Raw genomic sequence first — 253,445 nt, forward strand, 5'->3', positions numbered from 1 at the left:
GGAATCACTCAACCAGTTTATTGGGCAAAATAAGGACAGCAAACACAAGTAAAATGTAAAAAAAAAAACTTATTTTGTGTTAGATGTTTTTTTAATCCAGATCATAAAGTGCCAAATGGAAGCATCCCGTGTGGCTGACATGCTTGTAAAACGAGGGAATCCGCTGGTTTTTATCTTATATGGATGGAAAAAAATGGTTCATTAAGAGGTCAATGGGAAAACATGGCTTTCTTTCATTTCCTCCTGATCCTCTCTGAGGCGTCCAGAGCAGTCAGGGCGGTCTGCGACTCACTCTCAAACAACCGCACTGACTTTTTACTTGCGGCGCCCAGCCCCGTTTAGCATTTATAGGCACTAAATAACCATTTAGTCAAAGGTTGTCACCCTGAGCTGCTGTTTCACTTAGGTACAGGCCTTTTCCACAATTAAAGCCTCCGCTGAGACGCATTTTCCACTAAACAGCCACACAGTGACTAACTGTGCGAGTGGCCCTCATTTATAAGGTTCAACTGAAACATTAATAAACACTAATATCAGCTTACTGTTTATTAGGGAAGTTTTAAAATCCATCATTACCAAAACACAAGCGATGCTCTACATGCTTTTCCCTTCTCTCAGAGACGGATTCTGGGCCAAAAGCTGCAGCCGGTCAGAGTTGTGTCTGTTCTGTTTGGAACGGCGCTGCCAGGCTGGCAAACAGCAGTGAATATTATCATGTACCTGCTATGGAAACCGGCCCGGCGTCCCCGTGCCAGCCTCCAGTCTCTGTCTGTTTACCTCCTCTTGTTTTTCTCCTTCCAGCTCTGCTTTTCTCTTCTCTTTTTCCTTTTTTTTTTTTTTGTGTCGGTGAGGGCGTAGGAGTGAGAGGAGAGAGTGAGCTAATGCCCAGGTTTGATTAAATGGTGGAAAAGGGGGCTGATAGTATGAGGAGGGAGGAGAGAGGGAGGTGTACAGAGGGAGTCAGTGGGCTGAAGGATGAAGTGGGTGTGTGTGTGTGTGGGGGGGGGGGGGGGGCAGAAAGATGAGTATAAAAGCTTTGCCGTAAAGTATTAGGAAATATTCCCTGGTGAGGAAATACTGAGAGATATTACCAAAACTTCCATCTAACTTTCACGGTGAGTACGCTCTGAAAACGCACGTCAGGTGGGAAAAAAGTTCCAACCTTGCAGATTTAAGTGCAAGATCTCTGAAGTCGGTTAAAGTTTTTAATGCATGCTTTTTAGTAATAACCAGCAGCGTGTAATGTTGAGTGAACAGTCGGCCTATGGTACTTTGTACAGCGTTTTACTGTAAAAAGAACTCAGATTGACTCTGTGCAGCCAGAATCAAGCCAGAGGCTTTTTTTTTTTCTGGTGAGGTGGGCACATTCCGCCTTGCAGGGGAAGAAGCAGTGAACCCACCAGGACCCCTATTAAGATTCAGACAGGCATAAAACTCTGTAGACACTGTTGTCAGCACCTGATGTACACACACACACACACACACACACACGCACACACACGCACACACACATCCTTGTCGGTTGTTGGGAGTTGCTTTTTGAACTTTGGCCCTCAGGCTTTCTCTTTCTGAGCATACTGCAAGTCTAAGAGACTGACTGAAGCCAAAATATGCCCGAGGGGGGGGATGCTGCAAGGACTGTGTGCGCGTGTGCGTGTGCGTGTGCGAGTGTGTGTGTGTGTGTGTGTGTGTGTGTGTGTGTGTGTGTGTGTGTGTGTGTGTGTGTGTGTGTGTGTGTGTGTGTGTGTGTGTGTGTGTCTATGTGCAATGAAAGCAGCTATTGATGGTGAAAAAGAGAGCTGCTTAGACAAAATCTGGTCCAAAGCCCACAAACAGAGGATGGGGATGAAAGCTTTTAAAGCAAACTCGATATCTGAGTGTGTGTGTGTGTGCGCGTGTGCGCGTGAGTGTGAGTGACTGTCCAACGCAGACCTCTGGCTGAACACCTTACCTCCACTTGTGTTTACATGGAACCGTCGCACGTGCAAGAAGAACATGTCGTTACTGCAGCTCGGAGAGTGTGTAGCTGGCCGTCAGACGGCTCCTCTCAGCCACAGCTATGTCCTTCCCCACAAACCGAGGTCTGAACGGGGGAGACGAAGATCTGCCAAGCACGCCAAAGAGACTGAATCTTCAGTTCTGCTGTGACAAATATACCCTGGGTTTGTTTGTTCCATACATAGTTGGTGCTGCCGGCCGGCCAGCGTGCGCAGATGCATATGGTAAAGCATATATTGGAGGTTTATAGGACTGCTAGTAGCCTTTCATGCACAAACCGCAGGCTCACATATAGAAACGTCGCCGCTTTCAACCTCCTATCCCAGCGCTTGTGTTTACCCTGCCATTCAACGCCTGAGCCAATTCCTTCTTTTCCATTTTCTCTTCTTTTTTCACAGTTTTTTTTTTTTCGTATTTTCACAGTCTAACTCTTACTCCGGCGCTGACATGACTCACTGAAACAGCTCTCTCCTCTCTTCCAGCAGACAGGCAGATAAACAAGCCGCAGGATGAGGAGCCTCCTCAGGTGTCTGGCACTCTGTGCCGCCGTATCGCTCTGCGTCTGCTACGGTATAGATCCTCCTCACACGTCCTCGCTGCCGCTGCCATTATCTATTCATAACCTGTAATACAGCAGCATCAGAAGCCGTGATTCATCATTTATGATTAACCCCGTCCCATGTTTTTCCCGTAGAGTCTCATGAAAGCGCAGAATCCGTTGAAGGTGATTAAATGTTGTCTCTCGTTTCTGGGAAAACATGCATGCATTCCTAACAGCTGCACCGTAAAAACATGCTTTTAATCCTCATGTTTTGTTTTTTTTTTTTTGTTATTTTTGTTTGTTTTACCCCTCACTAACATCCCCCCCCTTCCCGGTTCATCATCTCCCCCCTGCGTCAGACCGCGTGCGATCGACATTTCGTTTCTAGTAAAAGTTTTGTGGTTGCAGATTTGTTTGTGCCTCCAAATCGAGCCAACTCCTTCATCACGCCGCAGCAGAGAGTCAACGTGTACAACCCGCCCAGAGGGTCCGGCCTCAGCTCCTACCACCTGGCGAGGTAACACACACACACACACACACGCACACACACACACAGTTTATGTCACACACGTGCAGATTACACAGCAGATCATTAGAACGAGGCCTAATTAAGACCGTTAAGCATCTACACATGCCGCTACGCCGACATGAATAATTCAGTCTGTGAGATTAGAAGAAGCCTGCGGGGAATGTGTTTGTGTTTACGACCCCCTCCTCCCTCCCCGTGCCCCTCTGTTCCCCCCCCCTCCCCCCGTCCAGGACAATAAAGTCCCCCGCCGAGCGGCGCGCAGAGACCTGCGAGGACTACTCCCCCTGCCGCTTCTACGCCTACCGCCACGGCTACCAGCAGGCCTACCAGAGATACTTCGGAGCCCGGAACCAGCCGACTCTGGCCCGTCGATATTAACGCCTCCAAGTCCAAAGCTAAAATCTCCCAGGAGCCCGTTTGCATCCCCATGTTGGGCCCAGTTCTTGTGTAATCTCAGGAGGACTTCTATCTGCTATCGTCACACCTTTCCAGATCATTCTAAGCTTTGAATGAAGCGTTTGGCCGCTTCTCCACTAACCGTCTCCTCTCCTCTCGCTGCTGTCAGTGATTATCTCCACTGCTTTGAGAAATAATAAAACAGAGGAAAACTCACATTACTGGCTTTGGTCTTAATCCTGTTATTTGCTCCGTGGGTTTGTGCAAACATTTGCATGATGATGCTTTTTGAGTTATTTTTTTTGGGGGGGGGGAGGGGGGAAACTGCTCAGAGTGAAATCTTGCGCACAGCCATGTGTATTTTAAAGGCAGTAAAAATAATGACTTTGTGTTTGTTGTTGCAGCGCAGGAAGGATTCATCAAGCCGCGGGATAAATCCACGTTTGTGAAAAGATTGACAGTTCTGCTGCAGCGATGGGGGAGTTTTATGTATTTTAATGCCTTTCAAATATACAGTTGGTGGTATTTTCACCCGTTAATGTACATTTTATCTGATGTATTCTCATATTGTCATATTGCCTTCATTTTTATTAGTGTGTGTTTGAAAATGGCTTCTGTAATATCCTCATATTTTGACACGAGCGTGTTGCTTCATGCCGTTTTGTTTATTATCTCACTCCTTTGTTGAATTATTAATGTGAATAGCTCTCATGCTTCTTTCAAAACAGCGGTGTAGCGGCGAGCACTTTGTTTCAGACTGAAAATATTCCCAGTTTGAATCCGGCTGAGGTGGAAAGAATTCCTATTTGAATGTTTGTCATGTGTGTTCATGTGTTTTCTGACTTTACAGTACCAGTCGATGTAAAATTGTAAAAAATAATCTCAGCTAATAGAAAGTATCAAAACGCACATCTCAGTTCCAAACATGGTGTTGTTGCCGTTCATCATCAGGTTTCAGTCTTCAACACGGTGATCTGGAGCTCCAGCATGTGAGCAAAGCCACAACCGAAGCATTGATATTCCAGCATCGATCCAAAAACAGACATAAGTGGTATCGATCAGCCGTCACTGAGCAGCAGAACATTTCTCACTCATCCAGCTGCAGCAGCAGAAACAGAGTCCGATGAACCGTCCTGAGTGTTTCAGCCCATTAATAATCAGTTTTATTGGTTTGAGGGATTTAATTATCAGCGTTTATGTTTCGTGTGAGTTACACACATCTAATAAAAGCCTCTTCGTTTAATGAATGCAACAGCGTTTAGCTGTAGTTAGAACTATTGTTGCCTTGCAGAACCCGACAAGATGATCTGATTGATTTTAAACCTCCATCAACTTTATTCCCTCTTACCTTGAAAACCATTAATACATGACCTGTTTTGTTTAATTGCATTTTGAAATGTTTTGAGTGCAGTCTTTACTTTTCTCTGTTTTCTTGCTGTGCATTATTTGTCTATGACATTGTGTACTTTGCAGCAATAGTTCTCAAAAGCTATGTTTTTGGAGTGTGGCTCCATCAGAGAGCAAAGCATTAAACTCTTATTTTAGGGAACCAGCTTGTGTCTGTGTCGTTTTGGAGAAAGCTACCAGCAGCGTTTCTTTTCCAGAGGAACAGACGAGCAGCAGGGTTGCTGAATTAGATTAACTCTGATATGTTACTTTGCTGGATTTGGCAACTTGTTCGACAAAATGAAACAAGTTTCTGTGTTTCAGTATAATTCAATGCAGATTTAAACCTGACTTTAATGTCACCAGTGTGCTGAAAAGGGAAAGGGAAAAAAAAGGTTAACCAGGACACTGAGCATTGCTGATTTAGATTGTGTTTTTTAAATTGTTCTTTTTAAGCAGGCAGTTCCTCCACCCGTCGTCTGCTCCTCTTCATCCACCTGAGAGCTGCTGCAGGCTGGAGTGTTGCTGAGGTCTGGACCGACCATCAGGGTAAACAAACAAACACACTCAAGCTCACACCTATGAGGGTTTTCGAGTCACCATTTAGCCTCAAATCCATGTTTTTTTGGGCTGTGGAGGGAAACCAGAGTTCCTGGAGAAAACCAGGCTCAAACAAAGAGAGAACATGCAAACTCCAGCCCTGCAGGTTTACTGGAGACGTCAGCAAAAACACAACAAAGCCTTCAAACTAATCATTTTTTAAGCTGAAGATCAGCCTGTAACACACCACAGCCTGCCTGCAGATCAGAAGAAGTTGTTCTTTCCCCCTAGAGAGCCGCCGAAACGCCACAGATCGAAAAAGAAGCTTCTTACTGCCCGATTGTTGTTCCTCTGCTGCCACAACTGAACTTATCCTGAGGTTGAATTCTTGAAGTCTGCGACTGAAACCAGACGGGAAGCACCGGCAGTGACCCGGTCAGTCGGAATACACCCTGTACACCAAACATGAGGTCTGTGGGCCAAAGCTGGTCCACAAGAGGCTCTAATCTGGACAACAAACCGTCAAGCAAATGTTGAGATTGGAATACTTTTCATGTATTCTCTTTACCAAAGTAAAAACAACACAAAAAGACTTTAAAGTCTAGATTTAAAGGTCATAATTGCACTGTTGTACCAGTTCAGTCCATTCAGGATGAAACAGCACAGTATCTGACCTCTCAACTATGCGTTAGACCCTGCCGTCAGGACAAAGTTAAACCTGTGCACCGAGCTGAAAACTGCACAAAAGTTTTCATTTAATCATTTAAAACAAATAAGAAAACATCTCATACGTTTTCCATGACATATGTAGTTAAATATGCTGTTTGTAAAACCTGGGATTTTATTATAAGTGACTAACAATGAGACTATTTTCAGTTGTTAGAAATATTAAGCACTCGTTCCTCATCCCTCCATCCGCTTGTGGTAAAAACAACTTTTCCCTTTCTCAAGTTTCCTCCCACAAACTCTTCAAACAAACATCCCGTTGTTTCTAAATGTTGCTTTCTTTATGTCGGAAATGGCTGCGGCCTGCAATAAAACACACACACACACTCATATACACACACACAAAAAAAGCCATCGTATTAAAATTATGTCACATAATGTGGTACGGTGTTATTTTTTCCCTTTACAGTCTCTGCTGCACTGAATGACCTACATGTGAAGAAATGTGGGCGAGCAGGAGAACTCTGACATCTCCAGGCTGCCAGCTGCCATTACTGCCTCGGCGTTTCATTAGACCCAAAAACACACTGCAGAGGCAGAAAACTAACAGGCGCTAACGCTAACTGCCTCTTTATAGTCTCTCCTCTGAAGGTTCAGTCAGTTTTATCGGGGCGAGCTGAGCGAGAGGCCGCAGGAGTCCAAGAAAGTATCGGACGTGTGTGAGAAACTGGTGGGAGTCCGAGCTGATCTATGTCCTTGAAAGACATTTCCAGTTGGCTCACACACTCGTCTTCTCCTCACCTATGCTTGAAAACAAACACACACCTTTTGGACTCCCTATTCTCAGTGTGTGTGTCCAAAATGCTGCAATTCAATACAGCAACGTCCCATTGGAGTGATTTTTTTCTTTTTTTTTTAGATTGATGTACATTAAGAATCTGACGCATTTCACACTAAACAATACAATCAACAAGCAGCGTCACAACCTTTTATTGATTAGCGACCTTTCACATTTCTTCCTGTAACCTCAAAACCGATTCATTAAAGTAGTTTCGGACTTTGTGATTGTTGCAACTCCTGCAGGATTTTTGTCAGAATTCTGAAGAAACTTGCTTAAAAGTTTAATGATGTGCAAAGTGCATGAAACATAGTTATGGTTTGTGCATTTTCAAACATGCACTCATCCATTTATCCAGTCACACACACACACACACACACACACACACACACACAGTCAAACTGTTTTTCAACCTGAAAATGGAAAATAAACATGCATGCACAGGGAAAACACAAACTATCCCTGACACCACTTGTATATTTCAGCTACTTTCCTTATTTTTGCAAATGATAGATTATATTGGAAGACACAGGAACTCAGAGCTCAGTGGTTTACACCATAAAATATAATCATGTAAATCAATCTTTTTCAACACTTATTGCTATTTAGCCCTTCAATATGCTCACAAAGCAAAAATGAAAGGAAATGTGTTCCTTAAACACAGTTTAACTTTTTTTTAATATATTTAAACTAAACCATTTTAAATAAACTGCAGTTCTTTACACCCAATACTTAAATAAGACTCGGACTATTCGGACATTTTCAGATATATGCAATATAAAATGGCCATACATATGATCACTTTTCCCCTGAGTTAGAAATCCACTGAAGTGCACGTTTATTACAAGATGAAGATTTTAAACACGTAGACGAGAGTTCAGTCCAGCAGAACAATACAGCTCAGCGTGTTTGTAATGAAATAAACAATAAGTGTGTGAAGACGTTTAAAACCACACTGCACCAAAAAATACTCCAGAAGAAGAGCAGTTGCTGGAGTTTGCAGTCATTCTGCTGCAGCGTCCCAGGTGAGAGTGATGGATCGAATATGTGTGTGTGTGTGTGTGTGTGTGTGTTTCTGTAAACTGGGGATGTGCGTCTGCTCATGTAAACCCACACAAATGAGCATAATTCTTTTTCCTCTTTCTTACATGATTTGTGCAGAGGTGTGTGTCTGTGCAGCTGTGTGGGTGTGTGATACATGACTCCCCAGCCAATCCCCTGCCCACGCCTCGCCGCGGGCCACGTCTATAAACCCACTGCCTGCTGATGGATGTGTGGCTAAAAGGAAGAAGGTCAGAGGAAAAGACTGACAGAGTCAAAAGTCACTGCCTGATATCTGCTGAAGCCATGAAGACGCTGGTCATCCTGTTCCTCTGCACCCTGGCAGTCGTCTGTGTGAGCTCAGGTACGATCAATACACCCTCAACACACACACACACACACACACACACAGTGCAACTTTTTAAATGTAACATGAGTTGTGATTCAGTCCCTCTGCCTCAGCTGAATCTTTGTGTGTGTGTGTGTGTGTGTGTGTGTGTGTGTGTGTGTGTGTGTGTGTGTGTGTGTGTGTGTGTGTGTGTGTGTGTGTGTGTGTGTTTGACAGATGCTGCGACCGGACCTCAGCCTGCCAGTGAGGACGCAGGTTTGAACGCCATTCAGTCATATCAGTTATTACATTAACCCTTTATTGTCCGACTGACCAGATGAGCTGCTTTCTAGATCTGACCTTTTTAAGTTAAAGACAACTACAAAACTCATCACCTTTTTTTTTTCACTAGTGATGATTAGAACATAATTTAGAGACATTCAGGGAGAATTTTATCTCATTTAAAGACTTTTTAAGCGGAGTGTTGTGAAGTATTTTGCCATTTTGGTCAGATGAAAATGAAAATGAAATGTTGTGGGGGGGGAGTTTCAAATGTGTTTTAACTTTAGTGCTCAACAAATCCTTTAACAACATCAACAGCTTAACAAAAAATGTCCTTTGGACTGATGTTGAAATATTTGCTAATTTCAAGATTTCATTTCAATGACCTTTCGGGTTCCTTAAAATAAAACAAAACAAAGCAAAATGTAACAAATAAACAATATTGAATTATATCGATATTTTTTATATTAGGAAAAATAAAGGAGCTGTGTTTGTATATGTCACATTTTATTAGCATAAAAACAAAGTATTTGTACTTCATTACTGAGCTTAATTTGAATTTCCAGGTTCCCTGGACTTAACTTCTGATTTTTTGTTTACTTTTGACACTTATTTTTACATTTAAACAAAAATATGTTAGCTTTCACCTCCTTGTAATCTTCAAAGTAAAAAAGTTATCATTAATATCTCAGTGCTGAAACTTTCTGATTCTTCATCAAATTCCTTCCAATTGAAATTCTTTGCATTGAATTCTTGGTGAGTTTTTTTTTTTTTTTTTTATCCATTTCAGAAAACGTTCAGAAGGTTATTTACAAAATAATTTCATTCCCAACTCAAAACTCTGATCCCAGTTGGATCCTCCGATGGTTTTTAACTGATGGTGCATTTTCACTGCATCATGATTTGTTTTGATGAGATAAAGGATTAAACCCTCAGCCTTGAGACTGAATGATCCTGAGCCGCAGCTGATTGATCTGCTGTTCACTTATAACATGTCGAAAATGTACCAACATAAATCAAGTTGAAAATTATTTACGCTTGAATATATTCCTTTAATTAACTTAGATTAAAGTGTGGTAGATGAATGAAATGTTTTTAATTCTACTGAAATAGAATCCATTTGGCAACTTCTGCATTTTGGCAGCGAGCCCAATCAAAGAAGAACATGATGAACGTTTCCAAAAAGCCTTGGAAGTTATAATCAGGCTAAAGCTGAAATTTAAATATGAGCTTAAATTGAAGGGCTGAAGATAAAAGAGTAAAAGTTACAGTTGAGGAGTAATGACGGGTTAACTGAACACTGGACGTCCGCCTGCTGCAGGCCGCAGCGCCGATCACACATCCAGCAAGATGTGGTCAGATCTTACTCTGAGACTTTGAGTGTACGAGGAGTTATATTTTCATTATTGATAAATAAGTTTTACTGTTACTGACTGGTTTTTGACTTGTTTGACAGTGTTATATAAATGTGATATTAATAAAGTATCTTTTCAAAGCAACATTGTACTTTTATCCTCACAGTTGTTGTCGGTGTTGCATTTTTAATGAAGCATGAAAAACAGCCGCTGCAGTAAAAATGAAGGTTTTGAAGGTCCACAAATAGTGAAGTTGCCGATATAAAAGTAAATAGCTAATTTAATAATAAGAGCTTCAGCCTTGTTTCAGAGACAGTTGCATCAGTCCTGCAGCTTTACTGTGAGCTTCCTCTGAACATTTAATGCATAAATAACTGAATGGTATCATTAATATTCACTCCTTTCATGAATAAAATTCAGCCCGGTGTGTAGAATCCACATGAACTTGAACATATTACTCACATATACAGGTAGAAAAAAAATGAACACATTAATATCATTATCATTAATGCTATTCTCACATGAATATTCCAGATGTTCAACCATCGGAGAGGGAAATGATCAGAAGTGTGTTTAAAGCTCGGTCTCCTGAAACTGTGTTAAATGTGTGCAGAGATGTTTGTGGAGCGGCAGCAGGCGTCCACGGTGGTGAGGCAGAGGAGAGCAGCAGGACAGCTGTCTCTGGTGCAGCTGGAGAGGTGAGCCCTTCATCCTCCTCCTCCTCCTCACTGACTATTGATCACCCAACATGCTGTTTGGCTCGGACACCGGGCCGTGAATGACGTTTGGCTCCGTCTCCTCTCAGCCTCAGGGAGGTGTGTGAGGCCAACCTGGGCTGTGAGGACATGATGGACACTCACGGCATCATCGCCGCCTACACCGCCTACTACGGGCCCATCCCCTACTAGAGGCCCGGCCGCCGCCCGCTCACTGCTTTCCTTCCGCTCAGCAGGACTTCTGAGAGGGTCTCAGATGTCTGACGATATTTGGCATGTCTTCTTTTCTTTCCTGCAAAAAGCTGCTGTAGGGTAGTCTGACGAAATGAAATAAAGAGAAATAAACTCTTCAGTGTTTGATTTTCTTTGAATGTTTTCTCTCTAATGGACCTGAAGAAAAAAAAAAAAAAGCTTAAAATCCAATATCAAATCTTTTATATTTATACAAAGTGTGGTACATTAAAAAACAGTTACAACAACCTCAGCAGCACATTCTCATCGATACTTTATACGCTGAGAGGGTAAAGTTCTTAAAACAGGTCAGCCACATAAAACGAAGCATTAATATTTTATGGGTGAATAAAACCATGTTTTAAAAAAAAAGGATTCAGGTTGAACAGGCAGCCAGCGAGCGCCACATCCGATCAGAGGACCGGCTGCTGTTTTATGAACCATCATCAGACCTCTGAAGGTTCATGAATGATCACCTCAGTGTCCTCAAGTGGCAGGAGCGGCTGTATGCTGCTGTCCATTATTTCAGCATCAAACATTCAAACAAAAACTCTCAGTTAGAAAAGTGTCATGAGAGGATTCAGCTGATTCATCCTTTATGATATGAAACTATAACGACTGTTTTTATGTGATGAGATTCATCCCCATATAAACGTTTCTGTTGAAATGAAGATTTTCATCTCCTGGAACAGTGAAACTTCCACTGGAACAATTTGGTCACTTTTATTCATATCAAGTCAAATTGAGAGTTTTTCCAAGATGCAAGAGACCTGGTTGCAGTGGAACTAAAGCTGCAGTGGCAGCTTGTGACCACTAGATGTCCTCGTCAGCAGGATGTTGATGCAGGAGGGCTTCAGTCTCCTCACTCAACATCTGGATCTTCTCACATCCAGGTGTGTTGACGCAGGGAAACCTCAACTGACTTGGATTTGTTTTAATTTACAGATTTGTAGCAAAACACTGGAATGGAATTGCCCCTTCAGTTATTTCAACGAGTTTCAAGCATTTTCTCATTTTTAATGTGTGATAATTAAGGCTTCCTGTTCAGGAATTCGAACAAACATTAGATATTTTGAAGCATCCAGATATTTCAAGATTTTGAGAGTAATTTTCTCTGTTAAAACGTGAATTATTCAGCTTTTTTTTTTAGTTGCTTCTGTATGTTCTGTGTTTCAATGAACTTTTTGAGCTGTGACGTCCTGAATTTGAACATCAGGTACTCTCCAGAAAGTGTTCGGTTTAAAATATTTTTCCTCATTGAGGCTGCATTATCAGTACACTGTATCATTCTTGAAATCAGTGCAGACAGTAGAGTCTATTCTTTGCACATGTCCACAGAAGCAGCTCTATAAAAACTGAAGACTAAATTCCTTCAGACTTCCCTGTTTGGCTCGACGTCAAACTGAAACACTTGAGAGATGTTGTCTAGTTTGTCAAGTCTGCCAGGAAATCTCAGTGACCCGGTAGCAGACATTTTATTTTAATTTGCATCAGTAAACTTAAAATGAGAGACGACAAAACACTTGTCTGTGCCGATCAGAGTTTAGATACGGTGGAGTGCGATGCATGCTCTCTTCAGTCTATATAAACACACTTTGGATGGTTTTCCATGATTGTTTTCACCTGTTCTATCTAAGATGAAATACAAATAAACAATGTATAATTTTTGAAGACGTTTTGAGTAGATATGAAGTAGCATCAGGTTATAGTTTTATTTAAGACTCTGGATAAGATGAGCATCGGGGAGTTTAGGGATTCTCTCTTTGGACTCTGGTTTCCTCCTCAACACAAATACACACATTTCAGGTTCATCGGTAACACTGAAATTGCTTTTGTGTGTGTGCTTGCACACGTCCATGTGTGTGTGTGCATGTGTGTCTTCAGCATCTTTCTGGAAATAATGAACATTTATTTGCATTTGACCTAATTCGTATCGAATTTTAACAGATCTTCTTTTTCAGCATTTTTGGAGACAGTTTTAACATTTTATCTGTTTTCACTGGTTTTGCTCTTTTAAAGCACTTTTACATGTTGTTTTTTTTTTTCAGTTAGTAACCTGGGGTCATTCCAGGTGTTTTTTGGGGTTTTTTTTAAAGCCATTTTATCTTTTTCTCCTCATCTCTTCTGGTTTCTGGAAAACTTCCCTGGTATGTACATTTAAAAAAACAAACAAACAAACAAAAAAAAAAAACAAGTTGAATGTCATTCCATTTTCAGTCACTTTTACTTCCACCCTGGGTGGGGTTTAGATAATTACCTAGGTATTTTTTATAGACATTTGGTGAACAATAGAGGGTGAGTAACTCTGTTTTTTGTTACCTCTAACAACAGCAATAAATAACTAACTTCCCATTACCCGACAGTGGGTATGAGGGTGTGTGTGTGACTGCGTGACTGTGGCAGCCTGGGATCGGCTCCAGCCGGTCCTCCACTCTGCTGTTTTAAGAAGATGGACGGCCTGGTGGATTTCTCCTGTCACTCATGTGTGATTTGTGGACCCTTGAAACTGACTTTCATTTGTCAAGAACAGTCAATGATTGCAAATTCTACAAGATTTCATGTTTTGACCCACAGGAAACAATCTTTACAAACGGAATAAAACAAAATGTACTTTTTCTATTGTTATTGTAAGTGAGAACGGCACTGCTCTGTGACAACAGGAAGACTTGTTGAAGTTGTCAAGCTTGGCAGACATCGCTCCGCCTTTTTGTTTTGTTACACATGGTTGAACATACTTCTGGATATGGAAATCCCCACAGAGGTGAGCCTTTAAAAGCTGCAGCCAGAGAAGAGCAGCAGCCTCCAGACCTGCAGATCTCCTCCAGATCTCCTACAGATCTCCTCCAGATCTCCTCCAGGCTGCAAGCTGACAGGATGAACCGGATGACCTTTGACCACGAGAACCAGAAGCGCATCCAGGCCGTGGAGAGCTCGTTTGGCCCGGCGGGGCAGACGCTGCTGAAGTCGGGGCGCATTCTGATGGGAGAGGGTCGTCTGATCAAGCAGTGTCGCAGGAAGAAGAAAGCAAAGGCTTTCTTCCTCTTTAACGACATTCTGGTTTACGGCAGCATCCTCCTGAACGGACGCTGGCACAACGAGCAGAGAATCATCCCTTTAGGTGAGATACTCAGGTATTTTATGTATCCTCATGTATTCTTAGGGTATTTCTGCTACGGTAACTGGTGCTTTACTGATCGTTTTTTACTCTTTGTGGTAGTTCATTTATACTTTTTCTCTGTTATGGAACTATATTGATACTTTTTGACTCTTTATGATACTTTATTGGTACATTTTCATTACTACTGAAGCTTTATTGTCAGCAGTTAATGGCAGGCACGCGCAGAGACATATAATTACAGTTACACTATATAATTAGTAAACTAAACATGGGATTGAAAGAGAACATGGAGCAGATTACATGCAAGTATAGGAGTGAACACCACACACAGGAATGTGTATGTCGAATACCAATAAAGTAAATTACTGTGAATGCATGTATTTCAATAATTCATGAAAAGAATGTCCTGAATTAACTCTGCAGAGTTTCACTGAAGGTTGTTTCTAAAATCTACATCTGAATGTTGATTTGAGTTTCAAATCACACAAATTTGATCCAAATACATGAAGAGGAGGGATAATATGAACTTGTCTTTGGCATATTTATTTGAATAAACCATGCAAATGTGTTATCTAATGATGCTGCAATACATACGTCAGTGTAAAGAGTTTCTTAAATTATCTTATATTATTATTGTATAACATAATCCAGATTGCACGTGTTAATGCCTTCTAAAATTTCAGTGTCACTCATAATTACTGTTGATCTTTAACACGTTCTCCAATATAATGACTACAGTTACATTTGATGTAGATGTGACCAACAAAACATCCTCTCAGCTTTTTCTTTATGGATTTTAATTAAGTTTGAATGCTCAATGTTGTTCTGATGTAATGCTGGTTTTTCTCATTAATGCATCATTTCAAATGGTTTATTGCACTGTGGGCCATATTTTACAAAGAAAAAAAACAAAGGCCTGTTTTGTACAAGAAGTTGTTACAAAACTTATAACAGAATACAGAGATCATTAAACATTGCGGCATTATTACATAACGAGGTGAATATTTATCGCATGTTAAATAATGTAACATGCTTCATGCCTCTTCTCTGCAGGCGTTGTTCATGTTTTTGTTTCCATTAACGTCAGTCTCAACACCAGGGTGTGTTTTCTGTCTTTCAGAGGACATCCAGCTGCAGGACATGGAGGAAAACGAGGAGCTGAAGCATCAGTTCCTGATCCGTACTCCGCAGAAGTCCTTCTTCGTGTCGGCGCAGTCGTGTGAGGAGAAGCAGGCCTGGATGAGTCACATCAGGCAGTGCCAGGCCGCCCTGCAGAAGGCCGGCAGGACCAGGGCCTCCTCCTCCTTCGCCAACTCCTGGATCCCCGACCAGGCGGCCTTCAAGTGCATGCGCTGCTTCAGCAACTTTAGCGCCACCAGGCGCCGACACCACTGCAGAAAGTGCGGCTTCCTGGTCTGCAACCGCTGCTCCAAGCATCGTGCGGTGATCTCCCACATCCACCCCACCAAGATGCAGAGGATCTGCAGCCTGTGCCACGGCAAGCTCAAAGACGAAGGCGCGATTCGGCAGAGGGGCGGCAGCACGGGCAAGAACAGCACCGACGAGGAGGAGGAGGAGGACCTGGCGGAGTCCAGTGAAGAAGAGGAGCAAGACTTGATCCAGATCCACATTCCCAGTAACTGGCTGGACCTGCGTCACGGCACCTGGGGCCGGATGAGCAGAACGGAAGTACAACAGTAAAAACACAAATTCACTGCATGAAGTGAATTAATGTCTAGAGATACAAGCTCAGCCGTTTACAGGGCTTTCATTCAAATACAACACCAGAGGGCAAAGGCCAAGTTTCAATAACAGTTTCTTGTGGATTTATAAATGAAGAAAAATTGAGATCTCTTTCCAGAAAATGCCTAACAAAGCAGGAGCAGAGGAAGAAGTAGCAGGATGTGTCATTTAAAACACCATTTCCACTGTCAGATGAAGAAAATATGATTAAAAACACTCTCTTGCTCTCTGCCCAAAGACTAATCCAGCTGGTTTCATTTGTTAGTTCATTAAAAGCACTCAGTTTTAAATAAAAGATTTGCACTAACTGTTTTCAGTTTTACATTTTGATACATTATTTAAAATTCCAAAAAATACTTTTGTAAAATAAATATCTTTTTTTTCCACAGCTTGAACTCTGAATGACAGATAATATTTCATCCATTAGCCCCATCTGTATTATCTAAAATATTTCAATATGTCAAAGTTGGCTTAAAACACCTTAATGCACCTTTTGATCCTGATCAAATATATTCTAAATAATATATATATATATATATATATATATATATATATATATATATATATATATATATATATATATATATATATATATATATATATATATATATATATATATATATATATATATATATATGTATATTGGACACCACGTTGATTCTCACTGGATTTCATTAAAAGATTTATGCAATGTGCAGAAAAAACAGGCTTAGTGGAGATTGAAGGATAAAATGTCCACCTCATTACTCAACATAGCTAATGTACTCATCTATCATCCGATTTCCATCAATGTAAAGTTACTAAAATATGATGGTTTTCCCAGTAAAGGGTTAAATAAAGTAATTGCATTCAAGCATGTTTGGTGCTTTCATTTATGTTTTAGCTTCATTGACTCGTAAACTGCTGGGAGTGTTTTATGGAACTGTTTAATGATGTTGGAATGGTTTCAGTGTGACAACTGTGACTGGTTCTGATCGTCTGCACTGCGAATACACACGCTAGTTAACCGATGCGGAAGTTAGAGGCCAAACAATGCACCTGAATACACACTGACTTAGTTTCACCTAACAAGAGCAGCCAAGGAGACGTCAGCATTTGACATTTATGACAGAGAACGTTCGGGTTCTAGAGGTGCCAGTAACACGATTGGGATTACCGGTATATCAGGGTCAGTTCAGAATTCAGTATTTGTTAACAGCTTTCATTCACAACTTGTTGATCTAATGGTCCTTTTTACACTTGAATAGAAAATGCAGCAAACCCAACGAGAGCCCTACAAGAGCGGCACACAATGTCAGTGGCGTATAATGGTGACTTCTGAAAGATAAAAGTGCATTTAAAATCTTTCTCGATCAGTTCAAACCTAAAGCAGATTCACTAGAATATGTTCCAATGTAGCCTGAACCAGTTCAAACTAATAAGCTGTCACAAAAAGTGGAGAGTTCATGTTCATTGTCATTATTTTAGCCTTGTCTGTCATTAAATATTGATGTTAAAATGTCTCATACTGACACTGATTAGAGCTTTAACAGCTTCATCCCATCTAAAGCCTTTCTGCACTATCGCTCTATCATATTTTGAGAACTTACAGTAAGTCAGTGTTTTGATTATTCTGTGAGATTTGAACATTCTTGTGATAAGACTTTATGAGAAATGGCTTGACTCGTGTTTCTTGTTTATGACAGCAGTGATGTGGATCCTTTTGTTATGAGCTGACTGTAAGCGACAAGGAGAATCTGGTGCTTTTCGGTCTGCGGTACTCTCTGCTATCTGCGTAATCCACTGTATGCCACGTTAGGTAACAAAAATCTGTCTGCTCTGCTGTGGTATCAATCAAACTATCAAAACAAGGAGCCATTTCTCTGAATGTGGAGTCAAACTGGTTTTTCCCGTTTACACACGCAAGGAGGAAGGTTATCTTCTTACATCAGCACTCACAGTGATGCATAATGCTGAGATCCTTGTCCATTTGATCCATCCAATTTTGTAATGAATTTGAAATTGTGATTTCTATGAACAGAATAATAAAGCCAGTTTATTACGCTTCTCTCTCTGCCTTTATATATAAGCTTAATACAACAAACAGCACTAACAGCGCATAATGATGAAGTTGGTGGATGCACATGAAGAAACAAAAATGTATGCAAATCCTTTCTTATTTGGGTTTATCACAGAAAGGATCCATGTTTTGTCTTTTCTTTTCACCACTTTTTACCATTGCAGATATTGAGCATGAGACAAACTTTAGAAAACAACATTTACTGCGACATCTGTTGGTAGAAAAATATAATACATGAAATGTTAGTGACTGGTGTGTTTTCAGGGGCGGATCCAAAGATCTGTGTGTGCACAGAATACAAAGAGATGGTTCCACCCTAACAAGCTAAAAAGATAGGCTTTCACTAAAGGTTTTCTTGAGTACTTTATCTACTGAGAAGAGATAAACATTTTAACTCTTATCAGGAAAGGTCCCCAACTTGTCGGAGAAGGAGACTCCTTTGTAATACTGATGTATCAGATCAGGCCTGTGAGTTGGGCGACTGAGTCTCTTATTAAAAACTATTTTTGTTACTGTTGTTGAATGGTCTTTTACTGGACAATGATTTTCAATCTGAATGTTGACCAGCCTCAATACTTATTTGATTTTAAAGCATCATTCTTATTTTGCTGTTTTGACATTATTTCATGTATCTAATTTGTACACGCCTTTAAACCGTCATAAACAATTCAGTAATAAACATATTATAAGACTTCCTCACTGGGGTTATTATTATTCTATTCTATTTTATTCTATTCTTTTCTATTCTATCATGTCAGAGAAAACATACATTCTAAAAATAGAAGTAAAAGACGCTGAGTCGGCAAAGTGTGAAAAATAAAGTAAGTAAAATTAAACATCACATTATGGTTTATCTACATAATATTCATTTTAAACTACGTTCACGTGAAGTTTCTTCTCATTGGTCACTTGTTGATGACGTCAGCTTCGTCATTCGTTTCTGACTCGCGGCAGTAAACATGGCGGCCGGCTAACTGTGAGCTTCGTGTGCGCTCAGTCCTGAAGGGTATAAATCTTTTTATTGGGGTCTAAAGTGGGACACTTTACCTCTCCGCTCGCACCCGGGAGTGCTCGTACAGAGCACCGCTGACCGCTCAGTTTTCCTCGGTAAAAGGTAAAGATGTCTTTTTGCATCTCGTGCTAACGCGGGCCTAGCTACTGGAGCATGCTAACAGCATGCTAATGCTAATCGAGACTTCATTCAGACCATCCCAAACAGGATTCAAGTTTTTATTCAGCTATTCTGAACATGTAGGGAGCTCATTCTCGCTCTGCCTGACTTAATAGGAGTTCGACATCCTGTACACTCTAACCTCGTTTGCTATTATTGACTAACTTTGACAATAAATGCTTCGAATTCAACGGTACAGAACATGTTGTTTATCTCAGTATAATCAAATATTTTGTGAACATGCAACGAACTGGTCCGATTATTGTTCAGTGGTACGTGTTCAATTCGACCCGATCCAATACAACTATTAAAGCTGAGTGACTCCTCATGAAGCTTTCTGCAGAGGAACTTTTGTCTTAATGTTTCAGTGTTATGACATGGAATGTGATGCAGGTCTTAATCAAAGCGCTGTTCCAGATGTCATTGAGAACAGTCATATCAAGAACATGATGTTTTGTATTAATGTGATGCTGTGAGTGGTAAAGCAAGTGAAATTCACTTCGAGAACGTCATTCAGATACAAAGCCATTCACAACGCTTCACAATGGCAAATTAATTTAATTTACACAGCGCTTTTCCACTACTTGTAACAGTCCTCAAAATAATGTATACTGTTTATCACATTCACAAAGCACTGGAGGCAGCTGCCATGCATGGCACCCCAAACTGATCCATCCTGTAGGAGTAGTTTGGGATTCAGTGCCTTGCTCAATGACACTTCAGCATGTGGAGATGGGGAATTCAGCCTGCACCCTTCTGTTTAAGAGGTGACCACTCAAACAACTCTTTTTTGTTAAGACTTTGAATCACTGAGGATCTCAGGGTCCTGGATGTATCATATTCTATGAGTAAAGCTGAGATATATTTAAGCCCAGTACCATTCAAAGCTTTATAGACCAGATCCCAAATATTAAAGTGGATCCTTTGGCACATAGGAGGTCAGTGCCGAGTGGAGCTCTGCTGTACTGTGCTCCACCCAGTTTGTGTTGGAGATGGATCTGGATGAGCTGCAGCAATCTAACTCCTTTTATACCGAAACATTTAAACTCACCATGAAAATAATGAAGAAAATAAATCCATTAACAACTTTTTTCTAGTAGTGAAACGTGGAAAAAACATTTACAAATCATCACTCCTGCAATAACTGTTTTGATCAGCACAAAGCAGGCTGCACTGTTTAAATCTGTTGTTGTGTGAATGTGTTTGTAAGTGCGCTTTTATTTTGTAATGAAGTTGTAACAAAGACAAATTTTTGTTTTTACTGAAAGACAAAGTTTCTATTCTCATTGAAGCAGTATGATGGATCACAACAATAATTCTATTATGAAAAGAACAAGATACATCAAGGTTCAGTGTAACATCTTTTTGAGTCCCACAGTCTGAGAAATGAAAGAGAAATGCTGACAAATCAAAACCTGTCAGTCTGTCTAACAATAAGCTGTCAAATATGGTTCTGTTGTTTAAGGTTTTATTTTTAACAAAAAAATGTGCACAACAACTTCATGTGGGTTTTGATCGCTTCTGTAATTTGGCAGGGTGAAGGAGACACACTGCAAAAATGGGGCGACGTTCGACCTCTTCCACCAAGAGTGGGAAGTTTATGAATCCCACCGACCAGGCCAGTAAGTACCAACCTCAAAAACAGCTGCTTGACACCCCGGAGTATTACAAACCACTTGTTAAATTTAAGAACCATAACGAGTGTTTTCTTTTTTTTTTTTTTTTTTTTTTTTACCTTCCAGGGAAGGAGGCCCGGAAAAGGGAGTTGAAAAAGGTACATAATGTAGAATGAATCATTTGAAATACATTGCTGATGGTGATGGTTTTCTGTTGCTAATATTTTATTCTTTATTATAGAACAAGAAGCAGCGAATGATGGTGAGAGCAGCGGTGCTGAAGATGAAGGACCCCAGGCAGATCATCAGAGACATGGAGAAGCTGGATGAGATGGGTGAGGAGGCAGAACCCAGTCATCATGTGTCCAGGTTTGAAATGTCATCATTTCCAAATTATAACATGCTATTTATTTCCTGAACAGAATTTAATCCAGTTCAGCAGCCTTTGCTAAATGAGAAAGTGCTGCGGGACAAGAGGAAGAAGCTGCGTGAGACTTTTGAACGTATCGTCCGTCTGTATGAGAGAGAGAATCCTGAAACCTACAAGGAGCTTCGCAAGCTGGAACTGGACTATGAGACCAAGCGAGGGCAGCTGGCTCTTTATTTCGACTCAGTCAAGGTCGGTTTCTTTGTTGTTTGGTTCCAAATACAAAAATTTCAATTCAGGGAGGTTTTTTTTTTTTTTTTTTTTAATTGTCAGGTTTGCAATTTGCATTGATCATAAAGAGCTCTGTTCCTCCTGAATGATCATTAGTGAAGCTTTCTGGGCTGGAATTTGGTTACTGTTTATGAATGTCTCAGGGTGAACTTTGGTACAAATATAAAGGATTTTGAGCCACAAAGAAATTAAACCTAAAACCGATCAACAAACTGAGATCTGTCCTCTTTTCAGAATGCAGAGTCAGTGGAAGTTGACAGCATCCCTTTGCCCGATATGCCTCACGCTCCATCAAACATCCACATCCAAGACATCCCTTTGCCCGGTGCTCAGCCTCCTTCCATCCTGAAGAAAAGCTCGGCTTTTGGGTAGGTTTGAGTTCATGTGTGGCAAACATTTAACGCTGCTACGTGTTGCTTTGACTCTCAGCTTATCCTGGTTGTGTCTGTTAGTAAAGGACCTCTGTCAGCGTCCTCCGGGCCGGTGTTGGCCTCATTACCCAGCGTCCCACGCTTGCCGCCAGGGAAGAAGCCCCCCGGACCCCCTCCTGGGCCTCCCCCCCCACAGGTCCTGGCGCTGTATGGCATTCCATCTCGACGAGCTTATGGCACAGAAGCAGGTATCGGCAACAGCCAGACAGCGACTGCATTCTTTCAGAAAGTGCTTTACACAAATCATCCTTGCTTTTCACGTCACCGCCTCTTCTCACGTTTTCCTCTCGTCCACAGAGCCTTCCATTCCCGGCTTAGAGAAGGACTTCGGCGGGGATCTGGGGCGAGATCGGGACAGCGGCAGCGAGAGCGACAGGGATCGGGATGACGGGGACGAGGACGACAGCGACTCTGAGGAGGACAGCGAGGAGGAGCGAGACGACGGCTTAGATGTCGACAAGAGGATGCGAGCGGACAGGCGTGACGACGAGCGGGAGAGAGAGGAGGAGCGAGACAGGAGCGACAGACATGCTGGTGAGTCATTCAGAAGAGCTCCAGGGTGTTTGGACAGACGCAGCAGACTTGAAGTTACTGCAACACTTTGACAAACTTGTGTTTCAGTGAGCTATCGTCCTGCAGTGTAACAGCTCAGTTTGTTTTGTGTTGGCATTTTGCTGCAGCCCCAAGGGTTATTGATCAAACTCTAAATGCCACTCAGGCTTTGTACTTTCTCAGTTGTATTACCAATATATTTTCATTGCATTCATTTCTCTTCTCCTCAGGTCGCAGTGTACGCTTTGCAGATATCCCCCCTGAAGGGCCACGTGACGGAAAAAGAAAGAAGAAGAGGTTGGTGAAGAAGACCAAAGCGATCACCCCTCTGCAGGCCATGATGTTACGGATGGCAGGTACGAAAATATAAAGAATGTCGCTGCTGCATTTCTGGAAGGAACACACCGTTTTCCTCTTTATTTTCTCAGATGTTTTCATTGATTGTTTGTTTATTGTCTCCTCAGGTCAGTCTGTTCCTGAAGAGGAAGAGGAGGAAGTAGAGGAGGAGTACACGGACGAATCCGACAACTCTGACGTGGAGGACAGAGGACCGCCGGGGGAGAGCCAGCCCCACCTCATGGCCAGCCAGCGTCTGCCCCCGCCTGCCGGGCCTGTGGGGCAGCAAGGACCGCCACATATGCAAGGTCCACCGATGAGCGGGCCTCCACCGCTGGGCCCGCCTCCTGCTCCTCCCATGAGGCCTCCTGGTCCTCCCTCTGGCCCCCCTCCAGGTCCCCCACCAGGTCGGTAACCACATTTATGAACCAGAATATCATCATCCTGGCTCTTCTGATCATGTAAACATTAAATTTTCTCTCGTCTTCAGGAGCGCCTCCTTTCTTGAGACCTCCTGGGATGCCGGGAGGAATGAGGGGTCCGATGCCTCGGCTGCTGCCTCCTGGCCCCCCTCCGGGCCGCCCGCCTGGCCCCCCGCCGGGCCCCCCTCCCGGCCTTCCACCGGGCCCTCCACCGCGTGGCCCCCCTCCCAGACTCCCACCTCCAGCACCGCCAGGTAACCGGTCACACATCTGGATGCTCTGTGTGTTTTTACGCCACGGGTCACCAGCGTGCCTCACAATAAGCTGTATTTATCCAGAAATCAGCAAAACCTCGTCTCATCACCGCTGTCTGACTCTCTGCAGGTATCCCGCCTCCCCCCCCGAGAGCAGGAGGCCCGGCACGCCCGCTCGCCCCGCCTCTCTCCCTCTTCCCCCCGCCGCTCAACTCCAACGTTCTCAGCGCACCCCCCAGCATCGTCCAGAGGCAGAAAGGCCCCGGGTCCGGCCAGGACGGCTCCCAGAGCAGCATGCCGCCGCCCGCCATGCCCATGCGGCCGGGCGTCATGCAGATCCCCCCTCCCCCGGGGACCGCCGCCGCCTCTGCCGGTGTCAATCCCGGCAGCAACCCCCATCACGCCGCCACCATCGAGAAACGCGCCAACATCACGTCCCTGGCAGGTCCCGGCGGCGCGGGCGCCGGCTCTGGCGGCGCCACCATCTCCGCCAAACCTCAGATTATCAATCCCAAGGCGGAGGTCACCCGCTTCGTGCCCACGGCACTGAGGGTACGGAGGGACAAGACCGGGTCGATGCCCGGCGCCGCTCCGGGGCCCATGGAGAAGCCGGGGGGAGGCGTCGGAGGACGGAGGGGAGATGACGGGAGCGGAGGAGGCCAGTGGCAGAAACAGCAGGCGGCAGCGGCTCCGATGGGCTTGGCGAACGCCGCTCAGATGGGAGCTGTGAACCAGCCCAACATGAAGACGAAAGACCAGATGTATGAAGCCTTCATGAGGGAGATGGAAGGACTTCTCTGAGACTCAACATGACGTCCGCCGTGCTCCTGAACATCTACATGCTTTCTGTGCAGAGTGCTCATTACTCAGCTCCATCAGATTCCAGTAAAAGCTGCTGCACCCTCCACAGCCTCGGCCGTCATTTATTGAGATGAAGATACTGGGTTTCATCTGATTACTCTAATTGAAAACATTTCACTGTTTTGTTTTTTTTATAATACCTTGGAATAGTTTTTCCTTCTGCCAGCTGTGAGTCATCTGACCATATGGAGTCTTTTGTATGATTGTAGTACTGTTTATTTTAATGGTGATCTGTTTAACATCAGAACAAAAGGTGGCAAATGTTTGTCAGCCGCCTTTGAAAGTCATGTGTGAAGCTGTTTGACCTGCAGTTAAATAAATACTTCAAACATGGTTTCTCTCATATCATTGGAGGAAACAATGTAATCTTCCTTTTGTGGTGGGTCACATTTCAATACATTTTACTAAGAGAAAATCTTTTGGGGTTGGCAGTTGTCAGTAAAGTGTGTCCCAGCACTGAATTTGTGAACGAAAAAGTCTTCATTGAGGAGTTTTTCTGTTTAGAAAGTCTATGCAGTAATTCTGGCCAACTTTGACCAAATGAAGACGGTTGCTGAGCGGAAAAAACTTTGATGAAAACTAAATTGACCAGGATTAGATTTTACATTGAAAATTTTAAAGTGTGCAATGTTAAAAATTATATCCAAGTTTAGACCAACCCATCTAGATGTATACACACTTCCAACTCAGCTAAACCATCTTAAACCAAAAATCTGTAAGTTGACATTCTTGAAGTCAGAATTGTTAAAACATTTTCAAATATTGTTTTCATTTAAACTATGAATAGTATATATGTAAAGCGCTTTTTGGTGATTTTTACATCTCACAAATCACCCAAAGGCGTCTGGGAATGCGGTTGAATGTTGAGATTATGAGACGCGCTCTGTTATAAACTACATGTCCCACAATGCATTGTGGATTCAGTCATGCGCATGCGCAATCGGGATTTCACTACACGCCGAAAGCATGGCGGACAGTGAGGAAAACGTGATGTCAAACACAGAAGAAGCTGTCGAAGAATCCAGTAGTGACAACGAGAACAGCACCGTGGATGATCTCAGTGATGCTGAGCCAGAAAAAACTTTCAAGGATTTGGTAAGTTTGTCCCAGAGAACGAGACAGAAAAGACGCGAAGCGCCAAAGCTGCTGTGGTTAGCTCAGCTAGGCTAATGGCTAATGTAAACAGTCGAGTTTAAAGAGCGTCTCATCTCTTTTGAAAGATTTAGTTAAGTTGATGTTTTTTTGTTCATATATTGAAGTTTCTCCCTGTGTTCCTCCCACAGGGTGTTACTGAGGTGCTCTGTGAGGCCTGCGATCAGCTGGGATGGAAAAGTCCAACAAAAATCCAGATAGAAGCCATTCCTGTGGCTCTGCAGGGTGGGAATTTAATACCAACTTTTCTTTATAAAGATTAACTCGGTGTCACTTTTCCTCCACTAGATTGTGGGAAACTGTATATGTTGTCTTGTGTATGTGTCTTCTATTAACTGCAATGGCAAGTATATGTGTGGAACAACCCTGTAGTTTTGTCTCCTCAGCAGTGTCCTCCTCTTTGATCCCCAGGAAAGGACGTCATCGGCCTGGCTGAGACCGGCTCTGGAAAGACCGGAGCCTTCGCCCTTCCCATCCTTCAGTCCCTGCTGGCTTCACCTCAGAGGCTTCATACGCTGGTCCTCACCCCCACCAGAGAGCTGGCCTTTCAGATCTCTGAGCAGTTTGAGGCTCTGGGCTCCAGCATCGGGGTGAAGTGCGGTATGTGTCCAGGAAACTCTGCCCTATTTGATTAAAAACGATACGCTTATTGCTTCTTCCTAACAGAACGTCTTCTTCATGTTTCAGCTGTCGTGGTGGGTGGGATCGACATGATGTCTCAGTCCTTGGTGTTGGCTAAGAAACCTCACATTGTTATTGGTAAGACTTTAAATGAAACTACAAGCTGTGACACCACTGTGGGAAACAAGTCTGTTTACGCTGCATCTCTGCTTTTCCAGCCACGCCAGGGCGACTCATAGACCACATGGAGAACACCAAAGGCTTCTCTCTGCGAGCGCTGAAGTTTCTGGTCATGGATGAAGCCGACAGGATCCTCAACATGGACTTTGAGACTGAAGTGAGTGCTCAAAGCAACACATTCACCTCATTTAAGCCTTTACTGGTCATCCGTTTTTAGTTCCAGTGCCCTGTGGAGGGTTAAGAAGAGTTTTCCCAGAATGAGAAGTAGTAGAAGCTTCTGCAAGTTTTCTTCTGAACCGTTCAGACCTCTGCTATCAGGAACTGCCCCACATTTAAAACCATGAAAACCTTTGTTTCACCAGGTGGATAAAATCCTGAAAGTGATTCCCAGAGAAAGACGCACCTTCTTATTCTCTGCCACCATGACCAAAAAGGTAAAAACATTCATTGACTGTTTTTTCATGTCTTATCCTGCAGATTCATCAAAAAACTGTATTGTGATGATGGGAGGAAGGAAAAAAATCATGCTAACATCTGTTGTTTTGTCTGCAGGTGCAGAAACTGCAGCGAGCCGCTCTGAAGGACCCGGTGAAGTGCGCCGTCTCTACGAAATACTCCACTGTAGAAAAGCTGCAGCAGTACTACATCTTCATTCCAGCCAAGTACAAGGTAGATCTCACACCTGCGACTTACATGCAGTGAATTCATGAGTGAAAGTGAGACGATTTAACACATTCTTTCAGTGTTTCTTCTTTTACTTCCTCTCTCAGTGTAAAATTGCATAATTTAGCAAGGGAACTCTGTGAATCTAGTCAACTAGGAGTCTAAACGGTGTGTTTTTCTGTGCCGCGGTAGGATTGCTATTTGGTGTCCATTCTGAACGAGCTCGCCGGCAACTCCTTCATCATCTTCTGCAGCACGTGTAACAACGCCCAGCGGGTGGCGCTGCTGCTGAGGAACCTCGGCATCACTGCCATCCCTCTGCACGGGCAGATGAGTCAGGTAGAGAAGTTAACCCTTCCACAGTTCTGCCTGAAATTCTGATCTCTGTAGAATCAGCCTGATCAATACAGACCCTCGCCTCATGCTCCTCTGTGTCAGAATAAACGTCTCGGAGCTCTAAACAAGTTCAAGTCCAAGTCTCGCTCGGTGCTGCTGGCGACCGACGTGGCATCCAGAGGACTCGACATCCCCCATGTCGACTGCGTCATCAACTACGACATCCCAACCCACTCCAAGGTACGGCCGCCACCGTGCCGCGCTTCCCTGGCGTTCCTGTGGCTGAGTGACGTGAACGGCTTCTCTCCTCTCCTCGCAGGATTACATCCACCGAGTCGGACGGACAGCCCGAGCAGGACGATCCGGGAAATCCATCACGTTTGTCACTCAGTAAGAACAGAATGTTTACTTCTCTCAATAACAACCTGTTAAGATGTCTCATAATGAGATTACTGTTGGATTTTTACTCTTCTTCCTGTGAACTAAAGTCAGTTTTGTCTCATTTCTTTGAGCAAACTGTAGATTTGACACAATGCTTCCACAGTCTCTATTATTTTATTCGTATTTGTCAAGGAGTTCAGCCATCACTCTGTAATCGATAAGTTGGGATATGTTGAACTCCTCTACTCTGTTCCTGATGTGTGACCACCGACACAAGTTGACTGCATCCAGCACACGTCTGTTTTATCCAAGGTACGACGTGGAGCTTTTCCAGCGAATCGAAACCCTGATCGGGAAGAAGCTCCCTGCCTTTCCCACCCAGGAGGAGGAGGTGATGATGCTGGTGGAGCGAGTGAGCGAAGCGCAGCGGTTCGCCCGGATGGTCAGTGCACTTTTATACAAAATCCAACACTTAGCTTTTCTTACATTGCTTTAAAAACAACATTAAAGAATTAATTTTAAGCCTCTAATCGTCACATTGAATTAGAAATGTATTAGTTGCCATTCAGCATTAGAAAAAAGGGAAAAAAATCAAAAGATGTTTCTCTTTTCTTTAGGAAATGAAGGAACAAGGTGAGAAAAGGAAACGACCCAAGAGAGGAGATGGAGACGACGACGACACAGAGCAAGCGAGTGGAGTGAGGAAGAAAGTGAAGGGAGGCTTTGGAGGAGGAGGAAGAGGAGGAGGCGGAGGGGGGAAGAAGAGAGGCGGTGCAGCCTGGAGGGGGGGACGCTGAGACGATTAACACCGGTCGATTGTACATAAATAGAAATGATGTAAAACTTGATCATGTCAGCATGTTTCTTCCCGTTTAGACTAAAACCAAACAGCTATTTAATGAGGAAACATGTTTCTGTGAAAAGACTTTTTCCATTTTGTAATAAAACTGCCGGAGACATCATTTCCACTGCTGCTGTTCCTGTTTTCAGACACAAGAGGGCGCCATCAGGTAAACAGCAGGTGGTTGCGCTGTTAACAGAAAATATTTTTAATGTTTCAGAAAATAACTAATTATTGTTTTATTCATTTAATATATATAAAAATGGAGAGATTACACAGCATTATATTTTTTGTAGCTTGAAAGTAAAACATAAATCAATAATTGGAGCAAAAACTTTAAAAGCGTGACTGTCGTCCCACATTACATATTAAATAATTTAACAATGGTCTACACCTTGTTCCAAGTTCTCCAATCATTTATTAAACCTAACTCCTGTAAATGTATCAGTAAATTCTGTTTGTTATGCAAACTTTAAAATTCAGTTTTTTGATTTTAAAGAACTATTTAGTCGTTTTCTTTAATGATATAAAACTGCTTGAGGCTTCAAATCTAATCTGATACTTATGGAACAAAATCTACATCAAGCAAGGATTTAAACTTTTACCATTTGCTTGGTGGCATCGTTTCGTGTTCAAAGAATTTTCACTATTTCACTGTTTCGCACCAGTTTTATACAGCAGCTTCACAGCCAACATTTGAACCTATTTGGAGTAAAAATTGGTTTCCTTTCATTCACACAGAGACAACTGTCCTGGAGATATTGAGAGATTTGGAATGGGCCATTTTCACAGCTCCACTACTTCCTGAAATTAACTGTGCACATTCATTTCCTGTCTTGCATTATTGGCCAAAATGATTAATCCAGGTGTGTCTTGTTGCAGCGGTCTAAACCAGACACACCTGGATTAATCAGTTTGGCCAATAATGCAAGACAGGAAATGAATGTGCACAGTTAATTTCAGGAAGTAGTGAAGCTGTGAAAATACCCCATTACGGGAAAAGTTGAGCACATCTTCCTTCACCTTGCACTTACATGTAGTTCCCAGATGGTGTCGCTGTGTATCCACTTACTTTGAGACAGGCCTGGCTGAGCAGCGTTCAGTGAGGCTGTGGAAATTAAAGTTCTTTTTACTTTTTTATGACAAACTGAACTGTGATTTTGGTCAATTTCACAATTTCCCATAGGTTTTAATCAACTTAAGAGACATTTGATGAGCGGTGCACTGCAGAACTCTCTCCTCACAAGAAGAAAACCAGAGTCCAGGTTTGGAGGCTTTTTTAATTTAACAAGGGTTTTCATGTTCTTACTTTGCATGCTTGATTATCTCCAATAGTCCACAAATAGAGAAGAGAGTAGAGAGTTACTTAATTATCCCCAAACTGGGAAATTCTGGAAAAGATAAATAAGACTGATAAAGGATGAAGGCTGGTTTACTGGTTTAAGATTTCTGTCAGCAAAAATGAAAGAGTTAAAGTTTAGGAGTTCATATTATTTTTGGTTCTTATAGAAGTCAGTGAAGATGAGATATTAACGAGCAACAGTGACGGTTTTTGATGCATGGAAATACTTTGTATAATTAATTTATTTTTATGTATTTTTCCAGAAGATACTGTAGGGGAGGGAGAGAAAGTCTGCAAAGTGAGAGAGCCAGGATGTGTCTGGGCTGCTGCTGGTGGGTGTGCGCTCCGCCTCGGTCTGTGTGGGATAGATTTAAAGAGGCGCGTGCAAATAAATAAATAAGGCGCGCTGATATCTTGACAAATGCGTCAGGAGGGAGAGAGAGAGAGGGAGAGGAGCCGCACCGGGCAGCTCTGCGCCGTGGGAGGCGCTGCGCTCGCTCGGGTCCGCGCGGGTGAGGAGGGGCTGCGCCGTGCGCGCCGTGCGCACCGCATACCCGAGCACAGACACATGCCCGCATCCCAATTGTGTGCAGCAGCTCGTTGCGTACAGGGGGAGACCGGAGCGCTCAGACCAGGACCCGACACGGCTGCTGCTCGCGCTGCTTCCCTCTCGACACCAGGTGAGTTGATCATTCATCTGCTGCCGCCGCGGCGCGCGGAGCCCCGCTGGAGGCGGGTTCTGTCTGCAGGGATCAGGCAGGATGGAGGGCGCACTGTAAACTTTATTCAGTCATTACTGAGGCGGTGAGGTCAAGCCGGGCTTTTCGTGTAGGTTTTCTCTCACATACATGTTAATGAGCCAACCCCGTCCGGACAAAGCCGCTTTCTCCCGTTATTCGTTGTCGGTTTATTCTCACAACAACCAGACTTCCAGCCTGTAATGCGGCTGCTCTCCGGTTAACCTACTTTACACTGGCCGGGGAGGCTGCGCAGGTTTATTTGTGAGCACAGCTGCGTTGTCTAAAGTGTAACACGGGCTGGTTACTGAGTGAAAATGTGTGTTCATTCTGCGTTTTGGAAGAAGCGGAGCTCCAGTTTCGTCCGCGGTGTGCGCACTATGCGCATTCTGTCCACGCGCGGCCATTCACTCAGGAATAAGTCATGCAGACTATTTGAAGTCCCCCTAAACTTCTTTCATGATGCTGTCATGCTCTGAACAAGTGGTGACACAGCGTTTGTTCGAGCTGCTGTGATCCGGGTGGTTTATCTCCATTAATTCCTTCTGTCACACAACATGTTTATAATCTGAAATGTTAAAGATGACTGATCTAGATATGATATGATCACGATAATGGTAGCAGTGACTTATGATCATTGGGTAATGTGTGAAAAGAGAATATTAGGTTATTTTCTTTTTCCATATAACTCATCTGATAACTGTTTATGGCTCACCAGACCAGTCCAGAAAGTCAGTTTTAGGGGACAGAAAACGGCATATTTCTTGGGTGGGGGATGTACAATCTGGCTTTACAAGGAAAGCTGGTGTTCAGGCACAAGTGTTGACTTTCCTACAGTCATCAGCTTGCTGTTTTCATGTAGTTTGAAGTCATATTTGCCTAATTTGGAATGAGAATGAGTGAAATCTGCCTAAAATGTGTCAAACTGTAAGTTGTGCAAAGGTTGGTTTTTGAGTTCCATTACTGAATTTTTGGCAGAAGTAGACACATCTTCTCCGTGCTGTCGGTCGTGTTCACATCATGTCCATGCACGGCCATTCATTCGGTAATAAGTCATGCTCACTGTCAGCCCGAACAGCTCAGTCCAGTGCTGTCATGCTCTGAACCAGTGGTGACACACGGTATTCCCTCCTCACTGTGTCATATGTTACCGTGTTAGAGCTGCTCTGATCCAGGTGGATTATCTCCATTCTTTCCTTCACGACATGTTCAGAATCCAATCAGAACGTTATTTGTGATGATTCGACTCATCTGACGGTAGACTGTGACTCAGCCAGTTCATCAAGGCATCTTGTTAAAGCCATTGTCCTTTTTTTTATGTATGCATCACTTGTTAATCTAATGACTGGTGAATATTCGCTTCTGGATCCTCTCCAGATGTTGTTTTCAAGGTCTTTTTATTTTCCTGTTTACTGTCCACGAACCATTAAAAAGACTCTTTCTACTCCCTGATCTTTGGTTACCCAGGTATCTCCTGCGGTAAACTTGTTTCCTGTCAAGAGTTTCAGAGTGAAAATGATGGTCAACAGTTGACACATTGTTAATTCCCTCAAAAATTCCCTGTTATGTCAGTAAATATTCATCTTTTGAAGTCTACAGGTCGTAAAGCAGCCACTAATCCCTGCTCTGTTCTGTGTTGCAGGTGGCCGCGTTGCTCTGGTAAATACCCAGTAAGATGTCTCATCGGAGTGGGCAGGAGGACCCGGAGCGGTACCTGTTCGTGGACCGGGCCGTGGTCTACAACCCGGCCACGCAGGCCGACTGGACGGCCAAGAAGCTGGTGTGGGTCCCCTCCGAGCGCCACGGCTTCGAGGCGGCCAGCATCCGGGAGGAGCGCGGCGAGGAGGTGCTGGTGGAGCTGGCGGAGAACGGCAAGAAGGTGGTGATCAACAAGGACGACATCCAGAAGATGAACCCGCCCAAATTCAGCAAGGTGGAGGACATGGCGGAGCTCACCTGCCTGAACGAGGCGTCTGTGCTGCACAACCTGAAGGACCGCTACTACTCCGGACTCATATACGTGAGTGAAATCCCCTCACTGGAGGCACAGATGGAGCTTTAACTTTCCAGGCATACTGACTGACAGCTTCCCTCCACCTATAGGTCTAATTATTGCGCTGGTCTGTGAGAGAGAGAGAGAGATCTCATATCAGGCTTTGTTTGAAGAACGATCCGGCGCTGAATGTTTTGCTTTTCCAAATGACTCCTGACCGCAGACACACTCACACATCGCTGCACACTGCATGACTGACAGCTCTCTGTAGGCCTTTAACCACTGCCAGATCTCCGGTTCCTCCTCTCCGGACCTCCTCCATAAACACTGCTGCTTTCACTTTGTTTGTCCTGCTGCTGTCCCTCGGCTGATCACGGAGATTGTGTGACCACCGTCCGGGTCAGACTCAACACATCTGACACAAATGTGAGGAGTTAGGGGATTTCTTTGTCACCTTTTTTGTCAAGAAATAGATTTTGATCAATTGCATTTTGGACTGTGTTCATATTTTTAACCAAAAAAGAGAAAACTCTACTAGTAGTTCATTTAACGTTCAAACCTAAGATGTAAACAAAGCACATGCTGCTCAGTTGTTTTTTTTATATCCGCCATATTGGGCATTGCATGTGGGATTATTTTAGAGGTAAAAAAACTCACCAACAGCTAATAAAATGCATCAAGGCGTCAAAACAGCTGCAGGAATTCCTGCATGCTGCCACAAATTACAACAAGCTGCAAGGATCCGAACACAGAACACGTTTGGTCCATTTAGTTCAGTTTTTGTACCACCCATCTCGCCTCACTTCTGCAGAGAAAACCCCACCGGAGCAAAGGTGACAATGGAGGGGAAACCACTTTGGGAGACTCTTTCTGCTATGATAGAAGAAATACAGACAGCAGCAAACAACCTGGTATCAAACATGGAGAACTCAAACTTCCACTCATGAACTCCACTGAGGTGTGAACTCTGCATGGAGAGGAACTGCTTCAGTCAATGATTTCTATTCAATCTTATTTTAAGTATTCAAGTAAAAGCATAAAGAACTTTTCCTCAACACTGCTCAAAGCATGAGCCACGTATTAGCTGCATTTAATTGCAGTAATCCAGCGGTGTCAAACATAAGGCACGTGGGCCAAAACTTGCCCATGAGAGGCTTCATTCTGGCCCGCCAAAGCAAATTGTGAAAATTTCAAAGTGTATTCAAATTAATGCAGTGCAATAAGTCTTTTGCGATACCTAAATTTCACACATTGATATTCGGATAGTAATACATTCGCAGTGTTTTGTGCAGCTCTATTTCCTGGTATCGCTGCAGTGCCTCGGTCTCCACCGTCCTCGTGTGATTTAGCTGCTCAGTCGTGTTCTTCGGCGTGATCTTGACCCATTTAGTGGCATATTTTCCAGGAATAGAATATGGGTTACTTATCACTGGAGAGACTCCGGTTCAGGGACTCTACAGGATAAACTGTAGCAAGACGCGGTGAAACATCACCACAGACTCTCCTGATGGACTCAGTCAGTGAAATGCTGCATGCGAAGACGATATTATAATTTGTCGCTGCTAAAACTAAAGAAAACATCGCAGAAATTTGCCATCTGGTTTGAATTTCCCTGCCGCTACAGCAGCTCATGACCATGTTTCTCTTCACTTTAATACCGGTCCGTCACAGTTTTCTGCGTTTTCCTGGTTTGCAGCGTGTTGATTGTCTCTCTGGCCACGAAAAATTCCCAACATGTGCCTGACTGCACCGGTTTTCTGTCTGGAAGAGCGTTTTCCCCACTGAGCTCTCCTAAGAAGAAGAAACACCCTCTGCGTTCTGAACTTTTTCCAGATTATTTGACTTACCCCCCAGAGCTCTGATACATCCACTGCAGACATAATACATGGTCTCCCGCCGGCTGTGCTGCGAGTTCAGGTTATTGGGACGACCTCTTTATCTGAGTTCCGTTTCGATGGCAGCAGTTTCACATTAGTGTGGAAGAGCCGAGGCCAAGTCTTTGAAAACCCTCAGAATCCTTTCATTGTTTTGTCCTCACTGGACATGTGGATGTACTCTGCAGATCACTCCCTCACTTTCACAATCGGTGTTCTATCTGACTTTTTGTCTTTGAGTCTTGTTTCACAGATTCGATTCGGTTTTTCAGCCAAGTTCAGTCTGGTCCAAGAACATGACGCATTATTTTTAGATTTATGGGTAAAAGACCCCATGTGTTTGTAATTTGGCCACCTTTTTGTTAAAATAATATCAACAAGTATCGACAATGTTTTATTGTCAGTGTTCTTCAGAAACCAGCTGAGATCATACATTCAGTACCTTTTTTTAACTCCTGCAGACAAATTTAGACCTTTTGTCCAGAAGTTAATCTCAATATAAATAATTCGTAACCTTTCTAATAAGTTGTCATCACGCTTTGTTCCGACTGTCTGTCCTCTCTTCAGTGCGATCCCACACCTGTCAGAGCTCTAAGCCCCTGCTCTCGGTGTCTCTCCCTGTCCGACCCCGGCTCGCCGTGTGGCCCGTCGCCCATCTGATGGCTTCACCGGTGTGAAATCGGCTCCGGCTCGTTTATTGTAGCGGCTTTCTATCTGTAAGGTGGTGATTCACAGGCCGTGGCCACAAGGCAGCGGCGTGCTCGCAGGGCTACAAGCGGGTCTTTGTGTTGTTTGATAAGCCTCAGCTGTCAGAAAGCCTCAGCATTCCTCCGTGGCGAAGAAACCGTCCGTCTGTCTGTCTCCCGCCGCCCACTTCAGCTCCGTCTGTCCCTGTCTTCACCGGCTCGGCTCTCGTTCCCACACTGATCCTCCTGCAGATACATGACAAACACTTCCCCTTTTTTTTTTTTTTGGCTTCATCCAAAAACTCACATTTTGCATACGCTTTAATGATAGTTGTACCTGATCTCACACAACTTTGGTCACTGTTGGTGGTGGAAAAGTGGCGATTAGCTAGAATCTGCTCAGCAAAAGTACAAAAATGTGACAGCAGAGTGCAAATTGTGCAGGCAGCCGAGCCTCGTTCTCACTGTGAGAAGCATTAATGCATCGTTTTTGAAGAGTTCAAACCGACATACAAAACTGCAGAACTCAAGCAATCATTATTCAAGGTGTCCAGCAGCCCACATAAGAAGTCATGAAAATTCATGATGACATCAAAAGAAACTGTGCAAAAAGCCAGAATTATGAAAGAAAAAGGAGAAAGGCACAGATAGATAAATAACAGTTCTTCCTTAAATTTGAAAGAAAAAACCCTTTTACCTCAGTTTTTACATCTGAATATAATGTAAATGCCAAAATCACTGACTAGGAAGTAAAAGGAAGAAAAAGTTTGTCTCTTTGTCCGTCCATGTTGTCGGTTTCATATCTTCTCAGTTCAAGATAAGTTTATTTTAGGAAGTATTATCAAGCATATTCCTCCTGCTGAATGATGCAACTTAAAGTAAACCTAATGAATGAATCTGTCAGCAGACGGAAGACTCGGTGTCACTACAGAAACACAGCTGAAGGCTGAAGGACGACTCAAGCAAGACTATTAAAAGTATTGTAAGAAAAGTACTAGATAGTTATTTACAGTAATTAGTGAAGTAACTTCACATACTTTTAACACTGGTTAACCACTGGTCTCGACTCATTTTGTTTCCAGATGCAGAAAGAGAGAAGAGTTACATTGAGTTTCATTACATTCCATTAATTCTAACAGTGAAGTGTGTTGAGCTGTGCTGAAACTGTTTGAATTTCTCTCATAAACGACATCGATCATGTAGTGTCTTCACTTCAAACTGCGTTGGCTGAAGCTGCCTGTTTTTTAAACACCATCTGAAGGTATTTTGTTAGTTTTGTCGCACTGTCAGGGGAACGGTCAAAGTCTGACGTACGCCACACAAATCAATGGATCGGAGGCGGCCTCTGCACCCAGAATGCCCTCTTCCCCTCTCCTGGCTCTGGACGGGGGTCTGGTCTGTCAGCACAGGCGCTGCCGGGCTGATCAGAGGCGGCAGATGGGTTCGCCTGTTGTGTCTGCTGTTGCCGGTGTGTTGCTCAGCTGTTACTAGGCCACGGCTTCCCCTCCCCTGGATCTGATTTCACTGTGGAAATATCGCCTTCTCTTTCCTGGACGGGGCCGGGCACGGCCGCTTGGCAGGCGGCGGCTGGCCGGTTGTACGCTCGGCTCCGAGCTGGCAACAGACCGGCAGTAAAAGTTCTTTATGCTGCGCGGATCCTGCAGGAGGTTTCCCTGTAGCCGGTGGAGGGGAAGCAGCGCCGCGGCAAGCATGGGAATCAGTCTTTGTTCCGATCTGACTTGGAGAGTTTAGAATCTGGAGAAAGTTGAGTTATTTGGACATTTCATTATGAGGCTGATTAAAACAATCAGATATTTTTTTGCAAAAATGCTGAGGGCTCAGCGTTGTGTTGTTTCTGTTACTCTTAAGAAATTTTATTCTTTGAAGTTTTTACCATCGTCATGATGGTTTGTCGGGCCGGATTGGAGCCTCTTGAAGGCCTGTTTTGAACCCCCGGGCCTTATGTGTGACACCTTTGTTAATAGATCAGCTTCCACATGTGTTTGATATCCCAAACGTTATGCAGACTCGAGACTCTGTGGTCACAGGTGGTGGAGACAATCCAGTATCTATTTATTAGTGTTTCTTCAATCGAAACAGGGAAAAATCCACCCACTTCCAGGAATAACATGCAAACTTCATAAAGGAAATCAAACTGAGGAGAGCTCCGAGTGCTCAACCACTACACCACACTGCACCGTGACACAGCAGAATCCAAACTGCCCTTGAAGCCTTGTGGGGGTGTTGAGCTTCCCGATCTCTCTTTCTCAGCTGCATGCTGCAGGATCGGACCCCAAAACTACGAGACTGACTCCATTTATAGCAGCTGCAGCTCAAAGATATGTGGGAATTAATATTTCATTAGCGGAGCGCTCCGGCTTCAGCAGGCCGGCTCTTCCTCCAGGTAGAGACCATTTAGAGAGCGGCTGCGAACACAGTTCAGTGTTTGTTCCACCTCAGCCTGCAGGGACCTCCGTCAGCTGGATCATCACTCTCTCTCTCTCTCTCTCTCTCTCTCTCTCTCTCTCTCTCTCTCTCTCTGTCTCTGTCTCTCTCTCTCTCTCTCTCTCTCTCTCTCTCTCTCTCTCTCTCTCTCTCTCTCTCTCTCTCTCTCTCTCTCTCTGTCCTTCCTTCAGCACCTTCCCTCCTCTCCCTGCTTTTGTCTGTATCAGCAGTGCAGCGTCAGTTGCTGGTTACATAACGGCTCCGCTCGGCCCCCGGCCGGCTCTCCGGGCTCCTCCGTCACCCTGCGCTTGCTGAGTCACTCTGTCGGTCTTCATGTAGTTTTTAATCACGGAGCAGAAGTTTGATGCTTTGATACGTGAGATCAGTGGAGCACGAAGCCTATTTGATTATTTATTAGTGCTGTATTTTAATTGTAGAGTCAAAGTGGTTTGCACTCTGGCCTCACATCAACAGTACCTGAGTTTGAGTTCAGGCTTTATATGAGAGATTTGCATGTTCTTGCTGTGCCTATGTGGGATTTTCAGATCATAGTGGCCATATGCAGATCCTGTTGTCCTGTCTGACCTATAAATTCCCAAATCTTCTTTTTTTGTTCAAAGTCACAGAGGATCTTATATTCACACCTTGTTCTTTGTCCTCATGAAAACCATCATTCCGCACCTTTTATTACCGCCATGTTCTGACTCTGGTACATTCTGTCTAATATATGAGAGTCAGCAGACGTTAAGGTCGACTGCACATTTGCTGGTCATCCGCCAGGCGGTAACTCTGGTCTGAACTTGTGTAAGATGACCCAACAAGCAAACATGCCTGTAACTTTGACCTTGTGGCCAGCGGGGAGCCGAGCACCTCACGTCCCTGCCGGAGGCCGCCGGTCTTCCCCTGGACAGGTTGCCAGTCCATCACAGGACACACACACAGTCACATTCACAGCTATGGACAGCTTGGGGTCAGCAGTTCACCTCACATGCATGAACTGGAGAACCTGGAGGAAACGTGCATGGGGAGAACATGCAAACTCCACACTGAAGGAAATATGAACTCATGACATATTTGCTGTGAAATGATGGGGCTAACCACTGCTCCACCGTGTCGGCCTCTTCCAGTAATCTTGAATGTAATCCGATAATAATCTTCATTATTGAGACTGTCAACAAACATAAAAGAAGCCAAAACAAATTTTATTCTTCTTCTACTGTTACTATATTATTGCCTTTATTTACGTTATTGACTGTGATGTATTTAGAATGGTTCAAATTATTACATTATTGTTTTTTTTTAGTTTATATTACTAATGTGGTTGAATTGTGTAATGTGGTACATAGCAGTATTTCAATAGCAATAACTTATTTTACTTTCCTCAATTAACTGAGTATTAATCGCCTTGACTGTATTTTATTTTAATTTATTGCAAAGAAAAATGTTTCGCTTGATGTATCTGATAACCTTTGAGGGGGAAGAACTGACAGTATTTTGTCACGTGATAGTGTGTGTGATTGTATGTGCTGTACGGCGGTATTGATGTGTATTGTGTGCAGGTATTGTTGTAAACACGCTCATGTTGCTGCAGATCCGCTTTGCGTTGTGTCGGTATGCGTGGAATGCCACAGAGGTACACCGAGGTGTGCTGTTTTGCCCCACGAACATGCCGGTTGTGAGGGTCGCGCTTTCGCAGCTCGCTGTCCGTGTCGTCTATAGGGGGGAAAAGCAGAGCCCCTATATAGCATCTGCAGAACGAGAGCGAGCCTTCGCCCCGTCAGGGCCTCTCGCCGCCACTGTCTGCCTTCCTCTGCCTGCCGGACTCGGCCTCCCAGCATAGCTGAGACGCCTTCATACCACACACACTCCCAGAGGAGGGATCCCGGCTCTAATTGCATAGCCAAACGCAACACTGCGAGTCAGAGAGCGGGGCTAAAAGTTTACAGCATGTGCTATTTACTACTGCGTGAGTCTTTATATTCTTCATAAACTCTTTATTTAATGTTGCACTTGTGCTGTTTTAGAACTGAAGGCTCTCATAAGGACTCTTGAGGTCTTTTGTTGCTCCAGCAGAGCTGGTGTCTGTTCAGTGTTTCCTATAGTCACCATCCTCTGCAATCTGTCTGACAGTCCCAGCAGTCTGCTCTGTGTCTGTCACGGCGTTGTGTGCCCACTACGGTAATGTTCGCTCCAAAAAGTGAGTAATGACGTGTGCCGCCGCACTGATGCAGCGCAGGCCGGGTGATTTATTGAGCTGGAAATGTGCGCGTTGCTTCTAATCTCAAAGAGATTTGATGATCGACATGCAAACGGTGGAAACGGTGCTTTATGACAAAAAGCATTGAACATAAATAATGGCTAAAAAATGTTTCTCTCTGTGCCTTTGGTTCCAGACGTACTCGGGCCTCTTCTGTGTGGTCATCAACCCCTACAAGAACCTGCCCATCTACTCAGAGAACATCATCGAGATGTACAGAGGGAAGAAGAGGCACGAGATGCCGCCGCACATTTACGCCATCTCCGAGTCGGCGTACCGCTGCATGCTTCAAGGTACGACACACACCGAATGTCCTCACGCACACGACGACCTGAACTTGAGGCTGGTTGGTGTTGTTCTTGTTAAATGAGCGTATATTTGTGTTTTTTTGGTCTGGCCTGGTTATTAAGTTTAGCTCGCTTGCAGCCAGCGTGGGGTCCGGCCGCATAGCGCAGCAGATTAGTGTGTGAGGACAGTGTGCAAAGTGTGTGAAAGGTCGCAAGGTCAGACCGGATGTGACTTCGCTGATTATGTCTGAAGGGGCGGTTGAAGTAGCAGATTAACCATCAGGGCAGTTTTCCAACATCGTGTAGTTAATTGTTAATTGCGCAGCAGCATGAGGCCAATGTTTAACACTTTCAGTTACAGAGTTTTCAGTTACAGAATTGTTTCTTCTTTTTTTTTCAATACTTCTGTCTGTGAGCTGTTAATCTACATCCTTCCCATAACTGAGACAAAGGTCCTTTCATCAGTTTGTTGTTGTTTAACTCATGCTGCATCAGCACAGAGAAAGAGACACATTTTGGGAAAACAGCCTCTTTTCTGCATTACAGATAAGAGTAATGCAGATCTCTGAGCCTCTAATAGCTCATAAAGAAGGTAAAATAGGGAATGAGGCAGGCTGAGGGAGGGAGAACAGGTTCCATCATCATCACTCTTCAGGTTGTCATTAACTGGACTCCAATCCTCTGGATTTGTTTTCATCCTGAACATTCGCTGCATAGTTTGTCGATGCCTCAGTGCCGCAGCTGTCGAACACTAAAACCTGCCGCATTTCGGGAGGAGATGAAGTCAGATGAAATTAATGTGCACTGATGAAGACGTAGTATCAAGCCTGAATTAGAGAGGAGTTGTATGACTTGTCTCTTTCTGGTCGATATAATCGTGATTAGAAAAAGAGAGGAGCTCTCTCTTCTGACAGGTCGACTGTGCAGCCTTCCATCGAACACCATTCCTCATTCTGACCCCAGAAGTGGATCTGAATGACCTCAGATCCTGGACCTTCTCCATCAGGGAGTTTTGGATTATGTTAGCATGGATCTTTGTCATAAAATTGGGAGTGTGGCGGTCTGTAACACTCCTGTCTTCCAGAGGGAGAGCAGCCAGTGAAGGTGGTTCAGGAATCTGATCAGGAAACACCTTGTTTTTCTGTTATTGACGGTGTTAATCCAACAGGACTAGATGGATGGATGCATGGATGGATGAATGGCAGAACGATGCCAGCCTTTAGATGCTGATTGTTTTTAAATCCTTTTATGTTCAGTGGAATGACTGTTGTGATAAGCAGGACCTTTATCGGAGTGTTTCGCTGTTTGAACAGCTTTCTCCGGCCCGCTGTGCACCTTCACTGTGGAACAGCAGCATCACTTCCTGCTTTTGATGTGACTCTTTAAACAGTTTGTCACTGTTGGTTTCATCTGGTGGCTGCAGTTTTGGGTCTTTACATGGTGTCATGATGTTTTCTGATCTGGAGCTCGGGAATGAACTCGGTCACAGAATATTAGCTTCTCTCAAGTCTTTTTCACAACTTTTTGTTTGCATCTCTTTGCTCCCTGGCGTGACGCTGCACAGCAGTGGTCGGAACTGTTGCCACCCGACATGAATGACGTTGCTGACGAATGACGTCACGCAAAACTCGCCGGATTGTATAACGAATCTTTCACCTCTTTCATCTGCACTTCAGACACAAAACAAAGACACACAAACATCATTATTGTGCGAGTTGTTTGTCTGGATGTTGGACGCTTCCCCCTCGCTGTATCTCTCGGACCCCCCTTCCTCAGCCGGCCCAACAAAGCGGGGACAGTGAATCGAGGTCACGGCAATCCCCGCTACTCATACCACGCTGTGCTAAATTCTACGAGCTGAGTCATGGCCAAGTCGTCACAGTCGCCTGAGCGTCCCGTCGGCCCTGTGAGCAGGGGTACCTCACCATGGATACCTCTGTGTGCATCTGTGTATGCAACCAAAATATCCATCCAGTAGAAGAAACGGCGGAGAGAAGCTTCAGTGGCTGACTCGACCTTAGCCTGTTTCATGCAGCCACTGTACAGCTTCAGGTTGTTCCTTTCTTTGCCTCTGCAAACTATTTGGAGTCTCCTACTGTTTTGTAATTGGTTTCTTTCTTCTTTCAGTGAGTAGAACAGCTTGCATCTCTAATTTCCACTTTTCTTTTTACTAGTTTGTGGAGTCTTTTTTTTTTCTTTCCTTTTTTCTTCCTGCATTTATTTCAACCAGAATGTTCTGGCTTGAAAAACACTAAAGAGGAAAATTCCCCACATCCCCGAAAGCATTTCGGTTGCCTTTCACTTTACATGGAAACTACAAACCACAGCTCTGCTGGACGCTCTGCGGCAGCTCTGTTTGCGCTTTGATCAGGAAACACAGGACGACAAGTGTGAGGAATGCCCATTTTCTCATCACTCCTTCACGTCTGGAGGCAGCCGGGCCTGGCTGCTACGGCCTGGCGTCGCTTTCTCTTCGTTACCGCTACCTCTCAAAGTTGTCAAACTGACAAAAGTGGTATTGCGTTGCATCGGCAGATATGAATAAACTTCCATAAATTGAGGCATTTCTTGAATGCTGAGGAGGAATGGTTGATATTTGATGGACTGTTCCAGTTGCCCATTACTCTGAATGTGCCTCAGACACAGGTGTGAATTCACACAGATATTCAAAGCTGATGAAGCTGCAGCTCTGGATGCAGAATTTAGGAAACTCAGTTGAGTACATGATGAAAAAAAGATTTCTTAAAACAGAAGCAAGTGGAATCTCAACATCCTTCCATCCATCTTCTTGGCGCTTGATCCAATCCAGGGTTGTGTTACAGTTTCAAGATAATGAATTGGATGTTTTTGGATTTTAGGAGCAAACACATGGAGAAAACTCACACATGCTTTCAAAACATGCAAACTCCACTCAGAAAACCTTGGCCTGGGTTTGAAGAACCCTCCTTCTTGTGTGTAGCACAGCTCTCAACCTATGACCTGTGTGTTTAAACCACACCCGGACTCTTTATTTAAACATGAATTTTTAGTCCTCATACTAGACATTTCAGGTCTGATGGGGACATTTGAAACACACCTGACGCTCAGATTCTTCAAACAAGACTCAGACCCCATTTACACGGCCCTCCGTAGTGTTTTGTGTGTCCGTTGACGTGACAACGCTGCTTGGAGCCGCTGAAAATGCAACTTTTAACTCAAGTGGGGCTCTAAAAACACATGGATTCCTCAAGCAGTGCCTTCAGTATTTCAAACAGAGCCAAACCCATTGCACTTGCCTTGACTTCTTCAGACTCTTTAAACTCTACCTCCACTATTTTAAATACACATGGGCTTTTTAAATTCTTTAAACTCAACCAAAGGTTTAAAACAGAGCCTAATAACCAGTGAATTTCTCAGAAGCTTTGAGAGGAACAGCAGCACTGTCGGTTCTACCAAACAGTCAAACAGCGAACATCCACGCACGTGCTCCCTCTCTCCACAGACCGCACGGTAATGCAAAAACGACCGGAAAAAGCCCTTCCACTGCGATTTATTTAGTGTCCTCAGATGTGGGATTTCCATGCCATGGTCAAGGCCGCCACTTTAAGTCTGAAACACGTGTGATGGGGTGGATTTGATGGCAGAGTCGTGCAGCTCCTTACATTCTGAGCAGCACAGATGAGACTGTAGACACAGCGCAGACTGAACAAAGAGAAAGTTAAACCACTGTCTGTTGCTGCTGTATTTATTCTTCTCAGAGGAGCGTCAATAGCAGAATTTACTGACAGCGATTCCCCCGGAGATGTAATTTTGAGTCTTGCGGCTTTTTGGAAAATGTGTGACGAGTCAATAGAAAGGCTCAAGGGTGGCACAGTTGACTTTTATTGTTTGCTTTTATGAATAGATTTGCCATCAATATAGTTTTAGTTTTCTAAGAAATTACAAAAACCCTCAATGAGTCGCCTGATGAAAACATCATGCTTCAGAAACGACAGGAATTTGCTGAATTTTACCCCGCCGTTATTGAACTAGGAACCGTATGGGCCTGATTTAGTAAAATCTTGCATGTCCAGTGATTCACTAAGAGTAGAAGTCAAAGCTGCAGGAGCCTCCTTTTCAAACGTGTTGAAAACAGATGTGATCACAAACAGTGAAAGAGGCTCCAATCCAGTTTATGTTGAGATTGTAGTTATTTTTGGTTCTAATTTTGAAAAAAACAGACTTTTTGAAAATGTATGCTCAACACAGAAACAGACAAACAATTTAAAGTAAATATTTAAAGGTTATTATGGGGTGTTTTACTGATACAGCCCCCTTAAGAAGATCATTCATACAATAAAACAGTCATGATAGAAGAGAAAGCATCGTGGAACAGTTGGTAATTTTGGTAGATATCCTTTCACCTCTGTACATAAAGATTCAGATGACTGTATTGTCTTCACAGTTAGTTAGTTATGCATGGTATTGTTTGCTTATTTGGCTTTAGCTTACACAGTTAATGTGTATATTGTCCCTGTTCTGTGCTATAGGGCTCTCAGTTTGCAGTTCAAGGTGTCCGTGACTTGGTTTTTGAAGTAATTTTGATTTCTGAGGCTAAATTCTTCTTAATGCGGTCAGCAGATGTTAAATTGTGCCAAGGTCATCTGCTATCAGGCTGCTTAATGCAGAGTAGTCTTTGTTTATTTAGCAAAACGCTGCATTGCTGTCGGTCTTACCATTCCTTATATCTTGCTCGTATTATCATTTTTCCATACTTTTTTGGAAATTCTTACAAAAATGTTTTGCCAGAGATTTGTGTAGAAACAAGGAGGCTACAGATGAATCCTTTAAGGCCGTCTGAACTGATGTGAACTCTGAAACCAGGTCCCACTTGATACAACGGCAGATATGAGAGGAGGTCTGCTCTGTGTTTAACTTGGGCCTTACATCATGAGTTACAGCTACTCCTTGATATGAAATATTTGTCCTGCAGTGCAGGCGAGGGAATGGATGAGGTAACACAAGCTGAAAAATGGAAAAAAGTCTTGGACCGCAGAGCTGCAGAGAGAGAAGGATTTAATACTGGGCAGCACATGGATATATTTGAGATTCAGATGTGAGGTGTCGGAAAGGAAAGACTGAAAAACAGAATGAGGGTGAAGCGGGTGGGGGGGGGGGATGGGGGGGGGGGGGGGGGGGGGCAGAAAGGACAGAGTTTATGGGGGAAGCAGAGCAGAGGGTACAGGGGAGAGGCAGAGGGGGTGGCCGGCATTGTGGCTCACAATGGGGGCTTTGTGCAGCGTGGAGGGGGCTGGGACCCGGGCGCTGTGTGTGTGGGTGCAGCCAGGGAGGCCTGGAGCCGCTCGGCTCCTCTCTGGGAAATGAGGCCACTTGTTGGGGCAGAGAGGGCCGGAGAAGAGGGCTGGTGGAGGGCACACCCAGCGCCTGAGTGACAGCACAGGTGTGTGTGTGTGTGTGTGTGTGTGTGTGTGTGAGTGTGTGTGTGTCAGGGACTTTTTCCTTGTCTTCTAAAGTACCGTCGGTTCACATTGAAGATATATATTTCAGACAAATGGTGCAGCCTGTTTAAACTGTATGACTGTAGCACACACACACACCCACACACACACACATACACATGATGCATGTTTAATGACAGGCAGCTGTGGAGTTCATACGGGATAAAATCATCCCTGTGTTTAGGGGCCATACATCACTTCTGATACATATTTACGGTCCTCCTCACATATGCACACGTTTTCCTCGACACATCCTGAAAACCAGGGCTGCGATCAGGAGGACTGTTCTGGATCATCTGTCGCACACTCCAGCACAGTTTTAATTTTGGCTTTTTCAACTTGTTGTTCTGCACATTTTCAGAAATTACAGCTACATGGATTTCAGATGTTTGGCAGAAACCACAAAATAAACTGTCTGAATTAAAACTAATTACCTAAATTACATAAATAAAGAATGTGGTTTATGTAGTAGTATTATAATTGCACTTCTAAATAGCACGTCTTTGTTGTGTTTTTTGTCATGAAAAGCGTGCATGGGGGAGTGTCAGAGGAAGTTTGCACACCTGCTTATCCTTCTGCACTCTCAAACACAATGGCTAACTTCTCTGTGTACAGATCTCCTCTTAAATGAACGTTCTGGCAAACAGCCTAATCGATGTACTGCTGTGATCACTTCTTTATGAGACAAAATAGTTTGATTTTGAGAAGAGTCACTTTGATGGAGAACTGAGGATGAGCAGTAACTCTGCAGTCAGTGAAGTGGACACGGCTTCAGGGAAGGTTTGTTTGACTGGTCCTCCGTTAACACGACAACATGTAAAGTGAGAATGCATCGTTTTTATGTTTTTGTTTCAGAAATGTTTCACATTTACAAAGCAAATTTTTGAAAATTCTGTTTGTTTACAGAGAAACGGCAGAAACTGGAAAATATGTAGTTAGCATGTAGGGCCAGTATTGGATGGTGTACACACACATGCATGCAGAAAACAATACGCTGTAAACATTAACCATGGCAAATAGACAGACATTTGTATGGACAAACATACAAAAAGCACCACTGATGATCGAGATGACGATCTTTTTGCTCTATCCACTGCGAATCATGACGTATTTACATGCAAATCAAGATTGACTTTAAATTCTGTCCTGACGGGACGCTGTTTTGGATTTGTAGCTGCAACCTTTTCATCACAACCTTGTTTTTCTGCCTTTGAGGTTGTGCGTTATGTGTTTCCTGTTGAGTTTTAACACGTGTGCAGTCCAGAGTTGACGCTCTCAGCTGCTGTCAGCCTCCGCCCTGACCTTCCGTCGTAGGTGTGTGTCTGAGCCGAGTTGCATTGGGGTTGATTTAGTGGAGTCACCGTCTTGTAAGGCCCTCGTTCTTGGAGAGTGTTGTCATGAGAGACGCATAGCGTTGATGCCAGAGGCTCAGCGGATTGGGTTACCTGGTCGATGCCGTCACTGAACCCCTCAGCGACATCCGCAGACCTGCGAGCAGTCGTGAGACGGCCGTTTGCTTCAGTAAATCGCTCAGTTTAATGAGCTGATGAGTCCACCTGCTCTTTATTCACCAATAAAGTTAACATATGAATAGAAACGTGGCCCATATTAAAGAGAGAGAGACAGACTTTATCAAATTTGAGACAGTTTTTGGGTGTTTTTACACTTCTAACATTAATTATGTTGAATCAGGCTTGGAGCCCGCAGTCATTTATTTCCATGAGCTGTGGGAAATATCAGGCATCTGAATGTTTACTGTCATTTTCTCATGATTTTGTTTCTTTTTTACAATGTGGCTGAAATGTGTACTCTCTCTCTCTCTCTCTCTCTCTCTCTCTCTCTCTCTCTCTCTCTCTCTCTCTCTCTCTCTCTCTCTCTCTCTCTCTCTCTCTCTCTCTCTCTCTCTCTCTCTCTCTCTCTCTCAGTACCTGCTCCACAAGGAGAAAACTAAAACTCATGACGGACACTCGTCAGACCTTTCTCTGGCTGAAAACTCAAAGTTTCCCACTGAGTGTGAAACACCTGCGGAGCACATGCCCCAAGTGCCACATGTTCAGCTTTGTCTTGTTTTGTTTAGAAGACATCTAAAAATAAATGTTTCACTGAAATATTCAAGACAGACTTTCTTTTGAACTTGTCGAGGGATTTTTTTCTTTATTTTTGTGTCTGAAATCAGAAGACTTCCAGTGTTTTAATCCGGTTTTAACCTTGTTCCATTAAGTGTTTCGTTCACCTTCATCGTTGCTGCTGCAGTGACCTGGCTTGACTCGTGTTGGTCAGATACGGTTAACACTCCCAGCACCCTTTATCCCTTGAGCCTTTTCAGATTCAGTGTGCTGTTCCATATTCTCCGTCCAGTCCAACCCGCTCTCAGTGTCTCATTGATACAGTTTCCCCTCCCTGTGCTCGGACCCGCCCTGCTCCCCCTTGTGTGTCAGGAATTCCTTTGGGGCTGCAGAGCTTAGCGGCGTGATACGAGAGGTGCAAGTACCACCGCCGCACACGAAAACGGCCTTGTCCCGCTGGATTATGGCGGGCCTAGCCATCACAAAGAACCACTGTGGGCCAAACAAGCCGCCCGACGGCTGCCATCTGCGATCGATTATGTTGCCAAATACTTTCCGCCATATCTCCCGCAACTGCTTTCTCTTCCCTTTCATTGGCGCGAAGGCAACACCCAACAGCACTGGGCTAATTTTACCCTCTCTGCAGGCACACCATTATAAAGCGCTCACGCTCTTTTAGCATAAACAAAACTGTGTGTGTGTGTGTGTGTGTGTGTGTGTGTGTGTGTGCAACCTGTAGTTTCAGCGGCGGCTCAGTGCATCTGCTGTCTGGTGCAATCGCAGCGCTCCACAGAAGTGTGTTAAACCTATTAGTGACCTCTGAGCAGCAGCAGTGATAATGTGGATTGTATTTCCACGGGACCATGTGCAGGTAATTGTTTTCAGGAGAGTTGCATGGAGTTGATAAAGTATGACGGGAGCAAGAAATCAGGGAATAGTCGGTGAGGCGTCACAGCGGTTGTTTGAATTGGGCTGACAGAGGGAAGGACCTTCTACTTTCCACCACTTTATTCAAGGGTTTGTGGAGCTGAATGAATATACTATAGGCAAATATTGAATAAAGAAGACTTGTTACGCTCCCTGTGGTATTTCAACAGGTGGTCTGGCGATGAGTAAGCAAAAAACCCAGTTGGATTCTGAGTTTGGGAATTTTCGATGCAGTGTTCTCCGAGTTTGTCCAGCTACCAGCTCTATTCACCATAAAGAAATAAATTGAAGGTTCTCTCCCCTTCCCTGACTGTTTTCTAACATGAGTGAAGTATTTTGGACCTGCACCACTGTATGAAGCAGCTTTTTGTGGGTCAGAAGTGTCAAACATCAGTCCCGTGGGCCAAAAGCAGCCCGCAAGAGGCTCCAATCCGGTCCGCGAAACCATCAAGCAAATTGTAAGAATTTTAAAGAAAACATGCATTTTATAAATTAGATTTCTGTAGAGTAGCAAAAACAACAAAACACTGAGACTCGAGCTGAGAAATCAGTGACGCTGCCATGAAAAATCTCTACATTGTTGCTGTGAGCTAGCGTTAGCCTCAGATCATCTTGTCGACGCGGCTTTGTGAAAAACATACATTCCACTGTATTTTACACCAGAAGGTTTCATTAAAATTGGATTTTGTATTTACAGTGAGATAGATTAAGAAACAATTGAAGAAAGCTAAAAAACAAGTTCCGGGATCTTTGTGTGGTATCTGTGAGCGAGGAGAGCAGTGTTTTTGTGTGTTTACCCTGTGATGGACTTTTGGCCCTTTGACCATAATCAGCTGGGATTATCTTCATCTTTTTATGGCCCAAAATGTGATGAAATCTATCGAGAAAATTGATGAGTTTGTTAGGTACGTGAGATTTACTTTACATTTTACAAAGTTTTTACAAAAATCTGAACTTTTTTTCTAATATATAATGTCACTTCATGGCATTGGACATAAAAACAGATTAGAACCTGTAATTTGCACAGGAGCGATCAGAGTAACAGAAAAGAGAAAACTCTCCCAGAGGAAACTGCGCTTCAGTGGTTGGATAATTTTAAGAGCAGTGATGGTCTTGTTTTGTTCCAGGCCGATGATGATGATGTGAGTTGTGACGGAGCGTATCAGAGGCAGGGAATAAAACCCCACCCTCCCTCACCACTGTGGGAAATGAGAGCCTGTGTGTGTGGGTTTCTGCTATTTTGACACTGTTGCTGCTTTTCCTGGAATAATCAGTGTGTTCAATGAGCCAGTGTCATATTCTGTGTGTTTTTTGCTCCGGGACTCTTGTAATGCTCTCCTCCTCCTCCTCTACAGCCTACATGATCTACAAGTGGAGTATTCAGTCCGCAGTTTGTTGGTTTTTAACAGCCTCACTCCCACTGAGGACAGATGTTCCAGTCCCGTTTCAACATTGATTTCCAGCATGTTGCCTCATGGCTGCTCTGTTTCAGGATGGCTGCTTCGTGTCTTCAGACCCAGAGACATGAACGACAGTAATTTCAGTGGGATGCACAGATTGCATTTCAAAGTCTTCTAATTAGCTGCAGGATGCTCACCGCACCGATCCAGCACATGTGGGACCTTGTCCTCCACGCGCCTCTCGCTCTGTTTCTCGTTCTGTCCCTCTTTTCCCCCTCGCAGGCTTTTCTCATTTCACCCCTGCATCAGAAGCATCTGAAAAATGCGCTTTGTGGGACATGAGAAGGGAACGACTCCAAGAGTCTGTCTGAGGGCTCTCAGCAGAGAACAGATCAGACAAGTTGATGTAGCTGACTGGATGAAAGCTTCCACACGGTTCAGTTTAACGTTCTTAGATGTGATTGTTCTTTATTCACTCAGGGTCACAGCCGGTGAAGATGTAAGCCCGAGGTCCAAGTCTTGAATTGTCCTCCATGTTTGGGAAGCATTTCATTGAGTAAAGTCTTCATATTGACTGTGGGGTTCCTGGTTAGAATCTTAGTTGCAGTAAGAACTTACTTCCAACATAAAAACCATCAAATCTATGGTTGAAGTTGGTTTGGAAGGCGATGATCTTATGTCAGCTCTGTGATTTCTCACTGCTCTATAGGAATTTGACTGATATGTTCACAATGCCAGCAGCAGGAAGCTCGAGGTGTAAATGGTGAAGCTTCCTCAGAGCTGTTGTTTGTGTTTGTCTGATCTTTCCCCACACACACACACGCACTCTATCCCAGGTGGTCTCTCACACACTGCTGTCATTTCCGAGAGGGCGGAGAGATTCCATGGCCCATCGCGACCGTCTATTTCTGTCCGTGATCTCAGCTGCCAACTGTCGCCGCTGTCCGGCAACTGAATCAGCCGTACGGAAACGTCGGCGGGGTTTTCTTGTGAAAGCATGTCAGTGGGTGACGCGTGACATTTAGCTCCTATTTTGGTGTCTCAGTCTCTCTTCTTTGCATCGCTACTCGGACGCGCCACGCCGAGCTTCTCCTCTCTGGTATCTGCCGCTTCCTTTCTTCTCTCCGCCCTCCTCCCACCACACCCTGTCTGACTTCACTCTTTCCTTTTGGCTCGTCCTCCGCCCGAGAGGAGCGATCGAGCCGAACGATGGAGACGCTGATAACTCACCCACCACCTGCTTTTTTGTCGTTTCCTTTCATTATCGCCTCTGTTGCTCATGCCAGCCTGCTGAAAACAACACCTACTCCACACCCAGGAGGCCCCGGCGCTGGAAGCGAGGGAAACCAGGGTGCAATCAAATTCCAGCTCGCACAGACACAGGCTGGTACACACAAAGGGCCGGGCCGGCTCTGTGGGGCTCCTGAATGCCAAACTGGCAGCTGGTTCAACAGCATTACGGTGACTAACGCAGTCGACCTGTTTAGTCTTTCAATGGCCTGGAAAGAAATAAAAATAAGGTTGTTTTGTGCTTCGACTTTCTTCTTCAGCATCCAAACCCACCCTCTTCAATAATATCTTTATTTTAGTGAGTGATGTGACGTGACGCTTCAATCACAACCGGAGTTTTACAACATCCAGGTTTGTTTGTTTTATTAAGGAGGATGTAGCAGATCACTCTTCCCACTCAGCTGTTTAATTTGCGTCTTATCACACGAGGCCAGAAGTCCTGGGAGTGACAGTTAAACACAGCAGGTATCCACGAAGCTCGACACTTCCCAGACCGCGCCGGGCCGAGTGCTTGAGACTTCCACTGTCTGGGAATGTGAATGAGCACACACACACACACACTCACACTCAGGGCTTTGTTCCTCTGGGTTTTAAGTAGCTCTGGACTCTGTCTTGGCCTCTCAGTAATCAGGCGGCCTTTTTTATTTTCTCTTTAATTTATGTTCCCTGTTATCAAAAGCATCATATTCTCCTGTGAACAGTGCATTGAAAAAAAGAAAAGGTGTGTATTTGCGGGCAGTGGGTTTAGGAGAGCGCGGCTCTCCGGCTATCAGACAGGATTTCTCATGTGTGTGAAGTGGTTACCATGGCGCGAGAAATTTCACTGCCTTCAGCCGCGTTTTACGACTCCTTTTATGAAGCAGACTGCCAGAGTTTGAGCTACAATGTGGAAAAATGTGTCACATCCAGTTGTGAAACCCTTTAAAGGATTTACATTAGACTTTTGAGCCAACTTTGATTCAAGCCTGGTTCTCTGCAGCATATATACTGTTTCAAAAAGTTGTATATTCCTCTGTTTGATTAGAATATTGCTCTGGTTTCGTGCAGGCTGTGAATGTAGCGAGACTTTGTGCACAATCAGAGTTTGGCTTGAGATGCACTGATCTGCAGGCTCCATGCCCTGGAACATCGGCGATAAATGGACATAATCATGATCCTTGTGCTCGGACTGTTTTTGTGCACTCCGCTCTGGTTTCAGGTTGGGATGTGGAGAATGTTTTTGGTGGCTGCGGTTTGCAGCCTGGAGTTTAGATGAGAAATTATGCTCCCTTTTTGGATGATGACTCACGACTGGCAACTCATTTTGATTCATTGATTCAATTAGTTTTTTTTTTTTTCTTGTTGTTTCACATTAACAGATTACTCATAATTCTCATCCATTTTCATATTCATAATGTTGCTTAAGACTGTAAACTTTGAGTAAAGTGGATGTAAATACTGAAAAGAGAACTATAATCTGGGAAAATCAGAGACGTGTTGAAGACTGTATGAGGTTAAATCGGGTTGAAATTGGGGGTTATAATTAATGATTTGGTCTTTAGTGGAGATGGGAGGGGAGTAGCGCTGGAATCTCAAGAATGAGGGTTTGTTTAATCCTCATGGGGGATAAATTATTAGCAGCAAAGGGAACCCTGCTGTACAGGATATAATCAGCTCTCAGAGCGGGAGACTTAGCAGCTCAGTGTGTGGATTTAGGTCGATCTATCAGCTAAAATGGGTCGAATCATCACCTGTGACGAAATGTCGTTGTCTTGTTTTGTGTGTGAGACCTAAAGGTCGAGATCTGATTTGAATGAATGTAGCACCTCCTTCTCGATGTGCTCTTATAAACACAAATACAGGCAAAAGGCACACAAACAAAGCTTCCTTATATAACAAACACACAGCAGAGCTGCACGAAATGAGATCAACATGTGATGATGTTGAGTATTATTTTAATGATATAACAACACAATTTCTGAGAATTAATCATATTATTTGTTTTATATTGGATTTGCCGAGCACAACCCAGTTTATTGCTCTTCAGTCAGTCTTTTGTGATATGTGTACAGCACTTGTTATATGACAAAATTAGATCTGAGAGAATAAGAGGAGTTTATAGGTTTTGTAGAAAATGGACCATCGAAGTCAGCGACACTGATCTGAACATTGTTCAGGTCCTTTCATGCTACTCCGCCGTCGGTCAGACAGTGTTCACTTCTCTGGAGTCACCAGAGTGTAAAATCTCCCTCGAGATGCATGTTTCCTTGTTTGTGTGAAACAAATTGATTGAGTGAAATGAACAAACGTCTCTAATGAACTCCCATCGTCGGCCGTTCTGATTTTATTTGACATCGTGAATGAGGTTCACGAGCACCTCAGGAAACCAGTGCCGCTGCGTATTTAGATCAGCCGAGAATAACGTCTGCTTTCCAAACTGAAATGGAGCTAAAGTGAAACATTTCACCGTCCAGTGAACTGCGCTCCGTCACTGCAGTGACACTGATTGGTCCGAAAGCTGCGTTTTCCCCCCCGTCTTTGCCGTCCTCTGGATGTGTGTTTACCTCGGTACCCAAACCTGATGAATGAATGGTGTAACTTATTTCCATCGCACATTAACATTCCCTAAATGATTGGCGGCGAGTCGTTACAGAGGAAATAACCAAAATCAGCTAAAATCCCCGATGACGAGGTGACCAAATTAAAAACATCTGCTGTGGAGGAAAGCTGGTTTTGTCTCCAGTCGGGGTTCCTCTCCCTCAGCGGTGTGAGTAATCTGGCTTTGCACCGTTCATGGTGGGGAGGAAGTAAATGAGAGCAACCGGGGGAAAGGGGGAAACACAAAGGGGGGGTGAAGATTTAGTGAGGCCGTAATGAGCTACTGGAAGGGAAGAGCACGGCATGTTTGAGAGGTCCGCCTACGCCCGGGCAGCACGGCATCCTGGTAAATGTGCTCCGGCAGTCAGTTGTCGTGGTGATGCTGGAGGCCCAAGGTGTCTGCACGGAGCAGATGGACGAGATGGACGCTCGCCGTGACCAACCAGCAGAGGTCACGTCGAGAGCGACATTGAGTGGAAAACAGTCAGTCCTATTATCATCGGTTAAAAGGTTTTCACATTTCAGCGCTGTTACATAATCCAAAACTTAAAAATAGATTTAGCAGATGAATAAAAAAATGTTGGTTTTCCTTTGTGTTGCACTAAATTATCAGATATTTTTGTGTTTGGTTGTGATTCTTCTCTGGATCAAATCGTCTTAGCTGTTTCTAGTTTGGAGACATCATCAAGTAAACTCATTTTAAACAGAAATCATCACAATTGGCCTCATTATGTCATTCTTAATGATGATTCCTGCTGCAAAAATACAGTAACGTTCTTTTCTTCGCTTGTGATCGTTTTCTTTTTTTTTAATTCCGTTGCAGCCAAGCATACAACATATGACTCCACTTTCGGCTTTATTTGTGGAGTCTGGTGAAAAACATCTGAAAGCCGGTGGACTGCTCTGTTTCTCTTCAGACGGACGTTGGCCGCTTGCTTCAGAGCAAACTATTTCTGCAACCTTCCGCATGTTTTTGCTAAATTACAGTTGTAATATAGTTTTGGCGCTAAAGCTGGTCAGAGATCCCAGCATCGCTGATCGGCTCTGCAACACAAAACAATTCCACTTAGATGTCACTTTTATTTCTTTGTTGTTATTCTCACAGTTCATTGGACCCTAATTTAGGCATCTAATCAAAACATTTAAAAAAAACTTTATTGACATGAGAAGCAGAGAACCAGAGAAGCGCAAACATATTTTGGGACATAGGAGTCTTTTCTGCAACACTCTGTTATTACCGGTCAAGTCAACATTATTCCAAACGAGTGGCAGCTGCTGCCTGCAGGCTAAAACAAAGTTCCTATGTACCTGAGTGGATTTATTTTCCTTTCAGGATTCACTTAGAAGTCACATGTTGTTTATTAAGATTCCAGCCCAACACTGAAATTACTCCTGGTCTCTTGGGCTGGCCTCGGTTGTTGTGTGATTTTTAAATGGAAGCAAAATATGTGTGTTTGTAGCAGGTTTTGATCGTCCGGTCGTTTGCTGAGTGCAATCAGCTGCTAATTTCAGAAGCATGAAGTCATGCCGGCGAAGCGCGCCCCGGCCCGATCGCCTACATCTGATTGGTTGTCTGGAGGGTTACGCAGCGTTGCGTGCCTCTTGTCCGCTGGGTCGTGCGTTCATGGGAAAAATCCGACATCAGGTACATATGAGAAGCATCAGGTCCGCGTGGAGCTGGCTGTAAAACACAAGACAGAGAGCGTAATCAGGCTCGGACCCAAATTCTAAAGGCTGACTCATTATCGGGGCAGATGGCTCCAGTCAGAGCAGCTTGTTCATGGCGTGGTGCACGTCCAACACCAGCGCTCGTGCACTTCTTCCATTTCTGTATTTTGCGCATTAATGTGAATGAAACAGAGACAAGAGTCTTCAGCTCTGTTCAACAGTATGACCGGGATTTCATTTAGAGCTCCATCCTCACCTGGAAGCACTCAGAGACTCCTTGAACTGCTTCTGCAGAATATGACGACATCTTAACCTCCAGCAGGCGTCTGATGTCCTCTAAGCTAAGCGGGCGCCGTCTACTGTGACGTGGAACCGAATCCTTAGTCTTGAGCTCATGAGGAGCAGGAAATACTCAGTGAGGATTTACAATAAAGCCTCAAGAAAGAACTGCAGTAAATCGAATGAATCAATCAGTCGAAGCAGGATTAACTGACTATAAACTCTATTCATTCAATGGGAATAAATGCTAAATTAATGCAGCCAGAAATGAGGATGAATGGGCTTCAAAGAGAGACCATGCAAAGACAGGAATGTGTCTCTTGTTTTTGATTATTTCGTCATTATCTTTTTAAATTGACAGTTGCACTGCAGCTGGCACTTTAAGTTTCTCTGTAAACCAAACAATGACAATAAATGTTTAATTCTATTCTATGTAACTGTGAATTTTTATTACTATATCTATCTATCTAGCTATTTATCTATACTAACCGAATTAATTAACATGAGCCACTGAGTTCTGGATGTAAAATATAGTTGAAAATGACAAATATAGACGCTAATATAATAAGATAAAACCATGTATGAAGGAAACTGTCTATAAATGTGAATTAGTGAGTGAAAAGTGCCTAAAGTGCGCTGTATGATTACATAATAACTGAATTTACTTTAATACAGAAAGTATGAAAACCAATAGCCCAGATGAGACGCCAGTCGCAGACCCCAGCAGTGTTTTAAGTGACGACAGAAGCGATCAAAGTCGTCATCGCTCATCCGACCGCCCACTGTGATTCCTGGTATTTTCAGACTGGAGCTCATCAAACTTGCAGGAATGTGGAAAAAAAAAAAAAAATCCTCGGGGAGGTCTTTTATGAAACCCAAAATACAGCTGAGGAAGTTTACATCTTCACATCAAAGAGCCTGTCAGCACACACAGGTGTGTGTGGACAGACATAGGAAGCAGTGTGTACTGTGTTTTCAACCTCTGCACATGAGCGCATGCCTTTGCAATTTCAGTTTGACAGCAAACGGCTCCGACAAGCCGTGGTTTTTATCAGAAGCTTCCTCTCCCGTGGACCCATACGACGAAGTGGTTTTGCAACATTTCAGAAAATATTTGTGCAGTGATGAAATCTCAAGTTCAAAACCAGGTTGGAGACTTTTGCTCCGACCTGGTTTTGAACCAGGAGTAGTTTGAAGAGTAGTTTTGAGAAGCAGTTTTGAGTTTCTGCCGGACGATAAACGTGTCACCTCCCTGCCGGCGCTGGCCTTTGTAGCTCCTGCAGGAAGACCCTCAGAGTTCAGAGGTCAGAACACTTCACTGGGCATTGCTAATCCTGTCATCTGGACTCTGGTCTGAATTCCTCCGCGATGAAAGCTGGAGGAGCTTGGGTTACTGGTCTTGGTGTGGCTTTATGGCCGCCGCTCAGCATGGTTTCTCAGGGTAGTCTGGACGCTGCAGGCTGAGGAATGGCTGTTAAAACGCTCCTGACGCTCCCGGTTCATGGAGCGTTGGTGTCTTGGAGCAAAGTGTTGACATGTTGATGCAAAAGGACTGGATCGGCTCAGTTTCAACCAAATGATGATCGTTCCAAGAAAATGTCTTAGAATTAGGAAAATGCTCAGAAAGGACAGAAACAGCAGGCTGATGCTTGAATCTCTTAGAGCTGTGAGATGGTTTCACAGCAAACTGATCTGAAAGTGTTTCATATCAACTTAGCTGCAGTCTTGTTTTTTAATTGTTTTCTATCAGTACACCTCAGAAGGTTGAAGCCCAGATCATTTTATCCGTCACTAATATTTCATTCATTCTCTAACAGTGGCATCACCATCACACATTTTAAATGAGCTTCAGCCCTTGTTTCCTTTGTGCCAGGCAGCTTTAACTTGTCTCCATAGACAGTATATTGTGGAAACATCCCTGAGTCATGTTTATTCCTAAAGCAGAGCCTGAAGATTAACAGCATCCTGTGTTCAACACTATATATCACTTTAAATCACATAAAATGCTCTGAACTAGTTCCACTGTTTTAGCACTTTTTTTTGTGGATATTATTGAACTTCTGCAATACCTATTGATTCCACTGCTTTAGAAGCTCCTTATATATCCAGTCATGTTGCTAACTTGTAGCTACAGGACCTAACTATTTGCACAAAGCTTTTCCATGTATTTGATGTTGTTACTGTTTATCTTTCCAGTCTTTTTCATGTCAGTGTCTCTTTGGAGTGAAGTGAACTTATTGAATTGATTATAATAATATCCTATCCTTGAAGACAGTTGGTCTTTCTTTCAGTGTGTTGTGTGAAACTGTTTAACCTCTATAACATGTTGGTAATCTGTAAAATCTGATTTGACTGAAAGATTGAATAATGCTGACTTCTTTTTTCTTTTTTTTGTCTTTTTCTCTTTGTCCAGATCGTGAGGACCAATCAATCCTTTGCACGTGAGTACTGCAACTCTTCTACTTTTACCCCTGTCGTCTCATCTCGCCTCTCCCTAACTCAGAGGTCACATCTCTGTTAAACTCGGACTGATAGTTAATCTCCTTTCCGGTGATGAAGCTTCTCAATGGACTGGAAAATGAAACTCTCAACACCAGGATTATATTCTTTCACTTTAATGTGATTTCTGTTCTTGCCCTTGAAGTGTTCATATCAGCTGCTGTGAATGTCCGCTGGAAGGATCCTAAGTTTTGGTTGTTTTTTCCTCTATAAGTTAACCCCCTTTCTGCGTGTTTCTCTCCTCCTGACTGGGTTTGCCAGCTCCCGTTATGCTACTGGGTTTTATTTAAAGACTACTTTTGAAAAGCTTCTTGCCAACTCGACCCAACAGCCAGGGAAGTTATGAGCGTGGTTTGGTGGTTTGCCTTCATCCCGTATGGCAGAGAGTAATTAACTCTCCCTCTCTGGTGGCTTCTTGGGTTTTGATAATTCCAGTGATGAGATGAGAGTCGTTACATAATCACGAACCAGTCATGAAAACACCTCCCTCTACTGGTCACCGCTGTCGAGACGCTTGACTTGGCTTCATGCTAACACTTTTAGCTTTAAAAAAAAAAAAAAAAAAAAAACATATGGACAAAAACCATTTTATACTGCAAACCTGCATATAAGTGTACAGACCTGTCTCTCTTTAAGTACTTCAGAAAAACATTTTTTCATCTTTTCTAAAGTCTTGAAAATTACCGAGTACAACTCGCCATAGCAGAGATCACTGATTGTTTTGTGTTTTTTTAATGGTATTGCAGAGTTTTTTGGATTTCATTTTTCATAGGAAAAAAATTGTAATTTCATGCAACAAATTAGTAATTTAAGGCCATGAAATAGTAATTTAAAGGCAAAATATAGTCATTTATGGCTGTGAAAAGATCATTTGAAAGGACAAAATAGTAATTTAAGGCCAAAGAATATTAATTTGAGGCCATAAAATAGTGATTTATGGCCATGAAATGGTCATTTGAAGCCACGAAATAGTAATTTATGGCCGTAAACTAGTAATTTAACCCCCAAAAAATATTGATTTGGCACTGTGAAATAGTTACTTGAATGCACAGAACAGTAATTTATGGCCATGAAATGGTCATTTGAAGTCACAGATTACTAACTTTTGACCAAAAAAATTTATTATTTGTGACCACGAAATAGCAATTTGAGGACACAAAGTAGCCATTTTTTTAGGCATGAAATGGTAACGCGCTGCTACAAAATAATAATTTGAGGCCATTGAACATTAATTTGTGGCCACAATTTCAAGTTTCATTTCAGATATCATGTCTAGGGCTCCTCAGTTTTATGGTTTATCTATTAATGCAATAAAAATAATTGAGCAGGGACAGGTGTATTTAGGCTGGAGGGGCGGCGCTCTGCCCGTCCCATCATAACACACCCAGCAGCATGGAGCAAGGAGTGGCCCAGAGGCCCGAGAGACCCTGAAGAATCTCTCACTTAAGAGCTGGAAATACCGTTTGACCCTCGCACACACAATAATTACAAGAGAGTGAGAGTCTGGGAGGAGATGCCGGACGGGCAGCGAGTTCTCGGACGGAGTGCACACGGTCCAGTTACAACACATGTTTGCATTTTATCTGGATGAGTAAATAAGTGAGAGAAAGTTAATGAAGGGTTTCAGTGAGACTCGATGCTTCTGTCAAACCCTGGAGACCAATTGGGATGTGCACCTAATCTGACCTATTTTTCCTGACGCTGGTACGCGGCGCTGGAGGTCTCGCCCATCAGGCAGCGGCTGAAACATGCGGGGGGGGGCGGCTAATGGCCAGCTAGACTAAAGCCACTGGTATGTCGTCAGAGGTCGTGTCGCCGGCCGGGTTTGGCTGCCGGCGCTGGATTTCTGGAGTGTGGGAGCTGTGGAGGGCCCTGCCTGAACACAGCTATCATTAGAGACGTCTGGAAACTTCCCCGCGCCGCAGCGTTCTGTTCTCCACTCCAGACAAACACATAGATTTAGATTCAAATGAAACAACACATAGCCTCATGGTCGTTCACTTTGTCGTTCTGCTCCCGTGTCCTTCTTTTCATTCATTTGTTTTGGTTTTGACTGTGAGTTTAGTTTTTAGTTCTCCCTCAGAGCTGAAACCTTGCCATTTATAAAACAAACCTATTTTCCATCTTTTTCTCTTTTTGAAATACCTAATTCATCATTTTAGTTAGAAAAGGGAGGAGAGTTACAATTTGATTTCTTATAAAACAAAGAAAGGCGATGAAGTAAATCTGGGATTAAAACAAGGCAGAAATAAAGTAGAAACAGTTTCATACAATCTATCTTTGAGTGCTTATAATCATGTTAGAGTTTAATTTTTTCAGAGATAAATTTCCGAAAACAAAATTTTGGAGCTGTGGAGTCATGCAAAACCTGCACGTAGCACAGTTACATAATCAAACCCGTTCTTCCAGATCTGATACTATTTCTTTCCTAAACCATTAGAGAGCGCATCAGTGTTTCCATGTTGAATATTTCCAGAATTACGCTGGACCCTTCTGGTTGAGCCAGGTCTTCGATTCTTTGCTTTTCGGTTTCTGCCAAAGCAGCTTTCAGCAACTCATCAATTTCAGGATCCCCAACTTCGGAAACAATTGGATTTTAAAAACGACATCTGGAGAGTTTTCCAGTTTATGGGTAAAATTCAGAATATATGGAAACGACTTGCATTTCCTCCAACACACCATGCTGTGTTTCTTTTTCTGTCTCTTCTCGTACCTCAAAAATAAGTTTCCCTTCATAAAATTAGCTGGGCACAGCGATACCTACTGTACTGGTGTCGCCCCAGCGGGTCAATATTGACATATAATGTAACTGAGTTGTTCAAACTTCTGATTTTATTTCCTGATTCTGATCTATGAATCAAGTCGAACTCTTTTCTTTTTCTTTTTTTTTTTCTTTCATTCTCTGTTTGTTTTCAGAGGTGAATCGGGCGCTGGCAAGACGGAGAACACCAAGAAGGTCATCCAGTACCTGGCCCACGTCGCCTCCTCGCACAAAGGACGCAAAGACCACAACATTCCTGTGAGAGCCCCTCTGCCCACATCTGTCCCGCTCCGCTCTCTCCGGCCTCCTTCTAGTATTACTTCATCCCTCGTTTCCTCTAAATTTCATCCCATTTATGCCGCCTTTTGCTCACTGTGGAAGAAAAGCCAAGCAGCCTTAATGCATCATGTAGCTTAGATTTTAAAGGCCTGCCAGAAAAACCGAAGAGCGTGAGAGGAGTGATACCACCTCATACCTGTGCGTTAGAGAAATCCTACAGCCGGCGGCAAGCAGGTTTAGTTTAACACACAGGGTGTAAACTGTTCACCGTATTTATAATATTGTTTCCCAAATTTTTTTCAACGGTGAAATTTGATGATCATAAAGCCGTATCCTAATCATCCTGACTGGTCACTGCTAACGCTTCGTGCCTCCCGACGCCATTCTGCGGCGGACTGGCGTTCTGTTTTCCTGTTGTGTGACGTGACGCAAACGCCTCAAGGTTATAACACTTGCATTTGTTTATCCATAACAAACAGCCCGAATCTCCCAAAGCATTCAAGTTCCAGGCAAGTGTGTCTCCCGCTTACTCCCGAAAATCAAATGAGAAGTTGTGTGGCGTGCTGCGTTGTGTTGTTTGTGTGCGTTTGCATGAGCCTCCTCTCTAAACCTCTGTTGACAGACTAATCTAAGCTTCTTTCTGCATGAGGTATTTGTTTGTGCTGGCTCAGTCTTCTCACATGATTATTTGAAACCCAGTGAATCTGCCATTAAAGCCGCCCGGCTCCTGATAATAAAACGCTCCGTCTAATCGGTCGGCTCCGGTTTGTTTGTTTGGGAATTGAGGCGTTTCATAAGACGTGCATGTCAGTCAAGTACCTCCAAATGATTAGTAAGTCTGTGCAGCCTCGCTGTGTTGGTTAATTTGATATAAATTTCAATTTGCACTACAGAATTCAAGGGAAATGAGACCAAAGCCGCACCAAACATCTCTCCTCTTATTTTAAGTTTGACATTTAATTGAGATTAACATTTAATCTGATGGCACAGGAGGTGAGATCTGTGGCATTTCTGCATGTTTTCTATCAGTAATGTCCTCCAAATGCATGTGATTGATGACCGTCATGGCCTCACTCAGACGTCGAAGATATTAACTCAGAATATTTTGTCCGAATACGATTCGGCGTCTGTAGATGGGAAAACTCAATTTGCCCTAATTCCATCTTCTGTTTCTCTTCCACAAAACCTGATATTTTCTGGCTCACGTCGCCCCCGCTTCATTCATCCAGAAGCTATTTTTCTTTCCCTGTTAAACCAGTACCTGATGTCTCCCTTTGCTCCGTAAATCTAATAACTATAGAAGCAGAGGGAATCTTACATGAGCTCCGTGACCTGCAGCTCCGAGGCCGAGCGAATTGCCCGTTTAATATGCCGCGTGTTTCAGCGTCTGTTTAGTGAGGAGCTGGAACCCGGCGGCGCCCAGCGAGCGGCGTCCGCCGCGACCTCCTCCGGGCTGCTCTTACCTCCGTGCTACATTACAGCTGCTTCTGAGCGCCGGCCAGAGGAATGTAGAGGCTGAAGGAGGGCAGAGATGCAGAGCAGGGGGGGGGGGGGGGGTTAGGGGGGAAGAGATCCTATATTTTAATATTCACCACTTAACTAACAGGTCTAGAACCCCCCCATTTCAGCGCAGAGGCTGGAAAAACTCATGAATTAATTCTGGTTTTTACCTTAAAACACATTTTATTAAGTGTTGCATGGATGGAGCATGTCACTTTCTGCCTGATTTTCCAGAGGAATGTAAAGCCACAGATTGAGGAGATATATTGCAGGGGGGGGGGGGGGGGGGGGGGGGGCTGAAGGGGGGGGGGGGGGGGGGCTGAAGGGGGTGAAAAGGGGGCAGAAGGAGAGGTAAAGCAGACCAGAGAGGACCAGACTTACACAATTCCTCACAATGAGGAAGCGGTATGGGAATGCCATTTATGCAGGAATGCTCTACATTATACAAACTGTGAAAACTAGCAGAAAGGCATTACACAGGAGTGAGAACCGTGTCCGTCAGCGGACCAGGGGTCGCTGGGGACCTTCAGCATTTCAGTTTCAACACATTTAGACTGACAGAGCCGGAGGCATAAAGCTCTACTGTTCTCTATATGGATTTCTCTGGAAAAAAACAAAAGTGCATAAAATCATCTTTCCATATGTGGCCCATATGTGCGGTCGGAGAGATAAAGCCTTGTTTTCAGTAGGATGGTTCGGGGAGCTCCTGCCTCGGGCCTCATGTCCTTCATGTTTGCCGTTTGTTGTGCTGGTTGTGTTGAGTTGTTGCTACCATGTTGGGGCCAAGACACACTTGAAAGATCGCCACAGAGGGATCCTCACTTTTTCCCTTTGTTTTCACACTTTGCTGCAAGAGTTGAGATCTTGGATCCAAACTTTTCCAAGTTTTCTATATATTTGTCATGGCTGCAGTTTTTTTTTTTTTTTTTTTTTTTTTTTTTTAATTTGCTTTAACAATGATTAGCGCTATTGCTTTCTCTTAATACGAGACTGAAATGTATATCTTGGGTAAAAAGGTGAGTTGTGGTTTGTGCAATCTGGCAAAGCCCCCACAGACAGACAGGCTATTCAGCTTTGATAGTCACTGCTCTCTCTGCACACTCACCCAGACAGATTTACCCAGGACACCCACAGCTCCGTAAAAACTATTCCAACAATTTAATGCTTGGTACCTTTTTTTTTTTTAACCTGTTTGTTTCTGTGTTTTTGTCTTTATGCCTTCAATTTTGGGACATAAATGACCGTTTCTTTAATTTGTTTTTAAGTCTCAGCTTACCATTATCATCATTATATTATGATACACTGCAGCTTATTTTTAAGGTTTTATTTTGAGTTTAAACATTATGACTAAATTTCTTAAGCAGAAAATACAAAAGTTTTTTTTTTTCTTTTTTCGGGTTGTTGTTTTTTTCCTAATTGCAGTTTTTCCAGTGTGACTCACTACACCATCTAGTGGCAGGCCATGGTTCTACCGTCACAATGTCTTTGCTGTACAATGCACAAATGTTTTTTTTTTTCATTAAAGTCCATAATTCTTTTTTTAAATTTTTTCTCAAAACAGAAAATTTATAGTTTATATTAAAAAAAAAATATTACCAGAAATCATTCACAATTTATTGAAACTGGATAAGTAATGGCTTTGTTTTTGTTTTTGTTTTTAAAAATAGGAGTGACTCCCCACACCATCTAGTGGCAAAAAGTGGTATCACATAAGCAGATCCAAATGGGGCGAGTTCATCAGTCAGCTCTTTTTCAGTGTCGTTGATTTACAGTACAGAGGAAGTAATGCCATTACTGTTGTTTATTTTTTGGTAATTTTTGTATTTTTTAAACAGAAAATAATATTTTATTAGATATTAATTATTTTACTGTAAGTCTTTCACAGGGACAAACAGGAGAAATGTGACCTGGTGGTCTTTATTTATTTCATCCAAAAGTATATTGAGATTCAGGAGGTGTGTGTCAGCCTTACATGTCTGTACCAGTAGAGAGTTCCCTCAGTTAATTCCTCTCATGCCCCCCTCAGCTGCAGCGAACCCACAGCCACCTCCGGGCAGCTCCTGCTTTGCAGCGAGGGTTATTTTTGCACCGCCGTTGCCCTGGATAGCAGAGATTGTGTCATGCGTTGGGGGAATTGAGGGTTTCAGGGAGCCGCGGGGAATGTCCCAACCCAGGTTTTTAGATTTGGTATACCATGGTGGTGGAGTTCTTTCTGGGATGCATGGGGTGGATCGTCCCCACCAGACGACTGTGCGGGCAGGACGAAGCGTCTCGCTCGCTGTCGGACATGCTTCAGAACATGTTCGGCGTTGTGCCCTTGCGGTTTCACGAGTTCAGTCCAACTGTTTGGTTGTCTTGGCCCCTTAAAGTTGTCGAGTTCCAGTGACAGAAATCACATTGAGCTGCAGCCGAGTGAAGGTAAAGCCAACAGAGCCACGATGAATCGCCGACTGTCTCTGAAACAGGTGTCGCATGTTGACTCTCCAGCTTGTGTGTCTTCAGGCCAACGGGGAAAAATGTGATCTGTAATCTATATAATACTAAAGATATTTAGGTGTGTGCCAGCCTCTTTACCTCTCTGTCTTCTTCGCAGGGTGAGTTGGAACGGCAGCTCCTGCAGGCGAACCCCATCCTTGAATCTTTTGGCAACGCCAAGACGGTGAAGAATGACAATTCGTCTCGCTTTGTGAGTCCAGCGTTTAAAAAATGATCCTCCTGATTTAAACATGTGTGCTGAAAGCATCCAGAGGGGAAAAACCGAGTACGTCAGCTCCACATTGATCACGAGCGGAGTTTGAAATGTTCACTTGAGAAAAACCACATCAGTCAGTAACAGCTGCAAAGCTGCATGAAAAGCTACAAAGCATGTCTGTTTCTGTATCACAATATCTCTATCATACTATCTCGCTCTGACAACATGGCTTTGATATTAATGCCAGTTTTTATGGCAGCGCCACAGACATCTGACTCAGGTCTCAGTGTTTGCTACTTTTGAGAAAACTGGGTTGAAAATTCAGTGCTGTCTTTGCAGTTTTTGACACTTTGCTTGGCGACTTTGCTTGCAGGATTGGAGCCTCTTCACGGCCGGTTTTGGCCCACGGGCCTTATGTTTAACACGCTTAGTTTTATTGAACATATAAAACCCATATCAATATTAATAAACCACTATATGAAGATCAATAATTAAAAAAAACTTTCATTAAACTACTATATGTAAGTAGAATCATTAAACAAATGAAGAATTCAACAAATTCGAAAACAAATTCAGGAAAACCTTCAATCCACGGACGTACAGATCTTTATTTTCCTTTTCTCATTTGGAAGCTACACTATAAGTTTCAGCTGTGCTCTTAAAATTGTGGTTTTTGGGTAATCCAGTAAGTAAAGCATTACAAACATTCAAATTGCCTAAAAACAGAAGCATTAATCCGTTCTTTCTTGCTAGATCAGAAAAAAATTTGTGACATGTTTCTCAAAATGCAGTTTCTATGATGTTATATGATTTTAAACTTAAATTTCACATTATGTTGTGATTGAAGACACTGATTTAGATCTTTTTTTGATAATATCTTGCCAATTTCTGCTTTTGCCTTGTGGTTTTAGTGAAATTTCTTTGTTTTTTTCAGATCACTGCTACTCAGTTCTTCTTTGTTCTTTATAATTATCTACTTGTTTCCATCTTATGGTTTAACTCTTTCCAAATTATAAAAACCTTTTTGGCCAGTTTCAACAATGTGTCTTTAGAATATTCAGTTAGATTTTAGATATATTAAATTCTTATGTCTTCTCTTTTCATTTTAATGGTTGCCATCAGATTGTAATGAGCTGCAGCGGTTCTCCGGCTCGCTCAACATTTTTTCGTGCCTCGGTAAACCATGTGGGCGAGCCGAGCCGCACGGAGCCCGCGTGAATCACCGGCCGAATACCAGCGGACACAGATGGACACACGCTGACACCCTCACACACTCATCCAGTGTCGGGAAACCACGCACATGCCTGAGATTCTTTCTGACCTGTGAACCTGCCATCTCCTTATATGGGCGTTTTCCCTCCACCGTGTTTCTGTCGTCTGCGAAAATCCAAAAGGTGGCATTTCAGACGCAGCTGCAAACACGCGCAAAGAACGACGCCACGACCCCCGACCCCGGGCTGTTTAATTCACCTCTGACGCTCAGTGACGTGTTTGTTTCCTGCAGGGAAAGTTCATCAGAATCAACTTTGACGTCACGGGATACATCGTCGGGGCGAACATCGAAACCTGTATCCTTACTGAGTGGAGGGGCTGAATGAAGGTTCAGAAACCCGACTGAGAGAGGAGGAATACAGCATATCAACGTCTGCAGAATGAATATCCTAAATTAGCTTTAAATACAGTCATTGAAGTGGAGTGGTTAGCACTTGTCTCACAAAATGAGATTATCCCTGGAATTTCTTCCACAATCAATTAAAAAATATGTATTTTAGGTTAATCAGTGGATTTTAATTGCCCATAGGTGTGTGTGTGTGTGTGTTTGCTGTGTGATGGACTGGTGACCATTTCAGGGTGAATCCCACTTTAACCTGCGGTCCGCTGTGATCGTCTCCAGTGCCTCAATATTCCACTTTCATATTTACAGTATGTGTCTGATGGAACTGAATGATTTATGATGAGAATGGTTATGCACTGGAAAAAAAATAGGTCTTTTTTTTTTGACAAATGGCTATTATTATAGCATTATTATAGCATTTTCTCTTCATTTAGACTTGCATCCAGTTGCAAGTAAATGTTTTTCACTGTGGAATTTCAAAGTGCTACATTATAAGATGTTTTTCTGTTTTACATTTTTAAGATTTAAAAAACATCTATATGTATCAAGCCATCTCTTTTATAGCCCCAACGTCAAAGAAACTGATGGGACAAGCTTCAACATTCACACAATGCATGCAGAGTGCGTTATTTTACATGAACTATGGAGTCCATCCACGGTGGTTGGTTGGCAGAATTGTTTGAAATCGACTGATTTGACATGCGGCAATGCCAGTATTGAGTTTAGAGAGCAGCGGGAGACCACAGGCGGGCTTCACCGCAGGAATGTCTTTCCCTCTGAAAGACATTAAGAAAGTTTTCATTGTTTTTGCTCTTTTTTTTTTTGTCTGGCTTATTATTTCTTGTGTGGAACAAAACTGTTTGGAATTTATTTGTTAGACGTTTTTTTGTGAAGTGTTGCCTTAAAACAGTACTTTCTCCAATTTATGTTAAAAGTTGATGTTTGGACTGTTTCAGAATGTTTTCCCATACACATGCAACTTTTTTTTAATTTGTCTTTTTTAACTCTTTATTCGCCCTGTGGCTTGGTTTCCATGTCAGTCCTTAACCTTTGCTGTCAGACCTTCTGGAGAAGTCGAGGGCCATTCGACAGGCCAAAGACGAGCGGACCTTTCACATCTTCTACCGCCTGCTGGCGGGAGCGGGGGAGCACCTTCGAAGTGAGTAGAAGAAATCTGGGGGGAAAAAGGAAATATTGTGCAGTTTCAAGTAGAAAAATCTAAAATGTAGATAAAATTATTAAAAGTGGAATCAGAATCTATAACTCTTGTCTGTTTCTGCAGCGGATCTGCTGCTCGAAGGCTTCAACAACTACCGTTTCCTGTCCAACGGTAACATTCCCATCCCGGGCCAGCAGGACAAGGACAACTTCCAGGAGACGATGGAGGCCATGCACATCATGAGCTTCAACCACGACGAGATCGTCTGTGAGCAGCACCTCCAGATGTGCCCGCCAAAACAGAGAACACTCTCCGATTCCCCGCTTTACGTAACCTGAGTTCTTCCTGTCTGCTTTTATCGCTCCTCGCTCCTTCAGGCATGCTGAAGGTCGTGTCTGCCGTGCTGCAGTTCGGCAACATCGTCTTCAAAAAGGAGAGGAACACGGATCAGGCCTCCATGCCGGAGAACACAGGTAAACGCTCCCGACTGAGGCCACGAATAAACAACTTCACAAAGGAATTCACTTTTTAGCTGCATCGATATTTCCCGGGTTGCGTTCATGTCCTTCAGATTTGTGTAAATTCCCGCTCCTCTCTTGTTCCAGCGGCGCAGAAGCTCTGCCACCTGCTGGGAATGAACGTGATGGAGTTCACTCGAGCCATCCTCACCCCGAGGATCAAAGTGGGCCGAGACTACGTGCAGAAGGCGCAGACCAAAGAGCAGGTAGACCCACGCCGCCCGCCTCCCAGCGTCAGGCAGACTGTGTTTATTCACTGACGTGTTTCCGTCTTTTACGATGTGTTTACAGCCTGTTGGCAGCAGTTCGGATCAGTCATAATCTTTATATGTTATGTTTATGCCGCTGCTTCTGGATGATGGATGCTCCTACTTGTTCACACTGAAACAGCAGCGCCAGGTTCCAGCTGAGTCTGTGTTATTAACGGCGTCTGTCACGCCGCCGCTTGGTTTCTCCTCAGGCTGACTTTGCTGTGGAAGCTCTGGCCAAAGCCACTTATGAGCGTCTGTTCCGCTGGCTGGTCCACCGCATCAACAAGGCCCTGGACCGGACCAAACGGCAGGGGGCGTCCTTCATCGGCATCCTGGACATCGCTGGCTTTGAAATCTTTGAGGTACTTTTCTTTCTGCTCGTTCTTCTGTCGATCAGTTGCTATTAAGGATTTCCGCTGACCTCTCCTCCTCCTCTCCGCCCGTCCAGCTGAACTCTTTCGAGCAGCTCTGCATCAACTACACCAACGAGAAGCTGCAGCAGCTCTTCAACCACACCATGTTCATCCTGGAGCAGGAGGAGTACCAGAGGGAGGGCATCGAGTGGAGCTTCATCGACTTCGGCCTGGACCTGCAGCCCTGCATCGACCTCATCGAGCGGCCGGTCGGCGCTCGCCGCCTCTTCCTCTCGCTGCCGCCGTGAGCGCTCTGTGTGTATTCACCGAAGCGTGTCCTTCTCAGAACAACCCCCCGGGCATTCTGGCCCTGCTGGACGAGGAGTGCTGGTTCCCCAAGGCCACCGACAAGACGTTCGTGGACAAGGTGCTGCAGGAGCAGGGCACGCACGCCAAGTTCCAGAAGCCGCGTCAGCTGAAGGACAAGGCCGACTTCTGCATCATCCACTACGCCGGGCGGGTGCGTACATGAGTCTGCTCGCAGCGTTTCGTCTTCACAGCGACAGATCCTTCGTGTTCTGTGTTTTTCTGGCCCGTGCTCCTCAGAGGCGCTCGCCGACTCCGCCCCCCCCCCGGTTGGCTCTTTAACCAGGTCACTGCGTGAAAACAACAGGCCGGTTGTGGGACTGCTGCTGCAGCAGGAAACTCACATCTGGTTCAGATTGGCTGCGAGACGCAGTCTTTGATTCGAGGTGGTTACATAACGGAGGTTCTCAACTCTCACCTTTGGTCCGCCATCTGCGCGGCGAAAACGAGACGCCGCCGGGGCAAGGCGCTCGTCAGACGTGACGTGAAAAGCGATATCGCCACCGGCGTGAGGGCTTTGTGATGTTTTACCTGCCGTGTTTGTGAAAACCGTCCTTCAGCGTCCGTCTAAACACAGATCCTGAATGTGATGTTTCAACAAACATGTGGAAACGTCTCATTCAGGCAGGTAGTTATAGCATCCGGAGCGCCGTATCAGATCCAGGATTTAATCTGAACCTTCCTGGATAAACGCTGCACGACAGAGTGACGCTGCAAAGGGGGGAACAAAGAGCAAACATGGTCAGTTTGCTTTTCCAGGATTCTGATTGAAGCCGTCTGCAGATTCTTCCTCTCAGGTTGCTGAACGCGTTGACGACTTATTCCATCTGAAGAACAGTCTGACTGTAACTCCGTCTCTATTGTTGTGCGACCATTTCGACTCATTAGCCGAACTTTTCCCTGCACGGTTGGAGATCGCACATTCAGCACATCTGGCGCCGCCTGTGAGCTAAAACAAGCTGGCCGTGGTATATTACTGCCCGATGGAGCTGTCACTTAAGATGTACTGCACGGCCTGGAACAGACAGGAAGCAACAGACCGGAGGCTCTGAATCACAGAGGGAAAGCCGAGCCGCTCAGGGTGTATTTTCAGAGCTGCTTTTCTTTTATACACCGTTACGTTCAGGTATGAGGAAGGACAAAAGACTGTGTGGAGTAAAGTTTGCTTGAGTGAAATGTTGATTTGCCTCATCAGAGGCGTTTTTACCCTGAATGGCTGTTTTCTCGAGGTAAACCTACTGAGCCTCTGTGTCTCTTCAGGTGGACTATAAGGCCGACGAATGGCTCATGAAGAACATGGACCCTCTAAATGACAACGTGGCCACGCTGCTGCACCAGTCCACCGACAAGTTTGTGGCCGAGCTTTGGAAAGATGGTGAGCGACAGGGCGTTTTTAAGGCCTCGTGAGGTTTCAGGGGACAGACGCGCTGCGACTTCTCATGCAAATCGATGTGAACAATAGAAAGACTTGGTTTTCAATTTAAAATTCTAAGAACTGAGCGGGGTGGTCGTGGTCCTGGAGGGCTGCACATTTCAGCGTCTTCTTGCTGAAAAACATCTGAGTTTAATGCATGTGTATTTAGAAAAGCCTGATGACAAACCGCTCTTTATAAACAGGGACACCGGAGCAGGACTGTGGTTCTGTAGGAGCAGTGAGGAATGGAGGACACACCACAAAGTGTAGCAGAACTCAGAATCTCTTCTCTATTGGATGAACTTGCTTCTCTCGGCGTGTTTTATGAGCGAACATGTGAAGTGAAGATAAACCCGAACACTCCTACAGACTACAAGACAGATTTATTGCTGAATTATCAAAGTTGGCTTGATTGCTCATTTTGTGGTAGCCCCAGATCTTTGATTGAATTTTATTTGACTGAAATAGTTAAATAAAAACAGATATGACCATATAAGGTTCTGGACTAATGTCACGCCTCACTAATGAGAATTTATTCTAACGCCCCACTTTTTCTTGGTAACCTGCAATTTTTTAAACCTGATAGACTCTTTTAACACTGCTGTGAGGGTGTGTGTGTGTGTGTGTGTGTGCGAGTGTGTGTTTGTGTGTTTGCACGCCTCCACTCACTCTGCTGTCTTCTCTCTGTGTGTGTGTGTCTCTGCCGCCGAAGACATTCAGACGTTTCAGAGAGCCTCTTTCTATGACAATGTGTCTGGGCTCCATGAAGCTCCAGGTGAATCTTAGTCAGACGCCTCCGGACCCCCCCCACACCCCCCTCCTCCCTCATCCTCGGCTCCGGGGGGGCTCGTAGGTTCGCTTGTCCTGTCATGGCTGCACGGTGCATCCGTTAGAAGCTCCTGGCTGGCTTTGCATGGCTCATGTTTGGCAGTCTGACTATTCTGATAGCCGTTTCCTGAACGTGAAGCCAGAAAAGGCCTCTCTTAAAATTACGATATGTTTGTCTGAAAATTGGTTTTGATAGAGTTAATATAGTTTATTTATTAGACCATAAAGAAAAATCCACATGATCCCTTAAATACAGTGATTATCGACCGCTAACTTCACTTCAGAATATCAGAGTTACTGCGTAATCATTTCTGCAAACAGTACACGTCATATAAACTACCAGCGACTGGAAATAAATCTCAGTGTCCAAACTCCTTCCAAGGCTGATATTTTAATCCAGGTTCCCGATTTCTTTGTGCTGACATTTATATCTCCTAAAAGAGTGGAACATCTGAGGCACGACATGCCAGACATCTGATCCGACTTGGCACCGTTCATCATCTTTATTAAAAATTGAACAACGGTTCTCCAGATGTAGGAACTTTTTTCTCCAGGAACGAGTCTCGTTTTGTGTTACGTACATCAACAACAAGCTGAATTAATGTTTTAGTTTCTTTTTTATATGAAACATCAAGGCTTGTTACTGTGGTTCATAAACTTTACTGCCAAGACGTCATGAGAATAAAGCAATGTTATTAGATTTTTGCTACTTCGCTTGTTATTTCAATTAATGTCGCAATACATTTTGATTTTTTTTCTCTAAACCTTGACATTGATGATAAAGTCTTTGATCATGTGAAGAATTAAAGGACCTTTTAAGCGTTTTTCTCTCTATGAATGATTCCTCCTTTTTTTGAATAACATTATAATGCCCCTGTTTTGTCAGTGAAGCCAGAAAATCAAAATGTACTACTACATTATGTGAACCTAAAACAGGATTCACTTCTGTTTATGCTTTTGGGTTGACTATATAAACTCAGAACTCACAATGAAAAAAAAAAGGGATTTTTGTTCAATGTTACTGGAAAGAAATCACCATGCTGTTTTATAAAATGTCTCTGTAACAAAATTTCTTCAGTACGATCATGTGAAGTAGCCTTATAAATTAGCAATTCTAACTGTTTTAGAGTATAAATATCAGCTTCATCTTCACATTTTAGCATGAAAAGTTTGGTCGCCTGTCATAATAGCATGCAAGAAGACTTTTTTGGTGCATTACAAAAGCATTTACTAAGTTATGTTGAGGATATTTCTTCCTACAAACACCAACACTATAAATGTAGGACAGTTATAATCAAACATTTTATCATTACTGGCTTGAAATATCCTTTAAAATCTTATAGAAATATATGAGGAGGGTTTTTGTCACCTGTAAAATCAAAGGCGCTGATTGTTCATTCACAGCTGGAGGTCTCTGCTCTCTGTCCTCGTGTTTTATCACAAAAAGCAGAAAAGAGCAAATCCCGCTCAGCTGGACTCATGTCGACCTTCATTGGCAGCATCCACGTGCATCAACATCAGTGTTTAATTCATAGACAATTTAAAAAACAGCTGTTTTTTTCTCTTTTCTAGATTCATTCATCCTCAAAACGTTTTCTCGTCCTCTGATGCTGCTGTAAACTGATGCCGATGCTCTTGGTTTCTCATCGCAGTCGACCGGATCGTCGGCCTGGATCAGGTTGCAGGGATGAATGAGACGGCTTTCGGCGCCGCGTACAAGACCAAGAAGGGCATGTTCCGCACGGTGGGGCAGCTGTACAAGGAGCAGCTGTCCAAACTGATGGCCACGCTGAGGAACACCAACCCCAACTTCGTCCGCTGCATCATCCCCAACCATGAGAAACGGGTGAGTGCAAGCTGCAGCCATGCAGTACCACTTTTCACCACAAGGTGGTACAGTTCAACAACACAGTACAGTGAGAGATGCTGCAGTAAACAGACAACAGGAAGTTTCAAACTAACAAGCACCCAGTGGACTAAAGCAGCTTCGCTTTAATCTGATGAACTCATGTCAAAGTACGAGCTGTTCAGGTTTGTTTCATTCGTCTTCGTCCTCCTCAGGCCGGGAAACTGGACCCTCACCTGGTTCTGGACCAGCTGAGGTGTAATGGGGTTCTGGAGGGGATCCGGATCTGCAGACAGGGCTTCCCCAACCGCATCGTCTTCCAGGAGTTCAGACAGAGGTACCGTACCGCATTACTCATCGTGTGTCTTAATGTTTTCACCTTCAATGATTTTGATAAACAATATATAATGTACTTCTCATGACTACACTGTTTATCAGCTTATTGATTATGACTTTGAGGCGTTGACCAATTATCTTCACTTTTTTTGTTGCTGAAAGATCAATAATGAATCTTCTTTTTGTGATTTTTTTAGGAAATGTATTTTGACACTCCCACCACTGTCTCTCTGTTTGATCATGAGAGAGTCAGAAAGTAATTCCTCATCTTCTCTGTGTGTTCAGATATGAGATCCTCACTCCCAACGCCATTCCAAAGGGCTTCATGGACGGCAAGCAGGCCTGTGAGAGGATGGTGAGGATCATACAACCATCTTTAGCTCGACTTACCAATGAAATCTCAGATGAGAATTGGTAAAAATCTCATTATAAACACCATTACAATCAGAGTGATTTTTGTATTTCAAGTGCATTTCTTTTGTTTTTTTCAAGAGGTTAGAGCAGACAGAGCATATGAAAACAGGTCAGTGGAGAGTTTGAAGAGTCTCAAGTTAGGAAAAAGAATAAAAGCTTATTTTACTGTAGAATTAAAACTTTAAATTTATTTTAAAATGAGTTTTAAATCTCTTACTGGTATTAAAACAACTTAATAATTTCTGTTTTTTTTACATTAACATATGTATAATAATACATATAGAAGTTTAAGACTGCACAAGATTTAAAAAATGCATAAAACGTCATGAAAAATAACATTTTACAGAGTTTGTGTTTCATATTTTTACTAAAATCATTGATAATAATAACTTAGTGTAGTAACTTCAAACATAATTTAACAAAATTACACAAATAACAAAAGTGCAATAAAAACATTTAAAAAGAAATAGAATACAGGAATAATTAGCACATAATTTGAGAATAAACTCCTAAATTTACTGTCCCGGGAAGCTGCACTGTAACGTCAGCTGAGTTGTTCTCTGCAGCCTTATATGCACGTTTGAATTTCTAATTGCCATCATGTGACTGACGTGTTTGTTTGCGCTGCAGATTCAGGCCCTGGAGCTGGATGGAAACCTCTTCCGGATCGGTCAGAGTAAGATCTTCTTCCGGGCCGGAGTCCTGGCCCACCTGGAGGAGGAGCGAGACCTGAAGATCACGGACATCATCATTTACTTCCAGGCCGTCTGCCGAGGATATCTGGCTCGCAAGTGAGGCTTCGCTCTGATCGTTGCAGCTCACGTTTGAGCCTTTTCTGCACATTTTTGATAAACTTCTTATTCTTTGTGATGCTTCAGGGCCTTCGCTAAGAAGCAGCAGCAGCTCAGCGCTCTGAAGGTTCTCCAGAGAAACTGCGCCGCCTACCTGAAGCTGCGTCACTGGCAGTGGTGGAGACTTTTCACCAAGGTGTGTAGAAGCACGTTCCCAGATGCTGGATGTTGTGTTTTGTATCTGAAGAGCTGGATCCGCTCACCCGGTGTGTGTTTGTGCCCTGCAGGTGAAGCCCCTGCTGCAGGTGACCCGGCAGGAGGAGGAGATGCAGGCGAAAGACGAGGAGCTGGTCAAAGTGAAGGAGAAGCAGATGAAGGTGGAAGGAGAGCTGGTGGAGATGGAGAGGAAGCATCAGCAGGTCGGTTCTTCTCATCGGCTTCCACAGGAAGAAACAGCGTCCGTGAAGTGAACCATCATCATCATCATCATCATCGCTTGTGTGCAGCTAACGGAGGAGAAGAACATCCTGGCGGAGCAGCTGCAGGCGGAGACGGAGCTGTTCGCCGAGGCTGAGGAGATGCGAGCTCGCCTGGCCTCCAAGAAGCAGGAGCTGGAGGAGATCCTGCACGACCTGGAGTCCCGGCTGGAGGAGGAGGAGGAGAGGACCCAGGGCCTGCAGAACGAGAAGAAGAAGATGCAGTCTCACATCCAGGTTCGTCCCATCAGCAAAACGAAGCAAAGCGGACGAACAAAACAGACGATCACAGTATAAATAGGAGGGTTTCTGAATGTGCGCTTTCTGTCTGTAGGATCTTGAAGAGCAGCTGGATGAGGAGGAAGCTGCAAGGCAGAAGCTGCAGCTGGAAAAAGTCACGGCAGAAGCCAAAATGAAGAAGTATGAGGAGGACATTCTGCTGCTGGAGGACCAGAACTCTAAGTTTCTCAAGGTGAGAGAACGAGGGGCTTTGCAGAGTCACTGTAGAATGTTTGTGAAACACGCTCCTGACACCTGGATGGATGGATGGACGGATGGATGGATGCAGTCAGCGGTAGTATAAGAATCGTGTTGCTGTCTCATCTGTAGGAAAAGAAGCTGACGGAGGACAGAATCAATGAAGTGACCTCGACGCTCGCTGAGGAGGAAGAAAAGGCCAAAAACCTTGGAAAACTGAAGAACAAGCAGGAGATGATGCTGGCCGATCTGGAAGGTAGAAACTGGCAGATATTTGTAGCAGTATTCAGTTCAAAATGTCTTTTCTGACACATCCCTGTCCTTTCCTCCCTCTGCTCAGAGAGACTGAAGAAAGAGGAAAAGACCCGGCAGGAGCTGGAGAAAGCCAAGCGGAAGCTGGACGGAGAGATCTCCGACTTCCAGGAGCAGATCGCCGAGCTGCAGTCGCAGACGGAAGAGTTCAAAGTTCAGCTGGGCAAGAAGGAAGAGGAGCAGCAGATGATGCAGACCAGGTGGGAGACGGCGGCGACACGATGGGTTACATAACGGAGTGGGCCAATAGGGGGCGTCGCTGAGGTGCTGCTTCCTCATCTGACTCATTCATCAGGTTATATCATATTATATTTACAGCATCAATTTCATAAGTGGCATTTTATCATACTCTCTAAACAAAGTGTGAAGCGGCGATGTGGTTTTGCTGTTATCGTCTGATTTATCTGCTGACTCTCATGGCAGAGGAATGTGTGTTCACACTGAGTCACGGTTTGTACACATGTTATCAGGCTGGTATTAATGAGCATTTGTTAGTGTGAAGTCACGATGCAGGATTCAGATCCTTGAAGAAGACTGCATTAGGACACCTCTGAGTCGACCTCTGCTGCCCCCTGCTGCAAGCATCATGTCACTGCTTCAAATTCAGCTCTGTCTCTTTGATATCTTTTTGGATTTTTAATATATTTACTCTTTTGTGCTCATTTTTTCCCCTTTTATGTGGTTTGGAAAAACCTTAAGCTTCTTTAGATAGTTTTGTTTTCCAGCTTCTGTGGTCACTCATGTATTTTCTTCAGTAAATACTAAATTTTGGGTTTTTTGGGTTTATCAGGTTGTTGTTGTTGGTTTTTTTTGACTATGTGTGGAAGAAGGCCTTGGTCTTGAAAAATAAGAGAAAGATGCTGTGACTTGGGAGGTACAGAATAAATTAGTAGTTATAAAATGAGATTTGCTGTTATGTTTCCCAGGGGTGAAGAAGAGGTGAGCCACAAGAACAACGCTCTGAAGCAGGTTCGGGAGCTGCAGGCGCAGCTGGGCGAGCTGCAGGAGGACCTGGAGTCCGAGAAGCAGGCCAGGAACAAGGCCGAGAAACTCAAGAGGGACTTGAGTGAAGAGCTGGAGGCCCTCAAGACTGAACTGGAGGACACGCTGGACACGACTGCAGCCCAGCAGGAGCTCAGGTAATGACCTTTACAGTCTTCTTCACCTGATGAGGGCGTTTCCTCTGACCCCGTCTGCTCCGTTTAGGACCAAGCGTGAACAGGAGGTTGCCGAACTGAAGAAAGCCATCGAGGAGGAGACTAAAAACCACGAGGCTCAGATCCAGGAGATGCGACAGAGACACAGCACCGCTCTGGAGGAGCTGTCTGAGCAGCTGGAACAAGCCAAGAGAGTAATTCACACAGTCAGCTACCTCAGATCGGTTATCAGATCAACCGACGACACGTTAACGTGATGAGTGTTTCCTCCTGACTGCGTTCAGTTCAAGGCCAACCTGGAGAAGACCAAGCAGAGCCAGGAGAGCGCCAACAAAGAGCTGGCCACCGAGGTGAAGAGTCTGCAGCAGGCGAAGACCGAGTCCGAGCACAAGAGGAAGAAGCTGGAGGCCCAGCTGCAGGAGTTCATGGCCAGAGTCACGGAGGGAGAGCGGGCGAAGGGGGAGCTGGCCGAGCGCACGCACAAGCTGCAGGTGGGCCTCGGAGACAGGTGGACTGAGCACACTGCGTGGCGGCTATCGCCAGGCGGTGGATGTGACTATCAGTGGAAAAGCATTAACTATTTACCAACTTGGTTTTCCTTCTTCATTCAGGCGGAGATGGACAGCGTGTCGACCCTGCTGGAAGACACAGAGAGGAAGGGCATCAAGATGGCCAAAGACATTGCTGGATTAGAGAGTCAGCTGCAGGACTCGCAGGTGCCGTGCAACTTTTCTTTATTTATCATCGAGACAAATCCAATAATCCTCTGGGAATCTTTCTTTTTAATGACGCATCCTATCATTTCCATGTAGGAGCTGCTCCAGGAGGAAACCCGTCAGAAGCTGAACCTCAGCAGTCGCATTCGTCAGCTGGAGGAGGAGAAAAACGCCCTGCAGGAGCAGCAGGAGGAGGAGGAGGAGGCGCGCAAGAATCTGGAAAAGCAGCTGTTGACCCTCCAGGCTCAGGTAAAACTCCAAAACCAGAAAAAGACGGTCAAGTCATAGTGTTTTGTTTGACTTTATTCTGATTGTGTGTGTGTGTGTGTGCAGCTGTCAGAGAGCAAGAAGAAGCTTGAAGATGATGTGGGAACCATCGACGGCCTGGAGGAAGCCAAGAAGAAGCTGCAGAAGGACCTGGAGCTATCAAGCCAGCGCCTGGAGGAGAAAACCATCGCCTTTGAGAAGATGGAGAAAACGAAAACACGCCTGCAGCAGGAGCTGGATGACCTGACGGTGGACCTGGATCACCAGAGGCAGATCGTGTCCAACCTGGAGAAGAAGCAGAAGAAGTTTGACCAGGTGAAACTCACATGGAGGACGTTTCTCTGCAGTATGTGTTGCAGATTTGCGATCTCAGCTCACAAAATATGATTGTAATTTGTCTTCACCTCCACAGATGCTGGCCGAGGAGAAGAGCGTCTCGTCTCGTTACGCCGAGGAACGGGACCGAGCCGAGGCCGAGGCCAGAGAGAAGGAGACCAAAGCTCTGTCCATGGCCCGAGCTCTGGACGAGGCTCTGGAGGCCAAAGAGGAGCTGGAGAGGGTCAACAAGCAGCTCCGGGCGGAGATGGAGGATCTCATGAGCTCCAAGGACGACGTGGGCAAGAACGTGAGTGTCACCAAGCTTCTGAGAAGCCCCGAGTGTCTCCTTCCCCCTTCTGACTGACGAGAGTCCCTCAGGTCCACGAGCTGGAGAAGTCCAAGCGCACCCTGGAGCAGCAGCTGGAGGAGATGAAGACTCAGCTGGAGGAGCTGGAGGACGAGCTGCAGGCCACCGAGGACGCCAAGCTGCGTCTGGAGGTCAACATGCAGGCCATGAAGGCGCAGTACGAGAGAGACCTGCAGGGCCGCGACGACCAGAATGACGAGAAGAAGAGAGCGCTGGTCAAACAGGTGAGGACTCGTCCTCAGGCAGGTCCGGTGATTCCCACCTGTTTGTTGAACTCCGATCCGTCCTCCAGGTGCGGGAGATGGAGGCAGAGCTGGAGGACGAGAGGAAGCAGAGAGGTCTGGCTGTTGCCGCCAAGAAGAAGCTGGAGATGGATTTGAAGGACATCGAGGGTCACATAGAAGGAGCCAACAAGGCTCGAGACGAAGCCATCAAACAGCTGCGCAAACTACAGGTAAATCCGATCCTGGTCCTGAGAGGCGAGCGAGTCGTGCTGCACACTGGGCTCTCCACTAACGCCTCACTGACGCCTCCTTCAGGCGCAGATGAAGGACTACCAGAGGGAACTGGAAGACGCACGGGCGTCCAGGGACGACATCTTCGCCATATCGAAGGAGAATGAGAAGAAACTCAAGAGCCTGGAGGCTGAAATTGTGCAGCTCCATGAGGTCCAGACTGTGACTTTCACACATTCTCCAGTGTTGAGGGTATTTCTTCATATGGAGGTTTATGGTATGTTGCTCTGTTGCTCTGCAGGACCTGGCAGCGTCGGAGAGGGGTCGGCGCCACGCAGAGCAGGAACGAGATGAGCTGCAGGATGAAATCTCAAACAGCACCTCCGGAAAGTAAGTTTACTGACAACCAACGAACAGGAAAGTTTCTGTCAACTCAAGAAGTGACCAAATGTGGCTGACTTTAGCAGTTCTAATCATTTTACTGATCTTAACAGTGAGTGTAATCTCGGTTTCAGGTCCGCCCTGATGGATGAGAAGCGGCGGCTGGAGGCTCGAATCGCTCAGCTGGAGGAGGAGCTGGAGGAGGAGCAGGGCAACATGGAGCTGCTCAACGACCGCTTCAGAAAGACGACGATGCAGGTGTGCAGTCTGAGTTCGCCGGTCTCGTCTCTTCTTTAGATTAAATCTCATCCTGAGCGCCCCCCCACAGGTGGACACCCTGACCACGGAGCTGAGCGCAGAGCGCAGCACGGGACAGAAGAGCGAGAACGCCCGGCAGCAGCTGGAGCGCCAGAACAAGGAGCTGCGGGCCAAACTGGGCGAGCTGGAGGGCTCGGTGAAGAGCCGCTTCAAGGCCTCCATCACGGCCCTGGAGGCCAAGATCGCACAGCTGGAGGAGCAGCTGGAGCAGGAGGCAAAGTGAGGGTCTCCGACGCTCTGAAGCCGACCGGGGCCGCCGTGGCGGGACGCTTTAACAAACTCCACCTGTGTTTCCCTGAAGGGAGCGAGCGGCGGCCAACAAGATCGTGAGAAGGACCGAGAAGAAGCTAAAGGAAGTGTGCATGCAGGTGGAGGACGAGCGTCGCCATGCCGACCAGTTTAAAGAGCAGGTGGAGTTTAAACCCTTTGAAATACGATGTACTCTTATGAAACTTCACGGTTGTATTCAAAGCTGTCTATATTGTACATTCATGTGACGAACATCAACTGTTCCTTCAACTGTGTGTGAAGGTGGAGAAAGCAAACTCCCGGATGAAGCAGCTGAAGCGTCAGCTGGAGGAGGCGGAGGAGGAGGCCACCAGGGCCAACGCCTCGCGCAGGAAGCTGCAGCGAGAGCTGGACGACGCCACCGAGGCCAGCGAGGGTCTGAGCCGGGAGGTCCACACACTCAAGAACCGCCTCAGGTGACCGCCAACGCAGACACTTTCACAGTTCTCTGTAAAACACGGGGTTCCATTAGATCGATTAGTAGACAAGTTACAAAGGTGTGACGGTCGCCCTCCCTCCCTCCCTCCCTCCCTCCCTCCCTCGCCGTCCCGCAGGCGTGGCGGTCCCATCAGCTTCTCCTCCAGCCGCTCGGGCAGACGCCAGCTGCAGGTGGAGGGCACCTCCCTGGACCTCCTCTCCGACGACGAGCTGGAGAACAAGATCACCGACAACAACGCCAACGAGACGCCGGCGCCGCCGACGGAGTGAGAGGCTCCCGGTCCTGCATGACCCCCCGACCCTCCGCCCGGAGACAGACACCAGCAGCCGGAGCCCCCCTCGCTCCCCGCCCCGCCCCGCCCCGCCCCGATCACGGTTGTAAGAAGCACGGTGACTCGTCTGCCTTACCCGTCTGCGTCCAGCTGCAGTACAGATCCTCCTTTAATCCCTGCAGACGGTAGAAATAAGTGCCCCCGTTTCCTCGTTCTGCTGGACCACCGTTTGCCGCCGCCACTTCCGTTCTGCAATACCGAGAAACCACAAAACGACCTTCGGACTCTATTTTCCCAGCGATTCACAGTAACAACGTTCGTCCATCCTCTGAATCAGTTTACTTATATTAGTTGAACTGTAACTGAGTAGTGTTTTTTTTTTCCTCAGTCCTCTGCTAGGATTGTTTTTTTTTTTTTTTGCTTTGCAGATGAGTATAGAGATGTGACTGTAAGCTGCCTTGTTGCCTCAGTGCTACGAAACGTTGCTCTAATGTTTGACAGCAGGTCGGTATCGACTTGTAATTATTCAGTGTGTTGCACAAAAAAACAAAGAAAAAACAAAAAAAACCCATCGATCACACCAATTTTTTCCTTTTGCTTTCTTCTTCTTCTTCTTCTGTGCCTTTCTCTGCTCACTAAATCCCATGTATGCCACATATACTGTTCATATATTGAACTATGTGTATTTTCATGAAGGTATTTTCATAAAAAAAGAATCATAAATCTACATATGTAATGAAAGTAAGTGGAGCCCTGATTTTTGTTCGCTTCTTTTTTGAAATGTGTTTCTTCCCGCCGCTCTTACGTTGCAGCAACGATTAACAGTGTGGGATTTAGGGCGCGGGTGCTATTTCTTATTGATAGCTTTTATACTTTTTGAGTTCATATTTAAAAACACTCCTGTATTTATTATATTTCAGCTGTTATGTTCAGCACAATGTCAACCTGCATTTCAAAGCACTCAGAGTTACAGTGTTCAGCCATTCAGCCGTACCAACGCTCACTATCATCACAGGCCAGTTATTTGGAGAAATGAAGTGAATTAAAGTCTATGGAGCCCAGTTTAAAGGTTTCATTCATATTCGGTGGAGTAATGATTCCGACTCTCCCGGCATTGCAGCATTTGGATTTTTTGGCAAAAACATTGTAATGATACAATGTGAAGAAATGTAACGGCTGTTCAGGAAATGAGCCCGAGCTGTACTCCCATGTCTACAATTCAAGGAAAATGTATCTTTTCTTTTTAGAAAAATTCCCACTGAATATCACGTGCATTTGCTCAGTGTACAAACAAAACTGTCTTCAGAAAAAAGCACATATACAATAAATATTTTCTGTATAAACAATAATTTTGTTAAATTGTCAGAAATGACTTATTCACAATAACTTTGAGTCTTGAGAGAAACTTAATAGTTTTTCCACTTAGTGACAAAAGTTCAAACTGTAACTTGAAAGTACTGAATATAATCACATATTGATAATGGTATAATGTATTGAATGTTTTAAAAGCCTAAAAATTTATTTAAAAACGAACCGTGACGACTTTCGACATTAAAATACGGGAAATATATCACACAATAAGGAAAAATTCAAAACTGAGGTGATAGTGATGGAAAATTGGACGACTGGAGCAGCAGATGTGAAAACAGGGAAAGGGCAGGAAAATGGATTTGTGTAGCAGTGGTGATGTGTTTGTACTTTGTAGCTGTTTTCCTCCTGATGAAGGCCTGGAGCTGTCATGCGGTCCGTCAGAGGGGAGATAAAGTGTCGAGTTGTGGAAACAAAGTCTGTAATCCTTCATCATGTGACTCATAGTAATAATCACTCCATAAAGAGGGGAGACGTCTCCCGCCGAGCGGCAGAGACGCAGAGCAGCTCGGACCTTCACTGACCTCCACACCGTCCGGTAAGTTAAGTGCGCTGCCCGGCCTCTGATTGGCGTTTTTTTTTTTTTTTTTTTTGTTTCCCTTTCATCATCAGGCTTTAACTTCGTTTTACTCATTATGTTGGAACGCAACAATACATGTGCCATCACGCACACATACAGTGAGCGTGAAAAAAGGCCGGAGGTCGTGGATCAGTCTGAGTCATTCAGAATAATCTGCCTGTTTTGATGGATAAAACAAAAACAGTAGAGACGGGTAATTGTAGGGTTTCAGCAAATTGCCACACACAGTTCTGACCACCGCTCATTCACTGCCATCAAATATTCACATGCAAATGAGCTGCTGAGTCACAGATGTCCTATAAGTACAGACACAGACCCTCCGGTTCTCCTCGCAGGGCCCCGACAGAGGTGATCCTGCTCGGCGGGGACGCGGAGGAGCGCGCGGCGGACGTTTCTGAGTGGAGCGTGAAAGAGAAAAGAAGAAGTAAAAGAAATCTCGTATGATGTCCGTTGTGGGCGCGCAGCCGTTCATCAAGCCGATGCAGCCCTCGCCGTCAGTTTCCCCCGGGATCCAGAGGAGACACACGCTCCCGGCCAGCGAGGTGCGGCCGCTCAACACGCAGGATGCCATCAGCGTCTTCGAGATCGAGCGCGAGGGTGAGTGAAGCGAGCCGCCGCGTGCGCGTCTCAAACTATTTATGGCACACGCAGATTAATATAAATACATTTTTTTGGAAGAACGTGTAATACTTGACAAATAAATGAAGAAATCACAGCTTAAGGGCGCATCAGGTGTGTGCGTAAAAGTGGAGCCAAACTGTGATTACGCACTTGCCAAACGGTCCCTCAGTAAGTGACTGCGCCTTGTTTTGTTTTTCTTTTTCCTCAGCGTTCATCTCGGTGTCGGGTGAGTGCCCCCTCCACCTGGACGAGGTGCGCCACTTCCTCACGCTGTGTCCGGAGCTCTCCATGGGCTGGTTTGAGGAAGGCCGCCTGGTGGCTTTCATCATCGGCTCCCTGTGGGACCAGGACAGGCTGACCACGGTAAGACGCCCCGCAATTCAATCACCGAAGCAGCAATCATGTCTGACTTGTGCGCGTGTGACCGTCTGTAAAACCACTGTGCTCCAGGATGCCCTGACGCTCCACAAGCCGCGCGGCTCCACGGTGCACATCCACGTGCTGGCCGTGCACCGCACCTTCCGGCAGCAGGGCAAAGGTCCCATCATCATGTGGCGCTACCTGCAGTACCTGCGCTGCCTGCCCAACGTGCGCAGGGCGGTGCTGATGTGCGAGGACTTCCTGGTCCCGTTCTACAGGAAGTCCGGCTTCAAGGTGCTGGGCCGCTGCGCCATCACCGTGGGCAGCCTCACCTTCACCGAGATGTGGTACCCGATCAGCGGCCACGCGTACATGCGCCGCAACAGCGAGGCCATCCGCTTCCCGCAGCATCCGCTCACCCTGCCGCTGGCCAAGACGGACGAGCCGGTCGATGTATGACTTTTCCCCCTCCGAGCGGCTCTGAATCCCAGTGAAACTGTAAGAGACTCCTGCGGAGTCTGCAGGGGTTTTCCAGCTTTTTGAAAGTTTCCTTGGATCTGCTGGACTTACTTTCAAAAATCTCTGTTCAAAAAAATGTTGATCACAATACTATTTAAAAAAAAAAAAGTAATATTAATAGAATGAAAAACTTAGGTGATGCAATAAATTGTCCCACATGTATTTTTTGACATTTAGTCATATCAAATCACCGACAAACAAAAAAATGACAGTTACACAGTTGTCTTTTTTATTTCTCTATTTTGACGTGTATTCAAATAAATTATTATTTATACTCTTAATTCACGCAGGAATCATACTTTCCAATCCATACATTGAATGGTATGAACTTATGTTTGTTAAATAACGTTGATCAGTTTAAATATAGTTACCTGATAGTTCAAGTAATTTCACTGTAAAGTTGGTTTAATCTCTGAGCTGCAGGTGAGCTTCCTTCATTCCTTTTTTATTTACAATTACCTCAAGTGTTTTACATTTATATTTTCCTTTTTTAATAGGTGTTTAGGATTTACAAAGGCAAAACACACAAAGCCACAAAATCACATCACTTACACTCACTACATTTTTTTCTACTCCTGGTGATCACAGCTGCCAGCATTTTACCATGAAGGAAACTTTAAACAGGAAAACATTTTATGTTCCTTTGGACAATAAAATAAGAACGTCTGATTCTGTGATGTGTTTCTGTGTATTTATGTGAGACAAAGTCGCATCTTGAGCTTTAATTTTGAGGTGAAACATGCTGCGCTCGAGGGAAGCGCTTGTGGTAAACACTGGCTGCACACTAAGCTTCCTCCTGCTTAGAACCAACAACCACACACTGACGTCAGTGAGCAGGACTTAGCTCCTCAGTAACAGCTCCTTCAGCTCTATTAGGGGGCTTTAGCACTTGTAATGGGGGGGATTTGGAGAAGGATCCACTCATCAGATCCTCACAATAGCCTGGAACAGTAGTCTGCAGGTTTTGGCCCACTTTCTAATGTGATGGTTTCATTGTGTTCATTTTGTGCCTGTTACAAAATCACTATTTCAATTAACAAAAAATGTATATTGGTTTTTAAAAAAAAAAAAAAGTTTTAATCCAATCCACTCAAATTCCGACTATGATTAGAGAAATTGGTTCTAGAGTGTATTATCTAAGTATTTACTGTTTGCTGCAGTGTGTGAGGTGTTTACTGGAGACACTGGGAGGCATTAGTCTCTGCAGTGGAGCTTTAATCCATGACACAGTCACTGTCTAATCCATTAACGTGCCAGGGTGAGCGTCTCCAGCTCCGACACTCAAGGACAAACTTGGCACCTCACCTCAAAACTGACCCAGAACAGCCGGCAGCCCCGGCAGCCACAGGAATCTGACAGGCTTACCGTCAATTTTAGCTGAATCAAATCAGTGTCCTACATCACTCATGGATGTAAAAAGCACATAGAAAACATTTTTCACATGGAATTTTTCACATTCACCCTGACAAACTTTCACTCTGCAGATTGAAATCTGCTTCCAGCGCTGTCGGTTTGTGGATCATGAAGCCAGATGGCGTCTCTGCACAGCTGGCTTTGGGCGAAATCTGAGTTGAACTGGAGTTTCTTCCTCCTGGCGAAACATTCAGACCAATGATGGAAAAGTAAAGAGGAAACTTTAATATTTGATGTGGTGAAAAGTGTTTAAGTGATCAATGTGTTTGTGTGGGACACTTGCTTTAAATAAATGAAACTTTAATATTTTTGATAAATTCAATTCAGTGTTATTCATGTAACGAATAATACAGCTCTGTGATCTCCAGGCACTTTAACAGAGGAAAACCTGACTGAGTGATTGCTCTATAAAGACATCCAGCATCCAATGATAGTGACAGACAGTCCATCTCAACAGAAAACATTGTCATAAATATATAGAATCACAAACATTTGTCCATGTTAATAAAGTCCAACTATTCTCAATGTTATTTTTTGAAGTTTAAGATCTCTCAAATGCATGTCAGGTTGGCGAAAGCGCTTTTAATGACTGTCTCAATCATCAGAGCTTCTGTAGAAATCAGCATTTTGGTCCTCTAAATAGAAGAAAATGTAGTTATTGTTTATCTTCTGAATGTCTTGATCCCCTTGGACAAATAAGAACTCTGCATTTAACCCTCTTTTTTCACGCTAACTACTCGGGCTGGGATCAGTGGGCTGCTTTGTATTACTGGGACCTGGAACCGTTTTTTCCACTTGGATGTGAGCCTGTCAGGTTACTAGTTCACTAAGCTCCTGTTTACTGGAGGAAGAGGAATGTTTCACTAACGGTGAACTTACCCAGTTTTTCTGACTGTGAAATGAAGGATGTTAAACTACTGTCTACTGTAAAAAGAAAAGACACAATCAGCTCTAGATGTATTACCGTGAGATCTGCTGATTTATCGCAGTCGTTTCATTGTTGCTCCTGCTTCTTGTCCTAATTAAGGTTTTTCGATCACATCCTGATGATAGAGCATCTTCCACCAGAAGACTCAACTATAATTTATAGTATACAGTTCAGTTATTGTATCACAGCCAACATTACATTAACACTGTTATGTGTATCTTACAAGAACAGAAGATGATTTAAAGAAAGTTGTGTATCTGCATTAACTACAGAATTATTTCGACTGCATTTTAATTATTAATTTTCACTAACCTGCATTGTTTGATCATTTTTATTCAGTGTCACCATTTCAAAGAGGACTAATATTTAATCAAAAACAATGAATGACACTGTGACGTATATTTCTCTGTGACTATATTTCACTGAAAAGCAACAACAATTTTAGCACGGGGTTTGCTGAACATGAGCATTTAGTCGATACGGTTTGGGCTTGATTGCAGGGCAGCGACCGAGGCTGCATCGACATCCGTCATTCAGAGAAACAAATGTGCAGATGTTCACTGTCACGGTTTGAAGCATTAACGACGCAGTCTGGTATTACAGGGAAATAATGAAACCAGGAGCTGCCAATTATCGCTCACATCACCCACGCCATCAGGTAGCCATTAGTCCTTCTATATAAATATATTTTTATGCAAAGCAGTCATAATCTGAGTTATTCAGCAGCCTTTCATCAAAAAGCTGGAACCTGACTCAACTTGGAAGATCACACACTCGTCAGATTCTGGCAATATCAGGGACTTTCTTCACAGCACCACGTTAAGCAAGATGACCCCGCCATCAGGGAACATCCTTCAACTCTCCCCTCTGGACGCGGTGTGGGGCCACCTCGGACTCCAGACAGGCTCACGCGCCGTAATCCCACAAAGTCCTTTCAGACGCCGGGTAATCTGGCAGGCAGACATCCCAACGCAGAGGCGGCCTTCTCCCACATCAGCGAGGTCGAAACCAGTCTTTTCTCTGCCAACGTCACATTTGAGCCATTTTGGCTTCGAGAGCATCACTTTCCACTCATTCGCTGTTTCACATGCGTCGTTGCGTCACTCTGTGTTTGCGTTGTCTGCACGTCTCTGAAGTCTTTATTGTTCAGTCGATAAGACACATGCCTTATCGTTACCCATATATAGAGTTTGACCTTGTTAACCTCAACACACATGTGAGTCACATTTAATCTCTCCTCTTAATCCATCATTTCCAAGCATATGACTCACCAGAGGTTTACAAGCTGTGTATACCAAGCACATGTCATTGTTTTCTAGGCAAGAAAACTGTTCACCGTTAAAGTAATCATCACTTTGTAAAATATGTTTTTCAGTCCAGCCCACTCCATATGAAATTAGGCTGTATGTGGCCCCTCAACTAAAATACGTTAGACAGTCCCAGTCTAGAGGTCTGCATATGATCATGATTTTATCAGGGTATAAATTATGACCAGGAAGGAACCAAACACCAGCTCCAGAGAGACACTACCACCTCCCAGCGTTGGACTTGGTCGGCTTCTGAGAACTTCAGCGAGACTGCAGCAGAAGTAAAAATCAGGTGACCCATTCCCCAGCATGATTTTCCCTTTTTTTTTTAATTTTTAAATCATTACTACTAAGCTGAAACTATGATTTTTAAAAACATTAATATGTAAAAGAAGGTAATGTTATTAACCTCTATTGAAATACAAATCAAAGCTAGAAAATAAGTGTACGTACAAAAAAAAACACAGTTCCATATTATAAGTCCAGAAAGACAAATGAGCTTAGTTTACAAACGGCGTACATATTTCGAATGACAGCAAACAAAAATTTGACAGTGAAGCATACTGAGTTTATTAAGCACCTTTATTAAAGATTTTTTTTCAGAACGTTAAAAACAAGAAAGAAAACTGCCATATAATAAAATTCCCCTCATCTTTGCCACAGACCAAATATTGTACCCAAACAAATCCAAACCAAGATGTACAGTTTCACCACATAATACACTGTTTTCCCCCAAAGTTTTTATTATGCTTTCATTTTTTTTCTTAGTGTGTCGGGTTATCCTATGCCCTCCAGCAGAAGTGGCTGTGCCGTTCGACTCATGACATATCTTGCTCCTAGTACTGGTAAGGGGAGTTGAATCGGTAGTTTGAGTAGGATGGGGAGCTTGCCAAATCGGTGGATTCAGCAGGAAGTAAGAGGAGCCCTGTGCTTGGGTCGGTCGTGCACCGATCCATTGCCTCTTTGTAAGAAATCTTCTCTTTAGTGATGGGGTCAACAAAATCTTTGGGGTAGGTGGACTCATCCTCCAGCTCTTTCGCCGTTGTGCTGTCAATCATTTTGGATGCGAGAGCCTCTTTAATGGAGAGGCGACCCGCTTTGGAGGGGTCAACCAACCCACCCGTCAGGTACTGAGCCTCCATGTACCTCTTGGCATTTTCTTCAGGGAGATATCCCTTCCTTGCCGCTTCGCCCACCGCAAGACGGTCCTTGGTCACAGGATCCTCAACTCCAGTAAAGGCTTTCTGGGCGTTCAAAAGTTTATACGTGTGAGCTGAGTCAATGAGTCCCTGTTGTGCCGCCTTGTGGACAGAGACTTTGTCCTTTTTGTTGAGGTCAACGATCCCACCCGAGGCCGCTTGCGCCTCGAGCAGTTTCAGAGCTGTGTCGGGGTCGATGAGCTTGCGGGTGAGCGCGCTCCTCACGGACATGCGGCTCTGAGTGGTCGTGTCAAAGACGCCCGAGATGGGGAAAGACTCATCGACAGATGAGCCGCTGAGGTTGTTCAAACTGCCGCTGTGCTGATTGTTCAGGCTGGGATAGGAGGACCGCAGAGGGGGGGGCATAGAGTTCAAGGGAGAGGTGGGAAAGAATTTGCTGGGAGACGTCGGGGTCATTGGAGAGTGTCTGGTAGGAGATCTTGGGATGACTGGTGGAATGTAAGGCTTATTTACCTCTCCTGCTACCAGGAGGGCAAACTCAGAAATTGACATATTTCCCTGCTTGTAGCGCGTAAATTCGCTTTGCGTCAAGCGGCCGGCCTTCAGAGCATCCTTTACAGAAAACTGTTTCCCACTTTTTCGATCTTGTAAAATTGTTGTGTCTCCGTCTGGGCCAGCTGAAGTGATCTCCTCCCAATCACACTCCAGCTCTGACAGCTTAATGTACTGGTCTCGTTCAATCAGTCCCTGTACGTAGGCCTCGTACGGAGACATGGGTTTTCCAGTATCAGGATCTAAGATGGTGATCCTTGTGGACAGATTGGTCTCTCTGGTGTGAGTTTCCGAATGCTCCTCTTTCTTATAGGAGCTGCGTAACTCAATGAGGACCTTCTCCCGCTGGTGTAGCTTCTCTTTCTCTCTCAGGATCTCCTGTTCGAGCCGCTGAATATCTGAGGATATCTTGAGACTTCTCTGTCGAGATATCTCGGTCCTCTCGCTCACTAACCTGGTCTGCTGCTGGAACGTCATTGTGATGCTCTGCCGTTGAGTCTCCAGCATCCTGAGCTTCTTGAGCAGGTCCTCCTTCTCCTGTTGTAAAGCGTCCCTGTTTGAGATGAGAGTCAACTCCTCCTTTGACGTTACGGACTTGGACGTCATCAGGTGAGTAATTTTGATGTTGATGTTTTGAATGCTGTCTTCCAGGTCACGTCTGAAATTCCTCTCCTGTGCAACGAGCTCCCTGAGATGCTCCCTCTCAGCTTCCACTGCCGGATCTTTCTCCACACGGACAACTTCTCTGTAGACGACCTTCTCTGTTGACTTTTCCTTCCGCAGAATCTCTAACTGGAGCTTGATGTTGCGAATTTCTCTTTCTAGCTGATTGATGTTGCTGCGTTCTGTCTCAAAGTTCTTCCGCAGGCCATCCGTGGCTACGTCCAGCTCAGGGTCCCGCTCCACTTTCAGGACCTCTTCAATGACTATTTTTTCCTCCACGGGTGTCGGAGCGGTCTCCAGTTCCAGAATGCGGGCCTTTATCTGCCGTAGCTCTGACTCCACTTGGATCTTCTTCTGGCGCTCGTTCATCAGAGCGAGGTTACTCTCCATTTCCTGATTCAGGCCTCTGAGCTGTCTCACCTCCAATTCAAGTTTTCTGCGCGTTTTCATCTCATCATCCAGGGTCCTGTTTAACTTCTCGTGCTCCAGGATCTGTTTGGGGTCCTTCTGGAGACGAACCACCTCCTGCGTAACGATTTTCTCTTCTGGCTTCTGCCTTTCAAGAGTGATAAATTGGTTCTGTAGGTCAAAGAGACACTCTTCCAAAGTGCGGCGATTCTGAATCTCCTCCCTGTAATTCCTTCGAAGTCTGTCAGCTTCTTTCTCAAGAAGAGGATCATTCTCATATTTGATGAACTCTTTATTAACGAGCCGAGTCTCCACTTTGGATTTTTCTGCTTTCAAGTCATCTCTTTCTTTCCTTAGATGGATCAGAAGCTCATACGTGGTGTCATAGTTGAGTTGCAAACGTGAGATTTGGTTATTCAGCCTTTGTAATTCCCTGATGACCTCTGGGCTCTTCTCTTCTTTGACAACCTCTTGGGTCACCTCCTTGTACTCTGTTTTTGGCTTCTGAGCGCGCAGCGCGGTCAGATTTGACATGACCGTGTTGATTTCTGTCTCAATGTCGGCGCGACTTCGGCTGCAGTCCTTCAGGTCTTTCTTGAGACGCACCAGTTCAACCTCTGTTGCCGGGTCGATTCTATAGATCTCGTTGATGACCTCCTTCATGTCCACTTTTTGCTTAATTTTCTCCACTTCGCTGTACCGCAGTTGAAGTGTGGTGAGATCTTTCACCAAGGTGGCGTTCTCATCCTTCTCCTCTTCCAAGGCAACACGCAGCTTCTTCACCTCCTCGAGAATCTCTGGATCTTGCTGCACTTGCTTCACGACCTTGGAGACAATCTTGGGCTGGATGGTGGGAATAATCCTCTCTAAAGTGTTGATCTCTTTCCTTGTGCTGAAAATGCTGTCGTTCAGCGACTTGCACTGCGAGCCCACATCCTCGATGTCTGCTTTGAAAGTGATGACGGCTTTGAGCATCTCGGGATCTTTCTCGACGGTCACCACCTCCTTCTTGACGACCTTCTCCCGGATCTTTGGTTTCTGCTGGCTCAGAACGGTGTACTCATTTTTCACGTGGATAGTTTCAGTATTTCTTGTCTGGAAGTCCGTCTTGAGCCTCCTGATCTCTTCTCTCATCTTAGCTGCCTCTTTGTCGAGCTGCGGGTCTCTCTCGTATTCAGTGAACACTTTGGTTATGAGTTTCGGTTCGACTCTTTTCAGCTCTAATTCCAGTTTGATGATCTTCTCATTGACAATTTCTGTCTCTGATTGGATTCTTGATCTACTCAGCTCTTCGTCATGGATCCGACTTTTCAGAGACTTTAATTCCATCTCCAATTTGGGGTCACGGTAATATTCCACCACCTCCTTCTCCTCCAGTCTCTCCACTCCTTTCCTGGCCTTCAGAGACATGTACCTCTTATGGTATGTTTCCAGATCTCTCTCAGCGTGTATGCGCCTGGCAACCTCCTCATCTAATTCCCTTTTCAGGCTACCAGCTTCCTTCAAGTCATTCTGCTGACTCTGCAACTGCAGCTGCTGTGTGACGACGATCTGAGTCGCTCTGTCTTCATTCTGGAACGAGACAAGGAACGAAAAAGAACAGGAAGTTCAGCAGGTCCAAGATATAACCGACAGTTATAATTCCGAGTCTGTCTTAGGTCCAGTTTGCGCAACGTTTTCAGGTGAAAATGCAAACCCTTTGTTGCAACTTCTTGAAAACTCTCTGACTTAGTGGTCACGTAAACGAGGGAAAACACAAGGATCTGGAATGAAACTGTTACTTAAGCATCGTACCCGGCCCATCATGTGCTTTGCCGTCCCAAGTTGTCTCAGCAGCTGATCGTTCTCTGCCGACACCTCCGAGTAAAGGTTCAGAAGATCTTTCTCCTGAAGAAAAAAAAAACAAAACAACAACACATTTTTGGTGTAAAAATGAAAAAAATGGTGAAAAAATACCTGCTGAGATATAAATGTAAGCCCTTACCTTTCTCTGCACTGCCGTGGCCAGAGGTACAGCTTGACGTTTCAGTGACAGCAGCTCCCCATAACTGTCATCTTCATCATCGTCATTGTCATCTCTCAGGGTGCCACGATAAGCGTTGGACTTGGTTTCATATTCCTTTAGAGGACACACAAGAAACGCTGAACGACAACATCCGATCCACTGCGAGCAGAGCGCTGCATGCAGACAGCCAACGGTAGATAAATGATTTCTTTCTCTAAACTCACATTCAGGACATTTTGCAGATCGCGGGAAAGATCCTTGAATCTCTTGACATCGTCTGACTTCGCCTTGATGTCCTCCACCACTCTCTACTCGAAAAATGGGAAAAAAAGCAAAGGTGAAGCTCATCTCTTCACCATACACTTAAAAAACACTTGATTGACTGAGATTCCTTTAACAACCTGAGAATTTCAACTTGTCAGACAAGTGATGTTAGAATGACATTACTAAAGAATAAAGCGCTAAAGAAGATCGATGAATGGAATAAAACGAGTATTAATCAGCTCAATGTGATGTGATGACTGCATGAATGTCATTTTTAAGATTCTGTGGATCAGAAAAGAGCAAATTCTGGACCCAAAGCACACGATTCAATTAGAATACCAACAATGTTGTTATTGAAAAGTTCACATAGAGGAGAAAACACTTCCACCCACCCTCTGAGAGTTCTCCTTGGTCGCTATCTGGGCCACACCGTCGGTGGGTTTGATCTTATTATTTGGCAGATTGACCAGGAAAAACTCCAGCGACTGTCGAGCGTTGTTGAAATCTTGATTTTTGTTGGTAGCTTGTTTGATGAGATCAGACCTAAAAGCAACATTTATATATAATGACCGCAGCTTGAGAGTCTGAGAACAGTTCTGTGTGTGTGTGTTATTTATCCCACTCACCTCTCCTGAATCTGCTGGTTGACGTTGGCGTACCGGTTGTTGAGGTTCTTCACCTCTCTCTCCTGCCGCTGGATGTCGGGGCAGTACTCGTTGAAGCTCTTCTCCAGGGAGCGGCACACCTGCTGCGTCAGGTTCAAGTCTTTGCCCAGTTTAGTCAGATCCTCTTTCCTCGACGCAACGTTCTTACGCAAATCCTGTTCAACCAGAGGAAGATTTAAAACGTAGATCAGATGTGGTCGCTCCGTCATGCTGCGTCATGCCTTCAGACGTTTCATTGGCGGAGAGAATCGCAGCACCTGCAGCGCCCGGCTGCGACTCTGGAGGGAGTTGGACTGGTCGAGAATGGTGCGGTCGTTTGCCAGCTGCTCCTCGAACCCCGAGACGATCCCGTCCACGGACTTCATCTGCCTCTCCAGATACATGGCGGTCGTCGCTCTAATGAAAGAAACAGAGAATTCATTATCAGTCATTGTTAAACTTCTGGTTTTATTGCTAATTTCTGCTAGATTTCCATCGTTTGTGTTTATTGTTGGCTTTAAATATCTTTCTAATTCCATTTTTGTTGTTTGTTTTATTGCTTGTGCTTTAACATAACTTTTACAATTTTCTTACCTTTTAGTTATAATTGATATTTTTCTAACCTTTTACTTTGGAAAAACTAGATCTTATTTCTTAAAATTATATAAAGCACTTTGGATGCACTGTTTTACGAGTTGCACTGTGACAGAGACTTGTGAGTAAATTGTGAATTCAGCTCAGATTGTTACTGTGAATAAATCTAAAAATCCTATTGATACCTAAAATACATTTAGACATTGATTGGTAATTTCAAAAACATTTTTTTCTTAAGTTTGACTTCAAAAAAGTGTTAAGACAATTTTTTCATGAAAATTGGCAAAAAAAAAAAAAAAGTTTCTTCATTTTACTTTAAAAAAGTGGTAAGGCGATAGTGAGACCATTTTTAATGAAAATTGTCAAAAAAAATTGTTAATTTTGACTTTAAAAAGTGGTAAGGCTATATTAAGATAATTTTTTAGTAAAAACAACAACAACGACAAAAAAGTTTCTTAGTTTTGACTTTAAAAAAGTGGTAAGGCTGTAGTAAAGACCATTTTTTATGAAAATTGTCAAAAAAATTCTTAATTTTGACTTAAAAAAGTGGTAAGTATGTAAGTATATAAAGACAATGTTTTATTGAAAAAAAAACAAAAAATGTTTTTTTCTTAATTTTGACTTTAAAAATTGGTAAGGCTATAGTAAAACCATTTTTCATGAAAAGTGGCAAAATATTTTTTTCTTAATTTCCAAAAGTGTGCTTGGGGACCGTCCATGAGTGTAAATTGAAGGAAGGAGATGAGAGTCGAACCAGTGATCTCACATACCCACGACCACTACTCTACCATGTAAGCCACAGGCACGACACTGTTTCACTGCAAAAGTGTTATAAGACCATCAATCAGTGAAAACTGAAAAAAAAAAATCATAATTTTGACTTTAAAAAATAAGTAAGGATTACTATTGCAGCGACACATCATCAGTAGGGTAAAACTAACCTGTCTCACGACGGTCTAATCCCAGCTCACGTTCCCTATTAGTGGGTGAACAATCCAACGCTTGGTGAATTCTGCTTCACAATGATAGGAAGAGCCGACGTCGAAGGATCAAAAAGTGGCGTCACTATGAACGCTTGGCTGCCACATGGTCGACCATTTATCAATTTTACATTCCAGAGTTTTAGCTGAAGACATCCGGGGCCTTTTTTAATTCATGCTTCGACAGGTTTATATTGCTTCAATGCTTTCTTTAATGCACTGAGACTTTCGATGTCTCTTTTCATTTTCCATTTGCTCATGAAACACTACTTTATTTGAGTATCAACAACGGAATCATGCCTCTTCTCTGTATTTACTTTTTCTTCCCACCTCAGGGTTTTGTTTTTCTCTCACCCTGCTTGGCGGTGGTTTTTTTAAACATTTTATCACACTTTTGTCTTTATTCATGTTCTGTGTGTTGTGGTAGTAACTGCATGTGCCATATAAATGTTACAAATTGGATTTAAATTGACTGTAATTACAAGATGTGAACCAAATAGCTAATAAAAGTGTCTCTCTAAACGAAAAAATAAAGATATTGAAAAAGTTTTTGAACATGAGTATTATTTCAAAACTTACACAACCTATTTCTTTAAATACTTTTCCACTTAAGAAGGATAATCATTAGGTATTAAGAGGAGGCTTTAATGAGCTGCTGCTAAGAAGAATTTACGAGGTCAGGGAGCTTGACGTTTGATTTGTAGGTAATGAAATCTAATGGGATTATCTTTAACTTAAAGTAAACAAGTGAAGCACAGCGCTGAATGAGCGGATGGAAGGAAAACACGACGTAGAAATCAAGACACGGTCGTCGGCGTGCAGGAGCCTAAGATCTTCCTACTTCTTGTTGTACAGGTCCAGGAGTCCGTTGAGGTCGTTGATCTTGTTGTCGGCGGCGTTGAGTTTAACGGGCAGGGTGGCAGTGGTGGGTCCCAACGGCTTCTTGGCCAGGATGGGCTCCATCTCTCGCTGGATGGCCGCCTTCTCGGACTCCAGCTTCCTCACGGCCAGAACAGATTTCTGTGGAACACACATTTGGAAATTTAGAAATCAAAAGCTAACCGTGCTCTTCATGACAAGCCCGACTGGGTTAGTGTTCACCTCGTGTTCCTGCAGACGCTCCTCCAGATCCTGTGTGGGGTTGCGGTTGGGAAGCGGAGTCCTCAGACGATTCTGGATCTCCATTTCTAACCTTTCCAGAGCTTTGTTGATCCTGTCGATTTCTCCGATGAGCTGCACGGCTTTTGGATCTTCGGGAGCACTTTGAACAGGAGCTGAGGCGGAGAAAATAGTCACACACTAATCAATATTACTGAGGAAATCTGTTCTTTTTTATTCAGAATCTTTCTCCTTTCTTTCAAACATCCACAAAAGATGAATTGGAAAAAGGCAGAAATGAATATAACATTGACATAAAGTTGAACTCTGTGATCAAACCACCACTGAACTTTAATCCTACCGTCTAATTTCACTTTCAAACTTTGTTCTACTGCAGTAAAACAATGCTAAAATCAATATCTCATTATTACAGTTTAGTAAAGATAATTCTGCTCTACAGCTGTTTTTCTACACCAAGACTAACAAAATAAACTGAGAAAACAGAGCGCACTCCCTTTCAATATTTGCCAAGGGAATAATGATAGAGCCTGAGCAGAATAAACATCATTAGAAAAACACCTTAGATCAGACGTGGACCAGATGTGATGATGGGAAGGTTTTCTTTGAATGTAGCTGTTGTTGAGAATGATTAAATTTAATGAAGCTTATATTAAGGTTAAAAAAATCAAATTATCTTTCATCTGATCTTTCCAAACATTCAGGCGTCTCTACAGGACCCTTAAAGTGAAAACACGTCGTGTGAGAAACGTTTTCAAAACGATGTGTGTTTACATGGAAACTACCAAGTCCCAGGAGAATATGGACTGGGAGTCACGACACTGAAGGCAGAAGAACTACTTGGTACAGCCGTCGTGTGCGTTTCAGAAAAGTTGCGTTTTGGGCCATCTACATGGATCCAGAGCATTTTCCCGTGTTTCCAACTGGAACATTCTGAAAAAGTCCAACCTTGGGAGTCATTTTCAGTGGCTCCGAACACTGTTGTTATGTAAACCTGCACCCAAAACTCTACGAAAATTTTCCATTTTCACTTGAAAATATTGTCGATTAAACAGAACCTCATAAAGCAGCGCTAAACACAAAGCTAACATGTGAACAACCTGATGTCTGGTGTCCTTGAGGGGCGAGAATCAAACCGATGATCTCTGGAGGACAACAACGGCGTTGAATAAAAAAATGCAAAGTAATGAGGAAAGGTTCAGTCACCTGTCCTCTGAGGACGAACCACGTCCGGCGAGCGGCTCTTCAGGGAGGACATCAGTGTGGCTCTGCCCCTCTTTAAATCCGTCAGCTCTTTTTCCAGACTGAAAACACACACACACACAGACACACATACAATGCACAGTGGTTAAATTACGGATATGCCACTGCTTTTCAAGACAAAAAAAAAAAAAAAAAAAAACAGTGGAGAAGTTGCACTTCCTACCCGTTGACCTTCTCCAGGGCCTCGGCATCAGGCGCTGGGATCATGAAACAGGCCCCAGGGAGGGTCTTGGTCTCCCCACCCCGGCTCTGCAGCTCCCAGTTCAGGTTGTTGGAGTTGGATTTGAGGTTCAGCGTCTCTCCGCGGCGCAACACGTCCTGAAACAGACGGACGGATGGGAGGGAGAGGTTAACACAGCGGGTTAAAAAAAAGAAAAGAGAGACTCGCTCTGGTGACTGAATGAAGCTGTCGGGAGCCTACATCCTCGTCTGTCCAGTCGCAGAGAGCCACCACGGGCGTGGGCTTGGTGGGTTTGACTCTGCGGGATTTCAGCGGCACGACCTTGTTGCTGAGGTCCCGGAGGGCCTCCAGCCGCTGCTCGCTCCTCTTCACAGCCGGCTCGTCTCCCTGAAGGAGACAGGAGTGTCGGTGAGAGGACGACCAAACAGGAACAACACCTTCCAGCTTCAGACCTTTCTTTAACTGGAGTCAGTTAATGCAGAACTGATCTCACTTAAAAGTTTATTAAATCTGCAAAGTGAAGTGCAGCTTGACATCGGAAGGCTCGCTGATAACAGAAAATGTTTGTATTTTATAATGTATAAGCTACGTTAAAGGATCCCCATCAACAACAAAAGAGTCACTCTGGGTTTCAGACAGTAAACTTGCTTTTTGGAGACCACTGCTGCAAAATTATCTAAGTAAACACTGAAAGTAAACTCAAAAGCTGGGGAACAACTTGAATATCTTAACTAAAACTCATCAAATTAGACCTACAGGATTTCACAAACCGCTCTAAAAGCATTTTTGTCTCAGTTTTTTAATGTTTGAATGTCAGACACGGGAGTTTGTTTTCAGTTTCATCTTGATCACCTTGAATATTGAAATTAGACGCTCGTAAAGAGTCATGTGCTGTTCCTAGAAAAGTTGAGTGCAACGCAGGGCTGTTTTTTCAGAGACTGGGTAGTGTCTCTGTTGGTTCTTCTCCTCTGAGCACACATGTGAGCCGTCATATCAGCTCTTGTTTGCTCATTTTTTGCGGCTCTAAATCACCTCTTCGATCATGACAGAGCGACACACTGACAAACCCTGCAGGAGGTTGTGCAAATATAATCACTCAGAAGGGAGATTTCAACTGACGTTTATACATAGAACCAACACGTGTGCCGAGGACAGAAAGCAGAGTCGTACCTCCAGCGCTAACAGGACCTCCGGATTGCTCTTGTTGGTCAGAGCTCTTGGATCCATGGTGGAGCGGAGTCTTTCCATGGACTCCGACAGCTGCTCTGCTTCCAGCTGGAACTGCAATGAACGGGCGCGCGTTTCTCAGCGAGTCCGTAGTGATTTAGCCGTAAAGAGACGTGACCGCAGCGTTTACCTTCTTGTAGTTGTCGATGTTCTCCAGATGAACCTCCTGTGCCAGACACAGGTTGAGGAACTCCTGCCACTCGGCCTGAACTATGTCTCTGTGCGCCTGAAAAAAAACCCAAAATCAAGTCCAGCTCAGTAAAAATCAGCTTTGAATTTAATGTTAGAATAATCATTAACAGCTCCTTTACTACCTTTATCGTCGGAGCGCCGGGATGTTTTTCTTGCAAGAGCTGATCCCCTTCGTCGTGCAACTTGTTCACCTCTTTCTCGTGTGCTATAAGTCCATTGGTTTTAAATTTCTGAAGACAAACAACAAACGAAGATTGCAAAAAGAAAATAAGTGGGTGTCTTTCCTCTCACAGTGCTTCTTGGGGACGTGACGGGGCGTCACCTCGTACTCCATGCGCACTCCCGGGGGGTCGACCATGCGATCACTCCAGTCTCTCTGGAGGATCCTCTCCTGCTGGCCGGACAGATAGGCCAGCTCCTTACTGCAGCTCTGCATGTACTCGTACAGAGAGGCCAGCTGGTTCCGCCTGCGGTGGGACAGGTCCTGCACAAAAACACAAGATCCTCTCTGAATAAACTAACAACGGCTGGCTGGTTTTTCAGGGATTTTTTTATAATAATTAGACAGTTAATCTCTAAACACTCAACACTTACAGTGAGCTCGGCGTACTTCTTCTTGAGGGTGTCATACTGCTCCTGAAACGACGGCAGATGTAGGTTAGGGACGTGTCCTGCCTGGTGCGGTGTGTGTGTGTGTGTGTGTGTGTGTGTGTGTGTGTGTGTGTGTGTGTGTGTGTGTGTGTGTGTGTGGCGTTGAGAGCGCTCACCTGCGAGCCGGAGGTGCTGGGCTGCAGCTGCTTGCTGTACGCCTCGATCTCCTGGTGCAGGATGTTATGAGCCGCGATCTGCTTCTCCACGTCAGCCAGCGTCGGGCCGAACTCGGCTTTCTTCAGCTGCTTCTACAAAACGCCACGGGGCAGGAAAACGGTTCAGTCCGCGGCTAGTTTACGCTTTACGGCCGCAGAATGAGGTCCAGCCTGTTGGACCGATGAGGGTCAACTGACCAGTTTTTCATCGAACAGCGGGCCCCAGCCGATCTTCGACTTCAGGTCCAGTTCCTGCGGGGGGGCGTACAGCTCCCTGTAGGTACTGCAGTCCTTCGCCCAGCGATCGTGGAGATTCTTCACACTGCAGAGAGAAAAAGGGTTCCACTTCAGGAAAAGCTGGGCGGCGGCCAGTGAAAGGGAATGCGGTAATGGCCGGCAGGTCCTTAATGGCATGTTACGTTTCAAGTTTCAGGCTTCGGGCTTCAAGCGTGTCAGTTTGACATGAGTGTGTTTTCATTTGTGACAGACTCACTCTCGCTCTATCTCTTTGGCCTGGGGGTGCTGCAGCTTCTTGGCCTTGTCGACGTCCATGAACAGCTGTTTGAGCAGATCCTCGGCCTGCGCCAGGATGGTTGCGTTCTCCTTCTGATGGACCAGTGCCTGTTTCTTCAGGGTTCTCTCTGTGTCCTGCAGGGCCAAGAAACATCTTTCTTTTTCATTCTCACCAGTCATCTTTTGCAGTTACAGAATATTCCTTAAAAGATTCATTTTATTGCATCTCAATCAAAGAATGCACAGTTTATTATTGAGGGTGTTATGAACAAAAAAAAAAAAATGCGTAAAGTTCTGAAACAATCTTAATTTTTGTGCTTCCAACATTGGGTGCAGGTTGACTTCTCACCGCTTTCAGCAGCTGCTCTGTTCGCAGGATGTTCTTCTCCACTTGATCTGCATTTGACTGCATGCGAGCGATCACCAGAGAGAGGTCTTTGGCCTGAGTCCTGCACAGAAACACACAGAGATGAGTGAAAGTCCTCCACAGCTCCGTGCAGGATCCCCGAGTCGTGACACGCTTTTTCTCAGGATTTGCGGGCGAGTAATTACACATTGTGGTGACTGTGGTTAGGTAACATGTTTACTTGCATGATCTATAATCTCTAATATCACTTAAAGGGTCCGCGGTTTCCAAAGGAACTTCATGACCCCTGAAGGGTCCCGCTTTTAGCAGGAGATGGAGGAACTCGTAATCTTCTCCAAGTTTAAGCCTTACAGTCGTAATGCTATTAAAGTACCAGCACTGAAATGCATTTAAAGTCTCAAAAAAGCAGATTCAGGAGCAGAAATGTATTGTATTTCAAGAATTTCTGTGTTCACTGATGATCTTTGAGAAATATTAGGAAGTAATTTCACGGTTTCTCCACTGATAAGTCAGCTATTCAAAGAGCGACACGCCCGGGTGAGGACCGAGGGGCCGTGTTTCGGGGGGGAGGGGGGGGGGGAGAGGAGTGTCTCCAGCCCCCCTTTCTTCTTTGTCTGCTAGCAGTAGTCAGGAATGTCGCCGGAGTGTTTGTTACACCGACATTCCTGCAGAGAATTAAATCTGCGCTGCACCTTCCAGCTCTCGTCTGATGAATGGTGGCATCGGCGACACATGAGTGATGGCAGCAGGGTCGGACGCCGCGGCTCGTAGTGGGACCGACTCTGATCTGCATTCTTAACATTGCTCTTTAAACGCAATTAGGCCTTGTGAGGAAATGTAATCCAAATATTCTAAACTATTCATGTGTGATGAGTTTTTTTTAAGTCACTTTGCAAGTAAAGTAATGAGAAGTTATGAAAAGATGTGATGCAGCAGGTTGGTAAAACTGTTAAAGATGTTCTTATATCTGAGCATCTGAGATGGCAAAAATACAAACACTCAGGTATCTGATAGATGCAGAAATGATTCAGTACTTGAGAATACATTTTTTTTTAAATCAAGTAAAGTACAAAAATACAAGAAAATGTGTTATGTTTCAAACATTTTTCTCACACGTCTCTTGGAAATCTCTTCTGTTAAGAAGGTCATTTGGTTCAAAGCCAGAAATATCATGATCCTCACAGTCGCCATGCTGTTTCTGCCATCTTTCACACCATTATCGAGCATCTATATTGTGCAATCTGTCTTGATACCGGAAAAAATTTTAAGTAGTAAACAGAAGAGATATTTGCTGAAACATTCAAGATATAAAATCAGAATGTTAGAGAATAACTTAAGTATTGTTGTAGTTTTTATAATGCAACAATAGTAAAACGTACAGGGAATAGACTGATATTGAGTAAAACAATAAGAGTTGAAGGAGGTTATTCTCCTGAACTGAAAGCTGTTATGTGCAGTTTTTACAGATCTTATCTCAAGTTGTTCACATTTTGTTCAGTAGTTCAGGAAACACTTTTCTCAACATTTGTTGGTGTTTTTCTTAACTAGAAAAGCATATTTTTAACCACATTTTCAAGCTTTGGTCTTTGTGGATTTCAAATTCTTTTGTTTGCAGTACTTTCAGTTGTAAGTGAGTATTTGCACAATATGGGAGCAGCACGTTTGCATAAATAAATATAGAGTGAATTCCTGCAGAAGCCATTTATGACTTCATTTCCTTTCAAAACTCTCTGCAGCTCGCGTCAGAATCCGCCTGAACTTGGTATTACTCAGGCGTGACGGCGTGAGGCGGGGGGCCCCTGCCCTGCCGCTCCCTCCTGCCTCCCTGCCTCCCGTCACTCGCTCCGGTTGAGTGCGGCGGCTCTCGAAGGCGCACCCTGCCGAGCGGGGCCGCTCATGCCTCTTATCCAGAGGGCGTCCCCCACCCCTGGGTGACAGGTCACACCAAGAGGGACACGGCGAACAGATAAACACCTGCTGACTCACTGGCAAAAGAGTTTTAAACTGATGTTGCACAATTTTACAGAGTCCACAGTTTAATGGCCATGTGGAGGCGACGGGGGTGGACTCACTCCGCTCTCACACACCCACCGGTTCTACTACATAGCGCTGACAATAACCTACTCTGTCTGGCATTGACCTATTAGCTTAATGAGTCAGAACACTGGCCTATAGACTGGCACCACAAGTGGATTTAACAGGTCTGTAAACTGCAGATGATACACCCAGTGATCAAACACGGGAATAAAAGTAATGCGGTGAGTTAAGTGAGGTGGGTGAGGTGAGAAGAGGAGCACCGAACATGTGAAGCTGCTGCCAAAGCCGAGAGATCAGAGCAAACAGAGTTAATGTGTCAAGTTAAAAGAGGTTTTCATTCATTTCCCCTCATGTGACCGACACACACTTCAGATTGATCCCAGTGAAGGGAAGAGGACGGACACGTCCATGTTCTGTCACTCTGCTGCATTTCTATTCTCATAAGATGTAAATAGAGTCGTAGATGCAGCCAGAGAGGCGGGACAGCCCACCGGCGTGAGAGACAATAGAAACACCAGAAGGCTGAAAGCTGACACACACTCTCTACTCACTTGCTCATGTTGACATACTCCTTCTTCTGCGACATCTTGGGGCACCGTAGAGAGCCGTCTGCGCTCTCAGATCCTGTCTCCTCTCTCTCTCTCCTTCTCCTCTGCTCTCAGCTCCCTTCAGGTGTCTCGCCGTGTCTCGGCTCGGTTAAAGGAGCGTCCACCTGTCTCAGCTCCTCCCAGCCTGACAGGTGTGTCGTCACTGAGCGCAGCGGAGGATCAGACCGGGCAGACCTGTTCCACGCACCTGCGGCTTCACGGCCCTCCTTCTCACTTCCATGTTTTTATTTCACTCATTTTCACGTCTGCCCACTCAGAAATGTGAGTCCGTGACCTGTGAGAGGGAAACAGATGAAATAAACCCTCAGATCTCCTTTTTCAAAGTCCAGAATCAGTCCAGCTTTTCTCCTCCAGACACCATGAAGCTCTTTGTACGTGATCAAGCTGCGGTTCAGTTATCAGCTCTGTGCAGGGCTTCATGTGACGGGACATTATCGAGCACCGGCAGTTTCTACAACATTAATTGTGAAGGAATGCAGAATGACAAGTTGTCGGCTGGCTGGATATACGGTTCATCGTTACTGCTCCCTGCCATTGTTCATTCAGACTCGACCGAACATCTGATCTAGATTTTATGTGGTGAACATTTTTTCACCAAGAGATAATAAATAAAGACACACAGTTATAACACCAGCCCGCTTTGTGGTGTAATGGAAGAAACAAACACTGGAATTATCAGCGATAGTGTAATAAGACTGTAGGAAACACTTTATCTGTTCTCGATCTGTCGCTGTGTGCTGTAACAAACTTCACCCACCCAGAGTGGCGAGGTGGTGATTATGGCGGCTTATCAGCCGGTATCAGACACACACCCTGCAAAATTACCTCCAAGAGTCAAGGTCTCATGGCAGGAATGCAAACTTCACCTTGCTGTCAAATGAAATAGAAGAGCGGGAACAAAGATAGAGTGTGTGTGTGTGTGTGTGTGTGTGTGTGTGTGTGTGTGTGTGTGTTAGAGAGGTAAGTATGCAGAGTAAGAGCAGTCTGTTGGAGCTGGAAGCTGAACAATGTGCCGTCTTTACGCCTGGCTGGGGAGGAATGGGTCCAGCATGCTGCTCCGTCTCATGCTTGCAGTGGGTGTGTCGCACACACACCCAGAGCAGTTACTCCTCAAAACCAGCGCCCACATACCTGCAGGGCAGAGGGAGGAGGGATTGAGGACAAGGAACAAAAAGAGGTGAAATCGCACAGAGAGCACAAAGCACGGGGTCTCTGCAGCAAAGCCGCAGGAGCATTTCCACCGTGCAAGAAAAGTTAAAACGGTGATGGGAACGGATTGATTTGGAATCACAAACCTGCAGGGAGTTCCTGCTGCAGCCTTCGTGCAAGTGTTGGCTTGTTTCGCTGATTCCTGCTTTTTGCCTCACAGATTTCATTGCATAAGTTTTTGACCTGAAAAAAAAACTGATTTGGTAACAGTGCAAAATGAATTTTACAGCGATTTATGTTCAGAGGGAAGAGATCAATACGATGGGCGGGACTAAGCTATAAAACCGGGTTTGCCCATTTGGGAGGAACAAATTGCACCGATGAAATATAACAAAATAATGTTTTATTGCATGAGCTCAACATGTTTATAAAAGCATATAAAAAGAGTCTCTGTATTCAAAGGACAAAGTCAAAAACTCTGCATGAGCTCTATGTGCAGATCCTCAGGCAGCTCTGCATCATAAACAGATTAATGTGCAGTAAAAGTTGCTGCTGCAGCTCAGTAACACTACTGCCTGCTCACAGCTCATCGCTGCAATCTAAAACGAAACCAGAGACAGACAAGATACCAGCCTCTTCGTCCAGACTGGACTCATTTACGGTGGACAGGTGCCAAACAGGATCATGTCATGCGATCAGATTAAAAGATGGAGACTGAACTCTCGGAGGTGCATTTCAGCACATGGTGTTTTTTTGAAGCCTGAATCGACCCAAAAGCAGGAAAGTCAGTTCAGAAATCAAAACAAGCTCTCAATTTCAAATACAGAAGCATATCTCAGCTTCAGCTAACTGTTTTTAAGATATTCCCACGGTTTTAACTTTTCAGACGGGGGTTGCACAACATTGTGCAAAACCTGACAGATGCATGCAGCTGCTGCCTGCAGGCCAAAGTCATTAAACCACATTAGAAGAAACTAAACTGAGAGTTAAAGGAGCACAAGCTGCATTTTTAAGAAATACCACATGTGAAAATTTCTGAAGATGGGACAGTGCTGCAGCGGTTAGTAATAAAAGAACAAAAAGAAAAAAATAGCTTTCTGTGAACAGTTTGCATGTTCTCCCTGAGCCTGCCGGGTTCTCTCCAGGTCCATGTCGTTTTGGAAACCCTCAGGTGGTCGTGTGAGCCCACCTGTTTGAACTCCTCATTCATAATCTGAGCATCTCTGCTTCACCACTTAAACAAGCTCAACATGTTTTTTTTGGTTTTTTTTGTTAAAGTTTCTGTCAGCGACAGGGTGCGGCTGTCACCTATCAGAAACAGAAAAAAAAAAAGTCTGACTCATAAAAACTCTTCGAAGTATTTACACAAAACGCGTTCCTGGCATACTTGCGAGGCCTCGACTCTGTAAATATGTAGAAAGCAATTTATCGCAGCCGCACCCAGAGAGACGACGAGGAGCACAGCTGTAATCTGGAATCACTGGAGGCTCCGGCCGGCGCCGAGCCTCAGATTTTATACATGAGTGAGGTGGGGCCGCAGCGACACGTGGGACGAGGGACTACAATCAGCAGGCCCGCTGACCTTTGAACCGGAGGAGCAGAGTGAAGGGCGGAGGTGGGGGGGTCACCATCTTGAACATTGACCCCGCTTCAGGATGAGCAAAACAAAACAACTTGTGATCAGGATTCTGAAAATTGATCATTTTTTCAAGCAGAAAAAAAATAAAGTGTTGCTTCTTTAAATAAAAGTCAATATTGTTTTCAATAATATAGTTTTTGTGATTTTGTTTTCTTTTCCCCTCTTTTCACACTTTCGATGCAGGGGGGTCCGACACATTTTAGTTCAAGGGCCACACAGCTTCCAGTCCTGAACCCTAAAAAGGCGCCATAATAACCTGTAAATTTAAACTAACAGTGAGGAAAATCTATATTTTCATAAAACCAAAGCACAACACTCCCAACATAAAGACAACTTCAATGACACCTTCTGAAGCAAAACAGTGAAATATTGTGAAAAACCTCTCCTATGGCTGTTGCATTATTCATGTTTTTGCACACTGGACCTGACAGCATGCCTTTGAGCAACGAGGTATCTGTATTTTAAGTCGATGTCGCAGCGCTGTGTTTTGTCTACTTACTTTTAATAAATTTGCTGAATACAAACAAAAGCTTTGTTTAAATTTTCACAGTTTGCTTGATGGATTGTCGGGCCAGATTGCAGCCTCTTGTGGGCCTGTTGTGGCCCGCAGGCCTTATGTTTTGTTGAATACCCCTGTAGTTCGTATACGACCCTTGTGGTGTAAAGTGGTATTAAAACCTTCCGTGGTAAAGCCTCTGATGTGTGTCTGTAGCAGGAGGAGTCTCAGAACTAAATCAGGTCAACTGGGCTTCATCATGTCATAAAACACGTTCTGTGTCTTGTCCAACCAACTTCATCAGTTTGCACTTTGTTCTTTATATTGCATTAAGTTCTCCTATTATCAGGGTGGCTGTGACTCATGTTAATGTGTTAACTAGTTATGTGAGGCTGTGATGTTATGATTGGTTAAATCTCCTGTTCCTTTGTGAATTGATACAAACAAAAACTGAAGATGCTTTAAGTGTCATGGATACATTTCAGATTTAGATATTTAGCTAAAAGACAGACTAGACGGAAGAGGCCCTGCACCAGATTCTAGTCAGATTTGAGATCTGACAGACTAGAGGCTGTATATCTTGACAACTTCAGAAATTACCTAGCGACACCAACACAAGCACCCGGTTGATGGTTAACAAGGACTTTATAGTCTAGTGGAGGGTTGGGTTCTCCAGGAGGGACCTGCTGTGTCATAACCCGGTGTTTCAGTCATTTCCTCAGGAAAAAAACTAACCCAACAGGTTGAGAACTGCATTTCCACTGCGTACCAGCAGGTGTGAGCACTGCTTACCAGGTTTTTTTTTTTTAACCAACTCAAATTCATAAGTGTAGTATTGTTTAAGAAATGCACACACACAAAACGGCTTTAAGTAAATCAGTGACTGATCATAAAGGTAAATCCTCAGTTTATGGTCTGCATTAAGGACCGAGGTACCAGGGTTTAACTCTAAACGCAGACAGGGAGAACAAGTTCTCAATCCCAGCCGGCTCCTGGACTGAATCAACACTGGATAAGGAAGTGAGTGATTTTTATTTCTGCTCCAGAAAGCCTTTGCACATACTTCACATAACCACCTCCACTTGAGTGACAGAGTGCAAATCATTTGTGAACTGCGCCACCTGCTGGACAGTAAAGGGAATCCAACCAAGTCAACAAACCACAGAATTCAGTCGTTTTCGGGGGTTTTATTTGAAAGATCATGCAGTGCACATCCAATGTAGGAGCTTAACATCACTTTCAAGGATACACATGAAAAACGATACGTTTGTAATTACCCTAGTACAAAACTTAACATTACTGAGGAATGTAACAAATTAAATAGTAATAGGAAAACAAGTGTGCAACGGCACTATTGCTGCACTGCAGATCTTAAAAGGCTGAATAGAGGTTCAAGTTGTTGCAACCCTGTTGTGTAAATACAAAAAAAAAAAAAAGACTCTGGATTAGGTATAGAACTTAAAAATACCCAAAAAAAAAGCAATAAATTACTTCTTTTCAAGTGTAAGGTCTATCTACTGAGGGAACTGAGGGGGCATCGTGTACGGCACCAGCGGAGGAGGGTGCTGCTGTGGAGCCTGTGCTTGGGGGAATTGGAAAGGGGGGTGACCTGTGCCGTTCTGCGCACCGGCAGGCTTACCAGGGAGAAACTGTTGGGGCTGGAAGTTGGTCTGGCCAGGGAACGCTCCCACTTGGTTGGCCCCAAAGTTTGACTGTCCATTGGTGTTGAAGCTCGCTCCGCTGAAGCCGTTGGTGCTGCCGCTGCCGAAGCCTCCGTTCTGCGAATTTGTGCCAAACGTCTTGTTTGGTCCATTGTCAAAACCTCTGCCGTTACCCCGGTCCCTGAAACCGCCAAAATCGCGCCTTCCAGAAAACCTATCCCGGTCTCTGTAATCACCACCTCTGCCTCCCCTTGAACGACCTGCAGAAAGGAAAGACAACACTGAGAACAGCAGCAGACGCACTCAAATCTGAAGTGGTGTGAGAAAATCAATGGCCATCCCATCCAGGTGTCAAAATAGACAGCAGCAGAGAGAGAGTGGCTGCAGTTGACTGCACAGTTTCTGTATCTCACCAATTGGATTTACCTCCTCTGTCTTCAGCCATCTGGAGGAGCTTGGGGTTGATGGCCTGGTTGGCCTCACGCAGCACAGAGACGAGGTCGCTGGCTTGCCTCATGTTGTTGGGGGTGAAGAAGGTATAGGCTGTGCCTGTCTTTTGGCTACGAGCTGTTCGGCCAATGCGGTGGATATAGTCCTCAGAGTTGTTGGGGTAGTCAAAGTTGATGACAAATTTCACGTCTTCAACATCTGTAAAGATTACGTTGCAGTGTGGCAAAAAGAAAGGGAAGCACACGAGGATGTGCGCCAGCGCCACGGCAGCAACCAGATCAAAAACAAAAAGAGCAAGTTAGTACAGTGATGAGGTGGGACGGCAGGTTAAATCCACAAAGCTGTAACACACTAACAGTTAGCAGTCCACAGGGGAGACTACGGTGGGAAAAGACATGATGCACACTCCAACTGATCCAGTGTGGGGGGAGGGGGAAAAAAAATAAAAAAAAACTCCTCTGCACAGAGCCGCTGCCAAACCACCCTCGGCGAATGGATGTGCAGTCTTACCATTCTTGGGAGTATGCACTGATTTGTCCATTCCCATTGCAGACCCCACATACAAGTGACACTGAAGGTGTCTAGGCTCCAACAACACTGACTCAACATCTCTTTGTCCTTTATGCTCATGAGATGCTGGCTATTAAGCTCCCACTTGTGTCTCTTTCCAAGAAATTGTTGCTCTGAACTCATTACAGAGTTCTCTACAGTGCACCCCTTCCCAGTATTTTCCAGACTCAGTGTTCACTTGATAACGTCTCTCGTTGGCAGGTCTCGACATGACTTTGAAACGCAGGCGAGGGAGGAGTGTAGGCTTGGATTTTGTCCCAGTGTGTCCAACTAGCATGTCCCACTGTCACCAAACGCGCCAGTAGCCATGTCTTTACAGAGGTGAAGGTAAGATCGATCTGACAGACTGCTCTCCAGACAGAAGTTTAGAAAACTGCAAAACTTAAAGACGCCACCCATGCTTTACTCAAGTCTTTGCAACAGTGACTCAAATGACTTGCAATGCGCTGCCCAAACATACATGCAAGACAATAGGAGACAGTGTAGCTGGGCTTTGAGCAGGGGACACTTAGAGTCTGGGTGTGAAGCAGTCCAAACCATTGTCACAGAACAGGCGAGCGTATGGGGGAGGGACTGTAGCCAGCCCTCAAGATGTGCCCCCTGTTTTGGTTCTCTTTTAGGCAGGCCAGCACGTTATGCTGCACTTGGGCCTGGTCACCTCTGTACATCTGCATGACTGGGAGACCCGTGCCTCGCCAGTCTGGACACCTCCAAGAATCCTCCTTCCCCCTCTGGATACCTGGGCTTGTCATGCCAAGGCCCTGCCATACAGACTGCTCCTTCAGGTCAAGGGGAGAAACTCAGAAAGAAGCAGAAGAGTTAAAGAAAGCAAATACACTTTCTTTTGAAATATATTTAAGTAGAGAGAAAATTCAAGGAGGATACTGACCTAGACCTCGGGAGGCAACATCTGTAGCAATAAGAATGGGAGCTTTTCCATATTTGAACTCTGGAGAAATAAAAGAGACAAAAATTAAATCCTGAAAAGGTCAATCATGATACAGCTCATATTCAACAGATTCAGCCTTACCATTGAGAACCCAGTCTCTCTCCTGCTGGCTTTTATCCCCATGGATGCCCATAGCAGGCCACCTATTAAAAGATGACGTGTTAATTCATGTGTGACAAAAGCTGTTAAGTTAGCCGAAGGAGGGGGTCTTGTTGAGAATACTCACCCATCCCTCCTCATCCTCCGGGTCAGGTCATCACATCGCCTCTTTGTCTCCACAAAGATGATGGTCTTGTTCTCCTTCTCACTCATGATTTCCTCAAGCAGACGAATGAGCCTACAAGAGACCACCCAATTACTTGAAGTTGTAGCCAAGTTGCTGTAAAATCTCAATCTGATCACTTTACCTACACACTGACAATTCATTGCATTTACTCACTTGTTCTCCTTCTCCCCATCATTGCAAACGTCCACAATCTGCAGGATGTTGTGGTTGGCACTCAGCTGCAGAGCTCCAATATTGATCTGCACATACTCCTTCAGGAAGTCCTCTGCCAGCTGACGAACCTCTTTCGGCCAGGTAGCACTCCACATCAGAGTTTGACGGTCAGGCTATGGAGAAAAAAAAAAAAGCAACAAGTGTTGACTGTAGACACTGTCTTTTTGGAGCATCAAGTACAGCCCATATTTTTAAAATGACTATGAACTTACTCTGATCTGGTCAACAATTTTCCTGATTTGAGGTTCAAATCCCATGTCCAGCATTCTGTCAGCCTCATCCAGCACAAGGTACGTGCAACGGCGAAGGTTGGTCTTTCCCGCCTCGAGGAAGTCAATCAGTCTGCCAGGGGTGGCAATGCAGATCTCCACACCTTCATCGAAAACAAACCATTAGTACTCAAATCCTCACATTTCTTTAAATAAAAACAAACCAACATGACAGTACCTCTTTCCAGGTCACGAATCTGGGGTCCCTTCGGTGCACCTCCATAGATGCAAGTGGACTTCAGACGAGAAGCTCTGCCATATTCAGCAGCCACCTGCTGCACCTGCTGAGCCAGCTCACGAGTTGGGGCGAGTACCAGACACTGTCAGGAGAAAATTACAGGCGTGAGATGCACAGAAAACAAGTTCCCCTACCATCATGATTCATGTCTGAAAGAATCAGAATCAGAATCAGTTTATTGTCATTGCACAAAGTGCAACGAAATTTCAAGCAGCATCCGTGTATATATAATTTAAAAGAACAACCAACAATAGTGCAAATTTAAAAGGAAAACATAAATAGAAAAAAAAAAAAAAAAAAAAAAAAGCCCAAACATTGGAGTTTTGCATTGCTACAGTTAAGTGGTCAGGGTCAAATCATGTCCACTTACAATTGGACCGTCTCCACGCTCCAGGAAAGGCTGGTGATTGATGTGAACGATTGCAGGCAGCAGATACTGTGGAGCAGGACTTCCATTAATATACACTATATGTTACCATTTCATTTTATTTTTCATTATATTAAATGTTACTTACAGAGAGAGTTTTACCAGAACCAGTCTGCGCAATTCCCACCATATCTTGGCCACTCAGCGCCAGAGGCCAGCCTTGGGCCTGGATGGGAGTCGGATCAGTCCAGTTTTGTTTGTTGATGACATCCATCACGTAAGCTAAAAGGATGATTTTTATTTCTGCTCCAGAAAGCCTTTGCACATACTTCACATAACCACCTCCACTTGAGTGACAGAGTGCAAATCATTTGTGAACTGCGCCACCTGCTGGACAGTAAAGGGAATCCAACCAAGTCAACAAACCACAGAATTCAGTCGTTTTCGGGGGTTTTATTTGAAAGATCATGCAGTGCACATCCAATGTAGGAGCTTAACATCACTTTCAAGGATACACATGAAAAACGATACGTTTGTAATTACCCTAGTACAAAACTTAACATTACTGAGGAATGTAACAAATTAAATAGTAATAGGAAAACAAGTGTGCAACGGCACTATTGCTGCACTGCAGATCTTAAAAGGCTGAATAGAGGTTCAAGTTGTTGCAACCCTGTTGTGTAAATACAAAAAAAAAAAAAAGACTCTGGATTAGGTATAGAACTTAAAAATACCCAAAAAAAAAGCAATAAATTACTTCTTTTCAAGTGTAAGGTCTATCTACTGAGGGAACTGAGGGGGCATCGTGTACGGCACCAGCGGAGGAGGGTGCTGCTGTGGAGCCTGTGCTTGGGGGAATTGGAAAGGGGGGTGACCTGTGCCGTTCTGCGCACCGGCAGGCTTACCAGGGAGAAACTGTTGGGGCTGGAAGTTGGTCTGGCCAGGGAACGCTCCCACTTGGTTGGCCCCAAAGTTTGACTGTCCATTGGTGTTGAAGCTCGCTCCGCTGAAGCCGTTGGTGCTGCCGCTGCCGAAGCCTCCGTTCTGCGAATTTGTGCCAAACGTCTTGTTTGGTCCATTGTCAAAACCTCTGCCGTTACCCCGGTCCCTGAAACCGCCAAAATCGCGCCTTCCAGAAAACCTATCCCGGTCTCTGTAATCACCACCTCTGCCTCCCCTTGAACGACCTGCAGAAAGGAAAGACAACACTGAGAACAGCAGCAGACGCACTCAAATCTGAAGTGGTGTGAGAAAATCAATGGCCATCCCATCCAGGTGTCAAAATAGACAGCAGCAGAGAGAGAGTGGCTGCAGTTGACTGCACAGTTTCTGTATCTCACCAATTGGATTTACCTCCTCTGTCTTCAGCCATCTGGAGGAGCTTGGGGTTGATGGCCTGGTTGGCCTCACGCAGCACAGAGACGAGGTCGCTGGCTTGCCTCATGTTGTTGGGGGTGAAGAAGGTATAGGCTGTGCCTGTCTTTTGGCTACGAGCTGTTCGGCCAATGCGGTGGATATAGTCCTCAGAGTTGTTGGGGTAGTCAAAGTTGATGACAAATTTCACGTCTTCAACATCTGTAAAGATTACGTTGCAGTGTGGCAAAAAGAAAGGGAAGCACACGAGGATGTGCGCCAGCGCCACGGCAGCAACCAGATCAAAAACAAAAAGAGCAAGTTAGTACAGTGATGAGGTGGGACGGCAGGTTAAATCCACAAAGCTGTAACACACTAACAGTTAGCAGTCCACAGGGGAGACTACGGTGGGAAAAGACATGATGCACACTCCAACTGATCCAGTGTGGGGGGAGGGGGAAAAAAAATAAAAAAAAAACTCCTCTGCACAGAGCCGCTGCCAAACCACCCTCGGCGAATGGATGTGCAGTCTTACCATTCTTGGGAGTATGCACTGATTTGTCCATTCCCATTGCAGACCCCACATACAAGTGACACTGAAGGTGTCTAGGCTCCAACAACACTGACTCAACATCTCTTTGTCCTTTATGCTCATGAGATGCTGGCTATTAAGCTCCCACTTGTGTCTCTTTCCAAGAAATTGTTGCTCTGAACTCATTACAGAGTTCTCTACAGTGCACCCCTTCCCAGTATTTTCCAGACTCAGTGTTCACTTGATAACGTCTCTCGTTGGCAGGTCTCGACATGACTTTGAAACGCAGGCGAGGGAGGAGTGTAGGCTTGGATTTTGTCCCAGTGTGTCCAACTAGCATGTCCCACTGTCACCAAACGCGCCAGTAGCCATGTCTTTACAGAGGTGAAGGTAAGATCGATCTGACAGACTGCTCTCCAGACAGAAGTTTAGAAAACTGCAAAACTTAAAGACGCCACCCATGCTTTACTCAAGTCTTTGCAACAGTGACTCAAATGACTTGCAATGCGCTGCCCAAACATACATGCAAGACAATAGGAGACAGTGTAGCTGGGCTTTGAGCAGGGGACACTTAGAGTCTGGGTGTGAAGCAGTCCAAACCATTGTCACAGAACAGGCGAGCGTATGGGGGAGGGACTGTAGCCAGCCCTCAAGATGTGCCCCCTGTTTTGGTTCTCTTTTAGGCAGGCCAGCACGTTATGCTGCACTTGGGCCTGGTCACCTCTGTACATCTGCATGACTGGGAGACCCGTGCCTCGCCAGTCTGGACACCTCCAAGAATCCTCCTTCCCCCTCTGGATACCTGGGCTTGTCATGCCAAGGCCCTGCCATACAGACTGCTCCTTCAGGTCAAGGGGAGAAACTCAGAAAGAAGCAGAAGAGTTAAAGAAAGCAAATACACTTTCTTTTGAAATATATTTAAGTAGAGAGAAAATTCAAGGAGGATACTGACCTAGACCTCGGGAGGCAACATCTGTAGCAATAAGAATGGGAGCTTTTCCATATTTGAACTCTGGAGAAATAAAAGAGACAAAAATTAAATCCTGAAAAGGTCAATCATGATACAGCTCATATTCAACAGATTCAGCCTTACCATTGAGAACCCAGTCTCTCTCCTGCTGGCTTTTATCCCCATGGATGCCCATAGCAGGCCACCTATTAAAAGATGACGTGTTAATTCATGTGTGACAAAAGCTGTTAAGTTAGCCGAAGGAGGGGGTCTTGTTGAGAATACTCACCCATCCCTCCTCATCCTCCGGGTCAGGTCATCACATCGCCTCTTTGTCTCCACAAAGATGATGGTCTTGTTCTCCTTCTCACTCATGATTTCCTCAAGCAGACGAATGAGCCTACAAGAGACCACCCAATTACTTGAAGTTGTAGCCAAGTTGCTGTAAAATCTCAATCTGATCACTTTACCTACACACTGACAATTCATTGCATTTACTCACTTGTTCTCCTTCTCCCCATCATTGCAAACGTCCACAATCTGCAGGATGTTGTGGTTGGCACTCAGCTGCAGAGCTCCAATATTGATCTGCACATACTCCTTCAGGAAGTCCTCTGCCAGCTGACGAACCTCTTTCGGCCAGGTAGCACTCCACATCAGAGTTTGACGGTCAGGCTATGGAGAAAAAAAAAAAAGCAACAAGTGTTGACTGTAGACACTGTCTTTTTGGAGCATCAAGTACAGCCCATATTTTTAAAATGACTATGAACTTACTCTGATCTGGTCAACAATTTTCCTGATTTGAGGTTCAAATCCCATGTCCAGCATTCTGTCAGCCTCATCCAGCACAAGGTACGTGCAACGGCGAAGGTTGGTCTTTCCCGCCTCGAGGAAGTCAATCAGTCTGCCAGGGGTGGCAATGCAGATCTCCACACCTTCATCGAAAACAAACCATTAGTACTCAAATCCTCACATTTCTTTAAATAAAAACAAACCAACATGACAGTACCTCTTTCCAGGTCACGAATCTGGGGTCCCTTCGGTGCACCTCCATAGATGCAAGTGGACTTCAGACGAGAAGCTCTGCCATATTCAGCAGCCACCTGCTGCACCTGCTGAGCCAGCTCACGAGTTGGGGCGAGTACCAGACACTGTCAGGAGAAAATTACAGGCGTGAGATGCACAGAAAACAAGTTCCCCTACCATCATGATTCATGTCTGAAAGAATCAGAATCAGAATCAGTTTATTGTCATTGCACAAAGTGCAACGAAATTTCAAGCAGCATCCGTGTATATATAATTTAAAAGAACAACCAACAATAGTGCAAATTTAAAAGGAAAACATAAATAGAAAAAAAAAAAAAAAAAAAAAAAAAGCCCAAACATTGGAGTTTTGCATTGCTACAGTTAAGTGGTCAGGGTCAAATCATGTCCACTTACAATTGGACCGTCTCCACGCTCCAGGAAAGGCTGGTGATTGATGTGAACGATTGCAGGCAGCAGATACTGTGGAGCAGGACTTCCATTAATATACACTATATGTTACCATTTCATTTTATTTTTCATTATATTAAATGTTACTTACAGAGAGAGTTTTACCAGAACCAGTCTGCGCAATTCCCACCATATCTTGGCCACTCAGCGCCAGAGGCCAGCCTTGGGCCTGGATGGGAGTCGGATCAGTCCAGTTTTGTTTGTTGATGACATCCATCACGTAAGCTAAAAGGAAAGTAAACAATTAGATCAGATTTACAAAACTTCTCCATGGACCCTTCTATGAGAAACTGACTAAAACTTACAGGGGAAGCTGGCTTCATGAAACTTCATGATCGGATTTGGGCATTCTCTCCCCTTCACTGTGATGGTTTTGGCCCTTCTGTATTGTTCAACTTCTTGCTGTAAAGACAATGAGACAAAAAAAGTTAGAGATGGCAACAGTTGCATAACTGCAACACGTGCTGAACAGGCGCATGTCCATGAGTGTTGCGTAATCACTTCAACATACCGGATTCCTGTGGGCCACGTCGGGATGCTGCTGATAAAAGTTCTTCTCGAACTTGGGGAGCTCGTCCAGGTTCCAGTGCTTCTTACGGAGCCGCTCACCGGGATTACCGAACTTCCCTCCACCTCCGCCGCGGTTTCCTCCAAACCGGGGAGGGCCGCCGCCATAGCTGCGAGGAATAAAAGTAAATTTATTAAAGGCATCGGTTGAGACAGGCGACGGGTAAAACGGCTGAAAAGAGGCCCGTCTTCACCGCGTCATGTCGTGAAATAAAAACTGTCATATACTTTCCAACCAGTAGAGGAACAATGGAAAATACAGCCGGCATTTTGTATCCGCATCGCGATGCCACATGGCGAGAAGCCGACTAGCAGCTGAGGTAGCATCACCACATCCCGGACATAACCGACCAAGAAATATGGCGGCATGATGCTAGTAGTGGCAATAGTCGTTCTTAAAACCGTTAAAATCAATTGGGGAGTGAAGTTTACAGGGCGGATAATAGTTTCCGGTAGCGGCGTGCTAACCAGCCTGAAGCTAACAGGCCGGGCAAGGCCGCAAGCCGCAGACAACAGGCTCCGTCACCCGGCCAGGGCCTCGTGCTCTCAAACACCGGGTACCTCGACATAAAACACTCCCATGTGTTCTCAGTTGCGCTAAAGGTACATACAAGCCTACAATGAAGACATTAATGATAGTAACCGGTCAAACGAGTTTTCTTTTTTTCGGCTTGAAATCGTGTCGGCCATTTCAACAGATCACACGACGGGGGAAAAATGTATCCAGGAAGCGATACTCACCCTCTATCTCTGTCTCTATCGCGGCCGCGGTCTCTGTCGGAATATCCAGGCATGTTGTAAACAAGCGGTATAAATAAAATAAATACAAGGAAGTTTGACGGCCGACTGAAAAATTCCGACCGGCAGTTGACGCTGAAATGCCGGTAAAGTGGAAATGAGGCCCGGTATTTATACCAAGAGGAGTGCCCCCTCCTTTTCTGCCATATCCCTCCGCCTCTGAGAGTTTGCGCTTCAGCGACTCGACAAAATGAATTAAAGAGAAAACCAACTTCTTAGAAAAAGAACTCACGAAAATATATTCAATGTCACCAAATGATCCAACACGAAACAGCACGTTCTGTCAGGGAGAGTTTTAACCTTTGTCAGCGTACTTTATAATCGAGGCGGATGTTGGTGGAAGGATATGTACGAGACAGAAACTGGTGGTGCGGTTCGGCATTTCTGAAAAGGCATTACCGTCAGTGACGTCATCCGACCAAACCTAAAAGAAAAGACGAGAGTTCGTCCCTGTTGTTTAATTTCTGGTGAAAAACGAGATTATTTTTCATTTCAAGTTTGTAAATATAAAAGTTTATAACTACTTGCAGCTCCATCAGGCACATGAACTCTATTAATCCAGCCACCGTCAGTCTGCTCAACAACTGTACATTAAGTAGATGTGTCGGGATGAATGATAAGTTCTCTACTGTACCGCTGGCTGTACCAGAAAGTTTTTCTTGTCAAAGAACTTCAAAACAACGCTTTTCTTGAAACTCTTGAGATGATGTGGCGACATTTTCCCACTGTCATTATTTCACTCAAAGTAGGAACAGCGTTAATCTAATCATTGTCATATCTAAATGACTTCCAAAGTGTTTATTGACACCCCCCCCCCCCATTAAAAAAAAACGTTTAATTGTTTCGTTGGAAGTTGGATTTGTTAACACCAAGAAGCTTTTCTGTCTCTGCATTATAAGTAAAAATGTGACTCAGAGCTGTTTCTAGGTTGTTTCTCGCTGTTCCAGGTGCATCCTGTCAGACTGATAATCTTTCTTCTGCTTTTCACAGTCATGTTGAACATATGTACAAAGCTTTTTTGAAGACGAGAGTCGTTGGAGTGACATTTTGAAACAAAGGAAAACGCTTCAGAAACTTCAGATCTAGTGAATTTAGTAAAAAGGTGAAAATTAAAGAAATCTTTAGAAGTTATAACAAGATTATACAAAACAAAGAATGACGACAACAATGAAAAAGCTGCTGAAAAAACCCAGGAATATCTTTAACAGCGTAACAAAGGTCAAGACCTTTGAACCTCTTTCTGTGATAGGAAGGGCACGAGGTGTAAGCACTTCGCAAATCCATGATGGGTTAACAACAGTTAATAGATACAGACTGCAATAACAGAAAACCAAACCTTTTACTGAAGTTACACTGTGAAAGAGATTTGATTTAATATTAACATTTAATATACAATTTATTAAAACTAAGCGTAAATAAGGTTAAACTATTTCAAATATCTGTCCAAATCAAACTGGATGAAGGTTTTCAGGTTGAAGATGTCAAAGCAATCAGTTCACTTCATGCAGAGCAAAAGAGGCCAAAACAAAAACTGAACAGTTTATATATAAACAATAGAAAAACAAGGAGCCTGGACAAACGGACTCGGCAAGGGGATGAAACAGAATGGAATAAGATTATGTTTCACATGACAGCAGGAAAAATTATGCAAAGACATGTAATAGTTTTCAACCAGTTCATTGCTTATGCAGAAGGTTTAAAGGCTGATTGAACAGCAGAAGAAAAGTGAGTTCAGTTGAATATGCTTCTCTGCTCCAGTTGAAGGCTTCAGCCACCTCACTGCATGCAAATAGATCTTTATCAGATTCCTGCAGAGTTGGTGGACGACCCATTGGAGTTGTCGATCCACTGTCTGCTGTGGTTATCGGCCTTTGAGACACATTCATGAGGTTCAGGCTTGTTTTAGCATGGAGACACTGCTTTTCAAGTGAAAATGGCAAATTCACTGCATTTTGACTGCATACACAACAACCCGAGCCACTGACACCCACCAGGTGGAACTTTATGAAAAAACCTGGGAAAATGCATTTTTCTAAATCGCATGTGAACCATGGCTAAAGTCAATAGCTCTTTTGCAAATACGCTGGCAAGTAGATGGAAAATAACAACAATGGCATCCTCCACTTGGTAGTTTTGTAAATGAATCGCCTGTAATAGCAGTCCAATTTCATTGCTTGTCCATGTTCTCAAACGTTTTTGAAATGTTTCCGTGTAAACACAAAGTTTTTTTGTGAAATAAAAACACAAAACCAAAGCGTTTTCAACCTTTAACGCGTAAACAAGGCCTGAAAAATGTGCTGTGGCCTTTGAGGATCAGGGTTCAAACCTCTGGGGTAAGATATGTTTGATCAGAGAGACGCTGATCAATATGCACGGCCCTGCTTGAGGAAACTCAGGAAGGTCATCCAACGTGAAACTAATCAAATCCACAGTAATGACTTCCCGTGACGACCCCGGACAAAGGCTATTATCACGTAATATTTTGCAGCATTATGATGCCTTTGTCTCGCTCTGAAACAACAAAAGATGTGCTTCACACCTCTCTTTCCTCAACAGCCCCCTGGTTATTTCCTGTTTTTCCGCTGACCCCCTTTGAGCCATCTGCCAGGCGTCTTAATCCAGAGGAGCATCAGTGGATTCACGGCGGGGGTTCGGAGACACGCTCCATTCACATGGAAATACAGGACTGAGATTTTTCTTCTCAGAGGAACAAAACAGCCTCTGATAAAGTACCCCGGTGTTAAAAACTGCTTTATTGGAGAAACTTCTGATTTCACAGTACGAGTTATCAGTGCATAAGAACAAAATTACATTATTATTATTACTAATCCTCATATATACTCGTATTCTGCATTTCTATCACACTGTCCATCCTGGATCAGTCCTACTGCTTTGATGAACCCAGTGCTTTAGAAAAAAAATGGGACTTGCCTAACTTACATCAGTAACAAACAGCTGAGGAGCAGACGTCAGCAGTCGATTGGGATTTGTGTAAATTAAAGTTGAAAATGGAATCTGTACATCACAATGAGAGTTACATAAACTCTCTATCGAATTTACCTTACCTTATGCGAACAATTTCCACAATATTTTCTCATGTTAAAAATAATTAAAAGACAGAATATATGCTATTATGCTGACTTAATGAAGATGAACTCAGAAACAGACACACTGAACTTCTGTTACATAACAAGGCCACAGAATCTCCCAAAAAAGGTTGAGGCTCATGGTATACATGCATAATTTTTTGCAATAAGATGGTTAAGTTTTAAATCTTATTTGTAGCCAACACTTCCGTTTGGTTTCAAAAAGCCAACAAAACGCCTCATTTATTTTTTTCTATTTAGATTGTTGAGATCAAATTAAATTGTTATTTTCCTACAGGATAGGTAATTTTTTTAATGTCATCTTTTACACATCTTTCACTTTCCAGTGGAAAGGTCAGTCAAAGTCAAGCATTTATCGGACTAAATTTGTTCTGAACATTTTAAGACAAATTGAGCAGCAAAAGCTAAATAGTGACAGAATATTGTTATTAAAACATTTTATTAGAGAGGATATAATTTCCACAATTAGATTATTTTGAACCGAACTCACTTGTTCCTTGTTAGAACGATAAAATATCCCAGCTCCATGAATGCACCATAATACTAAAGTGTGAGGAAGTTTCAGATGCATTCAAATGCACTTCGAACTTTTCAGATAGTTCTTCTTATTGTGTGTATTAGGGGAAAAAAGACAGGACATTTCTGTGTACAAGGCCTTACATTGTTAGACAAAGGCAAGTTTAATTAGAACTAATTACACACAAAAATAAAATACTCTTACAAAATGATAGTGTTAACATACATCAAATTGCATCAGTCAGCTATGAGAGATATAGTCCTGCTAGTGGATCATGCTATAAAAAAAAACAAAACAGAACAAAACAAAGAAAAAATAAGAAAAGCGGCATCTCTCGACTTGTTGAGAGTTGAGTGGGAGGCAGCGAACGGGGCGTTTCTGAGCGCTGTAGTGAAGGAGCAGACAGCAGGGCCTTCAGCTTGTGCACTGGACTGGTTAAAGGTGGGTGAAAGTCGGGGCGGTCGCCGCAAATACACCCGGCGGCCTCGCTTCTGTGTGAGTGTGCAATTCCTCTTTTCTCAGTTCAAGAAAAAAAAAAAAGGTCTTTTTCTTCTTAAGTTAAAGATAAATTACAAGTTTGTTTGATCCACATATATGAACAATATCTTATTACTGTACAAAGCACCATCTGAGGACACTTTTCACTTTGCATACGTGAAACAAACTTTTTTTTTAATAGATATATATATATATATATATATAAGTGTATGCAAACGTTAAGAACAGTCCACGGTCGTAGAGATTGCTAGACAGGCAGCATCTTTAAAAAAACAAACAAAAATAAAACCCCAACAAACATTCATTTTTAACTTGTAGAAAACAATCCCCCCTTTCTCAAAGTAAAAATGGATAGTGAAGATCAGGAGCTTGTCTCATTCAGAAACCTGCTACAGGTGTGTGTGTGTGTGTGTGTGTGTGTGTGTGTGTGTGTGTGTGTGTGTGTGTGTGTGTGTGTGTGTGTGTGTGTGTGTGTGTGTGTGTGTGTGTGTGTGTGAACAGTCTGCTGTGATCACCAAGGTTAAAAACACCTTTTTAACCCCTCGACATTTTTATCAGGACGAAATGATGTGAACCTTTTTTTTTCCCTTCAATCAAATGGACAGACATCGAAATCTTGGTATGACATCTCCTGAGAAGGTGGTGTGGAAACACTTGGTGGCCACAGACGCGTGAGAGCATGAGCGCTTTAAAGGTTTAAAGGTACAGTGTGAGAGGTTTTCGTCATGCCACTCCTGTGCAGCGGGTGGCAGTGTTGAGTCGCTCTGAGCTGTCTGGATGTCCTCAGTCAGGCTTTGAGAGTTTTGTGAGTGACACGGTTGGACATGGACGGTTCTTTGTTTCCTTCCGGTGTAACAAAGACAAAACATAATTGAACACAAGGGGGAATTTAGCAATGCAACATCAAATTCACATCAATTAGCATTTAATGGGCACTTTCAATGGAGTTCCTGACAGGACATCTGAAATAAAATGTTAAATTGTAGCCACAAATTAATATCTTGTTGCCAAAATTATTTTTACACAGACGAAAATGACTATTTCCTGGCCTAAAATTATAAATTCGTAGCCATAAATAGTTGTTTTTGGCCTAAAGTTACTGTTTTGTTGCCTCAAATTACTATTTCGTAGCCACAATGAAAAGTTTTATTTCAGTTGTCACGTGTGGGGTTTTGTACTTTTAAACTACAGGTGGAAATCAGAGTAAGAGATGCATGCACAGGGAGAACATGCTCAGGTTAAGCCTCTCTTTGAGTGGGATGACGTGACCCTGTGACCCGAGATAGAAAACAAAAGCATACCGAATTTTAAACAAAACTTTTAAATAAAAAACTGTTGATGGTAAAAATGAGATGTAATTACATTCGCTACAATCAATACCGTAAACAACCACCAGGGGGGGGTGTGAGCTGATTCATGGAGCCAGACTGAGATCATGAAGACGAAAAAGTGACTCACTGCTCCACCTCCAGGCCAAACGTGGTAATGCACAACGGGACAAGACAGGGCTAGCTGGTTAGCTGCAGCACATTACAGACGTTAAAGAGAAGAGAACAGGAAGCTGGATCGTCCCGTTCTCTTCAGTATTTTGGGTTATTTTTGAAGCAATACAGTGAGCGAAGTTTCCAATACAAGACAAACATTCTTAGCACCACATGGCTGGAAGGTAGTGAAGGTTTTTTTTGTTTGTTTTTTTTTAACATATTGGCTGCACAGATAACGGTGGACAGTAGACACCGTTAAGCATTAACAATGGGCTTCATGTCAGTTCCATCAATATCGCCCGGCTACAAATGACTGTTAGAAAAAAAAAAAACACACCAGAGGAAGGGAAACATCACGCCATCATGATGCAGCTTCAGTCTCAGTCACAATTTAAAGGGTACGCTCAACATTTTGCAGAGATTAATTCATTCATAAATGAATATGGCACTCAGAGGGTTTTTCTGGGTTTAAGTTAGTTCTGCCCTTAAGACAAACCTCGAACATCCACAGCGAGAGGCGACGTCGAGAAATTAACCACAGCACTCTTCAGTGAGCTGAATTCTGTTTCCACGAATGGTCTCCTATAATTTAAACAATTTACATTTATAAGATTTCGCTTTTCTGGAAAAAAAAAATATGGAAAAGGAGGGCATTCAGAAATATAACAGCAATAAATTATATATATTATATAGAATTTTATTGTTTCTTTAAGTTTCCCAGTTATATAAAAATAACACATTTCAAACTATTCATTCATTTTTTTTTTTTTAAACACAGCTTGCTGTTAAAACGTGTCAAACGGGGGTTTCTGGGAAGGCAGCGACTTGGGAGTGCTGCGCTCTTTGGAGAAGGTTTGTAAACAGTCGGTCAAATTAAGTCTGGAGCGCGGCGGTGGCTTCTCGTCCCAGCGTCTCGTCCTTGGCGTCGGTCACACACACTCCGCTGACCGATAATAACCCTGTAAGTTCTGCTAATGTGGCTGTTTGCTTCAGAGCGGACTGTTCTCTGCTTGGTAAGACGGAGCGTTGCTACATGGAATATCTTTTCTTCTTTATTTGTTTTTTAAAATGGTAAAATGAACTTGGAAAAAAAACAAAAAAAAAAAACAAGGAAGAGCCGGCAAGTTTTTGCAGGTTCAACAAGTTAGTAAATAGTCTGAGTTATTAGCAGCTGAAGAGATCCTTTTCAAAGATTAAAAAAAAAAAAAAAAAAAAAGATTAAGGAGGGCTGGGCGGGGCTACAAAAACAAAACACACCCCCTTTAGAGTTACTCGACTTTCTCAGGTCTTCTTCGCCCGCCCTCCCTTCGCAGTCCCCGGGATGCGTGGGGGTCCGCGGGTGAAGCAAGCACCCCTCACCCTCCCCCCTCCCCGTCTGAGTGGACAGGGCTCATCGGGGGACGGACCCGGCTGCCTCCGGCGTGCCGGACGGCGGCGGCGGCGGCTCACTCGACGGCGAAGCCGCACGTCTCCTCGATGGCGGTGAGCAGCTTGTCGTACAGCTTGTCGTAGTGCTCGTAGGGGGGAATGTCGATCCTGTTGAAACTGGGAAGAGAGAGGGAATCGCACCGTCAGCTCAGGGTTTAAAAAAACAAGGCCGTGGGCGTCAGGCCGGACGGGCTCCTCACCAGGTGTGGGCTTTGGGCAGGTTGTTGGTGCTGGCGTCGATCTGGTGGATGGTAAAGAGTCGGGGACCAGCAGCGCCTGTGGTACAAACAAACGCTTTGTAAGAGATCTCGCTTTTCTTCTGCTTTTACACGCTCTCCACTACAGCGCACTTAAAAAATTTAAGTTAGCTATACTGAATAAACACACAAACAGCAAACTGCAGCTCAGTCGCTTCACTCGCAGTCTGAAAAAAAGCTACCGAGGAACATCCGAGCGCCTCCTCCCAAACATTAACAAAACAAAAAACACACCTGTCTGCAGCGGTGAGCAGCAGTTCGCCTGCATTATGTCATCTGTTATTCAACACAAAAGAATCAGTATTTGGATTTCGGCGTTATGAGTTGACGCTCGTCCTCCTGACTGGAGAGACGTGTTTAGTCTGATTTTCTGTCTATTTTTTCTTTCTTGTTACATAAGGTGCGGAGGGGGAGCCGTTTGCTGGCGGATCAGGGAGCCGGGCGCTCCGTCCCTGGAGGGCCGTTTGCCAGGACGGACCTGATGAACCGCGGCGCAGGCTCAAGGTTCACAAACCCGGAGACACAGAGAGAGTGAGTTGACGGAGCCTGTCAACGTTTCACTCCAGGACCTGTAACTGATTCCACTCAGTCAGTTCAGCTCGTCCCTACCTTGAAGGGCCTTGAAGCCTTGGAGGGGAACTCTGGACGACCCGGTGACGAACTGCAGCAGGCGCGCCCGCCGCTCCTCGTCGAAGGACTCCACGGCCTTCCAGAACCACTTGACGATGTTGCTGTCGGGCGTGCAGTGCTTGAGCCGCGTGTTGGACTTCCAGTCGTTGATGTCGATCTTCCCGAGGCCGCACACGATCAGCTGCGCACAGAGAGAGACGGGGTTTCGAGAGGCCGCGGGTGGCGAGCGGGCGAAACGGAGGCTCCTCCCCCTGACGTACCTCCAGCTCCTTCTCGTCGAACGCCTTCAGCAGGTGCTGCGGGATGACTTCGTTGAAGCCCTTCTGCAGAGCCAGGAACTGAGCCTCGATGCCTCGCAGGAAGCGCCAGTTGACGTACAGCCTGACGTACTCCTTCTTGGTGTCCTGGGTGACGGGGATGCTCTTGCCGTTGGGCTTGAGCTCGTGCTGGATGATCTCCCCGTAGGCGTTGTGTTCGACACAGAAGGTGTGGTCCAGCACACCGGTGATGTCGTTGTCCCTGGACGGCCAGAAAACAACACTCAGGAATCAGAAACAGGCTTCAACTGAGCTCAAAACAAAGAAAGAAAAACATACAAGTACAGAAAGAAACTAAATCATTCATAATTGTAACTCTCAAAAATAGATTTGCAAAGCATCCTTTAAAAAAAAACAAAAATGAGTTCCACATTTTTAAATGAATGGTTTTTCAGAATGAGAGTCACATATGGAGACAACTGACAGAAACTGACGCATAAAGTATTTTTGGTAATAAGCTGCATACCAATAATGATAAGTGATTACGAGACTGATTTTATGGTTAAAATATATTGGAAAAAATATCTGAGACAGTAAAAGGATGAATTCAATGACAGTTTATTTCTGTTATTAATTTAAATAAAAATGAAATACATAAAACATCTGTAGATTCTGGTTTTGATCAGGATCAATATCAACAGTTTGTTTTGTAATCAAGAAATAACTAATTATAGTTTCTTCAGCTACACGAGACCCTTGAAGACAGTTTATATGCAGCATCCAAGAGCAGATTCCCACTTTCGTCTTTTTGTCTGTAAAATCTGACATATTTCTGGTTAACTGCAATATCTTATAAAACTGATGCAGACTCTGCTTTTTAAATCATTAATGTATTGTTGTTACCCCTAGGGGGCGCCGTCCAACAAGTAAGGAAAAGGGTTTCAGCAGCACATTTCTGTTATATTTAGCTTCACCTGCTGTTGGTCACATATTAACAGTAAACGTGAACAGAGTGACCCGGAGCACTTAACGTTTACGTACAGGATCCAGACCAGGCTGTTGTGCAGGTCGGGGTCGACCGACTCCATGTCGTCCAGGGTGATGGGTTTACCCAGCAGCTGCTTGTAGAAGGGCAGCGTGAAGCCCCCGTCGATGTAGTGGCCGTGGAACACCGCCATGCCCATGATACGCCCCACGAAGTGAAAGTAAGACAAGTGCTCCTGCGGGGCGAGACGAGACCGACTCAAAATCTCTCTGGCATCAGACCGGAGACATTTTAAAAAGTCCCTTTTTGAAAGATATAATTTTCAGCTGAAATCACAGTGTGTGTGTGTGTGTGTGTACTGGCCTTTAGAAAAATGTTAAAGCACATGCTTCAAATGTGCCACTTACGGGATTGACTGCGGAGTCGGGGTTGATCTGCAGCGTGTAGATGTCGTCGCGGGAGTACTGGAACAGGCCGTAGTACGGGTTCAGCATCTCGTGTGACAGCAGGTAGAGCCACTCCCTGCTCACACACACACACACACACACACAGACACACACACAGACACACACACAGACACACACACAGACACACACACAGACACACACACACACACACACACACACACACACACACACACACACACACACACACACACACACACACACACACAGCAGTTACATCCTCCATCGTCACGTCTCCGGGTCAGGAGGAGTCTGTCAGAGGACCGACGGCACTTCCTCACCTGGCCACTCCTCCGTAGTCGAGCCCTTCCTCTCCTCTGAACTTCACCATGAGCCTCTTCCACAGGTCTTTGGGCCTCATCTTCATCACCTGTCGGTACGACTCCTGCGATACAAAAAGGAACAAGTGTTTGTCTGGTGTCTACTGGAAACCACAGGAAGTTGCTGTTTGTGTATTTTTGCAAAGAGTTGTCATATGTCATTTGCTTAAATATGTTTTGCTTCTAAATTTACTCGAAGAGAGCAGTTATGCGTTAAAGCTGAATCGGTCGACGCCTCTCCTCCTCAATCAGCGCTCATTCCACGTGCGCGAGGCTCACGGAGTCGGGGAGAGGTTCATTTAAAGTGGATTAGGGGCAGTTATAATAAACACAGCCATAAGACTATGATAACACGGCCTCTTCCAGCAGCCAGGGCCCACCGTGCCCTCCGGTCTGAGGCGCTCCGGAGGAGACGGCGGCGTCTTATCTGCCCCGGGAAGCCCACATGGAGACGGCCCTGACAGGCCAGCAGCTAGCACTTGCCTATTCAGGCATAATTTAATGCTTCAGCTGGTCTGGAAGGGAGCTATGCAGTTATGTCTCGCTCAACCTCAAGACGTCCTCTGCTGCACCCCCCCCCCCCCCCCCCCCCCCCCACCACCCCTCCACCGCCCTCCTCTTTCCATCCTCCCGCCCTCCGCTCTCACATTGAGATCAGCCAACAAAAATGTCTTCGTTCAGATTAACAGACGCGGCTGTTCCAGCACATTCCACCGCATATTTTATGAGGGTCACGCAGTTTGTTGCAGGTGTTGTTGTTCTGGTGAAGGCCCCCGGTGCACCTCCTGGATGCAGAGGTGGGGGTAGAAGAAAGAAAGAAAGAAAAAAAAAAGAAAAACAAACAACAACAATCTTCCCCCGCTGTGAAAATGTACTTGAGAAAACCGCTCATCTCAAACATGCAGCCTGCTTCAGATTTCCCGCAGATCGTCTTCACGCAGCCCGGCTGCGGCGGCCAGCGGCCTTTATGGGAGCGCACGTGAGGAACGAGGGAGGAAAATACCTTTTCAAGAATGTTTAAAATAACTTGGTTGGGTCTATAAATAACTTGTGCAATAACAAGTACACAATAATTTAATGCTGAGCCGGCTGCTTCGCGCGCAGGGTGTAAAATGCACGGCTGTTACTTGGAAATTGTGCCTCAACACTGAATTTTTGTTGTTTATTGCCCACAGTGCCAGAAGTCAACGCGCTGGCTGGAGTTTGGTGGTGGGGGTGTGTGGTTGTGCAAACAGAGCGCGCATTAGATTATTTTGAAGTTTTACGAACATTTTCTAATGCATTTTAAGTGGTTTCACACGTGCTCTGGCTGTGAGAGCAAACTTTCCTCCCCGGGGTTAAATTATGTACCAGCTTCTGCATATCGTTAATGCAGCCAGCCAGACCCCCGCCGCCGCCTTCTGAGCTGCAGTTGACATGAGGACATGACTGAGCTTGTTCTTTTCCAGTCTCACCTCGAAGATCTCCTCGCGGGACACCTCGATGCGGCAGTGGCCCGCCTGAGGCTGCTGCTGGGACAGCTCCTGGCGGAGGATCTTCAGCTTCTGGACCAGGTCCCTCTTGTACTTGGGCACGGTGAGGCACTCCGCTTCCTCTGGGAGCTGACCGGGGGACACCAGAGCCTGCTGGGCCTGATCCTTCAGCTGGTTCTGACGACTGAGGCGCAAAAAAAAAAAAAAAAAAAAAAAAGAAACAGCAGGGGGGGAAGACGAAAGGCAAAAAATGTTTAGTCTCAGGAGGAAGAAGGAAAAAAAAACAACAACGCATTTTACAAACAAGATTTCATGTGAGGGGAAAAGAAAGTAAGCAAGCACCGGTACTGAAATAACAAGAGAAAAGCCAAAAAGCTGAAAACACAGCTCTGTGAGAGGCTTTCTGTTTTTTTTCTTCTTTTTTCCTTTTTCTCCGTCCCATGCTGAGCGCCGAGAACGAGGAGTAAACACACTGAGGTCATCTGGGAAGCACATCAAGTCAAACAGCTGCCTCGGCCTCTCCGAGATCGGACAGACGGACGGACAGACAGAGGTGGAGGTAAGAGATCTTCCTCCCTCCCTGCTCTTCTCCTCCTGGCAGAAACCTGCGCGTCTCACAGACAGACATGGATCGACCAGAACAGTGTTTTTTTTTTTTACAGACGCCCTGCTGTTTCCGACTCGTCGTGCACACTGGAGGTGAACCGGGCCGCCACAATCTGCACTGCGACTGCCGTCTTCGCAGTGATTGGGGCAAACTGCGTATAAACCGCCTCCAGACGGCTGAGGCGGTGAAAGCGAGAGTGAGATCTGTTCACTGTTTAACTCCTAACCACTGTGGTTATTGATTTCTGTGCACGCTGGAGCGTGTGCGCGTTGACAAGTGTCCCGTTCAAGGTTGGTAAGTAGAAGCATTGTGTTGAAGAGATAAGAGTTGGAGGTAAACATGCTGGAGTAAAAAGCCTAAAGTGGTATGCCATATCTGGTTTCAATGAATAAATCTGAGGAGGAAATGTCCTTTCTAGATCAATTCGACATTTTGTCTTAGTCCTACTTTAGGAAGTAGCGACACATTAAACGGAGGAACAGAAACAGAGCACGGGCTCTGATTTTGCAGATAAAACTTCGAATACATGAAGAAGGACGTGAATCAGCCGACATTCAAAAAGAGATCTGTGCCGAGTCTGTCATGATGTTTGCAGCCTCAGCTCTAAAAGCAAACAGGAAATAGTAACTAGATACCAAATAGGAATTTAAGAGTTAATGAAGTTGGTGAAATATTAAATATACACTCAGGACTATTACATTTTCTGAATCCTTCATGCATTGCAGATGTTTCTTCACTGATGCCTTCAGGATTACAGCCAGCGATTACAAACAATAAAGTCAATATGAAGTATTTTTAAGTTGAATATTTTACTTTAAAAGCACATTTTGCTTCACATCATCATGAAAAACTTATGATCCTCAGGATACTTCAAAATATTGAGAGAGTAGGGTGAGGTTATCGCGGGGGTGGCAGGCCCGCGTGCCCATGAGCAGGGTCATAAACACTACACACTAAGGACAGAGTAGTGAAAGAACACACAGACACACCAGTGTGTGTGTGTGTGTGTGTGTGTGTGTGTGTGTGTGTGTGTGTGTGTGTGTGTGTGTGTGTAAGCAGCCTGGATTTGTAGGATGTGAAACTCAAAGTGATGCCAAGGTTAAAATAATCATTTTCACGCCGACTTTTATCAGGTAATTACTTCAAACCACTGACTTGCTTTTTTTTTTTTTTTTTTTAAACACAGGGTGGAGAAACCAGAACTGTCCGCCAGCTCGCTTTTATCTCTCCTTGAATACAGTTGTCAGGAGTTCATTTAGTGGCAGACTGCTACTTTAAAGTCTATACACATTCCCCCTCACCGCAATGACAACTTCTCCTTAGAGCGGCCGGGTTGAGTTTCGGGTGTCTGCCCAGCAGAGTACACATCGGCTTTTCCATCGCTTCCTGCTGTCCCAGAAAGCCGCGGGGCCCCACAGGACACTCGAGACCTCCTCATGAATCCCTTTATTTCCTGCAGACTAGACTCGGAGGGAGAGGGGAGGCAGGAAGGGCGCTCGGCTGCTGACGGCACCCAAACACGGCGAGACGCCTCGCCGGGTGGGAGGGAGGGAGGGGGGGGCATCTCCTCCTGCGCTCTCGCCTATAAATCAAGCGCTCCCGGCTCGTCTCCCCGGCCCCCGCGGCTCTCTGTTCCCCTTCCAGCTGCTCGCTGATGAGCGCGATACCCGAGGACGCCCGGAGCGGAGACGAGGTATCACAATGTTTTCGCTACGCGACAAATCACAAGAGTCTGGGAAACGGAGGTTCGCTTCTCACACAGATGGGGCAGTTCTGCAGCCAGGTCTTTAAAACAGACAGGGATTGGGTTACCTATTGGACAGTGACCTTGACCAATCAGGGCTGGGGGGGGGGGGGGGGGGGTTGCTTGGATTCAGCTGAAGATTGCAACATCACAGGGGGGGATTTAATGGAAACCATGCTCTGGATGCTCAGGCAGTGTCTTTAGCAAATAAAAAAAGGGGCAATAAAGCAGAAGTTTGACGGACATATATATACACGCATCAAACATTTTTGCGAGATGACGGCACACAAGGGGTGAAAATTTCTGAAATCCCTGACCTGATATAAGGCAGATGTCTTGATGGAAATTCACAACGACTTGATACGTTTTCCAGGCTTTTGTCGCAGGCCCTGAAAGTCCCTTCGCTGTTGGACAGAAACCGAACTGAAACAGTCATCGATCAACTATTACGTTGTGAATGTAAACAGAACACACGGATCCGGGCCCGGGTCGAATCCGTCATGTTTTTTGGACCAGGTCTCTGTATCCTCACTTCATCTTGGGCTCTGAGTGAACCTGAAGAAACGGTTCCATTAAAAAACTGTTCCTGAAGTCCCAACGCGACAATCGCCAAGTAAAATTTGACTCAATTTATATGACGCGCAAACCCTGTTCAAGCAGATATGAAGCAAGCGCCTACATATTTCTGCTGAGTTTAGAGTTGAAAAACGCAGGACAAATTAGAAGGTATTTGACATGCTTTACAGGAGGGGGGGGGGGGGAAAGCAATTTGATGTGAAAAACACTCCCAAACTAATTTTTTGGCACAGATTGAGCGGTGAAAACAGGCCTTGCCTTTATGATGAGGTCTTTCAGGAGAACCCAAAATACAATTATAGCTGCAGAAAGGGCTTTTTTTTTTCTCCCTCTGTGTGAAATTGGTCCCCACTAATTGTTCATCCATAATTCATACGCAATCAAAACTGGATGATTGTGACACATCTGGCCACAATCACGAAAAAAAATTCCTGTATGAAAAGCAAATGCGGCAGCCAAAGCTGGCTTTTAAAAAGACGTTTCGGTGGGGTGGGTGGGGGGCACAGGTTTAGAAAAAATACAGCGAAACAAATTCAAAACTGCCAACACGGTCTTTGATCAATCAGAAGAGGGGGAAAAAAAATGAAACTGGATCTCGGCGTCGATGCCTTTCGTCTCTGGAATGAGGTCAGGTGGAGGCGCCCGCACGGCTTCTCCATCGCCGCGGAGCGAGGAGGGCCGGTGGGTGATTCTGCGGGCATCGCTGCTCAGTGTGCGTTGGAGCAGCTGCGCGGGGTGAAGAGATCCCGAGCGTGCGCGCACGGCTCATTCAGCGACCCGGGTATAGAATTTATGCTCTGTTTCCTGAACGTAAGACGCTCAGACGCCGCGGCCTCGGTTTCCACTCTGCTATCTGATGTCTGGCCAAAGACAGCATTGTGACGGATCGTGTGCTAAAGTGCCTTCGTGATCAAAACCCGCGCAGGCCTGAAGAATTTGAGTGTGTGTGTGTGTGTGTGTGGAAAGGAAGGCTGCGGGGGAGGGCGCTGGGTGCAGACGGCTGTGTGTTGAACCTCCACAGGTGGCGAACACACCTTGGCACAGGATCCCGGTGTAAAACACCGACTGAGGGGGGAGGAGGCAGAGAAACTACAAATGTTGTCTGGGAGCTGGTGTGTGTTCCTGTCTGTGTGCAGCCAGGACTGCTGGCAAAGTGAAAAGAACGGGAATCAATACGTGAAGCCAGGCAATCAGACATGTGAAGACATGCAGCTGGATAAAGGGTCATTTAAGTCTGCATTGTCCTTTTCTGACTGACTGGGAATAAATGGCTTGTGATGGGATTAATTGAAAATAAATAAATCATGTTTGAAATGTAATAAAATCTTATTTGATTTAATAACTTAGCTAAATGCTTTCTTACACAACCAAACCTTTACTTAGGTTTAACTATCAATCAGCATTATTTTCATTTGATAATCTTTATGCACAGCATCATGCCTGTCCAGGTCTTCATTCAGCATTTAATTTAATCTTAAAAAATATGATAAATATGTAACCTGTGGAGTTTAAAACTAATGAATTAATTGAATTAAGACATGTTTAGAAGTGTAAAAGGTAGGATGATTAGCCTGGATAGATCTTAACGGTCAAGATCAATACAAATGGCATCTTCTGACCACTGATAAAGATACATTAACCCTTTATCAGGAACGTGATTAACTTGAGCATTTCTTTATGTTTTCGTCTAAACTGGTTAATTGATAGAAATGCTGGAAAATACTTTAGGTAATTACTAAAAGGGGTTTAGTTTTCTATAATTTCCTATAACAATATTGACAACATAGTATTTGTTCATTCTCTTCAAGAAACTGTCAGAATTAGAGGCAGTGTGATGGTACTGTAAACATTTCCTTTTCTTAGAATCAAACACGTTTTCATATCATTGCCTTGTAAAGATGAAGAAAGGTGAGCACTGCTGGCACAGAGCCTGAACCTCACCTGACGTTCTGACTCTCGACGCCTCCTCGGGAACCATTGGGACTCGGACTGCAAACAGAAAGGAAACTCAATCATCCACTGCTGTTTTCGGGGGACTGGAGCTCTACTGAAGTGCTGCGTTTCGTGGTGGTGTTGCTCACTTTAGGACTAGATGCAGGTTTGCAGAGAGGCGGGGGTCTGTGAACTGCGTGGTTCGGTTGTTGTGGTCGACGAAGTACACCCTCCCGGTGGCGGTGTTCCGGATCTCCCATCCCGGAGGCAGAGGACCCAGCTCCTCACAGTTGACGTTACTCAGATCCCTGAGGACAGAACGGAACTTCAGTGCGCGAGACTTTCAGAAAAACAAAGTGTGACAGGGTCAAAACAGGCACACCGAAGGTATGAAACATACCGAAGCGTTGACTAACTGGGCTCCAGCGGACAGGCGAGATTCCGAGATGTCTGAGAAATCACTTCTATTCTATTTTTCTCCTTCCTCCCATCTTAAATTATTTACTGCTGCCCTGTAACCCCTTTCAGCTGGACTCCACGGAGACCGCAGAGGCTCAGAAATTACAGCGGGCTCTCTGCGCCGGCGCTGGAGGGTCAAAGCCAGACGGGCTCGGCGGAGCCTCGCAGGCACCCGGAGCTTGGCGGGGAAGCCATCTGCTATTGCTGGATGCTGCGTCGAGGGAGCGCTCGCCGAAGGTGTGGCGCGTCCAACATCCTGCTATCTGCAGCAGTAAAAATGTCATCCCTCGCTCATGTAGTGATAGAATGGAAGAGAGAGGCGATCAGGTTTTATTGCAGGAGTTTTTTTTTTGTGTGTGTGTGCATATATGGTGCATTCTTTGGGAATACGGTAATGAACAGGACACACACGCCTGAGTGAGCGGAGCCCAACAGACTGAGACCGGCGAGCTGCTGCCCATGTGGCTCAAAGCGAGCGTCGGGCGTCACGTCGGACTCGTAATCAGCTGCAGATTTACAGCAAACAACCAGCGGATGGGGAGTGAAACCGCCACGACTGGAGCGACGGGTGGCGTCGGTCATGTCAGGAAATAAGGCAGGAAGCGAACATTTTGATATTTTGATGGTGAAAGTATCGACCAAAAGCCGTGTGAGGAAGGAAAAGCTGCGTCCATGTGAGGAGTGAGGGTTATGTGGTCCGATTCTGCAGAGGAGCGACTGGAACTGAAATTGCTGAAGAAGGTAATTCTGTTTCTGAGAAAAGTGCAATGAATTTCAAAACTTCACCTGTCAGAACTGCCTTGGCAGCAAAAGGAGAACCTGCAATATATATAACACTCAGTCATAATGTTACGGCTGATCCGTGCGAACAAAATCCACTTGAGGGAGAAGTGTGATTGTACCTTGACCTTTGACCCGCTGAGAAGTCACAACAACTTGGAGTCATAACTAATGGACACAGATTTACTAAAGGAAGTGAAACAAGGCCCAATTCGCCGCTAATGACATTCACACAAATGAAGCTGAAATGTTTAAAACACAGCTGCAGGTGAAGCTTTTGGTGAGAATCTCAGTTTTCCTTTTGGCGCCGGTGCGTTGGAGCGGCCCCGAGTGAGACGTCCACGTTCGGCGCAGCTCTCGCAACTCATGTTGGGTTTTGGAATCGGTTTCATTTTTCACACGTCCACGTACAATTCTCAGAAACATGCAACACAGAAAATAACTGTTTTCAGTAAAACGAGCCCCTTCTTCATGCGGAAATTCAGAAGTGAACGAACCAGCGCCAGCGTGTTTAATCTCCACGGGGAGCGGGTCAACCGATCTCTGTTAACCGTAAAACCGATCCTGAAAGTCTGTGCGAGGAATCAATCCGAGGTTCAGAGCGGTTCGTACCTGGGTACTCTGGGATCGTGCCACGTGCTGACACCTGTCTGAGTGTGGAGGAAGTAAACTTGGCCTTGCTGCGTCGTCCTTTGCTCTGGAAGAAAACAGAAAAACTGATTTAGTAGTTGCTCGTGGATGCAATCTTGGATTCAGTGCCAAAATGAACAGCATCTATAAAAAAGCTAAATAAAAGATAGAATCCAGCTTGATTCTTTTGCCACACGCAGACAGATTTTTCTCATAATCTGACGACGTAAAAGATGATCTGACAGTGGAGGTCACGAAGGAGAGCCAGGAGGAGGAGGTGAAGGACGGGGATGTGAACGCTGGACAGGAGGCGGAGGACGTCTGGGCTCTCGGCTGGTGAGCTCATTCATCACCGCCTGACAGAGACGTTTCCTAGGAGCTGTCTGCCGGCGAGCTCCCCGCTGGCAACCGCCTCGATTCCACCTCCACGCTTTAACGTGTACGTACACATAACCTCCCCGACCCGCCGCTCGGCCCCGTGAGCTCGCCGCACATCCGCTGTGACACCTCCTGGCGGGCGTCGAGAATCGGGGGCTGCCGACAGGTTTCACAGGAAGAGCCGAGAAATCAACAGGACCGACTCCAGCACCTCGTCAAGCTGCTGACGTGAGGAGCTTGTTTCTCCCAAGCCGGGTTAACCGGTGCGTTCATGTTTCTCACAGATTTATTCAGCGGTAGGTTTACGGTCTCTTCTGAGCGGCATTACACTGATTTTTTTTTGTCAAATTGCTGATTTCAATCGATGTCAAAATGTTATAACGCTCTATTAATTCAGTCTTCATCTGTTTTTAAAGTGCAGCAGCAGTGTCGACTCAGTGAAACAGTCAATTTTGTCCACAATCAAGTTTCAACCACACTATAAATCTCGTTTTGAAATGTTCTGGGTTTGTGGTGTGAGTCGGAAAACACTGGAATAATTCCTCTTCGCAGGGAAAAGTGCTGATGTCTAATTATAATCTTAGGATTTATTTCAGAATGATTTGTTGTTGTTGCTTTTTTTTTTTTTTTTTTATTAAAGTAAAACAGAAATTTGGAAAAGTCTCCAGGAGACCCAACAAGTTCCATCTGAAACAAGCAAAGCAAAGCGAAGCCCGGAGTCTCGTAATCCGGCGCACCGAGGGACCAAAACGGCGATACTTTTCCACGGCTCGGCCGCCCGATCTCACAGAACAGTTTACTGTGAGGATAAACAAAACTGCCTGAGGCTGTGTGCAAACTGTGAGTGTGTGTGTGTGTTTGTGGTTGAATGCATTTGATTGTTTGACTGTGTGCAGAAAGGAGAGAATGGCTGCCGCCGGATTTTAGCAGCGAGATCAATTCAATTAGACGCTCTGAGACGGAGCCGGCATTTGAGGCTGCGGCAGACACGGAGCGGCCCAGTTACACAAGGAAAAGGCACAATTCACTGTGGAGAGCGGCTTTCACAGGAGATTTCAAATATAATTTCAGGTTTTTACATATTATCTGTACTGTAATTACAAAGCTGGGGTTCGATGCAACACTCTATGATTACGGTGCAACAATTTACTCCCCAAGCCGCTTCAGCTACAATAAACTGACATGTTGGAACTGTCTTGTTTTGAAGTGAATTATAATTAGCACCATAAGTTAACTTTGCTTCGGATCACCAAAAAGAAACATTTTTAAGGCTGCAGTACATAATAGTCCAGGTCGTCTGAAAATCAGGCAATAAAGAAGATATTTTCAGCTTGACTCCTATGAAAGGTAGCCAGGGAGGACTGATTAAAATAAGCAGGTCTGGACTAATGACGGCCGCAGTTGAATGAGGAGCGCTGGAATGAATAAATGAAATAAAATAATTAAAACCTCTGAGAAAATCCCAAGTGAAATTGAAAGTCATTACTTTGCTGGCAGACATTCTGACAGAGTTAATGAATTGCATCACATTAGACTGTATGGGTTTGCCTAATGAAGTGGGCCACCGACTGCATTTTATTGTAATCAAATCATAATTTAGAACGTCGTTTAACCCACCTGGAGACTGAAAAAGCATTCTTAGGCGCTGAAAAATGGGAGTAATTCTAATCTCAATTAGAAATCCATTAGTTCCTGTAAATGTTGAGGTTGATGATTTTGCAAAACTTGGCAAATTATTACTGAGATACTCTGAACTCAACTTTGCAATAACCTGCTAACTGTGTTCGCTCGTTGGTTCTCACTCACCGTATCCCTCCGGGAGGTCCGGCGGCGTGTGCAGGTGGGTCCTGCTCATGTAGTTGCGGTGCCTCTGTGAGCGGACCCGTCTCTCCTGGGCCCGGTGGTCGCCGCCGTCGCCGGACGGTATCGCCGTGGTGGGCGTGGCGCCGTTGGTGCTGACGGGCGTGTTCTCGTCCACGATGCAGCTGAGCGGCCGGCCGGGGCTGGAGTACTCCGAGGCGGGCCTGAGGGTGGCGGGGAAAAGACGTGCGGGGTTTGCATCTTCTCCATTCTGTCCGATTTGCTGTTGTCCTCCCACAGTTTCATGGAAACATGCATCTGAAAGCTGAATGTCCCCGGAGGACGAATGCGGTTCTGTCTGTCTGACTGTCATGTGACGGACTGGCGATCTGCCTTCGCCACATTCAGCTGGGATCAGCTTCCCATGATCTGATAGAGCAGCATAATAGATGATTGGATGGACTAAAGGAGTGAAATACAAAAAAAATGCTGAGGCGTGCTTCAGTTTGACCTACATAAATAAGCTCTTAACCCTTTATATGAGAATATAAGCCAGTTTTCACAAAACAGGGTAAGTTTATACATTTTGCTAGTTTTACTCATTTTGCAAAATCAGTTTTAATCAGACTAATCCTTCCACTAACTTAAAACATATATAGGTCTAAACTAACAGTGAAAAATAAAAGATTTCCTCTGGGGAAAATTTAGGTGAAAGACGAACAAAAAGGAGAAGGTTCATCTGCAAGAGCAGCAAAGCAACAGGCAGGATTTAGCAAGTGTTCAGGCTTCGATAAGAGGATCCATATGCTCCATCAGTCAAAACAGGAAAGAGATGGGTCTATTTCTCCTGGTGTCGGCTCCGTGGCTCCTCTGGCTCTTCCACATCATTAAGCATGGCTGTCTGGAGCAGCATGTCTGACTCTCTGACCCTCTCCTCTGCTGTTCTCTCCAGAGTACCCGGGACTGGGAACACGGAGGTCAGAGATGGGGTCGTGGACCGGCCCGCTGCGGGTTTGATTTATCGGGTCCGCCGAGCCGTCTCACCTGGTCGGTCTCTCCCACTGCGTGGTGCGAGTGATGTGGTTCAAGTACTGGATTCGGCCGGACGCGGTCCTCCTCTCCTCCCAGCTGGGGGTAGAAACACACAGAGACGCTGCAGTGAGCGGAAACAGCGAAACAGGCTAAGAACTACTTGTGTTTATCATTTAGTTTACATTTCTTTCTGTTTTTCTTGCCCTGACATGTTTTGTCTCATTTATCCTGTGAAAAACAAAGAACGCTGGACTGACTGCGCAGTTAGTTCCAGTTCTTTGTATTATCTCCACCTATGGAGGCCGAGATGTCCTGAGACGTCCCTCCTTTACTCACCCGTCTGGTAGATCATTGTCGAAGAGGCGACTGCAGTCCACCACCGGCCCTCCTGTGCCTATCCGGTCCCTGGACTGCAGGCTCACTGCAACACATGGCAGACAGATGCACTGGAGTTACTAGACAGCAGATCACAGAGTAGGCACGGCTCCTTTATCAAAGCGCAAAATGTTGCTGCACATCTTTCTGGGGGAACAGGAAAGGGGCTGAATCTTATCAGGCATCCACTGAAGGAGAGACGGTTCTTGATTTTTTTTTTTTTTTTTTTTTTTTTAAGCGATAATGTTTGTGTATAATATGCATGGACGAGCTCTGCGACTGCTTCAGGGACTTGTCAAAGCAAGCAATAACATTTCATGAGAAATGATTTTTCCACGGCTAATCTGGTCTCTTGGACGGAGCGCGCAGAATGTACTCACCCACTATTTGGCCCCGGACTGTGTCGCTGTCGTTGGGACTCAGCTTGTTCAAGTCTAGTCTCTGGTCTGTTCGGGAGGAGAGAAGAGAGAGGTAGAACGCAATCAGACAGGCAGGAAATGAGAGAGGAGATGAAAGAAGATAGAAAAGAGAGGAGAGGATTCATCATTTTGGGAACGAAACGTGTAAACTCGAAACTGGATGTATTTCCCCCTCCTATATCAATTCTATCAGAGTGGATCCCTCTCTCCCTTCTCCCTCCTTATCGGTCCTTCATTCTTCTGTCTGCAGACCACAGCTTGGCCGTGCCCTGGAACAGATGGTCTGCTCTGTGGAACAGCCACGGGCTGTAAAACTCTGACTGAACGCCGGTACAGAGCGGGCTTCAGTTCAAATGCTGGGGTCAAACATTTGACAAATTTCAGTACAAAGCCCGCACTATTCCGCTCAGCCTCAGCATGGACGTGAACCTCTGCCAAAGTCTGGAAACTCTTTGTCTGAACTTCTTAAAGTCTGTGGAATTTGAGAGCGAGGCAGAACGACATAGATGAGCGAGGAGAGAGAGAGGCAGAAAGAGAAAAAAACAGCCCCCCTGAAAAAAAAAAAAAAAAAAAGTCAGCATTGCCTGCAGACACAAGAAATGCCACTATCTGCTCTCTGTTGTCTGGGTGTCATGCAGATCAGCTCAGGATGTCTGTCTAGACTAAACAACAGGGACCAAAACAGGCAATGGTCAAACCGTTACAAGGCTGGCCGGAGGTCAGCAGCCACAGACACAACACACACTGTACCAACACACACACACACGCGCAGTGCACTCTTACAACGCAATGCATGAAAGCCTCTACACGTAACTACTCAGTCATATATGCTTAAATCAGATACATAAACATTTTGCAATTATACAGCAACCTTACAGTCCGGTCAAGAGGCTCTACAATTAGAATAAAATGTCAGCGTCAACTCGCTACGGCTTGTGGAAGGGAAAGAATGGCAATTGCTGGTAAATGCACAGAAAAAAAAAGAAAAAAGAAGAATGACCAATGCAAACAAGGGGGGGGCGAGAGACCACAACAAAGGGAGGGCTACAAATCTACGCTTCCACTTAAATAGCTGTACAATTACGCATGTCTGCGTGAAATGACCGGTTGTCTAGATCAGCAGACGCAGATACAGGGACGGAGCGAGGGCAGTCACAATGGCAGTTTGTGTGTTTGTACGGGCGCGCACACGCTGCCAGTCTGTGGAGGAGACCGAAAGGGAAACCGAGGGGTGAGGAGAAGGCCAGGAGGAGAGCGAGCGAGAGAGAGAGAGAGGAAATGCAAAAGGCAAACCACTCGCAGCTGTGGCACGAGGTTCAGGTTTCCTGTGTCGCTCCAGGAAAACAACAGTGTCAAGGGCTTCTAGGAAAAGCGCTGGGATTCTTTTCTCGTTCCTGCAGACAAGACCACAGGCCCGCAGAGCAGGTACCGGACTCAAAGAAATCCCTCCAGGCTGCTTCGCTGGAACTACCGCAGTCTGGCGCGCCGCTGACGGGAGGCCTCCGTCTCGTTTATCCTGTTAGCGTCTGACACGAGACGTTGTAACTGTAATTGTGAGGTGATGCTGATGAGCCCTTCCTGTTCTGCAGGGTGCTGACCCCCCCCCCCCCCCCACACACCGATCCGGCCTCTGGCAGGCTCACTGAGCGACTGAATGTGTCATGAATCACTTCAGAAAGAAAGGAGGCACCTTCATTATGGCAATAGATGCACACCCAATTATCAATTTTATATCTGATGACTTTAGAAACTTGTAAATAACTGGCTGAAGTCAAACAAATGCATAGCTGATAAAAGCTTTACTAAATACTTTTTTGTGTGGAGTTTGCATGTTCGTGACTCAGAAGGCGGGGACGCTGCTCCACTTACAGCCTGTGTCTTTAAGGCGGTTGATGGCGTTGGACAGAAGGCGGACACAGCCCAGGAAACCGGCCCCTTGCTTCTTATGGATCTTCTTGTGGTTCCACACGCTGATGGTGATGGAATCTGACTTTCCGATGTACCTGCGAGCACAAACATAAAAAAAAAAAAAAGGTTTCTCATCAAGCAACAGGATGTTCTGGTGCCAAGAGACCCGACGCACATCGACCGCAAAGTCCACGGCTCCACGTCAAGAGAGGCGTCCTTGACGTAAAGTCGGGGTGTGGAGGTGGAAGAGGAAGGCGGAGGCGTAGAGGGATTTCCCAGCCAGTGTGTGACTCCGACCCTGAACATGTAAGCGCGAGACCGAGCATCACAAGCGGAGTGTGATCCTCTGAATCATTTATGAAGCTCACACTGAAAATGTCGCCGTGACGGGAGGCTGTGGGAAGGAAGAGGCGACTCCGACTTTCTCCCACAGCAGAACAAACCCAATTCATCCGAGAAGAAGAAGAAGAAAAAAAGAGGATTTTCATCAAGTTTTCGGCTCTCTTGCCTTATTTGTTTTTTTTTTTTAGGGTTTACACATCAGACATTTTAAGATGAATGATCATCTTCGACTCATATATAAAAGCAAAATCCACCAAGCTTTATTTAAGCGGCGTAATTAAAAGTGTAATTAGGTATAAACAGTCATCGATCATGCTGTCGAATGCGGACGGCTATAATGTGAGCTCTGCACCACTGAGTGATTGTTTGCCGAAAAGTCAACTCTTTCGACTTTCTGAGTAAACCATTACGAGAAACTTCACTGTAAATATTCAACAACTTAATGTGAGAACAAATAGAGGTTGGCTAATGATTTAACTAATGTGGAAGAATTGAAATAACAAAAGGTGACATTCAGAGAACGATACCAGCAGCTCAGAGGAGCCGGACCGCTGAATGCCAAAATGGTCGCCTGCAGCTGTTAGTGATGGTTGTAGTTTATTTTTTTGGAAATCATTCTAAAAACCACTAATTCTTACTTTCAATGAATGCATTTGTCATTTCCTATATGCATAAATGCATCAGTGCTCTGGAGGGCTTTGAGGTCTTGGAGAGTTTCTTCAGAAAGACGTGATCTTTCCTGAAATATTGCACATAAACTGGCATTTGCTGCAATTCCTGTCATTCGTCTGCATTATCACAGGCATGGCAGGCTATCGGACATGCAACGTCGTCTGAAATATCATCCAGACACTGAGTCATATCCGTGAAATATGGAAGTTGTAAGTAGTTCTCTTCTTTTCCCCTTTTCTGTTCTTGAATATAATGAGCTTCAAAAAGAAGGAGCTGTGCTCTCAGAGAGTTTGCTGCTCTTCCCAACCTGGGGCTTGTGGTCTGTGGGGGGAAAAATAGATTTCTGTGGCTCTTTCCAAGAGAGAAATTTCAGGTTGTGTTATCTGAAGCTCTGTAGAACTGATCTAAAATTAGTTTGACATCCCTAACCGTCTGTCTCCTCGTGTGTGTGAAGTCGGGGTGTGATATAATCTCGGTGTGTGAACCTGTTGTGGCACATCTGCTGGAGCGGGCTCCCTTCTTCAGTCGAAAACTAATCATCTGTGCGATTCGCAGAACTGCATCCCACTGTAATTATCATGCTGCTTACCGAAAGGGATATGAAACAATGGGGCTGTGAGTAAGACGTCTGGACATTTTGAGTCCGTGCCAAATGCCTGTCTGGGGTGCGATGTGAGCGGGCCGCTCTGTCAGACAGACGTGACGGGAGGGAAGTATTACGACTGAAGCCCGGTCTTCTGGATCACCCTCCATGTAATAAAATTCATTAGTCTGGCGAAGATTTTTTAATACAGTCACAGGCAATAACACACACTCACACACACACACACACACACACACACACACACACACACACACACACACACACTGAAGACAAAGAGAAAACTGCAATAAATGGACAAAGCAGCAGGCCTAAGAAGTCACATGTGTGTTTTAAAAACACAAAACAAACCTTATTTTAAACGAGGGACGTGTGTTTTTTTGTGTCGACTTCCTGACAAATGGTCGAACACAAAGAAAATGAAAATAACAACAAGAAATCCAAACGGATCTGAGAGTCGCCACTGGAACGCGTCCCTGTCCTCAAACTGAAACAGATTGTCCACCAGTGAATCAGCTAAATCTGCTTCCTAATGCGATTAAAAGAAGCTGCAACACTTCGGCCGAGACGATAGTATCTGCCTGAGCTGCCAGGAGAGATGTGGAAACACACGGCACCTCCGCTGAAAACACAAACAGCAGTGAGAAATTAGAGCTAATCAACTCAACAGCTGGACGCAACGTTACGGGATTAAGAACGAGAAACGACGGTAACCCGAGTATGTTCTCACAGGGCTTGTGGACGTGGGCATTCAGCTGCCCGTGGCACTGCCTGCATCCAGTTCTCCTCGTCCTCACTCATCTGGCTTGGTGTGTTCGAAGGGCATAAGTGAGCCTTCGCATGCAAGGAATGGCTGAATTGAGAAACACTTAACTTTATTTTGGGAATTGATATAGTCTCAACAAATCATGATGTTACAATATTTTTTGTAACAGCAGCAAACCCCTTGTTTTTAAGCTAATATACAAATGAAGGCAAAATGCCAGCAAACGGAGGAGTTGCGGTGAGTTTTCATTCCTCTGCAGTTGTTGCTTATATGTTCTGAAGGACTCTGGGAGGCGTGCGGCCAGACAGACAGCGTGCACGCTCCCCTGGCACGCCTGTCACATCCTGCAGCTATTCTGCAGGGTCACGGTTTACGGGCCAGTGAAACCGCGGCGGCGGTGGCGGACGGACATATGCGCGCAGCATCTCTGCACCCTCGCATCCAACACGTGGAAACAGAGGAGCCGGTGCCAAGCGGCTTTAAAGCACGCGCCAGGTGTTGCGAGCCCTATTTTAATAAGCGGCGAGGCAGCCAGACGGCCGGCGAGGCTCCTCCGACACGCCACCTGACAGCTCCGCTGCCTGGCCAGAAGAATAAACACTGACGGCACAAAGCGGCGTGCGGTCATGGTAAACTTATCACTGGCACACCAGATTGTAATTCACATGGATTCCGCTCGGCTCTCGGGACAAATTAGAGCGCAGACGTTCCGCCGAGCGTTCCCCCGCCGGTTCATCCCTGAAGGTGTGCGTATCGTGCGCGTGACTTTTTCCCCCTCCTGTCAAAATGTGACATGAGCGGCTAATTTAACGGCCGAGCAGACGGGGAGAGGGGTCCGGTATCCCTAGCAACCAAACAAACGGAGACACGTGCTTCCTCTCCGCTGTTGGCTCGGCGCGGCCGTTTGGATAAACACCGGGTGCACACTGGAAACTTTCACTCTCACATTTTCACTCACACGCTCCCCTGTCTCTGCTTTTTTCCAGGTTACTTTGCACAAGACAAACCATCTTTGGGAAAATCGGGGGTACGACAAGACATGCACGTGTTTCAGTCAATGGAAGAAAATACTATTGGAGACGGCCCTCCTCCCCTCATTCTTTAAAAGCCGTTCCAGGGAACATTTTCAGACTCAAGTGTTATGTCATTGCAGAGTTTCGAGATAAGTGAGAGGCCAGACACGGGAGCTGTTTTCCTCTGTTACTGTTTAGACTCGGTTAATCGCAAATCCCGACACTTATCAAGGTTAAATAAAGACGGACGTGCGGCTCGCGAGGCGACGCGGCGACCCGGGGGTGGCTTCAGACGGCAGTTTGTCATCAAATTAGGGGTCGTCACACTTGGCTTATTGAAACCTGCAATGGCGTAAACAGTGGCACGAGTGCAGGCCTCCTGCTTTTGGCTCGGCGTCGGCTGGGGGAGACTCCAAGTCCCCGCAGTCCTAACAAGTATGCAAGATGTATTCCGATTTATTTTTAACTTCTCCTTGACGGTTCAAAGTGGTCCGAACGGACCAAAGATGGCAGACTTCAGAAGCACCGCACACTTCCAGTCTGTGTGGCCGATCTGATGCACTGATACTTCTTAAAAAACGTGGATTTAAAGTGTCGGGACTCACAGATCATAGTGTTGGTTCCACTTTGGGTCGAGCGTGTTCCTCACGGTGTCCGTGGAGTGGCACTGTCCGGAGCCGTCCACGACCACCTTGGCGAAGGGATCAGGGAGGCCTGCGAGGACACGAGAAAGAGTCACTTCAAACTGTGTAACAGGGGCCGAGAAACCCAGCAACAGTGCAGCGTTTGCTCGCGGCGGGACGAGCTTGCGATAAACACAGCGGGCCCGAGCGCTGTGATGTGTGTTCCTGTAATGGATGCAAGTGCTGCGGACCAGTCACATTATTTACTGCTGCAGAATTTGTGTGATTGTGATGCCAAACAAGGTCCTTTGATGATAAGAGTACAGCTGCGGGAGATTAAAGACGGCAGCGCATTTGTAGCTGAGTCATTCAACAGATTCGTCATTCAGCTGCGTATAAATACACAAATCAGAGCGGTCCAAGTCTAACAAGTGAGTGTTTAACCGTTCATTACAAACAGTGTTACAAGGGCCATCAGTCAAACAATAAACACCAAGCATTTCATGACTCCACCAACAGTTTACGTATTTATTCAATTAAAAAAGGACTGGAAATAGTCCTCTTAAAATTATCACAACGCCACAATTATTTACTGATTCAGATTTGGTTTACACTATGAGTGTTTAATCATTGAAGAGATAAATACAGATTTGAAATAAATGAAGGCTTTCCAAATATAACAAGCAGGATAGAAAACTGTGAGATAGACAATAGTATATAGGATAGTTTCCTGCTTAAATTTAACCCACAGCCTACTGACAGCTACAATACAAACAATCTTTACAAGATACTGAGATTCAGGCCAAGTTTTAACAACAACGTTTTCACAGAATTGTTGACAACAACATTTTGACAACATTTCAAGTTAAAACACCATCGTTTTTGTGTTTTCGTTTCAGAAAAGTTTCGCATTTACACGTCAACACAGGGCCTGATTAGTGGCTGTCAGCTCAGTATTTCATGTTCACTCTGCTCTGAATTCGCCAAGTATTTTCAGAACCTGTGTAGTTTTTTTATAGTAGTGTTTCTGTACACCATAAAAAAGTGTAAAGTTTTTATAGTTATTGGAAACTACTGCTTTACCCATTTGAAAAAAATCTTTAAAATAATACGATTAATGGCAAAGAATAATCAGAACTCAACACTTTAACATCAGTTGTAGTCTGAAGTAGAATTTACAGCTAAAAAGCATATTTTTTATACTATTCTGATGAAACACAACACCTCTACTTTAATATGTTGAAGAAAATATACTAATACATGTATGCACACGCTGATACGGACAGTTAAAAACTATTGTAAATGTGGTTCAGGTATGAATTCCACACAACTTTAGTAAGAACTGTCACTATTTAGATTTACATCGGGCAGATTTATATAGAGAGAGTTAAAGACTGTAGTATGACTGCTGCTTCTAAAACAATGTGGCAACTCTACAGCTCAAAAAAGACAATAATGAGCTTTACTTATATATCACTTGACAAAAGAATCTGATGCTACAATATAAGCTGATTTCATTCTCAATAGCAGGATCCGTTGGGTTTTCTTTTTTTTTTTTCTTTTGGTTTATCTCTGCTCTTAGTGTCACTCTCAACCACCAACTCCCGAAACTGCATGTTTGCTCAGCTCCTGAGCGCAGGAATGGCAGGAATGGGAACCACACAAACCACCTGAGAGAGCGCAGGACCTTTACGTGCTCACTCACCATGACAGCCCGGCCCAAACACAGCAAAACACTCACAACACCACAGACACCTACACATGAGTTATTAAGGACTTACCCAGCAGTGTCTGCACAACAGCTGTCCATCCAAATATATATATATAAATATATGTGCACATTGTGGAGACACAAAACTTTATATGGGAACTATAAATGAGGAATTACATAAAGTCTGCAATTTTAGGTTTAATGAGACGTGACTGCAATCCTTTAGAGGACGTGTAAGAAAGTATCCACATCTGCTGAAAGGGCTAAATGAGTACATCCTTGGGTGTTGCTGATGGGTTGCAGTAGACACTTTAGCGGCCCAAAGTGGACCGCATTTCTACAATTCAAGAGGACTTTATGGGGTGTGCATCAGGTTCCCACAATCCCTACAGGGAAACACCCGGCAAAAGGGCTTATTATAAACAGTTGTGAGTGGAGGACAGGATACTTACGGAAAAAGTCCTTCTTCACCAGGTTCTTGGCACAGAGGACTGAAAGAGAAAAGAGATACTTCTATTAAAATAAAACCTCAGCAACAGTAAAGCTTGAATTTACATCTGAATTTTGCAGCATTATCAAAAAAGCATTTTTAATGATTATTTTTAAAAACGAAAAACTCAAAATCGTCTCATCCTCATGCTTTTCCTGCCCAGTTTTTGCCCTTCAGAATGGTATGTTTGAGAAGTGACAGGAGTGTGCAGGGGCAGGCAGCAGGAAGTGACTGGTCTGGTTTTGGGACTGGTGTACGGGAAAACACTGTGCTGAGAACAACTGCATCGCAGCTCGGAGCCGAACACCGATTACACAAACCACATCTTCCCTTTGATTATTTATAGCACAGAACGTGGCCCCCTGTGGGTCATGACACCTTGTCAACAACAAACACAAGAGGCAACCCCCCCCCCACCTCTGCTGCTTTCACTCTGCAGCTTTAGCGCAATTAAAGAGAAAGCACTTAAATTCTGCAGCCTTGACGGGATGTTTGGTCCCTGCACGCTTTCCACAGAGCAGAGCCTGATCTGCCTCGTCGACTCTCGCCGCGATGGAAGTGTTGAAATGGAGCCGCTCACACCCTCCTGTGCAAAGTGCAGATGGATGAGGGAGCTCGGATGAGGAAGCTGGGTAAGCACCTGGGTGTCTGAAGTTGCAGCCAGTGAGTCAGGCGCGTGGAAACAAGTTTTTTTTCCTTTCCCCCCTTTTTCGATAATGAAGTCCCTCTGAGGAAGAGCCACTAATCTGGCTGGACACCGATGTGGCTGATTCACTGGCTCAAAGAGGGATGACGCATTATAACAGATAGAAACTTCAAGCGGTGGGAGCTGATGCTTCACTGCAGTCATTGTTAAAATTATCCAAAGATCTGAAGTGGGCGCAGCTCACGCTCTGTGGCCCCATTTTCAAAAAAAAAAAAAATGTTTGATCTGGTTGAGGTTGTAACATCTGCTCGCCAACACTTGGAGCGGCAACTGGAACGCTTTGCGGCGAAACCTCAGCGAGACACAATGTGAATGATCTCATCCCTCGCTATTCTGTTGAAGGGGGAACATAATAGGACGATCTGCCTGTTGTCGCTGGACGGCAGGTGTTTCTTAGCTGACGTTACTCACAACTGCACCCAGGAATCAACCACCACTTTCATGACTGGAGGACCACCCACTCACTCCAAACCGAACCAGTTAGGAGTGATAATGTTGTACATGAGTGTTATTTATCGCACGCTACACTGCAGTGCGTTTGATCTATCACTACAAACTGTCATTATCGTGACTGCAGGGATGTTTGGCCTTCACTGTGCAAAATGAAACATGTGCTCGCAAGTACGAATGGACGAAGGGTGGATTCTGAACCAGAACGACTGAACATCACGCCAATTATTACACGGTCGCAACAATACGCTCATTTTATAGCAGTAGCACGGGGGAAATGCAACTGCACATGCACAGAACAGTTCTTCTAATCATGTGACTCCCAGTCCATCTTCTCCTGGGAGTTGGTAGTTTACCATTATAGAAATCCAACTTCATCATTTTTCCATATGAATGGACATGTACTCACCATTGTTAATGTATATATGGCATTGTTCTCGTTGTGCAGTGGCACAATATAAAAATGACATAGTTTTCAGCATTTCTGTCATTTCCATGTAAATGGACATCTTTTCCAAAATGTTGTTGCATAAATGTGAAACTTATGTGGAATGGAAACAAAAAAAAGATGTTTTTTTCACTTGAAAAGGCATGTGAAAGGGACCGAAGCGCATATGAAAAATGCTGGGATTCTTTAATCACCAAAAAAACAATCTCGGTTGTCTGCATGACTACTGTGCATTGTATATATAGTATTTAGTCAATACTGTACATATCATAGAAGAGGAAAAAACATTTAATACTGTATTATAATATACAACAATTAATTGGTTTAATGTATAAATATTTATGAACTCCGCGATATAAAGAAAAATACCAGCACATGCACATTTTGAGCAGAATAGAGGGCTTCATCTCTTTTCACAGCCTTCTTAAAACATCTGACACAATCACGTCATGCATAAAGGGAACAGCTGCTTTAGTGTGAGAAATGTAAAAGTATCTTCATCTTTAAGTGTTGGGTGGTAGTTTTTGGATTTAACCCTTGTCCTTTTGTTTTTTTTTCTTTTATGGTAAAATAAATGAGACGTGAAGCATCGACATATTTAGTTAACAAGCAACTAATGGCTGAATCAGGAGCATCTCAAACTTCAATCAGGCCTTTCTCCTCTTCTGCTGTTGTGCGTTTTTGTTCTTTATTGTATTTAAAAAGAATACTCTCTGGTCGTGCTTTGGGTTAGGTCTTGACCTCGATTAAACGAGCCTGGATTTGAATCTTGTTGCAGCAGTAAAGGGCATCTGGCCTAAAAAACAGCCACTCAGTCGCAAAGATTTGTTGTGGCAGCCGAACAGACTACAACACTGTATTTGAGGTCAATCCAATAATGTGTTTGAAATAAATCCAAAGTCAATGTTCCAGCTGCAGCGGTTTGCCGTCTCGATACACGTGCAGGTGAGAGTGCTCGGACTCCGCCGACATAAATAGACAAAAGGCACACCCATAGCGGGAGAGACTGCAGCTGAAGTCATTCAATCTGCGGGGGCTGCTGATTCCTATAAACATCCCCTTCGTGCCACAGATACTCAGACGTACAGACCATGTCACTTATCACTCAAAATCACATTACGCTTCAGCTGAAACAAATTCCAGCCGCCGGGAAACGGCAGCGAGGAGGACATACGCTCCGAGCGCTGCCTTCGCAAAATTACACGCACAAATCACTGGCTTCCCACACTGCATATGCACAACGGGCACATGAGGGAGAGGTTAAAAAAAAAAAAAAACTGGATGCATACCCGACGGAGAGGTGGAGTTGGGGGTGAGGCGACGGCGGGGGGGCCGGCGGGGCGCAGAACATGCTCGACAGATGAGGAAGAATTTCTTTCCGCAAACATCCCTGGGAATGTGTTACGTTCCAGTGAAACCCACCTCATTTCTAAAACATCTGGTACGCATCACTTTCAGTCGCATTCTTCCTGAACACGGAGGAGAGCATGTGCGAGCGCACATGCAGGCCCCCGAGACACGCCGGCCTCCACGCCAACTTTTACTGATCTAATTATTTATTAACAGGCGCGGCAGAATGTGCAGCATGTGTACGTTTCTTTATGTGTGTGTGTGAACGGCGTGCCTTTGTGGGAGGAGGTGACAGAGGTTGACTAAGGTAAGAGTATTTGCTGTAACACGCCACAGGCAATGCCTTTTCTTCAGGGTTTTTCTGTGTTTACTGTATATTATCTATCGCCCAACGCTTTCAGAGAGGTGTCTGAACGGTGCTAAATTCATTCTCCAGCCTGGTGATGACAGAAAACATCTATTCAGCGTCATCACCAACTTTATTCAGTGTCAAGAACAACAAGTCCTGCAACAGATGGCCCCTAAAGTTATCATGAAGTCAGCCTGAGATCCCATAAAAACAGGAGGGAGACGGACGGCGCTTTTTCAACCAGAACGAACCAGGTGCGAGTTCTGCGGTGGAGCCAGAACTTAGGTCGTTCACACCTCAGGATCTCGAGCAGAGTCAGAGCAACGGGTGCTAATCTGGCACCAGGCGGTCCACAACGAAGCACCACTTACGTCACGAGCAGGGGAAGCAGACCCGGACACCGAAAAGACAAACTTCAGGCAGCGATACACTCCGACGAAAGACAACAATCAAGGCGGAGATCTTAGATCGTGGCTCAGAATACGTGATGTTCCTTTGGAAAGAGAGAAAACATCACGAACGTCCGACGTCACGGCAGGGAGACTGCAGGCAGCGAGAGATTATTTTTCTGACAAGTGTCAAGAGTTGTCAGAAATGCTACGAGCTACAGAAAGTAGGAACAACTGGTATGAATGCAGCAGAAAATGACAGGAAGATCAAAGCTACGCCAACGCTGCACCAAAACAATAGTTAGCAGATTCTAGAAGAGGTAAAATTTTGGACTTTTTCCAAATTTTCCCTCTGTTCCCACACTAAACTGTACCTGCACTGCAGGCTTTGTTTCTCACCAGAAGGCACCAGTCTACCAAGGAGTAGCCATTATTGTCAACTCCTGTGCAAATTTAGTTAGTCTGAGCACTAAACATTTTACACTAAAAAGCAGAGAGTGACAGGATTCGTAACTCCAGCCTCCTCGCAGCTGATCTTTATTACAGTGAAACTGCTTCCACTGGTCGTGTGTTTTCTGAGGGATCGAGTTCGTGGCTAATAAAAAATAACAACCACAACAATCACAGAAGCACATTTCGCCATGTTAAAACAATCGCGCCGGGGAAATCTGGCTTACAAGGCCAGACAGCAGTCGGAGAAGCTTTGGAAGACCTGCAGACCCTCCTGTGAGCACGTGAGCTGCCTTCAGCTCGCAACACTGCAATTATACCCATATAGGCTCCTTATGAAAACATACAAAGGACTGAATTACAGCTGAAAACAGAGAGAAAACCACTGGTATGGTGGACAGACAGAGACAATGGCAGCGAAGAGGTCAATTAGGCAGAGTGAGGAGGAGGAGGAGGAAGAGGAGGATGCATCAATCAGGACACAGTGGAAACGAGCCATTGGACGAGAGGCTCAGAGTGAATGTACTCAGTCATTTCATGTAAAGGCTGTAGTGGGTTTCGTGTTCAATAGTGGAAGACAATCCTGGATAAAACCACTGCCAAAATTAAAGAAAACTAACATTGAGGAAAACATCTCTCTGGATCCAGTAGAGCTGTGAACAGCTAATAATGTGATGCCACAGCTTGTCACGCTTTAATTTCATACAAACAAAAACATCATCACAAACATATTTTCGTGAAATCTTAACATCTTGACAATCTTGACATCTACCCCTTTCAGTATTTCCATAACGCAACAAGCATCCATCAGCGTCACGTTTTGCAGTTAGAACAGAGCTAAACAGCTGCGTCTATTATAGAAATACAAAAAAGCTTCACTCTCCGGCCACTAGGTGGCAGTGCGATCCATTCTCAACCATTTCGTACTAGAAATCAACATATTTGCCTAATTTAGTTCTCCCAGAAAATCCAGCTCAACAATAGCAAAGATAGGTGCCAAATTCAATTTTTTTTTTAAAGTTAAACTCAAACATTAAACTCATATTTGTGTTTCAATCATCAAAGCTAATACTTAGTTATCATTTACAAGTAAATTACCCACATTTCAAAACTCCGTACGACTTCCTGCGGAGGCTTCAAATCGGCTTTTAGATGAATCTCTTCTTTGTAAACATCCCTCAATCAAGAAAGTTGGAAAATGAGTGAAATGATAAAATGGCTCACATGCTTTGAGGTGTTAACAGCCGAGCTGCCAGTCACCGAGCACGCTCCGTGCTTTAGTCAAACCGGAGAGGATCAGCGAAGCCTCGCTTGTCCCTCTGAGGTGGAGTGATTGATGCTGCCGGAGCCAAGGACTCGGAGTGCCGAACATGAAGGGCGGGCTGGGTGTTTGGGACCCTCGATTTGAGCTGCCTGTCACCCTTTATGGCGGCGTTGGCCTCATTCATGTTTGATGAGGTTCCTCGGAGGGCCCGCCGCCTACTTCGCGCTGAAAGTCCTCGTCACTTTCGGCGTGCATAAATCTGAGTTTCTGACACGCCTCCAGGCAGTGAAGCCTCTCTAATGACGCTGCGTTTAACTTTAGCTGTGAAGTTCGGAGGAGGAATCATACGAGGGAGCAGGAGGAGGAGGAGAAGGGAGCGGCCTCTGAATGTAGAGCAGGGGAACAAGTCGAGAGGGGCAACAACGAAAGAAGCTTAATGCTTTGCTAATGAGAAATAAAAATTCTGCAGCACAAAAAAATGTTTGCATGTCAATTCAAGTTCATGATTGCATATTAATGCAAGAACCTCCTGCTGGATTCCTCGCGGTGATGCAGTCTATCGTCAAGTAGCTAAACGGCCCAGCATACTTACAAGGTCATTACTTTTCTCTCACGACGCAGGCGCTTTACGTAATGACATTAGCCGAGATGACAGCGCTCCCTCCCGAGCCCGCAACGCAGAAATCAGCTCAGATTTATGTCGTTATGTCCAAATGGGGTGCTGGTGAGAGAAACCCTCGCTAAGCAGGGGAAGTGGGCGAGCTTGCACCTACAGGGCACCGCCGTAAATCTCTTGGTTTATTGGTCGCCCGGGACTGGCTTTTCTCAAGCTGACGCACTGACCAATGGAATTATCCGCGCTCTCGATTTCAGTTAAAACAGAGGAAGCATCATTAGCCTCGACGGGCAAATGGCTGTTTTCAACTTTAGCACAACTGAACAATCACACTTCTGCTGTTTTTACCAAGACCTGAGGTTCAATTCAGACAGAACCAAACGTCTCTTTTATTCCCTGAAGATGTGCTGCACCGTCAATTTCATGGTTGTACTAGCACGGTACAACACAATACATTATAAAAAAGTTCAAAAAGTGTATGGCTGTGACATTTTAAAAATTCAATTTTCAACATTCAGTACACACGGTGTTGCTAAAAAACGCAAATTGTACTATGTGACCCTGATAAAAACAATTACAGACACACACATCACAGCCATCAGTACATCACACACTGAAGTCTGTATTGTAGTGAACCAAGGGATGACTGTGTGATTACACTCCTCTCGTCTTCAGTCACATAAACACACACACACACGGACGCCGGCTCCGGAAAAGCATCGCAAAAAAAGAAGCGTACATCCCGGCCCCAGTTTAAAAAAATCCTCTGTCGTCATAGCGACGGCCAGTATGGAGGCAGAGCCGAGAGAAGGGTTTCTCTGTGCTGCCTGTGTTTCTTATTCCGGTGGCGGCGTCTCCCACAGCCAGGGAATGCAGCGCTGACGGACGAGGCCGAGGGGAGGGAGGGGGGGCCGGGGGACACCGCCGCAGACACAAGGCAGGATGAGACCCCTGCAGACCGCTACTGTAAGACTGGAGGGATTCTTCTACTTGAGTCATCCGTTTATATCAATTATCCGCTTTTTAACAACCATCAGCATAATGAATGTTTCTTTTTTATGCTTATCATCATGTTTTATCTGTTTAACATAAATTCACCTTCTTTTTGTTAAGTCATTATTTGATTTTGGCAAAAATTTACGGCACGTTGTCAACTAATTCGACTAACTTGTACTTAAATAAAGTTTATTTGGCCCATTGCAATGTTTATGAGAATGACAACATTAGTCTGATGTCCTCACTTTGAGCAGCAGTTTTACATTTCAGCTCAGTTTGATGATGATAGTTCCATACAAAAGGCCGCAGAGCACTTCAGGAGGGGAAAAAGAGATCACTCGTGTTATTCCCTGCATTTTGAAGGGCTCACTTACAGGATGTGGCTGCAGGCAGACAGGCTCGCCCACACAGACCCATCAGAATGCTGCTAAAAAAGCAGCATCACCTGCAGCCTTACACATTACAACTGGCAGAAAAATATACAAATTTGTCAGTGACTGCATGGAAATAAGACCTGGCGGCTGACACCGAGAACAGGGGTGCCGTGTGTTTGCTCTCGGCGGCTGCTCGGCTGACTGCAACTTATTAGCTACATAATGGTTTTTCACATCGCAGCCCAAACAGTGCCGCTTCCCTGAGGGACAGCTGGGAAAGCTAAACAAACCCTGCACACAAGTGATTATCAAGCCTGCGTTCGCTCCTTCCTTCGCCGGCTCGTCTCTTAATAAATAATAATAATAATAAAGAAAAGGCCGATTCCTCTGAGTGGTGACGAGCGGCCTCGGCACAGGCGAAACCTTGGGGGGGGGGGGTGGCGAAGTTGAAGTCCCACCTGTGGGGAGAGGACGGGCACAGTTTCTCACAGGCGGAGCACAAAGAGTTCTACTGTGGAGGCGAATCAATGAAGCTCGCCAGACGCAAGCCAAACACCTGGCGAGGGAGTGGTCACGTGACGCTGCGAGGGGCTGGGGGAGGGGAGGGGCCGTCATCATGGCAGCAACCGCCGGTCGGGGACAAGATGGAGCTGGGGAGCTATTTTCATGTGTTGCGAAGCAAATATTTAACTGACTCGTTCACACAGGGCAACGAAGCCGAGCCTGGGAACAGGACGGAGCGCCGTTGGGGAAAAAAAAAAAAAAAGAGGGTTCACACTGCCTCTGGTCTGTTGCTCTGTGGTTAACCATCACAGCGGAGCCCGTGAGGTGGAGGAAATGGGGGGGTGTGGGAACAGAGACGACCGCCTGGTAATAGCCCACCATTCCCATCCCCGTCCCAAATCAAAACTGTCTGGAAACAGCCTAATAGGAGGAAGAAGGAGGGGAGGGGGGGCGTTCAGAAACAGCGGCGGACAGTCGGGATGCACAAAATTGCGCAAACCTAAATAAACCTCATCAGGGCCCCCTAGCTCAGGTTGGCCGCTTTGTGACCCCCTTTTCCTGACCACCTGGTTCAACCGTACACTGCAAGACAGTCGGTTACATCTTCGGGGAATGGCACTCCCTCCAGCAGACCTTTCCTTTGCCTGTCTGCCTGTTTGTCTGTCTCCCCTGTTTTGACTCCAGGCCCAGGACCGCGGACTCTCATGAGCGGCATTGTTCTTCTATAAACAAAGGGCTTCCTCTTCCCCTCGCCACTCCTCCCTAACCTCTGCGGGACTTAAAACCTGCGCCGAGGGAGAAAAACGGAGACAGAGGGCTGCCACTGACGAGCGCCGACGTCGGACAACCTGTTCGCAATCTCTCGCTAATCACCGAGCTGTCTCCTAATCTGTCAATGCTGACAGCATGTTGGCTTATGTTTAGTCTTGAACACGGCCTCTGCAGACCAATATCACTGCGGCTGCAGCAAACGAAAGCTGATATTCAATAAGCTTAAGTCTACTTTGAACTGAACTGACAGAGAGGCTCACCAACAGCCAGAAAGCATGGCGTCAGATAAGGATCTCGTCCCTCCTGTGCATCCTTGTTTGGGTTTCCACTGCAACTGAAGAAGCCATGAAGAGCAGACAAATGATGGATACAGTTGCAAGCAAATTGGTCGTTTTTGCAAACGTTTCCCAGTTACTGTGTGCAATTTTTGATACCTGTGCACATTTACTTTTCTCTAACTTGCAGATTTAGGGAGAAGTCCCATTTATTCTGGAATGGAATTATTTCATTTCTTTTCAATACCCATGAAGTTACACCCATGGCAGTGATCGATGCAGGATTTTAAAATGTTCATTTCATGCAAAATAGCAATTTTTTATTTCAATGAATCAAGTGTAATGTCATAATGTGGGATCCAGCTTCTCTATTGTTTGCTGCCCTCATGGCTTAGTCGATAAATTCCAAAATTTAGAGACACCGATTAACCTTAAACCTATAGAACCGCTGAGAAATCATACAATCTCGCACAGGAGGGAGTCAAGTAAAGAACTGAGCCGATGTTTTCCTGCTGTGTGGCACAGAGCTAAACCACTACACCACTGTGCAGCCCTGATTTATTCTAAATAACTGAAATCAAATTAAATGGTTTGCTATACACTTGTGTGGTCTGGTGCAAGTTCAACATCAACAAAACAAAAGTGCAACAAACCCTTTTTTTTCTGGGGGGGGGGGGGGGTAGACATGTATGTTTTCCACAGTTGCGACCACAACAAGCACTCATGGAAAGCACTTGGGGGTGCAGTGAAAGTGGGTTACGGTGAAAAGGCTTGCCGATACCACTTAACTTCAGCCCTGAAACGGCGTCTGGGCAGAACAGAGTGAGGAAGCCAGGTCGAGTTTCACAAACCTAATCTCTCTCTTCACAGGCCATCGGTGGAAACGTGGTCTGAAGACAAATTGGCTCAAAGGCACTGGGAAATATCTCCGTTTTTGGCAGGTTTTTACGTCTGTGCAAATCCACTTATGTAATATGCAAATCTGATAAGACCCCTGGTCACACGGTGCAAATATTAGAGTCACTGGTAGCAGAGTGATCATGGAACCCAGCGGCTGCCAGGAAAATCTCCTAATACCTCTAAAAAGACCTGCAATTTCCAAGATTCTGAAAATTAGAAAGGAAAAAGTAACAAAATCTGCCAGTGCATCATTTCATACCGAGAGGAAAACAGAAAAGGAACACTCGGAAGAAAAGGGGGAAAAAAAAAAAAAAAAAAACTGGACCTCATGAGCCTCTTTCCAGGTTGCAAAAATCACAGAGGCATGCTTCGTCTCCTTCTCACATGTGCCTCATGTGAGGAGGGGAAAAGTCCAATCTTGTCAACAATTGAGAGGCTGAGAAGAAACCAGCAGCGAAAAGTACTAAAGAAACTCATAATCCCTGTGACGTCCAGTAAATACCACAAAGCAAATGCAGAGAGCGTGCATGCTGCAGAGCGTTGCTGCAAGATCTCTGAAGACATCTGTTTCACCAAATCACTGTGACCAGAAGCATGAAAAGAAATGTTGGAATTAGAGTAAAGAAAAGACGGAAGACATAATATATCCCCAATCACTTCTTCACAAAACGGATAAAAAGGAGCCTGTGACTATGAGAAGCCGTAAATCGTTATACATCGCACTCAGCACCTGCTGCCGAAGTGATGAGAGATCTCCTGAAACGCTCCGAGACGCTGGGAGGAAGCAGAGACCTGTTCTGTTCTGCCAGGTGGTGTTAAAACACAGATGATACGCTCCGGTTCCAAAACCACGCAACACTAAATCTCAGAGATTATTAGACATTGTTAACGTGCGGGAACTCGGCCAAGATAAATGATGGTGCGCAAAATTGAGCTATGCTTTGGATTTATTGTAGGTGCCATGATGTTGGCAACTATAACTAATTGAGATATATAACAAGTGAGATTTAAATCAACGGGGAGAAGCCTGACACGGACTGTAGTAGTGCGCAAACTAAGCTGGAACAGTCAAGTATTGAAAAATCCCACATCCACAGGTATCGGCAACAAAAGTGCATAGTCAGCCGATTATTCATAGAAACATGTGACTACTGTAGCTACTGGAACCGCCGTTTCAACAAGCTTATAAGAAAATCTGCTGCATTTGGTAAATGCAAGCTTCAAAAGCTGAGGTATAAGCTACACAAAATAAATATCAACAGATGGGTGATGCCCAGGACTGTCCCTGAACACCTCTCCAAAACTGCTACGATCACAGATGACCAAACACTCGTAACTGTCCTTGAACGCCTCTCCAAATTGTGGACTCTCAATACCATTCAGGCTGTGCACTCAATGACACCAAACCAAGGTAAACTCTCTCAGCACCAATGGATCAAAATTTCCATTTCTTCCTTCATTAAAATAATTTTTGATAAATTCTTTTGCTGATTTAAAGTCACTGAGGAGCTGTTTTTGACCACATTCGATGCAACAATGCAAGATGTTATGGTTTCAGCCAATAGAAAGCTATAACGTCATTTCACAGTGTTCCCATCTGTGCTGTCACAGTCGGGGTAAACCTGAAGGAAAACAATGGAGCAGACTTTATAAATTCACTGATTGAGAAGAGCGAGGAGATCACCTTCCTGTGCAAAACCCCGCTCGACGACATGGGGAAACTCACCACACACATCCACACGTGAGAGGAAAGAGGCTGGCAACATTCTTAGTGTGAGAACATTTCATCCGTCTCACGTCACCTTTTCCCTCTGTGATACAGTCTGCTGTAATTGCATAATAGAAGAATCCACCCCTCCTATTTTCAGCTCCAAATAGTGGGAAACCACGCCACCCTGGCAATTTCTAGTGGCATTCCTGCTAGCCCTGCATAGTACATCACTCTCTCTTTCCACTCTGTGATACAACGTGCCGAACGGAGAGTCATCCAGGCGAGTAAAGTCTTCCACAGTATCATCACCGCTAAGTGAGAAGTCAAAACAGTGAGCGGAGTGCAGGCACGGCTCCGGCTTCTGCAAGCTTGCACCGCTGCTGGCCGCTTCCCGGGCTGTTTTGAGTGTGGCTGCGTGGCTCTCCGAGCGTCTTGGCTCCTGTGCCCACACTGATGTAATGGAGGAGCGCAGAGGAGAGGTCTGGATCCAACTCCAGTGGAAGTGAGGGAGGTGGGATAGTACCAACCTGTTTAACAGAAGTTGAGGACCACCACACTCCCGAGTTAACTGCCAGAAATGCCGCCGCCGCTGCCGTTCCCCCCGCCTTTTCCCTCCAAATTTCCTGGGGAGCTTTAGTTTCTAAGAATGATTTCACAACTTCATCTGGGAGCAGCGTTACATCATTACCACCCAGCCATATTTTCCTCTTTTCCACCGTCTGCCTTGCCAATGAATGTGTTGGACTGAGCGGAACATCAGCCACTTTTAAGAACCGGGACAATAATCATGTTGTAATTATAGATGAAAGCGTCTGACTGAAATCTACTAACGTCCGTCCTTCCTTGCGACATGAGGTATTCATTAATAGAAACCGTGAGCGTTTCTAGTGATGATTCACGGCAGTGCAGTGGTGGTCTCCTGATCAAAAAACAATGACTGAGAGCCGCCTTGTGCAGGTGCATGTCATAAAAAGACTTTACAAACTGGCCGACATGTATCGACAGGATATGCATCATCGAATTGGAGCCAAATTTAGCTGTGAGTGATCAAGTCATGTCTCCAAGCCAAAGATTTTCTACGAAGCAGTAAAATAAACAAACCTGTGGCAAGTCATAACCTTCGTACGAGAAAGTAAAGAAAACTACTGCACAAACCACTCAGGCGTGAGGTCTACTGATGTGTTTCAACTCGTACAGAGAGACAGTGACCTTTGATTATTGGATTAGAATCCGTCAATGCGAGTCATTGTGTCTTCTACGGTCCTCTCAAAACACGCCGTCCACATTAATGGGAGGAAAGAAAGAGGAGAAAAGATTCTTGGTAAATCACATTATGAAGAAAAGAAAAGGACAAACTCTGAACGATGATGACCTTTCAGATCTAACAACTCAGAATGAAATATTTGGCCCAGATTTTAGAGAACTCCTTCAACATGTTCCTCAAATGACCTCGTACATTATAAAGTAAAGGACAAGCCTAAAGCACTGATGACCTTTGACAGCTACAATCCACTGAGTTCCCCTTCAAGTCACTACAGACATTGGAAAAAGTTTTGAAGCTAACTCAGACCATGAACATTCATTTCATGCAGTCTTGGAAAACCAGTCAGAAGCAATGCAAGTTGTTTGGCCTTCAAAAGAGCAAACATATTTTTAATTGTAACATTTGTTCAACTGGACAAGTGACAGTTCACGTAACATCAAAATCTAACATCAAAACCTTTTATACTTGAGAGAAAATGGGGATTAGTGGCAAATCGAAATACATTTCTTCACAGTGTTCCTGATAAATTACCTCAAAATTTAAACAAAGAAAATCTAAAGTTCAGGCGACCTTTGAAGACCAAAGCCTAATAATCAGGTCTGGATTACTGGCAGCTGTGGTAAAACACGGTTCAATCTAGGTGTCACTCTATCCCAAGACTGGTGTTTGGATCCCATCAGCCACATGTCTACGAGCGTTCTAACAGCATGTGAGAACATTCCAGAGTAGCTCTGTTGCTATCGGTTTGAGCATGAATGACTGATATCGACCGTGTTCTTTATCTTTGATATCTGTAACAATTCAGACAAGCGCTTCACCTTTGGCCACCGGAGTCAAGTCAGTTCATCCATGAGTCAGGGTTTTTGTGGATGTTTGCGTCAAATTTCAAAGAAATTACCCCAGATGTTCCTGAGACGAACCAAAAATAAACCAGGCAACACAAAAAAAACACAATACCTCCAAGTATGGCTGTTACTGGCACTGAGGCATAAAGCGTCTGCCCACACAATAATTTCATTCAGTCTTAGGACATCAATAGAAGAAAAAAAAAAAAAGACATCTGGGTTAGATTACAGAAAGTCCTCACCTCTGGAGGACTCTGTTTCAAGCACCAGACTGTAACTGTGTACAATAAGTGCCTTAGCTATGATAATGGAGACTACGAGGTGAGGCGACATCCCAGAACATGAATGAGTGCTTCGTCTGTACCATCTGCCCGAGAGCTGAATCATCAGGCACTCCTACTTTTGGCTAGAATTGCCAGTTAGTCTCGTAAATGACTTCCTGCAAAGCAAACCACAGCTCTTATCAAGTAGACTGTTACACATCAACTTCAAGAGTCACTGAGGGAAGGTAACAGATACTGAGTAACTATGAACCTCTGTGATTATTGAGGATTTTTCTAAGGCAGAGGTGTGAGAAAAGAAAAAAAAAAAGACCTGCTGGAATATCACATTTGCTTCTCTGTGCACATGCAGAGGTATTTTTTTTTCTACCAGGCAGGAATCCTGTGGTGTATTTGTTCAACTTGAGCGGAGATGCCATTTGAAATGTGAGCCGGTGTGAATATAAACATCTCTCTTCTGATCCCGTCTCCTCGGAGGACCGAAGGGGCTCAAACGTCAGGCGGAGGCACGGACAGACGTCTCCAGTCAGCTGTTGGCGTCTTGCGGCTTTTGCACCACCACCACCCACCTTTCCCTTCACCCGCCGCCACCCGCCGCCCCCCCCCCCCTCGGCCCGGGCAACAGTGCAGACTTGAGAGACCCCCATCTGCTTGAGGTTAGTCAGAGTTACAGAGCTAATCGCATCAACCCGTGTCCACGCAGGTTGGAAGCAGAACTGGCACGTCGGAGAATTAATCTCAGGTTACCCCCGTCACCCCCGTCGTCAGACAGCTGGGCACGAACACGCCGGCCACCCGGCATCCGCCTCCGTTTCTGGGGGGGGGGAAAGTGAAATGACCCACACAGCATGTGCGGCTGTTTATCAGAGCTAACGAGACCCGGTGCAAACCCGCTGAGTGATCTCACCTGGTTCGCGCCGCTGAGAGATGATAATCACAGACATCCCAGAAAACAAATGAGACGGGGGAGGAAACGAGCTTAAATGAAACAGCTTCGATCACAGATCAAACGTGGAATGTGACAGGAGAGGCGTTTTCCTCGCCTACTGATCCACAGCCTCCAGACCAGTGCAATAATCGGAGTTTGGTGCTGATGTCCCACCGATGGAAGCCACTTTTTCTTTCGCCAAGACAGAAGACGGCTAATAAATGCATGAAGCCACGTTCAAGCGTAGTTTTGTTTTTCAGTTTGAGAAAAATGTTAAAATAAAATCATTGGAGCAAAACCTTAATTTAACATTTTAACTATTCTTGGCAACCGACCTTGCTGATCGACTTATTAACTTTTTATCCTATCACATTTCAAAAACTCTAAACTACTTTCTTCACTCCAAATTATCCTTTAGATTTCTACTTTAATTCTCACATTTTGAGATTTGAACACCATTCTTGATATTTTGATCCTAGTTTCAATTCATTCTCTAATATGATCCACTCAACATCAATGTTAGGATTTTAAGATTATTCGCCATATTTTTACTGTATTCGAGGTATTTCTAACTCATTCTCGACCTTTAAGGTGCCATTCTGACATTTTGTCACACTCATCAGGTTGTAGTCATACTATCATGCGGTTTGTCAACTAAGATAAGACACAAAGTGTGTGCATGTCTAAGTATACCCCTTTTCAGAATAGGCAACTAAAGGGCAACTGAAGTCAAACAGAGTTGGAGCCTGACATTGGATATGCATGCAAGTGTGTCCGATTGGAAAAAAAATACCCCCAAGAGAAGTTTCTAACTTCAAAGAGTGCGCTAGTTTGGGAAATGGGCAAGAAATGAGGGGGCTTGGCTGGTGGGAGGTACGGCAAGTAGAACAGCCAGGCGGTCCTGATAGGAAAAGTGCCTGCGGCAAAAATCACTTTAGTCCTCGGAGTAGCTTCCCTCCCTCGCACTCGCCACTAATCCGATTCTGACCCATTAACCACCACAGCCAGGTTAACAGAGCAGGGCTTTGAAGAAGGTCTTTCCCAAACCACCCAGGAGGATTAGCGCTCCTCCGAAGCCAAAGGGATGTTCTCGCTCGGCGTGCTCTTTTCCCTTCCGGCAGCGCTGCTGAAGGCGCACGGACTAGTGCGAGCTTGCAAAGGAGCACAGTCCAAAGATACGGATCTGACTCATCCCGGACCCTGAATACACCGCGCTAATTTAAATTCTTTATGAACTGTAATTAACGGAAGCTCGCTGCACAATGGCTTCATTAAATATGTTGAAGTAAGAGATTGTGAGTGCTTTCAGGTATGAGAGTAAAGGGATCATCATCTCTCTCTTTACCCTCAGGCGTGGAAAGACTCACAATGATACACTGAAAGAGCAGTGCTGAATAGAGTTTGGGGCTGATCGGCGCAAGATAGAAGAGTTACGGCTGAAAGGTTGCAGGAATCATAAAATTGGATCAACTTCAATATGCAACATCATGCAGAATTAACCAAAATGTGAATTAAGTTTGGTTTTTGCTGAGCAGTTACAATAAGAGAGCTGAACAGAGTTGACTGGAAGCAACACGAACAGCAGAGCTATCTACAGAGGAGCGTTCATTTCAGGGTAAAAATCACCCTAATGTGGCAAATCTGACCACAAAGTCAAAGTATTCGACGCCCAGTTAAATTCCAAAATCATACAGACATGCAGGAAAACAGTATTTCTCTACTCAAGTGCCTCATTGAGGCAAAGTTGACCACAGCTTTTTGTTGTAATTGCCAACAAGATGATCACAGAAAATGTGAAACAGTGGGATTTTTTTTTTCTTCAGGTATTCAGGTAAAGAGCAGTGAACTTTTGACTGGACTAGACCCTTGAATCCATCTAATTATTACATCCATTATCCCACAATCCATTACTTACACGAAAGCTTGAAGTGAAAATGGAAAACTTTCATTGAATTTCATTGGTCCGTTTAAACAACATACAATGAAAACAACTTTCTGAAAACACTCCCAAAGCGGAACTTTTTGAAGACGCTTCAAACTTTTCAGGTCACAGAACCTGGTTCTTCTGATCGACTTGAAAATGCATCATTTTTCAGTTTTAGTGTCAGAAAAGCGTCAATCTGTTGATGACCGGCCAGTAGCAGAGTAGCTGGGCTGGGTTTAATTCAGCTTTACCTTACTGATGATGAGATCTTGCAATAATAATCCTGGTTGGACCAATGTATGGCTTAATATAAACACTTAAGTGCCTTTTAACTGTCTCTATGTGATGGTGTCGTCAATGTTCACTTTATAGGCTTTGTCAATTCAAAAGAATGAACAGCACAGGCATTACTCTGGGACTTGCCAGTGTTGGTCGATCTCGTCGCACATATACAGAAAAACTCAATATTATGACCACAATGTACAGTAGAGGCTGAGAGCGGTGCGTTTCAAAAACACAGAAATACAGATGAGACGTGTTTTGAGGGAATAATGAACCGGAATATGTAAAAACTGATTTCTTGGGCTCCAATAATTTCATCCTTGCAACACAGTCGAATAATACTACAGACTGCAAATGTTTCCCATGTGAGGCAGGTTGAGTTCCCCGTTACGTTATCGCTCTGAAGACAAATGCAGCTGAAAGGAGCACCACTTCCACTCATTTCCACTGACTGCTAATGATCATTTTCATCATTGATTAGTTGTTTGAGGTCTCAGATGTCAGATGGTTTTGGAAAAAGATCCATCACCGCTTTCTGAAGCCCGAGATGCAACTCAAAATGTGATATTTGTCCTGAAAAACTTAAAACAGCTGCTGAAATCCTCATTCCAGCACTGCTGCAAAATGCTTTCACACTGATGGCTCGGATAGTTTCTGGACATTTGGATCATATTTTGTCTCATCCTAGTCAATAATCAAAAATTACACATTTGTGTTTTAGAAAATCAGTGGGTAGAAGTGGCCCACACTTGAGTATCAACTACAAACAATGCAGAGTGCACGTTCATCAGAACACATTTCTACTGAAATGACAAAGCGTCCATTACGAGGTGCCGACGCTCCACTCGGCAGGAAAAGGCCGCCCTCTCCAAACTACACAAGCCGCCCGCTAACCAAAGCCACGGCGCAGTGTTATAACACAGTGACAGGTTGAGGCCGGATGCCACCCCGTTCGCACTCGAGACGCCCCCGGAGCCCCCGCTGAGTAATACCGCTGCACTTTTTCCACATTGTTATTACAAGGGAACCTCAAAAAGGGGGCTTCTGGACCGTTCTGCTCCCCACCTGTCAGGGGTGACGTTTGGACAAGTGTTGGGGTCTGGGGAGCACTTCCTCTGTACAAAGCTGCCTGCTCGCTCGCCTCCCTTTCTTTCCCTGATACATCTGGTCTCCTCCGGGGCCGCTGCTGGCGGCGGTTTGAGGGTAGAGCGGCCGCGGAAAGGCTTTGTCCTCGTCGAGCAGCAGCTGAACCAACAGGAAAGCCAACTCCAGCCAGTCAATTAATTGATGGAACAATTTAAAATTATGGGAGGCTCTCAGCAGGGGGAAGGAAAATGTTTACAAACGATGTGCCATAATTGCTCGTTACATTTTCTTTTTTGATCCCCCCTTTTCCCGCCCACCCTTGTTTTTGTCCGTTCTCCTGCCTCGTCACGCGCTGTTTTCGCTCGCGCCTTGTCGAGGCAAAATGTGGAAATGCTTGCTCAGAGTCCGTGCCTACGATGGACGGGCCAGTAGTTCACCACATGCAGCTAATCACCGTGTATTTACAGTGTATCCTGTCTGAACACCCAGATGAACCCAAATCACTTCCATACAGCCCGCTCGGCAAAAACCGGCTCCAGCTGAGACCACATGAAACGCGTGGAGCCCGGGCTCAGACCACATGAAGACTTTCTTGATCATCGGGTCCCGGGAGCCTCTGCAGCCCCGTGCGCGGCCAGCTGTGGGGGCTTCGCCTTCAATTAGGCAACATGCAAAGACCCCCATCTGCAGATGGAGACGCTCTGAAAGGCTCACAGACCTGAGCCTTTCACTGGGAGCCACACAGTGGGGCAGTGTGAAGCCCGCGGGAGCTTTTGTAGCATCTCTAAAATAACTTTTTATACTCAAGCAGCAGCTGTCGGGTGAGGAAACTCCGCAAACATTTCATCAAATATAGCACAATCACACCCTGGTCGACCAGGAGCGCATAAAGAGAACGAGGGACGGCGGAGGAAGTGCAGTCGTTAAGGGTGGGAGTGAAATATGCTTTGGACTCGGCCTGAGAGGGAAGAGGCTTACAGTCGGAAAGAACAGGAGTGACTCAGAGAGGAAGAGGTGGGAAAGCGAATGGAGAATTGCAGGGAATCCCACTGAGATAGCTCCCTTCGCCGGTCTGCAGCGAGCCAAAGAATTCAGATGAGCAAACCATATGCCGAACGAGTCACATGCGAACTCCGAGCCGAGACACGACGGCGTGAACCGTCGGGGATTCGCGATGATTCCAGCTCACGGGCGAGTTGCTCATGGGACGCCGCCGACAGACGGCTCGGGACTCCACGTCTGTGGCAGACTGGTGTTTCCCTGCCATCAGTCCGATTAGAATTTGCATTCGTCCGCGTGTCGTCACATCTGCGGCTTGCTTCGAAACGCGGCGCAAATTACGGGGGAGCGCCGGCGAGCCGTGCCTCGGTGATGTCAGCTCTGACTCGGCGGATCGGGCCTGTTATGACATTAACCCAATGTTTGTGTGTGACATAATTTAAGGGGGAGATCAGCTGTGGAGCAATAATGGAAACCTGCCTTGTGCAGTCGAGGGGCAATTCTCACCCCTGAGTGTTGGTTTTAGCAGCTTGCTTGCGATATTTTTCCAGTTTAATAGCTGGCAAACATCTGCAACATCTGGTTTGAATGGATGGGGAGGGGGGGGCAGACGACTACACAACAAACATCTACGCGTCGGTTTCAATGCAGAGACTCGTCATTCACACGCTGTCTGGGAAGAAGTTAATCGACAGCTACGTGTCAGGACCGGCGTCCATCTAGGGCTGACAACAAGTGGCTACAACAGCACGACGGCGCGCTCCGAGCCCGGTTCTTCATGCACCGGGCTAATCGGCCGCGGTGTGCACAGCTGTGCGATGCAGGGCTAAACAAAGCAGCACGTAATAACAGTGTGTAGTGAAGCCGTTCCTGTAAAACTGAGGCGTCAGGCCCTCCTGTAGAGATCCTCCCAGCTCTGGTCTGCACTGCTCTCCAAACCACAGAGAAGGGAAGAGGCCATCAGGATGAGTCGAGCTGTCAGACAACTCTGACCATGTTTGTCACATGGCGCGACATTACATAATCTTTCTATGAGAATCAATTCAGTCATTCTGACGATGTGTGGAAGAAAATAACTGGGAACTTTGGCTGCAAACATTTTCGAGCAGTAACTTTTAACCTTATATCTGTGGGATGCACGGCGGAGTATGTGGGTTACAAATGCAGAATAGACACGTCGCTCTTCTACATGCTACTGACATGAGTTTACAAGATGGCGTTTTCAAGTGAAAATGAGAATGCACTGTTTTACTCTGAAGTATTCATGCAGCTGTGACTCTACAAATTGATGACTTCCTTGGGAAAATAAGTTACTCCACTTATTTACACAGTAATGGTGATTTTATAAAATGCATAATCTCTTTCATATTGATTTCACAACGGAACAGCGCCAAACTCTTCTTGAAATGTTGATACAAAGCACTCATGCTCAAGAACTTCTTAGCATATACATGTCAAAAATGTAAAAGTAAATAATCTCAAACCAGATTTTCAAATGCGTGTATGACTAAGCCAGCAGAAAGAACAGGTGAAAATGCTCAAAATATACGGCATTATATTGACAGGCTTTTTCCCAACACAATGATCGGTGCCAACAAATCTGACATCACTTACAAGGAGTATGCAGAAAAACACAGTCAGTCAGTTTGAATTTTTCTAGGAGGTGGAAATACTCCAAAAGTAGAAGCAAAGATAAACAGACCCACGAGCAAACGGCTGATTTTATGCAGGGCTGGTTTTCCATTGTCCTTTAATGGGGAGTCTTGCGGGGGGCACGCAGTATCACTCAGCATCAAGAGGAGAGGTCGTCTGCGAGGTCCTGCTCTCGCCGTTTTTCACAGCGAACTCACATTCTTAGCATTCCTGCAGGAGACCACCGCGGCCCATCTCCAACTGCAGCGACTAATTTACAACCATCAAAGAGTCGTCTGGAAAATGAAGCTTATGAAGGTTTTCAAAACAGAAATAGAAAAAGAAAGGAGGGCGACGAGGTGTGAGAAGTCTTGCAGGGTCACAGACGACTAGTCTGATGCTTCGTTTCAAGTTGGATTCTGAAGGAATATTCTCAATTTGTTCACTGTGATCAGCATAACTCCAGTTCTCTGAGGGAGAGGTAGAACACAGACCAAACATGAGCAACTATAATTTGAGCCTCATGCTCACAGATATCATGAAAATGTCACGGGAGGTGAGAGAACAGAAATGGCAATGCAAGAGCTTCACATTCACTGCAGAAACTCAAACAAATGAGTTGTCATGATTTTTTGGAGCAGAGTAACACTTCTATAACCTTCAATAAGTCCCTTTCTTTTTCTTCCAACACTGACCCATGCCACATTAAGGTGCTGCAGGCCAATGGGGGTCAGGGGTCTTGCTCGGGGAAGCCACAGTGGTGACCTATCTGAAGTGGGATTCGAACCTGAAACTCCTGATCCTTAGTCTCCTTCACTATAACTGGAGATACAACCAAACTAATTGTTTTCTCCAGGAGAGGGATTCAGGTCACATCCTGGACGCACATCAGAGAGAAAGAGGAGGGCAGCCGTCTGACCCGTCTCCTCCTCCTCTTTCCAGTCAAAACAGGCCTATGCTCTCATGTCAACCTTTTATCTGTCTGTGCTGCGAAAAAAGAAAAAAAAAAAAAAAAAACACACAAAGCCAGAGGAGCAGGGCTGCACATCTGACTGCACGCCTCGCACGTCCAGTCACTCCCACCACAGGATGCATGCTCTAACGGGAGGCTGCATTCTGGATCAGGTAGACGTGACCTGTTTGGACAGCAATAACAGGGTGGAAAAGGCGTCTGTCTGTCATCGGCGTGCAGCTCTGGGACACTTGAGATTGCAGACCGGTGACCTGTGGATCAGCCTGTCATCTCAGATTATTGCAGGCTAAGCTAACATCAGCTAGCCAACTTTCAGCCTGCCTGTCAGCACAACACAGATGCAGCAAAGCAGCTGCCTCCTCTCACTGATAGGCAAACATGTTTATCAGCTTAAAAATCTAATTTTACCACACAAAATGTGTGGTTTCGCTGAGTTACAAGCTGCTGGGTGCACAGAGCTGCTCCCGTGTTGCTCCACTGGCGACAACCACCAGGCTCAGACTAATTCCAAGAACGGCAACATCCAATTTCACCCATTTCTTCCTCCTCTCTTTCTCTATCGAGCCGGTTTCACCACAACACGCAGCTGCACGCGAGCACGAGAGATTTAAAGAGTGCTGTAGGGACGAGCCGGAGCGCGGAGGCGCCGGGCGGAGAGCCGCCGGCTCAGCCAACTCCGTGGCCCATGGGAACTGTCCCCGTCCAGCGAGTAGACGGCGCCCGTCCGCCGGCGCCGCTGTGTGGGAATAAACGAGGGGATTTAAAGGCTACCTGTTAATCTCAGCTTCACGGGGCCGTTCCGCCGGACGCCTTGGTTGGACATCTCCCCTGGATCCCGGCCGGTCGCCGCGCGGAGGAAGAATGCGTCGTCAGGAGCAGAAAAATGACAAGGTTTATCAACCTCTCCGCCAGTTTTTAGACAATAATGGAGTCAAAGGATTGTGGCCCGGATGTGGACTGATCTGCCATGGCGAGACGCGAGGAATTACAAAAAGAAAAAGAAGAAGAAAAAGAGACTAATCTGCAAATTGCATGGACTGAGAGAGGACTGTGCTCCGGAGGGAGGTGGTGAGGAGACGCGGTTCTCTAGTCTTCACATCCTGCTGCCTGCCGGGGAGCCGCTGAGCCGGGGAGCCGCTCCTCCTCTGAGCGCGTCTGGAGCTGGAGTGCGTCCTTCCTCCGGGGCAGAGCCGCTACAGGGGGCTGCGGCTGCACCGGGACCGCGCCGGTGACGACGCCGTTTGTGGGAGTGAAACATTTCTCCAACATGTGGCACAGAAGTGTGGAACACGCACGCGTGCACACGCACACGCACGCAGGTCCCAGTGTGGAGACGAGCAGCCCAGATCACCGTTTATTTACTTTGATGGTTTGAATAAACACAACTCTACTTGTTTTTTTTTTCATAGTTTATGAGAAATATCTAGTGAATAATCATCCCCACAGCTGAACATAGGAGGAAATCACTGGAAAATGAAAGACATAGTCATGACAGAAGATATGTACTTGCTAAAAATATTACTTGCAGCAAACAAGAAAGTCATCAACAGGAATCAGCTTAATGCAATCTTCGTGATTTGATAAACCACTTTCAAAGATCTGACCTGGTTCAAGTCTGTGTGTTTGCATTTTCTCTCTATGTGCACATTTCCTCTTGAGTAATCTGATTTTCGTCCACAGTTTACAAAAAAACATGCATTTGAAGTTATGTGGTCTCGGTTTCTCATTTGTTTGAATGGGAGTGATAATCTGAGGGGATATTTCCTTCAAAACAGATCCATCAATTCAGATTTTAAAAACAACAGAACGTATAAAATCTCAGTTTATATGGACTCCAATATAAACCAACAAGAGGTGTTTAGATTTAAGAACACACATATGGCCCATCAGGGGCTCTCAGACTGAATAAGCAGGTGTTTGAGGCCCACCTGAAGTCTGTCCCTTAACATGCCTGCACCCTAGTCATCCACCTCTTACAAGGAAAAAGAAAACAGGAAGGGAAAAACCCTAAATCTGGAAAAAGCTTGCAAATGTTTTTAAATATATATTTGGCCAAAGTGGAAAAGTTATATCGATAAAAGCTAAATGTGACAGTGTGCTGGGAACAGTCTTGGTCAACACTGTCTGCAGACGAAAACACAAACCCAGGTGGAATAAACTCTGCTGTGACCACGGACGGATCCTGAGACCAAGGGCCTCCGGGCACAGATGTGCGAGAGACACCCCCCCTCCCAGAGGACAGAGACAGACACAACACAACCACAAACCATGCAGACATGATTTGTGGTGCGTTTGTGTCTCGGTGTTCCAGATGTTTCACATCATTTTGCATCACTGTGGCCCGAATTCGTGTCACACCTTTGCCCACATTCTGTATCCTTTCACATCTCTTATGACTACAGTTTGAATACTTTGCATCTTTGCTCATTCCTTTGTTAGATTTGAGTGATTTTCTGTCTGTTTTGGATTGTAGGTTGGTTTCTTTGACATTCATTTGCATGTGGTGGTTGTTTGTATTCCGTCTATGCACCGACAGTGAATCTGAGGTTCACCGAGGTCATTTTCTCTCCTGTTATGGTCGATCAGGATCTCTTTGGAGACTCTACACCTATTTGTGTGAGGAATTAATCCGATCTTCAGTTGATATAAAACAAAAGCATACAAGCTTAGAATGAATCTCAAAATGTGCATTAAAACTATTCTTGCAGTGATTGGTTAGATGATGGAACCATCTTAACTGGACACCAAACTTTAAGATTTAGCACCACCAGCTGTCCAACTCAGTGAACTACTAATATTTTCCATCCAGCAGTATGGAAGGAAATGTGCATGGACACAATTTTCCGGAAAATCAGTCAGATTTTGGATAGAAACTGTGTTGACCTTAGCAACAACAATGGTTGTATTTATGACCAACTGAGGTCTGCTTAACTCACATGCTCCATTAACAGAATCACCAGGAGGGTACAAGAACTAATAGAATGTTACAGAAATCCTCAGTACAGGCCTGATCAAGTTGGTGAGATGAAACATCGACTGGATGAAGTCAAAATTTCACTTCTCAAACTGTCAGATTATTTCATTAAAAAAAAAAAAAAATTGCATAAATTGAAAATTATATAACAGTTGGTAAATCAGAAGACGTCACAAGTATACATTGCACGCCACGGCTAACCCAAGTGTCACAACACGATCCGTAAGGCAACCAGTAAAGTACGTCATCAAAACAAAACAAAAAAAAAAAAAGACATCTTTCATGATTTTAAACCTTTATTTACATATCAGTCATAAAACCGTAGACAACATGCAAAATACCACAGGAACATAAACAAGAGACAAACAGTGGATACAGTACAGGCGTCTTAGAGGTATTCAAAAGTTGAAAGTGCTCTGGCTTTCACTGATCTGAAATGCATAACCCTCATCGGTTGCTTCTGGAGCCACGCATTCCACCACCTCCTCCTTCAAAGGAAGAACAGAAACAAAATTAAAGGCTGCACAGGTAGACACGCAGAATCTACTGGATTGTGTCGCACTGACCTCTTCAGAGAAATATCTCTCGATCAAGTTGAGAGCGGCTTTGTAAACAGACTCATTCTCGTGAGACTGCAGAGCTTCGATCTTGTCTAATCCGCCACACTCCTCAATCATCAGACACAGTTTGTCTGATTGGCCAATTTTATCCCCGGCCTGAGGAGAGAGACACAAAGAAAAAAGTAAAAACCAACATTCATCAGTACAAGTGAGGAACCTCCGACAGCATGCGGCGAAGCATTTAAACTCACGGAGAAGATATTGGTGATTGCATCCAAGATGACGAGGGCCGTCTTGCTGTCCTTGCAGGAGAGCAGGTTCAGAAGAGGCTCCAGCACGTTGGCCTGGACGAGGTAGACCACCTGCTCAACAGAGCCCCCGCTGGTGAAGTTGGTCACGGCCCACACGGCCTCTTTCTGGGTTTTGTAGTCACCCTGCGGAGGCAAAAGTAGTCGAGTCAGGAGCCGCGAAGTCTTCACGCCTGTAACTGGTGAAGCCAGAGTCAACCGGAGGGGAATACACACCCGCACAAGCATGTCGACCAAGTATGGGACGAGGCCTGCGTTGACGACCTCCTGGATCTGGGTGTCCTTCCCTGCCGTGATGTTGGACATGGTCCAGGCCGCTTCCTTCTGGATGTTGGGCTTTCTGTGGCGCAGCAGCTGGGGGAACACGCCAAGGAGCCCAGCGTCCAAAGCGGCCTGAGTCTGTTCGTCGGTGCCAGTCACAATGTTGCCGATGGCACGCAGTGCGGGAGTCTAAAGGAAACGGTTGAAACCTTTGAGAAACTCAAGGTCACACAGCTTCAAGTAGCATCTTTAAAGAGTGACTGTCAAAGTCATTAAAGAGAAAACCGATACGTACAACTACAGACAGATCATTAGAGGCCAGCAGCTTCACCAGCCGTGGAATCACACCAGTCTGGACCACCACCTCGATGCGGTCGTTGGCGCCATCTGTCAGGTAGGAAACCGCCCAGCAGGCGTCCGTCAGCACCTCCGTGTCCTCGTGATGGAGCAGGCGGATGAGGACCGGCAGGATCTGTCGGACCGCGGTCATCGGGGGAGAGGGGTTCTTGTTGCGGCAGAGGTTGGACAGCGTCCACGTCACATTTCTCAGGTAGCCAGGCTGCAAAGTGGAGGAGAGGGGCATTGTGGGTCATATCTGAACGAGCGCGACGGTCAAGAAACATTGGATTAAATCAAGTTAAAACACTTACAGTGAACACAGTGAGGTCAGGGACGGCCAGCAGGCTCAGCAGAGGAGCCACAGCTCCATGTTTGATGACAATGTCCCTGAGAGTTGATCCGTCACCTTAACCACAAAAAGAGAAAGCATGGAAAAACCAATTCTTATACCAAAGACAGCAAAAAACAAAAATACAAATCTAAAAGTAGTGTTGGGTACCTGCAATATTTCCCAGGGCCCAGACTGCCTGCTCACTGATGTGCTGGTGGGGGGATGTGATCAGGTTAATAAAAGCAGGAACAGCCCCTCCTCGCACCACAGCATCAGTCTGATTGGCTGTCCCAGAGGCGATGTTGGTCAGGGCCCAGGACGCCTCAAACTGGATGGGGGTGCAGTCCACCAGGCCCAGGAACTCAACAAACTTGGGAATGAGCCCAGCACTGATCATCTGGTCAATGGGAGGGTGCTTGTCACGAGACAGGAGCTTTCTGCATTCAGAAGTAAATGTGTTAATTTCTTGACTTTATCGACCATCTGCTGCTGTTCAGTGTGAATCATCCTTTAAATTCGTACCGTGCAGCCTGAGTGGCATGGAGCTGCAACTCAGCGTTACCGCTGGTCACTCCTGCAACGATTTCATCCACTGTCCACTGCCTGGTAACCTGCAGGAAGAGGATGATTACTATATATAGAAACAAGGAGGTGGATAGCACACAAACATTTTTAATCAAACAGGCTAAAATGACAGAATTGTGAGATCCTGTGTCAATTAAGGGATTTAATTGCACTCTAAGATATAAGATATAAAAGATATACCAGGTTCTATCACATAAATTCAGAGATAAATCCCAAGAAACTGATCCAGATTTGATGCCAATAAAGTAAAGTAACTAGATTTGAGTTCCTGCTTCCTTATGGTCAAACTGCAGTACTGCTACTGAACACCAGAGGGCTGGCCTGGAGACTTTAGTGTGCTGATTTTGAAACCCTAATCACAATGCGAGCTCCAAATATAAAGATAATTTTAAGGTTTTAACAAACGGGAGTTGAAAATATAGATCCAAGTGCATTAAAGCCACGTGCACGTTGGCCAACGGACTAAACACCCCAGTACTTATTGCTGCAGATGGGAAGGATATAAAGGTTTTTACCTGGCTGTTTGAATTTCTTTCCTGAAGAGGAGAGGTAGCTTCATCGGGATCTGCGGTCACATTTCTCCTCTTGAACATCTGGTCATCTTTCTTGGCCTTCCGCAGCTCCACGTTGACCTCCACCCTCCTGCGGCGGAGCTCCTGCACCGAATCAAGACAAAAGTCACGCGACCGTAACAGGAAAACGACAGACGACGCAGAGTTTGACAGCTTAAAAAAACCCAAAAAAACTCACATTAGCATCTTTGCCTTTGTTCTTGAACTGGTTCAGACGGGCAAGGTTCTCAGACATGTTTCCCACAGATGACAGAGGCTCAGTAGCAGCAGCGACAGAAAGGCTTCGAAAATCTGGTTTCTGCATGAAAACACACAAAAAAATCACTCTACCTCTGCGAGATGAAGAAACACATCAATAACAACGCGCACTCATTTCCTAAAAAGAAGGAAAAATGTCAAATAAAGGGCGAAACCCGGTGTTTCCCGACTCACCTCGTCCAGGAATAAAAGAATGTGGCGTTTAACGCGTGCCGCACAGACCTTTAAATTCCGCGAGCGAGCCACCTGATTGGTCGGTTCAAGCAATAGCATCCGGACGCATCCGCTGATTGGTCGGTTCAAAAGAAACGGGAAGTGCCGTCATAGATACAAAACATCGCGAGATCTCTGACGGATGCTGTTTTTTAAAAGGAATAATAAATATCCACAGATGAATAAATCAATGAGATTAAGTTATACATTTTGTCAAAAGTTCTTTGTGTATTTAAAAGATGCTACTATGGAATATACACCACTTGCAAAACATCGGGGTTACTTGGATTTTGGATGAAATCTATGGAAACCATAAAACCATAAAAATTTCACGCTGCAGTGATATTATAAGATGAAAGTATGGCATTTTAACTGAAACATGCAATTATGATTTCCTCATCTCAAACTATTTATTGAAACAAAACCCAACAACGGCGTGGCTATACACAATTGGTCGTCTGACTGGTTGACTGGACTAATGATTTAAATTTTAACACCACCACCATCACAGGTTGGCCCACAGTGACATTAGTGGCTGATGCATAGTACTCTCCTTGATATCATTTCCGCTCACTGTGAATGCACTTTCTTTAGAGAACAGCAGTGAGGCCCACTGATTCTGATGGTTTCTCTTAAATGTGCCTGGAGTTGAGTGGCATTACTCATCTGGATCTGCATTGCTCTTTTCTCAATAAAGTACCCACAGGACGTCCACTTCCATGCCTTTCTGTGGCTATTCCAGTCTCTCTGTTCAACCTGCAGATGACGTGTGCTCAGAGGACACTCGGCCTGGGAATTCCCTGTTGGAAGCCTTTGACAGAGACACTGATGTCGTTCTCACTTTGTGGTGCTAAAATGTGAACAGCATGATGGGCAGGACTATTTCAAAACCAATTGTAATTGAACTAGGATTTTCTTGTGTCTGTGTGTATGGATAATGGATCAAACACCTGTTGTGAATTTTGAAATTAACCCCTTATTAGAGAACAGCAAGATCTCCAGAGTATTGAAACACTGAACAGTTAAGACTCATAGTGTATTCAACAGTTTAAAGAAAGTCACATTGCAGTTCACCTGTAAAGGTCAAAGTGCACTCATTGTGAAATTTCACTTAGAAACCAACTACTGCTAACCTTTGCAGTCTAGTTGTATATAATTTCCACAAATCATCCAAAACCCTTTCTATAAAATCTATGAAACGTTTTAAAATATCAGCTGTATTTGCTAACATTTTTATAAATACTATTAAAAAAAAAAACAATGTACCTACGAAGAGGCATTTTTCAATTAATAACTACTTGTATATTCACATTAAATTGTTTCTTTATATGTGCAATATGTAGCATTTTAAAGGACATTTAGGTAAATACCATAAATATACATATTCAAAAAACAAGTCAGTCTTTTACATTTTATTAAGTTCCATATACATCAATATTTCTTCAGCTGTAATACAAAAAAAAAAAAAAAAAAAAGACCGTGAAAATCCGATGAATTTTTACAAACAGGCAACAACCTTCAGATCCATGGTTTCATCCTTCCCGGTCAGAGCTGTTCTTTTAGCTTATTCCCGTACTTTCAGTAGGTCACAGAAATTTGAACCAAGCAGACTACTAATGTCCAGATATTCAAACTGTCTCTCGTTCCACTTCAGAACTTCATGAAATGGGAGATTTAACAATGTTCCACTGTGATTTCTCAATTTAGACAACTTTTACACGGTGCTCAGTGAAACTCAGCCTTTGTATGATTCCTGTTTCCTATTTCAATAGACATGATGACCACAAGGATGGCCTGAGGGATTTATTTTTCATCTTTACCAGGTAAGAAAAACCAAAAAAAAAAAAAAAAAAAAAAAAAAAAAAAGACATAAAAAAAGAAAACATGGAAATATGAGAGCTCGATTAGAGTCTTTTCTCCGAGGTAAACTTTCTTCTGAAATGCCTCAGTTGTTCTCGCTCCTGTGTTTAGTCCCACAGACGAAGAGAAGGTCCGAGAGGGTCCCATTACAGCTGAAACGGGCAGAGGGGGCCGCTCTGTCCTGTGTTCAAAGCAGCAAGTGTGCTGGTTGCCCCTGGCAACAGAGGTCGAGAGGAGCAGATCCCCGCCCCAAAAAAACTCGGGTGGAGGCAGAGTCCGTCACAGAGATACAGTTTCCAGAAAAAAAAAAAAAAAAAAAAAAAAAAAAGCCATTTTCTTGGCAAGTGCATTTTGTTTGCGCAATGTGCGACGGTTTCTAAGAGGCTGAAGAAGACTGAAGCTTGTTGTTATGAGACCTACAGGATGTGGAGAGAGGGGAGAGTTGAGAGCCCTTTGCATCTTCATTATCTAAAGAAACACGCCAACAGAGACTCATTCACCTTAATGTGCAACAAGTGTCCTCTCATGCAGTTAAAATGTTTTTTTTTTTTTTTTTTTTTTAAGTTAAGGATTTCTAAAAGCAAGCAGTCCAAAGCTGACACTGAAATGACAAGATGAAGCCATGACGGAAACATTTTTTTTTTTTTTTATTGAGGAATAGATGATCAGCTTTGGTTGCAGTTTCTGGAAGACAACAACGTGAGTGGTTTAATGATGCTGTGTGCGTTACCATGTGCGCGAGAGGTCAAGGATCAGCTGACGTGACAGGCACTCAGAATGGTAAAATCTCAGGAAATTTGCAGTTTTGGTTGAAAGTCATGAACTGATTCCTGTGTTTTTCTTCCAGGGAGATGAAATTAAACAAGTGGAATTCAACTTTATAAAGACACACAGCTATTCTGTTCATTCTGTTATTTCCGACTCATATCAGACTTTCATCGCAGAGGATGAGATTCTAACCGGAGAATCTTCCGCCTTCTGATCGATTTATCCACCATGAACTTCAGCTGAAACGGATTTCAGCCAGATTTCTCGAAATATGGGTAGAAAACACTCACCCTGCTGCCTTCTCGTTACAAACGGCCTCCTGATATTATTTGTGGTAATAATAACATGAGTTGGAGTTGCCTTAACCTCACAATGAGGCGGAACTGCATCACTTACCAGTCTAAAAACCAAATGTATTCTAGTGAGAGGACAACTTCAGCACGCTAAGGCAGAACGTTCTGTATTGTCAGGGTTCTTCCTAAAACAACAATCAGATGTAGAGAGAGAGAGAGAGAAAAAAAAAAAAAGGAGGCCTGCATGGGATCCTGCAGCCATGTTGTTGTAATCAACGGGGAATGCCTTTATTATGGGAGGAATCCTCCACAACTCCAACCCGACTCCTCACTCCATCAAATAACACTATCTAATAAAAATTAGTCGCTTTGCTTTTTGTTAAAACAGTCAAGTACACCTCACGCCCTCTGTACACGATAAAACGACCACCAGCTCCGTCCGACTCAAAGACAAAGTAACATACAAAAGTTGTCATAAATATCTCTCTATAATAAAATATGCAGCTTTATATATTTTAGTCGACAGTCTCAACATAATCAACGTAGAACAGAAATAAATACAAGCTGGAACTGAGATGCATTTTAAAATCGGACTGGAGAGCGTCTCCTCGCTGTAAAAATGTCAGACTGGTTGGTTTTCGGACGAAAACAAAGCATCTCCCTCAATTACATCGTGAGCACTTGTCAACATGGCTGCAATTTCTTTTTTTCAACTGGAAACGATGATCAATTTCATGAAAACTTTGAACTGGGGGGGGGTTCGGTGAAAGCACATCAGGTGTGTTCAGTGTGTTTAGTTGGTTGTTGTTTTTTTTTACCCCCCAATTTTTGGAAGCACAAAGATTTTTTTTTTTTTTTTTTTTGGTCAGTTTTGCTAGAAAACCCCCAGCCTCCAGTCCAGACTCCAGCTAGACTGGCCCCCTTAAGAATCTGACAATCTGCAAGAAAGAAGAAAATGGGATGGCATAAATCAAATGGCATGCAGCAAAAAGGCGAACAGACACAAACGCAGGATGATACACGGTCAGGACGCAGCGGTCGGTTAAGACATCAGACCCAATGTCTTAACTTCAACAGCCTGCAGTTCTATTTAAAGGCCCACAGAGAAACATTTAAAGGTACAACGTGTGAGACTCGTTAATCCACTGGGTGGCGACAGAGAGTCATTGTAGTATTCACCTTGTGGCGGTGATATTTCAAGACTGTCCGTCCCATTAACAAGACGTTTTTACCTTTTCGGGTCAGAAAAGTTTCACAATCATGATGTCAGTTACCATGGGAACAGCAGAAACGCTGACAACGACGTCGGTAATGAATCAACAATGGCCTTAGAATGTTTTACACTGAAAATTGCCCCACGTTGTACCTTTAAAATAAACCAAATGCACACTACAGTCTACAAGTGAAGCATCTTCCACAAAAAAACACAAGTACTACACGCATGCCAGTGATACAAAAGGTGGAAATAAAAGTGAGTGAAGTGAAGAGAGCTGGCGCCTTAAAGACGTGGCGAGTCTGCGCTTCCACTCACCTGCTCGCTTTGAATCCTTTCAGCTTCTGTACAAAGAAGGCTTCGAGCACCTCGGCACACTGAAAGAAGGGCGTGTCGTTGGGGTTGTAGTAGCGGCAGTTGTCGAAGATTTTGGTCACGTCTGCCACGAACTCCGTGAGCTTGTGGTAATGTCGCTTCTGCAAACGGGTTTCCATTGTGGAAAAGTCTGCGAGCAGAGAGACACACCGTCAAATCGGAAAGAATCATTTCATTGACTGAAGCAGATTCATTACTGGAGGCTCACGCGGCACATTTTACATGTTTGAAGAACATGAGCGAACACATCAGAACCATTTTGGAGCGCTTTACATAATTAGATGGTGAATCTAGAAAAGGCTGAATCAAATATTAAAGAAGAACCGAGCTCCATTTACAATGTTTCTTCATGCATATTTACAACAGCCTGGTAAGCGTTAGCATGCAGAGGGCGAGCAGCTAACTAAAACGTCTGCGTGACGCTCAAATTTGATCGAAGTGCTGCTGGTTCAGCGGCTACAATCACTTCCTGTCGTGCGTCTCACCCATTGGCTCCTTGATCACGCGATAGTAATCAGGTGCGTCGTGGGGATCCACTGGCTCCAGGAAAGGCCACGCCATTTTGTGAGTCTGAAATGAGACAAAATGACACAATAGATTAATTTAAATGCTGACGACAGCATTTTAACTGACTGTCGAGTCATACAGAGTGTAGTGAGAGAGCTTCAAAGCTGGTGTTGATTAAAAATACCACGCTATTGCTATTTCAGGAGAATCGGGCAGCAGTTCATCTTGCTAAATGAAAATATAACTGCCATTTACTTTATTAGTTGTGCATGCACTGGTTTCCTACCTGTAACGAGCGTAATATTCTTTTCAAGCCCTCATAGTCCTTGTCGGTGAGCGGCGTGAGGACCGTCATAGCGTCTTCCGTCGACTGGCACTGCGGACACACGTACACGTCGATGTGGTTGGCCTCGCTCTGCAGGATTCCCACGCAGCGCCCGTGGTACCAGTTCTGACAGCGATCGCAGCCGATGTAGAACCTGTGTGGAGGACGATCGGCACGTTGGTGACAGAAAAAAACCGGGATCATTTTTGAAAAAAAGGAATAAATCGCTGATCTGAAGAGCATTACTGCGATTCGTCATATGGCGTCCGGCAGATACAATACAGCTCCTCGCTGCTTCCTCCCTCTTGTCCGCGTTTACAGTCGTTACACACAAAGTCCTCCAGCTTCTTGGCCTCCTTTTCAGTGATGCCAACGCAGGCGCCGTGAAACCAGTTGGAGCACAGGTCACAGCCGATGTAGAACCTGAGGGGAAAGCCGTTCGGTTATTTGTGTCTCACGATGACATGCGGCGAGGAGAGAGCAGCAGAAGTGTTTTCTTACTTAGACTCGTCGTAGGGCGTCTTGCAGATACAGTACAGTTTGGTGTCCTTCTTGTGATCCTTTGAGGTAGAAGAGAGCTTCTTCTTCTTCTTGTGTTTCAACGAGCTGGAGTCTCTCTCTTTCTCCCGGTCCCGGTCTCTGTCCTTGTCCCTGTCCCGATGTCTGTCCCTCTCCCTCTCTCGCTCCCGGTCTCTGTCCCGGTCTCGATCGCGGTCTCTGTCTTTGTCTCTGTCTCTGTATCGGTCTCTGTCCTTGTCCCGCTCCCGTTTCTTGTCCTTGTCGTGGTGCCTGTCCCGGTCCCGGTTCCTGTCCTTGTCTCTGTCGTCCTCCCTCTTGCGTTTGTGGGAGGAGGAGGAGGAGGAGGGTGGTGAGGTCACTGCGTGGCTGCCGTGAGAGGAATGTGTTGAGTGTGAGAGATGTGAGGAGGAGGAGGAGGAGTGGGGCGAGGAGTGTGAAGAGGTCTTCACTGTAGCGGCGGCGGCGGTGGCCTGGGCGATGGCGGCTCGGGCTTTCTCTTTTTCTCTCTGTAGCCTGGCGATGTCCCGCCTCAGCTCCTCCTGAGACCAAAACATGAAGATTCATTAAAAACAAAATAAATAAAAGAGCCTCATGCTCCAACTCCTCCTGTGAATGTGTTGAAGGTGTAACTACCTGGACTTGCAGCTGCAGCTCCTTGTCCAGCAGCGCCCTCTTCTTCAGGATTTCCGCCTTCAGCTGCTCCTTGTGCTTGTACAGCAACGCCGTCAGCTTGGTGGCGTTCTGCTTGGAGCGCTTCTGCTCCACCACCTCCTCCTTCTTCCTCTTCTTAGCTGCCTGCTTCTCGTCCTTCTCGATCTTGTCGAGGATGAACTTCATCACCTGGTTGCACACAATCATCCTGCGGACGGAGAACAGATCCTGTCTTAACAAACCTCTAACATTTTATTGACAAATGAAAGATGGGAGGACGACTCCAACACACCCAGAGAGAGAGACACACTATTAACCCCAAATTCACTCTTGTCAGATATTGTGAAAGACTTATGGATCTGGATTTGTTGCCGTGTGACGACCAGGTCTATTAGATGACTTTGGCAACTTTAGCAGCAGGTCAAAAAATAAGATTGTTTTTAATTCAACAGCTATTGAGTCCAAACCTCTGGTTCTCCTCCCGCTCAGCTGCAGCCAGGGACTTCCTCTGCTTCAGCTGTTCGGCCGTTGCGTTCTGCTTCACTGCCACCTGCCATTAAAGATGTTTTCTTGTTACCAAACAGTATCGAGACCTACCGCTTTTAAATGCTGTTGGAAAACATTCGGTTCGTCTCCATTTGAGTCACACCTGCTTCTGGATGCCGTCTGTGGAGCTAGCCACCTGCAGATTCTGCTCTTTCTGTTCCCTTTTCGTCTCGTGGTGTTTCTTTTTCTTTGGTTGCTGTAGCTGTTGTTGCTGCTGCTGTTGTTGTTGTTGTTGTTGTTGTTGTTGCTGTTGCTGCTGCTGCATCCTCTGAAGCTGCTCCTGAACGCTCGCTGGCGCCTGTATCGTCACCATATTCTGTATCTGGTGGGCCTGAATCGGTCCTCCGGCTTGTTGGATCTGGATAGGTAGTTGTAGTTTGATCTGCTGGGGAACAGCGCCGCCCTGCTGCTGTGCCTGGGCCTGGATCTGGGCCTGGATCTGGGCCGCCACGTGCGGCGGCAGGGCCGACAGCAGCTGGACGGGCTGCTGGAGGCCCGGAACGGTGATGAGCTGATGCCTGATGGGAGACTGGACCTGAAGCTGGGGCTGTGTTTGGGTTTGGTTCTGAGGTTGGAACTGGACTTGGAGCTTGGCCTGGGTTTGGACCTGGAGCTGCTGTGGGACTTGGGTCTGCTGCGTGGACTGGACTTGAAACTGCGCTTGGGCTGGAACTTGAGCGTGTACCTGTGGTTGCTGCTGGGCCTGAGCTTGAATCTGGCTTTGTTGCTGGAACTGGACCTGAACCTGGGGGTGGAGCTGGGTTTGGATCTGGGACTGCGGCTGAAGCGGAGTTTGGGCCTGAGACTGAACCTGAGGCTGGACCTGGAGCTGCGGCTGGATCTGAGGCTGCTGCTGGGCCTGAGGTTGGGTTTGCGGCTGAGTTTGAAACTGGTACTGAGGCTGGACCCTGGCCTGGAACTGGGCTGGAGCTGGGGCCTGGACCTGGGGCGAGGTTTTGGTTGGGGACTGGAACTGCACCTGAGGTTGAACGGGGGCGACGGGCTGCGCCGGGGCTTGGGCCGGCTGCTGAGGTTGCGGCTGAATCTGCGTCCGAGGCTGAAACTGCACTCGGACCTGGGGGTGGAGCTGAGCTTGTGCTTGGAGCTGCGCTTGAGCTTGAATGTGTGGCACTGGCTGGACTTGGCCGCCGGGCTGGACCTGGACCTGCGTGCAGACGGGGGCTTGAGGCTGGGGCTGAAGCTGAGGCTGCGGGGGTCTCAGGGCCGTGACGACGGAGGAAACCGGTAATCCCTTCACGTGAACCTGCACGGCCGAAACTGGAATTTGGGTCACTTGCTGCACGGAGACGACGGCGGGGTGCTGGACTTGTGCTTGAGTGTGGGGCGTCAGTGATGCCTGAGGCAGAGGGGTCCCGGGGGAATGTGTGGAGCTGGACGACGGGCTGGAGGCGGGAACGGGCGGAGCAGCAGCCTGCTGGACTGGCTGCACTAAGGTGTGAAGTTCGGATGATGCAGGAGCCCAAGCTTGAGGCTGCACGGTGCCCTGCTCCGTCAGGGCTGCAAAAAAACACACAAACAAGGAAAATTCATTTGGAATAGTTACCGGTGAATCACCACCACTGGACGCGTGAGGACGGTCTGGGTTTTCTCACCTGGCACTGATGGTGTTGTAGAGGTGGCTGTGACCGGCGTGACCACAGCGTTCGCCACAGCAGCGTGGAGCGGGACAGGAGCCGACGCTTGGATTTGGGTTAGAGCTCGGGCCGGGGACGGGACGGCGACTTGGGTCGACACGACGGCGATGACGGGAGCAGAGACCGGCGCAAGAGCAGGGGTGGGAACCTGGACCGGTGAGGGGAGAGAGGCAGAGACGGGCGGCTGGACCGGGATGGCGGCCGCCTGGGGAGCAGCCTTGAGTGGGGACACGACAGCGGGAGGGGCAACAAGCATCTGGCCCGGGGGAGAGGTCAAGCCTGGGGCGGGACTGAGAGCTTGCACCTGGGCCTGGGGTTGAGGGGTGACTTGTCCTATGACCGGGGGAGAAGCGGCGGTGTGGGATTGCACAGAGAGTGAGCCTGGTGTGAGGGGAGAGAGCTGGTTCTGAGGCATCATGGGGGATTCAGCTTGATTTTGTGCCGGTGCAGAAGTGATCGTTTGCTGACTGGTAGCGGGAGCTGCGCTCAGTGCCGGGGAAGGCGCCGACACCGCCGCTTGGGGCTGCACACCGACAGAAGCAGGCGTGGAGGCCTGGGTTGCAAGTTGTGGCAAAGCGGGCATGGGGGAGGACATTTGCGGCTGCGGGGGGACAAACGGCGGCGCGGCAGGCGAGACTTGTGTTTGCAGCGCGGCGTGGGCCGCAGCCTGCGGTGGTGACGCCAACGGGGTCTGCACGGGAACAGGAGCCGAACCGGGCACCTGCATTGGACCCGCCGCATGCTGCGGTGCGGGCAGCGGTGCCGTCATCTGTGTCTGGGCGAAGGTTGAGGGCGTGGTCTGGACCTGTGCGGGGGCTCTTGCCAGGGTGGATATCTGGGTTTGGGGGGCGGGGGCGGGCTTGATGGGGGCCGGTGTCGCTGGAGCCACAGTGGAAGCTGTTGAGGACGGGGCGGCGGGAGTGAAGAGGAAGCGCTGGACCTGGCCGTTGGGCATGGCTGCTTGCATTAGCTGCTGACCGGGGCCAGGGATGACAGTCACGCCCTGGGGAATGATTTGCAGCTGGCCCTGCGTCTGGCCTTGACCCTGGATCACCACCGTCAGGCCCGGGTTTCCTCCCTGCAGTGCATCAAAGAACACATCAAAGTTAACGACACGCACGAGTTCATAGTTTAAATGTAAAAACATCAGATTGTCCCTTACCTGTGCACTCTGCGTTAGCTGCATGAGCTGAGCCATGGTGAGTTTGACTTGACCCTGCTGGGGTCTCTGAGGCGCAGCCTGTCCCGGAGCGGTGGTGGCTGCACAGGGCGATGCCCCTGGACCCGCTGCTCTCTGCACAGGGCTGGAAGCAGGGACTGCAGGCTGGACACGTCCCACCTGGCCGGCCGCCTGCTGAACTTGGCCTGGACGTGACGGAGATTTAGCAATTAAGCTTAACTTGAAGGCACGTCAACGATGGTGGCTTCTGTGTTAAAGTGAAAATCATGAGCACCTGGTTGAGCCAATCCTGAACCTTTAACCGCTGCTGAGCCCATGGAGGCAGGCGGGGTGAGAGGCTGGTTCATGGTGGTGACCGGCTGTGTTTGGCCTCCTGCTGGGGCGGCCTGTGAAAAACAAAAAGAAACAGTAAATGTCGAGCTTGATCGTTATCTTCCGGTCAAATCTGTAGAAAGGCAGCAGTGAAACGCAGTAGAAACCTGTTGCGGAGAAGCTGAGGTGGAAGTCGCGGCTCTGAGGTTGATGCCAGTTTTGGGATGTAGTGTGCTGTACGTCCGAAGGTTTGCAGGAGGCCCAGAGGGGAAAATGCCAAGAACTTTCTGCTGGACGACACCTGTCGATAGGAGGAATTGCATGAGGACGAGAGCAAATAAGCACTGAGAGAATGAAGCCGTGCAGGTCAGCAATGTACAAAATTGGCAAAGCATGCATTGTGTGTGTGTGTGTGTGTGTGTGTGTGTGTGTGTGTGTGTGTGTGTGTGTGTGTGTGTGTGTCTTTTCATTAAGAAGGGATTTCTATAGCTTTGGCCAACTGTCGAGATGCAAAAAAAAAAAAAAAGAAAAAAAAAAGAAAGAAAAGACACTCGTGATTTCTTCTCAAGCTCGGTGCCAACACGTCACGCCACAAAGCACGTCCCTGCCATCTCCACCATCCATTCTGGCGAGCCAAAAAAACCGGGACACATGGATGACACTCATGCTCCCTACCTCCTTGAGTAGTGGGCATGTTGAGCGTGACAATCTTGCTGTTAGCGGGCAGCGGGAGTTTGGCGGCGAGGACTTGGCCCGCCACAGTCACTGGGCTGCCAGCGATCTGGAAGGTTTGCTCTGAGGTGGTGATGCTGCTAGCCACCGTGCCGGCGGGGGCTGCAAGACACACCACGCCACCTGCGGTCAGGTGTGCCTAACAAGGGCCGCGGCGGCGGCCAGTGCGCGGCTGTGGTGTCCACCGCGAGATCCCAGTCAGCAAAAGTGACCGATTCGCCCAAAAAATTTGGGATTTATAATGTTTTTAAACCTCTGTATAGAACAGACTAGATTTTTCGCATTGGGTTAAAAGTGGACACCACTGGCCACATTGTCTTTTTAGTGAAAATGGAAAACTGAGACAAAAATCAAAAAGTTGTGACAAGTCATGCCAATGATCAAAAAAATAAAGATCGAAACGGAAGAAGAAAAAAAAGATGAAAAAATTAAAAAATGAATGAAAAACTCCTTTTTTGTCGTCCTCTTTCTGCCAGATGATGCTTGAGGAAAACCACTCTCAGACCTTCCACCTGCTCACCTGAACTGCTGCTGCTGCTGTTGTTCTGACCCTGTTTGACCCAGGAAGCAAACGACTGATGGAAGTTCTTGTCCTGCTGGAACGAGACCGGGGAGCCCAGCTTGGAGGCCAGGACCATCTTGGTCCCGGGCGTCACTTGGCCGGTCCTCAGGCTGCTGGACGCCGGGGTGCTGGGGGAGCTGACTGAGGAGGTGGGGGTGGTGGGCGTGGAGGTGGGGGTGGTCGTACCGGGCCTCTGCTGCTCCAGACGTTTCTGAAATTAAATGTTGAGAAAGACGTCAGATATAGAGTTATAGAAAGAGGCGAGTCGTAGTTATGGTTGAGTTCAGAGTGTGTGTGTCTGCGCTCCCCCCACCTGCTGTGCAGCCAGTCTGGCCTGCTTCAGCTGGTTCTCCAGGTGAGCCTTGACGTCCTCTGCCGTCTTCAGAGTCGCTCCGCTCTTTGAGGGATCCACACCCTGCGACTTCTCCTTTTCCAGTCTGTTCAAAGAGAGAGGAAAAAGAGTTAATGCGGTGAAACTACCTCAGGTGATACTGGGATGAAAAAGTCAAGAGGAAAGTCGGTCTGTTTGTCTCACCGCTCTGAAAAGGCTCTGATCTCCCACAGCTCCAGTTCCTCTTCAGGAACCCACGTCTCCACGGCGATGGGCCCCGTCAGCTTTGTCGGTTCTTGCTTTTTAGGCCTCAAAGCGCTCGAGCGCAAGCCTTTCCTCTGCGGAGTCGGGGTTTCTACCCAGAGGAAGTAGGAAAGAAAGTGAAAATGACATCTACAAAATGTTTGTTTTACTCGTTTGCTGAATTCTGGGATGGCTCACCTTTGGGAGTTTCTCTGTTTCCGAGGGGACAGATGATCTTCCTGATGCAGTACTCCGAGCGGATGCCGTACGGCCCCACGTCTTTTCGCTTTATGATCTCCGTCGTGATAATGTCGGTGTCTGTAGTTTCTTTGATGAAAACGCAGATTCAGTTATTAATTTTTGCAACGCAGCAAAATTATTGTCAGTACATGAAGCTACATAGATTAAAAAAAAGAAAAAAATTTCTCAAAAGGGATCTTTCCCACCTTTCCGTGTTGTACCGACGGAAGCGGAGGGCTTCACGGCCATGTCGTCCCACCTCAGGCAGGCCCACAGCAGCCTCAGCATCAGACTGACTCCTGCCAGCGACCTCACGGTCTGGAGACGGTATCTGAAGAACAACGGGAGACATGAGCCACTGACAGCCACACTTCAACCGCCTGCGCTCAGCGACGTCTCTCACCTCCACGTGATCCCAAAGGTGGGCCGAGGCGAAGGGTAGGGCCAGATATCCAGGGCAGGCTTGGCGTTGTAGTTGAAGATGGGCACCTCCCTGATGCCCCCCTTCCTGGCCAGCCGCTTCAGGTCGTCGTTCGGCAGCACGAAGATGCTCTTCTTGCTGCTCTTGGTGACGAACTTGCGGTAGGACGGCAGAGCCGTGCCCGAGCGCGCCTTCTTCGTTCTGGAGAACTTGAGGAGGCTGACTCGATCTTTGGTGGAATACTCCTTACTAATTGTCATGGCGCTGGTCCCGGTGCTGACTTTAGTGTCGGACAACGGAGGTCTCACCTTCTGGGGGAGAGTTGCTCCGGCGGTGGAAACAGCGGAACCTGTGCAGGCTGCAGCCTGAGATGTGACGGCAGGCTTGCTGCTGGATGAGTCAGACGTCGGGGGGTTTTGAGGCTCGGATGTGGAGATGTTTGCCGTGACTGAGGTCTTCGAATCTTCACTGCTGGAGCAATTTTCGGTTTTATTACTTACCGGGGGGGAGGGGCTGGAGGGCTGGAGCTTAGTGTGATTCTGCCCCTCACTGTCGTCTCTCTCTCCTACATGGTTTTCTAATTTTGGGACTTTGAGGGGAGGCGGATGACCGACGCCGGCCACGTCGTTTTGAGACAGGTTGCCGTTCATCAGAGACTTGACGGGCTCCTTGACTTCATCTTGGAGGAGACCGGCTGGGTCAGAGTTGCTGTTTGGGTCTGAGACCAGGCTTTTACCATTCACCTGTAACGGATTGGTCTTGTTTGCGCCCTCGGTGCTGTCGGAGTCGCTCTGCCCGCTGCCCTGGTCCACCTCTTCATACCCACGCTTCTTCGGATTCTCCGGCACTCGGTTCACCTCCTGCTTGTCGTCTTCGGCCGTCTCCGACACGCAGTTGTTTTTACTGGTGAGCTCCGCGCTCACTAAGGGTCCCCCGTTCACTTCTTTATGGGCCTCCCCGCCGTTCCCGTGCGCGGTGCCTGCCTCCGTTTGTTTGCTCTGGCTGGGAGCTGCAGGGTCCGGCTTGACGTCTGCGCTGTCGGTCTTCGCCGGCGGTTTTTCCTCCTCAAAGTGAAGCTTTTTAACCACGCGGTCTTTAATTTGGAGGTGATCAGTCTCCTCTACTTTCACAGCAGGCTGCTGCTTGCTCAGTGCGGATCCTTCCGTCTTGACGCCGGCGCCGGGCTTTGTGCCGATCATTTTGGACAAAGTCGTCTGCCTCAGCCGCTCCAGCCTCTGCTTCTCTTCCAAGGTGAACTGCTTGACCCGGCGCTCCAGGAGCCCGTCCAGCTTCGAGGGCTTGACCTTTTTCTTATAAGCCGTCCGAAGCTGAAAGCCCTCGCTCACATTCACAACGTCGTAGTAGATCTTCGACGCCGCCGTCTCCTCCTTCTTGGGCTGGTCGTGTATCTTGGCTGGCTCTTCCATGGCAGGCGAGGCCGGGCCTTTATGTTCAGCTTCATCTACGACAGAGCCAAAGGGGTCGGTGAATGACGGCAAATTAAAGAGGCAGAAAAAGCGAAGAGATAAACTGATGTCGGACTTTTACCTTTCTTCTCAGCTATTTCAGCTGTTTTGAGGTCGACGTCCATTTGCTCCTCCTCCTTCTTCTCATTTACGCTGTTGCTCTGCTCCTCCTCTGCAGGTTTTTCTTTCTCCTGTGAGGCCTGAGGTTTGATGTCCTCTGAGGAGGCGCTCTGAGTCGACACGGGGATGGATTCCTTCTCCTTTCCCTCTGCTGCCGTGTTTGAAGTCTCCGGCTTTTCAGAACCTGCTGACTTTTTCTTGTTTGTGTAAACTGCTGCTTTTGCCTTTTTCATTTTAGCTGCAATAAAGACAGCAAAACAAGATATATTAACTCAAACTATCTGCAGCAAGAGATTTAACTGTTGTGCCGGTTGGTCCAGCTCTTACCCTCCAGTTCTTTGCGGTAGTTCACATTTGTGTTACCCGGCAGCTTCGGGAGAAAACGCGGCACCCGAGTCTTACTGACCCAGTTCCAGCCTCCATATCCCGTCACCCGGTACTCCTCCCCCTTCTGCTTCCACACCTACATAAGGAAAACACATTTTCGCAACTGTATCAACAACACAAGTATGGAGAACAAATCTCAAAGTTTACATTTATTAAAAATATCAACACAGCTCCGATACACAGCTGCTTTGCCTTTTTAGTGCACTTGTTTATGGAGTCTTTAGTATCAGTAGTTCCGCCCAGTAAGGTGCATGGAGAGACTTTTTCAACTATTATGTAATAATTGAGTTTCCAACAGGAAATCCACTAAAAGTGCTCAAAGTGAGGAAGACGAAGTTGGAAAAAGTGACTGTCAAGTCAGCAGATAAAAACATTTTGATGGCTGAGTCTGTGAAAAATGTTGCAACGTCTTTGAAAACGTTCAGATTTTCGGTTGCTCTGTTATTCAGATCAGCACAAACGATGAAACGCAGGATGGAAACCAGTGAGAGCTTAAAATAAGTAGCTTCAAATTTAGCTGTAGGGTTTGGCTGAGTGTTTCTGTCCCTTTGATCATCGTTCATGTCAGCAGATATTAAACTGTTCTGCAGAGTTTTAGGTTAAAAAAAAAAAAAACAACAAAAAAAAACACAATAACATATCACTAGACCTAAAAATGTATTGCAAAATATCGGTGAACTTCACAATACAGCCAGGATTAATGTGTGAACTGATGTGAAGAGTTCACTGTAGCTTTTACGGACTCTGGGTGAGACTACTGAAGCAGAAAAACTGAGTGAGAAGGTAATTCTCTCGCTTTAAGGACACTCCAGAAACAAAGGCTGAAGAATCAGCCTGAACAGCATGAAGCCTTCTGAGTCGAGCTGATGGACACATGAAAAGACGCTGGACTTTTTACCTGATGCTTGATGGGGATCGTGTACTTCACCCACGTGGCCTGCTGCAAAGTCTCCTCGTCCTCCAGCTTCTTCTCGCGCTTTTTCACCTTCTCTTTCTCCTCCCGCTCCATGGAGGTCATGCGATGGAGCCTGAGGCAAAAGCAGCACAAAGATGTGAGGAACATGAGCAACAACGGATGAGTTACTGCTGAATCTCTGCTCCGTGGGTCTTTAGGAGACTGCATGATGTGTTCAGATGGACTGGATTGATTGTTTTGAAAAACATTTAGATGGCAAACTTTGGTGTGTGCATCATAATGTGAATGTTTGTGAAGAAACCACATGATGATCTAGATACAGTATGAACTGAAAATTAATACAAGAACAAATACTCTCAGGCTATAAGTGCAAACATTATACGTTTATCTCACACAGAGTGTTTTTTAAGTCTTCCTTTTACCTTGTGTGTCCAAGAGAGTCTTTCCACACAGGCAGCATGACCACCGGTTTGATGGCACACTCCAGTATCGCCAGGGCGAGCGCAAACTCCCTCGCTTTGCTGCACATCTGCACCGCCTTGTTCCAGTTCGTCCTGGAAAGCCAAAGACAAGTTAAACCTGTTTCTTCCCCTAACTTGTTTCAAGTACAAATGAAGATTTACGTTTTATTCCTGAAGTGATTAACGGACATTTCAGGAGGTTGGACGCGGCCCGAGGTGTACCTGTGCGACGCCCAGTTGGGATGCATGAAGGGTCCGGGGACGTTGGTCTCCAGCTGGATGATGGTGAGGCGCAGGGTGGTGACGGTCAGACTTCTGGAGCCGTGGATGGAGCCGCTCCACTTGAACTCGGACGCGGTGGTCAGGCTGAACTTGTGGGAGAGGTGGCGCCGCTTGTCGTGGTCCTCGCGGTGCTGGTGCTTGTTGAGCGCCAGGACGTTGGTGCTGTACTGGTTGTGGTAGACCCTGTATTTGCTCTCCTGGCCCAGCTTGAACAGGTTGTTCACGTTCAATACCAGGTCCTTCTTGGCCGGGGTCGGGCGAGACGACTCGCCGTCGGAGCAGACGGGAGACGACTGAAACATGAGAGAAATCTACGAGTTGGCAAAAGTTTTGAAGGGCCTGATCGACACCGTGTAATCAATAACAGCTGCAGTTTACATGGATCATCAGTAATCCACTTAAAATTATATTAGATTAGCTAGAGTTTTTTTTGGGGGGGGGGGGGGGGGGGGGGGGGGGGGGAATTAGGGAAAATTACACAAATTTGGCAATGTGAACAAATGAAAGTCTTTCTCGGAGTTGTTTTGAGAAACTTTTGTCAAGTTTTTCCAACTTTGTGTTCATCGTGGTTTCACTTCAAATTACATTAAAGCAACTTTATACAATGTTAGTGTGAGATTAGCTGTTTATGACTCAACCAGAGTCCATGTAAACAGCAGATCAGACTCCTTCCTTCTGTCTGAGTTTTATTTTCCACAACGCTTCGCGCGCTTTGAGGGAAACATGGTCGAGCACAGAAGTCTGGCGCGACCAAATTTGTCTTTAATACTGACGGAATCTTTCAGTCTCTTTCAGAGGACACAACAAAATTAGTTTGGATTGTTGACTAGTTTATGAAGCCAGTAGCCTGGACAAGGAGTCACATCAGAGAAGGAAACTCCAGGCCTTCTTAAAGGAAGTTAGTTTTGTAATCAGGACCAAAGTCTTCTGCCTCACCTCTTTGCTGTCTGTGGCCGTTTGGTTACTCGTCTTCACCCTTTCATTATATTCGTCTGTCAATCAGAAAGCAAACAACACCGTGAGTCAGCAATTTAAAACAAACAGACTGGCTTTACAGTCAGCGTATAGTTAATGTTTACATTTTAAAGTTTATTCCCATGGTTACCTGTTCCGTCCTGGCTGGTGAAGGAGGACTGGGAGGACCTGTCGGCCAGCTCAGGCGGCTCCGGCTTCTTCAGGCTCGAAGACGCTGAAGGCGGGCTGCTGCTGCTGGTCGCTTCAGGCTGAGATGACTGCTGCTGTGGCTCGTCCGCCGGCGCCGCTTCACTGTTGGACTCTGCTTTATTATCCTCATCTGGAGAAATGCAGCGGGAGAGAGTTAAAAGCAGCTGTGACAGGAGGTCGAGGTTCAACTGAAAGCTGAAGATGAAATAAAGACGGCATCTGTGCAAAAAAACCCAAATCATGCCGTTGTAGTTTAAGTATTACAGTCGGGTTATTATTGTTAGCATTTGCTGTAAATCTTGCACAACAGGCGTTAACTCATGCGTTAGAAACGCCACAGCAACATAAGCATGAAGCGGATCAGTTCAGCTGGACCCAAAAAGACCATCTTAGAGGAGAAAAAGCTCCCGAACATCCACCACAGACCGTCCACCTGCTGCAAAGCCAAATTAAAAACAGCAGCTCTGCTTCTGAGCGGTGACGGGAAACTGTCCCGCGTGTGTCTGCGGCTCTTTGTTGCCGAGGTGGCAGGTGGGGGCTCGCAGGCAGAGGGGGCCCTTTGTCCTGGCGAGCAGCAACCCACCCGAACGCCCATGAATTGGAATGAGAATCAGGCAGTGCCGGAGACAGACGTGGCGGGGCTTTCGCTGCCAGGGACGCCGTCGACAGCAGTGCCAAAAACCTGCTTTTCAAGACCGCGAGCGCAGCAGACAATTAATATACGAAGGAAAAAAAAAAAAAAGCTCAGGAGAAGAAATGAATGCAGCACATCTGATGAGCAACGGAAGACTTTAAAGCTCGAGAAGCCGAACACAACAGTCTCGGATTTAGAGAGCATCGGGCAGTCAATTCAAATCTTTAATTCAAAAACTCTCTAAATGTGCTTCATCAGCTCTGTACTATTTCCTACTGGTTACTGAGTCAAGAGTGTCTGACAATCTCATACGTTTATTAATAAATTAATACAAAAATGTTAATTATTAAAATTACAATTGACAGCTTATAAAAAAACAACGATCAAATATGTTTACATGCCGGATAAATCATTACTGAGGCGTCTGCTGATGATAGCACTCAGACTGCTGATGTTTAAGCAAAGGAGAGGAAAGGGATGGTTAAGGATCTATTAGTAGTGTTTGGTTTGAAATTTTTCTGCAAATTTAAATAGCTTTGTTTAGATGCTCCTGCACTTCAGAAATAATTCTTTTTTGACAACTTCTTCATCACTGCGTCACAGAAATATTCGAAACATCAGTTATTCTGATGATGGAGGTTGCAGGTGAGGTTATGAGCAGAGGGATGAAGATGGATGCGCAGCCCAGCAGCAGGATGAGGATGAGGATGAGGATGCAGTTTGAGGATGACAGCCGGACTGCAGATCTTCAGATCTGAGTACCTGTCCTCTCCTGCTGCTCCTCCGGAGGGGGCTCCCCGCTCTGCAGGCTCCCACACTGAGCAGGCTGCGTTTCCTTGTTCGAGTCCCCGGACTCTGTTTGAGGCACGGCTGAGTCCTGGGCGGCAGAGCCGGGGTCGGGGTCCGACACAGAGCTCCCCTCCGCGGCGGGGGGAACGCTGGCCGCTGTGGTACGACATACATACGAAGGGCAAAGAGCACCGGCGGAGTCAGAGGACTTGATACGTGAGATGATCGAGGGAATTCGCGGTTTACGGGAACTCGCAGCACGTTGGAGAAAACTTTCAACACGTTTCATTTTTACCTTCTGAAGCAGCGTCTCCTTTCGGCTCAGCAGCCTGGAGCTCCGCGTCGTCCTGCTGCGCCGTCGCCTCAGCGGCTTTCTGAGCCGGATCCGCCGAGCCGCTCTCTGCTTCCTGCTTCAGCTCGTCCGCTTTCCGCTGAGCTTCCCGCCTCACCCTCAGACGCTCCGCGACCACGTCTGACCAACAGGAGGAAACGCTCACTTTTAGAGGGATGAAAGGAAACTGTGACAATGACAATTTCAAACACAGTTTATATTAAAGTAAATACACTGTCTGGGTAAAAACAGATTACAGGATGGAGTGGAGATAACATTTATGGTCATCTCCTCAGTTTAAGTCTGTAGAGCAATTGCACAAAAATAAAAATGTTGGATCAAAAAAAAAAAAGTCTTAGATGACAAGTTAAGAGAGTATTTAATAATTCCTACATGACATATTGCAAATATTTGCTTTGCCTGAACACTGTTTGTTCAAGTATTGATTCTTATTTATAATTTCAGCTCAAATGTCCTTCCATACTCGTGGAAGAAATTGATTAGTGTTTTGGAAGACATATAGTCAAGAGTTTTTAAAGGGACGAGTAGCAGAGTGGGATCATTTCACAAAACAACAGAATGAGCAGAACACAACATGAAGAAGGCTCGAAGTTATTACAACATGTGTGAGGAAATGCAGCGTTAAGGCTCATTTATACTCAATATACACATGAAATTGAATAAGATGCTTTCGAACTGTATTTTTCTGCATGAACACTACTGTTTTTATGGAATATATCTTGGCGTGGATGTTACACTACACCTCCACTGGGGGCAGCTCTGAATCAAGAACAACACTTTTCTGTGGCAACAGAGCAGCAGATGTGTGAACAAGGACAGGTTTGGAGGACAGGTTCAAGATGAAGGATCCCTTTGGCCCATTCAGGCTCAGCGAATAAACTGAGAATGCCGGATGTCAAACACTTCCGCAGCTGTACTTTCAGACAGAATTCATGAAGGGAACTTTTGACCATCGAACGTCGCTGATCAGAGCTGCAGAACACAGAGTTCCCATCCTGCAGCAGCCCGTGGTGTTGTGTGACTGCAGTGTCGAGTGACTGAGACACGGCGTCAGTTCGGTGATTGATGGATTTGAGGAGAAAAGACCACAATGGATTCGTGTGCTTCAGTTTCCAGTGAGAACTGGTGTACATTTTGATATATTATTTCAGGATGCTACGCTTCTTTCAGCTGATCACACTGTGTGCAGCAGCTAGGGACAGATGTTCTATAGTTAAACACTTCACTTGATCCATTCCCACATACAAAAATAAACAGTATGAATTTGTTTGAAGGCATTTGTTACGGTCCTTAACTTTAATTTTTTTCTCTGCCAACCCTTCTAAATTAAGTTGTTCCCCTGCAAAGATCTGAGAAAAGGCAGGATCTTGTCCCTCAGAAGTCCAAACTCTCCAGAGAACATCGTTCCATAAATATATTTCTCACTGAGGCAGCAGCAGCCATGTCCCCAGCAGCTCTAACCACCAAACGCACCGTGCAGGCAGCACAGAGGAGCAGCAGCACTGGGCCTTTAACCAATGACGAAAAATGTCAGCAACACGCATAAATCATTTTTTTTTTTTTTCACTGCAGCGGCTTCACAAAAAACACATTTTCTTCCACTTCAGGCAGCAGAATACCTATTCAAAGCTCCAGCTCTTGACACGGCGCCAGAGGCGCAGTCTTAATAAAACACGGCACCTCGCTGTCTCCCTGAGAACTGGACTCGGGCAGCTTGGTGACAGGCACAGGAAAGACTGTTAGAAAAACATAACAGATACGGCGAACGGGAGCCTGCCGAACCGAAACGGAAACTGCTGGCGTAGTAATGAGAAGCCTACCAACTGCTCCGACTCCTCAGAGGAAGGCTGAGGAGGGGGGGGAACTGTTGCTGACAGAACGTGAGGCAGGAAGAAGAAGAAGAAAAAAAAAAAGCCGCACAGAGCCAACCGCCATCGACACAACATCTGTAGCGGCCCGAGGTGGGAAGAAGCTCTGATGTAAACACAAAGAGGGCGTCAGTCACACATGATCTGATCATTAACTGTCTGATCAATGACTGTCCCTCGTACGGACATCAGTCCGATTGACGTCAAACCACCAGGACTCTTCAGAGAGCGGATCGACTAGTAACACACTGCTGATACGAAAACGGTACACCAGCTGGGACCACTGGAGTTTTAATAATCTTCAATAATGTTCAGACGTATTAGTAACTCTAATCAAGCACTGGCGTGTTTCCATGGGGTCAGTACCGTTAACAGCAGTGAGGTAGGCTTTATTGCTTCCGCGGGCTTTGTTGGTGAGGTCCTCCGTGATGTCCATGTGAGCGTGGACCTCCTCCTTCATCTCTTCCAGGGTGGCGTGAAGGTCCGACTCCCAGTACTCCTTATCCAGGCACTGGACCAGCTCCTCCAGCTGCACCTTGCTGCTGTAGTACCAGATCTTTTTCTTTTCGTGCTCCCCGTCCTCCTCGCTGTGAAGTGAGAGCAGAATAGCAGTAAGAATAGTGTTAACTGCGGTGAATAATGAATTCATCAGTCAGGATTTGCAAGAAACCAGAAAAGGGTTCAATCAATTGCCCAATAAATGATGAATTTCATGAACTTGCTGGGGGGGAATTTGCATGTTTTGTCTGCTGGATAAAGCATTTACATGTAGAGAGGAAAAACTGTGATTTTGGCTGTTTGCATCTGGTTCTGCATATTTCATTTCTTTGGTTATGGCTTAGACCACTTTTTATTTTTCCCCACACAGTCAAAAGGTCACGATGTGTTTACATATCAAGCTACATTTCCTCATCACTACAAAGAGAAAGTGAGACATCAGTCAGGAGTATGACCCTCCTGTGACACAGACCCGTCTTCCCGAAGTGCAGATGTTGCTGCAACTGCTGCGAAAACCCATCATCTGCTGAGGTGATAAGAAAACCTTCGCAAGTGAAGGACGCTGCTGCTGTCACTGAGTCAGATCGCGCGCACTGAAGGACGCTACTTCCAAAACATTCATGTCTGAGAGTTCAGACAATATTCAATTATAAGTCTTTACATGAAAAACGCTAGGTGCCGTGACTTTACTGTCACGTGTGACTTTGTGCACGTTTATGTACGAGCATGTGAAAGAGGAAGCTGTCAGTGCTTTACATACACACCAGTGTGACACAAAACAGTTTAAGTGGCTTGCACAAGAAAGCTGTAAGTTTAGACTTAAGCTGCTGAGGCCTCGGTGCAGAATGATATTGCTTATTTCTAAAGACGTTAAGATTATCAGGTTGGAGATAAAAGTGTCAAGGACAGGTTATACAACACATATGCTCATTGCTACCCTCCTGCTGCACACCGGCTCAAGTCCTCGCATCTATTTTTCCTCCGGAATCGAAAAGATTACAAAGCTCCGTCACATGCAATCTGTGAGACGAATGAAAATCACCTCTTGTTTGCAAATACAAAGCGAAAAAACAACAATCTGCGGGTGGGAAGGAATCGAGGAAAAGCAAAGCTGTCAATAGAGATAAAGAGCCTGGACCGCAGTTATCTTCTGTAATCTCAAAACAAACAATCGAGTGAATTTGTGGAAGCTCGTTGTATCCAAGTGATTTTCTTTCGGTTTCATTCTGCAGCTGTTTCACATTTCAGGCTGAAACAGCGTGAGAACATCTTCCAATGAAGCTGCCTCCAGTGTGTTTCGTTTTTATCATGAGTATGTTTCACAGAGACGTTTAATAAGCCTGGCTGTATTACCACATGGGTCACGAGCAGCTTCACAGCTCTGTGTTTCATCACATTGGTGACAAGTTCACAAACTAAGAAGCAAAGCTTCAACTCAAAACTAGAACAAACTCATACAAGGAAAAACATTTGTCATTTCTGCAGCTTTCTTTCCACAGGCTCGGCCACAGCAAGTCATTTCATCTCACATTGGTTAGTTTTCGCACTTGTTCCTGCTCTGTCATAACCAAGATTTGAACCCTTGACCTCAAGCTTAAGCTCAAGATTTAACTGAAGGCGCCACCAGGGAACATTTACACCGCACTGCTCGCAGTTCCAGTTTCAGCATTCTCGCCTCGCAGCTCGAAGACACAGCACTCACTCCGTGCAGAGTTTGCATGTTGCTTCTGTGCATGCGTGTGTATTCTCTGGGCAATTCCACAACCAGAATTGGAAATCCACTTGACAACAAATCTGATTCTGATACAGTGTCTCGTTATTTAGAGATTCTCCAACCATATGGAGGCTCACTCCAGCAGCGAACAGACAAGACATTGTGACGCAAATAAAAGCAACAATCTTCAGTTTCTGTCATTTGTAAGGAAGGACGTTGATCACCGCTGTTCGCTGCCTCTCAAAACTGAACTGAAATATGTTGATCACTCTGTAACCTTTATAACTAAAATCACAGTGGTTTAAATCTTCAGTTTCAAGTTTCCCAGATTTTTTTGAGCACATGCTGCATAACAGATCCCTATATAAAAAGGTTCAGTTGAACTGAGCATTGAGTTGTTATAATCACTTAAATAGGTACAAAATAATACTGTATCAAAGTTTGTGTTTCTACCTGCTTATATCCACAGCCTGTGGGAGCAAGCGGTTCCACTGGACTTGGTATCTGTGCATTATTATTAAGAAATATCTAAATGCATCTCTGAAAAACTGCAAACAAAAATCACTGAGATGTTTCAGTTGATGCTGAACAGCCAAAGAACAACACAACAGGACACCGGTTATCTGCAGAAGTGCTTTGTGAACTTCAAAGATAAATCCTGTGGAGTAGTGGTTCCTATTTTTGCCTCATAGCGAAGGAGTCCTGGGTTCAAGTCCAGCTTAGGTTTGTGGGACATTGTGTGGTGTTTACATGTGTTAGAGGCTAAATGGAGATTCTTAATAGCATGTCGGGGTGAATGTAAGTGGGAGTTAGAGTCTCTGTGGGGGTTGGGGGGAGGGGGGGCAACTCTCCCTCCCTCCCATGACCCTACACTGGATGAAGCATTACAGGAGGTGGATGAATGGTACTTGTCTGTTTGACACCTGGATTGAGCTGATTTGATGACATTTGGAAAACTTTGGTTTAAGTTTTTTGATCTCTCTTTTAAGATCCCTGACTCACTGACTGTGATGTGCTCCACTAAATAAACCACAGGTAACTCTAGCACAACATAACAGCACCGGCGGTCCAAACTTACACAATAATCCTTCTATTCAGGAACCAGTATTTCCTCTGGTGCCGGTCGTATCCGATTGGCTCCTGGCGGATGTAGGGTCTGTTTTTCTGTGCCTCTGTCACACAGTCTGTGACCCCGGGCACTTTGTGGGCCACGCAGATCTCGCACTGCCACTCGTCTTCTGGGACCGCCTCCAGAGGCGGCTTCACGCACTCCAGGTGGTACACCGCCGAGCAGGTCTCGCAGCACAGCAGGTCGCCCAGGCGGTGGCACACGCGGCAGTGGTCGTCGTACTGCATGCTGCCGTCGGACATGAGCTCCTCGCGGGCAATGTTAGTGGTGAGGAACTGGTCCACCAAGAACTGTAGCACCTTGACCTTACCCTTGAGGGAACCGAAGGGGTATTCGTCCGCCTCCTGGTACGGCAGAACATGATGGTACTCCTGGTCGCTCTCGCAGTATGCCCGCAAAACCTCCGGCCATGTCATTCCATCAATAAAGTACAAAGTGGAGTTGACGCTGTCCTTGAGGTCAGCCGGGCCAAAGGTAGTATTGGAGGAGTCTTCTTCCCGGAGAATGGCCTTCAACAGGGAAATGTGGGTCTCTGCTATTAAAGTGCACTGCTCCTGACCTACCAGCGCCGCACAAAAGTCCTCGAAAGAGAAGGGGGACAGACGCAGCACCGTGCTGAAGTTCCGCAACACCTCGTAGATGGAGGTGGCGTTGAGTAGCTCCTCGTTGGGCACCAGGAGATCCTCGGAAGAGTCGGGAAGCTCCAGGGAGGGGATCTCCTTGTTCTCCAGAGTGGGAGTACGAGGCCGAGGAGCCCTCAGCTTCTTCTTTCCTGTGGGACACACAACATGCACAGCTGTCAACTAAATGTTTCATGGAAACAATAACAACTGTTGAAATGAGTGACACAGAAACCACGTTTCACGGTTACATGTCACTCATTGTGTCTGCTTGCCTGTACTTTTCTCTTCCTCTATCCCCTACCCCAACCAGAACTAGAGACAGTCCACCTCTGAGCCTGGTTCTGCAGGCTTCCTCCTATTTAAAGGGGGCTTCTCTTTTCCACAGTCACTGGTGTTATGTTAATGGTATTGTTTGGGTTTAACAGTTAAAGTGCCATGAAATGACTGTGTTGTACCTGGAGATACATAAATGAAAACGAAACCTAAATGTAGTAGTTTAGTTCATTTCAAAATCACATGGACAGCCTGTGATGTCTCACTTCAGTTTTAGGGCTGCACCTCATTGGCTGTGCCGGTTCAACACATGGTCGCTGTCATTAAGAACCAAATGAGGCTGCCTCATCCTCCTGCAGGAAAACATAGCTGCCCTGCAACTTTATATTTGCTAAAATGTCACACTGTAGCTACCATTGATTGTTTAGCATAAATAAACTGGCCATCCCAGACAGAAATAATGCTCTGTCAATTATAGTGTCAAAAAATGACAGGCATGCTAACAGGGCTAATTCAATTAGCTAAAATGTTTTCTTGTCTTGTTATAAATAGCTTGAACAAAAAAATTCAATTTCCAAATCCTACAATAACAGTGACAACTTAGAGCTGGATAAGGAGACATAAAAAGTTAACTTCATCCAGCTTACACAGACTCAACATAGCAGGCAGCTAATTTCGCCTGCTAACGTTAGCATGCTAGCAGCTAAGTTGATGCGAGCATTTCCAGCTCCATGCTCCCGGTTATTATTCGATAAATGTGTGTAAATATGGTGATGAGAGAGCGTGGTGGCACCAGGTGAGCTGGTGATAACACCCCGGACCCGATCCACCTGCAGCGGCTTTAATGAGAGGACTGCGGCCTGTGTTCATACAGTGTGCATTCTCCATTTTGAACAATAACCTTACTGCTTCAGCACTCATCACTAACAGCGATCGGGTGGCTTCAACTGGGGGCTTTTCCCTCTCCATTCCCCCTGCGGTGCATGCTGTGACACCGGTGTGATGGCGGTGTTTATTTACCCGGAGTGCTGGCGTGTGTGCTCTGACTCCGAAAGCTGCTCTCCGTACAGTAGCTGGCATCATCCTCCTCCTCGTCTAGCACATCATCTTCCAGGCAGTCAGAGTCCTCTTTGAGGGCCTCTTCTTCCTCCGACTGGGGGTCCTCCTCAACAAATTCGTCCTCCTCCGACCTCAAACTGACAGCGTCGTCCTCCTCCTCGCTCTCGTGGTCGTCGTAGACCACCGTCTTGGAGGCAGTGGTCTTCCTCCCTCCGCGGCCACCTCTGGCTCCTCTGCCGCCGCCGCCACCTCTCCCTCGTCCCCTGCCCCGTGTTGACGTTGCGGACCCCGCTTTCCTCTTTTTGGCCGACTTCGGGGGCTCCCTGGTGGGGCTCTCCACGTCCTCATCCCCGCTGTCCCTTAGCCGGGGCTTGGGAGTCCTCCTGGGTCGTAAGCCCCGGGCCGCGGCCGGGGACGGCTCCTCGGTTTGTAGCGGTTTGGGCGGCCTGCCCCTTTTCCCTCTCATGATAGGCGAAATCTATTATTTTACGATCCCAATGCTTGCGGTGGTTTAGCCAGCACGGACGCGAGCGAGAGTGGCACCACCACGAAGCCGAAGCGGTGAGGGTTCAGAGAGCGGTGCGACCCCGTGAAGCCCCCGCGTCTGCTCGGGTGGGAAAGCTCAAAACGTTAGCCCGGCGTCCCGTTCGGGTTCGCCTAGAGCCGCCATTTTTCCTCTGCTCCTCCGAGGCTGAACAAACAGCAGGCCCTCTCGAGCGGTCACGTGGTGCGCTCCGATCCGCTCCGCCGTAACAATGACCCAGACTACCAGCGCCACACTTTACTCACCTTTTACTGTTTGGATATATTTTTAAAACTAATTAACGCCATTGACAAATTAACAAGAAAATGTCAGTTTCTGCGACAGGCTACCTTTCATTTCCATAGTTACATTTATATATAACAAACACCATCACATTCAAAATATGGTGCATTTTCACGCCAGTATTAGTAGGTTCACGGCAGATCTATTAGATTTTATTCTATTTTTAGATCACGTGCACCATAGATATTAATTTAAAACCAGTTGTCACAAAAATATTAATTGGCTTCATACATAAATGTGTATGTGACGTTACAGTACTACAATAAAACATATGGTTCAACCCATTTGTGCCTTTTTGGATAACTGCACGGGAATAAAGCAATATTTTAAATATACAATGAACCTAAAATGTGTCTTTTATTATCCTATGTTCGTTAGCATTCAAACTAATAATCTCTGAATTTTTGATCCAAAATGTATGACAACATCGGTTGTCGTGGCCGAGTGGTTAAGGCGATGGACTAGAAATCCATTGGGGTCTCCCCGCGCAGGTTCGAATCCTGCCGACAACGTCACACTTTTTCATTTTTTCTAAATATTTCAATTCAAGTTCCACAGGATCTACCACTGGAAGATACAATTTCACACAAAACGTTTGCATTTACAAGAAAAACCTGTGCTCAAATGTTCAAATGCCCTGGTAGATGTTTGAAGACCCGCCCACTCCCTTTATGAAAATAATCAAACAGCGCCCCTTGCTGGTGCATTAAGGAAATGACAATAGAGAAACCGAGGGTGTCCAAACTACAGTACTTTCACTGGAACTCTTGACTTCATCAAACAATTATACACTTCCTTCGTACCGACATAAATATCACTCAGATTTCAAGCATATCAATTGTTGGGCTGTGGAAACTGGTGTCAAGGAAAACACACGTGTGTGGAGGAGCATGCAGACACTGCACAGAAGGTCCATCAAGTCTGAACATAAACCTTCCAGCTATAATCCTTTACACAAAGGTATATCCCTGAAATCATAGGAACTTTTTTGTTGACAAGCAGCAATATCAATATCAATCTTTGTGTTTTCATGGGTTGAGAAGCTCTCTTGTATTAGACAGCAGTTCACTGTTTGAGTGTAAATCTCACAAAAAGCATTTTTTAACATACAATTGAAAATTGGCCCAAGAATCTCTATTTGGGGCCCCTACTGTCTCACTAACTTTGACCTTTAAATTAGGATATATAAAGTGGTCAATTCTGCAGTTGTAGTAGGTGGTAAATTCACAGAAAAAACATTGGAAAATACATTTTTAAGCTTAAGTAAATAGCACTTTGTAAACATGTACTGTTATGATTTATTGTAAACCATGTTTACTAGAATTTGATTTATTGTAAAAAACAGTTTTTTTGATTTCATCAATGAAGCAGCAATGCTGTTTTTGCAGAGAACAAAGATGTGAATGTAATATCATTAAAACAACTGAGTATATTTACACACAATTACAGTCAATTACATTGATGATGTTGATCTGATTCTTTTCTGTGACTCAATTTAGAAGTTTTATGTAGTTTGTTCTGCCGAAATGGATGGCTCAGGAATCTTGGTTCTATTTAACAGAATGGTACATATTAGCCAGAAGGTGGCAGCAAAAGACAGCAACCCAACATAAAAAAGCATTTTACTGCACAAACTATTTCACTTACTAGATGTTGGATTTTTTTCTCTCAAAGTTTTAGCAAGACATCTACATAAATACACACAAAGAACTGTTATTCAAAGAGACAAAAGCACAAGAAACTTGCAAAACTCGAAATGTTCTGACAGTGTCTGACAAATTATCCCTGAATAAATCCATAATGTGCTACAGGAGACTGAGCTGGATCTTGACCTGCGCAGAGCAGAGCGGAGTGGAAACTCTCGGTCTTTGCATGCCAGACAAATGAAAGCATTCATGGAGATTGAAAACCTGGATCTGATAAGTTTTATCGGCCTCCAGCACAGTGAAACCTATTGTTTCCACAGGTCGATGATTTAACCTCGACTCCCACTCAGGCCTGATCATCAGCAGTAAACAGCAAACACTGGGAGGAATAGGATACTGTATATTCATGGATGGACATAAAAATGATAATAAAGCTTTTTCTTTCAATGACAAAATACAAAACTTTCAAATGTAAGAATTTTTGTAATCGATCACAGCTATTAATAGAAATGGGAGACAGTGAACAACGTGTCACACATGTAACAGAGCATCTGTCTTACTGGAACAAATCCATCCAAAATAATTACAATTGTATCTTTTTTGTGGATTATTTCTATATATTTGTTCCCCATTTAAGCTTTTGAAAGTGATTTTGTGCCATTATCATCATTTTGCTTGTCTTTGGCTCTCTTTTTGTTATTATCTTCGTGCCTCTTCGTGTATTTTTTCCCAATTTTCAAGCGCTTCATGTTTTTGGGCCTTTTATTGTCACTATTTCAAATTGTCTCTAGAAGAATTTCTAAATTCTAAAACAATACAAACAAAACAACCTAACTTTTTTGATAAAAAGGAAAAAATTAAATCACTTTTCTATTCATATGTATACATAAACAGTGCATAGTCAGCAAGTAATGATAACACCACATGTACGCATGTAGTTGGATCAACTTTATGTTTTCACCATGACTGAAAAGTAACAATTTAACCAAATCAATTATATTTCTCAACTTGGGTTTGTGTTTATTTTTCTGATTTCTTGTCAAATCAAAATGCTTCTCAGAATGTCTGAAGAAGCAAAAGAGTCTTTAATGAAGACGGCACCGCTTCTGAACAATAAAGTACACCTGACCTCACGTTAACTCCTTAAATATGTTAAAATAGAATCAAAATGATGTGTTTCAGAGAAAATTAGCTCTTTTTTGTGACATTAAATGTTGATCATCTTAATAAAGCTGTCACAGGAAGCATCAGGGATGCCCGTGGTCTACACGTCACTTCCTAGGGGTTGATAATAGCCTGCCAGCTCAACCCAACCCTGATGACCTCCTCCTGTAAACCAGGTCAAAAAGGAGGTTTAGATCATGTCTCATAAACCAAAAAAACAACCAGGCTTTTATTCTAATACCTCCATTTCTCAGCAAATCTCCCTCTCATGCACTTTCCTCAAACTGGGTTTATTTCCAGGCGGATGCTCTGGTGTAATCCATGGAGTCCAGACTGAACTGAAGATATGAGCGGCCGCACTAATGATGCTGACGGACCCAGCACAAACAGATCACCAGTTCACATGCTGATCATAATCTGCTCAACACCCCCCCCCCCCCCCCCCCCCCCCCCCCCCCCGAGCAAAATGTCCTCCTCACTTTGCAAATCCTCAAATCATCTTAAAACCTCCCCAGTGAAGAGCGGAGTCCGGGGGGCTTTTACAGCGTGGACCTGCCGCAGAAGCACCATATGGCAAACAGTGCAGTCAAGCTTGAGAGGCGAAACCCCCCCACCTCCCTCCCCTGGGCAATGTGTGCCAAAGCCTCCCAGAATTATGAGTGGCCTATTACTCTACACTGTATCTCATACTGCGGTAGAGGAGAAAGGTGGTGAAAGGCCTGGTTCCCAGCAGCTCGGCGGCTCACATGATGAAAGGATGAATAGATGCAGTGGAGCAGGAGGAGATGTGAGGGATGCTCCACAATCAACTGCTTTAACAGGCACACTGGTGCGACAGAGTCTGTTTTAAAGAAAGGGGCAGGATGGGACACATTGGAGCTCCTTCCTCCTCCAAACACACTGCATTGTGGGAATAATCCCATCCATAGCAAAGGAATTCTCCTCTGGGATTAATCAAGTATTTTTTATTCTTCATATGAGTATTTTTTTTAAACCAGTTGTTTATTTCCTTATTAAATTCTGGAGCTATGCAACATGAACAGTTTTCATCTCATGATTTTTTCAATACAAAATGGAAAATCCAATTCAAACACATCCAATTCAATCAACTGTACTGGAACTCAACTATTTTTCTGGGTAAAAAGATTGCCCAATTTAAGCACTTAACATTTTTTTTATATATCCAAAAGCATAGTTTCCCAATTTACCATTAAAATAAACAGTTTGATTTCATTTCTTTAGTCCTGACTAACAATATTTTAAAAACCCAGTCTTTCTGCTCTGCAGATGTCGAATTGCTGTTTTTCCTAGCATTTCTCTCCTGATGGTGGTGACTCACGTTGAGCAGCAAATAACAATAAATTATGTAAACATTAAACAATGACGCTGTTACTGTGACAAATATGAGTAAAACGGTGGTTAAAAAAGGTTTTGTAATAGAATTTTAGCTACCTTTTCACTGACCTTGCCAGCCTCTGGAGGACAGCTCCACATGGCGCACGTGGCACGTGCATGTAAATTAACAACTTAACCAACTCACGGGACTTTTATATTTTTAAAATACATCTAATAAAAGACAATAAAGACACCTTAAAAACAGTAGAAATGGGGAAAAAAGCGTGTTTTACCAGGAAGAAGGTTCCAGATCCAAACTCACGTGCTAAGATTTCAGCTAACGCGTGTGAAACGCGCTTCCTGCAGGGGGCGCAGCTGAGCTACACCCGTCAGACTGCTGAGTACAATGGAGGAAAGTCAAGAGAAGACAACATTTGAGAGAATAAAGGAAAATCTGACGCCAAATTAAAAGTTCTATATATTAAACATTTAAACTGGAGTCTACAGGAAGAGACTTCTCAAAATGTATGTGAGGTTAATACGTGAGCCTGATATCCTCGTGTAAATGTGGATAGATGGATAATTCATTTTAGATTTTTTTTATGTGTTTTTTTCCCGTGATTTGTCAAAAGAGATCAGACATTTCCTCAAGCATGTCATTTTCACCCATGCATATTTTAAAGCGACATTTAGGACGGCACCCTTCACGTCAAACTAAAAAAGTTGACCTCGAGAGTTCCCACCCTCCGAAAAAAAAAAGTGAAAAGTAATTTCCGCTGCTGGCGGACGAAGAAGGCAGAGAGAGGAGCCAGCCCAGAGTTTGCGGAGAGGAGCTTAAGTGCTGCTCTGAGTGCTAAAAGTCCGAATGTGGAGCAGACGGTGCGGCGGAGCGTGCAGCAGATCCACTGACACGCGCCCGTCGCCTCCACCTCCACAGACAGAGAGACACGCGGACGGCTTTCAGGATGAAATGTGGCCTGATGTCTGGAGTTGGCGTCGAGCTGAAACTCGCAGGATGACTCACTGTAAAGACTCCGGAGTGTCCAAGAATTCACTCCCGATTTTCTGGACTGTTGAATGCGACAACAAAGTTACTAAAAATCACTGATTAAATATGTGTGATTATAGGTGGAAGTTGTGCTTTGACAATTCAATACAACTTCTCATTATAACAATTAGTTTCACTTTTTTCTGCTTTGCCATAACTAATTATCTCTCTTGCTTCCTTTAAAAAGGTTCCAAAATATCCAATCAGCTGCAGTGTGATGCTATCAATGAATTGTGGCATATAAAATTCAAGTGTCAAAACTGTAAACATCTTTAAAAAAAATGCATAAACAACTGTGTGTTTTCTGTGCTTAATTGTTGGAACTGAAGAAAGTAATGCTAATCTAATTAAATCAGAAAAAAAGGTTAAAATGCCTTTTAGGAAATAAATATTGAATATTCCAAATAGGTGTGTGTAAGTATCAGCTGTACATGAAGCATGTCAGTGAAGCACAACAACAACAACAAAAAACACCCCACAAAGTGTCACATTTTTTAATAATTGCATTTTATTAATTGAAAAAAAAAATGCAAATAAAAAAAAAAGAGCAAAACCAAAACAGTATCATTAGGTAAGACAAGGCAAGAGACACTTAAATAAGAAGAGTTCCATGTTGGTGAGGGCAAAGGTGACAGTGGGTGGATGTGGGACAAGGAGGTGGGGGGGTCAGGGGTCGGGAGAGGCTTCTGGATGGGACGTCTCGGATTATGTACACTGTTTTCTCACTTCAGGAACTGGCAGGCCCCGTTAAAAGGGAGCAGGGGGTGGGGGGGTGGGGGTCAAGGGTCGGGGTGGGTGGGCTCAAAGTAGCAGGTCGGAGACACTGAAACACCAGAGAGAAAGGCACTATCCAGAGAGAACAAGAAAACAGAAAGCAAGGACACGAACACGGTAAACACACACACACACACACACACACACACACCAGAACACAGTGCAGACACAGCGCACAAACAAGAAACAAAAACGAAAAAAAAAGTGCTTGACCACACGCCACATTGGACAAAAGGAGGAGGAAAAAAAAGAAAAAGAAAAAAGGAAACAAAATCTTGTACATCATCGAAGCTGATCTCTCAACTTTTATCATAAAAGACAATCTCTCAGTTTTCTCAACTGTCGATCTGTGCCAGCCGCAGATCTGGTGATTATCCCGGCTCGCGCCGCCGCTGCGTGCGGCTATAACACGCGGGGCGAGCCGGTGCAATGCATGCATGGAAATGGATGCGTCCCGACGTGCACCGTCCACCACCTGTACACCCCCCCCCCCTCCCCCCTGCGGTGCACGCTCCTCCTAAAGCGACGGCGTCGCCTGTTTCAGCACGTCTCCAGACAAGAAAGGTGAAATAAGAATCCCTTGCGTGTGGTTGTGTTGCTCAGCTCTCCGACCTTGCTTCTTCCCTCATGTTTGTTTCTTTATGTCTGTAGACTCAGTCGGCTACATTCACTGCCCGAGTAAAAATGGCTGCAATAAATACATTGGCTTTGAAAGAAAAACGAAACCAAACAAAAAAAAAAAGAAAAAAAAAAGAAGAGGTGGCTGACCTTTTCCACAGGGCTTCGTAATACAGCGTCTGCAGCGTTCATGGCTCTACTTGCTGGTCGACATTAACTTCTCGCCTCTTTAGAGAACTAACTTTGGAGTTTCTCCGCGTTCGGAGACGAGAGAAACTTCTTTTTCCTGTCTTTTTTTTTTATTTTTAATTTTTTTAAATTTCAAATGGAACTTAGGACCTCTTAAAAAAAAAAAAAAAGGATCATCCGAGAGCCCTCGGATGGATTTTAGAGAGCAAAAACGAAACAAACAATTCAGCACATTCTAGAGCTACTAGGTCTTATCCAGACTAACAGAAGATTGAACATAATTTACAAATGGAAAGAAAAAAAAAACAATTTGTGATGAGAGGCAAAAACAGACAAACACATACAAATATATAATATATATTCTTAAAAAATGGATTCTCTCTATACTTGATTTATTTATACAGCCGGCGGCTGATGTACAATGCTCACGTGCCAATGGTCTTAAACATGGAAACTTGTTGTATTGATGGCATCTTTTTTCCCCTCTCTTCTTTTTTTGTACATTTTTTAATACCATTTCTTCTTCTTTTATATTTTTTAATGCTCCTTTTTTTCATTTTTTTTTTTTTTTTACTTTAAAACACAGTTAGGATTTATCGGTAGGCATTTCATTCGAGTGATTAAAACAACATGCTGGCAAAGAAAGAGAAAGAAAAGAAACAAAAGAAAGGCAAGAATGTTAAGAAGTTTGGGGAGAGGGCGGAGGAGGCGGCTGCGGGAGAGTCGTCGGGTTATCTTGACGGTCGGTGCGCTCGGCTTTAGCTTCGGATTTCCCTCAAAGACAGTTCGATGCCGGCCCGGGGTGCTCGCTCGCCCGCCCGGAGGCGGTGATGGCGGCGGCGGCAGCGGGCGCTCTGGGCACCGGTAAAAAGTCGCTTTCTCTCTGTCTCTCGGCTGCCGCCCACACAGCGACGCCTACGACAGCGCTACTCCTGCTTCGCTTCTCTCTCTCTCTCTCTTTCAGTTGTTTGCATTCTTCCTGTCTGCTCCTGTTCTGGTGGGATGGGCGGAGGCGGAGGTGGAGGTGGAGGTGGAGGGGGGGGGGGGGGGGGGATTTGGGGGGGTTGGGATGAGGGCTGATGAGATCAAGAACGATGACGGTGGTGGTGGTGATGGTGGTGGTGGTGGTGGTTACACGGTCTGACTGTTTACATGTTCCGATTGACGGGCGTGACGTAGTTGCGCGGGAACATGCCCGTCTGGCCGTGGCAGCCTCCTTTCCACCAGTTGGGGTCGGAGTTGTCCAGGACTTGGATGAAGTCGCCGCGCCGGAAGCCCAGCTCGCCCTCCTCCTGCGGGTCGAAGTCAAAGAGCGCCTGCACATATGTGGGATGCTGGGGGCGAGAGAGACGGGCGGCGTGAGAGCGGCACGGAACGGCAGCAACCATTTTTCACCAAAACATCTTCAACTTTCACGACGTAACCGGTTATTTCGGCCACACAAAGAGGTCACAGAAGGGATTTATAGACTTAACGACGTGACGCTGCTGGTGTTTTGACTCGTCTGATTAAAAAGGCCGAGCAAAATTAAATTCAACGCACTCATGTGATCGCTCAGTCCGGCCGCCTCGAGGGCTTTTGTGTATTTTCAAGACGCCGCTTTGAAGGGGGAACTACTATTTATAGTCCTCCCTGATTGTATCTGCCCTTTTTATAAACCATCAGAAATCAGTGAGCGCCCTCCCTCGCCACTTCTTGTTCTCCTCCTCCACAAAGAGACCAACGTCCCAGCAGGCATTGCGGCTAAAAGCACTGAAGCGGTTTCCATGTGGTCTGCGCTGAAAACCAGCGAGCTCTCAGTATAATGGACTCTGCTCGGCCACAAAGGAGTCGGAATAAAAGCGAGCGGCCATTCTCCAGAAAAGAAACCAACGCTCTGGCCCGACGGCCGTGGCAGCGCGGGCGTCTTACCTGAGGGACCTGCTCGATGTCTCGCAGAAAGATCTGCTGATTGCGGGAAACTGAGGTGGAGCGGTGGTAGTCCACCAGCTCGTTGAGGGAGTTAAACTTCACCACCCATAGGAAATACTTTCCGGCGCCGTCGCGGAGGACTTTGAAATGCTGGACGTCGTTTCCGAACCTGGAGAGAGAGAGAGAGACGACGATCAGCGAGTCAGAATGCAGTCCGAGACAGTGATGAATACTTAAATGGTCATTTTTGACTCATCTGTACACCTTGTTTGAACTGGTCTATATCAGTGTTGGGATTCGGTTTAAAACATGATCTATACACCCATCCAAACAGTGAACAACACTGTAAAATCAGTCAAATACAGCAGGTGGTCGTCCGTTCATAAGTTTGATAATCAAGTGTGCTTAATCAGGACAGTGAAGACTAATCTGCTCCAGCGGAGGTTGCGTTTCGTGCATGGCGGCTGTCACCACTGTACGTTTCATTAAGTATGAAAAACACATGACACACACCTCTCACCGATCAAACAGCTGAGTATGAACAGGTCCAATCAGCTGGATAAGTGGAACAAGACAGTCTGGACGCTAATTAAGATCCACAGTTTGTCATTAAGTTTACATGTGTCCTGCAGTTCTGCCTAAAGTGTGCGGTGAGGAGGACAGAATGGACGGAGGCAGATAAGAGGAAATTAGGTGTGTGTGTGTGTGTGTGTGTGTGTGTGTGTGTGTGTGTGTGTGTGTGTGTGTGTGTGTGTGTGTGTGTGTCAGCTAAAACACTGAGGGCTGACGTCTGACACCACAAACTGTAGGTGTCCCACACCGGCCACTAGAGGGCATCAGTGAGACTGGAGTGAGAATTCAGTGGAATAAGGAAGTGGCTTTGCATGATGACTCAAACACGCCAAGTGTGGAAACTTGTAACCCCGGACAGTAGTGAGGAAACTGTACTGATCCTGGAACGTACATACATTGAAGTGTATCTACAGAGAACGGTGAGCGTGACTCATGTTGCCCCCCCGCCCCCGGTGTGGCGGCACTCACTTCACAGACAGGGAGAAGTCCCCCGGTGCACTCTCGCTCTCTCTGATGAGGAAAGCCCCGTCGTGCCTCTGTTTGTTTAGCATCTCCTCTGCTTTGGCGCGGGGGATCTTCCCGAAGAACCATCTGCAGGAGCAACAGCACACACAACACCGGCGTGAGCGCGGCTCCGGGACGCCCTGCCGAGCGGGGCATCTGGTAACGGTTATGAACGCACAGCACCCAGAGAAAATGCTACCGCCGTTCCAGCCATGGACAGGAGTCAAAACTGCATTTTTTCTGAGATATAAACAGCAGGAATCAAACCGTCGGTGATTGAAGCGTGACTTTTAACATCAGTGTTAAGTTTTCCTTGGACTGCTGGAAAACATCGAGTGGCCAGAACCAGTTAACTAGTGCCACAATAACCTTTAAATTTAAACTAGTTCAAATGTTTCCCTTTTGTTTTTTTGTGTAAAGCAGTAGGAGCGGGCTCTGTGACGCTTCTCTCCTGTGTGACGTTATTTACAAATACGGTTCTGTGTCTGCGGATTAAGCCCATGCAAATCCATTCAAACCTTCAGCGGGACATGTGCCACATGCTGGCATGATGGGTTTTAAAAGCACAACAGTCACCTGTCAGTATTTTGCATGGTTTGAACAACAGAGGAGGTCATTTTCCACCCACAAAGACCGCAAACGATACTCCAGGAAATATGGAAACAACCTCACGGCAGTCCAAACGGGAGGTGGATTACATTATGCTGTGAAATGTTTAGTTACTTCATAACTGCGTCTACTTTTACTTGTTTATATTCTCATAAGATCTCACAGAGAGAGAGAGTCGGGGAAGAGTTCTGAGGATGGACAGAAGGAGGTGACTCAAAACAAGTGAAAGCTTTTTACACGTCTAAATAATTAAAAGCCACAGTTGGCCAAAAGATGTCATCTTGGCTCCTTATTGCATATGGTGAAAATCAATAATGAAATGGTCCATTCTTAATCTGTGCCTGGCAGGACAGCAGATACGAACAATTACAGAGATCACCGGAGAACAAGAGAACGTCCGCGATGCGAGGGTGGGGGGGGACGCTCCGGAGCACTCGGCGCTCCTCTCCCACTCCATCCCTGAGACGGTTACATAAACCCCGGCATTAGCTACGAAACACAATTTACTGTTGTGTTGAGAGAAACAGATCTGTGTACAAACAGAAGCCACTGCCACTTGGCGCCGAGCCACCAGCTATTGTGTCCCGCTGCACGGGTCAGCTGCGTGGGTGTGTGTGTGTGCCTGGTGCTTCGGCACTTCATTGTCACCGCCGCCGCCACTGCTTCGACTTCTCAGCAGCCCTCGATGGATCAGATCAACTTTGAATAAGGAGTCATTCTACACTGTATCAAGCGGGATCTAGTGGTTGAGGCTGCGTCTCGGTGTGAGTCGGCCGGTGATCCTACAGGCACCATCTCACTTAGCTTTCAAAATAACAGAAGGCTCACTGCATTTTTTTTTTTTTTTTTTTACTTGTAAAAGAGTCCCGTGTTTTTATGCATGTCTCACTTTAGTTTCCATGAGCTCAGTTTTGCTCGATGAAAAAACGAATGAATGATGAGACACGAGATGATCAAGAGATCCTGACTGTCTGCCATGACTGTTGCATGACTGTTAAACCAGAGGTCTCCGAATCGGGAATATCGTGAATCCGTGTATCATTCGTTCAATTGATATTCGATTTAGAATCAAAACACAAAATATTGAAAAATGAGTCGTTTTTCCTTTTTTCGTTTTTAAAATGAAAACAAATAAATGAAAATTGGTTCGTTTTTCAATATCCCGTTTGTTAAGACAGATCAAATAAAGGAAAGTTGAAATACGGCCACAGAGCAGACTTTAATGTGATTTTTCAATTTCTTCGATCTCCGTGACCCGGAAGTTCTATCGTCTGTGTTTTGGTTTTTGTCAGCGGGAAGGTGGGCGGGTCACGGGACCCTGTCGGTCAGTTTAAGGCCAGCACACACTACTATACACTACTACAGAAGGATCAGGCCGAATTTTGCCCCGATCTTCTCCTCCCGACCGAAGCCGACAAGGTCCGACTGTCGGGAGTAAGATAATGATCTCGGGTCTGATCTTCGTGTAGTGTTCGGGGGGTTCAGAGAGATGTTTTCCGGTCGGAGCCTCTCGGGAGGCGTCGGAAGGGGAGATCGTAAATAATGAACATGTTTTATATTTCTGATCGCAAATCCTGTGGTGCGTGGAGCTCTGAGAGGCGCTGATCAGCTCCGAGTAGAGCTGTCCACTCCCTCGAAATAAAGCTTCCTGATTGGCTGGTGCTGCTGCTTAAAAAAAAATCCCCTCTCAGCTGTCAGAGATGGAGACATATTATGACAGTGAAAGAGAAAAGTCAGAACTCCTAAACTCAGCAGTGCAGAAAGTGAGAGGTTAATCCTCAATACCTGGATCGCTCCTGGATAAACTGTATTTCCTCCATTCAGACCCAAACTCCGATCTGCTCATTCATCTGCATCGCCAGTCCTGCAATAATCCCGATGTTTGAATTCATGTCCACTATTAACCATCATGGAAAAAAACCCCACAACTTTCCCTACCTTCAGAGAGACGAGCGACGCATAATGAAATTTACCTAATCGCTTAAGAGCAGTAGCAGACTCTGACAAAGCTACTTTTTTAAATCACCATATCTTAAGTCATTCTTTTTGTCCCCAGATTGGATAGTTTACACCAGAATAAAATCTCGTTGAGCTTCGTTTAGGTAAATTTCATTATGCGTCGCTCGTCTCTCTGAAGGCACGGAGTCAGGATATTAAAGTTGTTGTTTGTTTTTTTTTTTTCATTTATTTTTTTCCTCATTCTTCCGTGATGGTTAATGTAGGACTTGCGATGCAGATCTGAGTTTGGGTCTGAATGGAGGAAATCCAGTTTATCCTGGAGCGATCCAGTTATTGAGGATTAACCTCTCACTTTCTTCACTGCTGAGTTTAGGAGTTCTGACTTTTCTCTTTCACTGTCATATAGTGAATATATTTCACATATGTCTCCATCTCTGACAGCTGAGAGGGGATTTTTTTTAAGCAGCAGCACCAGCCAATCAGGAAGCTTTATTTCGAGGGAGTGGACAGCTCTACTCGGAGCTGATCAGCGCCTCTCAGAGCACCAAACTCCACAGGATTTGCGATCAGAAATATTAAACATGTTCATTATCTACGATCTCCCCTTCCGACGCCTCCCGAGAGGCTCCGACCGGAAAACATCTCTCTGAACCCCCCGAACACTACACGAAGATCGGACCCGAACTCATTAGCATACTCCCAGACCTTGTCTTCGGTAGGGAGGAGAAAATTGGGGCAAAATTCGGCCTGATCCTTCTGTAGTGCGTGCTGGACTACAGGTTGACGTGGCCGCCCACGTTTCCCGCCGGCAAAAACCAAAACACAGACGATAGAACTTCCGGGTCACGGAGATCGAAGAAATTGAAAAATCACATTAAAGTCTGCTCTGTGGCCGTATTTCAACTTTCCTTTATTTGATCTGTCTTAACAAACAGGATATTGAAAAACGAACCAATTTTCATTTATTTGTTTTCATTTTAAAAACGAAAAAAGGAAAAACGACTCATTTTTCAATATTTTGTTTTTTGATTCTAAATTGAATATCAATTGAACGAATGATACACGGATTATCGTGTCATACTAACTTTAAAAATCACACTTTTCTTTGTGTTGCAGAGTATACGCGATTGTGATATTTCTATTTTCCACAAAACCAAATGATTACCACCCAAAATGACTACAGTCTCAACTTGAAGCCAATTTTAACGACAGCTTACCTGTGAATCTAGCATGTATATTTTCATGTATGCTCTGTGTCACATAAAGAAAAACTTCAAAGATAAAATCCAAAGGTTATCATTGCAGTATTTTAATGGTCCGGCTCACTCCAGAAGAAGTGGCTCCTGAACTAAAATCTATCTGATGCTTCTGCTTTATAATTTGCCAAAAAGTTGCACTGTAGCTTGAGATAATTATTAACCTACAGGAAGTCAGGAGGACGTTTTTATTTAGAACATAAAAAAGAGAAGCAAATAGCATTGTACATGTTGACACACACACTTTAAACAGATTAGTTTTTATTACCAACAGCGAGAGATTATAAATTCAACTGTTCAACCCCGTTCTGCTAAGCTATTAGAATTTGGGGGAAGCATATCACCATTTGTGTGTTTCTTTAACAGCAGGATGACGAGTTTCACCTTTTTCCCATGAGTACTTTTTGCACATCATGAGATCATGACGGTGCACTTGGCAGAGCGTCTTTAAAAAAAAAACACGTTTAAGGTCACCCGACGGAAACTGCTGCGGCGCTGCACGCTCCCACACTTTCAGTGAAATCTCAAAACATAAAGTGCATCTACATTTGCAGGAGATCAAACACATGATGCAACCTTGTTTGCCGAGGAGCCTGGCTAGCAGACCAGTTTGCTGCTGCAAACTAACTTTGTTTAACCTCAACGCTGTTTCACTTTGATATGTCAGTCGTAGTTCTTGCTCCGAGTGTGCAATAAAATATACACCAAGTCAGATTTTGTGGTGAAAACTGCTTGAGCAGAAGGCTTATTTCACTACTTTAAACCCTTCTTATCATTCTCAAACAATCTCCAAACACAGCTAATATATCAGTACACTTTCATATTAAATGTATCCGCGACCTTTAACAGTTCACAAGCCAACTATTTGCCACACTAGAGCAAAGAACGCTGCTGAAATAAAGCTCAATGGGAGCAGCGCCTCTCCGCTAAAAAAGCTGCATCTGACGGTGGCACAGCAATGATGCAGGGAGGTCAATATTCAATTAAATGTAAGAGGCCTGGAGCACATTAATAAACAGAGAGCTAATCTGGCAGCGAGCGCACGGCTCTGGAGGTAATGTCCTCTAAGGATTCTGGCAGGCGTCGTCTAAAGTGGTTTAACACACACACACACACACACTCTCACTCGCAGGCACACATACACACACATCTCCACACCCAGTTGTGCTCCAGGGTTTAGAGACTTAGAGTTACTTCCTGGTGACTTGCTGTAAATGATTCCTGGCATTATCTGGACCTATTATTAGCAAGAAGTCTAATCAAAATACATAATACCACAGTCATTCCATAAAGGAGTTCAGGGTTTCTTTTTTTTTACTTTTCAAGTATTGATCATGGCAGATAATTTCTAATTGGAATCACAACTTTTTAAATTTCAGATGAAATAATGATTCACCAGTGTAAACAAAGAAAACAAATGCAGCTATTATCAAGAAATATAGGCGTTCAAGTCTAATCAAAACAATTGTCGGATCAGGATTGTTATAGTTCATGTCTAACTGGTCTGATACTGTGTGGTATTATGTCCAATTGAATTTTGAAGGAAAAGATTGAAAAACAGTGATCATCAGAAGGTGTTGATTGTCAAACAGGATCACCGACCCTCGACTGTTGAGGCTGCTGTTGGCATAAAGGTTTCAGGAATCTTTTATTAGAACATTTTGGGGAACTTGAAACCAACCGAGCGCCACTTTAACTCAGCTTCCATCACGACAACTCGTATCACAGAGCTGAAAACTGCCTCCTCAGACGTCAGATCTTAATCCAACGGAGCGCGTCTGAGATGTGGCGGAACGGCAGATTTCTATCACGTATGTGCGGCGGGCAAATCTGCCGCAACAATACGATGTTATCGCGTTAATATGGAAGAAAATCTCTGAGGAATGTTCCCAGCACCTTATCGAAAACCGAAGGGAGGAGGTTCAACTTGAAGATGCCGAATGTTTTCACAAACGCACAGAAAGTTACCCATCAAACAGATGTTTAAACTGGCTAATGTCACAGTTCACCAATACTGACGTCTGATGCTTCTCCCGCGTTCGCTCTCATCCATTAATCAGGGCTACGATTAACAGGTCGCCATTAGTGTGTAGGTCATACTTACGGATGGGCTTTCATCTCTATGTAATTCTTGGGAATGAAGCCGTCTTTTCCATTTAGCTCTGCCTTGTACCAGTTCTGATCGCACTCTTCATTTAATACCTGGTGTGAAAAGGGGGGGGGGGGGGGGGGGGGGGGCAGACAGGAGGAGAAAGGTGTTATTCAGGTTTGTGTCGCACAGAAACTTATTAACATTGAGCAAACTTGTAAAAAGAGCTTCGTGGCAGTTTGTTTAACGGGTTTAATTTCCCGTAACCCCGGCGCGTGGACATCAAGAGGAAAGCTCTGTAAATACCAGTCGAGCTTTACGGACTCAATTACCCGTAAGCCAAAGAGCAAGAGAGACATCATGTTTGATAAAGTGTGGCTACCGTGCAGGTGTATCCATGTGTACAAAGTGAACAAGCGCATGTCTCTTTACTTATGAAGGAGGTGAATCGTGTGCAGAATTCTAAGTAACTGGGAGCAAAAGAAGCAGCACGATGAATTCGGAAGAAAAACAGACCAAAACACGGAACGCCGTACACAAAACCCAACCGTAGAATTTATTACGTCACACAGAATCTTACAGAACTTATCCTTTTCAGTCTTTAACAGGTGTGTACATATTTCATGCAGCCTGATAACGCCAGTCTGACCTACAGCCGAGAGCAGGGGCTTAAAAAAATAAAGCCCAGAGAAAGACCAGGAAGTGATACGTGTGTCACACGGCTAAGCTGTGGTTTTATTCCCTGAGAAGACTGAAATGAAGCGGAAATCTCTTCTAGTTCCACTTCTGTATTGAAGTCTTCGTCTAACTTTGCAAGATGTTAAACTGTTTCGGCGACGGCGTGCGTTACTGCGATAAATCAGTGAAATTTCCTGACACGTTATTTAGGTTTTGTTTGAGGAAGAGCGAAAATTAACACCCATTTGAGTCTAACAGATGCAGCTTTCTTGACTTCCCCTCCCTCTTCCTCTCCAGTCAAGTTCACGTCTGAGCCACGGCCCGTCCCGGGACAGCTGCCCGGTCGGTCCATGCGCCGTGCGAGTGACCCGGGACTCTCTGCTCCAGTCAGCCTGCAGAATGCCAGCTGTCCCTCGTCTTCCCCCAGCTGCTAACCCCGCACAAGACCGGCATTACTGAGCGAGGGAGTGGCCTTGGCCCAAAAACAAAAGCAGGCTGTAATCAGCAGAGGTTGCTGTGTTTATATGTGCACGTGTGAGAGAGGATTTAGTGGAGAAAACAGTAACAACACAGATAGAGGGGGTTAGCGTGAGTACCCTGGTCGGAGTGGTGCCGTCTGAGCCAACGCTCAAACAAAAAGGGGCCTGAGCCTCTGGGCTTTGTGTTGACACACCAAACGGACCTTTAAGAACGAGCGCCTGCAAAGAGCAGACTGATCCGAGCGCTGTGTGGCTTTGCGGGCGGCCCGCTTGCCGTCTCGCAGCGCTCTGTGAAGGCACCGGCGCCGTCAGCCCAGGGGCGACTTCTTGTGAGGCCAGAGTGGAACCGTTCGTGAGGCTGGGCTTCGTAGCAGACACGGCTCTGGCGTGCTAGCACGCGGAGATCTGCTGCTGATCGCCACTAATGTGGGTAGAAAAACGGTTTGGAAACAACGAAAACGAGAACCGGATGTTTATGCTCGAGAAAACATTGAAACAAGGAGTCAGTCGGCTTGTTTGCTCAAACTTTTCATCCTATTGAAGAGAATAGACAAAGATGGCTTCTTTTTATAACATTGACTTCTGTACTGAGTCTGTTCTCTAAGAGACACTGGTACGCATGTCAGATCTGTAGTCACACAGTCGAATATGTTTGAGAAAAAAGGCTCAAGTTTTCATTCACTGCACATTTTCACAAATCTATGGCAATAAAATCAAAATAAACTCAGGTGGTGTGAATATAAAACTTGTTATTCATTATGGTCAAAAGTCCATGATATATTTAAGCTCATGAATGAAAGGTCACCACCAAAGTCATAGAAGTTATTCTGGTACCTTTTTGTATTTGGACAAAATGTTATGAAAGCCAAGAAGATAAAAAAAGGTCACTTTGAAAATCGGTTCTGCAGGACAAGTTGAGCAGAATCACTGAACTCAGTCGTTTGAGCGTAGGTAAATATGTTTATTTATAGGAGCATCTGCACAGACAGTGAGGAAAATAAGCCCCAACCAGGTGACTCATCGTTGTTTCAGGTGCTACAGCAGTATTCCTTCTTGTACATCTTTTGTCACTTTTTTTTTTTTTGTCACGGAGTGGAAAAACGCACGGGTGCTGTGACGCATAGCGCTAACGCTCGCATGGCTAATTTTAGCTTTTAATTTTAATTTTAATTTGACTCAACCCCGAGACTCAAAGTCACTACCAGTGTGGACTGTCTTAACGTATCAAATACGCCTAATCAGCCCGAGTGCTGCTCGAAAGGCGAGATGGGAAATGCCAACATGCCGAACATAGATGTTCCAAACGGTCGCTGCGATTATTGGCCGAAATGAAAGCTCGGCTATCGAGTGTCCACACCGTACGTCCGGTCCCGGATAGCCTTTGAGGTCCTGTGAACTCCTGGGGACCCCTGTCCGACTCCATGCGACGGACCATTTGTGTCAGAGGGAGCGCTTGATTTCATCAAGTCCTGCATGTGTTGCCGCACCAACAGCTGACTCACTGGAGAGCTGCTCTTCAGACACGAGAACAGCGCCCGGGGCGGACAGTCATGAGCAACATGTGATGGAGCAAGTGACTGATTTTCTTGATCTATGTATACTGGAGTGAAGCCGCTCTGCGTCTGCGCCCCGGGGCTGGTTGGGAGCGCGGCAGGGGCGGCACGCAAAGTTAGTTTCTGGGAGTGCGGCAACAAAATTCATTCTTTATTTAAAGACAAACATGAAAGCAAAAAAAAAAAAAAAAAAAAAACTGGAGGAGTGGAGAGTGTGTTCGTGTACAGTGCTGTAGGTGGAAGAGCTGCGATGCAGTCAGAAAGACAGTGATTCATCCTCAGGCTCGAGCCCACTTGTTGGCAAGTATCCACTCTGTTGAAGCGCCCCTTCAACCCCCCCCAAACTCCACCGCTCACCTGCACTCCGACCTCCGACAAGTGTAAACCACAACAGAACAGCTCGACACGACGAGTTACTGGATGCAGACTGACTGCAGTTAGCCGTCTTTGCTGTTAGAACAATGAGAATTGGAGAATCTTCAAACTGCGCCCCGTTCACACGACAACATTTCAAGTGAAAATGGAACATTTTGAAAACAGTGTTCACAGAGAAACGGCCATATTTTCTCGCCGCGCGAGGGAAAACGTCGTCGGTCCATCAGTCCGAGAGCGCCACATGCCAATAGATCTTGTGAACTGGAGTAAACCCTTCAATAATTACCCGGCCGATGACTAAAGTTAATAATAGAGCACAGCGGGTGCTGGAATATGCTGTCTGCTCAAGCTTCGTACTGTAGAAATTGCTAAGATGCTTAACTGAATTTTCCAGCAGATTCAAAATAAGCCCTTGTTTGTCTCGAGTGTATCCAAACACACTGATGCACAAAACTGTTTTATAATTACTTTAAGTACTGTGAGCACTGATTACACGGTTGGCGCATTTAAATATATGAATTTGAATGAAATTCGTTTCTATGTGCAAGAAATAACGTACAATTTTGATAAGATGAGAAAACTTCATATTGGTTCATAATGACGGGTGTACGCCGGTGGAAAATAGGAGGCAAAAAGCAGGAATGGCTCTGCTCAGCTGGCAGTCTGATCCTCATCTGGCCTTGAACATGTATCCAAGTGTCTTTGGCATTACATTGTACCACAGCTTTCTGCTGCGAGTGTAAAGGGTGGAATGTATTATAGAAATAAAAGGCCTTTTTAGGTCACAAATCAAGTTTTTTTAATTTATTTTTATCTTCAGATTTCTAAAAAGACTGAAGGCCCTGCCAGTTGCTTATGTATTTGTCAATGAAACACGCACTGGGAATTGGTTTTACTTGCTTCCGGGCCGATCTGGTGACTGCAGAAGTAAAAGAATGGTAGGCCGTGAGGAAAAGCAGAAATAAAATATTTGCTGGGTAAGCAGTTTTTTTTTCTCCCCCTTCAAACCATACAGAGGAGAGACGACCGCAACATTTTGTCTGACTGAGCTCTGTCTCCGCGTTCGGAGCCGAGCCAGCATTGTGCTGCTGTGTTTCTGTGGATGATGCACATCACCCTCCCTCCGTGTGGAAGATGTGTGTTTTTTCTTTTTGGTCTATTTAATCTGATCGAGCGACAATAGTTGTAGGAGTTTCTATTTGAGAGGCTAAAGTCCAGGCCGGGGATTATCTCCTCCACAGCTGCCACTGCAGTCTCCCTCCACCTCCTCCCTGCTATCTTACACTCAATCATCACACTCTAAAATAATATATCACACTTCCACCCGCAGAGCTGTGTGACACGAAACGCGAAGAACTGTCACGTCTGAAAAACCAGGAAATTATAAAACACAGCCAGGATTTCCTTACGATGGTCAGTGTCTGACTTTTTACATTGTGTCTTCTCCACAAGAGACGGGTTTGAATCTGAAACTAAGAAAATTCGGATTAATTAGGTTTCGTTCAGGTGTTACCATCAATTAAGCACGTTCGACCAACTTACTCACACGATACGGAATGGAGATAGAAAGTGAGGCGGACAGACGGCGGGAGGGAAAACAAGACGCAAAAATAACACACGCGTCTGCACGGTGCACGCAGGATTGCAATAAATCAGAGGCGGGGATTACCCTGGAGTGTGAGTTAATCTGCGCGTGCAGCATGTCAGCCGGATAGCTAGACGGACAAACTAAAGCTTCATCAGAACCTCGGAGGCCAGAGCCTTTTGGATCTGCAGCCGGTTTTTTAATGGACCTGATCGAGCCCCGTCTGCTGCCTCTTTGCGCACCAGACGGAAACCTTGACACGATTTGAACATTTGGCGGGTCATCCAATTAAATCACAGAACTCTATCAGGGACAACAGTTTACTTGAAAAAGTCACTGAAAGTCAGTGAAAAGCCTGCTGTGTATGACTGAGCAGAAGCAGGTACTGCACATCTGAACGGATCCATTACTGGATATGTTGGCGTGTCTTTGCAAGAGGAGGAGGCTCCTATTTGCTCTGATATAATGTCCATAAATGGAGAAAAAGTTTTTCGATGGTTGTAGTCAATAAATGATCATAGCCAGACACCTCTGCACCGAATCACGGTTATCTTTATTATGGCCGTATGGTTAAAATGAACTTTACTTTGTAGTATTATTTAATGATCAACAGGACTTGTGATAGTTTCAGTGGTCTACAGTGTATCACAGTGAAGTTATTCAACATTCTTAAATAAAATCCATAAAACATAAAATTGCAAACTGTGCATGCTCGTCTGCAGTGTCATCATGAGTTATTCCAAGTGCGGAAACCAAACACGGTTTTAATGATGGTTGACATCTGAAATGGTAGTACGAAGAGACGTCAGAATAACAGTAAAGACAGATTTGCATTTAGCTTTCTATATGAATTGTTTTTACTTATGCACATTCATCACTACATTTAAATATGTAAATGAGTGGATTATACTTCAGCTAACAGTAATTAATTGATTGGTAGTTGACCAATGCCCAACGGTCCCCAGATATTTACCGCATTAGGTGTTGAACTGACATGCACAGACACACACACACACCACAAGAGCTCTGTCTGGAAGCAGACAAATCCGAGCTACTGCAAGTGTGTCATTCCAAACCACGAATAGGAGCATTTCTAGAGAGGCGCACACCTACATTTAGCCTGGAGCATCGATTCTATGCTGAAATAATAACAGGCTGTCAGTGAGTGTGTGTGCAACGATGCCAAGGCCTGCCGAAAACGAAACTTCAGTTCTGGTATTTTGAGAAACTGGCCGCGGTACGACTTCCATATGTGGCGGCATTAGATCTTACCAAGGGGGACGAACCGACTTATCCCCCTCAGCACCGCGGTATCTAGGACATTCAGCAGAGTCTTCAGGATGAAGTCTTTAAAAAGCGCAGGTGACACGAGTTTAAATAACCCGAATGTGTTAACGCCGAGACAGATGACTGCACAGTAGGATAAAAGGAGATGAATTTAAAATCCCAGGAGATTTGGGGGTGCCGTGAGGGGGAATACAACTCAGTCAAAAACGAGTTTGGCCCCTTTTGCTCTCAGCAGGGAGGCGGCTGAATTAGACGGGGCCGGGCTGTAGCCAGGAGCGCCGCAGCAGCCGCCCCCGAAGCAGAAAGAGACAACAAGAGATTACGGGATTCGAGGAAACTGGGCTCCTAACAGTGCTGTAATTAAAATAATGCTTGAGGCCATTACCACATGGGGAGGGTCCCTAATGGGGCAAAGGCACAAAGTGTGGCTTCAAAACACATGTAACACCTCCAAACCGGAGGATTAGCTTAATGCTGGACGCCCGGCCGAGCAGCTCTGCACCGCGGCCTCCAGCCATTCTCTAACTCCAGAGTCAAGTTACAGCAACACCGCTGTCGGCGCCTCATGGAAATCCTCTGAATGCGTCCACTGAGGCCTCATTTGAATATCACCACATCACAATACACGTGCTTCATTAAAGCCATTCGTTCAGACCGGCTTTGAGTGTTTCACAGTGCAGAAATGGCTTTTTACTTATAAAGAAAAGGAAGACATATAATCTACTTTTGCAATCAAAGACATTTCACAACAGAAAGTTTTATTTCACCGTCCTTGTGTTTGAATTCTGAAAGCAAATGTCAGTGATGCAGTAAAGGCAAGAAGTTATCTAAGGCTCATTAACATGACACTTTTTTTTTTTTTATTGGCTGTTTATACAGGAGCAGAAAGTGCTTCCACGGCATAACATTTTCATTTGGCCCATGCCCGTGTCTGAACAGGGAAAACAAGCTGTTTTAAATGGAGAGTACTTGCCTCTGCACTCCACAGGTCAATAGGTTTTCTGCTTATGTAAAAGCAGACAGACAATACCGCTGGCAGATTCCCGAGTGTTGTTTGTGTTGTTTACTCCTGGTTTATACAGATCTCAACAGACCGCACATTAACTACTTGTTACAGCGTTACAGTATCTGCCCAGAGGCACATTTTGTCGCAGAACCCAAACCTAAAACATTGCTAAATCAAAGAATTAAAAACTGAGTTTGTAAAGTGTAAGAAACAATGCAGTTTTCAGCAGATCGTTCTCAAACAATAACGTTCACGCTCAGTGTTTTTTAAGCTGTAGGTGTGATAGAGAGGGATTGTTTGAGACCTAAGCCCCAGTCCAGCGTTCTCTTCTTACCGTCAATGTGGAAGAAACATCTGGAGGAGGGAGGGACGGAGGGGGGGGCGAGCCCCTCTTACATCACAATGTTGTTTATCACAGCTTGAGCTCTCATTGCTGTTTATTTTGGCGTTTATTTTATCCCCTAATGACTGAAGCTTAAAAAAAAAAAAAAAAAAAAAAAAAGCAACCCAATCTGTTACACGGTAAACAGATGTGACAGCTCGGGAAACGGTATGTGTTTACGATCATCTGTTGCGTTTCTGAAACATCTCAATGGGTTGTTGACACCAAGGTCGACTTGGTTTACTGTTGTTGAACCTTCGCATGCCCGAGGCCCTGACCTGAAATGTGAATATTCAGACGGGGGGACGAGCAGGAGGAGGAGGAGCATGGATCACTACGGTGGCTTCAATTCTGTATTTATTAGATTAGATGAGACGGCTCTATTAATCCTCAGGGGAGCAGCTTATCTGACATGAGTGGCAAAAACCGACACTGCACTCAATGCACACAACAGACAAACAACTTACACGTCAACAAAATACCTGATAAATATGGTTTCAGGTTTCGTCAACAGTGGCTCAAACACTCTGGGTATAAAAGATGAATGCCCAGGTACATGCTTCATCCTTTCATCTTTCAAAACTGAAACTATGACAAAAGATAGAAGCTGGAGAAATTAATTCTGACGTACAGTGAGAGCCGAAGCTGAGAAGGGGGCGGGGTGGTGAGGTGGATTATGACTGCAGGTTTAAATACAGCTGTCAGAGTCTTTATGGCACCTCAGCAGGGAGTGATGGAGGAATGAGCAAGGGAAGAGCGAAACCTAATTACGGCTCTCTGACTCAACACTCCGAGGGGGTGCACGGCAAAGGAAAAAAATTCAGCAGGAGAGAGAGCAGAGCAAAAACAATGTAGACGAGAGAGAGGGAGAGAGAAAGACCACTTTGAAGAATCACGCTCCTTGTGATCAGCTTAGGAAAACTCCTCAAGGGCAAATTACATAAAATGAGGGCATTTCTTTTCCAGAGCAGGCGAGCTGTGCTTCATGCTGCAGGATGCACAGACTTCCATCTGCGTTAGCGCGGCTGAACGTTTCTGATATGCAAAATGTATTCCACATTGGGGGAAACGTTCGCTTTCATGATGTTTAATTAAATGGCCCTGATGCAAGACCCAACCTGCTCGGTGCATTTCACTTCTTATGCCTCCGAGTTATTAGAAAGCAACGCCGCAAGGAAAAAAAGAGAGGGGGGGGGGAGAAAAAAAAAACAGGTCGGCTGCAGTACAAAAATCAGGGAACCATAAGCTGCGCTTTGAAACTGTCTGTGAAAGATGACACAAGGATGACGAAGAGACGCTGACACCAAGCGGGACGTTTATGATCAGGGAGCGCTGAGTCACTCCAACTCCTGTTTTAAATGGCTGGTTTAATGCAGCACACGCTTGGCTGCGCCGGATTACTGAATCAGACTGTGTCTGTGCTGCCTGTAGCCTCGGGCCATGTGCTGCTCACTAGTCACCTTTCAATGATTATGCAGAGCTACAAGGAAGCACCCAAATAAAGCTCTGACAGAACACTGGGGGTGTTGTATCTGTATCTAGGACAATTCGGATGAGTTAAAAACAATGTGAGAAACAAACTGAATCCAACACCATCAGAAACAGTCGGGCTTTAAATCAAGTTCTCAGATCTTGACCTGGTTTTAAAAGTTTTAACCTATAAAGAGTCAATTGATCTGCTTGGTAACTCATGTATCGCTCTGGTAAAATAAAGGAATTATGATGAAATAGGAGGAATTGTTGCGTTATTACTGAGATATGTGCAAGTTCTGTATTTTTTTTTTTTTTTTAAATGACAGCAGTGTTTCTGTAATCTCCATTCATGTGGTCCGATGTCTTGAAAAATGCATGTTCAAACAAATACTCTAGAAAATTTATTTTAAACATACAGAGTCCAATAAGTTATAACGAAAAACAAAAAAAACCAACACAACCACACCTCCATCGGACAAATGATCATTTTGAGAGACATTCTGCGTCGTCAGACGTTATCATGTACTAATCGCAGTGTGTTTGGAAATAGACTGATTTACAAAGAAAAATGATGAAGCTTAAAACAGCATTTTTTAGGGAAATTACAACACAGAGTAGAGAGTGGAAAGTAAAAAAAAAAAAAAAAGCTTTATTATGTGCAAATATATCACAATTTTGGGGTGAAACCTTAAAAATCATAGGAATTTACTGTGTTAACTGAAAAGTGTTCATCTCAAAACTTCTATACAGAATAAAGCAGAGTCTACATTAAATTTTGTGTCTCTAGAAGAACCACAGTGAACGGCTGAAACAGCCCGGTGGCGTCGGCTTTATGTTGCCTGTTCGCTCACAGCGCTTTGTTAAACGCTTCAACACCACTCTGTGCACACGGGCTGACATCGGTCCTTTACACAATTTATTGCTCCGACGAGCTTTGAGCCAGAAGCGAGCAGACGTCAACGGGATAGGCGTTAAACCGAGAGCTTTTCGAGAGCGGCGGGACAAACACATGTCAGGTCCGGGACCTGCTGCCGTATGTTGACTTTGAGCAGATGAACTGTAAATATATACGGAAGGGGGGGGGGGACGCACACACACACACACCAGGAAAATGTAGCAAGGCAAGAAAAGGTTCATGCAAACACACTTTCCTCCATTACTGACGCTAAGGCAATATTTGCACTTTCCACATCTCTTTGTCTGGCTGCTGTAAACGGAAGCATGCTGGTTATGGTGCCATAATGAGAAAAAGGTTGCTATTCCTGTTATTCTCAGCTCTCTCTCTTTTTAATCCACGACAGTCGTTTCCCTAACGAAAGTGCATTCGCAGCACAGGTGGCATGAAAAACTAATGCAACACCTGAAGCATTGTACTGCAAGGATATTTCAGTTAAAAATTAACTAACCACAATCTAGTGACAAGCCTTCTGGGTAGTATTTATCAATTATGTAATGGCATTGGTGAAGGTGATCTGTAAAGTCTATCATTTCTACACTTCAGGGGTTTTTTTTTTTAATCCAGAAGGTTTTAAAATTTTACTATTTGCATGCATGTACTGTTTCTCAATGGATGACTTGCAAATCTTTTAGCCAGTTTTCACTTCATGATACAGTTTGACAAAGAAACACTGGTACTCTTGGACTATTGAATCAAAATCTATGCTCACCAGCTACTATGGTATAAATACATAAAATGGAACCGATTGCTCACAGCCTGCTTTTAAAATGTTTTAAAACCTTGCTCCTGCAGCCTTTAACCCGTCGCATAAAAATGTCAAGATTGGCTGCAGGATTTTCTCCGCGGTGCACATCTGCTGCAAAGACAGAAGAACACTTCTGAAGTCCGTCGCATACTGTGTTTAGGCCTTTTCGTCCGTGGTGTTTACTCAGACTTCACTCAAACCTCGACTGAACCACACAAGTGCATGTGGAGTGTTTTGAAAAGCGGGGCTCGGCCTGCTCTGTCTGGTGCCCACCAAGGTTCAGACGGCAGCAGTAAGTACAGGCCAATGTCACGGTGGCACCGGGGTTCATGTCAAACTTGTCAAGTGCAATTCAAATAAATTTTCCTGCAGTTTTGCATTAACTCTCAAAGTGACAGCTGTGTGTTTTAGGCCCCGTTTACACGATCACATTTTCAAGTGAGAATGCTTAACTTTCGCTGCATTTTGTACTTTTACACAACAACAATGTCTGAGGCTACTGAAAACTACTTCTGGAGAATGGCTCCAAAGTGGAACTTTTCAGAAAATGCTTGGACTCCGTCTCCGTAGAAGTTACTGTGCATGTGCATCGCGGCTGTAGTAAGGCAGTATCAACCTGCGGCCTGGCAGGCTAACAGTGTTTCAGCTCACTCTCCGTACTCTGGCTTTTGACTGACCCGAGTGTTGTGGAAGTGAGCTAACACACTGGTCTCACACACCTAACTCACAAGAATGACTCATGCTGAAGCTTCTGCGGAGCTGGAACAATGGACTGAAATCCCAAAAGAACAGGACTGAAGGCTTTTTTTTGCTCCTTATATTAATACATATACACAGTGTGAACAACCAGAAAGGAATAAAAAAGGAAAAAGCACTGAGTCAGAGAAACGTACTTAATCTAAGCTTTCTCTCCAGAGATTGGCCGCTTAATTAAAAAATAGCCTGCTCCTATGCAAATGTGAACAGCACGCACGCCGAGTCTCAGAAGACTCCAGCAGGAGTGTACAAGACGGTTTGGCAAGGCAAGAACACTCTCATCTGTATCTGTATCAAAAACTGCACAATGAGCAACCGAGTGGGGGATTTATTGACCCTTCAGCTTTACAAAGTCCACTTCCCTGCCGCTGCAGAGCGACTGCCAAGAAGTCCACAGAAAACCACCACTGACTTCAATTTAATGAGACTGGAAAAGTCCAAAGAATCAAATAGTGGGGTTTGAGTCTATGTTTGGAGCTCAGACTCTAATGAAGGCTTAGGAGTCTTTAAAAGGATTTTTTGGGGGGATTTGCAAAGGCATTCGGGCAAGGGAAGGAAACTCTGATAAAAGTTCTTCACTCATCAGTGGTCAAGTGGATAAAGAGGAGCGATCAATGCCCTGAGCGCCAACGTGTCATAAAGAAATCAATAATAAAGAGACGGGTGGAGGTGCAGGCCGTCTGTCACAGGAGATTTTAAAATAGATATATTCTTGGTAAATTCAGAAAAAGTCCATTTTTGGGCCTGACGTGCTTCTCAGGGTTACTTCGGCGCGTCAGTCAGTGGAGGAGCTGGAAGTCAGTGTGGAGACACAGGAAGTTGCAGGGGGGGTTTGGAGACACATCAAACAGGATGTGAAACAGCTAAAGCTGTAGCATTAACATCAGCAAAGCACCAAAACAAGGACACAGTCGTACTGGGACAGACTAGACAACTTCACCACAGACTAAGCTCAGCCCCTCAGCCTCACCAGTGAGAACCTGGCTTTCCTGGGTATTTCATGTTGACAGGAGTTTTCAAAGCTGCAATGTAAATATTCAAAAATACTTATATATTTTTCTCTGTCAGTCATCAACCAAACGGTATTTCTAAATATACAGGATATTTTTAAGCAATATAAACCTGAATTTTCTTGCAATCCTGAAACACAATTTTCCTAAGAACTGATTATTGAAGTGTAAACATGAATCATCAGCTCTTCCTGCCAGACTTCTTCGCTGGAAGTTACAGCTGAACCATAAAACCACATGTCAATCAAACACATCCCAAAAAAAAAACATCCATGCGTTAACTCTCTTCCCTGAACAAAGCCTGGAGCTCATTAATGACCACTATTGATGGTCTATTGGAAAGCTTGAATTCGATTCCTGGTGTGACTTTAGCGGTATGCTACTTCATTATTGGCTACAATGCAATATTGAAGGAGTAGCACGCCTCGAAGGAAGCTTAAATAACAGACGGATTACATCTGCAGACAGCAGTTTGCAGAAGTGGCTTCTGGTGGAGACATGAATCTTAGATTGTGCTACATGGGCAGGGTTCAAAGATCTGGTAATGGGAACTAATTCTGTCAGCGTGAAGGCCTGTTAATCTTTATTTATTTAAAGAGGAAATGAGAACAAGTGCACAGTGCTCAGGGCAATGGCCAGGCTCAGCGATGGTCTCTGCTTGCCTGCTGATTTGCCTCTAGAACTGCTTTCGACACAGAAAATAAGCAAAGCATGCAGAGGGTCTGCTTTCGCCACAGGTTTTGAAAACACGATTTGATTGCAGAACTGGTCTGTAAAAGAACCTGCTACCACTTCTGTTTCGGAGTCAATGTAAGCTCTTGTGGGGGAAAGTTCATGTGACAAATGGAAAAATGTAACCAGTTTTGTCCCCCCCCCCCCTGTCAACCTGTAAAATGCAAGTGCATAAATGTAATGTCACTTCCTGTAACTGAGCGCTTAAGTTTAAAATAAGATCTTCTACATCACAACAGCGCCTTCCTCTTTTTTTTGGGCATGCATGATGGGAATCCACGCTGCGAAACGAAGCAAATCTGCATTAAGCAAACGTATCACAAGCCCACACTCTGCTGTAGACCGTAAAAATATTTTACATATAAACCCACGCCTCAGCGCTATTTTTGAAAAAAAAGAAAGGCTCTCACTACCGTGGCCCAAATTTCAGACGAAACGACGGATCTGTCCTTAGGTTCAGATTAAAAGCGGGGAAAGTGGAACAGTTAAACAACTTGAAACTGTCTGCGGAGATAAAACAGGAAGGTTGCTGCAACAGCTCTCTGTGCCTTTCTCTGATAAGAGGACAACGCAGTAAGCGAAGTTAAAGCAAAGTAAACATCATAAGGAGACGCAACGGTTCATAATATTGGCTCAGATGTTTAAGGTTGCCCCTTTTTTGAAACGATAAAGCAACCGCTGCTCAACAACGGTCATGTGGAGAAAGACGGAGGTCTGAGGACCCTTGCTGTACTCGATTCACGGCTCAGTAACTAACAAGTGACGTGATTAAATGTTGCATGGCTCAAAGCTGTGAGAAGCTATTATGACTTGTGGAATCTGATTAATAAATAATATGATGATACAAGACCATTACGGATTTAATTCCATGTGATACATGTGTATAAAGTAAATCAATGCATAACCAATCCAATGGGGGAAAAAAAAGAAAGAAAAAGAACAAAGACCGAAGTGACTATAGCATGAATTAAAGTATCTTCAAAGATTCAGCACCAACAGCCATAAGCAAAAATCCTGGCTCCAAGAGAAAAGCCCCGCGACATTTAGCATCACTTTCAACTGCGAGCATACGCATTTCCTAATGACTGAATACGTTGACAGAGGATTTCATGTCCCCAAAACAACCTTTTTATCCCCGCGGTGGCAGACAGACGCTTACATAAAAAGCATTTTCTAAAAAGCGACTGGAATGAGGAGGAAAACGGCTGTGCGGCTCGGTGGCATTAAGCCAAAGCTGGAGCTGCCTAATAATCAAGCTTTGGAGAAAGAAAAAAAAAAAAAAAAAAACAGGGACTGCCAGTGAATCTTTTCCGTTTCTAACTCGGGCTGGGTACCGTTAGAAATTTTTCGGGTACAAGAACTTTTTCGATACGTCACGTACGGTACCGGTTCCTGAACGGTACTTTTTTTCGGTACCTGCCTTCACGGCGCACAGACGACGCCATGACTGCATTTGCACTCCATGCCACTAGGTGTGCTGTTTGCATGTTCAACCTTACTTTACACAGACACCACAGAGGAAGAAGGGCGCTGCAGCCGCTGCAGGGCTCTCTCTGAGGCTCTCTCTGCATGTTATTAGAAAGAGCGTGAGCCGGTAAGACATGCTAACATGTTCAATGATGCGATTCACTGTTTTTTCAGTAAAAGAGAAGAACTGAACGATCGTTTCAACGCATGTTTATTGACGGCGCAGCCACTTTAAGAACCGAAACTGATACCCGTACGCACGTCTCTTGTTCAGTACCGGTATATACCGAAGTTTTTCGGTCGGTACCACTGACGTATCGTTAAACAGTACCCAGCCCTATTTCTAACAAACCCTGTTTGTCAATCACAGGAGCATCGACACAAGGAACTGGAGCTCTGCAGGAGTTCTGAAGACCATCATGTCCACCTAGGTTGTGTCATATATTGGAAATAAACTTGATCAACTTCCAATGCTATGCTAGACATGTGTGTCCGCATGCATTCATCAGCATTACAGCTTTATAAAAAGTGAACAAGTGATACTTATAAACATGAAGAAAACACCACGAGTAGATAAAACAGAGCTGCTAAACACACTGAAACATGGAAGACTCTCAGCATTCGTCTGCGGACGAATCTGCACCCACAAATGTTATGATTATTTCTATCCCGGTGGCAGGCAGACTTTGTTTGGCTGTGGCACATAAAGAGAGAACAAAATGTACAGAAACTTTAAAAACTGCATAGCAACAGCATGTAGCCAGTCAGGACGCCTCTGTATCCACAACAAATTAACACACTGTAAACATTAACAATGGCGCGTCGTTGCAGCGTGTGGTAACAGGTAGCGATACTGTGAAGAGGAGCGAAACATGCTGGGAAAGGAGGAAATCTGGGAAAGATAACGGCGTGCGGTGTCAGTGTGAGGTGCTGCAGTCCGCGCGACACAACCACCGTCTCTGAGTGATACCGAAAGTGGTGAGAAGTTAAGGATGCTATGTACAAGCGGAGCCTGAACACAGGGCAGCCTTCTCATGAGAGGGGGCCTTTGTGCTGCCAGCAGGGCTGCTTAGTATTAGCATGAGCAGACAGACAAGGACTGGTGAGGGAAGCAAAGGAGCCACAGTGAATGCAGGCCACCTCGGAAAGGTTTTATATGGAGCGCTGCACACATGAGGATTAAAGCTGCATGAATTTTAAACAACACTCATTTGTCAGGCTGCTTTATGACTGCAGCTCAACTTAATATTGATATTATGTCCTTGTATTAATAATAAAGCATTTCATGAGGTGCGACTGACGTTCACGGAACGATTATGCAACCAAACTATCCAGCTAAAGCACAGTGAGATATTCACATAGCTTTAGTCTCAGAGCCCCGCCCAGGTGAGGCATGTCCACGAGCTCGAAAATGTGAAATACTCACTCATAGATTGGCAGCAGCATTACACTTATGTTTAATTGATTACCTATTTACTGTGTGTCAAGTACATGCATTGATGCACCCGGAGCTAATCAATACCTCAGATCATTTTAAACACATTGGCTAGACAGCAGATTGCACAGGAAACTGTTTGCGACCGCAAGACTCACTGTTCAGATTAAATCTACTCCCCAATTAGTGTTGATCGTCAAAGGACGGGATCACAGAATTCAAATTTAGAAGATTAAGTTTAAGATATAAATCACCCAGGGATCAGCACAGACTAAAGCTTGCTGCAGGACTGGCAGTAAATGTACAGTTACTGAGAAGCAAATGCATTTTCCACCCTAACTTGTTATTTATGTCAATTCCCGCAAACGGACACTGACTATGTCACAATTTCAGGAGGAGGGTTGGCTGTCAGCAAAAGCAGAATCTTTCAGTGTATTAATCATTAAAAAAAAAAAAAAAAAAAAAAAAAAAAAAAAAACAGCTGTCAAAGGAGCATTAGGAGGAGCTCGAATCTCTAATTCATCTGAGAGACTTGGAGCTGTGAGTTCATTGTTATTTGGAATTAATTTAGGAATTTCACAAAAAAAATATGCTACATATGGCGTAACGTGTGACTGTCGTGTCCCATTTCTCACCAACTAGCTGGAGGGGGAAACGTTCGGGCTTTGGACTAATGCACGAGTACCGAGGGACGCGACAAAAGAGGGAGAACACGATGAAGATGATGAAAGAAAACTTGGGTGGGTGGGATCCGACAAAAAAAATCATGCCGATTCATTCAGTCTCAAAAGTTAACCGGTGCTGCGGGCTAAACGGCCATTAAGCGGTTCAGATGAAAAGTGGCCGCTGCTGGAGGCGGCGTTCATGCTGCTACAGACTCATTCTGCGCCCCAGCACAGGCTGTAATGCGCTCGGTTTTGTGCTTCTTTAAAGGTTGTGCGCTTTACAGTACAGTATGTTACCCAACAGCTATTTGGACTGGGAACGATGAGCGGAGCTCAGACATGTGACGCATCTTCCACTCAAACGCTGCCTCGCTTTAGATATTAATGGGGATTTTATAGATTTTTCCAAGGAAAAAAAAAAAAAATACATTTGGAGTTTTTAAGTGTCTATGCGGAATCCTTCATTCGTCTCTTGATTTGTGCCAAATAACTGTCAAAAATATCAATATTGGAGTAGTTTTCCACATCAAAGTCGCTCTTTTTCTCTTCCTGTAAGATGATTTTGGCTGTCGGATGACTCACAGTGCATTCCAGCTTGTTCACTGTGTCTACTGGAAATACATATATTCAGCTTTGCAGGTGTCATCTCCACAACAACAAGCACAAACTGGCAGGGATGTGCAGCACGAATGCAGAAAGGACCGGTCATCAAATGCTTTACGCAATCCTTCCAATTTTATGATCAATATGTGAAATTAGCACGGCGGGTACCATTCACTCATCTCACGCGGTCTTGAGGATCAAAGATTAAAAACAGACAACTCTGTGTTCAAAAATGCATTTCCACACGTGGCGAAATCTAAACTATCTTGTCACCAGTATCCACACTTCATCTCTAATGATGTCAATTAAGAAGGGAAAAAAAAAAAAAAAAAAAAATAGAGAGAGAAATTGTGGCGATTCCCATCAACTTTGCGGACGGATCTCCATCCATCTGCTGAAAAGCTTGAGATTTTCCAACGAGGCAGCTGGCAGCTGAAATTAGAGAAGTACGGCACTTTCTCTTCTCACATGCAAATTTAAGAGAACTTGTATTTATCTCAGTGTTTCCTAAGCCGACTTTCTCCCCCTCTCCCTCCAGGCCCCCCTGCTGAGATAAGAAGTCTTTTCAAGCCTCTCTGCTGTTTTTCCCAGAAAAAGAGATTTGGGCAGTCATCCTCTGATATAACAGTCGACTCATCCCAGCAGCTGACTGAACATTTCAAAGTAAAAACGACTAATGCCGGTAAACGCAAACTTATGTGACGGCGATGATTTTCCAGCTACCTGTATGTGAAAGAGACGCCGATGTTGCCTGTGAAAGCATTTTACTGTTATGATGAAAACAAGCTGACGGGTGAAAACTGAAAATACGCGGCGCTGAGTGGTCCTTCACGAATGTGGCCCAAAAATCACCATCAGACAACAGGTTCAAAGCAGTGCAAAAAGAGAACAAACACAAGTCAAAGTAACCTTTCTACAGGAAGACAAAGGCTAACCTGGAAACCAAAGGGCAAAGAAAGACAATCGTAACAGTGTTGAATCTCAAGGGGACGTTTGAGCTGCTTTAACATGCACAAACGTGAAGGTTTTTCCTGCACTCGTCCTGTCACAAGCATGACAGTATCCAGGGAGGATTATAATGATTGGATTTAAATCCAAACAGAATCATCATGTGGGAAAATTGCAGTGTGTACTCACTCCTATCGTGCCCATTTCATCAAGGTTGGACAACGGCAAACACTTCGCAGGCAACAAGAAGTAAAAACAGGCTTTGAACAAGCTCCTCATGCCTGGGGATCCGAACTGACACGGGCTTTCTTTAAATAGTTCATGATGGAAAACCTCGCAGCTTTCGCCTCTTTAATCTCTGGGCGACTTTTGAATTGTTTGTTTCGAACACTTTGCTATGTTTCCATCAGCCACAGCACCCAGGCCTGAAATTGCGTTGCCACGTGTAATTATGTGCACCATCGCTTGGCACGGGCGGCGCAGTGGTGCAGCGGTTAGGTGGGCCGCACGTTATACTGCAAAGTTATTGTCATGATGTCAACAGTCGCATATTCTGAAAGATTTTCTTCCAGGCACTGGGCATTCATGCTTTGCGTGTCAACAGATCTGGCCAACCAGACGAAGCCCTGCTGCCCTGGAGTGTGCTTATTCCAACATCACACCATATTTGGTGGCAACTGGCCAGAAATCACAAAGTCAATAAACCGCTATGGTTGTAGGATCTGCAGACGCAGATATGATCACAGCACAGAAGAGAAAGACCATTATTTAGATGTATGTGTCTCAAAGCACAAATACATCAACATCATCTGCATAGCTTTTTAAGTATCGCAACACGAACTAATATTGTTTAGCTTGAGAGGTTTTCTGTATGGAGTTTGCATGTTCTGCTTCCACTGTGACCTGATGACTTTAAATTCCAATTAAAGATGAGTGTGCATGTCTGTAACGGTCTGTCTGTATTTATCCTGACTGGTAACATGTCCAGAGTGCATTCTGGGTAAATGGATGGATTGCTGACAGATTGATTTATTTAGTGGGTTAACTGTGTAGTTAAAAAAAAACAACAAACAAAACAAAACAAAAAGTGCTACCTCAATTCATCAGAAACAGGCCCCCCAGGCCCTAATTTCATGTTTTTATTTGTTTACTATCTGAATCATTCACAAAATTCATGCTGAACAGAGTCAACAAGTCAACCCCACAGCGAGGCGTTACTTTCCAGTTTCACAATCATGAGCAATGCAGACCGCTCACGTCGCTGTCACTCACCTTGAGGATGTCTCCTCGCTTGAAACTAAGCTCGTCGTCAGCCGTGGCTTTGAAATCGTATTTGGCGATGGCCTCCATGGTGCTGGTAGCGTGCTGGGAAGCGGCTCGTCTGAAGCTCGCGTTTTGGTGACCGAGTCAAAAGCAAAAATATAAACAAGGGATCCAAGCCTCCGGCGGTCGAAAGGTGTTCCTCCGAGTCTCTCCTCCCGTCAATGACTCGTTCCTTTAGGGCTTCGGCCTCACATAAAGGTCACAGTGGGGAACCTGAAACAAGAAGCGACGTGTTTACTCAGTTCAGCTGGATAGATTTTACATTTTCATGATAGTTGCCCCACTATCTTTACAATAAAGTTATTTAATGATCTAAAATCACACACTTTAATGCCATAAGATCTCACATATACACTCCTGCTACATCAGCCTTGTCATTTAATCTATATTTATAATGGTAATGCTTTTCACTTTAACATGAGATTGCTTTTATTGAACAACATGACTTTTTTATCCCGAGAATGGAGGCTGCACATCTGATTTGAGTAGTTTCACAGAGCCCTGTCTACGTGACACGGACACTAAACCGTAACAACTGCAACATCGGTCACATGACAAACCACAGCCACATATACACTCAAGGAGAGAGGAGCGATTTCAAAACAATCAATTCACTCCGCACTCATTTCAGTTCAGGGGCCATGTACAGCCGCATGTGATCTCCAGTGGGGAGGGCCAGTAAAATGACAGCATAGTAATCTAAAAATAAACTATGAATACACTCCAACTGTTCTCCTCTTGTTTTTTCTTGGTTTTTTTTTTTTTCTTAATGCCAGAAAGTTAGGAACATTCTGAAAACTTCAATCAATACTGTACCTTTTCAAAATTTGCCCCATTGTAATAAAGTTTCCATTTCCTTATACAATTTGGGCAACTAAAAACACAACTTATTACTTGAACGTGTTGGGTTTTTTTCAAAGTCTGAAACTGAAAAAATGCTGAATGCCTTTTTCTCTTTCTGCAGCTTTCAATGTGCATGTTACTCCTCTGCTAGCAACAAGGGAGCTATTTAACGAGAAAATAAACCACAAACAACAGTATTCCTATTAAAAGTTAATGTTTGCTTTGTAAGGCTATCCCTTAGGCCTCGATAGATCCTCTGGTAGACCGATTCTGGGACCCAAGCCATATGTCTGACACCCCTATCAAGAAAGTTCACACAATCTAAAAAGCGAGCTCAAAATCTCACATAACCAAGGCATGTTAGGACAGTTTAAATTCCCTGTCAGGTAAAGAAAATGCTACAGCATTTAGGACATATTAGAAAACAGTGAACCAGCGTACCCCAAGAAAGCCTTTCAAGGAGCATCAGTAACAGCAGGAGCATGCCCTAACCTCATTATTTCACATGGTGATTAGCGATAAATCAAACGCCTGTACGACTGACCCAGTTTTGTGGCAGATTTCTTAAAGGTTTCCCATCTGAAACGATCAAAGACTTGAGAGGCATACAAGCTGTGATGTGGCCACTACTTTTACACCTGCCAGCACAGGAAATGGGGCCGGCTATACAAAGTTAACCACATTCAGTGACAAAAACCGCAGACCTCTACAGCCACCCCGAAGGGTCCACCGAGGCAGGTGAGAGGCTCGTCAAGTCAAGCTGGCTGTGATACATTGGCTAAACCTGCAGTTGCTGAGTTAAACAGATAAATCCACGTTATCCAATTAGCTTGTTTACTATCGTGCTCCCGTGCAGCTCTGATGGGCTCAGGCTAATGCTGCTCTGAGTCTAATAAGAACGTTAATTCTGACATGACAACAAAAGATGAACTTTACAGGACAAAAGTTTCAAGATGCTGTGGTATAAGGTTGCTTATTTATCATGTAGAACCAGAAGGAATTAAGAAACGTACTGCCAATGTGTCACAACAACTGCCTTCAGTCTAAAAAAGGCCAAGGAGTGATGCTGTGCCCCCCACAGAGCCCCTGATCTTTACATAATCAGGTTGATGAAGGCTTACGTTATGGTTCTCAAAGGGGATTCAGGGTGGGCAACAACAAAAATAAAAACAAAAAACGGAGGGGGGGGGGGGGGGGGGGGGGGGGGGGGGGGTCTGATACTTTAACAAAGATCTCCTGGTTTTCATGAAGAGAAAAGGATTACATTAAGAGACAGAAGGATCTGAACCAGCCCACAGGAGATTCGTGCTGAAAACAACCTCCGTGCAAATTCCTGCAGAAACTGCTGAGAAGAGCTGATGCATCTCTGAAGGCAAAGGGTGGTCCCACCAAACACCGAAGCCTCTCCTGCTGATTCACACTGGAATTTGCATTAAGTGAGAAAAACAAGAACTCTTGCCGCTTCTTTTACACCCACACCAAGATTTTGCATACTGCTGTAGGCGCAAAGTTTTAGGTTTGGCTGCTGGATTGAAAAACTCGTCATGGGTTACGTCTCGCAAGTTATAAAAGCAGAGATAAGAGAGAGGACGACATGATCGCATAGTACTACCGCCAATGTTGGACTGTAGACATATCCAGCAATGATTACTGAAGGCAACCAACATAAAACGAGCACAACGATGACAGCAGTGGGTTTATAAAGTCACGAAAGGGAAGCTGGGGTGAAAAGACACGTATTGCAAAGCGGCTAGCATTTTTACAGTGCCTTTACTGAGCCTTCCTCACAACGCCAAGTGAGATTTAGACACGTTGGGTGTTTTAAATATTGAATTGTATTACTTAATGTTTGTTCTCCCCCCCCTAAAACTGGAGGCTGATCGATTCCGTTCCAGCGAACAGACTGCGCCCACTGTTCTAGAAACGCTACAGCTAGCATGCCGGCTAACGGGTCGGACAACAATAACTGCGCCGCGGTGCGATCATCAAACTTCACCCCGTTATCAGCGAAACACCAAACCGAGGGGCCGAGACGCGACCGCACACACGCACAAATAAACTCCGCACCAACCAGATGCGAATATTAACGCCCGAGGCCTACACGCTAGCTTCACGTTGTGGAAAAGGAAGAAAACACCTTTTTTCTCGTAGCTGTTGTTGCTAACGCGGCTAGCTGAACTTGGCTAGCCTGCGTCGTGAAATCCAACTTTTAACGGAACAACGAAAACTCACCGCTCGAGAAGTCCCGCTCCGATACTGCCACCGTGACAAACAAAACTCGAATTATCCGCTCCCAGCTTCCTCTACAGAGGAGTGTGAGAGTGTGGACTGTGCGTGTGTGTGTAGAGAGAGAGAGAGAGTGTGTGTGTGTATGTGTGTGTGTGGTGTCCGAGGAGCCAGAAACTAGCTGCTAGCATACGGAGCGTTTCCGCTTCCTTCCTCCGAGCTGCGAGGCTGCGCTGCGGCTGCTGTGAGCGGAGCTCCGCCCTGTCAGTCCACATCTGACACACACCACACACACACACACACACACACACACACACACACACACACACACACACACACACACACACACACACACACACACACACACACACACACACAATCACACCTGTCACTAACACTTCGTGTCCATACAACACTTCGGCCACTCACGTGAAATAACGAAAGAAAACAGAAATTCATGGATTTGGGGAACACATCACTCTGCTTCTGCACTTCTCATTAATGGGGATGGAGAGTTTGGGTTGAGCTCTTGAAACACGACACTTTCAGATCACGAGGTTTATTTGGTTAATTGTTGAAATATTTGGTCTTCTTCCCTTGTTTTCATTTTTCGAACATCTGCTTTCAATTCTGCTGCGAGACGACATACATGAAACCACTGTGACAATGCTGCCACCTAGCGGCCAATTATTTAACTGCACGGAAACTGCATTGATTGATTTGTACTAACCGCAAACATTTCATTAAAAGTTTGATCCACTGTCAAAGTTCAGATTACAAAGTTATAGATTTGTGATGAAAGTCGTTAAAAAATCAAAATTGATAAATATAATGAATACGGAAAAATAAATTAAATGCATTTTGTGCGTGTTTTGTATTTTGACAGTTTTATGCACTAATAGACAACTACACTTTGTACCAAAACATCACCAGCACTTTGTTCTGAGTTCTGTTAAGTCTTAATGCGCTGTGACAGGAGCTGGTGCAATAAAGATCTGGTTGGTTATATGAGGAGTTCTGATGTTACGCCTCCACCCAAGCAACCCACCCATCCATCGATCCATCCATCCATCCATCCATGCAGCGTTGTCATACGCCCCAAATAACTAACAAGTGTACAACGCAGTGCATACATTTGCATCGTAGTTATAGAAGGAAATTACATACATTAAAATAAAACCTGTTTTCGTTCAGCTAATGCACAAGAAACACCGTCATTTAAGGGGTAAAATGTATGAGAATTAAAGACCTTTCTCGTAATATGAGCCATATTTACATTTTGAACTGTTATCACATTATTAACAGAAACAGTGGGACTCATTAGTCTTCAAAAAAAGCAGATTTTTTTTTTTGTTTCAGTGTTCACTTCTGCTATTAATTCAGCTATTTCTTTATTGATCAGCTGCACTTTCGTCATCTTTGCACAATTATTCTTAATCAGCGGGATGATGTGGTCTAATGATGTTCTAGAATGTTAAGCTAAATCCAATAAATATGCATGTGTAGAAAATGCAACTGAAAAACATGGATCGAAGTTTTTTTTTTTTAATCCAGAATTAAATTTAGCTAAAGTTATATTTATTATGATGTGTCGTGCTTTTGATGGAAAACCCTTCAGGATTAGAACGTGGGTGGTCGCGGATTCATCGTTCCAGACTTTCTGTGTCGTGTTCTCGATCGTCACCTCCTCCTATGTGGTCTGACGCCGTTTTTATGCGTGTTTCTTTGGACGAAAGTTATCGGTGAAACACTTTGCAGCCAGTTTTCAGATGATCGGGAGGCGCGCGCTGCATCCGCTCCGCTGTTTTCCTGCAGTTGGAGCGCGCGCGGATCAAGTGTCACCTCAAACATGAGAAATAGTGGAATCAGCTGCTTTTGGCAACTACACGTCTCATTTTACATGCTTTGGCGAATTTAAAAGCAACAGGGATGGATGTCTATAACCTGAATTTATCTTCATCACCCTTCACTTCGCTGGATGATCCTGAAGAAGGTAGGTGATTTAAAAATATTATTACAGTTTTTGCGCAATTCAATTATTTAAACCGCATCGTTGTGCAGACTTTTTTTTTCTCTTCGCTGTTTTCTTTTCGGAATAAGCGACAGACTTGCTCCTGTTCGCGTCTCTCTCACAGATCACGCGCAGCACCACAGTGCGCTCATGCCCAGCATCTTCGGTGCCATTTGTTTCTTGGGCATCGCCGCAAACTGTATCGTCATCTACACCATCGTGAAGAAAACCAAGCTGTGCTCCCAGCAGACGGTCCCGGACATCTTCATCTTCAGCCTGTCGGTGGCGGACCTGCTCTTCCTGCTCGGCATGCCCTTCCTCATCCACCAGCTGGTGGGGAACGGCTCCTGGTGCTTCGGCGGCGCCATGTGCACCGTGATCACCGCTCTGGACTCCAACAGCCAGATCGCCAGCACCTACATCCTCACCGTCATGACGCTGGATCGATACCTGGCCACGGTGCACCCCATCCGCTTCAAGCACGTGCGCACCCCCCGCGTGGCCGTGGCCGCCGTGGCCCTGGTGTGGGCGTTCTCCCTGCTCTCCATCACCCCGGTGTGGATGTACACGGGTCTCATGCCTCTCAAGGACGGGTCGGTGGGCTGCGCGCTCCTGCTCCCCGACCCGGCCGCGGACACGTACCGGTTCACCCTTTACCAGTTCTTCCTGGCCTTCGCTCTGCCTCTGGCCATCATCTGCGGCCTCTTCTTCAAGATCCTCCAGAACATGTCAGCCACGGTGGCTCCGCTGCCCCAGCGCAGCCTGAGGGTGCGCACCAGGAAGGTGACCCGCATGGCGGTGGCCATCTGCCTGGCTTTCTTCATCTGCTGGGCTCCGTACTATGTCCTGCAGCTGGCCCACCTCGGGGTGCAGCGGCCCAGCTTTGCTTTCCTGTACGTCTACAACATCGCCATCAGCATGGGTTACGCCAACAGCTGCATCAACCCGTTCATCTACATTGTGCTGAGTGACACCTTCAAGAGGCAGCTCATGGTGGCCATCCGGCCGTCGCACAAGACGCTCAGGGTGGCCCCGGCTCTGGGGGAAGGAGGCATGGTCCTGAGGATGGCACCAGACAGCTTTCACCCATCTCACTCTCAGTCATCAAGGGAGCTGCTTCAGAACATGCTGCCGGTCACGGTTGCACAGTGAAACTCTCTGGAGTGTTCATGTAATCTGGGACTTTTCGAGAGTGTTACAGTTATATTTAGTCGCCCTGTTACATAAACAAACAAGTTTTTGTTGCAGAAACAACAGAAAGCAGAGTCACTGTTTAGATATTCAAACAGAAATGTATCAGTGTTCTTCTCATATGTGAAAGCTGTAGAAGAGACAGAGAGGCAATCTTTCCTGGAAAAATGAAAAATGGGTCTCACACTATTTATTTCTACATATTTGAACAATTGTAAATAAATAACTGAACATTTTTTTCCATCCACTCTGTAGCTGAGGGAGCCTGCAGACCTTCACAGTCTGGATCACATGGGAAGAGAAAACTGTACATAATACAGATGGAGAAAGTAATATTCGCTGAAAACACTCGTTCTAGATGTATATGTTCTTTATCCTCCAAGTGGTCTGGCGCATTATGTTTATTGACGACCGAGGTCCTCCAGTGATTTCATTGTTTGATATGTCTGTTATGCTTTGGCTTCATACTTGTCCACTCACTAAAGTACTGTTTGAATGATAGTTGAAGCATGAAATTCTAATCCTTCATTAAAACTGTATGCCATTATCACAATTTTTTTTTTAAGAAAATGTATAAAATGGAATTAAATTGAACATATTTCATGATGTATAGTTTTGAAATGTGTCCGAATGGGAAATATTTCTGGAAGATGTGATGACTTATTTATAACAGAAGTTGTAAAACAAGTCCACACAGTGTCTGTTGTCACCGTGAATAAAACATTCTTACATTTTCTGTGTTTACATGCTTATATGAAAGGTTTAAATACATATTTTGTCACTATTTGCACAAATTCTAATCACACCAAGCATTAAAAATAAAAAAAATAAATATTTATGACAGACTTCAACTCTGCAGATTCCTGTAGGTGAAACAGACAAAGTCATAGTCAGACTTCAGTAATATCAGAGAAAAAAAACCCTGCCTAATCAAGATGAGAAAACGGGATGAGAACACATACTGGTCCGACATCAGGAGGTCTCATCAGGTTGGTATAACAGCTGCGCTTGCTCGGCTGGTTCAGGAGATCTTGCAGTTGTGAATTGATTTTTTTTTTTTTCATGTCAGTGTGGGTGATTTCTGAAAAACTCAAGGTGAAGCCACCTACATTCATTCTTATATATGTATAAAAAAGAAAGTTCCGTGCTTGAGTTTCTCATGAAGTCTGAAATGTTTTGAGCAAAACTAACTTGCTTTCTTTGCTTGCTCCTTTGACCTTGACAAACATGAATGACCTGCAGCGAACGCGGCCAGCTTTAGAGTTTGGCATGGGATTATGGGTCAGACAGCAACAGGCTGAATCAAAAACACATTATATGTCGCTCTTGTAGAAGGAATCCAACCCAAAATGTACTTTTATCTCACTTTGAGGAAGAAAAGAAGTCCCACCTGTTTTTGCATGTACATTCACTGTGTCTGAACTGTACCTCGTAAAGTGATTAAACTGAAGTGGCCGCATATAGAGTGTCATTCTGAGAGAGTAGGAAGCGCACACTCGATGGTATGTGAAGAAGATCGAGGAATCTGCAGAGGATGTGCCGCTCTCCCTACACTGTGTGTTTCAGTACAAAGCCATAACCAAGGACTGCTCGCTCTCACTGAGAGAGACAAAAAGCGCACTTTCCGCAACTGCTGCATTTTTAATTCAGAATATCTCTGCAGGAGGAGATGGCCAATGCTACAGCTCTGATCCACAAAATAAGGGTTTTTTTTTTTTTAAATTGATTTTATGCTTACTTTTTCAAACTTAATCTTGTACAAACTAACAATAAAAGCATGTTCCAAACAAAACTTGGTCCAAACATCCAATGAAATGTTTCAATGTCTTCATTTGTACAGTAAGGTCATATCATAAATGAGAACATTTTCCGTGAAAATGAAACTTTCATGATTGAGATCTGGACTGAAAGGATTTTTTTTCAAATAGCTGTGCAGACATTGACCTTGTGTTTTAAAATATTTAGAAGTAAAGTGGAGTGGGATAACGAAAAGACACTTTATGGATCTCCTTGGTGGAGTTTTGTTTTCTTGTTATTTAAAGCAGCTTATTCATATTGAACCTTAACTACACTTATTAAAAACCCTGGGTTGCCACAGTGCAGCGTCCGGGAATTTGTGAGGTCTGATCACGTTCGATCACACTGAAACGGTAATTTTTCCATCGTGAGAACCAGCCAGGAAATAACCGTCACCAACGTTGAGGATTATCTTTGAGTAGCTGCTTATAGACCATTAAACCCAAACAGCCCGACACAAAGAAGTGCTCATCTGCCACTCTGAGTCCTTAAAAAGCTTTATTTAGAGCTTCACCCTCACATTGGGAAGACACTGGGAAAGTTTCACAGCACTTCATATTACAGTTACTTTGATCCAAGTGCTCGATGCTACTTTTCCGTACATGGAAGGACTCTTGAATTGAGATATTTAGGCTCTTCAGTCACTCACTCCCCACCAGTGTGAGTCGAAATAAACAGCATGTTTAAAAATTTCACGTTAAGTTTTTATTTTGATTAAAGCCAAACAAACTGATGACACGATGTCACATTAAATGGGCACAAAAAGTTGCAAATTTATTGTAAATGAATGGAAAGGAGCTCAAAATGAGGTGAAAAACCTCAAAAAAGGAATCAGAAAACAGATTATATAAAGACCAGAATGGTGCCAAAACAATGTGGTTGTAATGACAAAAAAGACATAAATATGAAGAAGTGCAAACAAACCAGAGGGAACATTGAAAGACACGTTGAACAACCTGGAAATGCACAACACAGAATAGAACAAAATAGAATGTGTTTACTGTCATCATACATGTACGGCGGAATTTTTAAAAAAAACAACTCTTTGGTGCAAACAAAAAGAAAAAAAGGACAGAAATAATAGTAGCAATAAATAATATAAATATATACACAAGGAGCAGGAAAAATGCAAGGGGGCATAGGAATATCAAAAGTACAAATATACACATGTGCCGATGTACAGAGAGAGCTCGGTAGCAGCAATAGGACAATATATGTAGGAGGGCGTACCCAAATGAAACCGGAATTTGGTTGTAACTTTTTATTTCTGACATTTCAAAATTAAACACCACCGTCGCCTTCAAAATAATCTCCATTCGCATTAATGCGACGCTCCAGCCGTGTCTCCCACTTCACAAATGTGTCGTCACACCCGTGCGTTAAGTGTGCCATTCTGGGCCGGCTGCGATTTTTCTTTCACCTCCTCCACATCTGCAAACCGCTGTCCCTTCAGCTCCTCCTTCAACTTGGGGAACAAGAAAAAGTCACTCGGGGCTACATCTGGTGAATAAGGCGGATGGAGAGGAGATTCATCCCATTCTTTGCCAGAAACTGCATGACGCGCAGCGCCGTGTCCGCTGGCGCACTGTCGTGGTGGATCAACCAGACTCCACTCCGCCACTACGCAGGCCGCTTCCTCCTCACATCCTCACGGAGCCGTCTGAGGACTTCCATGTAGTAGTCCTGATTTATAGTCTGACCTGGAGGGACAAACTCGCTGTGGACGATACCCTGGACAGCCGAAAAGCAGATCAGCATTGTTTTCACGGCTGAGCGGACCTGACGCGCCGACATCTGGCCCTTCTTAAACCGCCCGAACCACTCATGGACCTGATTCTTCCCCAGAGCATCATCCTTGTAGGCTTGCTGCAACAAGGTGAGTGTTTCTGCTGCTGTTTTTCCCAGCAAAAAGCAGAATTTAATGTTCGCGCGCCGCTCTAGCAATGTCGCCATTTTGGAAAAATTGCAGACTGGAGCTGCACTGTGTTACTATAAATAGCGCGTGACAGACGTCAGTGTCACTCTGGGATCTCAGATTTTTCACAGATATGCATGAGGCTGACCTGTAGCACATCTGACAGCTAGAAGTCGAAACTCATTATCATTAGTATTGTAACGTTCTGCAATCTGCGAAGCACCAGACGTCTCCAGGTCGTTCCACACGGCTCTTTTTATTGCACTTAGGCAAAACAAACAACAACACAGGGCTACTGTTGCGGCCGTAACCCACGCCGATCTCTCAAACACGAACTCTTTCCAACAGTTCATGAACAACAGCAAAAGGCTGGCTTCAGTCACCTCTCCAATCCTAGAGTGCCACCCTCAGGAAAAATGGTGCAACAGCACATTTAACTAATACTGACTCAAGAGTCATTACAGTATTTTATGACCAAATTCCGGTTTCTTTTGGGTACACCCTCATACATGTATATTGCACAGAGAAAAATATGTATTGTACACTGTATAGTGGAGAAATGAATATATGTCCATCCATGCAGAGACATTTACTTTGAGAGTGGATAGCTGAACTGAGTACTGTGTTCAGTACTCTGATTGCACTGGGACAGAAGGACCTGGTGAATCTGGAGGTGCGGGCCTTGATGCACCTGTACCTCCTCCCTGAGGGCAGCGGTGAGAACAGGCTGAGCCCGGGGTGTGACCTGTCACCGGCGACGCTTGTGGCCCTGCGCAGACATCTGGTGTTGTAGATGTCCGACAGAGAGGACAGTTGCACTCCTACGATGTTGTGTGTTGACTTCCTCACTCTATCCAGAGCCTTCCTGTCAGCCTGAGAGCCGCTCATGAACCACACCAAGATGTTGTGGGTGAGGATGTTCTCTCCAGAACACCTGTAGGACGGCAGCAGGCCCTGGGACATGTTGACCTTTCTCAGTGACCTCAGAAAGCACAGGCACTGGTGTGCCTTTTTCATGAGTGCACTGGTGTTGGTGCCCCATGTAAGGTCCTATGAAATGTACGTTCCGAGGAACCTGAAGTCACTGACCCGCTCCACCAGGTCCCCTCAGATGAGAAGGGGAAGGGGTCCTCCCTCTTCCTCCTGAAGTCCAGCACTAACTCCTTAGTTATTGAGGAGTTGAGTGCCAGATTATTGAGGGAGCACCAGGTGGTGAGGTTCAGGACCTCCTCCCTGTAGGCCGTCTCATCGTTATGAATCAGCTTCACCACAGTAGAGTCATCTGCAAATTTTACGAAGACTCTTACATATGACTCTTGTAATGAACGGTAAAGATGACTGGATTAAGCTGGATATGTGGTGAGCGGTCGCACACAATTTCATAAGAAATTTAGAGCAGCCTTGTAAAGATTAGATAGGAGAGACAAAAGGGAACATGGAAAACACTGCTGAGAATCATTAAAAACACTCATAGTTGTTTATAATCTCGTGGCTTTCTGTTTCATAACCATCTTACAGATATAAACATCTGTAATCTATTACAAGATTTTAACAAGATCAGTCAAAAAAATTACAGCACTGATCAGCCTGCAGCAACTCTGAGTTTGATCTGCAAACGAGCTCTGATTAAATAAACGTTTGCCTTGAATGGTGGTGGTGGGGATAAGGAAACGGGATGATTCAGTGGATGCAAATGAAGCATCTTTGACTGAGTTGAAGATCAGACCTTAATGATGAATGTTCATTTGTTTCATCAGCTGTTTCTCCACTGTGGAAAGAAAGCTTCAGGAGGAAACTTCAGGAAGATGATTCTTTTATTCATCCACATTTTCTGTAATAGACATATTCAAAACCAGAGATCAACACACAGACTTCCACAAATTATGAGTTGTTGTAACCTTTAAAGTCAAACTTTAAAGTTTTTATTTGTTGTGGTGCAGAGTGTACACGATGAGAAGCCTATATCTTCACAACACAATTACTAAAATCTCAACTTAAAGTTAATTTCAATGAAACTTTCCAGTGATAAAGTGAAATATCCAGAAAAACTTCTCCTACAGCTGCTGCATTATGCAAGTTTTTAAAAACACACCCTGAACAGTGAGGTAGCTCGTTTTCTCAGCTCAGGTCTCAAAGGTGTGTTGTGTCCATTATTCTTAAAACATTTAGTTGATTTATTTTAAAATTTGTTACTGTTTCTGTGGGTTGGGGATAGGGATGGGTACCGAATTTCGGTAATTTTTTGGTACCGACCGAATTCCCGCTGAAGTACCGAGTATCGATTCACGGGAAATCCGTCGGTACCACATTTCAGTACCTGAACGCACCTTTTTTTTTTTTTTTTTTGACCCTGAACGCACCTTGACATTATACATCGGCAAGAGCGGAGGACGCGGTTACGTGGGTCCAAAATCTTTGGAGTGTTTTGACTCGCAGACCGGGAGCAAATATATAATATACCGGGAGAGCGGACATGCACACGGGCCGTGAGAGCGGGCGGGGGGGGGGACACACCGGCCGTTCGGGAAACCTCCCGATGGCCACCCCGCCCCTGTTCGGAGTTGTTCGCGGGAGGGACAAGCCGCTTCTGCGATGGTCGCTCCCGCTGCATGTCACTTCCTAAACAATGCTCTGCGCATGCGCGGCTCGAAACAAGAGCGCGCATCGAGGCGGCGACTCGACATGATATGTCATCACGCAAAAGCGGTCCCACGTGGCGTTTGATTGGCATTATGACTGCCCAATCACGAGTTGGAACCATACAATTCTGATCCTCCAGTATAGGCTCTATGCACAACTCAGCCACTTCCTGAACTTCAGGAGGCTCCTTGTTTCCTGTCTTTCATGATAGGATGAGCTGATTAATGCAGGTGTGTCTGAAGCTGTTCCAGAGGCCAGACACACCTGCATTAATCAGCTCGTCCTATCATGAAAGACAGGAAACAAGGAGCCTCCTGAAGTTGTGCATAGAGTCCATACCTTTGAGTGTTTGTTTACTGTAGAGGTGCCTGGTGCTGCTAATGTGAAACATTTCATACAGCTATTTATTTTGAGTCTATTTTTTTTATGTTATTTATTATTGTTATTTATTTAAATTTTTTACTTCATCCCCACACACATTTTTCTCAAGTTCTATGTTGGAGTTATTTCAGTTGATGTTATTGAAGCATAAATGTTGAAAATTCTGAAGTTTTGACTATTTTTTTAAATATACAAAATAACTTTAATTACCAAATGCATATCCCCCCCCCCCCCCAAAAAAAAAGTATCGAAAACAGGTACCGAAAAATACTGGTATCGATTCGCAGGTACCGAGTATCGGTATCGTATCGATTCAGATGTGAAAGGTACCCATCCCTAGTTGGGGACCTGGATCGCAGCATCTTGTTGGCTGATTTTTGTCCACAGGCCCTATGTTTGACCCCCCTGATCTACAGAGTCTTTAAATATCATCTCACATGTTATTTTGATTCTATTTGTATTTCCAAACCCAAAAGATGTGAACAATATCCTCCCACACTTCACAATTCTTTGTCTAGATGATACAATCTGTTGTATTCATGCTGATTATTTGCAAAACACACACAATGTCTGTTAAGCCATGAGAGATTTGACGCTGTGGCTCAGATAGACTCAATCACACAAGAGCTAAATGCCAAAAATAGACTCCATACGGGAGGATTGGGCAAAGCAAGAGACCCGTATGAAAGATCTGGAAGACGGACTAAACACGTACTCGGATAAGACGATGGAAATAGAGGGAGATGTTAATCAGCTGAAGTCGGAGTTTGCTATGCTACAGCTAAAGCTAGAGGACTTGGGAGAGATGGCAACTTCGATGTAATGCTTGCATTGCCGGGATAAAAGAGGGACTCGAGAACAGTGGAGGCCAATGACCTATGGATGCTATCACCAAAATTCTTCAGGAGCTGCTGAACCTCGACTTCACCCCGACTTTGGACCGGGCGCACCGCAGCCTACGACTCCCACCCAGTGAAGGAGAGCCCCCACGAGTGATTGTGGTGAAATTTCACGACTTTCAAGAGAGAGAGATATGATGTTTTGTAAAGCTGCTAGCACAACTTCACCGATTCTTCAGGGCAAGAAAGTGAGTATTTTCCCCGATTATACTGTACTACCGCAGTATGGCCAACAAGTGGTTAAAAGGACAGCAGCATTCACCGAGGCTCAACGGCTCCTCAGCACCTGTAAAGGAACCTAGTTTGGGATCCTTTTCCCTGCTGTGCTTTGCATACGTTGCCCTCAGGTCAAGACAAACGATTTGAGAACCCGAGGGAGCAAGAGACTGTATTCGGAAGAATCTGAGGCCTTAGGACATGGACTTTTTTGCAGATGGAAACAGTCTTATGGACGACTAGCGGCATTAGTGGCTAACTGAGACTGGTGGCTAAGTGCTAACTAGCCTGAACAATCTAAGACACCGAGACTGTGACTGGAGGGTAGTGTGGAGTGTACACTTCATGTTTGTTTACTATACAGTCTGTGTTGTTTACATTTGGT

General features: G+C 45.1%; 15 protein-coding genes and 1 non-coding gene across 24 annotated transcripts; 9 read left to right on the top strand and 7 right to left on the bottom strand.

The window, feature by feature from the left end:
• The first annotated feature begins 1,011 nt into the window (after positions 1-1,011).
• mgp (matrix Gla protein) lies at positions 1,012-5,016 on the top strand. Of its 2 annotated transcripts, none has more exons than XM_030089762.1 (5): positions 1,012-1,115; positions 2,484-2,568; positions 2,693-2,722; positions 2,948-3,056; positions 3,299-5,016. In XM_030089762.1, exons 2-5 carry the CDS (start codon positions 2,508-2,510, stop codon positions 3,444-3,446), a joined length of 348 nt encoding a protein of 115 aa, XP_029945622.1. In that variant the 5' UTR covers positions 1,012-1,115; positions 2,484-2,507; the 3' UTR covers positions 3,447-5,016. The 2 variants fall into 2 exon arrangements, with proteins under 2 accessions (XP_029945622.1, XP_029945623.1); XM_030089763.1 differs by having other exon boundaries at positions 1,023-1,115; positions 2,481-2,568.
• A 2,919-nt stretch (positions 5,017-7,935) lies between these two features.
• Positions 7,936-10,907, top strand: bglap (bone gamma-carboxyglutamate (gla) protein). The gene is made up of 4 exons (XM_030089761.1): positions 7,936-8,299; positions 8,501-8,539; positions 10,514-10,598; positions 10,706-10,907. The coding sequence occupies exons 1-4, from the start codon at positions 8,161-8,163 to the stop codon at positions 10,806-10,808; spliced, it is 366 nt and encodes a 121-aa protein (XP_029945621.1). The 5' UTR covers positions 7,936-8,160; the 3' UTR covers positions 10,809-10,907.
• A 2,637-nt stretch (positions 10,908-13,544) lies between these two features.
• Positions 13,545-17,757, top strand: LOC115387150 (pleckstrin homology domain-containing family F member 2-like). The gene is made up of 2 exons (XM_030089751.1): positions 13,545-13,965; positions 15,086-17,757. The coding sequence occupies exons 1-2, from the start codon at positions 13,569-13,571 to the stop codon at positions 15,664-15,666; spliced, it is 978 nt and encodes a 325-aa protein (XP_029945611.1). The 5' UTR covers positions 13,545-13,568; the 3' UTR covers positions 15,667-17,757.
• Positions 17,758-18,710: 953 nt separating this feature from the next.
• wbp11 (WW domain binding protein 11) lies at positions 18,711-24,401 on the top strand. The gene is made up of 12 exons (XM_030089738.1): positions 18,711-18,881; positions 20,474-20,560; positions 20,681-20,712; positions 20,796-20,889; positions 20,977-21,173; positions 21,447-21,580; positions 21,665-21,831; positions 21,941-22,177; positions 22,426-22,551; positions 22,660-22,938; positions 23,022-23,207; positions 23,338-24,401. Exons 2-12 carry the CDS (start codon positions 20,497-20,499, stop codon positions 24,006-24,008), a joined length of 2,187 nt encoding a protein of 728 aa, XP_029945598.1. The 5' UTR covers positions 18,711-18,881; positions 20,474-20,496; the 3' UTR covers positions 24,009-24,401.
• Positions 24,402-25,028: 627 nt separating this feature from the next.
• On the top strand, positions 25,029-28,363 carry ddx47 (DEAD (Asp-Glu-Ala-Asp) box polypeptide 47). Its single transcript, XM_030089748.1, has 12 exons — positions 25,029-25,163; positions 25,352-25,445; positions 25,632-25,820; positions 25,908-25,979; positions 26,060-26,178; positions 26,384-26,455; positions 26,574-26,690; positions 26,877-27,023; positions 27,123-27,260; positions 27,340-27,410; positions 27,714-27,843; positions 28,019-28,363. Exons 1-12 carry the CDS (start codon positions 25,035-25,037, stop codon positions 28,196-28,198), a joined length of 1,458 nt encoding a protein of 485 aa, XP_029945608.1. The 5' UTR covers positions 25,029-25,034; the 3' UTR covers positions 28,199-28,363.
• A 1,732-nt stretch (positions 28,364-30,095) lies between these two features.
• Positions 30,096-82,298, top strand: LOC115387136 (myosin-10-like). Of its 6 annotated transcripts, XM_030089719.1 has the most exons (43): positions 30,096-30,264; positions 31,964-32,341; positions 39,713-39,869; positions 57,961-57,988; positions 60,963-61,065; positions 61,566-61,595; positions 65,180-65,272; positions 66,783-66,846; positions 67,954-68,052; positions 68,176-68,319; positions 68,430-68,525; positions 68,658-68,776; positions 69,031-69,183; positions 69,270-69,443; positions 69,521-69,694; positions 70,801-70,915; positions 71,667-71,729; positions 73,435-73,628; positions 73,844-73,965; positions 74,250-74,319; positions 75,009-75,169; positions 75,257-75,365; positions 75,457-75,588; positions 75,676-75,882; positions 75,980-76,117; positions 76,255-76,378; positions 76,463-76,634; positions 77,361-77,573; positions 77,641-77,785; positions 77,876-78,082; positions 78,203-78,307; positions 78,404-78,556; positions 78,641-78,889; positions 78,987-79,199; positions 79,271-79,483; positions 79,552-79,713; positions 79,799-79,927; positions 80,016-80,104; positions 80,230-80,353; positions 80,424-80,632; positions 80,715-80,823; positions 80,945-81,117; positions 81,256-81,409. In XM_030089719.1, the coding sequence occupies exons 2-43, from the start codon at positions 31,997-31,999 to the stop codon at positions 81,407-81,409; spliced, it is 6,033 nt and encodes a 2,010-aa protein (XP_029945579.1). In that variant the 5' UTR covers positions 30,096-30,264; positions 31,964-31,996. The 6 variants fall into 6 exon arrangements, with proteins under 6 accessions (XP_029945579.1, XP_029945581.1, XP_029945584.1 ...); XM_030089721.1 differs by lacking the exon at positions 61,566-61,595 and having other exon boundaries at positions 81,256-82,298; XM_030089720.1 differs by lacking the exon at positions 30,096-30,264 and having other exon boundaries at positions 31,997-32,341; positions 81,256-82,298.
• A 1,204-nt stretch (positions 82,299-83,502) lies between these two features.
• On the top strand, positions 83,503-84,803 carry LOC115387153 (serotonin N-acetyltransferase-like). The gene is made up of 3 exons (XM_030089756.1): positions 83,503-83,956; positions 84,189-84,343; positions 84,431-84,803. The coding sequence occupies exons 1-3, from the start codon at positions 83,800-83,802 to the stop codon at positions 84,797-84,799; spliced, it is 681 nt and encodes a 226-aa protein (XP_029945616.1). The 5' UTR covers positions 83,503-83,799; the 3' UTR covers positions 84,800-84,803.
• A 4,268-nt stretch (positions 84,804-89,071) lies between these two features.
• On the bottom strand, positions 89,072-104,183 carry LOC115387135 (envoplakin-like). Its single transcript, XM_030089718.1, has 22 exons — positions 104,031-104,183; positions 101,425-101,524; positions 101,056-101,210; positions 100,761-100,884; positions 100,524-100,655; positions 100,351-100,392; positions 100,079-100,240; positions 99,879-99,986; positions 99,695-99,790; positions 99,508-99,618; positions 98,578-98,724; positions 98,320-98,474; positions 98,100-98,197; positions 96,879-97,051; positions 96,619-96,797; positions 94,482-94,620; positions 94,186-94,379; positions 93,952-94,102; positions 93,520-93,603; positions 93,275-93,409; positions 93,085-93,177; positions 89,072-92,862 (listed from the first exon to the last, which is right to left on the bottom strand). Exons 1-22 carry the CDS (start codon positions 104,063-104,065, stop codon positions 89,344-89,346), a joined length of 6,132 nt encoding a protein of 2,043 aa, XP_029945578.1. The 5' UTR covers positions 104,066-104,183; the 3' UTR covers positions 89,072-89,343.
• Positions 104,184-108,543: 4,360 nt separating this feature from the next.
• Positions 108,544-112,762, bottom strand: LOC115387145 (probable ATP-dependent RNA helicase DDX5). 2 transcript variants are annotated; one of them, XM_030089742.1, is made up of 10 exons: positions 112,523-112,751; positions 112,378-112,443; positions 111,948-112,089; positions 111,713-111,873; positions 111,441-111,613; positions 111,228-111,338; positions 111,083-111,144; positions 110,942-111,001; positions 109,459-109,680; positions 108,544-109,292 (listed from the first exon to the last, which is right to left on the bottom strand). In XM_030089742.1, exons 1-10 carry the CDS (start codon positions 112,646-112,648, stop codon positions 108,886-108,888), a joined length of 1,530 nt encoding a protein of 509 aa, XP_029945602.1. In that variant the 5' UTR covers positions 112,649-112,751; the 3' UTR covers positions 108,544-108,885. The 2 variants fall into 2 exon arrangements, with proteins under 2 accessions (XP_029945602.1, XP_029945603.1); XM_030089743.1 differs by having other exon boundaries at positions 108,821-109,292; positions 109,446-109,680; positions 112,523-112,762.
• A 50-nt stretch (positions 112,763-112,812) lies between these two features.
• LOC115387143 (probable ATP-dependent RNA helicase DDX5) lies at positions 112,813-118,163 on the bottom strand. 2 transcript variants are annotated; one of them, XM_030089739.1, is made up of 13 exons: positions 118,011-118,163; positions 117,214-117,379; positions 117,008-117,104; positions 116,794-116,927; positions 116,649-116,714; positions 116,218-116,359; positions 115,983-116,143; positions 115,711-115,883; positions 115,498-115,608; positions 115,353-115,414; positions 115,212-115,271; positions 113,728-113,949; positions 112,813-113,561 (listed from the first exon to the last, which is right to left on the bottom strand). In XM_030089739.1, the coding sequence occupies exons 1-13, from the start codon at positions 118,061-118,063 to the stop codon at positions 113,155-113,157; spliced, it is 1,854 nt and encodes a 617-aa protein (XP_029945599.1). In that variant the 5' UTR covers positions 118,064-118,163; the 3' UTR covers positions 112,813-113,154. The 2 variants fall into 2 exon arrangements, with proteins under 2 accessions (XP_029945599.1, XP_029945600.1); XM_030089740.1 differs by having other exon boundaries at positions 113,090-113,561; positions 113,715-113,949.
• Positions 118,164-121,787: 3,624 nt separating this feature from the next.
• smurf2 (SMAD specific E3 ubiquitin protein ligase 2) lies at positions 121,788-171,224 on the bottom strand. The gene is made up of 19 exons (XM_030089737.1): positions 170,883-171,224; positions 148,307-148,345; positions 146,126-146,234; positions 142,088-142,221; positions 140,180-140,245; positions 139,761-139,845; positions 139,437-139,520; positions 138,399-138,616; positions 136,197-136,281; positions 134,495-134,653; positions 134,355-134,402; positions 129,469-129,670; positions 127,976-128,079; positions 127,638-127,752; positions 127,287-127,465; positions 126,249-126,507; positions 125,968-126,169; positions 125,302-125,377; positions 121,788-125,218 (listed from the first exon to the last, which is right to left on the bottom strand). The coding sequence occupies exons 1-19, from the start codon at positions 170,932-170,934 to the stop codon at positions 125,119-125,121; spliced, it is 2,316 nt and encodes a 771-aa protein (XP_029945597.1). The 5' UTR covers positions 170,935-171,224; the 3' UTR covers positions 121,788-125,118.
• Positions 171,225-173,378: 2,154 nt separating this feature from the next.
• On the bottom strand, positions 173,379-176,355 carry kpna2 (karyopherin alpha 2 (RAG cohort 1, importin alpha 1)). The gene is made up of 10 exons (XM_030089741.1): positions 176,220-176,355; positions 175,985-176,125; positions 175,407-175,495; positions 175,053-175,321; positions 174,865-174,959; positions 174,510-174,773; positions 174,170-174,403; positions 173,897-174,079; positions 173,652-173,801; positions 173,379-173,573 (listed from the first exon to the last, which is right to left on the bottom strand). Exons 1-10 carry the CDS (start codon positions 176,343-176,345, stop codon positions 173,484-173,486), a joined length of 1,641 nt encoding a protein of 546 aa, XP_029945601.1. The 5' UTR covers positions 176,346-176,355; the 3' UTR covers positions 173,379-173,483.
• Positions 176,356-177,903: 1,548 nt separating this feature from the next.
• Positions 177,904-203,446, bottom strand: bptf (bromodomain PHD finger transcription factor). The gene is made up of 31 exons (XM_030089714.1): positions 202,942-203,446; positions 200,975-201,797; positions 198,051-198,271; positions 195,760-195,936; positions 195,438-195,620; positions 193,983-194,171; positions 193,814-193,869; positions 192,818-193,170; positions 192,557-192,688; positions 192,117-192,246; positions 191,159-191,294; positions 190,794-191,069; positions 189,228-190,707; positions 189,031-189,155; positions 188,783-188,911; positions 188,546-188,696; positions 188,324-188,447; positions 187,969-188,221; positions 186,884-187,017; positions 186,679-186,790; positions 186,387-186,589; positions 185,183-186,302; positions 183,673-185,087; positions 183,491-183,573; positions 183,006-183,231; positions 182,355-182,911; positions 182,100-182,276; positions 181,815-182,007; positions 181,507-181,591; positions 180,965-181,151; positions 177,904-178,788 (listed from the first exon to the last, which is right to left on the bottom strand). The coding sequence occupies exons 1-31, from the start codon at positions 203,444-203,446 to the stop codon at positions 178,749-178,751; spliced, it is 9,975 nt and encodes a 3,324-aa protein (XP_029945574.1). The 3' UTR covers positions 177,904-178,748.
• A 790-nt stretch (positions 203,447-204,236) lies between these two features.
• Positions 204,237-204,318, top strand: trnas-aga (transfer RNA serine (anticodon AGA)). The gene has a single exon. It is a non-coding gene; the product is annotated as a tRNA-Ser (tRNA).
• A 6,734-nt stretch (positions 204,319-211,052) lies between these two features.
• Positions 211,053-242,228, bottom strand: grb2b (growth factor receptor-bound protein 2b). The gene is made up of 6 exons (XM_030089758.1): positions 242,017-242,228; positions 238,891-239,154; positions 219,497-219,594; positions 213,533-213,655; positions 212,492-212,660; positions 211,053-211,914 (listed from the first exon to the last, which is right to left on the bottom strand). The coding sequence occupies exons 2-6, from the start codon at positions 238,966-238,968 to the stop codon at positions 211,729-211,731; spliced, it is 654 nt and encodes a 217-aa protein (XP_029945618.1). The 5' UTR covers positions 238,969-239,154; positions 242,017-242,228; the 3' UTR covers positions 211,053-211,728.
• A 1,711-nt stretch (positions 242,229-243,939) lies between these two features.
• mchr1b (melanin-concentrating hormone receptor 1b) lies at positions 243,940-245,173 on the top strand. The gene is made up of 2 exons (XM_030089261.1): positions 243,940-244,003; positions 244,146-245,173. Exons 1-2 carry the CDS (start codon positions 243,940-243,942, stop codon positions 245,171-245,173), a joined length of 1,092 nt encoding a protein of 363 aa, XP_029945121.1.
• Positions 245,174-253,445: the final 8,272 nt, after the last annotated feature.

The sequence above is a fragment of the Salarias fasciatus genome, chromosome 4, assembly GCF_902148845.1.
Source record: "Salarias fasciatus chromosome 4, fSalaFa1.1, whole genome shotgun sequence".
Taxonomy (NCBI): domain Eukaryota; kingdom Metazoa; phylum Chordata; class Actinopteri; order Blenniiformes; family Blenniidae; genus Salarias; species Salarias fasciatus.

Excerpts from the sequence above, each read along its gene's own strand:
- bptf (XM_030089714.1), bottom strand. The coding sequence starts at position 203,446 with ATGAGAGGGAAAAGGGGCAGGCCGCCCAAACCGCTACAAACCGAGGAG. Across the intron at positions 194,172-195,437 it reads GGAGCAGCAGGAGAGGACAG|ATGAGGATAATAAAGCAGAG; the intron begins GTACTCAGATCT and ends GCATTTCTCCAG. Across the intron at positions 188,697-188,782 it reads AAACAGAGAAACTCCCAAAG|AAACCCCGACTCCGCAGAGG; the intron begins GTGAGCCATCCC and ends TCCTCTGGGTAG.
- bglap (XM_030089761.1), top strand. The coding sequence starts at position 8,161 with ATGGATGTGTGGCTAAAAGGAAGAAGGTCAGAGGAAAAGACTGACAGA. Across the intron at positions 8,300-8,500 it reads AGTCGTCTGTGTGAGCTCAG|ATGCTGCGACCGGACCTCAG; the intron begins GTACGATCAATA and ends TGTGTTTGACAG. Across the intron at positions 8,540-10,513 it reads GCCTGCCAGTGAGGACGCAG|AGATGTTTGTGGAGCGGCAG; the intron begins GTTTGAACGCCA and ends AAATGTGTGCAG.
- smurf2 (XM_030089737.1), bottom strand. The coding sequence starts at position 170,934 with ATGTCCAACCAAGGCGTCCGGCGGAACGGCCCCGTGAAGCTGAGATTA. Across the intron at positions 146,235-148,306 it reads GGTGAAGAAGGACTTTTTCC|GCCTCCCTGATCCCTTCGCC; the intron begins GTAAGTATCCTG and ends GTGTCCTCGCAG. Across the intron at positions 139,846-140,179 it reads AGTCCGGGGCCAAATAGTGG|TGAGCCTGCAGTCCAGGGAC; the intron begins GTGAGTACATTC and ends CATGTGTTGCAG.
- LOC115387135 (XM_030089718.1), bottom strand. The coding sequence starts at position 104,065 with ATGTCGCAGAAGAAGGAGTATGTCAACATGAGCAA. Across the intron at positions 99,619-99,694 it reads ACATCGACAACTACAAGAAG|TTCCAGCTGGAAGCAGAGCA; the intron begins GTAAACGCTGCG and ends CGTTCATTGCAG. Across the intron at positions 94,621-96,618 it reads CTGGACCTGTACAACAAGAA|AGCGACGACCGCCATGTATC; the intron begins GTAGGAAGATCT and ends TTCTTTCATTAG.
- LOC115387153 (XM_030089756.1), top strand. The coding sequence starts at position 83,800 with ATGATGTCCGTTGTGGGCGCGCAGCCGTTCATCAAGCCGATGCAGCCC. Across the intron at positions 83,957-84,188 it reads CTTCGAGATCGAGCGCGAGG|CGTTCATCTCGGTGTCGGGT; the intron begins GTGAGTGAAGCG and ends CTTTTTCCTCAG. Across the intron at positions 84,344-84,430 it reads ACCAGGACAGGCTGACCACG|GATGCCCTGACGCTCCACAA; the intron begins GTAAGACGCCCC and ends ACTGTGCTCCAG.
- wbp11 (XM_030089738.1), top strand. The coding sequence starts at position 20,497 with ATGGGGCGACGTTCGACCTCTTCCACCAAGAGTGGGAAGTTTATGAAT. Across the intron at positions 20,713-20,795 it reads GGAAAAGGGAGTTGAAAAAG|AACAAGAAGCAGCGAATGAT; the intron begins GTACATAATGTA and ends TCTTTATTATAG. Across the intron at positions 22,178-22,425 it reads CAGGAGCGACAGACATGCTG|GTCGCAGTGTACGCTTTGCA; the intron begins GTGAGTCATTCA and ends TCTTCTCCTCAG.
- mchr1b (XM_030089261.1), top strand. The coding sequence starts at position 243,940 with ATGGATGTCTATAACCTGAATTTATCTTCATCACCCTTCACTTCGCTG. Across the intron at positions 244,004-244,145 it reads GCTGGATGATCCTGAAGAAG|ATCACGCGCAGCACCACAGT; the intron begins GTAGGTGATTTA and ends TCTCTCTCACAG.
- mgp (XM_030089762.1), top strand. The coding sequence starts at position 2,508 with ATGAGGAGCCTCCTCAGGTGTCTGGCACTCTGTGCCGCCGTATCGCTC. Across the intron at positions 2,723-2,947 it reads AAGCGCAGAATCCGTTGAAG|ATTTGTTTGTGCCTCCAAAT; the intron begins GTGATTAAATGT and ends TTGTGGTTGCAG. Across the intron at positions 3,057-3,298 it reads AGCTCCTACCACCTGGCGAG|GACAATAAAGTCCCCCGCCG; the intron begins GTAACACACACA and ends CCCCCCGTCCAG.
- LOC115387145 (XM_030089742.1), bottom strand. The coding sequence starts at position 112,648 with ATGGATGTCATCAACAAACAAAACTGGACTGATCCGACTCCCATCCAG. Across the intron at positions 112,090-112,377 it reads AGCGTGGAGACGGTCCAATT|TGTCTGGTACTCGCCCCAAC; the intron begins GTAAGTGGACAT and ends TTCTCCTGACAG. Across the intron at positions 109,293-109,458 it reads GATGGCTGAAGACAGAGGAG|GTCGTTCAAGGGGAGGCAGA; the intron begins GTAAATCCAATT and ends TCCTTTCTGCAG.
- grb2b (XM_030089758.1), bottom strand. The coding sequence starts at position 238,968 with ATGGAGGCCATCGCCAAATACGATTTCAAAGCCACGGCTGACGACGAG. Across the intron at positions 219,595-238,890 it reads AGCGAGGAGACATCCTCAAG|GTATTAAATGAAGAGTGCGA; the intron begins GTGAGTGACAGC and ends TTTTCACACCAG. Across the intron at positions 213,656-219,496 it reads ATAGAGATGAAAGCCCATCC|ATGGTTCTTCGGGAAGATCC; the intron begins GTAAGTATGACC and ends TTGCTCCTGCAG.
- LOC115387136 (XM_030089719.1), top strand. The coding sequence starts at position 31,997 with ATGTCTCATCGGAGTGGGCAGGAGGACCCGGAGCGGTACCTGTTCGTG. Across the intron at positions 73,629-73,843 it reads TCCCCAACCATGAGAAACGG|GCCGGGAAACTGGACCCTCA; the intron begins GTGAGTGCAAGC and ends CGTCCTCCTCAG. Across the intron at positions 75,366-75,456 it reads GGTGGAGACTTTTCACCAAG|GTGAAGCCCCTGCTGCAGGT; the intron begins GTGTGTAGAAGC and ends TGTGCCCTGCAG.
- ddx47 (XM_030089748.1), top strand. The coding sequence starts at position 25,035 with ATGGCGGACAGTGAGGAAAACGTGATGTCAAACACAGAAGAAGCTGTC. Across the intron at positions 25,164-25,351 it reads AAAAAACTTTCAAGGATTTG|GGTGTTACTGAGGTGCTCTG; the intron begins GTAAGTTTGTCC and ends TTCCTCCCACAG. Across the intron at positions 26,456-26,573 it reads CTGCCACCATGACCAAAAAG|GTGCAGAAACTGCAGCGAGC; the intron begins GTAAAAACATTC and ends TTTTGTCTGCAG.
- kpna2 (XM_030089741.1), bottom strand. The coding sequence starts at position 176,345 with ATGCAGAAACCAGATTTTCGAAGCCTTTCTGTCGCTGCTGCTACTGAG. Across the intron at positions 176,126-176,219 it reads ACAAAGGCAAAGATGCTAAT|GAGCTCCGCCGCAGGAGGGT; the intron begins GTGAGTTTTTTT and ends GATTCGGTGCAG. Across the intron at positions 174,404-174,509 it reads CTAATGATCTGTCTGTAGTT|ACTCCCGCACTGCGTGCCAT; the intron begins GTACGTATCGGT and ends CGTTTCCTTTAG.
- LOC115387143 (XM_030089739.1), bottom strand. The coding sequence starts at position 118,063 with ATGCCTGGATATTCCGACAGAGACCGCGGCCGCGATAGAGACAGAGAT. Across the intron at positions 115,884-115,982 it reads AAATTGTTGACCAGATCAGA|CCTGACCGTCAAACTCTGAT; the intron begins GTAAGTTCATAG and ends TTTTCTCCATAG. Across the intron at positions 113,950-115,211 it reads TGTTGCCTCCCGAGGTCTAG|ATGTTGAAGACGTGAAATTT; the intron begins GTCAGTATCCTC and ends TAATCTTTACAG.
- LOC115387150 (XM_030089751.1), top strand. The coding sequence starts at position 13,569 with ATGGTTGAACATACTTCTGGATATGGAAATCCCCACAGAGGTGAGCCT. Across the intron at positions 13,966-15,085 it reads GCAGAGAATCATCCCTTTAG|AGGACATCCAGCTGCAGGAC; the intron begins GTGAGATACTCA and ends TCTGTCTTTCAG.